At 46.7% G+C, this 288,358-nt stretch overlaps 2 long non-coding RNA genes across 2 annotated transcripts; one reads left to right on the forward strand and one right to left on the reverse strand.

Annotated features, from left to right (window-relative positions):
- Positions 1 to 28,418: 28,418 nt before the first annotated feature.
- Positions 28,419 to 152,013, reverse strand: LOC119977827. Its single transcript, XR_005463285.1, has 3 exons — positions 151,407 to 152,013; positions 100,439 to 100,579; positions 28,419 to 29,476 (listed from the first exon to the last, which is right to left on the reverse strand). It is a non-coding gene; the product is annotated as an uncharacterized LOC119977827 (long non-coding RNA).
- Positions 152,014 to 250,927: 98,914 nt separating this feature from the next.
- LOC119977828 lies at positions 250,928 to 267,244 on the forward strand. Its single transcript, XR_005463286.1, has 2 exons — positions 250,928 to 251,008; positions 266,902 to 267,244. It is a non-coding gene; the product is annotated as an uncharacterized LOC119977828 (long non-coding RNA).
- Positions 267,245 to 288,358: the final 21,114 nt, after the last annotated feature.

A 288,358-nucleotide genomic window follows, 5' to 3' on the forward strand; every position in this document is an offset into this window, starting at 1 on the left:
GTGTCGTAAAAACAAGGCAAAATCTTAATATTACTGAAATAACTAACAATTCCCGATAACTTTTTAAAATGATATTTGCATTCCCATTATCAACTGATTAGATTACTCAATAAGATTTAAAGTTTTAAGACTCCGATTGTTGGCAATAGGGTTGCCCCTCAATTCAATAATGGTCAGGTTCATAATATTTTGCAATGGCCAGTCATGTGACTGAACCAGTTGATTCCCTACTCTTGGGCACATGGGGCATGATGTCACATGAAAAAGTGGAATGTAGAATGCAGGATTTTCTCTCTTTTCTTTCCTTCTCTTCTGTTGTCCTACCTCGTCATTAAGACATTGTGTCTCAAAGTGTGATGATGCTTGATGGACAGTTTGTTACTATTTTGAACGATTGGCAGTAAGCTCCTCCCAGTTGCTAATGTCATTGCAGTTGTGCTCCAAGACGAGCCTCGGAGTGTCTTTGAAGTGTTTACTTTGACTTATAGAATCATAGAATCATAGAATTTACAGTGCAGAAGGAGGCCATTCAGCCCATTGAGTCTGCACCGGCCCTTGGAAATCCCCACGCCGCCACCCTATCCCCTTTATCCCCGTAACCCAGGAACCCCACTTAACCTTTTTGGACACCAATGGCAATTTAGAATGGCCAATCCACCTAACCTGCACATCTTTCCCTGGAACATTGGCCTTTTGATGGTTGAGAAAACAGGGCCTTGCTGGGGAGGTGTTTTCGGTCATCCAACCACAGGATCTAGTCCTTTGAAGTGTCTCTGTCTGAAAAAGGTGAGATATTCCATTCTCTCTGGACTAGTTGGTCAAGTGTAGCTAACACAGGAATTTTATCATGTGGTTCCTCAACAGTCTCAGCTAGTTTTTGCTTGTCTGCCCTTTTTAAAAAAACACAAATCTTACTTAAAAATTTAACACGTTCATAAGTAATTTGGGGCTACAATCCATTGCCATGACAATGCGCGATGAGTTGCAGATCATCACAGGTATTGCATGGTATAAATTGCTTCACTGATAACCTTTTGGAAATTACAGCTTCTGTCAAACTTCCTAAGAGTTTCAAGGAATTTGTATATTAATTACTTATTAAACGTGCCCAAGATAGTTGGTACTTTTTCAATGTCAAAACCTATGTTCTTGCAATGTCAATCAACCTCCCCAGCCCAGAAAAGGAACAATTGAAATTAGAGTTTCATTCTTGCACTAGAAAATTTGAATATTGCTGACAAAAAAGACATGCTGTCAAAGTTTTTTGTCTTTCACTCATCAGGGCAGATGCAAACAAGTTGAATTTCAGAGGGAGAAACAGTTTATGCTGCAGGAGAAAAGTGTTGATTGGTTGGCGAGTCAACTCTGATTGGTCAAGTCATTGCCATTATAAAGATATCTGGGAACTATATTCCCCCAACCTTTGTTTCATTCAAAAAAGGCTCAATGCCTGGACATATTGCTTTCATTTACAGAGGACTGATTGCTCCATATGAATATATGTAGCCATTTGAATGATAGCCTTCGTATATTTCTGCACAGACTTGATACTGTTCAGCAAGAATTGTTCAATCACAGATTCACATCTAACATTTTCACAGTAACTTTTCAGAGTAACTTCATTGCAGTGTTAATGTAAGACTACTTGTGATAATAAAGATTATTAAAAACATTTAGACATTATATTCTGAGGTGGCAATTTTGAGGCTGAGCTGACTATCCGTGAGAAATTCAGCACGGGGTCAAAATCCGGAGGGAACAAAAAAACACAACTCAATATAAAATATTAAGTTTGCAGACGACACAAAGGTTGGTGGAATTGCGGATAGCGATGAGGACTGTCAGAGGATACAGCAGGATTTAGATCATTTGGAGACTTGGACGGAGAGATGGCAGATGGAGTGTAATCCGGACAAATGTGAGGTAATGTATTTTGGAAGGTCTAATGCAGGGAGGGAATATACAGTGAATGGTAGAACCCTCAAGTGTATTGACAGTCAGAGAGATCTCAGTGTACAGGTCCACAGGTCACTGAAAGGGGCAACACAGGTGGAGAAGGTAATCAAGAAGACATACGACATGCTTGCCTTCATTGGCCGGGGCATCGAGTATAAGAATTGGCAAGTCCTGATGCAGCTGTATAGGACCTTAGTTTGGCCAAACCTGGTGTTCAATTCTGGTCGCCACACAACCAGAAGGATGTGGAGGCTTTCGAGAGGGTGCGGAGGAGATTTACCAGGATGTTGCCTGGTATAGAGGGCATTAGCTCTGAGGAGCGGTGGAATAAACTCGGTTTCTTCTCACTGGAATGACGGAGGTTGAGGGCTGACCTGACAGAGGTCTACAAAATTATGAGGGGCATAGACAGAGTGGATAGTCATAGGCTTTTTCCCAGGGTAGAGGGGTCAATTACTAGGAGGCATAAGTTTAAGGTGCGAGGGGCAAGATTTAGAGGAGATGTACGAGGCAGGTTTTTTACACAGTGGGTAGCGGGTGCCTGTAACGATGCTGGTGGAGGTGGAGAAAGCAGGGACGATAGTGACATTTGAGGGGCATCTTGACAAATACATGAATAGGATGGAAATAGAGGGATACGGACCCAGAAAGTGTAGAAGATTTTAGTTTAGACGGGCAGCATGTTGTTTTGTTTATTTTTGTTTAGGGCAGTATCCCTTTAAGGGGCTGCCCATTTCGCTTTGTTCCTCAGTTTGTTTAATTTATTTTAATTGTTTCAATCAAAATAGTTGAAGTCCAAAGCTCACACAAGAGTTAATATCACACAGGATAGACTGATGTCAACCCCAATGCAAGGCTACATGGTGAAACCTATCATCACTGACCCCGTTATTGGTCTTGACGGGGGAGTCATTGAAGTGGCCCATGAGGATGCAAGCATGGCTCCCGTGCACCCTTTCAATTGTTCTGTTATCTCACTGCAAGGTTTTGTGATGGGGGGATGGTTTTGGAAATGCCGGGAGAAATATGCCAGTGAGCCTTGAGGGTGCATTCACCTGTCCCTGGAGCCAGCTCTTGCAGTGCATGGAAAAGTCGGTCCATTGTCCCCCGGGGCAGATGCAATCTTCTCCGGCACTGTGGCTCTGATATCCGTAGATAGAATGCCTCATGTCGGAAGACCCTTTGCTGGTGCAGTCTCAAACGGGGCTATTTCCTCTGTGGTGCTGCTCCCTGTGCAGCTAAGGACCCAGTCTACCCTTCCTCAGCAGGGGCCTGGTCCTGGTCCAAAAGCTGGAGTTGAGAGGGACTGGAGTGGCGATATGGCAATCTAAGCGGGGAGGGTGTGAGGCTCAGTGAAGAGGCACTCATTAAGGGGAAAGCGCAAGGGTGGAGATCCCAATGGAATAGAAGGCTAAAGCTCAGGGATTTCTGAGGAATCCTCAGCGTTCACTTGAGGCTGTTCTTCTCTGTCCAGTGCATGGTTCTGGTGAACCATGGAGCCTATGGAGTTGGCGTTACTGCTTGTTGCAATAGAGCAGCAGCAGAGTCAGAGAAGTACTGTATGAGTATGAGTATCAGTATGAGTACTGAATGAATATTCTTGCAAGAAGAATATCACCAACCGTACATCTATAGGTTTGATCAATCAGCGTGCTGGAAGGAAAGCCAGCTGTAAAGAACCCATCATCGAAAGCAAGGACTCTTATTCTTTTCACCTTCATTCTTATTATTTTTACTTCTTTCCACACCTCTGTGTTTGTCTGTTTGGCATGTGTGTGGGCAGAGTGTGGGACAGTTAAAGGGTAGTAGGTTAGCTTGCTTGTTATCCAGCTGAAATGACTGCATATTTCACCTTTATGCACATTACAAATAAACAGTAATTGTGTTTCAACTTACAAATCTGCTGACTATGATTATTGGACAGCCAAAGGCAAAGATTGCGGGAATTTTTAGACAAATTATTGCTTGATTGACATGTTGGGACTCTGGGGCCTGTAGAACTGAAATTGACCGCACACTAGCCCAGCATGTTGCAACATAGTACTAGATACAAACTGGAAAGTCAGTACAGGACAAAAGACTTTCACGGTGTAACTAATAAATGTTTCATTTTCCACTTTATTATTTTTTATTTGCAGAAATGAATTCATAAGCCTAAAAAACGATGATCGCTCTCATAATAATCATAGCGATGAGTAAATTAAGGCAGATAACATATTCACAAGCCACACGGATTTACTGTCAAGCTCCTGATTTAGTTTACTGCTCCTTAGGCAAGTTGTATTTAATCTTAAAATTCCTTTCAAATGCCAATTTGTGGCCCCACAGTCATTTAATCCTCCTTGCAGTCCTGTACAATAGGAGACATGTCTATTATCATCTCAAAAGCTCTAACTGGCCTTTTTACCTATCCATCCTTCAGGTGCACTGCCTATAATCCTATACTTTAGAACAAGGAAACCTCTCTGTCTAATGGGAAAATGGTTACCAACATAACTTCCACTTTCTCGTCATGTAGACACTTACAATTTATATTTCATTTTGAAGGGGTTAAATCTGTTTAGGACCTCATCTGTGTTACCTGTCATTCTTGTAACAACAGAAAGGATTAAAATAAAACTACCTAGCAATTATCTACATTGGAGTTATTTTTATTCACTTCGGCAATGTCAAAGATTAAAGCCTGACTTTTGTACTTTTTTCAATGTGGTTGTTGTTCGTTATGCTCTCCTTAATTTGCTCTGTTTTAATTACGTTTGCTCAAGAGTCGCCAGGTATCTTTTTGATACCGCCACAAGGTTCAAAACCGAATACTGATCAAAGCCGCGATACACCAGTCAGTAAGTTTGAAATCAATGCACATTTATTTACACACACAGTCAATTATACTCATGCACAAACTCTACTCACTAAACTACAACCACTACTAAAAGCCTATACTTAGCTTTGGGTGCCCTCTCAGTCAGAGGAACAATGGTCGTTGTCCGGTTCTGAGGCTGCTGGCATCGAATTGGTATAGAATAGTAGCTAGGAGCGCCTATCTTGTGCGTTGACTTTAGACTTACTTGGCTGGTGCTTGGCGGGTCTCTCGTCACTGAGAGCCAAGGCCAAGATGAAGGTGAAGAAGAAGAGAGCAATCTGTCTTGGGGACTCCTCGTTATACCGCAAAGGGGCTTTGCGCCCTTTTGGGCGGGCCTTAACTTGGCCCCAATTAATTGGACCATGTACTAATCATTGGTATTGATTTCTCCAAAAAAGGGGTCATTGCTTGATCACTGGGTGGGTCCTAGGTGACCGTTGGCCTGCCTTTGTTTTAATCTCCACTGGCGCTGGGGAGTCTGCACTGGTACTGATTGCTTAAATGTTTCTCTTTTGTCCTCGGAGATAGCCCATTACTCTGCTAGTGGCTTGTAGTATCGGTTTTGGCTGGGAGCTGCAAACTCCAATCCACAGGCAAACCTTGCACCTGCTTGTTTTCTTAGCACTGTCCAATTTTCCCTTTACTCTTTGCAAGTGTCCATTTTGAAATCAGGACGTGGCCACCCCAGGTGGCTACATGGTCAGTAAACACCGGCCACTTGAGAAAATCCTGATCACAAACATAAGCTGATTACCAAGATGGAATGAAAAATATATTCCCCGATGCATCTAAAGTATCAACACACTGAAGATGGGCATCGTCTCATACTCATTGGCATTTTGGAATGTCAGCAGCATGTTCTCCAACCTCCTCCAAATATCTTTGACATTTTCTGTAGAATTGTTAGCGTTCCAAGCCTGCAATGTGTTTGCTTGGTATTGATCGTGAGGTCAATTGGCACGATCAGCGATGCAGTTGTAATCACCTGTATAAACCTGGGAGTAGTAAAATGGCTGCAATACACTTGACTCCCACATGTTTGTTTTCTCTTTTTAAAAAATATTTCCCACTTTCTCTGTCTTTTTAGCTTTTCTTTTCATAAATTTAGAGAGCCCGATTCATTTTTTCCAATTAAAGGGCAATTTAGCATTGCCAATCCATCTACCCTGCACATCTTTGTGCAGGAGTTGTGGAGGCGAAACCCACGTAAACAAGGGGAGAATGTTCAAACTCCCCACGGACAGTGACCCAGAGCCAGGATCAAACCTGGGACCTTGGCACCATGAGGTAGCAGCACTAACCACTGCGCCACTGTTCTGCCCTTTGACTCCCACACTTGCTGAACTCTGATGGTATCTCAGTAACAAAAACTGGAACGCAAGTCTTGACTTCTTTCAATTCCAATTTTATTGTGGTCTGAAATCACTTCTCATTCAACACCACAGTGCTGCCTGTATCCCCTTTAGACATATGCAGTCTATCAAATGTTCAGTGTGATCTATTAAACAATTAAAAACTCCAATTCTATCTTAAGCACTGGGGAACATTCACTCTTTTGTAAAAGATTCCCCACTTAAAAGAAAACTAATAATCTTTGAGCTTTGATAAAGAGTCATCGGACTCAAAATGTTGGCTCTTTTCTCTCCCTACAGATGCTACCAGACCTGCTGAGATTTTCTAGCATTTTCTCTTTCGTTTCAGATTCCAGCATCTGCAGTAATTTGCTTTTAACTAATAATCTTTGATGTAAATTACCATAGTACAAATGTATATGCTTTCTTTTCTACAATAAATGCACCCTATTCCCCCCATTTTCTAATTTTAGTAGCCACCCTCACATTCTCTACTTCTTGGAAAAGAGACCCATCTTTCACAATTTCCAATAACTTCTTCAAATTTGCCCCTTCTTTCATTTGACAGTCAGATAATGAGTCGCTACTGTTAACCCACTTGATCTTGTCAATCTCCCTGTTCTCCAGCATCTGTTTGAGGTTTGCTGTGTCAATCCGTAGTCTCTGTTCATTTGTGGTGTTCGATGAGCGGACATTCTCCTAAAGGGACTAGTCTCTGTGACACCCGATAGGTAATGTTCTCGAGTGCCCTTTCCAAATTTTGCCGAACATAATTGCCACTCATCCACCCCACTCACCCCAGTGCTAATCCAGAGACAGCCTGGTGTGTAAAGATTGTAAAGCAGCACTGACTTTGATAGCCATGTGATTGTTCTAAATTTTGTGGATGTGTTGCTGATAGAAACGCCACAGCTTTTTCAGTGCTAACAGTCTCAAAATCTATCTTTATCATGATTATGGTGTTCCCAAATGAACAATTCGGTCAAGTCAAGCTTTTTGAATGATACATTTCATCCCATGAGGTTATATCACACTTTTCCGTGATGTAATTCGTTTGTTGTCCTTCCTCTTGCTGGTCATGTGTCCAAGAGGGTGTGATGAATATCCCGATGCCAGACAGCTACCATTGAAACTCCTACCTGATTGCCAGGAAATCAGTCATAGTACCTGGTTGTGACTCTTCATCATCTAATTATTTTGGTCCCTCCGCAGGGATGCATCTGACCTCTAAACAATGAGGAATTGCTAAACACATTAAATACTCACTGCAGTAAGGACTCAAACAAATTCTAAGGGACTGTAATAGATTCAGTGAATTCTAATAATAGAATACAGTTTGTGTTACCAGAAGTCAACTATTTTTACTCTAGCATCTTAAAATGAACAGCAAACTATTACTGTTCCATTAGAAATTCAAGATTTTATAAGATGGTTGTGTTTCAGTACTGTGGGCGGGTTTTGCCTTCCCTCCGACAGAATCCTTCGGCCCTGCCGGCTCCCTGCAGCAAGTTCGCTAGTGGCACAGCCAGCGAGCAACGCAAATTGAGTTAGTTGGACCGGAAAATCCTATCGCCGGCCAATATCAAGCTGCTTCTGCTGCTGGGGGGAGGTGAGGACGTGGGGGGTGGGAGGGGATGAATCACAGACTGTGAGCTGGATTCTCCCAAAATGGGACTATATCCCTACGCTGGTGTAAAAACGCTGGCGTTTCACACTGAAGTTTCCTATTAAAAAAATCAGCCAATTCACTCACCTGCAGGGGGCTAGCAGGGACCGAGAGTGATTCATGCAGCTTTAGCTATGATACAGTCCCCCGCACTTCCGGTTTGAGTCCGCGCATGCAAACGGCGGCGGCCTTCAGCGGCCGCAGCGAGCGCCATGGCGGACTCGGACCACGGAAGCAGATGAAGAATGTATGCCCCCCCTCCCCCACCGAACAGCCACGCACTCGAAGATCCGACCGCCCGATCTGTCCCCTGGCAACCTATGAGGCCCACCCCCAGTGTCCGATCCTCCCACCCCTCACCACGGCGGCCGCGGACTGAGTCGGGAGTGGTGGATCACTGGGCGGGCATCTGGTAATGGCCCTCCGCTGTGCGGAGTATTCACAAACACGCCGAATCTCTGGTTCCGGAGAATCGCCGGACCGTCGCCAGGCCCGATTTCGGCGTCAAATTGGATTTTCCGCCACTGCGCCAAACGCGATTTTGGCACGGGGCTGCGGAGAATCTAGGTATGTATCTATAACTTAGGGTAAATACCCTAAGGAAAGGATGGGGAGTCATGTGACCTGTTTTGAATTCTGCTGGCAGCTCGCCAAGGTGGCTTTGATGTTAAAGATTAAATGGAGTCCAGTTTGTTCCACTGGGAAGAGGGTGCAAGCTGTTCATTCCAAATAAACAATAACCAAAGCATCTGTGGTGAATAGGCTGTTAGGCCCAGATTTTCATCCCAGTGTCTGCTGTGTAGAGTAAGGTGATTTCCTCGGCCAACCTGACCCTTAAAATAAAGGCTCCCCTTCCCACCGTAGGTGGTATTTTCAGTTGGGCCGGGGCTGGGCTGAAACAGTATTTGAGATGGGCGTACGCAGAATGAATCCACAGGCTACCAGGCACAGAGATAGGCTGGGCACAATGCTATGTCTGTGACCTGCCACTGAGTTCAAATAATTAAATAAGAAGAAAACAAAATCATCCCTCCATATTTCACCTCTTAACCCCCTCACCCATCCACACACTCCCTATGCCCATCCATGCCCCGACCCACCCCCATCTTCCCTACTCCACTATGCCAACTTAATTACCCTCCTTTTACCCCTTTGACCCTTCAAGCCCCTTTGCCAACTTAATGCCCCACTAAGTACCCCATTTGCCTCGTACCCAATGTCAATTTAGTACCAATTTATGCCAAACCATGTCGCTACAACACCCTTTACCTTTACACACTCTTCACCTGGTATCCAAGTGCAGTTCCTTGACAGGTTTGACAATGTCTGGATAGCTGTGGCAGATTTAACAACTGAGCAGCTACTTAATGCTTTCTTGACAGCTGGACAGTTCCTGGAGAACTGCACAGTCCCTGGGCAATTGGTCACCTCTTTTGCAGCTTGACAATTCTAATAGGTTTTTGAGTAATCATATTCACTTTTAATAATCCCAAAGGATGTCTTATCTCTCCTGAAGAGGGTCTTAATTCCCTCAAAGGCTATATTACCACTCACAAAATGTGCCTTGCTTCTCCCAAAAGTGGCCTGGAACTCTAACCAACAGGGTACCTTACTGCTTCAAAGGTGTACCTGGACTTTCCACAGGAATCTATTAAATTCAAATTTCTTCTTACCTGTCCTAATCTGCACATTCCAGATTTCATACTCCTGTTTTTCCATAATCCTATATTTTAGGAAGGAAGTGGTGATTTAAATATCCAGCTGTCTCCGTGAAACGTGCATGCATGAACTCCAGCCCGGCTTCTGCCCCACCTCCACGAGGATTGAAAATGCCAGGTTTGGAACAAGCTTTCCTGGGATTTTCCAAGCTGTACAGGAGATATCCAGCTGCCCAGAAAATGTCCAGCACTCCAGGAATTGCCCAGCTGTCAAAGAAATGTTAAGGAGCTGCCCAGGTATCAAATCTGTCAAAGCTATCCAGAAGTTGCAAAGCTGTCAAGGAACAAGGTTACTCGGAGAATTGGCATGGCAGTATGAGCAAAGGGTAGTATGGGGGCATGAGTTTACATGAGATCACACTAAGTTGGCATTGGGTATGGGGGCAATAATTTGACATTGATGTTTGAGGGGCCATGAGGGTGGGTGGTGAGTACCTAAGTTGGCATAGGTATGTGGGGTTCTTGAGGGTGCCTGGGGGCATGGATTGGCATGGATTTGCAGAAGGAGTGTGTGGAGATGACGAGAGGGTGAGAGGCTCTTAATTGTGCCAAAAATCTGGGCCTTATCTAACGAAGGTTATACTTTTAAACTAGCTATTTGTTTTTTAAAAAATGCTGTTAGGATTTTCCTGGGTAGCTAATTTGTTTTTTTTTACCTGATTACAACGTCTAAGTGATTCATGTTGCCATGGAGATAAACTTTGAGTGGGGACGAGATCATGGTAAGCCATTATAGGATGGGTTTACTGGGTGTTTTGTTAAAACATCACTTAACCTCATAGACATGGTCAGTCTCCAAGGGACCAAGAGGAAGAGAGAAAGAACAAGGAGATAGAGACAGCAAATCCCTGTGGTTCTTCATGCAAGAATGCAAGTGGAAGACCAAACTCTGATTGAAGAGACTGGGATTGTGAGGATTTATACAAGATTGGTAGGTTTGACTAACTTTTCTCAAGGGAAAAATGTCTAATTCGCCTCTCAAGATGGAAGTGAGATCAGGGAGTAATAGTTATCTGGCTGAGAAAAGAAGAATGTTCTTGGGAGCTAAGAATCATTGTGGTTTGGTTCCAGGAGAACTAAGTGTTCATTTAGGGATCAGAGTAAAGGATAACCAGGGCAGATGATTGTCAATTGTTTTAAATATTAAATGGAGGATCCACTCTGTAGTTTAGTTTTTATAAATTGGCGACTGAAACATTGTTTAGTAAATATTACTTTTTGTTACAGGGTGTTACAGAGACTTAAAACTTAAAACCTTGCAGTCCAACTCCTTTAAGTTGGTTACTGGGAACTCAAATTTAATTTTTAAAGTTATCGGTTTCCACAGAAATAGTAACAGTTTCAGATAATTAATTTTTAACTAAATGTTCCACAGATAGCCTTGAGGAACATTGATTATTCATTGAGGTTTCAAGGAAAACCAAGACCTACTTTAAAAACTGCTGACAGCCAATTGATCCTTCCCCTCCACCTACACCCCACATTGAAATCTGTATGGATGTGCTTTCTGGTGAGCTTAAAATTTAACTTACAATCTATGCTGAAGTATACTGAATCAACTATGTTCCTCACAAAATGCCAACTCATACTGGATGGATCTACAGTATTTTAACTTGTAAGCATATTTAAACATTTGTCAGCTTGACGAAAATACCCTATAATCATATTTCAAATGACAATAGTGATGCCAGTCAGATTTTTAAGCGTTGTCTAAATGAATGCCTGCAAAAATGGATACTCCCAAATCTCAGGCACCTGCAAAAATTGGACACTTATTGAGGGAACCAAAATAACTTGTATTGTAACGTATTAAAGCAAAGGGGCAGGATTCTCCGACCCCACCGCTCCCGCCGTGTCCCGAATTCTCCGACACCGGAGATTCGACGGGGGCGGGAATCGCTCCGCGCCAGACGGCGTGCGCCTCCCCCCCCCACCGGCGATTCTCCGGCCCGCAATGGGCCGAAGTCCCGCCACTGTCATGCCTCTCCCGCCAGCGTGGATCAAACCACCTACCTTACCGACGGGAGCAGGCGGCGCGGGCAGGCTCCAGGGTCCTGGGGGGGGCGCGGGGCGATCTGGCCCTGGGGGGTGCCCCCCACGGTGGCCTGGCCCGCGATCGGGGCCCACCGATCGGCGGGCGGGCCTGTGCCGTGGGGGCACTCTTTTCCTTCTGCCTTCGCCATAGTCTTCACCATGGCGGAGGCGGAAGTGACCCCCTTCCCTGCGCATGCGTGGGGATGACGTCAGCAGCCGCTGACGCTCCGGCGCATGCGCGGACTTCCGCCGGCCGGCAAAGTCCCTTCGGCCCCGGCTGGCATGGCACCAAAGACCACTCACGCCACTCCATTACGCCGGGGCCCCGCGCCGGGTAGGGGAGAATCCCGGCCAAGGTCTGGAAACTAGAAACTATCTTCAATGTGCCAAGCATTGACAATCATGATGATCAATGGTTTGCTCTTAGATTCATTTTTGCCCATGTCCAGTGTTTGGTTTAAATCTTTCCTGAAGATGTTGCCCCTGCTTCCAAAAGCAGCACTGGTAATACGTAGGCACCAGGCCTAAAACAGATCAAGAAGGACAATTATGGAGCATTTGAATCTGTAGGGACCTGGAAGGTACGATTGTACCCAACTGCATGTGGACCCATTGATAAACTCAGATGCAACACCTTGTGGATCCAGAAGTTACACTCATACCCTGACCCTACATGGAGTCAGAAGGTTCACATGTATCCAACTTATGAAAATCCAGAGGGTACACTCCAGAGGGGCAGCACGGCGGCACAGTGACTAGCATTGCTGCCTCGCAACGCCAGTGACTCGGGTTCAATTCCGACCTCGGGTGACTGTCAGTGTGGCGTTTGCATTTTACCCTTGAGTCTGCGTGAGTTTCCTCCGCAGCCACCATGCTAAGTTCACGACAGGTGAGACCCCACGGGTCCCACGCCGTAGTGAATTCGGTCGGTCGGGGACGGAGCATCATGGGGCGGGCCTCAGGTAATGGCCTAGAATACGCCGCTTTTCAGGGGGTGGAGAATCCAAAAACGGCACCGCCCCCGATTTTGGTGGCAAAACGGATTCTCCACCCGTCGCTGAACGCGATTTCGGAGTCGGGGAGCGGAGAATCCAGCCCATGATTTTCTCACAATTCTGCTATTTTTGCCATGACAGAAAAATTCTCCACCATGGCAAAAACCTGGACATTCTTCTTCATTGCAACAATATAATCCCAGTTGGTTTATAGTGCATAAAATAGACCTAATGATAAAACATTAATCTGGTGAATTGTTTTTCGTTGTTGTAATTAAACAAGTTTATTCCAATTTTAAAGGGCTAATCCATCTGATTAATATGTCTATTTCCCATAATTAACCCTTGAAATAATTTGCTAACATTTACCTTGAACCGATTTACCTTGGATACCTTGCAGTGATAGATGGTCATGAACTAAATATTAAAATCTAACTCCTAGCACTGGTTGCACTCAGCATGTGTGAATGGTATGCAGCAATTGGTTTGAAGTTTGTACCTTATATTTTTTGTTATCACTGAATCATTCAAGGGTTGGTGAGAGAGATAATACTCACCTGGAATTCCACACAGTAGCAACAATCTAGGCACTCAGGTAGGCATGAGCTTAATCTTCATGAGTTTATGAATGCACAAAGGACAGCCATTGATGATGGTTTAGTCAATGCATGCAGCATGTTGGTTAACACATTTATTTGATTCATGTGTATAGTAGGTACCTTATATGGGCTAATCTGCTATATTTACAACAGACGGGAAGTCATGGGAACACTCCTGTAATCTCATGATTTATGCTCCTGGTGAGCAAGGAACCTTGAATTATGTCCCTGTGGACCATGATGACAACTTCACTTTATCTCTTGAATCTTCATCTTGGATCTCTTCCCTCCCTATTATCTAATTGAGTCAAAAGTAGCAGCTGGCAGGTGCTACTGGGCTGCTAAACTTTAGAGATTAAACTCAATTTTGACTCAGACTATATACTTATGTTCAATTATGTCAGGACAAAGACACTAGGCTGAAAGAAATGCAGCAAGAGGTGATATAATTCAAGTTAAATAATATAAATATGTTGAGCTGGATGTCCAGAACTTTTTAATGGTGGAAATTCAGAAGAGAATCATGCAATGTAGAAAAGAAGCTATGATATCTACCTTTTCTGTGTTCATTGTTTGGAAGACAATAATAATTGGGGTTCGAAACTGTAAGCAAAATATCACAACTGCAATTTCTTCAACTCAAATTTATTGTCAAATAAGGCCTTATGGACCATTTAATCTAATTCTGAGAGTAAAATTTCTGAACTATTGAAAAGTCAAGCTTACTTTTCACCACATTACTAACAGTCAATATGACAAAGAATCTCTCTTTATGAATTATGCACTCAACTCTCGATCTCAACCCTGCTTCACAGCCAAAAGACAGGCCAATTTACAATCAAGGATTTACAAGGCTATCTCACACATTTGCCTAACACTCAATTCAGCTAACGGGGGCAAAATTCTCCAACCCCCAGCAGGGTCGGAGAATCGCCTGGGGCCGCCTAAAATCCCGCCCCCGCCGTGGCAGAGATTTTCCGCCACCTGGGAAGTGGCGGCGGCAGGAAACTCGCCACTCCGATCGGAGAGGCCCCTGCGGTGATTCTCCAGCCCGGATGGGCCGAAGTCCCGCCGCTGGGAGGCCTCTCCTGCCGCCGAGGTTTAAACCACCTCTGGAACGGCGGGATCAGCGGTGCGGGTGGGCCCCGGGGTGCTGGGGGGGCAGCGGGGGCGATTGAACCCCGGGGGGTGCCCCCATGGTGGCCTGGACCGCGATCCGGGCCCCCTGCTCAGACTCCGGGCCAGTGCCCTGGCTGCACTATTTTCCTCCGCGTCCGCCACGGCCCCCACCATGGCGGAAGCGGAAGAGAACCCCACATCGCGCATGCGCGGACCGGCGAAAGCCTTTCGGCCAGCCCCGCTGCCGGGGGCGCCGTTTTCTTTGCGCCGGTCTTCTGGTGCAAACCGCTCTGGCGCGGGGATGGCCCCCAAAGGTGGGGAGAATTCCCCACCTTTGGGGATGCGCGACCCCTGAGTGGTTGGCGCCACTCCCCTACTCCGGGACCCGCCGTCACGCCGGGTAGGGGAGAATGCCGCCCTGCCTGTCTGGCCCTGCAGCAAGAAGAGCAAAGTTCCATTGGCGGAATTGGTGGGGAAAGCCATGACCCAGACTGTGGTTAGAACGTTCAACTTAATATTGGAATAAAGAGGCAAGGAAAATGGTTTACAAGCATTCATAACAGAAGAAACGCATTACTTCGCTGCTATCTGGCAAACGTGCAAGTTATGACAATTTGGTTTATAGGCAATTCCTCCAAATGTAATGCAAACAATATTAAAGTAAAAAACAACACATCAACTGGATAACAGTAGTTACTGTAAACAAAGAATTGGTGGGCCAAGTACAGTCCATTCCATTCTGGGATATATTACATATTTTGCGGCACAGTAGCACAGTAGTTAGCACTGTTACTTCATAACGCCAGGCACCCGGGTTCGATTCCGTGGCTTGGGTCACTGCATGAAATCTGCACTTTCTCCCTGTGTGTATGTGAGTTTCCACCGGGTTCCCTGGTTTCCTCCCACCAGTCCCAAAAGACAAACTTGTTAGGTGATTTGGACATTCTGAATTCTCCCTCAGTATACCCGAACAGGCGCCGGAATGTGGCGACTAGGGACTTTTCACAGTAACTTCATTGCAGTGTTAATGTAAGCCTACTTGTAACATGAAAGATTTTTTAGATTATTATTATATTTGTTATTAAAAAGTATTGTTAATTTATAATTTACTTTCTTTTGTAAATGCATCCAGAACAATAATATTTTTATCCAACCGAAAACAGTTGTCATCAATTTTAAATTGATTTACAAAAAAGTGACGCACCAGCCTTTCAAGCTGTTAGTCTATGTATACTGAGATGAGGGATTTTCTAAGCACAACATTTTTATCATCCTTTAATTGTTAATGGTCTGGAAAGTGCCAGTGTTGGCTTCACTGTGCAAGTTATTATCTAATCAACAAGGACCCAGATATGCTAGAAAATGGCATAGAGCAACACACTTGGTTGGTTAGACATTTTATTGCACACTCAGCAGTTTTTTTTGTTTTTTAAGTTGCTGGAAGTATGAACAATTAACAGTGCCTGTGACCTTGGTAAACAATGAGACTGACATGATACTTCTTCATCCAATAAGCTTTAAGAATGCAGGAATAAACCGAGGAAGGACTGAGAAGAAGTGAGCGTGTGAATTTAATCATAAAGAAGGTACAGAAGGGAAATTTAAAAAAAAATTTGAAAGAAAATTTGGATCATGAGAAAGATAGGAAAAAGAAGTAGAATGAAAAGGCAAAAAAATGTAAAATTTATACTTCTAACTTGTTAAAATTTCCAACAACAATTTATACAATAGGGCAGCACAGTAGCACAAGTGGATAGCACTGTGGCTTCACAGCGCCAAGATCCCAGGTTCGATTCCCTGCTGGGTCACTGTCTGTGCGGAGTCTGCACGTTCTCCCCATGTGTGCGTGGGTCTCCTCCGGGTGCTCCGGTTTCCTCCCACAGTCCAAAGACGTGCAGGTTAGGTGGATTGGCCATGCTAAATTGCCCTTAGTGTCCAAAAAGGTTAGGAGGGGTTATTGGGTTACGCGGATAGGTTGGAAGTGAGGGCTTAAATAGGTTGGTGCAGACCCGATGGGCTGAATGGCCTCCTTCTGCACTGTATGTTCTACGTTCTACTACCTGAGGGATGAGATCAGCAACTTTAATTGTTCAGTTGCTCAGGCAGAGAGGTTGATTGGCAGTGATGATCAATTATCATATCATTATAAGAGGTATTTAATTATGAGAATTAAACTTCTGTGGAAGTGTGCTGAGCAATTAGTATAAAAACACAACTTCATCATTATCATGTGGAAATTCAGTGCACTGTAATATGTTTAATTCCTGGCATCATATTATGTTATTTCTTCATTTCTCCCCATGAAGAGAAAATTCACGCAATGGAAGAAAAAACATTTTCACGTAGCCACATCAAGCTCCCTACTTGCCATCTGCACCATTCATCTTTGGTATCACTGAAGATATCTGCATGGGCTTTGAGAGCCTGGTAGGCAGCAGTCACAAGACTATAAGACATAGAAGCAGAATTGGGCCATTCAGCCCATACAGTTTGCTCCGCCATTCAATCATGGACTTTATGTTTCCCATCCCCATTCTCCTGCCTAACCCCTGATCTCCTTATTAATCAAGAACCTGTCTTTCTCTGTCTTAAAGACACTCAGTGATTTGGCCTTCACAGCCTTCTGTGGCAAAAAATTCCACAGATTCACCCCCTCTCAGACTGAAGAATTTCCTCCTCATATCAGTTTTAAAATATCATTGATTCAGGCTGAGTCTGTGCCCTCTTGTTCTAGTTTTTCCCACTAGAACAGAGAACATACAGTACAGAAGGAGGTCATTTGGCCCATCGAGTCTGCACTTAAGCCCTCACTTCCACCCTATCCCTGCAATCCAATAATTCCTCCTAACCTTTTTGGACACCAAGGGCAATTTAGCATGGCCAATCCAACTAACCTGCTTATCTTTGGACTGTGGGAGGAAACCGGAGCATCCGGAGGAAACCCACACACACACGGGGAGAACGTGCAGACTCTGCACAGACAGTGACCCAGCGGGGAATCGAACCTGAGACCCTGGCGCTGTGGAAACATCCTCTCCACGTCCACTCTACCTAGACCTCTCAATATCCTGTAAGTTTCAATAAGGTCACCCCCTCATCCTTCTAAACTCCGACGAGTTCAGACTCAGAGTCCTCAACCGTTCCTCATACGACAAGTTCTTCATTCCAGGGATCATTCTTGTGAGCCTTTCCAAGACCAGCACATCCTTCCTTAGATACTGGCTAGATGCACAACAAATCACCAAACTATAAATAAAAAGAAACAAAAACTTTGATCATTTGAGATTAAACCAAATTGTAATGCTGCCTATATTTGCATACGCAACAAGGGTTTCTTACAGTGCAATGTCATTCTCACAGAGTTGCCGGTGGAGCAGAGCAAATCATCAATCAACTTGGGGCGTTTTGCAGCTCATGAGATATCTCTTTCTCAATGCAATTTGCTAGCTGATTTGTAGATTAATAATAGCGTGCATTGCTCAGACGCTGTTATTTGGGCAGCACGGTAGCATGGTGGTTAGCGTAAATGCTTCACAGCTCCAGGGTCCCAGGTTCAGTTCCCGGCTGGGTCACCATCTGTGCGGAGTCTGCACGTCCTCCCCGTGTGTGCGTGGGTTTCCTCCGGGTGCTCCGGTTTCCTCCCACAGAACAAAGTTGTGCTGGTTAGGTGGATTGGCCATGCTAAATTGCCCGTAGTGTCCTAAAAAGTAAGGTGGGGGGGGGGTTGTTGGGTTACGGGTATAGGGTGGATATGTGGGTTTGAGTAGGGTGATCATTGCTAGGCACAACATCGAGGGCCGAAGGGCCTGTTCTGTGCTGTACTGTTCTATGTTGGGGGGAAGGGAAAGTGAAAGCGACAGGGAGCAGGGAGTTAAATGGCAAGATACGCAGGAGGATAACATGTAGGCAGGTGGATTTAAGCTTGAGGCAGACTAGGAATGCAACAAAAAGGAAGGATAACTTTGGACATCTTAGGACTTCCAATATCTGTACTGATAAGAAAGTTAACATTAAGGCACTTTACCTGAATGCTCGTAGCATTTGTAACAAAGTAGATGAACTAATGGCACAGATCATCGTGAATGATTATGATGCGGTAGGCATCACAGAGACATGGCTGCAGGGGGTTCAGGACTGGCAGTTAAACATCCAAGGATATACAACCTATCGAAAAGACAGGGAGGTGGGCCGAGGGGGTGGGGTTGCCTTGTTAGTTAAGAACAAAATTAAATCTATGGCACTAAACGACATAGGGTCGGATGATGTGGAGTCTGTGTGGGTAGAATTGAGGAACCACAAAGGCAAAAAAAACCATAATGGGAGTTATGTACAGACCGCCTAACAGTGGTCAGGACCAGGGGCGCAACATGTACCGGGAAATAGAAAAGGCATGTCAGAAAGGCAAGGTCACAGTGATCATGGGGGACTTCAATATGCAGGTGGATTGGGTAAATAATGTAGCCAGTGGATCCAAAGAAAAGGAATTCATGGAATGCTTACAAGATGGCTTTTTGGAACAGCTTGTCATGGAGCCCACAAGGGAGCAGGCTATTCTGGACCTAGTGCTATGTAATGAACCAGACTTTATTAAAGATCTTAAAGTAAGGGAACACTTAGGAAGCAGCGATCATAATATGGTTGAGTTCAGTCTGCAGTTTGAAAGAGAGAAGGCAAAATCGGATGTAATGGTGTTACAGTTAAATAAAGGTAATTACGAGGGCATGAGAGAGGAACTGGTGAAAATCAACTGGAAGCAGACCCTAGCAGGGAAGACAGTAGAGCAAAAATGGCAGGAGTTTGTATGCATAATTGAGGACACTGTACAGAGGTTCATCCCCAAGAAAAGAAAGATTATCCAGGGAGGGATTAGACAGCCATGGCTGACAAAGGAGGTCAGGAAATGTATCAAAGAAAAAGAGAGATCCTATAAAGTGGCCAAAAGCACCGGGAAATCAGAAGATTGGGAAGGCTACAAAAACAAACAGAGGTTAACAAAGAGACAAATAAGGAAGGAGAGGATCAAATATGAAGGCAGGCTAGCCAGTAATATAAGAAATGATAGTAAAAGTTTCTTTCAATACATAAGAAACAAACGTCAGGCCAAAGTAGACATTGGGCCAATTCAAACTGATTCTGGAAGGCTAGTGATGGGAGATGAGGAAATGGCTGGAGAACTTAATAAGTACTTTGCGTCTGTCTTCACAGTGGAAGACGTTAGTAATATCCCAAAAATTATAAAGGGTCAGGGGGCTGAGTTGAGTATGGTTGCCATTACAAAAGAGATGGTGCTAAAAAAGCTAAAAGGTCTTAAAATTGACAAATCTCCTGGCCCCGATGGGCTACATCCTAGAGTTCTGAGGGAGGTGGCTGAAGAAATAGCGGAAGCGTTGGTTGAGATCTTTCAAAAATCACTGGAGTCAGGGAAAGTCCCGGACGATTGGAAGATCGCTGTTGTAACCCCCTTGTTCAAGAAAGGATCAAGACAAAAGATGGAAAATTATAGGCCAATTAGCCTAACCTCGGTTGTTGGTAAAATTCTAGAATCGATCGTTAAGGATGAGATTTCTCATTTCTTGGAAGAGCAGGGTCGGATTAGAACAAGTCAACATGGATTTAGTAAGGGGAGGTCGTGCCTGACGAACCTGTTAGAATTCTTTGAGGAGGTGACAAGTAGGTTAGACCAGGGAAACCCAGTGGATGTGGTCTATCTGGATTTCCAAAAGGCCTTTGATAAGGTGCCACACAGGAGGCTGCTGAGTAAGGTGAGGGCCCATGGTGTTCGAGGTGAGCTACTTGCATGGGTTGAGGATTGGCTGTCTGACAGAAGGCAGAGAGTTGGGATAAAAGGTTCTTTTTCGGAATGGCAGCCGGTGACCAGCGGTGTCCCACAGGGTTCAGTGTTGGGGCCGCAGCTGTTCACCATATATATTAATGATCTGGATGAAGGGACTGGGGGCATTCTAGCGAAGTTTGCTGATGATACGAAGTTAGGTGGTCAGGCAGGTAGTGCTGAGGAAGTGGGGAGGCTGCAGAAGGATCTAGACAGTTTGGGAGAGTGGTGCAGGAAATGGCTGATGCATTTCAACGTGAGAAAATGTGAGGTCTTGCACTTTGGAAAAAAGAATCCAAGCATAGACTACTTTCTAAACGGTGAGAAAATTCATAATGCCAAAGTACAAAGGGATCTGGGAGTGCTAGTCGAGGATTCCCTAAAGGTAAACATGCAGGTTGAATCCGTGATTAAGAAAGCGAATGCTATGTTGTCATTTATCTCAAGAGGGTTGGAATATAAAAGCAGCGATGTGCTACTGAGCCTTTATAAGGCTCTGGTTAGGCCCCATTTGGAGTACTGTGTCCAGTTTTGGGCCCCACATCTCAGGAAGGACATACTGGCACTGGAGCGTGTCCAGCGGAGATTCACACGGATGATCCCTGGAATGGCGGGTCTAGCATATGAGGAACGGCTGGCGTTCCTGGGATTGTATTCATTGGAGTTCAGAAGGTTAAGGGGAGATCTAATAGAAACTTACAAGATAATACATGGCTTAGAAAGGATGGACGCAAAGAAACTGTTTCCGTTAGGCGAGGAGTCGAGGACCCGTGGGCACAGCCTTAGAATTAGAGGGGGTAAATTCAAAACAGAAATGCGGAGACATTTCTTCAGCCAGAGAGTGGTGGGCCTGTGGAATTCATTGCCGCAGAGTGCAGTGGAGGCCGGGACGCTAAATGGCTTCAAGGCAGAGATAGATAAATTCTTGATGTCGCGAGGAATTAAGGGCTATGGGGAGAATGCTGGGAGGTGGAGTTGAAATGCCCATCAGCCATGATTGAATGGCGGAGTGGACTCGATGGGCCGAATGGCCTTACTTCCACTCCTATGTCTTATGGTCTTATGGTCTTATGGTCTTATGTTCAATGTTCTTTCAGAAAATGTTAGCCGAACGCAAAAGGGCAGAAATTATGCCAATATCACATCTCATGATAAACAATGTTAATTGGACTTTATTTTTACCTTATTATTAACATTGCATTATCTCTACAGTCCAAATTGCTGGAACATCAAAGTGATGATGGTCCAGAAATGCCAAGTTAAGAAGAGCGAGGAGAGGACACGAAAAGTCGTTGGTGGATAGGATCAAGGAAAACCCTAAGGCTTTCTAGAGGTATATCAGGAACAAAAGAATGACTAGACTAAGATTAGGCACAATCAAGGATAGTAGTGGAAAGTTGTGTGTGGAATCAGAGGAGATAGGGGAAGCGTTAAATGGATATTTTTCGTCAGTGTTAACACTGGAGAAAGACAATGTTGTCGAGGAGAATACTCAGGTTCAGTCGACCAGGCTAGATGGAATTGAGGTTCACAAGGAGGAGGTGTTAGCCATTTTGGAAAGTGTAAAAATAGATAAGTCTCCTGGGCTAGATGGGATTTATCCTAGGATTCTCTGGGAAGCCAGGAAGGAGATTGCAGAGCCTTTGTCCTTGATCTTTATGTCGTCCTTGTCGACAGGAATAGTGCCGGAAGAGTGGAGGATAGCAAATGTTGTCCCCTTGTTCAAGAAGGGGAGTAGAGACAACCCTGGTAATTATAGACCTGTGAGCCTTACTTTGGTTGTGGGTAAAATGTTGGAAAAGGTTATAAGAGATAGGGTTTATAATCATCTTGAAAAGAACAAGTTGATTAGCGATAGTCAACACGGTTTTGTGAAGGGTAGGTCATGCCTCACAAACCTTATTGAGTTTTTTGAGAAGGTGACCAAACAGGTGGATGAGGGTAAAGCGGTTGATGTGGTGTATATGGATTTCAGTAAGGCGTTTGATAAGGTTCCCCACGGTAGGCTATTGCAGAAAATAAGGAAGTATGGGATTGAAGGTGATGTAGCGGTTTGGATCAGTAATTGGCTAGCTGAAAGAAGACAGAGGGTGGTGGTTGATGGCAAATGTTCATCCTGGAGTTCAGTTACTAGTGATGTACCGCAAGGATCTGTTTTGGGGCCACTGCTGTTTGTCATTTTTATAAATGACCTGGAAGAGGGTGTAGAAGGATGGGTTAGTAAATTTGCAGATGACACAAAGGTCGGTGGAGTTGTGGATAGTGCTGAAGGATGTTATAGGATACAGAGGGACATAGATAAGCTGCAGAGCTGGGCTGAGAGGTGGCAGATGGAGTTTAATGCGGAAAAGTGTGAGGTGGTTCACTTTGGAAGGTGTAACGGGAATGCAGAGTACTGGGCTAATGGCAAGATTCTTGGTAGTGTAGATGAACAGAGAGATCTCGGCATCCAGGTACATAAATTCATGAAAGTTGCCACCCAGATTAATAGTGCTGTTAAGAAGGCATATGGTGTGCTAGCCTTTATCAGTAGGGGGATTCAGTTTCGGAGCCACAAGGTCATGCTGCAGCTGTACATAACTCTGGTGCGGCCGCTCCTGGAGTACTGCGTGCAGTTCTGGTCACCACAGTATAGGAAGGATGTGGAAGCTTTGGAAAGGGTTCAGAGGAGATTTACTCGGATTTTGCCTCGTATGGAGGTAAGGTCTTACGAGGAAAGGCTCAGGGACTTGAGGTTGTTTTCGTTAGAGAGGAGAAGGCTGAGAGGTGACTTAATAGAGACATATAAGATAGTCAGAGGGTTAGATAGGGTGGACAGTGAGAGTCTTTTTCCTCGGATGGTGATGACCAACACGAGGGGACATAGCTTTAAATTGAGGGGTGGTAGATATAGGACAGATGTCAGAGGCAGTTTCTTTACTCAGAGAGTAGTAGGGGTGTGGAACGCCCTGCCTGAAACAGTAATAGACTCGCCAACTTTAAGGGCATTTAAATGGTCACTGGATAGACATATGGATAAAAATGGAATAGTGTAGGTCAGATAGCTTCAGATGGTTTCACGGGTCGGCGCAACATCGAGGGCCGAAGGGCCCGTACTGCGCTGTAATGTTCTATGTTCTATGTTCTAATTCCAGATGGCACCAGAATAATGTTGTGCCCGATAATTGTTTCCCTTAAGCAATAAAAGAGGTGCACTGCCAGGGTGCCAGGCTGGCAGTGCCAAGGTGACTGGGTGCCAGTGGCGTGCCAACCTACCTTGTCCCCAACTATCTGGGGGTCTCTAATGGCCTGCAAGATCACCCAAGGCTTTGGGGAAACCAGTGCTAAATTGCACCCTGTCAAGGTCTCGCAGGCACAGCCATTCACTCCTGGGCACCGGGTGAAAATAGCGTCCAGGTATGTAAATGTGCCTAATCCTCATTTAAAAATGCTGATCTGGATCACGTGATCCAGATCGTGCCGAGCAGAGTGAGTCACATGACTTACGATCGGACTGGCATCCGGCGCAGAGCCCGATTTGGGGCTTTCTCTGGATTCACCTGTTGCACCTGGCTCCACACCCAGCAAAACGCGTTGGCTGAATCGCACCCCGGGTCTTTATCCAGATATCCAGAATAGGTGGTAGTCCACCAAACAGTAGGCCATACATAATAGGCCATTCCAGCATCTGTTGTCCATCTATAGTTAGATTTGAGGAAGTTGATTTGATCCACTTAGACCAGAAGACTATAAGACATATGAGCAGAATTAGGCCATTTGGCCCATCGAGTCTGCTCCACCATTCAATCAGGACTGATATGTTTCTCATCCCCATTCTATTGCCTTCTCCCTAAAACCCCTGATCACCTTATTAAACAAACACCGACCTACTTCTGTCTTAAAGACACTCAGTGATTTGGCTTCCACAGCCTTCTGAGGCAAGGAGTTCCACAGATTCACACCCTCTGGCTGAAGAAAGCCCTCTTCATCTCAGTTTTAAAGGATCAGTCTGAGACAGTGCCTTCTGGTTCTAGTTTCTCCTACTAGTGGAAACATCCTCACTACATCCACTCCAACTAGACCTCTAAATATTATGTAAGTTTCAATGAGATTCCCCCTCAGCCTTCTAAACTCCATCGAGTATAGACCCACATTCCTCAACCTCTCCTCATATGACAAGTCCTTCATTCTAAGAATAATTCTTGCGAACCTTCTCTGGACTCTTTCCAAGGCCAGCACATCCTTCAATAATCCAATTGGAATCTGACCAGAGCCTTTACAGCCTCAACAGTACATCCCAGCTCTTGTATTCGAGCCCTCTTGATATGAATGGCAACATTGCATTTGCCTTCCTAACTGCCAACTGAACCTGCATGTTAACTTGAAAAGCATCCTGAGCTAAGACTTATAAGTACCTTTGGGTTTCTGATTTCCAAAGCCTTTTCCCATTTAGAAAATAGTCTATGCCTCTATTCTTCCTACCAAAATGCATAACCTCACACTTTTCCACATTGTATTCCATCTGCCACTTCTTTGCCCACTCTCCTAGCCTGCCCAGGTCCTTCTGCAGCCTCCTGCTTCCTCAATACTACCCGTCCCTCTACATATCTTTGTATCACCTGCAAACGGCAACAGTGCCTTTGGTTCCTCCTTCCAGATCATTAATGTATATTGTGAATATCTGTGGTCTCAACACCGACCCCTGAGGAATCCTGAAAAAGGAACTCTTTATCCCAATATCTGCCTTCCACCCGTCAGCCAATCCTCTATCCATGCCAGTACCTTGCCCTTAACACCATGGGCCCTTATCTTAGTTAGCAACCTCCTGCACGGCACCTTGTCAAAGGCCTTGTGGAAGTCCAATGGATCACATCCACCAGTTCTCCTTTATTCAATCTCCTCATTACCTTCTCAAAAATGTTTAACAGATTTGTCAGACATGACCTCCCCTTGACAAATCCGTGCTGACTTCGTCCCAGTTTACCATGCAATTCTAAGTACTCCACAATCTCATCCTTAATAATAGACTTTAAAATCTTACCAACAACTGAATTCAGGCTAACCGGTATATAATTTCCTGTCTTCTCCCTCCCTCCCTTCTTAAACAGGGGTGTTACATTAGCCACTTTCCAATTCTCTTGGACCCTTCTTGCCTCCAGTGATTCCTGAAAGATTACCACAAATGCCTCCACAATCTCCTCAGCTATCTCCTTCAGAACTTCTCGATGGGATGCAGCCCATCTGGTGTAGTTCCCACCCTGACTGCTGTACAGAAGGCAGTCAATGCATATGAGTGTTCCATAGTGACGGCGCATGCCTCCGCATGTCAGATAATTATGTGTCTTTCATGAAAACTTGCATGTGTGGAATCTCCCCTGTGTTTGCGCTTTTGTCCTAGGTGGTAGAAGCCATGGGCTGGCAAGGAGCTTGGTCAGTTCAGCATTGCATGTTGTAATGTAGAAACTGTGAAAGTAGGTGGGTGGTGTGGAATGCACATGTTAGACTTCTTCTTGCACAGTGTCCAATTGCTGCATTTCTGGTTGCCCACCCACTCAGATCTGTAGGTTATAGGTCTCATTGTTCTCTGGATGGTGGACACATTTTAGCTTGGCACAAAGTGCAGTTGTCTCCAGTTATTTACAGCCTTCAACAGAAAATTACATGTCCAACTTAGAAAGGATGTCTCAAGGAAAATCAATGGACAATTATGAGCCCAAGAGTGAAAATGGTGCAGGATTCAGCCACACTGATGCCGTTGAATATCAGGCTTTCCTATTGACATTCTCATTTTTGTGGATGAACATCACCTGAAAGATGTTAATAGGCTAATGTGGCAAGGGCTTGCCACAGACACGCTGCTGGATTTGCCCTGAGATCCTGTAGCTTGCTTCATTCTATCTTCTCTCTATTAATAAGTCCTTGGTACGTTGGTGACCTGTGAAGATCTGGTCATGGGTACACAAGTCTCAGAATGTCTTGCATTATCATTGTTATGTTTTAAGGCAATTTGCTTTTACTTCACAGTATAGACAAAGGTTAACCAGGTTTCTGTACCGCAGGTTAATTAACCAGTTGTCAGGCTTTATCTACAGAGGGGTTGTTTGCTCGCAGTCTAAGATGGAAGGGAAGGAAAATCTCCCAAGTGCCTCTGATGATGTCACTGCATAATCATGTGACAATGATACAGTAGGTATTGGTTACAATACATAACATTCCTCCCCTTTTGCTCCTGTAGTTCGACAACTAATACTACTTTTTAACTTTTACTCATGATGAACAGTATTTATTCAGCCAAGTATGATTATTATATAATTATATATATATGTATATATATATATATATGTGTATATATATATCTATAGATAGATATATAATTAATACATCAGTACAAAAGTCTTTTAGCTGGTTGTCAGTTCAGCTCAGGCAGAATCCATCGTTTAGGAGTCTTTATTTTCACACTCTTGGTAGTCTGCTCCACACTTGGTTCAGGCACATCACCTAATAAAATTGGTTCTTCTTCAGCTTCTTCAGATGTTGTTGGTTCAAATGCTATAGATTGTGAATTCGACTCAATCATGATCGTAGGTCCAGGGATTGTCCAACCTTAAGTGTCACATGTTGGCCTTTCAGATACCAACTCTACAAATTCTCTTTGTGAATGAAGAGTTGATCACTGTGTCTCATCCAAACTCTCTCATCAGTTTGCACCGTATAAGAATTAAGCCCCGTTGTTGCATGTATTGTGGCAGGTACGCACTTCTCACTTGAAGAATAGAACATAGAACATAGAACAGTACAGCACAGAACAGGCCCTTCGGCCCTCGATGTTGTGCCGAGCAATGATCACACTACTCAAACCCACGTATCCACCCGATTCCCGTAACCAAACAACCCCCCCCTTAACCTTACTTTTTAGGACACTACGGGCAATTTAGCATGGCCAATCCACCTAACCCGCACATCTTTGGACTGTGGGAGGAAACCGGAGCACCCGGAGGAAACCCACGCACACACGGGGAGGACGTGCAGACTCCGCACAGACAGTGACCCAGCCGGGAATTGAACCTGGGACCCTGGAGCTGTGAAGCATTTATGCTAACAACCATGCTACCATGCTGCCCTAATAGCTTCTCACTAAAACTCTTTCTCCTTGATCAAATCATTTTGGTTTCAATGTTTGTTCACAGTGAGTACGTTGTTTTTTTTTGCTGTCGCTCTACAATGGCAGAAGTGTCAAGCGGTGAGAGCAAATCAGACTTTGGCTTCAAAGCCCCTTTTAAAAACAATATTGCCGGCGAGTTTTGGGTTGTCACGTGGGCGGTGTTTCTTTAGGATATAAGGATATTGTTTACTCTTTCAGCGAATGGTTCTTCGCCCTTTGATGCTTTGATGACATTCTTCAGTGACTATACCAACCTCCCCGCCAAACCGCTTGTGGAAGGACGATAAGGGGCAGTTTTATATGCTGTCAGCCATTGTTCCTAAGGTAGTCCTCATATTCCTTGGACGGCAACTGAGTCCTGTTATCGCTAATTTACTGTTCTGGTTTGCCGAACCGTGAAAATACTTAATCCATTCGATGGATTGTCTTTTCAGAATTCATCGACTTTTCATTATTTCCAGCCATTTGGAAAGTGCACCCATTAAGACAAAAAACATATGTTTTTCAGTTGGTCCCACAAAAATCGTTATGTACTCTTTGCCAAGGTTGCTTTAGTTAATCCCAAGGGATAAGTGCTTCAATAGTTGAGTATTTCATATCCGAGCACTAAACTGACCTTTAATCTGTGAGTCTAGACCCGGCTACCGGAAATAGCCTGTTGCGCATCCTTTCATCTATGCGATTCCTGGATATCTTCATGGAGTTGATCCATAGAATCACAGAATTTACAGTACAGAAGGAGGCCATTCGCTCATCGGGTCTGCACCGGCTCTTGGGAAAGGTCACCCACGCCTCCACCCTATGCCTGTAACCCCACCTAAACATTTTGGATACTAAGGGCAATTTATCATCACCAACCCACCTAACCTGCACATCTTTGGACTGTGGGAGGAAACTGGAGCACCCGGAGGAAACCCATGTAAACGCTGGGAGAACGTGCAGACTCCGCACAGACAGTAACCCAAGCCGGGAATCAAACCTAGGATCCTGGAGCTGAGAAGCAACTGTGCTAACCACTTGTGCTACCGAGCTGCCCTCTGTTTTCCTTTTTTTTACTTCAAAGGATTCAAAGGATTCAAATCCAATATTTGTCTCGGTAAGCATGGCGGTAAGCAATGTACAAAATGAACCATAATATCTGTGTATCGCCGATCCTGAGGTAGAAAAGTGCCCACTTACGTGCGCTCAAAAATACCGACGAATTTTCTGACTCTGGCAGCTGCCTCGGGCCTGTGTGGGGCAGCTCCAGTCCAAGCACACCCCCTTGTGACAGGGGAACTAAGGGAAACCCCATTGAGGGAAGAGTTCCAACTGCACAATTGCCTTGAATACAGAGCAATCAATAAGTCTTCCAGCTATTTTAAGGATATGTGGAAGTTTTAAAAAATGATTTATTTTGTTATTTCTTTCAAACAGTCCTATTGTTACTGGGTATTTTAAAGCATCATTTTTAAAGCATAATTTTTAATTTTATTTTTCCTGATTTTTGATGATTATTATGTTATATTTAGAAGTGAGCATACGCTTTGTTATTTGTTTTAAATCTGTGAAATGACTACATAAATGTGCATTATAACATTAAATTTTCATTCTCCCCAAGTCTGCATGGGTCTCACCCCCACAACCCAAAGATTTGCAGGGTATGTGAATTGGCCGCACTAAATTGTCCCTTAATTGGAAAAAAATACTTGGGTACTCTAAGTTTATTAAAAAAACTTTTACGTGTGGAGTGCTTACGAACGTTCATATGTTTTAAGCTCGACCATGGCAACTGAAAATTTAGTTACGAAGAAGTGAACTCAGAACTTCACAGATGATGACCTGGATACCTTATTGCATGAGGGGGAACAGAGGAAAGCTTAACTTCTAGGTGGGGGAAAATCTAAGCCACCAAGGAAATTTCAATCAATGGCTTGGGGGCAAGTAGAGGAACATCTGTCAGCAAGCAGTGAAGTGCCCAGGATAGCTAATCAGTGCTCAAAGAAATTTAAACATTTAATGCATTCAGCCATAGTATGTCTAAATCTTAATAAAAATTGTATTGTTAAAACTTAAATCTGCATGCAAAAGTAAAAAAAGACAAGCAGTAACACATCACTTGTGGTACATATGTAAATGAGAAGATGTCTTTCCAAGGGCCGGTGCAGACTCCATTGGCCGAATGGCCTCCTTCTTCACTGTAGATTCTACGATGATTCTTCATCACCTGCAGAGGGGTTAAATTAAAGGCCATAAAATTTACTAACAATGCTTAAACTAATTAGGACATGCAATGTAAATAAGACTGTCTCCTTCATAATCTTATTAAGTGTCATAATACGCTGCTACCTTGGAGATGGTTCTGATCTGGCTGTAAATGTTATAATGGAAGTAGCCCCTGCCAGGGCACAAGCTTTCAGTTGTCACTGTGCTTCAGGTCATGACAGCCTTTTAAAAATATATTTCAATTTCTTTCTGTAGGCAAAACTTGCACATAATCTCTGGGAATGTTTCACTGAGCGGAGGTGGATTATTGGAGCTGAAGGATTTCACTCCACAGGAGGACCAGGCTTGGCATTTGTTGGGTCTTTCAAAGCCCGTAGTAAAGAAAGATTTTGGGGTGCGTCAAGGTAAGAAGAAAAGTTAATTGATCATAGCATTAGACTGACAGTTAATTTGATGGAAAAATAATTGTGTTTTCTTTAACCTTCACAAATGGCATGTCAATAGCAGAGCAGAATGTAGGTGACTCTCACACAGTTGCAGAGATACCTGCAAGGGATTTGATAGAAGTGAGTACATCGAGGCAGTGCAGTGCTGAAGCTGCAGCAGAGGAAGCAGAGGCCTTGGCTGCAGACTGAAATTTCAGACACTAACAGTGATGTTCAGGGAGATAGAGCGGGGATGGAGGGGAAGTCGCAGATGAATTGACTGATGTGTTGGAGGAAGAGCATCAGAACCTTCAGGAGGTGAGGAACCTTAGACACAACCAGTGGAAGTCTGCACACCTCCTGAACATTTGTTTGCAAATCGTATAGACACCACTGATGATTTGCTCATTCAGCAAATGGGTGACGGTATAACTTTGAGATTAGTGCAAAGACCCAAGGTGAATCCTTAAATAAAGTTTCCCAGCAGCTCCAAAGAGTAGCTGATGTCAATGCTGAGCACATGCAGACTTCTCAGCAAGTTCATAAGCTGCTGAGACAGCAAAATGGCAAGACGTTACAGTGAAAGGATGATTTGTTATAGAAGAATGAGCTGCTGAGACAGCAAAACCAGCACTTTCAACAGATTATTAAGAAAGTAATGACACCTGCTGTTTCCCCTCTGGTTTGGAGTTTCCTCGTTCAGAGACGTTTACTGCTGGGCAAGATGCAGTGCCACCAGGATCAGGGATGCAGGAGGTTACGTCATGTGGACGGGAAAGAGCCCGAGGATGACATGTGAGGAATTGGGGTCCCTCTCCCTCCAAACCTGCTAAATCTTTATCCCCCACTCCCTCCTCTTATGCTTGCTTCTTCTTTAATTGGCCGGTGCAGTTGGCCACTGTCTTAATGAAAATGTTTTGCAACATCTGACTTTTTTTGAGGGAGGGGAGGGATGGTGGGAGGGGAGACAGGGAGCTGATGGAGAGAGATGAGGAGAGAGAGAGGGTGGGTTTTGACATATCAATTGTGAACTTTACCAGCTCAATGTCTGAAAGCAGCAGCTGCCAGTCGATGCCAAACAGCCCTTCTGTCACCTGGAGTCTGGGCTTGCACACCTGCACCAGGAAGTATGCTTACATCAGGCTCCAGATTGCCTTCCTCCAGCATATGGTGGCAAGACAGCTTCTGGGTGAATGCTGTACATGCTGAATGGCAAAATTGTATAATGCAAAACACACGACAACAATCTTTGTAATTATCCCCGATGCATTCTGTTATGTGTCTCCTGACTTGTCCAGACATCGAAAATGTGATTTCAAAAAACTGATTTTCCTCTCCACTACCTGACGTGTTTCTACATATGCACAGCTGTATGGTTCCTGTTCTTCATTGTTGGTTCTCTGGATAGGTGTCATAAGTCATGTTCTCAATGGGTATCCCTTATCACCCAGTACCCATCCTTTATTTCCTGGTGGTGTTGTCATGGACCAGTTTAACATTGAGCTTTCAAGGACAAATGAGTCATGGGCACTTCCCTAGTTGTTTGCATAAAAGTGACTATCCTCATTTGTGCATCACACACTATCATAGCATTTAAAAAATGGAACCCCTTCCTACTGAGGAATGAAACAATGTCATTTCTTGGCGCCTTCAATGGGATATGTGCTCCATCAACAGCCCCGATTACTTTTGGGTAACCAACAATCCTGTGGCATGCAATGGATCTCTCCACCTTCACAGGAAATTTGTCAAAATGAATAAGCTCCGAAGCCTTACGATAAATGGCATTCATTACCTGATGAATGCAGGTCCTCGCAGCATTCCGTAAAATGTTGCATATGTTACCAGTGCAATGCTGAAAGGACCCAGATGCAAACAAATTCAATGCTGTTGTGAGTTTCATTTGCAAGGTAGTGCAGCAGTTAGAGTTCTGCTTCAGGTCTTCCTTCAACATTTCACAAAGGAATCCCACTGCTTCCTTGCTGAAGCACAGTCTCCTGGCACACATCTCCTGACATTTCACATGCTGTATTTTGCCTGTACACTCTCAGGAGTGGGTAATTCACTTCTTGACCATGTAGCCTGACTCTTCTCCCATGATCCCTATACCTACGACAAAGCCTCATAAGAACTCCAATTATTTTAAGAAGATAAGCTAAAAGTGTGATGTCCCAGTGGAGGTGAAGCATAACTACAGATTTTGAACCTATACTGAATTCTGCAATACCTGTCAGAGAGATAGTTAACATTAGCTTACAAGGGGCTTGTGTACATCAAATAAGGCATTAAACTTTGTTAAAGCATCTGAAATAATCACTTGTAAGGATTAACATTACATCAGGAAGACTCTTAAACAGCATTGCAGAATCCAAGGGAGGGATTCTCCATCCTGCCAGCCCCATTTTCTGGCACAGCTTGCCCCTGCCTGCAGCAGGATTCTCCGTTCCTGCTGCCAGCCAATGGGGGTTCCCATTGTGGCCATCCCGGGAAACCTGCAGGCCTGGGTGCTCTACCGGGGAAGCGGAGGGTCCCACCAACAGAGAGTCTCACAGCAAATACACTTCAGTTCCGCAGCAGCTTGGAGGACATGCGTACTACCATTATTGTCCTAAAAGAAGCCTGTGAAAGCAATAGCAGCGATCTCAAGTCCAAGGACCGGAAACAACTGAACGGTGTGTGATTGAAGGTGTGGCTCTCGGATCAGGCTAATCAGCCAGGCAAGGAACCACAGAGGCCATGATCAGTAATACGGAGTATCTTAAGTGGACAATCTTGCTCATTAGGTCTTTCTTTTAAATTTAGAGTGCCCAATTATTTTTTCTCCAATTAAGGGGCAATTTAGCATGGCCAATCCACCTAACCTGCACATCTTTGGGTTGTGGAGGTGAAGCCCAAGCAGACATAGGGAGAATGTGCAAATTCCATACAGACAGTGACCCAGGGCTGGGATTCGAACCCGCGTCCTTAGCGCCGCAGTCCCAGTGCTAAGCACTGTGCCACATGTTGCCCCAATCTTGCTCATTCGTGAGTGATCACTGCATTCCATCCATGGTAGTTCCTTTAATAGAATTAACAGCCTCCTGACAAACCAAAGTTTAAAAAAATGTATCTTGTTTTCTTTATGTGCATTTTAGACATATTTCTAAACACTGTTGTGAAACATTAACCCACAAAAAAATGGTCACTGATGGCTGATGTCTGCTGCCTCTGCTCAATGATTCTGGCCTGAAAAATCAAAGTGCAAATAAACAAGTTATTACGGGCCAGGGTTCAGAGAACCCCAAAGTGTATCATAGAGTTCACCTGACCCACAACTTTTAATAGATTTTGGTTATGGGGAGCACAAGGGCCCACTCTACAGGCATGATGCAACAGAGATCAAAAATACTGTTAAAACAAAATAATGTTTATTATATGAATCCAGTTAACATTTTATCAACACACAGTAAACATCTTGTCAACTATCAACTCAAATGCTTCCCCCAAAAAGTACTCTATAAGTAACCCTTAATCTTTCCTAGCGCCATCCGTAAGACAAATACCCTCTTTAACATAGACAGCAGGTTTAAATTCTCTACTGAGAGCAGTTATTACTTTTAAATTTGCAAGTGATCTTAAGACATTTGTTTCATACAGAGGGAGAGATCAAAATTACACCTTGTTTGGCTGAATGCAGCTCCAACTCTGAAAATGAGACTAAACACACACTGTAGCTGCCAGCTCAAAAACAAAAGTAAAAGCAGGCAGACAACCCAGTTCCACCAACACTCTGACATCACTGCTGCTATTTGATACACACCCATTTCTTAAAGGTACATCCATGACAGCTATTTAATAAACACCCATTTCTTAAATGTGCTTTCACATGACAAAGTGCATGTACTTACCTAACATGGCGGCAAGCCGGCTAAGTCTGTGCTGCCCCATTAATTTCAATTCAACCGATTCAGTGCAGCACTTCCATAAAAACACTTTGAAACAAATGGGTCGGGAGTTTAAACGTGGCGCGCTTTCAGCATACATATCCCTGCATCGAAATTTCAGATGATTGTATAGGCGTTATGGGCCCATATTGTTTATATAGTTCCCCTGTGATTCGGCTTTTTTCCCATTGGTGGGCGTGATCGAGCATCGGCATTCGCATGTTGCTCAGATCTTCTTTAATCTCATAATTATGCACTGATAAGATGAGGGACCATCTGTGCAAACAACTCACAGCTAGCGACTGTATTCTTTTGTATGGACCAAAAATTGTTATCAAAGGCCTGTGGTCTGTTAACAAGATAAAAAGTCTTCCATGCATGTAGTGATGAAATCGTTTGACTCCAAAGATTATACTCAGGGCTTCTTTTTCCAATTGAGCGTGATTCAGTTCAATGCTTGGCAACATTCTCGAAGCAAAAGGTGTTTGTGTTTCATTTCCATTTGGCATTGTATGAGAGGCAACTGCACCCCCCTCCTCCCCATAGGGTGGTGCGTCACGTGAGTGCTGTAATTTTAACTTCAGGTCAAAATGAATTAAGATTTCTGATTTCTTCAGTACATTTTGACTTCATTAGATGCGTCTTTGTTTAAGTCCATTGTTGGTTTGCATGTAATAATGTATGGAGTGGTATTAATATGGTATGGAAAATTGGAATACATTTTCCATTGTAATTGATGAGCCCAAAAAATGGTCACAGTTGCGATATATCCTGTGATCCTGGCGCATCTAAAATCACAGTCATCTTATTAGGTTCCTTGCAGAGCTCGTCCTTATGAATTGCATGGCCAAGATAGCTTATTGATGTCTAGAAAAATTCAAATTTATTTCTCTCTCTTGATGAGGATATTGTGTATTTAAAGATGCTACAATGTGTCTTCATAATTTATTATGTGCTCCTATTCAGACCTGCTGGTAATTAAAATGTTGTCGAAATAACATTGAACACCATTGAGGCCACTGAGAATTTAGTTCATGGACTTTTGGAACAAGACCTGTGCAGACGTTATTCCAAATGGTAAGTACCTGAACAGTCCTTTGTGTGTTACAATAGGTAGACGAGGTTGCTACTCAACTGCTACCTTCATCTTAGACTTAGAACTTAGAACATTACAGCACAGAACAGGCCCTTCGGCCCTCGATGTTGTGCCGAGCAATGATCACCCTACTTAAACCCACGTAACCCGTATACCCATAACCCAACAATCCCCCCATTAACCTTACACTACGGGCAATTTAGCATGGCCAATCCACCTAACCCGCACATCTTTGGACTGTGGGAGGAAACCGGAGCACCCGGAGGAAACCCACGCACACACGGGGAGGACGTGCAGACTCCACATAGACAGTGACCCAGCCGGGAATCGAACCTGGGACCCTGGAGCTGTGAAGCATTGATGCTAACCACCATGCTACCGTGAGGCCCATAAAAAATCTGGAGGTTTGCTTGGGACAAATCTATCTTATTTAACTTGTGTCCACCTGACCATCCAGAAAATAGACCCTCTGTTAATGGTAAGGGATACTGATCGCAACACAACTCTCGGTTAATTGCCATTTTAAAGTCATCACTGATTATTACTGAGCCATCTGGCTTGATAACTCCAAAAATAGGGTTGCTCAATTACTCGTTATCACAGTCTCGATCACTCCATCTTTGATCAATTTGCCAAGTTCCAGTTCAACCTTTGGTTGATAGCATATTGAACAGTGGCAGCATGGTGGCATAGTGGTTACCACTGCTGCCTCACAGCGGCAGGGACCCAGATACAATTCCAGCCTCGGGTGACTGTCTTTGTGGAGTTTGTATATTCTCCCGTGTCTGCGTGTGTTTCCTCCAGGTACTACGGTTTCCTCCCACAGTACAAAGATGTGTGGGTTAGGTGGATTTGTCATGCTAAATTGCCCATCGTGTCAAAAGATTAGGTGGGGTTATGAGGTTTCAGAGATAGGGTGGGGGATTGGGCTTTGGTGGGGTGCTCGTTCAGAGGGTCAATGTAGACTCAATGGCTTAAAGGGCCTCCTTCTGCACTGTAGTAATTCTGTGAGTTCCTGCCTTTCAACATTTAGTGGTGCCATCAGGTCTTATCTTTCATTGTGCCTCGAATCCAGTAATTTCACCTAAAGTATTTTCAATTATCTCTTGTACATTTCGAAGCGTTTCTGATGGAACCATCAATTCACCAGACATGTGCTTTCAGATATGAACAGTGGTTTTAATCTACTTACTACAGAGCCAGCCTGTTACCTGTTGATGAACTCTCGGTGAACTGCAGGCTGACTCTGGACAGCAGCACAGGGGGGAGGAGTCGTGGGCGGAGCCAAGGGTGGAGCCCTGTACAAACTCCTGAGCATTCCCAGAGTTACTCCCCCTAGTGGTCGGATAACACGACTGCGCTTACAAAGGTATTGGTAAATACAGTGTGAATTACCAAGTTACATTCACCACAGTTTCTGTAGTGTATTCATTCCATCAACCAATTGGTTCACACTTGCCAATTTAGTTTGATTTTGTTCCACCATGCTCTTCCAAAAAGTACAGGAAAATTTCCTTTTCCTACATGTAATGGCATTTTTGTAGATTGACCCTTTGCTTCAATTTTCACCAAGATATAACCTTTCACTGGAACACCTTCTGTGTAAGTTCTTACGATTATATCAGACAGTTTTAATGGTATATACTTGAGATTTTGTTGATCTAAATTTTCAGAGATGATGATATAGTGGCTCCCGTACCTACTTCCATTTTAATTTCTAATTGGATAGACCCCAAACCTCTGTGTATCGCCTTTCATTGATAACATGCCAAGTTTTAGTTCTTTACTCTCCGTGGGCATCAAGTCTTCCTGGGAACTTTCATTGTCTTCAGTCATTCTGCATTTACCCACCTTCGAGGTTTGAGGTTTTTGTTTGACAGTTCATACCTTTGTTATGTGCACTTTCTTGCCACAATTACGAAATTTGTTTTCTCGACACCAACATTTCTGTGGAGAATGTCCACCTGGGCACACCTATGGCATGTTTGCATGTTGGGATACTGTCTTTTCTCAATAATCATCTTGTTTATTTTGGTGCCAGCTCCAATGTTGGAAACGTCTTCTGCTGCCAATTCCACAGATACTGCTATTACTACAGCAAGTTTGAGTGTTAGAGAGTTTTTTGTCAACAATCGTCTCTGGGTTGTCTCATTTAACAATCTGCACACAAGTCTATCTCACAGTATGTCCTCAAGGGTCGATCCAAACTCCGTAGTACTGTTACAAATTGTGGGATATTTTCACCCTCTTCTTTTTTTTTTTTTTTATAAATTTAGATTACCCAATTATTTTTTCCAATTAAGGGGCAATTTAGCATGGCCAATCCACCTACTCTGCACATTTTTGGGTTGTGGGGGTGAAACCCACACAGACACGGGGAGAATGTGCAAACTCCACACGGGCAGTGACCCAGAGCCGGGATCGAACCTGGGACCTCAGCGCCGTGAGGCGGTTGTGCTAACCACTAGGCCACCATGCTGCCTTTCACCCTCTTCTTGACGACCTCAATGAAACTGAATCTCTCTGCTATGATTAGTGGTTTGGATCTTACTCAATTCCTTGCAGGCTTGTAGGGTGGACACAAATTTGTAATAGGGTGAAGGTTTTCTGTCCTATCACACTCAAGAAAGTAGCTACTTTGATTTAATTTCGTATCCTGTTTGCAGCAAGGTCATATTGGAATTTCTCTTCGTCGGAGATCCAAACTTTTGCATTCTCATCGAATAGTTCCACAGTACTACCTTTTCCCGCCATGACAATTGCCCGCTGTAATGCTGTGGTACTTCCTTTAACAATTCCTCCCATCTAATTTCTTTGGTTTCTCTTCCGATTGAAGTTGTATTATTTCTTTTGCTTCTAAATCAAAAATATTTTATTGGTTGGACTGTGGCTTTAAGAGATTTTATTTTGCAAATAAAAGGTTAAAAAATTAAATTTCAGCTTTAATCCAGCTTCATGTTGGTTACATTCCCTATATTTTTTCTGTTTGAGCAGTTACTTCCCAAAAGCAGGTGTCTTTCCTTCCCTATCTCCGAGTTTGAGGATCCAACACTGCTGGCCACCACGTGCGAAGGTGCGTAGTTGGAAAACTCACCAGCTTGATAAGAAACTTGTTTTTTACAACCTAACCCTTATTCCCTGGCTTTCTCTTGTCGAGATTTTTTTTGTTTTCTTTTTGAGCCCACCGATTGCGCAAGTCGACCAGAACAATAGCTGACACTGGCTGATAAAAACGTTTCTTTTTCCGTCTTGGACTCTCCGAGCACTCCGGAGTCACGGTTGCATAGAAGAAAATGAAGAAATGGTTCAATGGTCTCCCGAAAATTGATCCTTGACTCAATGTTCAAATCTGACTTGATTCTTCTGAAAAATTTTTGAAATATTCTCTTCACCAGCTTTGTCTTTTACTTTAATGTTTTAAGGTGCTTTGCTTTTACTTCCAGTTGAGAAAAAGGATAAACAGGTTGCCTCACTGAAGGTTAATTAACCAGTTGTTAAGAGTTTATTGCAGAAGGGTTGCTTGCTCCCAGTTTAAGATGGAAGTGAGGGAAGATCTCCCAAGTGTTTCTGATGATGTCACCATGTAAACATGTGACACACTATACAGAGGGCATTGGTTACAATGCATAACACTTACCCTCCTCCTAGGTCTCATCTCCATCACAGCCAAGTGGTTCCTCATCCTCAGCCACTTCCTTCATCATGTCCTCCAATGAGATAACTCTCTTGCACAGTTCTAGCCACTCGATTTGAATACTTCCCTCATGTGCCATATCGCTGAGCATGCAGCAAATTATATTATTCTCAATACCTTTACAGAGATGGCAAACCCTTCCCTACCTCAGTCATCTTCTTCGTCCTCCTTGCTGCTATCTGTGGTGGCTCTTCCAACTTTTGGCTGGATACCGAGGCCTTAGCCACAGATTGTTGCCACTGCCCTGCCTCTATCACCTGTATGTGGGAAGGTACTGTGCCCAATTCTTTCAATAGCTTTTCTTCACCCAGCGAGCCTGGTAGTCTGTCCTCTCTCTCACTTGGTTGCCTGAGGCAAGGAATAACTCTGAAGTGTCACACTGATATGCTATTCTACTTTTACAACCCTCCCCACACCCCTCACCTGCCCCTTCACCACCATCCCCCTTGCAGTCAGGCACAAATATCCATGTGTGAAGGGATGCGTTTGTATTCAGAATTTTACTTTGCAGAGCTTTGAACAAGGTAAACACACTTTTTGAGGAGGTCGTCAGAAGCTTTAATGACTTTTGCATAAACTTGTACCACTCACTCTGTGGATTTAGGCAAACACAGCAATGAAAATCGTGCCTGTTTAAACACTCCAGTAATTTTAAACATACCACCAGATTCGTCATTCTCGCCTGTGCGAAACACGCCTTCTCTCTTTCCCCTAATGGTGGTTTAGCTGGAAAAAGGAGGTGGAACATCCACACCTAGGTCTCAACCATCACAGAATCTTCCCAACTCCCCAGAAAATCCAGCTCTGTGTGTATATAATGTTTAGAGAGGGGAGGGACAGCGAAGGAAGCAAGTATGCCATGAAAATTGCCTTTACTCGGGGGATGTGGCCATCACTGGCAAGGCCGACATTTATTGCCCTTCCCTAATTGCCCTTGAACCAAGTGGTTTGCTAGGCCATTTCAGAGTCAACCACATTACTGTGGATTTGAAATCACATGTAGGATAGATAAAGGACATTAGGGAAATTGGCGGGTTTTTACGACAACGGTTTTGTGGTTATAATTAGACTTTCAATTCCAGGTTTTCATTGAATTCAAATTTCACCACTTGCCATGGTGAGATTCAAATCCACCTTACTCTGGTCTCCAGATTACTAGTCAGGTGAAAACACCACAACCTCTTTTACTAATCGAAGAAGAAATATTTCAGCTCACAGTGGGAATCAAAATAGGTCATGGCTACCCAAAATGCATTCTTCATCTCTCATGTCTGGTAAACTGAGTGGTTTACTTCAAACGTTTCAATGGAGCTGCCTTCGGATGTGTCAGCGGATAATCACTCCCAATAACGTATTTAGTGAGCATGCATTTTTATATAGTTCTTTTTTTCATCCGATCGTCTATTCATTAGCAGTGCCACTACTCATCAAGTTTTTGTGAATATACCATCAATTTAACTCAGACACCAATGATTGTGAATTGGCTGCAAGATGTTTTAGTCACAACCAATTAAGGAACAGGAAGACTGAAAGTGCAGAACAAGGTTGAATTCATTTTTTCTCTCCCTTTTTTGAGATGAATTAATTTTATGGAAGAACAGCTGAGTAATTGGTCTCAAATTACTGGGCATTTAGCTCCATCATCACTCTCATATATAATTAAGTGCAATTGGTAGATCTGCCATGTATTTTTATGAGGGCACTTAAAAGGTTTTTGAACCCTACTGTGAGTCTGGAACCAAGCCAATCAATTATTAGTCATTTGCCTTTCAAATGTAAATTCTGTGCATCAGGCATTTTCTTTGAAGCCTATTTAAAGGTTTCACTGAGGAAATCAATTGATTTCAATGTAATTGTACATACATTTCCCAGTACCTTTGCCCACAGACTCTGTTCAAGAATTAATGGCTAAAGTGCTCTGGATTATTTACAATTATTTCCTGCAAAAGGTGTGGGCTGAATCTTCCTCGCCCGTGGAGGCCAGTTAGGAGGCAGGACTGGGAGGAATCTTGAAAATTAGCTTGTAGGGTTGGCTGGTAATGTGCTTCCGCCTCCAAGTTATCTTGTTGTAGGTGGGGTCAATCATAGAATCCCTACAGCACAGAAGGAGGCCATTCGGCCCATCAGGTCCGCACCGACCCTTGGAAAGAGCACCCTACCTGGGCCCACGCCCTCACCCATAACCCAGTAATCCCACCTAACCTTTTGGACACTAAGGAGCAATTTTAGCATTGTCAATTAACCTAACTGAGGGGTGGAGGGGGGAGTTCAGAGATCAGACTCCTTAAAATCAGATAGCCAGGATAACACTAGAATAGCTCGACATAAGTGAGTTTATTGTGGACTGAAACTAACCATAGAAAATATATACAATAATCATTATTCCCCATTGAACATGTGCTCTTAGAACATAACAGTAACAAGCATTTAAACTCTTGCTAATAGTAGTAGCCGCAATGTATAGTGAGATTCAAGTTAGCTAACTTGACCATATTCCTGAGAAAGATAGAATCAGACAGAAATAATGTGGTCAGCAGAAACACATCTAGAGGAAGCAGCTCTGACCTAGCAACCCTAGACATCCAGTACACAGGCAGGCAATGGTACAGTTAGGGACTACATTATGATAAAAGGGAACAGGAGTGACGGAGAGCGAAGATGAGGGTGTCTTGAAAAATAATCGATGGCCAGGAGGCCATGACTACACCATGAGCTGATCACGCAGTCACCATGCTGCCTAAAGTAAAATTCACTGATCAAGGTATAATCTATAGCTGCAAGGATTGGACTGAGTCCAGCTAAGGCAGAGCTACTGAGTTTTGTAAATTGTATAACTGTTGAACCTAAAGCAATGTAAAGCAGAGTTGATTTTGGCACTTATCTAAATCACTCTCCCTGAGTGACTGTTGGCCAAGCTTGGAAAGTAAAGCCGTCTTAACCAGAGTTGCTGTCTCCGTGAGTCTTTGTGTGAGCTGAGCCATAAATAAGAGGGGAGATTCTTCACGTAAAAGCCAGCTCAATACTCAGTCTCGAAAAACTCTCCCTACTCTAACCTGCTCATCTTTGGACTGTGGGAGGAAACCGGAGCACTGGGAGGAAATCCACACAGACACGGGGCGAAAGTGCAAACTCCATACAGACAGTCACCCAAGGCCAGAATTGAACCTGGGTCCCTTGGCGTTGTGAGGCAGCAGTGCTAACCACTGTGCCACCATGCCAATGCAGTGTCGATCAGACCAGCAGAGTCAAGTAGCCAATTGGGCCCATTAAGAGAACAGATACTTATTTTCAGTCTTTAAGTATGACTTTGAGCTCCTAATTGTTACTTCAAATCTCCATCCCACTCACATTCTAACATCTCTCCTCATCTACGTGGTTCAAAAAAAGCTGAATGAAAACTTGAAGAACAGCATCTGATCTTTCGATTAGGCACTTTATAGCCTTCAGACCTAAACATTGAGATTAGCAACCTTAGATTTGAACACTCGCTCTATTTTCTCAGACAATAGCTGCTCATATTGGAAGATGCCTGCAGCAGTGGCACTGGAAGTGGAGAACAGTTTCGCCTATTAGAGCAAAGCCACTGGAGTAGTCCAACTTTTGAGGTTTATCCATATTTCTCTGACATAGTCTTGGGTATGGAAATCATCTTTTAAGTCAGATTTTCATGCTTCCCTCCACCTCTGCTATTTTCTTTACTGATATCATTTTCATCCGATCTTCCCTTGCTTTTGTCATTATTTTTGTAATGTAACACTATCAAAAACCTCTTCCTATGTTCTTGCTCCTCTTTTCCTGGCTTGGTACACCATTAAAAACAATTGGTGCACAATCTTGATTCATGCACTCTGATTGTAGCGGAGTTGCTGACTGCGTGTGGGCTGTGCCACCGGCTGCTTTCTGCATGGATTGCACAGCATTACTGCAAAGGATTGGCAGTCGTTTGCATGGCAGAAGAGCTTGAAATAATGCTATCCTGATGTCTCATGGTCCAAACGGCTGGTGCGTCACCAATATTGGAAACTTGGCTGACGAAAGATCAGCTCATAAATTGATACAACCACCAAAGAGCTGGGGTCCAGCGGCAAGGTGGGATCTGAACCCTTGTAAATTAACAGGATGCACCAAAAGCTGCCAGTGATGCGATTTTCAGGAAAGGTTTGCTTATGGAGCGCAGAGGAGTGCTCTGTGCTGGATCCCCGGAGGTATTTTCTGCCAGGGAAGAGAATTGAACACCCGACCCAGATAAGGTTCTTACATTGCCTCATGGATCTGAAATATGGCCAAGGAATGGAGATGGCAGACTGGACGAGATCTGGAAGGAAGGAGGGAGAAGGAAGAAAAGAAGAATGAGGTGGTGGAAGGGGGGAGGCATCCGGACCCCTGTAACTGGACAGAATGCCAAACAGCGGATCATCAGCTCTGCTTCCATTTCAAATCTTCCCAATGCAACTGGGGTACACCAATCACCAGCCACATTATTACGTTATTCTCTAAGTCTGAATAAAGATTGTAGACTTTATTCAATGGGTTTGTTCTGTTTCCAGAGCTTAACTGGATATAATACAGTCAAGAGGTATGACCAGTGAAGCTAAGGTAAACTGCCTATGCTGAGCTGTCTCTGTCTGCTGCTGCTCACCAGCCCTGTGCTTCTGAAAGAGGCGGATCCTCCCTTGGGCTGGACCCTTTATACCCGTCTCTGATGCTGCCCTCTAGTGATGCTGTGGCTGTTACATCTGTCTATAGTCCCTGGTGTATGTACAGATGTATGTGCAGATGTACAGTTCACTACATCCCCCCCCCCTTTTTATTGGACATGTCTTCTAGACTGGCCTCAAGAAAACTGCACATAACAAGTGGTGAGAATTTGCAAATCTTCACACTGTGAAAATGATAAAAGTAATACAGAAACAATTAACTGTGTTGTGAGTCCATCGTGAGAAATGTCCATATTCGTCTTGTGCGTGTGTTGATGTATCGTTACAAATCTAGCCAGTCGGGTGCCTTAAGGCTTCTGCTGGAGAGTCTTAACGGTGGTGGTAGGGATGATGGTTTGATGTCATCGAGAGTACTGTCTGGCGTTGTGTGGAGAGAAAGGTCCTGTGGACAAATGGACTCAGTCAAGTCCAGTGTGGGAAATATTGGCGTTGTAGGTCGACTCTCTAATAAATCCCGGCGGTTTCGGCAAAAAAGTACTCCCGCAGACGATTTGACAATGCAGGACCAAAGTGCCTCCTGCCTGATCACCGTAGCTGACTCAGACCATCTGCCTTCTGGGTCCCTGGTTCTGATGGTGTCACCTATTGCCAGTGGCTTGAGTAGGATTGCATGTTGATCGTAGTACAGTTTTTATTTGGAGCATAGTGCCTGCAGGTCGTCAAGAACCGGTGCATTGCCGGGGTCTCGGAGTTGCTTTGCCGGTAGGGCTGTCCGGATGTCTCTGCCGAAGAGCATTTGCACTGGTGACAGTCCTGAGCTCAATGGGGTTGCTCGGTACAATAACAGAGCTAGGTTAATGTCGGAACATGACTCAGCTGCTTTGCTGATGAGTCGTTTAATTATGTGGATACGTTTTTCCCCTGTTCCATTTGATTGCGGGTAGCGATTCTGTGTCTGACCTTGACTTTTTCCTGTGTTTGTGGTATTGATTCTGCATGTCATCTTTCTTGACAGCTGGTTTGCTTGTTTGTTGTGGAGCAAATGTGAATGTGTGAGATTTGTTGCCATGCCATGGCATGTTTGTACTCTTGCCATTGTTTCGCAGTGTGCTGTGGCATTGTCCTTCACGTGCAGAGTTGTACCATGTTGTACAGGTCGTTGTTTCATTGTTGTTGTTTTTGTCGTTTCTGTCTTGGTTGTTTTAGTTAGCGTTCTTGTTGTTGTCGTTCTTGTTGTTCTTTTTGTCGCGCTTGTTGATTCTGTTTTCGTTGTTTTTGCTTTTATTCTTGCTCTTTTTCTTGTTGTGCTTGTTGTTTCTTGGATGCTTCTTGTTGCTTTTGTTGTTCTTGTTGCGCTGCATGTTGTTTTTGTTGTTGCTGTTGTTGTACTTTTTTATGCTGTGCTTCTTGCGGTATTTGTTGTTCTTGTTGCGCTCAATGAGTGTGCCATGTGGATGATTTGAGTCATTGTCACAATTATTGGTGTCAGTGTCCTTTGTGGTATCTGCTACATAATTCCTGAGAATTATGAGAATGATCTGATGTTGCATTGATGTTGGTGACATCAGTCATTGTGGTGGATTCGACTCCTCGTCTTTGCTTACTTGGTACTCCTCTTCTAGAGTCATTTCAGGTTCACTTGAAATATTGATTTCTTGGTGCTCCTCTTTTGGAGTCATTTCATGTTCATTTGAATTATCTGGAGTAAAAATCTTCAAGATTTGTATTGACGTGGTCTCTCTGGACTCTTGGTGCTCCTCTTCTGAAGTCAAATTCTTCAAGATTTCAATTGACATGGTCTCTCTGGACTCATGGATGGCCGTCCTCTGATTATTGAGTGCTTCTGTGCAGACGAGCTGAGATATGTCAGTCTCGCTGTGATCCTGCACATCCTGTATGGGAATTGTAATTTCTTCGTCACTTGTCTCACATACAGTGGGTAGAAATTCAGTGTCTTCTTCTGGTGGCTCAAATAAGCTTGATAGAGCTTCATGGTCTTGTACATGCATGGCGTTCGCTACGGAGTATTTGCTTGCTTCCATTTCTGAGTCTGTCGCCGAACTGTCTGTGGAGGTTTGCATCGCTCTCTTTGTGGAGTCCTTCATCGCTCTCTCTGTGGAGTTTGTCATCACTCTCTCTGTGGAGTCTGTCATTGCTGTAGAGTCGATCTGTGCTCTCTCAACGGAGTCATTCTGTGCTCTCTATGTGGCGTCGTCTTCGTCTTGGGTATTGCTGTCATCCAATGTACCGACGATCTGCCATGGCACCATGGTATTAGATTCAACTACCATGAGAAGAGTCGTATTGAGCTTTTCAACCGTGTTGCTGATGCTGTGATCAGGATCTCCGAATAACTCAGCCATGTCTGACCAGTATTGTGTGTATTGTTCGTTGGGCAAATCATCGTTTTTTGTTTTGGAGTTGTAATCATTCTCTTTATGTTCAATGAACAAATCATCTTCTTGTGTGGAGGCTGGGACCCTTCGTGGTGTCTGGACCACTCGCTGTATCTTGGCGTCAGGAGTCAGGAGTCGGGATGTCATATATGCTGGGCTGAAGATTCCCCATTTCGAAGAACTCATCGTCGGGGTCTTCACGGTACAACACCTCTAGTTGCGGTTCGGATTTGATACTGGGGTAGCCATCTCCCAAGATGAAATCTTCGTCTGAGTCGTAGTCTACAAGGACAATATCATCTTCTAGGGCGGTGCAGACTGCTGGTTCCAGGGTGTTGTGGAAGTTATTTTCAACTGCTGGTGTAAGTTCAGGCATTGTTCTGTCTTTTGAGGCAAGAAAACTGGGTTTTACATAGAACAGTACCGCACAGAACAGGCCCCTCGGCCCTCGATGTTGTGCCGAGCAATGATCACCCTACTCAACCCCACGTATCCACCCTATACCCGTAACCCAACAACCCCCCCCCCCTCCCACCTTACTTTTAAGGACACTACGGGCAATTTAGCATGGCCAATCCACCTAACCCGCACATCTTTGGACTGTGGGAGGAAACCGGAGCACCCGGAGGAAACCCACGCACACACGGGGAGGACATGCATACTCCGCACAGACAGTGACCCAGCCGGGAACCGAACCTGGGACCCTGGAGCTGTGAAGCATTTATGCTAACCACCATGCTACCGTGCTACCGTTGCAGCTTTAAATTGCTTTTTATTCATTTTCGTGCATTTCCCTTTTAAGTGGGCGTGGACCTAGTCATCTGATGTCATGATGCTCGTGACGTCGTGCGTAGGATTCGATTGCCCAGTACAGTTTCCTGTACTGTGCCCTCTTTTCGCAACTGAGCATGTCCTTTCTCGAGATGGCTGCCGCTCAAAACCTCCGTCTTCCTCCGATTCAACCCTGCCTCCGCCTCGTGGTGAGTGTTTGCGCCATTTTTACCGATTTTGTTTTCTAAATGATGACTTTGTGTTTGTAGAGACTCAAAGTACTGATTTTGTTTTTGTTCATAAGCAAGGCATTTTTGTATAGCGATTTCTAGAGTTAGATACTTATTTTGTGAAAGTTCTTCCTTCAAATTTTTATCAGATAGTCCACAAATTAATTGATGCATTATCACAGTGTCTCTGAAATCAGCATAATCACAGACTTGTGGTATTAACTTGAGATTTGTAATAAAATCAGAGATGGGCCCTCCGTTTCTCTGACATGAGTTAAATCTTTCCAGCATCTCACCGGACTGACTGTTACAGCGTCAGCAAATTTTTTGAGTATAACGTCTACTTTGGTGTTGTCCTCACCTTCTAAGTAATTAAAGCAATTATAGATTTCTTTAGCTTCATGCCCTCCTGTTGAGAGTAGTATGGGTATTTTTGTTGCGTCAGAGACAGTGCTTAAATCATTAGCTGTGATAAATATTTGGAACAGCTGTTCAAACATTTTCCAATTATAACTTAAATTACCAGTTGTTTCCACCTGCCATGGAGTTCCAACAAGTTCCATCGAATCAGTTAGTCATTGAGGATCCATTTGCTGTGAAGTCTTCCACAGTCGAATATCCGGTTTAAGTTTTTCTTCTCTTGCTGGTGTCTAGCTAGCTTTCTGAAATCAGTCTTGGTATCATATGTTATTCTCTAAGTATGAATAAGGTTTGTAGACTTCCAGTTAACACAAATACTTTATTCAATGGGTTCATTCTGTTTCCAGAGCTTAACTGGATATAATACAGTCAAGAGGTATGACCAGTGAAGCTAAGGTAAACTGCCTGTGCTGAGCTGTCTCTGTCTGCTGCTGCTCACCAGCCCTGTGCTTCTGAAAAAGGCGGATCCTCCCTTGGGATGGACCCTTTATACCCGTCTCTGATGCTGGTCTCTTGTGATGCTGTGGCTGTTACATCTGTCTGTAGTCCCTAGTGTATGTGCAGATGTATGTACAGATGTGCAGATCACTACAATTATCATTTCAAATGCCTATCACAATGGTACTTTCCCAATAAAGCTATCAACAAGAACCTTCAAAAAATATCCTTATGCAACAACAATTCTAATAATAGAGAACAACATGGAACTAATCCCCTTTTTGCAATCCCCTTAGTGCCTTGTTGGTGACCTTGCCTGTGCTAGTGCTTCAATGTAGTACAACCCAAATGGCTGCAGCATGGCTGTGAAATAGCTACTGAGAACCAATGGGGGGAGACTGGAAATAATCATACAGGCAATCTTGAATGGCTCTTGGCCGAGCTTTCAATTCAGTTTTCTGCAGTGGAATGGGTGCAGCAGTCAAGGGTTGTGAAGCTGAGAATGGAGGTCAGGGGATGAATCCAAACATAGAATCGGCAGCCAGCATGTGAGCTTCAGCTTGTTGTTCGTGGTGCCGGCAATGTTAGCCCTCCTCCCTATTGAGACCAGTTAAATTAGTGCGTAGACTCGCAAAGCGCCTGTTGGAGGTGGAGGGTGGAATTTTTAAAGAGGCACATATGGATTTCATGAAGTGTCTGGCACAGATCAGCTAATGGAGGTTGGTACAGAGTGGGGAACTAGTCACAGCTGAACCATAAACCCAAATCTATAAGAGGGTCAGTGGAGTAAAAGGAATCGGGGAGTATGTTGCGTGGGTGCCCTTAATACTGCTCAACTGGCAGGGAAATTGGGCATTGAATGAGGTGGTCACCAGCATTGCAGCATGGGATAGAAAAACAGGAGCACAATTTCCAACTGCCTGTTCAGAGCGAAAGTTCCAGTTCACAATGGGCGCCATGAATGTCAGATTCTGACCCCAAATCTGATGGTCACAGAGACATCTTCCCTCATTACCACGCTGGCGCTTTTTTTCCTGACAGCTGTCATGGTTAAGAGGCGATCTTATTGAAATATGCAAGACCCTGAGGAGACTTGACAGGGGGGATGGTGAGGGGATGTTTCCCCATCATGGGAGCAACTAGAAAGAGGGGGACGCAGTTCCTTTCCCTGAGAGTCAAGAACCTTTGGAACTCTCTACGCCAGAGAGCAGAAGAAGCAGGGTGTTTGAATATTATTAAGGCAGATTCTTGATTAACAAGACAATTAAAGGTAATAAGGGATAGGAGGAATGTGGAGTGGAGTCCATAATTAGATCAGCCATGATCTTCGCGAATGGTGGAGAAGGTTAGAGGGATCACAATCTCCTGCACCTAATTTATATGTTTGTATGTATGTTCGTATGACTCCTTCATCTTCTGCACGTCCCCACTGTCTCAGATATTTACTCCAACCTCCAAAGTACATGGATGGCTCTTTGCACACAAGGAATATCCTTTAAGTGATGGCTTCTCATCCCTGATAGAGGCACAGAGGCAATTCAGCCAAAGCCACCTTCTTTGCAGTAACATCTTGCTCTTCTCTGGCATTGGCACAATCAGCAGATTGTGGGGGCCTCACGGTAGCATGGTGGTTAGCATCAATGCTTCACAGCTCCAGGGTCCCAGGTTCGATTCCCGGCTGGGTCACTGTCTGTGTGGAGTCTGCACGTCCTCCCCGTGTGTGCGTGGGTTTCCTCCGTGTGCTCCGGTTTCCTCCCACAGTCCAAAGATGTGCGGGTTAGGTGGATTGGCCATGCTAAATTGCCCGTAGTGTAAGGTTAATGGGGGGATTGTTGGGTTACGGGTTACGTGGGTTTAAGTAGGGTGATCATTGCTCGGCACAACATCGAGGGCCGAAGGGCCTGTTCTGTGCTGTACTGTTCTATAATTCTATAATTTCTCCCAGAAGACAACCAGCAACCTCAGTGCTAACTATCAAAGAGATTCAAGATCAGTTCCATACTTCATCTGACTCATCTCAGTTGCCATTCTCCAGGTTCCAAGTGGACAGGAAAGTAGCCTCTGCATCAATTAAGGCTCACCCCTGAGAAAAATCTTAACCTTAACCAGTTTCCTACCAGCGGCAGGTTTCTGACCTAAAATAAATACAGTTCTTATTTCCCAACTCGGTGGTGAAATCACAAATTCCTCATTGAGGCTAATTAAAGGATTTAAAAAGCTTGTTGAGAGCTTGTTAAAGGTCAGAGGTGGAATTGTAAAGGGACTCGTCGATTACAGGAAGTGTCTGTTGCAAATCTGCAGAAGGGGGATAGGTACAGAGTGCAGGCACAGTCATGTGGCTGCCTCAGGGAATCACACAGGGTCAGCAGAGCAAAGTGTAACTTAGCATTTGGTTAAGACGTGTCCTTTTGTTCTGTGCATGTGGCGGGTAGAATGAAAGTTTAGCACCGATGCATTGAATGGGGTCATACAGCCCTGGCTTCACAAGGAAAAAAGAGCATGGGCAAGACTGCCAAGAACAATTGGGCAGCCACAAGTCCAAAAGGAAGGCTGACGCTCGCAATGGGGCACCACTGGCAAATTGGGCACAGTGGCAATGAAGGAGGGCACCACTCTCCAGACAAAAAGTGGAACTATGAGTATGAAGAAGGCAGGAAGGCAATGGAAGGTGGCAGCATGCGAGAGTCTCTACTCCCACTGCTGCCATTGCAAATTCCCAGTGAAGCCCCCCCCCCTCCCCCCCTCGCCCCCCACACCACCAGGAAACCCGTGGGCAGGGGAGCACTGTCAGCAGGACCATAGAATCCCACTGCCAATGAAAGGCCGGAGAATACTGGACCACATCTTCAATACAAGATCTACCAGTGAAGACAGTGTTATCGTGGATAACCAGAAACTCTGGGCAGATGGTCACAGACATTTGTTCTCTTTGTCAAAGACCTTGCATCTCGGAGTACTGTTCGCCATCCCTGTCAGTAACTGACAAAATCACCGTGGCCTTGATCGTCTTTGCTTCTGGCTAAGGATCAGCTGCACGCTTTTGTGGCATCTTGCTGTATATCACTGCATCTCCCAAAGCACAGTGCCGTCTTTGCCAGGCCTGGGCAGTGCATTCACTTCACAACAGACACAACCTCACAGGGACCCAGGGAATAGGCTTTTGCCTCCCTTTTTGGACCTCCCTCCTCTCCCTCACAGACTCCAATATTAGATCTCAGTCAGCATTGATGAAACGAGGGGTGGCTTGGTTGCTTACCAGGCCTTTGGTTTTCCTGTGACATCTCGTCTCCCTGTGGGGCGGTGGAAGGCTTTAGCACAATCAGCTGATTGCTCCATTAAGAGAACCAACAGCCACAATGATGACTGCTGTGGAGAGTTTACACCAGTTCCACATTTCATCGGAGGCTCCCCCACACCACCACCACCACCATTCCTCCTCTCACCGGCTCTGAATGGACAGGAAACTTGTATTAATTCCAGTTAAAGGCTAATCCATGCAAAACATTTAACATTATTGAGAAGTGAGATTCTGACTTCAGAACAAACCTGGCTCCTGTTTTCCACCTCCATGACGAAGGTTCAACTCCACCTTGAGATCTGATGGCATGGCAGTGGTGGGAGTGTGCATGCTGTCATCCTGAGAGATGACAGCTGGTACATGCTCCACAGGACCTCTGCTACTCCCATGGGCTGTAACATCAGTACATCTAGTAATCTGCTTGAGTATGGATTGCTAAACTGTCGTTGGACGCTGTATGTCCCTTTGAGCATTGACGTTCGCTTCCATTATGGCAGCAGTCTGGGGTCCTGCATAGCATTAGCCATATACATCTGATCTCCACCTGAACTCCCCCTGCGGCACTGATACATCAGAAACATGCCACCTTTGCTGCAGTGGAAGCTGAGGCAGCCAACAGAAGATAATGCATTTGGGTCACTCCTGTAGTGCTGTCACAGAGCAGACCACCCCTTCCAGGATGGGAATGAGCAGTTCCAGCATCTATTGGCCTGTGCAACATGAAGATGCACTCTTTCATGTTCCTAGGCAACACCAAGAGGCTGCCTGGCACACCCGGCGATGCTCCATCATCTAAGTGTGCATCATTACCATTGTCCTGTATATCGCCCCAGCATCAACTTACCTGTGACCATGCTCTCTGGGAAGCTGGCAGTCGAACTATCTTTTCACCCCTCTCATGCCTGATGACTTGCAATGTGCTGACTGAACCTCTACATTATTATCTGAGCTGATCGCTACAAGTAATGATTGTTCCTCATCACTTTTGTGAAGTAGTTCTTCAGCTGAGGTTGCCCAGGTGACAGCTCTTCTGTATCTGAAAGCATCCAAGCAAAAGTGCGAGGATCCAGGTGGGGGAATGGGGGCGTTGGGCATGCGGTGGGAGAGTAGAGGTTCCATGGCCACATCATCTTTAACGTCCACGCGATGACACATTTCAGAATGAGAGTGAGGAGGGAATTGAACATGGGACACAAAGCTGTCATTTACTGTCATTTCAGACAGTCTCCATGGGTTGTGTTGCCTCCAACCCCAGACGATCATTCGAACAAGAAGCAGGAGTAGGCCATTCAGCCCATCGAACCTTCTCCACCATTAATATGATAATGGCTGATCTGATAATAACATCAAATCTGCATCCCGCTTACCCCCGATAACCTTGCTTACCAAGAATCTATTTAGCTCTGCCTTAAAAAGAGTTTGCTTCCACCATCTTTTCAGGAAGAGAGTTCCAAAGACTCACAATCCCCCAGGAGAAAGATATTTACCCTCCTCTCCATTTTAAATGGGCAACCTCTTATTTTTAAACAGTGAATCTTAGTTTGAAATTCACCTTGTCAAGACCCCTCAGGATCTTATATGTTTCAATCAATTGGCCTCTCACTCTTCTAAAGTCCCGTGGATATAGGTCTATCCTGTCCGAACTTTCCTCATTGGACAATTCCAAGTATTAGTCCTGTAAGTGGCCAGACTGCTTTTAACACGTTTACATCCTTCCTTAAATTAGGAGACCAATGCTGTACACAGTACTCCAAATGTGGTCGACACGGTAGCACAGTGGTTAGCACTGTTGCTTCACAGCTTCAGGGTCCCTGGTTCGATTCCCGGCTTGGGTCACTCTCTGTGCAGAGTCTGCACGTTATCCCCGTGTCTGCGTGGCTTTCCTCCCGGTGCTCCGGTTTCCTCCCACAGTCCAAACACGTACAGGTTAGGTGGATTGGCCATGTTAAATTGCTCCAAGTGCCCAAAAAGATTAGGTGGGGTTGCCGGGTTATGGAGATGGGGTGGAGTTGTGGGCTTCGTTGGGTGGTCTTTCCAAGGGCTGGTGCAGACTCGATGGGTCGTATAGCCTCCTTCTGCTTTGTTAATTCTGTGATTCTATGGCCCTTTACAGCTGTTGAATTCAATTCCCCTCGCCATAAATGATAACATTTTTTTAGCTTTATCAATTACTTGCTGTAGCTGCATACTAGTTTTCTGTGATTCATGAACTCGGACACCCAGATCCCTCTGTGCCTCAGAGCTCTGTGATCTCTCACAATATAGATAAGAGGTAGAATTCTCATATGTTGAAGCTGAGACAGGATTTTGTGGACTTCCACGACAGCAAAACTGGCACCACACCTGGACCGGTTCAGCGACCTTGAGGGGCTAGCACTGGTGCGCCATGTAAAACTCAATCAATTCCAATGAGAATGGTGCCAGAATCGCTAGTTTCACGATTAACGCTTAGGAGGCTGCCAAGCTGCAGCTGTATATACACACTTCACTCCCCACACACACCATCCGAGCCAACAAGATAACAGCAAGAACAGTCCCAAGATTCATGGACTCTGAGCTCGAGAATCCTCCTGGACACCATGATGGAGAGATGAGCTACCCTGTACCCTGGCCCAGGAAGAAGGCTGCCAGCCGCCTACCTTCGCTGGGCCTGGGCACAGGTGGCAAAGGCTGTTAGCGCCACGGGCAACACCATCCGACTGGCAAGCAATGCCAGAACAAAACTGCACAACCTCCTCAGAGTGATCAGGGTGAGTAGGCAGCTCTGTGCCCCTGGAATCAACACATCTCCAACACCCCCACCAGGAGGTCGGCAATAGCCCCACACTGCACCACAGGCCGGCAATACCCACACACTGCACCATACCGGCCGACTTGGCCGGGAGCCCTGGCCACTGAAGCCATCAGTTACCCACCCCCTGGACTACATGCATTGGACTGTCTAACATGTGCACTTCCTGTTCCATCACCGCCCCCCCTCCCTGCCACTCTTCCCCCCCACCCCCAGGAAAAGGCCGCCCGCACCCAGCACAGTGGCAAGGTGGTTAGTACTGTTGCCTCACAATGCCAGAGACCTGTGTTCGATTCTGATCTCAGGTGACTGTCTGTGTAGAGTTTGCACATTCTCCAGTGTCCGACCCCCAGCCTCCCCTCCACTCATCCACATCCCCATTGCCTCCACGCTGCCACTCCAGGGGTTCAATGCGAACATGTGATGGAATGGACAGCTCGCATGCAGGGATTGTGCAGGTGAATGGTGGGAAGTGCAACCGTGGACAGGAGTCAGACATTGTCAAAAAATGCGAAGCACCAGAGTTCATCTCAGAGCGGGTTTTCATCATGCCCTATCCCATACAAGACCCGCTGTTACTGCCAATTCAGGGCCCACACCCCGTAGTGTTAGCACATACCCCCATTCCCAACAAGGTTCAACGGGCTACATGGTGGTCTCGGTTGTCACTAGAGGCTCTGCCACCACATGTCCCCCTCCCCCCGGGGACCTCTGGCCCTGGTGCCCATCCCTGCTGGCGGGGTACCGTCGGCTGGCCCTGCCCTTGACAGCAGTACACTCCACAGCCCCTGTCCTGCTCACCCCCTTGATGGGCTTCTGTGAGCTTTGCCCTTGGGTGGGCAGTATCATGCCCTGCTGGTGCATGCCGACCAGTTGGGTGGGGGGTGTGGTAGGCGGAGGGTTTGGTGCAGACGTGGTGGGCTGGGGGCACCCATACAGCCGGTGCCATTCTGCAGATCCAGGCACCAGGATGGGTGGTGGTGTGCGCAGCCAGGTGGATGCCTTGCAGACTGCAGAAATGGTGGTCCGTGCCTGGGAACCGCCCCAGTCCCATGGGGGGGGGGGGGGGGTCATCCTGCCCCATAGCCATTCCCCCATCACCTCTCCGCCCCCCCCGGGCCCTGCCAGGGCACACACACAACTCCCACCCCCCCCCCCCCCCCCCCGCACTCCCCCAGCCAGCCCAGCCAGTGACAGGAGTCAGGTTGCGCCTCTGTGTCCTACCTCTTCTCTCCCTCATTAGCCACGGAGCCTGTTTCACAATTTGTAAAAGCACAAGTAAACCTCGCCATCTGGACTTCGTGCCAGGAGGAGAATCGCGGTGACCTTGGGAGAATACCGGGTCAGGCCCGCTGATGATATGCCAATGGCGTTTACTGTATGTGCAGAGTGGAACGCATTGATGCTGCTGTCAAGGCACAGAGAATTGAGATTTTGGTGCCTGTCACGATTTCGGATTAAAAACCGATTCTCCGCGTTTCCCGATTTCAGTGTCAGCCGACGGAGAATCCCATCCAAGATGTAAATTTTTTATTCTGACTGGCAAAATGGACAATTTCACATTTCTCACATTATAATCCATTTATCAGACATTTAGCCATTTGCTTAATCTGTCTATAATTGTTTTGTAGCCTCCTTATGTCTTCTTCACAACTGACTTTTCTGCCAAGATGTGTCACCCTACCCCCTCCAGGGATTCAGAGGATGGAATCCGTGAGCCTCCCCAATCTCCTCCCTTCCTCCACTCTCCAGTCTGCTGCAACTTTGTGCAGTAAGAGAAGAGGCAGAGTGTCAGTGATTGTGTGACACTGTGCTTGGATGATGTGCTGAATTGTCTGAAGGTGTTTGGTGGCAGGGAGTGGTGGGTGTGATGCTGCCAGCAATGATAGCTGTGTGTAGTAAAGGTGCGGTATCTGAACGTTAGAGTCCTGAATTCCAAGCAGTGCAGCTGGTTGAGTGATGGAGGTGGGATACGCAGAGCTGAATGAGAGCTTGCTGGGATATTGTGTAATTAAGGAAGCATTTGCTCACCTTTGATCACCTGTGTGAGATCATAGTTTTCCTTCCTGCTTTGCTATCATGTCCATGACTCTGGGAATTCACGTACCAAGCAGAGTTCCAGAGGAAACTTGCTCCTGGAGTCCACCTACACCACCATAAAATCCACTGTGGCATTAGCAAAGTGAGATCCATCTCTGTTGCTTGCTGAGTCATCCTTTCGATCTTGAAAAATAATTTTCCATGATTCATGATTTCTGGAATTCAGCATTTATTTAATAGGCAATGGGCGGGATTCTCTATTGCCCGACACCAAGATCGTAATCGGCGATTGGGCGAAGAATCCCTTCCCAGGACCTTTGAACCACCGCCCTTCGTCTCAAAATGGGAGAAATACGCCATTGATTGAGGAATAACTGTTGGCCTAGACACTGATAGGTCAGCCATCTTCCTCTTCTTCAAGAAGGTAGATAGTTCTCCTTTGAGCAAAAGAAAAATCCCTTCAGCCACACAACCCTCCAAGATACCCATGCTCTTCTGTTTCTGGCCTCTGCTGCATTCTCAATTATATTTGCTCCACTATCGGTGGCTGTCCTTCAATGCCACATCCAAAGATGTGCGGGTTAGGTAGATTGGCCATGCTAAATTGCCCGTAGTGTAAGGTTAATGGGGGGATTGTTGGGTTATGGGTATACCGGTTACGTGGGTTAAGTAGGGTGATCATTGCTCGGCACAACATCGAGGGCCGAAGGGCCTGTTCTGTGCTGTACTGTTCTATGTTCTATGTTCTATGTTCTATTAAGTCCTGAAGTTATCCCACGACTTCACTGATTACCTCTCCACATAACTTCCCTTCTTTCCTTATCTACCTTAACACCTTCCTCTTTGGCCAAGCTTATCTGAATTATTTCCTTATTTGACTCAGTGCTGTACATTGGGCGGATTCTCCATTGCCCGACGCCGATATTGTAATCGGCAATCGGATGGAGCATCCCTTCCGACGCCGAAATCAGGGGCGGTTTTCTATTCTCTGCCCCATCTGAAATAGCATCATCGCCTTTGCAACGTTAGAATGGCGTTGGCACATCATTGGAAGGCCCTTCCCCGATGCTCCACCCTGATGGGCCGGGTACCTGACTGCACAGGGGACATGTGGTCTCAGCGGTCAGATACCCACCGTGGTGTCTGCAGGCTGCGTCCAGCGCCGCCACAGTCGGCCGGGAGCCATGCTGCTGGTCAGGGAACATGGGGCTTCCGCGAGGGCTGGAGGGCTGGTGGGGGGAGGGGGAAGGGGGGGGGGGTGACCAGGGGGGCAGTTTTTGGCAGATCGGGTCCGCGCAAGGCCACTGCAATGATTTACAGCGCGACCGCTGCAGGTCATCGCCATGAGCATCTGCGGCCATGGACCCGGCCATTCTCCAACAGTTTTTGACATGGGAGCCGGGGGTTTTACCCGGCGTGGCTGCCAGCCCCTCACCAGACCCAGGATCGGTGAGGATTCGGCGTAGAGTTTAACGTTGTAAAACGCCACAGTTCCCGCACCTCCATCGGCACTTCGCCTCAAAAATCGGAGAATCAGGCCCTTTGTTTTTTAATACAAAAACAGAAAATACTGGACAATCTCAGCAGGTCTGGCAGCATCTGTGGAGAGAAATGAGAGCTAACATTTCAAAACTAGAGAGAACTGGAAATAGGGTCAAATTTATATTGTTATGGGGGGGTTGTGGAGTGGTGGGGCTGGATACAGGGCCAGCGATAGGTGGAAATTGAGTAAAATGTCGAGCACAGAAGATACAAGGAATGTAAATGGGGGTGATTAAGGCTAAGAAGGGTGCTGATGGTGGCACATAAAGAGATTGGCATGTGTGAATGGCAGAAAAAAGTTGAGCAATGACTCAAAGGGCAACCAGGAACAGTTGGCCCAAGTGGAGTGGGGGGAGGGGGGAATAATGGTGAGGGAAAAACAGATTAATGGAAGAAATGAAAATAACTTGATAGAATTAAAAATGGGGCGAAGGTGAAGGGGAGAGTTCACAGCCTGAAGTGAGGAAAAAGGGGACCCTCTCCTGGTTCTGGGAGGGAGGGGTGAGGGGGGTGTGAGGGCAGAGGTGCAGGAGATTGGTCGGACACGGTTGAGAGCCCTGTCGACCACGGTGGATGGGAAACCATGATTAAGGAAGAATGAAGACATGTTAGCGGCACCATTTTGGTTAGTGGCATGATCAGAAAAGATGCGATGGAGGTGAACAAACTGGGGGAATGGTTTGGAATCCTTGCTCGAAAATGAAGGAATTGCCGGGCTGTGGGGAAAGAACAGGCAAATGGTAAGAATTGTGAGCTTTTCTAAAATGTGGCATAACCTAATGGGCCATATGGCGTCTTCTATGCTTTAAGATCCTCTGAAATCCTAATGTTGAAGATCTGCAACTTGATATTTTTTGCATGACCATTAATTATACTATAATGAAATGGGTTCAAAGGCAACAATGTGGATTTCACCTTAAGCAAATAACTTGCTTATTATTCTGCCCTATGATAGCATAATTGAAATTGATGTGTAATTTTCACCTTTTCTGTCAAGATTTGAAAGCTTGTTTTTGTTGTTTAAAATATAGATTTAGAACATAGATAGAACAGTACAGCACAGAACAGGCCCTTCGGCCCTCGATGTTGTGCCGAACAATGATCACCCTACTTTTTAAACCCACGTAACCCGTATACCCGTAACCCAACAATCCCCCCATTAACCTTACACTACGGGCAATTTAGCATGGCCAATCCACCTAACCCGCACACCTTTGGACTGTGGGAGGAAACCGGAGCACCCGGAGGAAACCCACGCACACACGGGGAGGACGTGCAGACTCCACACAGACAGTGACCCAGCCGGGAATCAAACCTGGGACCCTGGAGCTGTGAAGCATTGATGCTAACCACCATGCTACCGTGAGGCCCCTGATAGTTAATAGTTAATATTTAATAGTTAATTATCAAAATATGCTGAATTATTAATGCATTGGCAGAAGCTCAGACATCCATTTATTGTATTTTATTGTTGGTTAATTAGTCAGTAACTTTTAGCTATTTGACAAATTAGTTGCCTCCCTATCATATGTTACAATGCATATGGGTCGGTTCCTTCCAATTATATCTTTGAAAAATGTATCTGTTTTGCTGATTGACAAAGATTTAAATTATTTGTTCCCCTCCCAAAGAACAAAGAACAAAGAAGCACATCAACAGGACCTTCGGCCCTCCAAGCCTGCGCCGACCATGGTACCTTATGGAGTTCGCAGCCTTCCATTCCCACCCGATTCATATATTTGTCTAGATGCCCCTTAATTGGCGCTTTGGTACCTGCTCCCACCACCTCCCCAGACAGTAAATTCCATGTATTTACCACCCTCTGTAGAAAAACCTTGCCTCACACATCTGTTCTAAACTTTTCCCCACGCACTTTAAACTTATGTCCCAGAGTACTTGACTCTCCTACCCTAGGAAAGAGCTTCTGACTATCTGCTCTGTCCGTGCCATTTTGATAATGTTGTAGACCTCTGTCCGGTCACCTCTCAACCTCCGTCATTCCAGTTAGAACAGACCGAGTTTATCTAACGTCTCCTCACAGCTAATGCCCTCCATACCAGGCAACATTCTAGTACATCTCTTCTGTAGCATCTTTAAAGCATCCACATCCACATCCTTCTGGTAGTGTGGTGACCAGAATTGTACACAATATTCCAAATGAGACCTAACTAAGGTCCTTTATATCTGCAACATGACTTATCAATTTTTATATTCAATGCCCTGACCGATGAAGGCCAGCAGGCCGTATGCCTTCTTGACCACCTTATCCACATGCATTGCCACTTTCAGTGATTGGTGGACATGCATGCCCAGATCTCTTGGCCTGTCAGTACTCGCAAGAGTTCTACCATTTGTTGTGTAATTCCTGCATGCATTGGACCTTCCAAAGTAGATTACCTCACACTTGTCCGGATTAAACTCCATCTGCCATTTCTCCACCCAAGACTCCATCCAGTTTATATCCTGCTGTCTCCTCTGACAATCCTCTTCACTATCCGCAACTCTATCAATTTTTGTGTCATCTGCGAACATATTAATCAGACTAGCTACATTTTCTTCCAAATCATTTATCGAAACCAAGAAGATCAAAGGGCCCAGAACTGATCCCTCTGGAACGCCGCTAGTCACAGCCTTCCATTTCCTTAAGCACGGGTCTCTGAATGCTGCAGTTACGATCTTCAGAAAAGATCAAGTTATAGGTTGAATAAAAAATATTAATTAAAAGCAACACAAACAAGGGTGGTGGACTTCAGTTATGTAGAGACACCAGAGAAGCTGGGATTGTTCTCTGAGCAGAGAAGGTTAAAGGGTGACTTAATAGAGCTATTTGAAATTATGGGTAAATAATAGAATTGTTTTCTGCAACAAACTCTCCAAGGAATACAGTATGCAGATTAAGAATAACTAATAAAATAGCAGAGGAAATATCAGGGATAAATATTTTTACGCCGCAATTTGTTATAATTTGAAATGCATTGCCTTAATAGTTGATGGCAGCAGTTTCAATTGTTCACACCTATGGGAAAAGAGCAGGGAAGTAGGACTAATTGGATTCCAAAGAGTTGACACAAACATGAAGGATTGTATTGTCTCCTTCTGTACTGTAAGGTTCTCTGATTTGTTAATCATGGTTAGTATGGCACAAACAAGAGTGAAGTTATCCTATCGAGCCTTCTGGGCAGTCGTAAAAATACTTGAAGAAAATTAGCCTGTAAAATTACTCTTACACTATTCAATTTATAACCAACAACTTCACCAATATATTTTTCATAGATAAATTATTTCTTCGAAAGTCATTGATGACCTTTGGTCTATTTGGTAAGATAGGTTCCATTGTCTAAAGTGATTAATATTGTAGCTTAAAATATACATTTATTTTGGACAGGAGTTAATTAGATTAGCGATATATAAAATACCGGCCCTGGGTTTTCTGGAGACATGCACCATTTCATGTTGGAATAGTGCAAAAGGCGGGTGGCATGGTGGTGCAGTGGTTGGCATTGCTGCCTCACAGCACCGAGGACATGGGTTTAATCTGGGTCACTGGCCGGGTGGAGTTTGCACATTCTCCCCATGTCTGCATGGATCCCACAACCACAAACAAAAAGATGTGTAGGGTCGGTGGATTGGCCACGCTAAATTGCCCCTTAGTTGGAAAAATTAATAAACAACTAAAAAAAAGAGGAAATAATGGAGCTAGCAGCTTGCATCATTAATTATGTGACTTCATATTTCCACACGATCTTTCCGCAATTGCACTCGACGACAAGATTTAGTAGTTAAATATCATAGCTCTCCCCCCATTAAAATCAATAACTGTCATAATTTCTTTGCATTAAAGCCATTTATTCAGGCCATTGCTGCTTCCAAAAGATAATGGCACTGGTGTCTGGCAGCAGTGTGATTTATTGCTCCAAGATCTAGTTTAAATTCTAAGTTGTTTAAAATGTATTACTGTTGCAAAAAATAACAACTACACCTGATATTTTCAATTTTAATATTGCCATGTTGAACGTATGAGAAAGATTTCAGAAATTCCAATAAGATTTTTCTCTTGGTAATTCCAATTTGTGTACTAATCACTGTTGTTTCAATTGATGTACACAAAAATCAAACGGTGCATCATTCAAAGAAAAGGAAGTGTCATGGTGTATATTTTTTGTTGTCAACAGAAATGTGTAACCTTCAGTCTCATTGAAAATAAAATAATTGTCAGAATTTGTCAAGATTAATTTTCGCAGTTTATTTAAGGCCTTGTGCCCCACAGAATAAAAGTCAAAAGTTAACTGAATTAGATAAATGCAAACAAAATAAATATTGAAGGGCATGTGCTGTGTTGAAGCTGGAGCATGTGGGTATTGGTGATGTCAATCAAGAAAAGTCACTCAATAATGAGGGGTGGCGCGGTGGCACAGTGGTTAGCACTGCTGCCTATGGCCCTGAGGACCGGGGTTCAATCCCAACCCCAGGTCACTATCCGTGTGGAGTTTGCACATTCTCCCCGTGTATGCGTGGATTTCACTGCCACAACCCAAAGATGTGCAGGGTAGGTGGATTGGCCACGCCAAGTTGCCCCTTAATTGGAAAAAAATAATTGGGCACTCTAAATTTTAAAAAAATTTAAAAAATAATGAGGCTTGGCTATGAACACAAACCATCAAAGCATTAGCACAGCAGGGGGTCCTGTTTTGACAACCAAAGTGAAGTGTTGATTTTGCTTGGTTGCCATACTGAAGTGGTTATAGTAATTGTTCTTTCTGTGATCTCTTTTATCACAATGCTTATTTGGACAAAATTGAGAGCTGTAAAGCTTTTGAATCCTCTTTTAGTAATTCCTTGGCTGTGGAGACAGAACTAACCAGCATTTATTGTCCTCCCTAATAGCCCTGGAGAAGTTGATTGTGAGCTGCCTTCTTGAACTGCTGCAGTCCATAGACTCCCTCCGGTCAGAATCAAACCCGGGTCCCTGATATTGTGAGGCAGCAGTGGTAAGATTCTTGGTAGTGTGGACGAGCAGAGAGATCTCGGTGTCCATGTCCATAGATTCCTGAAAGTTGCCACTCAGGTTGAGAGGGTTGTTAAGAAGGCATACGGTGTGTTAGCTTTTATTGGTAGAGGGATTGAGTTTCGGAGCCATGAGATCATGTTGCAGTTGTACAAAACTCTGGTGCGGCCGCATTTGGAGTATTGCGTGAAGTTCTGGTCGCCACATTATAGGAAGGATGTGGAAGCATTGGAAATGGTACAGAGGAGATTTACAAGGATGTTGCCTGGTATGGAGGGAAGATCTTATGAGGAAAGGCTGAAGGACTTGAGGCTGTTTTCGTTAGAGAGAAGAAGATTAAGAGGTGACTTAATTGAGGCATACAAGATGATCAGAGGATTAGATAGGGTAGACAGTGAGAGCCTTTTTCCTCGGATGGTGATGTCCAGCACAAGGGGACATAGCTTTAAATTGAGGGGAGATAGATATAGGACAGATGTCAGAGGTAGGTTCTTTACTCAGAGAGTAGTAAGGGCGTGGAATGCCCTGCTTGCAACAGTAGTGGACTTGCCAACACTAAACGCATTCAAATGGTCATTGGGGTAGGCATATGGACAATAAGGGAATAGTGTAGAGGGACTTTAGAGGGGTTTCACAGGTCGGCGCAACATCGAGGGCCGAAGGGCCTGTACTGCGCTGTAGTGTTCTATGTTCTATGTTCTAACCTTTCTGCCGCGGTGCTGCCTTTAGTGTGGGCTAGGGGCTCCCAAAGTGACTTTGTAGCAGCTAGATACAACTGAGTGACCAGCTGAGACATTTCAGAGGGCAATCAAGTGTCAACCACATTGCTGTGGGTCTGGATTCACATGTAGGCCAGACCAGGTAAGCACGACATATCTCCTTCCATGGAATAGGTGACCGCATTGAGGAGCCACCCTTGAAGGATTTCTTACCAATTTTCCAGTTCCCACATCTCCCATCCATTTCCATGGGGCTGGGAGAAATCAACCCCTGCTCCCTGGTTTTGAGGTGACTCAGAGAGCTTTATAGTCACGTATAATTTCCACAAATATTGTTGGCTCTCTTCCGTATTTAAGAATGTAAATTGAAGTATCTCTGGTGATTGTTAACCAAATTGTATACCAAATACGAGCATCATAATTTATTTCAAGCATTAATCACTGTTTTGTAGTATGATTGCTGTTCTTTGTTTGACATGCATCTGTTGCTCTTATTATTCCAGATGGAAGAACCTACAGGTTTGGAAGGTGCTGCTGAAGGTGCCTTGGTGAGTTGCTGCAGTGTATCTTGTACATGGTGCACCCTGTTGTCACTATGCATCAGTGATGAAGGGAGTGAGTGAATGTTTAAAGTGAAGGTTGGGGTTTGGTAAAGCAGGCTGCTTTTGCTTGGATAATGTTCAGATCTGTGAATGTTGTTAGAATTGCACCCCAGGGGTTCAATGCGAACATGTGATGGAATGGACAGCTCGCATGCAGGGATTGTGCAGGTGAATGGTGGGAAGTGCAACCGTGGACAGGAGTCAGGCATTGTCAAAAAATGCGAAGCACCAGAGTTCATCTCAGAGCGGTTTTTCATCATGCCCTATCCCATACAAGACCCGCTGTTACTGCCAATTCAGGGCCCACACCCCGTAGTGATAGCACATACCCCCATTCCCAACAAGGTCCAACGGGCTACATGGTGGTCTCGGTTGTCACTAGAGGCTCTGCCACCACATGTCCCCCTCCCCCCGGGGACCTCTGGCCCTGGTGCCCATCCCTGCTGGCGGGGTACCGTCGGCTGGCCCTGCCCTTGACAGCAGTACACTCCACAGCCCCTGTCCTGCTCACCCCCTTGATGGGCTTCTGTGAGCTTTGCCCTTGGGTGGGCAGTGTCATGCCCTGCTGGTGCATGCCGACCAGTTGGGTGGGGGGGTGTGGTAGGCGGAGGGTTTGGTGCAGAGGTGGTGGGCTGGGGGCACCCATACAGCCGGTGCCATTCTGCAGATCCAGGCGCCAGGATGGGTGGTGGTGTGCGCAGCCAGGTGGATGCCTTGCAGACTGCAGAAATGGTGGTCCGTGCCTGGGAACCGCCCCAGTCCCATGGGGGGGGTCATCCTGCCCCATGGCCATTCCCCCATCACCTCTCCGCCCCCCCGGGCCCTGCCAGGGCACACACACAACTCCCACCCCCCCCCCCCACCCCCCCCAGCCAGCCCAGCCAGTGACAGGAGTCAGGTTGCGCCTCTGAGTCCTACCTCTTCTCTCCCTCATCAGCCACGGAGCCTGTTTCACAATTTGTAAAAGCACAAGTAAACCTCGCCATCTGGACTTCGTGCCAGGAGGAGAATCGCGGTGACCTTGGAGACCCTGTGTGCGTGGGTTTCCTCCGGGTGCTCCGGTTTCCTCCCACAGTCCAAAGATGTGCGGGTTAGGTGGATTGGCCATGCTAAATTGCCCGTAGTGTCCTAATAAAAGTAAGGTTAAGGGGGGGATTGTTGGGTTACAGGTATAGGGTGGATACGTGGGTTTGAGTAGGGTGATCATGGCTCGGCACAACATTGAGGGCCGAAGGGCCTGTTCTGTGCTGTACTGTTCTATGTTCTATATGTTCTATAATACCAGGTCAGGCCCGCTGATGATATGCCAATGGCGTTTACTGTATGTGCAGAGTGGAACGCATTGATGTTGCTTGGATAATGTTCAGATCTGTGAATGTTGTTAGAATTGCACACATCCAGGCAAGTGGAGAGTAGTCCATCACACTCGTAACGTGTGACTTGCCAATGGCAGTAAGAAGATGAGTTAATCACTATGGAATTCCCAGTCTCTGACCTGCTCTTGCAGCCACTTTATTTAGCTAATCCAGTTAAATTTCTGGTCAATGAACTCCAATATGCTAAGAGATTCCATGATGGTAACCCCATAGAACATCAAGGGGAGGTGGTTAGATTCTCTCTACTTGGAGAAGGTTGTTGCCTTGCATTGTGTAGCGTGCACATTACTTGCTACCTGTTAGCACAAGTCTCAAAGTCATTCTGCATATGGACACCGGCTGCTTCAACATCTGAGAAGTTGCAAATGCCACAATACAACCATCAGTGAACAGTCCCACTTCTGACCCCATGATGGTTTTAATTTAAGAAGCAATTAAAGTGGTTAGACTGTAGATTTAGCTCAGGGTTGGTTAAACTGAGTTCACAACTTTTTACTCTAAGGCTGTCCTGTGCAAGTTTGCTGTTTGCCGATATAACAGCAATGAATATAGATTAATGGTAATTAATTACTTGTGAAGCTCTTTGGTACATCCCAAGGGTGTGAAAGGGAACATGTAACTGAATGTTCCCCCTTATTTTGTTAAACCTTGCAAAACTGACACTTCATTAAAAAAACAATCAGAACATTGGTCACATGGTGCTGAGTATAATAGTTCAAAACTCAATGTCGTTGAGTGGGTTAGAAAATTGAAACAACCGCAACAATAAAATACACAAATGCTGACCCTCAGTTCCAATTGTTAACACTATACATCTGAATGAAAATGAGCCCCAGCATACCCTCCAATTGGTCTCCCCAGTTCTTTCTCTTTTCACATTCTTTTTATTTTCTCCTCATATTCTCGCATGCTCCTTTAATTCTCCCTGCCCTGTTTTCTTTGTTTATCTTTGTGGGCTGATTTTCAAGGGGCCTACATGAGTGTGCTGGGAAGTGGGCTGCGGTATGGTGGGTGGTGTCAAAAAAAGTAGGACAGAGGGCAGAGGTTGGAATGCTACGGCATTCTGCCAGGAGCAAGGACGGTGCATGGTGGCTCTCCCTCCCAGAGGCGAGTTGTGCCACTTTGGGTGACCAGTTAGGAGCCTCTTCCTACCACTGCTGGCATTCTACCAGAAGGTAAGCCCTCCTCTGCATGGAGAGACTGCCTGCTGAACTCTGCCAACTGCCCTGCTTGTTTCAATTCGGCACTTTGGAAAAATGAAAATGAAAATCGCTTATTGTCACGAGTAGGCTTCAATGAAGTTACTGTGAAAAGCCCCTTCGCCACATATATGCGCCTGTTCGGGGAGGCTGTTACGGGAATCGAACCGTGCTGCTGGCCTGCCTTGGTCTGCTTTCAAAGCCAGCGATTGAACCAATGTGCTAAACAGCCCCTACTGCCCCTTGTAGCCCATGGGTGGTCCCTTTTGGCGATAGTTGTCAATATTGCTTTTTCCTCAACATCCATCCTCATGCAAGCATCCCCTCCCCCTCATTGGGGGATTGAATGACCATCTCAGATGACCTCCAACCCCACTTACCTTTCTGCAACACAAGCGCCCACCATTGCGTCTCTTGGCTGGGTGTAGCCTCAGCAATGGTCACCGCACCTGGTGGTGCTCCTGGGACAGAAGAACAACCAGCTCTCCATTTAGCCAATGTTTGTGGTGGCGTATTTGTGTCCTTTAAGGGGAGAAGGGCCCAGAGAGCAGCTTATTAACTGCAAGGCTAGCTTGAAATCAAGCCAGGGCTCTCCTAAGTGTCTGAGGAAGAGTTGTCCCCAGCATTCCATCCCAATATCAGGGCACCGCCACTCCATCAAAATACAATCCTGTATGTGGAGAGGCAAAGGATTTCGGTGAGAACCCTTAACAGTACCAATTTGGAAGTCAGTATTTACAGTGAAAGTTTGCAGGAAGCTGAAAATAAAGAATATAAAATAGATGGTATTTGTTATATTACTATATTGTAATATAAATATTATTCTTTTTACCTTGCCGAGTTGTATTGAATTCTGATGAGAAATAGTCAAAGTCTTCCAGATGATGACAAATTATTTATTGAGTAATATAATAATAATCTCGTGAGTTCTTTCACTTTAATACTGGACAAGTAAAACAAATAAGTAATATTTGATTAAACTAACAATTATGATAATACACTACACTCTGATCTGATCACGTCTTCAATCTAGCTGTTCTCCACACACACTAACTAAAGAAAGAGCGGGAAACTCCTTTTATAGGTCCTGTTAGTGTTGCCATCTAGTGATCTGTTTGTAATGACTTCACATTAACTAAACGTGTATTAACACATACAGAGGTCACTACAGTATTAACAAGGCAGATAGGTGCCACAAATAAATGGCTTGTGACCATCTTTGCTACCTACAATACATTATGAATCTCTTTGTGGAATAGAAAATTATACTTAATATTTTAACATTTCTTTCTGAATGCCAATAATGTGATTGAATAGTTGACAGACAATTTTGCACGTATTCATTATCCAGCCCATTATTTCTCAAAAAATTCATGGACATGACATGCAGGATAATTTATGTTGCATTATTATGATTCCCCTTGCGTGTCCCAGCTTCTTGGATGGATACCAGTAGTTCCATATTTCTTCCAATTTATTTATTTGTCCATGGCAGTCTTTGCCCTTACACAATGAAAATCACACCCTTGTGGTACCTATCTGCCTCTGCCGCCTTGTCAATTAGGAAAATAAGAAAACTAATGAGTTTGATGCACTTTGCCCTACTGCACATTCTTCCATTTTTCAAACGTTGTCCTTCATTCTCAAGCTCCAATTCAATTATCCATACTTGGCTGAGGGATTCCAAGGGCACTTCTGATCTAATTAGGACCTGAACTTTCATAAAATGAATCTATTTCCCAATTTGTCAGATCTTGCAGGCAAAGATCTGCTCAAATAATATTACTAATGATATGCAAATCTCATCCATTTGCATTTAGGCCTACTCTTTCCTTCATACCATCATCACTGTGTTGACCATTTGAGACACGCTAAAAAGGTCAAAAAACTATCAGGTTTTGTCCAAATATTTTCTGCCTGCACACTTTTTGGTATTGAATTCATTGCCCTTTATTAAATACAGCTAACATAGAAATATAGGAGGAGTAGACCATTTGGCCCTTCAAGCTTTCTCCGCTGTTCAATATGATCATGCCATATTCCCACTCTTTCCCGATACTCCTTGACTCCTTAGGTGCCTATAAATTTATCTGTGTCCTTCTTAAGTATAATAATAATCTTTATTGTCACACTGCAATGAAGTTACTGTGAAAAGCCCCAAGTCGTCTGTTTGGGTACATTGAGGGGGAATTCAGAATGTCCAAATTACCTAATAGCATGTCTTTCAGGACTTGTGGAAGGAAACCGGAGCACCCAGAGGAAACCCAGGCAGACACAGAGAGAAGGCGCAGTCTCCGCACAGACAGTGATCTAAGCCGGGAATCGAACCTGGGACCCTGGTGAGGTGAAGCAACAGTGCTAACCACTGTGCTACGTGCCACATATTCAGTGACCTAGCTTCCACACCCTTCTGTGGTAGATAGTTCCACAGGTTCACCGCCTTCTTAAAAATTTCTCCCCATCGAAACGGCCTATCCAGCATCCTGAGATTGTGCCCCTTGTTCTAGACACTCCATCCAGGTGAATCATCATTCCTGCATCCAGTCTGTCCAGCCCTGTCAGAATTTTACATGCTTCAATGTGATCCCCATTCATTCTTCTAAACTCCAATGAACACCGGCTTTGTCAACCCAATCTCGCGTCATCGATAATTTAGTTGGACAGCACGGTAGCACGATGGTTAGCACAGTTACTTCACAGCTCCAGGGACCCGGTTTTGATTCCCGGCTTGGCCACTGTCTGTGCGGTGTCTGCACCTTCTCCCCCTGTCTGCGTGGGTTTCCTCCGGGTGCTCCGGTTTCCTCCCACAGTCCAAAGATGTGCAGGTTAGGTGGGTTGACTAAGCTAAAAAAGGTTAGGTGGGGTTACGGGGATGGGACTGAGGTATGGGCTTAGGTAGGGTGCTCTTTCCAAGGGCCGGTGCACACTCGATGGGCCGAATGTACTTTAAATTCTATGATTCTATGAATCCTGCTATCCCAGTCATCAGTCCAGTGAACTTTCGCTGCAGTTTCTCTGTGGCAAGTGTATCCTTTCTGAAGTAAGGGGACCAAAACTACACGCAATCCTCCAGGTGTGGTCTTACCAAGGCCCTATACAGCTGCAATAAGATATCTTTGCTCCTGTACTAAAGTCTTATTGCAGTGAAAGCCAACATACCACTTGCCTTCCTAACTCCTTGCTCCACCGAAAGTTTGCTTTTAGTGACTGGTGTATAAGGGCACACAGGTCCCTTTATATGTCAACATTGCCCAATCTATCACAATTTAAATAATATTTTATGATTCTGCTTTCCCTATCTAAGTGGTTAACTTCAGATTTATCCACAGCATACTGGATGTGTCACATATTTGCTCAATCACTCAACTTGCCTAAATCATCTTGAAGCCTCTCAACATCATCCTCATCACCCACATTCCCATCAAGTTTTCTTTTGTCAGAAAACTTGAAATTTACATTTGGTCCCTCATCCAATTCATTGATGTATACTATGAATATCTGAAGTCCAAACACTGATTACTGAGGGCCCCCTCGCTGCCTGCCATTTTGAAAAGCTCCCATTCATTTTTTCTCTAGGGCACAATTCAACGGCCATGCTGCTCCTGAAAAGCAACTTGCCCCGGCCCAGCGTGGCTGATGAAAGCGACGAGACCCTGCTCCCGGGATCTACCCAGTTCGTAATGCCTCTCGCGATCCTATGTGATCTCAGAAGATGCTGCGATGTAAATCCCGCCCATTGTGGGTGTGATCACTTTATGATGAATTTTCATATTAGAGCAAGGCGGTCAGTCTCACTCTAATATGCAGATTCCCAAGGTACCTGAGGTTTTGGGATTCATCCCCTTTGCCTCAGAGCCCTTGACGAGCCATGTTCAGTACTGGTCTCACAAACAGGAACCAGACAGAGTGGCACCCATGAGGGTCTCTCAGGGGGTAAGAAGCCCCCATCTGTATGCCTTTTGGGCAGGGTGGTACCCTGGCATTGTTGGTACCATCTGTGTACCCTGGTCGTACCAGCCAGACACCCTGATAGTGCCACCTGGGTTCCAGCCGGACACTGCCAGCTGGTATGGTCAGTACCAGGATGCCAAGTTGGTAGTGCCAAGCTGGCATTTTTGCATGTTGTGATCGTGCTTGGGGTGCCCTGCATGGGTGTTGGGGGAATGTGGGGGGTGGTGGGGGAGAAGGGGGGAGGTAGGGGAGGAGGCGGGAAGGAAGAGGGGGGGACCCAAAGGTGCACCCTCCCATCATGCGTTTGGGCTTCAAGGGTCGGGATTGCTTTGGGGGCCTCGGAGGTCAGGACACCATTTAAAAATGGCATCCAAATCTCTCGCTACATTGCGAGATTCCAACGAGTGGAGCTCGCCGTGCACAAAACTGTGCTATGTGTGGCATTGGCTGCACTGCACGTTCCCCACTGGGGCCCCTTATATAATGCAAATCACATTATACAGCCATGTGTGTGGGGTTGCGGCTAAATGTGCACTCCATGGACTTTGTTCTGATTTAGTTGAATCGAGACTCTGTAGCCTGTCTGGTAACCAATTCTTAATCCATGCCAATATATTACGCCCAATCCAATGTACTTTAATTCTGCACATTAACATCCTAATCAAAAGTTTTCTGAAAATCCAAATACACCACATCTACTGGTTCTCCCTTATCTATTCTGTTTGGTATAATTTGACTTTAATTCTATAAAGCCATGTTGATTTTTAGATTTAGATATTGCCTTTGTGTAATCCTGTTTATATTTTCTGAGAGTCCTCTTATCACATCCTTTACAATGGACTTTTTATATTTTCCCTTCTACTGATGTTAGGCTAACTGGTCTGTAATTCTCTGTTTTCTGCCTCCCTCCTTTTTTAAATAGTGAGGTTAGATTTACCACCCTCCAATCCACTGGTACCATTCCAGAATCTGCTGAATTTTGGAAGGTGACAAGCAAAGTATCCGTTATTTTCATGGCCATCCCATCCCTGGGATGTAGATTATCAGGCCCTAGGAACGTATGGGCTATCAGTCTCATTAATTTCTCCAGCACTTATTTTAATAATACAAATTTCCTTCAGTTCCTCCTTTGTTCCCTAGCATTTCTGAGAAGTTATAATGGATTGCAAAGGATGCTGAAGACAGAGAGATAATTCCTCACAACTTTAAGGGTTTGAAATATCCTGCACATGACACATCCAATTGAGGATGATTGTTTCCCTGTGCCCATTGGGAGTAAAGCTCCCCCATCCCCTTGTGGGCGGGGGTATCTTACTAGCTCAGGGATAAAAGGTCATCCAGTGTGAGGCTAACTAGAAAGGAGAGAGGACCCGGTAAGCTGCAGCCGGGCCTTATGTATATAATGTAGTGTTAATAAATGTTTCTACAACTCACCTTGGACTACCTGTGCCTTTATTAAAGAATTGATTTATGATTTATGCATTATCATTCTGTACTCTGCCAGCATAACTAATATGATACATCTTCAATTGTTGAAAGTTCTTAACTGGGGGCTAGTGGTGTGGTTTGTAATTATGAGTAAATTCCAACACATAGTTCTGAGAAATACTTTAGCACATATGAATTGTCTCTCATAGGCATCCATTAGAAAGCAAGACTCAACTGTGTGAGACCTTCAATTAACAGTATAAGGCTGGCTGAATGCATTGATAATTCACGTTAAGGCCCTTCTGTTGGGATCCTCGCAATCAACAAACAGATTGCCGTGTAGCTATTTAATGATCAGTGTCTTGGATCATTGCATAAGCGCTGTTTCCATTCTTTCATTCTGGAATGCTTGTGGCAGTTGAGCTACTTGAAATTATTCTGAGTTAATTTATTAGCCCCCATTGCAATGCTCAATTTACTGTGAATTTATGAGCTGGTGAACTGATTCATTCTTGATTCATCAGAAAAATTGTGCACTCTCTATCTCAAGATTATCGTGCCAATGTTCAGAACTGTTCTTGAAAATGACTGTTTTTTCAGCCGTCAAATGTAATTCCGTAGGCCGGAATTTTAACCACATCCCAGCCAGATGAAAATGGAACATTTGTAGGGGTAAAAATTATGCAGATATACTTATTGGTTCAGTACCGTTTACACCAAAACTTTCACAGCATGGAGAGTGTGGGCAGATGAGGTGTCTTCCAGAAGCAAGTAAAAACTGCGCAAATTAAATGCAAATCGGGGTCCCATGATGGAATGAGGTAGCTGACATGATTGTAAGTTAAAACATTGGAAGTCCTGCCCATCACACAACCCATGAGGTAACATCTCTCAAGACTGATTCCACAGACAACAGGATTGCATAGTTTGAGAAGTAATGATATACAGGTGTATTTTGGGAATACAGTTATTTTTCACTTTTGATATTGTTCTTTCTAGTTTATTTTGCTTATTAACCTTGAATTAGCAGTGAAAGTTAATTATGAATGTCACACTTAATGCATTGGACATCGTGGAGGATGAAGAGTGACACCAAAAGCAGCAACAGAGGTCTCAACATCAAGAAGAGCAATAGATGAGCTTCTGAGAAGAAAGCAAATGAGGGGAGAGGTCGAGTCAGGGCCTCAGATGGGGGGACTTCAGACATTGCTAATCATTGGGGTCTGTGCCTTCAGGAGTGCCCATCTTCATGTCCCAGAACGGTGAGTGATGCACTGCGGAGGGGTGGGGTGGGGGGGTGGTTGCATGCAGTGATTCGGCATCATAACATGCAGTACCGCGTGTCTGCGCAGGTGGTCAAAAGCCACATCAACAGGTACATCCCAGCTTTGAAACCCAGCCATTGTTCCTGATTCAATAGAGGCTCTTGATGTAGCATCTGAAATGGCACCTCCACGGAGGTCTACCTGACAGATGCATCAATGTGAATGCAACTCCTCTCCTGGGCTTTGGCCAGTCCCCCCTTGTGTGAAGAGCTCACAAGTAGCTCAGATGAAGAGAATGCAGTGCTGCAACTGCCTTGGGCCAATGCCACAATGATGCAAATGGACTGGACGACACGGTGGCACAATGGTTAGCACTGCTGCCTCACAGCACCAGGGACCCAGGTTCCATTCTCTGCTTGGGTCACTGCCTGTGCGGAGTCTGCACATTCTCCTCGTGTCTGCGTGCGTTTCCTCCCGGTACTCCGGTTTCTTCCTACAGTCCAAAGATGTGCAGGTTAGGTGGATTGGCCCTGCTAAATTTCCCCATGGCTCCACCTATGGCCCCTCCCACTACCAGAAGTATAAAGTGCTGCAGCCGTGTGAGCCTGCCCTCAATTCTTCTGGTAGCAGGCAGGCTCAGTTGTAAGTCTATTAAAACCACAGTTTACTTCCAATCGTGTCTCGAGTGAATTGATGGTCACATCAATATAATAGACTTAAGAAAACTACTATGGAATCAGCCCTAAAACCTGATCGACTAGAACTCGACCCGCAGGCTGCAGAGGCGAAGGAAATCTTTCTGCACTGGCTTTGGTGTTTCAAGGCCTACCTGGCTGCATCGACCACCTCCGAGACTACAGAGTAGGAGAAACTCAGCCGACTGCACTCACGGGTGAGTCATCGCATATCTACGCAACTCAACTGTACCGACTCCTCTACTGAGGCCCTCACTATCCTCAACCGATTATACGTGCGGCCGGTAAACGAGGTCTACGCACGTCACATTTTTGCTACCCGCCGCCGGCGCCCCGCAGAGTCGCTAGAGGACTTCCTGCGCGACTTTAAAGCCCTTGCCTGGGACTGCAACTTTCAGGCTATAACTGCCTCCCAGCATATGGAACTCGCTGTCCGTGATGTGTATGTTGCGGGGTCCGGTCTAACTATGTGCGCTAGCGACTACTCGAAAAAGGGGCCCAGAACTTAGAGGACACGGTAGCGCTAGCAACCACTATGGAGGTCGCGTTTCAAAGTCTCAACTCATTCCCTGCAGACCAAGCGACCCCATCGTGGACCCCCGACTAGCGACTGCCCCAGGCCTGCGCCACGCGGCCACCCACTCTCTATGGAGCGCCAGCGTGCCATTTTTGTGGCCAGCCCCAACACCCACGGCAGCACTGCCCGGCCCGCAACGCGACCTGCAGCAGCTGCGGTCAAAAAGGACATTATGCCAAAGTATGCTTGGCGAAATCAAAACCCTCTAACTCCCCGCGGTCCAGAACAAGCGCTCCCCCAACTCGCAGGCCCGCAGGCCCCGCGATGTTGCAGCATGTCTGCCGACTCCTCCTCCGCCCGACATGTGTGACTCATGGGGGCCGCCATCTTGGCAATACTCCCCCACGCGGCAGGCCATATGCGAGTCATGGGGGCCACCATCTTGGGAGCCACCTTCCTCTCCGCCCACCACATGTGATCCACGGGGGCGGCCATCTTGGACGCCATCTTCTTCATCGAACACCATGTGCGATCAACAGGGGCCGCCACCTTGGCCATCACCCGATGTTCACCTCGACGACAACGACCTCAGCGGACAGTCATCACGGGGCATCTCCAGCACTGCTGATTGAGCCGCCGACTACCCGCAACTCAATGCAGTCACGTTGGACCAGTCGCGTCCGAAGCACCTCCGGAGCTCGATGATGTCCGTTCAAATCAACGGATACAAGACACCATGCCTCTTCGACTCCGGTGCACCGAGAGCTTCGTACATCCTGACCTGGTAAGACGCTGTTCGTTCCCTATCTTCCCTGCACGGCAAACTATCTCCCTCGCCTCGGGCTCGCACTCGGTCCAAATACAAGGGCGCACCGTTGCGACCCTAACGATTCAGGGCGCCAGCTACTCTAATTTCCAGCTGTACGTACTCCCCGACCTCTGCACCCCACTCTTACTCGGGTTCGACTTTCAATGTAACCTCAAGAGCCTCACACTCAGCTTCGGCAGACCCCTACCTCCTCTCACTATCTGCAGCTTAGCGACTCTAAAAAATATCCTCCTCCACTCTTCGCTAACCTAACGGCTAACTGTAAACCGATAGCGACCCGCAGCAGGCGGTACAGCCTGCAGGACATAGTATTCATCCGAGCCGAAGTCCAGCGGCTCCTACGTGAGGGAGTCATAGAGGACAGTAACAGCCCCTGGAGAGCTCAGGTGGTGGTCGTCAAGACCGGGGAAAAGTTCCGGATGGTGGTTGATTACAGCCAGACCATTAACCGGTTCACGCACCTCGATGCATACCCCCTTCCCAGAATTGCAGACATGGTTAATCAGATCGCCTAGTACCGCATATTCTCCACGGTGGATCTGAAGTCTGCTTACCACCAGCTCCCAATCCGCCCGGAGGACTGCCACTACACAGCGTTCGAGGCAGATGGCCACCTCTTCCATTTCCTCCAGGCCCCTTTGGCGTCACGAATGGGGTCTCGGTGTTCCAACGAGCAATGGACCGAATGGTGGACCAGTATGGGCTGCGGGCCACGTTTCCGTACTTGGACAATCTCACCATCTGCAGCCATGATCAGCAGGACCACGACGCCAACCTCCACCAATTTCTCCAAACCGCCCAGAAACTAAATCTCACCTACAATAAGGAGAAATGCGTTTTCTGCACTACCAGACTAGCCATTCTTAGCTATGTCGTGGAAAACGAAGTCCTGGGCCCCGACCCGGACCGTATGCTCCTACCACTCTTACCACTCCCTCTCCCTCATTGTCCCAGGGCCCTCAAGAGGTGCCTGGGATTCTTCTCCTATTACGCCCAGTGGGTCCCCCAGTATGCGATGCGGACAAAGCCGGCTCACTATTTAAGGCCACACTCTTCCCACTGTCAGCCGAGGCTCGCCAGGCCTTCAACTGCATCAAGGAGGACATCGCCAAAGCCCCCATGCAGGCAGTGGATGTATCCATCCCCTTCCAGGTGGAGAGCGACGCCTCAGAGGTCTCTCTCGCCGCCACTCTGAATCAGGCAGGGAGACCAGTTGCCTTCTTATCCCGAACCCTCTCCGCTTCAGAACTTCGACACTCCTCAGTCGAAAAAGAAGCTCAAGCCATCGTGGAAGCCGTACGGCACTGGAGGCACTACCTCGCAGGTAGGAGGTTTACCTTCATCACCGACCAAAGATCGGTTGCCTTCATGTTTGACAACTCGCAAAGGGGCAAAATAAAAAACGATAAAATCTTGAGGTGGAGGATCGAACACTCCACCTATAATTATGACATCATATATCGACCGGGGAAGCTCAATGAGCCCCCAGATGCCCTGTCCCGCGGCACATGCGCCAGCGCGCAAGACGACCGCCTAAAGACTATCCACAACGACCTCTGTCACCCGGAGGTCACCCAGCTTGCCCACTACGTCAAACCCCGAAATCTGCCTTTCTCCACCGAGCAGGTAATAGCCATCACCAGGAATTGCCCGATCTGCGCGGAGTGCAAACCGCACTTCTATAGACCAGACAAGGCCCACCTGGTCAAGGCATCCCAGCCCTTTGAACGCCTGAGCATCAATTTCAAAGGCCCCCTCCCCTCGACCAATTGAAATGTGTACTTCCTCAACGTCATAGACGAATTCTCCCGCTTCCCCTTTGCCATCCCGTGCCCCGATATGACCTCCCACACAGTCATCAGAGCTCTACACAGTGTCTTCACCCTGTTCGAATTCCCCAGCTACGTACACAGCGACAGGGGTCCGTCCTTCATGAGCGACGAGCTGCAGCAGTACCTGCTCGACAAGGGCGTCACCTCGAGCAGGACTACCAGCTATAACCCCAGGCGGAACGGGCAGGTGGAGAGGGAGAACACGACGGTCTGGAAGACCGTCCTACTGACCCTCCGGTCCAGGAATCTCCCGACCTCCCACTGGCAGGAGGTTCTCCCCGACGCGCTCCATGCAGTTAGTTCCCTCCTGTGCACTGCCACCAACCAGAACCCTCACGAGCGATTATTTGTTTTCCCTAGGGGCACTACCATGGGGGCTTCGCTCACATCTTGGTTGAGGACACCGGGCCCGGTTCTCCTCCGGAAGCACGTCCGGACACACAAAACAGACCCACCAGTAGAGAGGGTACTACTGCTACACTAAAACCCACACTACTCCTTTATTGAATAACCCGATGGCCGTCAGGACACCGTTTCCTTCCGGGACCTGGCACCTGCAGGATCCACCACCACCACCACCGCCGGCGAGGTACCCCTCACACTACACACCCAACCCCCCACGCCCTGCGCCCCCCCGCCTATAGGTTTCCTGCGCCCCCCTTCGCCCGTCGCACCGGTCAGAAACGGAGCTCGGACTGAAACCCCCCCCCGGAGTCCACCCTCATATCCACGCCGACCGTCACCACCCAGCCACCCGAAGAGACTGCAACCGCGGTGCTCCGACGAACCCAAAGGACGACTCGGCCACCGGACCGGCTCAACCTGTAGACCCGTCACCCCCGCCGGAATTGATTTTTTTACACGGGGTGAATGTGGTGAATGTACTTCATAATAATTCACACTGTATAATATTGTGTCCTTGTGGGCTCTGTCTGTGAGTCTGCACATTCTCCTCGTGTCTGTGTGCGTTTCCTCACGGTACTCCGGTTTCTTCCTACAGTCCAAAGATGTGCAGGTTAGGTGGATTGGCCCTGCTAAATTGCCCCTTTGTGGTGAATGTACTTCAAAATAATTCACACTGTATAGTATTGTGTTCTTCTGGGCTCTGTCTTTGAGCCGTTGCGCGTCTCTGCCCATAGGGGGAGATGAGGAGCTTGTGCAGGGCTCCACCCTCGGCTCCGCCCATGGTTCCGCCCAAGGCCCCTCCCACTACCGGAAGTATAAAGTGCTGCAGCCGTGTGAGCCTGCCCTCAGTTCTTCTGGTCGCAGGCAGGCTCAGTTGTAAGTCTATTAAAACCACAGTTTACTTCCAATTGTGTCTCGAGTGAATTGATGGTCACATCACCCTTGGTGTCCAAAAGGTTAGATGGGGTTATGGGAATAAGGTGGAGACCTGGGCTTAAGGAGGGTGCTCTTTCCAAGGGCCAGTGCAGACTCAATGGACCAAATGGCCTCCTTCTGCACTGTAAATTCTCTGATTCTATGAACCAGATAGATTTAAACTGCAGAAACAACAATGCAGCTGTAAACATGAGGCAATAGTCAATTATGCAGCAATGTTTTGGTATGAATTTTCCATCACAAATTAAAATGGTGGCTCTATTAAACAGTAGAATGAGCCATTAGTTACTAAATTCCACATTTTCCCACCTTCCAGAACACAGGTCATGGAGATAACAAATTAAGATCAATAGGAGCAATCAAATTCCTCGCTAAGCCGACAACAATCCAATTGACAAGTTGCAGAATTGTCCTTTACCAGATAGGAGATATTGACCTGTCAGTTGGAGGAGGCACATGCATGGATCCAGTGAAGTCTAAGTGATTGATTTTAATCTCTGTGGTTTAGTGTTACTGGGGATGTGAATGTCTCAAAATTCGGTTGGCAGCTTCACCACTCCGTTAATCCTAATGTTGCAGCTTGAATAATTTAGAAAGATTTCAGTGCTGGACAATCAAAGCATCCACATTTGTCAAGTTCTCGACCTGTTTAAACATGCAAATCATTCTCCTGGAACACCAGCTGCCATGTCAGGTGGTCATAGGATGTGTCATGTTTGCTCCTAATATTTCCATGGGTGACAGGAGAAGAAAAGCTTGATATTATTTTTGTGCGGAATCTAACATATCCAACATAGAAAGTATCTATCCGTTATATGCTATGCAAAAAGGAAAATACAGGGGCAGGATTCTCCGATTGCCGAGGCCGAAATCGCGTTAGCCGATCGGCCGGAGAATCCAGGTTTATGCTGGAATTGAAGGTGGTGCTGTTTTTGCGATGATGGTCTGCGCCCTCAAAAACGGTGTACTCGTGTACTCAGGGAGTATGCCGCACGATACTCCTCCCCGCCCCCGATGGGTCAAGTCCCTAATGGCATGGGGTACTTGTCTTCACAATGTTCAGGGACCTCGCATTGCGGCTGTGGACTGTGTCCAGCACCACTATAGTTGGGGTGGTGCCGGGAAGGCTTTTGTGGAGGCTGGGGGGACTGGTGGGGGATGGTCTGGGTGTGTCAAGGGGGGGGGGTTACAGAGGTCAGTTTGTGGCAGGCCAGGTCCGCGTACGTGTCCATGTTGCACGGCGCGGCTGCCGCATGCGCGACCACGAACTCAGCGATTCTGCATCCATCTCCGCAGGTGAAGCAGAGGGCTCCACACTGTGTGGCTGCTAGTCCCCCACCGGGCGGAGGATCGGTACGGGGACGGTGCCGACTTTCTGGTTGTAAGACCAGACGGAGCCTGTGGACATAGCCACAGGATCGGAGAATCCAGCCCGAGGTATTTAGTCTGAATTTTTTACTGTAATAGTCAGACGATGTTGAGAGTATCTCCATGGCCGGCAGAGACAAGTGAGAATATTAATTGCATTTCTCAGGCATGCTGATGATAAGAGAATATCATTAACACTCATCAGAATATTCCTGTGGTGGTGAACTTGGCAGGATCACGTCCACTCCCTTTGCAACCTAAGACAGAAGGTATTTTAATAAGGATACGGGGGCGGGATTCTCCCAATGGGAGACTAAGTGCCGATGCCGGAGTGAAAACCGGAGTGTTTCACTCCGGCATCGGAGGCTGCTCCTCGCCCCCTATTCTCCCACCGCTGGGGGGCTAGGAGCGGCGCCACGTCATTTACGCACGCCGGGCCTTGGCGCGGCGTAAAAGCGGCGCTGCGTAAAATGACGTCACCCGCGCATGCGCAGGTTGGCCGGTGCCAACCCACGCATGCGCGGTTGCCGTCCTCCCCGCGGGCGCCCCACAAGAAATGGAGGAGTGATCTTGCAGGGCAGCGGAGGAAAGGAGTGCGTCCTTCGGAGAGGCCGGCCCGCTGATCAGTGGGCACCGAGTGCGGGCCAGATCCCTTTTGAACGCCCCTCCGGTGCTCGATCCCCCCCCCACAGGCTGTCCCCGCAGCGTTCCCACGCTGTTCATGCCGGCAGCGACCTGGTATGGTTGGCGCCGGCGTGAACCCGTCGTACTGGGCAGGCCGCTCGGCCCATCCGGGCCGGAGATTCTCCGAGCAGCCAGCCGTAAATCTCGGCGCGCAGGTTTTGGGGGGGGGGGGGTGGGAGAATCACGTGCGGGTGCCGGGGCGGCATGGCGTGACTCGCCCAACGCCCCCGCGATTCTCCCATCCGGCGTGGGGCGTGGGGGGGGGGGAGGAATTGCACCCAGGGAGTCCACACCAAATAAAATAAAGAACTTTGATTTATTTACAATCTGCTTGGTGCCTTATTGTCCGACATTTTGTACAATGCCAATTGGAGTTCTCCCGCCCCTCAGTGGGGGACTGTGGTAGTATAACTAGAGGTATTACGGTAACTAGCAATGCCGCGACACCATTGGTGGAGAAGGCTCGCTGCTCATTGGCCCAATGCTATGTAACACTAGTCACCCATTGGTTAGAGCTGTAAGGTAGCTCCACGCTGTAAGGCGGGGTATAAGAGCCCGTGTGTTCCCCACAGCTTCCTTTCTGTACCTGAGCTGCTGGGGAAACATCTTGTCTATTAAAGCCTTCAGTTTCAGACTACAACTTCACTTCTGTAGTCAATTGATAGTGCATCAGGGAGTTTGTACTCCACGAGAACCACAGGGAAGATAATCATTCCAACCCCACTGCGGTTACAACGTTAGGAATGGTATGCTGTTGACAGAATCTTAGCCAAGGGCCAGAATTTTCTAGCCAGTCCCACTAGTGGGATCTTCCAGTCCCTCCAAAGTCTCTGGATTTTTGGTTGGCTCACCGTATTTCCAATCCCCACCCAAAATTCCAACCTATGGGCGGCATTCTCCCCTACCCGGCGTGACGGAAGGTGCCGGCGTAGGGGATTAGCGCCAACCACTCAGGGGTCGGGCCCCCCCAAAGGTGGGGAATTCTCCCCACCTTTGGGGGCCAGCCCCGCGCCGGAGCGGTTTGCACCAGAAGACTGGCACAAAAAACCGGCGCCCCCGGCAGCAGGGCTGGCCGAAAGGCTTTCGGCGGTCGGCGCATGCGCGATGTGGGGTTCTCTTCCGCTTCCGCCAGGCGAAGGCCGTGGCGGCCGCGGAGGAAATAGTGCACCCAGGGCACTGGCCTGGAGTCTGAGCGGGGGCCCCTGATCGCGGGCCAGGCCACCGTGGGGGCACCCCCCGGGGTTTGATCGCCCCCCGCCCCCCGGGGCCCGCTCGCGCAACTGATCCCGCCGTTCCACAGGTGGTTCAAACCTCGGCGGCGGGAGAGGCCTCCCAGCGGCCGGTCTTCGGCCCATCCAGGCCGGAGAATCACCGCAGGAGCCTCTCCGATCGGAGTGGCGAGTTTCCCGCTACCGCCATTTCCCGGGTGGCGGAGAATCTCTGCCACGGCGGGGGCGGGATTTTCGGCGGCCCCAGGCGATTCTCCAACCCTGCTGGGGGTCAGAGAATTTTGCCTTATATTCCTAATTCCCATTTTGAGCTTGACTAATAATGTTTACTGTGAAACTTAGCAAATGCCTTTTGGAAGTCTTGGCACATGATATCATCGAGCTTTTAATTGACCACCCTGTCAAAAAAGTTAAAAAGGTCAGTATAGCAGCCTCTTCACTTTCTGAACTCATGTTGACTCAAGTATCCAATATTATTATTGTGCAGATAATATTGAAGTTTACGCCTGATCATTAAATCTGTTATTTTATCTGATATTTAAATAGACTAATGGATCTCTGACTTCCGGTGTCTGCTTTGTAGCTTTTATTAAATGTACTTAAGGTGACATTATTAATGGGCAGGAAAATCATGGGATGGCAGTGCACAATTTTGTTATATGCACACAGTGTCCGCCAGGAACTGATAAATGAATTTTCACACTTAACAGTAATCCATTTTTGAATTTAAGTTTGTGGTGACCTTTTCAGTGAAACGGCTTCCGGCATGTAATATCAGATTTCATTTTGAGCTAGCACTGGACAAAGCGTGAGTCAACTGTATTGGAAATGTTTCTGTTTTCCAATCAATGGTATGTCTTAACAAACAGTGTTGTGATTCAACTAATGTGAAAGGTAGAAAAACAGCTAGGGAAGTCAATTCCAATATTCAGCAACTTCCTCGATGGTATTGGAGATATTGAATTTTTCATATGGGAATTTCAAATGGAAATCTATGCCCCATTGTGCACGCTGTACGAATATATTGGTGCAGGAACAGACGTATGGGATATCAATATGTGTCAGAGTGGTGTGAGCAACACATCTCTGCAGTTTCTCACATGCCAACTTAACCTGACAATGTGGATCAAATCAAGAGTTAGAGCAAAACGAATTGGCATCCCAAACTCTCAGTTGCAGGAGGCTACATGCAGAAAAGTTGAAATGAAAGATAAATTTCAGTTCTCTAAAAAAATATACTTCACTTCTTGATCTGACTTGAGGCACTTAAATGATTCTCGGCAAACCGAACCTTCGATGTATGTGATTATTGATTTTCTTCCTCCCATATACAACTGGTTGGCAGCAATATTATCAAAAATAAATGGTACTTTCAGAAGAGATACCAGTGTATTTTTAGACTACAGCTGTAGCATTGGTCCGAAGCTTTGCTTGTCAGTGTCAGCCTAGAAATTGGAGCAAAAGCGAAAGTCTCCCTGGAGGACGTAGCCTTACACTGCTTCACGTTACAGTCAATTTAGGCCTTTAACACCCAATTTCCACTTCACAAACCACATAGCCCCAAACTACATAGCTTGTAGCACCAAAGCAATCACAGACATGAAAAGTATGAAAATGAGGACAACGGCAGGCAGGAATCTTTGTGCTAAAATATTTTTGCAAATGTCAGGTTATAAATTTGAGAGAGGTAGCAAATAAAATTAAAGGGGCCTCAATGGGGAACGCGGGGCCGAGGCCGCGTTTTGTACACTAAGGAGCTCTGCTTGCCAGAACTTCTCAATGTAGCAAGCAATCGGAACACCATTTTTAAATAGCGACCCGATCTCCAAGGCCCCCGAAGCAACCCCAGATCTCCCCCAGCCTCAACGTATTATGAAAGGGACACCAAATCCCTGGGAGACCCCACGAGTGCCACTCTGTCTAGTCCCCACTTGTGGAGACCAATACCGAACAGCGCTCGCAGGAGGGCACCAAGGCCCACTCAAACTCACGTATCCACCCTATACCCGTAACCCAACAACTCCCCCTTAACCTTACTTTTTAGGACACTACGGGCAATTTAGCATGGCCAATCCACCTAACCCTTTATTCCTGAATCTTGTGCCACCCCTTGGCACAAGAGTCAAAAGGGGGCCATGCAGGTGGAGTTCAAATGTGATAGATTGTGAATTGAAAATGGAATTCAGCAGATGAGGTTTAATTTAAATAGAGGGTAGATTTTGGTTACTCGAAGCAGCCATCCTCATCGATTAACTTTATTTCCATTTCAGGCATTTAGCAAAAAGATTTGAATTTCTTACATTTGCAGTGCACCGAAAAGTCACTGCAGATGACAACTGTTCCAAAGAAGAGCAAAAGCTAGGATACTCTGAGCTGCTATCTTGTGCAATTAAATCCAGGCAAAGTGTACAGTAGCACAGTGGTTAGCACTGTTGTTTCACAGCGCCAGCGTCCCAGGTTTGATTCCCGGCTTGGGTCACTGTCTGTGTGGAATCTGCATGTTCTCCCCGTGTCTGCTTGTGTTTCCTCCAGGTGCTCCGGTTTCCTCCCACAAATCCCGAAAGATGTGCTGTTAGGTAATTTGGACATTCTGAATTTTCCCTTCGTGTACCCAAATAGGCGCCGGAATGTGGTGACTCGAACTTTTTGCAGTAACCTCATTGTAGTGTAAATGTAAGCCTATTTGTGACAATAAAGATTATTATTGTTATGAAAAAGAAGCTAATTTACTTCTGAAAATAGGCCAACCCGAATGAGCACGAAGATGTAAAAAAAATAAGTAACCTATTGAAGAAGAATTAGTGCCTCCTTCAGTTCTGTCAAAAAAGAACTGTTTGTTGTCTTTAAAGAAATTTAAATATTGGGGTTTCTAATTATTTCTGAAAATGGGTGGCATTCTCCGGTCCCCCAGCCGCATGTTTCGCAGCCGCACACTGTTCGCTGGAGGTGGGATTCTATCTTCCCACCGCTTGTCAATGCGATTTCCTATTGTAACCACCCCACGCTGGCGGCAAACCTATGGGCGTAAGTGCGCTGCCAGTGGGAAAAGTGAAATGCTGCAACCGGAGAATTCCAACCAATATTTTCAAAGATGAAATGGACACATTTTAATCCAATTTCAAAGGCGAGGTAGTTACTTTAGCAAATGCTATCTTTATTTCATTCTCAATCAAGCTATATTTTAAACGAGTGGTTAATTTTTGCTTATAACCTTTAAGGCATGTACCTCAATGTGGTTATTTACACCAGTGTTTGATGTAATTGAATTTGTCCCCTTTGTCATGTGAGAGTACCTTTAAGAAATGGGTGTATACTACTGCAGTGATGTCAGAGAGTGGGTGGAGCTGGGCTGTCTGTCTGCTTTTTGCTTTCGTGTTTGAGCAGGCTGCAGGGTGTGTTTTAGTTTAGTTTTCAGTGTTGGAGCTGAAGCCAGACAGAGCAGGTGTACTCCTGTTCTCTCTGCCATCAAAAGACTATCTCTTGATCATTTGGTGAATTCAGAATTATAAATGTATTCAGTAGTGAATGGAAAGTTTCTGGTGAAAGGTGTTTTAAGTCGTATGGATGTTAAAAGGAAAGCTTAAAGGATTACTTAGTGTTGTATTCTTTGGGGGTTGTATTTGAATTAATGCTTGCTAAGATGTTCACTGTATGTTTTAAAAAGGTTAACTTGAGTTCATAGAATAAACATTGTTTTGCTTTTAAAAAATACTTTTGCATCTGCTGTACCACACCTGTAGAGTGGGCCGTGTCCTCCCCATACCAAAATCTATTAAAAGTTGTGGATCAGATGAACACCATGCTACACTTTGGGGTTCTCTAAACCCTGGCCCATAACACCACAACACCTTGTAGGCCATAAGTTTGTGACATTTGAGTGAGCGTGCACCCGACCCGACAGCATGTGAAACCACGCAAGAATATGTTGGTCGTGCATCCCAACGCCATCTCTCACTTGTGCAATATTTTGCTCATGGGCACACGTAGCAGGTGGAAGCATGCCCACTGACAACTAAGCAGGTGATTAAGCCCATTCAGATGTCAATTGAAAGTGACTTTGCGTGGCCTGTCTACTTTTACGGTTGATGGACAAACCAATCGGCCAGATGTGCTTCAAGGTTTCGCGACAACCTCGATCCAGGACGGGATGAAATGCACGGGGCGAAATATTTTTTTTAAATGTCTGGAGACTGGTTTTTGAGTTCAGCTGTGAGGAGCTTGAATATGTTGTTTAGACACAAGTTCGCTGCATTTTTTCATCTCATATATCTTGGTAGAGGTCTGCATCTGTCTGCGGGAGCTTGTTAGAAACGCTCTCCTAAACCCTTACTGTTCTTGTCACTTGTCCGCTTATTGCCCCTTCACCCGCCTCCATAACACCACTGGCAATTCTGGGCCTTTCTCAGTGCAAGTTTCACCCTAGGCTGCCTATTAATTGGCTAGTCAGTGCAAAATCACATTCAGACGCCAAGGGCATCTGGGAGTGCATTTCAGGTCTGCTTCCGGGCCCACCAATCACCTGTGCCCGTGTAAGCAAGATGAAAAAAAAAGAAATGAAAATCGCTTATTGTCACGAGTAGGCTCCAATGAAGTTACTGTGAAAAACCCCTGTGTGTGTTGATGTGTAAAATTAAACGTTTTTGTAATTGTGTACCATCAGATTTTTTTATATTTAAATATGCTAACATGAGTTATTAGGAATCACAAACCATCTAACCTGCTTGCCAACAAGTCAGACCAATGTTATACCCTCAGTCTGATAATCCTGAATTTCTACTGTTGAGTACAGAACATTGTTAAATCTTTTGCAAGCTGAAGGTCATTTAAGTATTAACTCGTCTTCCTTTGCAGAGATCAATAAGTCAAATACCTTTGATACTGACAGCTGCAGGCTGTACAAGAGTTGGTGCAGCTGCACCTCAACATTTTGCATCGATTAAAAGAGAAATCTATGTAGAATGGCATGAAGATAAATCTTATACATCACAAATACTGACTGCTTCTCCCCTCCAGCAGTGGTGTTACTTGGATCTCTGTCCCAACCAACTATATGTACCTTAGTGACTTTAATGTCCGCATTAGTTTTCCTTCTTACTGCAATATCTAAATGCCATTGTGTGAGTTACTCTCACATTTATGATTAACCACAACAGTTCACATCACTAAGTAATGGGGTGGCACTGCTACCTCATAGCGGCAGAGTCCCGGGTTCAATTCTGGCCTTGGATGACTGTGTGGAGTATTCATATTCTCCCGTGTCTGTGTGCATTTCCTCAGAGTGCTCCAGTTTACATTCACAGTCCAAAGATGTGCAGGTTAGGTGGATTGGCTATGATAAAATTTCCCCTTCGTGTCCAATGATGCGTAGGTTAGGTGGAGTTACGATGATTGGAGACAGGGGTGTGTGGGCTGGGTAGGGTGCTCTTTCAGAGGGTCTGTGCAGACTCGATGGGCTGAATTGGCTTCTTGTAGAAAAAAACATTTGGGGGCAGCACGGTGGCATAGTGGTTAGCACTGTTGCCTCATAGCGCGAGGGACCAGGGTTCAATTCCAACCTTAGGTGACTGTGTGGTGTTTTGACTTTCTCCCCGTGCCTGCGTGAGTTTTCTCTGGTGCTCTGGTTTCTTCCCACAGTCCAAAGATGTGCAGATTAGGTGGATTGGCCATGTTAAATTCTCTTTTAGTGTCCAAAGGTTAGTTGGGGTGATAGAGATAGGGTGGGGGAGTGGCCTTAGGTGGGGTACTCTTACGGAGGGTCGTGTAGAATCAATGGGCTGAATGGCTTCCTTCTGTACTGTAAGGATTCTATGTATTCTATGTATTCTTGGGAAAATGGTAATGCACCAAGGGTAGTCTTTATTGCCCATCAGCGGCTAGTTATTGATGGGTTTTCTTTTCAAATACTGCAGTCCCACAGTGCTATTAGGTAGGGAGTTACCAGATGATGACCCAACAACCATTTGAAAGTGGTGATGAATGTTGATCTTGTGCTGGCGCAAACTTTATATCACACCTTCAGAAGGGGAAAAAAGCCAAAGTTGCTTCATGGGAGTGCTGTCGGACAAAGTTAACATCAAGCCAAAGCAGGAAAAATTAGGACAGCGGAGAGCTGGATCAGAGGTAAGTTTGAAAAAATGTATTAATGGAGGAAAGAGAAGTCTAGTTATTGGAGGAGGGAATTCTGGCATTTTGGGCTGAGACAGCTGAAGGTATTGCTTTCAATAATGGGTTAAAGAAAACGGGGGATGGGCAAGAGACCAGAATTAAGAAAGTGAGAAGTTTAAGGGTAGTCAGGCTGGAATAAATTAGAGGGATGAGGGATGTGAAACATTTTAAGAGTGAGAATGAAATTATAAGATTATATGTAGAACTTCAAATGCATAGATCACTTACTGAAGACATAGGAGCAGAATTAGGCCATTCTTAATTAATTAATAATCTTTATTGTCACAAGTAGGCTTACATTGCAATGAAATTACTGTGAAAATCCCCTAGTCGCCACATTCCAGCGTCTGTTCTGGACTGTAACTGGCTGGAGACCAGTTACCAGCAGCGTACCACAGGGATCAGTGCTGGGTCCTCTGCTATTTGTGATTTTTATCAATGACTTGGAGGATGGGGCTGAAGGGTGGGTCAGTAAATTTGCTGATGACACCAAGATTGGTGGAGTAGTGGATGAGGTGGAGGGCTGTTGTAGTTCAAAGAGACATTGATAGGATGCAGAGCTGGGCTGAAAAATGGCAGATGGAGTTTAACCCTGATAAGTGCGAGGTGATTCATTTTGGGAGGAAAAACTTGAATGCAGATAACAGGGTCAATGGCAGGGTTCTGAGGAATGTGGAGGAACAGAGAGATCTTGGGGTTCAGGTCCATAGATCTCTGAAGGTTGCCACTCAAGTGGACAGAGCCGTGAAGAAGGCCTATCGTGTGTGTGCGTTTATTAACAGGGGGCTTGAGTTTAAGAGCGTGGGGTTATGCTGCAACTGTACATGACCCTAGTGAGTCCACATTTGGAGTATTGTGTGCAGTTCTGGTCACCTCACTATAGGAAGGATGTGGAAGCATTGGAAAGGGTGCAAAGAAGATTTACCAGGATGCTGCCTGGTTTGGAGGATAGGTCTTATGAGGAAAGGTTGAGGGAGCTGGGAGGAGGATGAGAGGCGACTTAATAGAGGTTTATAAGATGATGAGGGGGATAGATAGAGTGGACGTTCAGAGACTATTTCCTCGGGTGGATGTAGCTGTTACAAGGGAGCATAACTATAAGGTTCAGGGTGGGAGATGTAGGAGGGGTGTCCGAGGTAGGTTCTTTACTCAGAGAGTGGTTACGGTGTGGAATGGACTGCCTGCTGTGATAGTGGATTCGGACACTTTAGGAACTTTCAAGCGGTTATTGGATAGGCACATGGAGCACAGCAGAATGACATTGAGTGGGATAGCTTGATCTTGGTTTTGAACAAGACTCGGCACAACATCGAGGGCTGAAGGGCCTGTTCTGTGCTGTACTGTTCTATGTTCTATCAGCACGTCTTTCGTGACTAGTGGGAGGAAACCGAAACATCCGGAGGAAACCCACGCAGACACGGGAAGAAGGCGCAGACTCCACACAGACAGTGACCCAAGCGGGACTCAAACCTGGTACCCTAGCGCTGTGAAGCAATAGTGCTAACCACTGTGCTACCATGCTGCCCATTGAGTCTGCTCTGCCATTCAATCATGGCTGATATGTTTCTCATCACCATTCTCCTACCCTCTCCCCATAACCCCTGATACCGTTATTAATTAACAAACTATCTAGCTCTGTATTATAAACACTCAGTGACTTGGTCTCCCCAGCCTTCTGAGGCAATAGGTTCCACAGATTCACCACCCTCTGGCTGTAGAAATCCCTCCTCATCTTTGTTTTAAAGGATCTTCCTTTTAGTCTGAGGCTGTTCCCTCGGGTTCTAGTTTCTCTTACTGGTGGAAATATCCTCTCCATGTTCATTTTATCTAGATCTCTCAGTATTCTTGTAAGTGTAAGTGCTTGTAAATCCATAAAGGTTCCGAAATTTCCTTCAGTAAAAGTTAACATTGTACTTCCATTAATTCTACACCAGTGAAATAAAGTCAACAGCATCTCAACCGGAAGTTTTCTTCAAATAGTGCTCATGGGGGATCTGTCATGCAGCTGAACACATGTTAATTTGGGAATGGTTGAGAGAGTGCGCTAACAGGACCTGAGATAAATCAGTGTCAGAGGCTGATTGATTGTGATAATCTACCCACTCCGCATGCTTCCAATATGTGTCTGCACTAGTCACATTACAGCCAAGGCATAACATGGATCATGCTGGTAGTGGTCAGAAATGTTCCAGCCTATATTTTGCAGACTTTCAGGCTTCTGTTACACTAGTACCAGAGTGCACTGGAGCTGAATTTCATTATGCCAGAGAAAATCTCTAATGTGACCATAAAACAGAGGAGCAGAATGAGGCCCCTCGGCCCATCGAGTCTGCTCCGCCATTTAATCATGGCTCATATTTTTCTCATTCCCATTCTCCTACCTTCTCCCCATAACCCTTGACCCCCTTATTAATCAAGAACCTATGTTTTGCTGTCTTAAAGACGCTCAGTGATTTGGCCTCCACAGCCTTATGTGGCAAAGAGTTCCACAGATTCACCACCATCTGGCTGAAGATATTCCTCCTCATCTCTGTTTTAAAGTTTGTCCCTTTAGTCTGAGATTGTGTCCTCTGATTCTAGTTTTTTTCTACAAGTGAAAACATCCTTTTCACGTTCACTCTATCCAGGACTTGCAGTATCCTGCAAGTTCCAATAATATCCTGCCTCTTCCTTCTAAACTCCAACGAGTACAGACCAAGAGTCCTCAACCGCTCTTCATACAACAAGCTCTTCATTCCAGATGAACTTCCTCTGGACCTTTTCCAAGGCCAGCACATCCTTACTAAGATGACCAGTGGCACTAAAGCAACATTTTATCAGAGCTTTCTGTGTTTCAAAAACTAATGCAATATTTGTCCCTGTTATTATTCATAGAATTTACAGTGCAGAAGGAGGCTATTCGGCCCATCGAGTCTGCACCGGCTCTTGCAAAGAGCACCCTACCCAAGGTCAACCCTATCTCCACCCTCCACTACATCTACCCTATCCCCATAACCCAGTAACCCCACCCAACACTAAGGGCAATTTTGGACACTAAGGGCAATTTATCATGGCCAATCCACCTAACCTGCACATCTTTGGACTGTGGGAGGAAACCGGAGCACCAGGAGGAAACCCACGCACACACGGGGAGGATGTGCAGACTCCGCACAGACAGTGACCCAGCGGGGAATCGAACCTGGGACCCTGGAGCTGTGAAGCGATTGTGCTATCCACAATGCTACCGTGCTGCCCAATTTATACTTTCCTTCTGCACCCTGTTGGCTATGATATCTAATATCTAAAAAAACTAACTTGCTGCTTTGCAATTGCTCATGATTCAGATGAGAATTTTAATTAAAGCTCACTTTTATCCCATGTCTTTTATCTTAATCTATTTGAGTGTACTCATTAATTCTTACAGTGAAATTCAAATGCCCCTGTGATGACTAATTTTAGCGGCATGGCTTAAAACTATGAGGAGCATTCTTGATACAGAACCCCTCCCACTGACAGCACATACCAGAAAGTCATGATTATGCATCTGCTGGATGGATAATCGAGGGGTGGGGAGGGGGGAACAGTGTAAGGGAGAGTGTTGTCATCCCCTATGTTGTTTAATTTTTCCAGTGAAAAAGACCCAATTCTAGGAGTGGATTTTACTCAAAATTATCCTTATAACTTCCAACTTGGCATCTTTTAATAATCAATAACCTTTATCAGTGCCACAAGTAGGCTTACATTACCATTGCAATGCAGTTAATGTGAAAATAACCTAGTCGCTACACACTACTCTAGACACCTGATGGAGAATTCAGAATGTCCAATTCTGAACATTGGGGAGAATGTGCAGACTCCACCCAGACAGTGACGCAAGCTCAAATCGAACCCGTGACCCTGGCACTGTGAAGCAACAGTGCTAACCACTGTGTTGCCATGCCGCCGTGCTGCTCAACCTGGATAAAGACCATTTTGCGGAGGAATATCAGTACAGTTCTGTTTTCCTCACTGGGAAGACTAGATGAAAGCTCAAAAAAGTCCCTTACCTGATGAAAGAGTGCTGCTGCTCAGAGGGCTGATCCACTCTTGCTGGGGACTTTCATAGAATTTACAGTGCAGAAGGAGGCCATTCGGCCCATCGAGTCTGCACCTGCTCTTGGAAAGGTCAACACCTCCACCCTATCCCATAACCCAGTAACCCCACCCAACACTCTTCCACATATTAAGCTCATAGCCCGAAAACCGGCTGAATTTCCCCAAGGTGCCCATAATTTCCTCCGTCCCCTCCATTGGGTCAGAGACATACAACAGTAAATCATCTGCGTACAGCGAGACTCTGTGCTCCCCCCCCCCCCCCCGCACAACCCCTTGAGGCCCTCAGAGCAATTGCCAGCAGCTCTATCGCCAGCACAAACAGCAGTGGGGAGAGGGGGAATCCCTGTCTCCAGGTGCCCCCCCACCTGCTGGTCAACCATCCCCTTTCTTGGGCCCGCCTCTAGCCCATGCGCCGCACTTCCTCCGGCCTGCCCCGCGGCGGCCCCCACCCCCGAACCCCTCAGTGACCTTCCATCAAAGTCCCTCCCACGTCAGCTGAACCCAAGCTCCCTTACCGCCCCCCGGCAATACTACTTTAAAACCTAACCCAACTAGTAAACTAAGCATATTCACACCCCCCACTGTGCTTCCGTGAGCTAGCTCACCCAGCTAGCTTGGTGACCCTCGCCTCCGGCGCCAAGAAGTCTCCCACCTCCTCCCACTCCTGTAAACAAATTCCCTCATCCAACAATCCCCAAACAAATACCCAGCAGCAAGAAAACACAAAAAAACAAAAGCAACAACCACCGAAACCCAGACAGGCACGTCTCCATCCCACAAAAGTACACATCAATAAAAACGCACAAGATAAAACACAACATCTGCCCAGACAAAGAACCAAAAATGAAACAGAAAATTGACTCTCTCTCCCCCCCCCCCGCCCCCCGCACTTTCGTTTTCCCCTAAACAGAGCTCCAAAAAAGACTGACACAAAATAATAGACGAAAGCACAGCCAATTTAACAACAGGAAAAACCAACGCCACCAGAAACCAAGGGTTAGAAAAGAAAAACAAACCCCCACAGAAAAACAGAAAAGGAAAAAGGGCCCAATATAGGCCAACATATTGTCACGAAGACTTCTCGGAACTCTGATCCCCAGTTCTACATTTCCTGACCGCACCCCCCACCCCCCCCCCCTCCTTATTCCTGCACTATCAGGCCAAAGTTCATCCACCCCTCCTTTTCCTACTCCCATTGATTCTCAGATCCCCAATCCCCAATCAAACCTCCAAATCCACTAACCGGGGGGTTGCTGTGATATGAACAGTGGTCCAATTTTTCACTGTCCTCTCTTGGTGGGCTGTGACCCTCACAGCTCATACTTTCACGCGACTCCATCTCCCCACTAAATTCAATCCTAAATTCCTCCCATTCTGATCGAGTTCCAGTTGAGACTCATCTTCTAGTCTAAAACACAGTCAAAGTTCATACTCATTTTAATTAATGGTCAGTTTCCTTCTTCATCCATTCCAAAACATGATCCAGCTACCACCATTTTATCCTCCTGTTTATTTCTCCTTTCTTTTTCCGCTACAATATGAGCTACTTTCCTTGCCTCTTCTTGTACACTCCACTTTTCACTTCCACTGTCATCAGTGTATCACCTCCATCATTTCTGATAACCACCATTTACTTTCCCCTCTCTTCCCTTTGTCACTCATTTCCTTCTTTGTTGCCATGTATTCAACACCAGGTCTCCTCAACCTGAGTACAGTTACAATCTGATTACAGCGCCAATGTCAGTGTGCCCAGATGATGTCGCCTGGCCTAATGAGAATTCCTACAATGGTTGGAATTACTGCCATTAGTAGCGCTAAGGGCTGAGGGGATGGAAGTCCATCAGCAGCCAGAATTCGTCAGGAGCAGAGTGTGGTGGTATGATTTGTATAGCTGTCTGCCATTGGTGCAGAACACCGGCTTACCATTGGCCCTGGTCGGTCATGTGCCTCTCGACCGATTGGTTGAGACCAGTCACGTGACGGCTCTCCGATTGGTCGAGAGGCTGAGTTAATCACGCCGCCATACCAAGGTATAAATAGTCGGAACGCCCGGCGGTCGTCCATTTTATTGTAGTCAACCGCAGGGCTAAGTTCTAGCTTATTAAAGCCTAACTTTTGTACAGCAACTCGTCTCTCGTGCAATTGATGGCTCATCACAGAGGAGTAAGAAAGAATGGAAATAGCAGTAATAAGGGCGAAAGGCTGATATCAAAGTGAAACTGTAACTCAGGGGTGTCAAACTCAAATACACCGTGGGCCAAAATTTAAAAATCGGGACTGGTTCAATGTTTTTTTGCAAAACTTATTGAAATGAATTTATTGAACCTGGAACTAATAAAGCTTAGGTTATTGCCTATAAAAACAACATTAAATATTAAATAAATATAAAAATTAGTTGCATTTATTTCTTATTGCTTTATCTGGAGCTTTTCCAGAGTAATTTCTAATGAAAACATTTTTCCACAGGCCAACACTTTGTGATTCACACTATACCTGAATAAACTCGGCATCAGCCATATCATACGCCATAGGCGCTTCAATTGCTGGGGCCAGCTTTAATAGTAATTAGATATTATTAGGGCAGCACGGTGGCCTAGTGGTTAGCACAACCGCCTCACGGCGCTGAGGTCCCAGGTTCGATCCCGGCTCTGGGTCACTGTCCGTGTGGAGTTTGCCGTTCTCCCCGTGTCTGCGTGGGTTTCGCTCCCACAACCCAAAAATGTGCAGAGTAGGTGGATTGGCCACGCTAAATTGCCCCTTAATTGGAAAAAATAATTGGCTAATCTAAATTTAAAAAAAAAGTAATTAGATATTATCTCGCGGGCCAAAGATAATTCCACCGCGGGCCGGATTTGGCCCACGGGCCTTGAGTTTGACATATATGCTGTAACTGCTATCATGTAAAATGGTGAGGCAATCAACAGGGAAGAACTGAAAGCTGAAGCCAGCTGACATGGAGTCTTTATTTTCCCAAGTTGTGGTAGATGGTGATATGATGGACATTGAAAAAATGGTATTTCTGTTTAAAATGAAACTGCGAGTAATGCAGCAGATATGACTGTAACATCAGCTGGTTATTTTACTTTTACTGTGGTCAGGCAGACAGAGAGGGGCAGAGCACTATCAGTTGAGGTACATTTCTCTTCAAATTTGCAGTGTTGGTGAGGGGGCAAACTAACTACAGAGGAATGTACGAGACTGGAAAAGATCATTTTAGATCATCTGGCTTCCTTAGAAATTAACCAGAAATAATATTTCACAGCAACGTCACAAGTTATAGACACAGTTTATAGTACAGAACGTGAGTTACTCTTCAGGGCCCATAAGTCAACAATGTCAACAGCTGATAGGTGGGCAAATCTGTTTCCTTGAACCTGACGCTCATCGACTCACTAAGGGTTCATCTGAAAACTGATAGCATGGTGGTTAGCATAAATGCTTCACAGCTCCAGGGTCCCAGGTTCGATTCCCGGCTGGGTCACTGTCTGTGCGGAGTCTGCACGTCCTCCCCGTGTGTGCGTGGGTTTCCTCCGGGTGCTCCGGTTTCCTCTCACAGTCCAAAGATGTGCGGGTTAGGTGGATTGGCCATGCTAAATTGCCCGTAGTGTCCTTAAAAGTAAGGTTAAGGGGGGTTGTTGGGTTACGGGTATAGGGTGGATACGTGGGTTTGAGTAGGGTGATCATTGTTCGGCACAACGTCGAGGGCCGAAGGGCCTGTTCTGTGCTGTACTGTTCTATGATCTGATGAAAGAATACCACTGTCATGACAGACAGCTGGACCTGGGGATACGGAAACAACTCCAGCAGCAATGCTTGTGCGTGACTTTGAGCTGTCTGTTCTTTATACTTCAGTCAATACCTGGTTGATGTTTTCAACTTGCGTTGCTACTTTGAGTGATGTTTTCACTCAAGATACCCTTTGCTCCTTTAACCCATTTAGTGTTATTCATTTTGAGGAATAGGTGTCAACTTGCTGAAATGAACCATCCCACACTGTGAATTGCAGGAGCACCGAATGGGCACTTGTGAGGTCATTATCTGTAGGTAGGGAGAATGGAAATCAGTCAAATCAAAATGTTCACCATTAAAACATATCACAGCTGATACATATGAAGCCTCTGTCGCTTTAATCCTCGCAGTGGACCTGTCTGCACCTCCAGCCCTGTTCCCCTGCTCCCGCCCTCCCCCACACCCCTTTCCCCCCCAACAGCCAACCTGTCATCAATCATAGTAAATAGTGTAAATAAATTCATAGTTTTGTTTGTTAACAAGGCTTGTTGTTATTTGTTCAACACTACCCATCCAAGCCATCCAGGACAAGCAAAGCAGAGAATAGCACACTGACCATCTGTCCATTCTCCCGCAGGTCCAGCAGCCGATGGCGCGGCCCATTCCTGCGGCCCCCTCCCCTCACTCCAAGGAGAACACCTCAGAGGAGTGCTCTGATGATGCCACCCCCACCCTCCACCAGTGCTGATGCACACACCTCGGTGGGACATGCGAGTGGACAGGCTTCTGGGGCACAATCTGGTGAGCACCACACAGTTGCTGATACACATCAGGTAGAGGCAGGAATCCCCAGGTGAGACAGCAGTTGGAGGGCTGGGTCCCAGCCTGATGGTGCACACCTGGCACAGAGTTTCCCAGAGCTGATGGAGACATTAGGGAGCAGCCGGGAGGTTCAGAGGGAGATGTCAGCATCACTCCGGCAGATCCATGGCCAATTGGAGGAGTCCCACAGGTTCCAGGCGCAGGAGATGGTGCCGGCATTGAGTGGCACCGAGGTCAACACTGCCAGCATGGTGGCCGCAGCGGAGAGCCTGGTGCATGACGTCGGCACCCTAAGCGAAGGTGTAAAAGGTGTCTCTCAGTCAGTGACGGCCATGGCTGAGGGTCTCGGCAGTATGTCTGCCTCACTGGGGGCTGTCACCAGTACCAGGCCGACCTTTATGGGGTTCTGCGGGACATGTCCCGCTCTCCGATGGGAATGGCTGAGGTGCTGTACAGTTTGTTCCAGCTGCAGGTGGGCATGGCTGAGACACTGCAGAGCATGGTCCGGTTACTGGGGGATGTGTCCCAGTCACTGATGGGCATTGCCGAGGGCCTTGATACAATAGTGCGGACCATGGGGAACCACCAGGGCTAGCTGAGCGAGATGATGCAGAGGCAGCCGGGGCTTGTACCAGCCGCCCCTCTGACCTAGGGTGAAGCCTGTCACTTTCTTCCGCGATGACCCCCGGACCCTTTGCCTGTCTCTCCAGGTGAACGCCCCTCCCCATGGCACCAACCCACCCCCCCGGCCGTTGTCATATTCCGGGACCTATGCCCCATCCCCAGGGTTTTTGTATGTTGGCTGCTGCGTGTGTTGACTCCCACACAGTGTCCAGGCAGTGTCCAGGGCCTATGGGTACCGACTGGGAGAAGGGGGTGCTGAGTGCCAACCCGCGCCTTACGCATGGGGCGGCAATGGTGGCCACCAGCTCTCCCGAGTTCCACCCCTTTGATGAGGCCGTGTCTCAGGGTCAGCACATGGGAGAGGGCAGCAATGCTATGTATGTGGAGCTGACAAGTGAGCCCTAGAGCCCCAGAAGGATGCCCGCCAGGGGCATCAAAGGCCACGGGATGATGTCAGCAGCTGGCTGCCCCCGCCTCAGATGTACATCCTGGGAAACACCAAGAAGTAGTGGTAGACCTAGGAGGTCCAAGCACGTTGAGGATCACTGGGCGCACCGGGGTAGGGGGAAGTGTTCGATAGGGAGTGGGAAGGGGGTGGGGTTGGGGGCGATTGGTGTTGGGGGAGGCGGCACTATCGGGAATGGGGTATTGTACAGCACATTAAACAACATTGTGCACAGCCATTATGATGCCTGTCACTTTCTTCCGCGATGACCCCCGGACCCTTTGCCTGTCTCTCCAGGTGAACGCCCCTCCCCATGGCACCAACCCACCCCCCGGCCGTTGTCATATTCCGGGACCTATGCCCCATCCCCAGGGTTTTTGTATGTTGGCTGCTGCGTGTGTTGACTCCCACACAGTGTCCAGGCATCAAAGTTTGAATGGAATGCTAGGCAATGACTCCCACATGCTACGTGGTCCATCTACCCATGGAAACCCACTTGGCACGTGTCAAGTGCTCATTTAACCACAATTGCCAGTTCCCGATTAGCGATAACTTTCAGCCGTGCCGCCAGAGGCCTCAGCAGTCGGTGTGGGTTATGGGCACGGACAGGGGTTTCCCCAGGCATGGATATGGGATCCAAGGGAGTCTGAATTTGGCCGTTTGCATCACAAACTGTTTGCCGCCTGGCACGGTTCCCGTTTTTGGCTTCTCCCGATATTCACCGGCCTCGTTACGCTTGAGCGCGAGCATAACGAGGCTGGAAGATCGCGCCCCTAACCTTTCAAATTCAATATCCAAAGTGAATCAAATGTGAAGTCTCTCCACTTTGGTTACTGCGAGCTTGACCCGAATGTGCAATCCGCCATATTAGTTAGGTTCTTCCATCAGCGATAAGTGTGTCGGCTTGTTTCTGCAGACCAGCTTCCCCTGAGGCTGCCATTAAAACACAAGATTTAACTTTTTCACTTAATGTATCATGAAGATTGGAGCAACAGATATGATCCTCCCAGCTTTACATTAAACCCGTGCGTCTCTGTGGCCTCCGCTCACCCCCAACTGATTACTTTCCTCCTTCCACCACCCACACCATCAACTGGGGACATCGGCCTGCGTTGAGCTATCCGCGTTTACTTCCCACTCTACAGCTGGTGAACTGCCTTTATGGACCCAGACTTCCATAGTGCTTGAAATGTCATCTGTAATAAATGAATAAGGCCAGTAGGTCAATTTGTAACGATTCTGCCTCAATTTCTGCGCTTCTGAATTATGGGGGAATTTTTTGTTCATCATTTGAAGCTTGCCATGAGGTTAATGCCTGCAATTCACTGAAAGGCACCTAGTATTACAAAAATTAAATTGTGGAAAATGAGTCCTCTCTATTTGGGACTTTTAATTGTTACTCTTTTAGTGGAAGTATGCCTTTTTGACATATGTATTCAAAATGTGATTACATGACCATATTTGATAGTTAACTGTCTACTGTGGTCCAGAATTTTCTGCCTAACCAACGGTGAGACTTATGGTGTTACATAAGAACATAAGAACTAGGAGCAGGAGTAGGCCATCTGGCCCCTCGAGCCTGCTCCGCCATTCAATTAGATCATGGCTGATCTTTTGTGGACTCAGCTCCACTTTCCGGCCCAAACACCATAACCCTTAATCCCTTTATTCTTCAAAAAACTATCTATCTTTACCTTAAAAACATGTAATGAAGGAGCCTCAACTGCTTCACTGGGCAAGGAATTCCATAGATTCACAACCCTTTGGGTGAAGAAGTTCCTCCTAAACTCAGTCCTAAATCTACTTCCCCTTATTTTGAGGCTATGCCCCCTAGTTCTGCTGTCACCCGCCAGTGGAAACAACCTGCCCGCATCTATCCTATCTATTCCCTTCATAATTTTAAATGTTTCTATAAGTTCCCCCCTCATCCTTCTAAATTCCAACGAGTACAGTCCCAGTCTACTCAACCTCTCCTCATAATCCAACCCCTTCAGCTCTGGGATTAACCTAGTGAATCTCCTCTGCACACCTTCCAGCGCCAGTACGTCCTTTCTCAAGTAAGGAGACCAAAACTGAACACAATACTCCAGGTGTGGCCGCACTAACACCTTATATAATTGCAACATAACCTCCCTAGTCTTAAACTCCATCCCTCTAGCAATGAAGGACAAAATTCCATTTGCCTTCTTAATCACCTGTTGCACTTGTAAACCAACCTTCTGTGACTCATGCACTAGCACACCCAAGTCTCTCTGAACAGCGGCATGCTTTAATATTTTATCGTTTAAATAATAATCCCGTTTGCTGTTATTCCTACCAAAATGGATAACCTCACATTTGTCAACATTGTATTCCATCTGCCAGACCCGAGCCCATTCACTTAACCTATCCAAATCCCTCTGCAGACTTCCAGTATCCTCTGCACTTTTTGCTTTACCACTCATCTTAGTGTCATCTGCAAACTTGGACACATTGCCCTTGGTCCCCAACTCCAAATCATCAATGTAAATTGTGAACAATTGTGGGCCCAACACGGATCCCTGAGGGACACCACTAGCTACTGATTGCCAACCAGAGAAACACCCATTTATCCCAACTCTTTGCTTTCTATTAATTAACCAATCCTCTATCCATGCTACTACTTTACCCTTAATGCCATGCATCTTTATCTTATGCAGCAACCTTTTGTGTGGCACCTTGTCAAAGGCTTTCTGGAAATCCAGATATACCACATCCATCGGCTCCCCGTTATCTACTGCACTGGTAATGTCCTCAAAAAATTCCACTAAATTAGTTAGGCATGACCTGCCTTTTACGAACCCATGCTGCGTCTGCCCAATGGGACAATTTCTATCCAGATGCCTCGCAATTTCTTCCTTGATGATAGATTCCAGCATCTTCCCTATTACCGAAGTTAAACTCACTGGCCTATAATTTCCTGCTTTCTGCCTACCTCCTTTTTTAAACAGTGGCGTCACGTTTGCTAATTTCCAATCCACCGGGACCACCCCAGAGTCTAGTGAATTTCGGTAAATTATCACTAGTGCATCTGCAATTTCCCTAGCCATCTCTTTTAGCACTCTGGGATGCATTCCATCAGGGCCAGGAGACTTGTCTACCTTTAGCCCCATTAGCTTGCCCATCACTCCCTCCTTAGTGATAACAATCCTCTCAAGGTCCTCACCTGTCATAACCTCATTTCTATCAGTCGCTGGCATGTTATTTGTGTCTTCCACTGTGAAGACCGACCCAAAAAACCTGTTGCCTATTATTTATTTGTAAGTCACGCAACAAAACAGACGATAGCAAACACGCGGTTAAACGCAAAGTTTTGGCACTTACTGTCTGAAATCAGCCTCGGGTTATGGCGCTGGTCACAGGACTGATCGCAAATCACTCACTTCGCTCCACTCGGCGCAATCTAGCTCTCGCCCTCTCCCCCGGCCTCTATTCGAGGAAGATACGGAGAGCCCTCAGACCATCCTGGTGGGGAATAGAGGTACAGAGGGATTAGACACCCATGGTAAAGAGGAGATGGTTAGGACTGGGGAACTGGAGGTTGATGATGTGATGAAGGGCATCAGAAGAATCATGGATGTAGGTGGAAAAGACTGGAAAAGAGGAGAGAGGATGGGGGCAAGATAGGAGGAAATGAGTTCAGTGGGGCAGGAACAGGCTGATACGATGGAGAATCCCCATCCACAGAACAATCCCCATCCCAAATTCCCATCCACAGAATAATCCTCACCTCCAATCCTCATGCACCACCACTCTCCTCCTAGCTGAACTTGTCCTCTCACTGAACAATTTCTCCTTTAACATGTCTCACTTCCTCCAAATCAAAGGTATGGCCATGGGCAGCTGCATGGGTCCCAGTTTTGCCAATCATTATGAGGCATATGGGCATTCCTTGTTCCACTCCTACTCCAGCCCCCTCGCAGAACTCATTTTTTGGTACATCGACGACTGTCGCTTCATATTCCAGTCTGAACCTGAATTTTTGAAATCAATTTTGCTTCCAATTTCCACCCTCATCATCTTCACATGATCCATCTCCGACATTTTTCTTCCCTTCCTTGACCTCTCTATCTCCATTTCTGGGGATAAACTGTCCACTAATATCCATTACAAGCCCATTGACTCCCACAGCTACCTTGACTACAGCTCATCACAGCCCATATCCGGTAAGGACTCCATCCCATTCTCCCAGTTCCTTCACCTCCGTTGCATCTGATCTGATGATGCCACTTTCCAAATCAGTGCTGCTGATATGTCTTCATTCTTCCTCAATTTTGGTTTCCCACCCACTGTGGTCAGCAACCCATCTCCCACCCCTCCCCCTCTCTCCCAGAAGCAGGATAGGGTCCCTCTTGTCCTCACTATTCACCCCACCAGTCTCCGCATTCAAAGAAGCATCCTCCGCCAGTTACGCCAACTCCAGCATGAAGCCACCACAAAACATATCTTCCCATCACTCCCTTTGTCAGCATTCCACAGGGACCATTCCCTCTAGGATACTGTGGTCCACTCCTCCATCACCCCCAATACCTTATCCTCTTCTCACTTCACCTTCCCATGCAATCGCAGAAGGTGTAATATCTGCCCCTTTGCTTCCTCCTTGCTCACCATTCAAGGGCCTGAACAATCTTTTAAGGTAAGGCAGCGCTTTCAGTGCGCCTCCTTCAATCTAGTCTGTTGCATTCGTTGCTCCCCATGTGGTCTACTCTACATTGGAGAAACTGAACACAGACTGGGTGACCGCTTTGCAGAACACCTTTGGTCCGTCCGCAACAGGACCCAAACCTTCCTGTTGCTGCCATTCCAACACACTGTCCTGCTCTCGCATCCACATGTCCGTCCTTGACCTGCAGCAATGTTCCAGTGAAGCACAGCACAAACTGGAAACGCCTCATCTTCCGATTCGTTCAACAACTTCAAGCTGTGAACTCTCTCTCCTCCACCCCCCCCCCCCCCCCCCAGTTTTATTTCTATCAATTCCATCTAATTTCTTCCAATGTTCCGAATTTTTCCTCACCATTGTCCCCCCTCCCCTGCCCCACCTGGGCCATCTGTTCCATGTTCCTTTGACACACTGTTTAACTTTGTTCTGCCATTCTGATCGCTAACGTGCCACTATCAGCATCTTTCTTCGCCTTGATCAACACCATTTACATTCACTTTGCCTTTTTATCCACAACATATTTGTCAATCTGCACTCTATCCAGCCCAAATGCTCTATGCCCCCACCCCCAGACCAGTAAAAATCTGACTCTATTTCTAGTTCTCTCTATCCTTGACAAAGAGTCAACCAGACTCAAAATGTTAGCTCCATTCTCTCTCCACAGATGCTGCCAGGCTTGCTGAGATTGTCCAGTGTTTTCTGTTTTTGTTTCAGATTCCAGCATCGGCAGTCATTTGCTTTCATCATTCTGGCTGCAATTCAGTGAAACCATTGTGCCTGGTACAACAAGTAAATCACGCGTGAGACCCAAATCGAGATCCACTCCAGCCGATCGCACGTCACCTAACTCGCTTCGCCCTACATGATCTTCTCATTTAACTATCAGGACTCCGGATTAACCCAGATCCTGGGACTCACCAGACACACTTGGGAGACCTTGCCAGGGTGGCGGCTAGTACTGGTCCATACAAATATAGTCCAGGATTAATGGCACCTGGGGGTGTCTCCCAGACCATTGGAGACACCTGGGTGGACCGGGACAGGGCAGAATGACACCCTGGCACTGCCCCTGGAACCAGGCACCTTTAGATTGCAAGCCTGGCAGCCTGAAAGCAGAGGAGGGGTGAGAGGTGGGTTCCCGGGGGCCTCACAAAGGTTGGGAGGGTGAAAGGTTGAGAGATCAATGCGGCAGACAAAACGGCATCCTGATCTGCGGGGAGCCTTTCCTGCTGACGAGCAGGAAATCCCTCTACCTGCAGCCTTGGTGGAGAGAATCTCCCTGAGGTCAAAAGAAACAGCAAAGTGACATTGGTAGCTGAAGCTGCCGAGAAACACTCCACTAAATGTGCCGTTTATCTGACTTTAACATCAGACCGCTGAATCACGTCCCCTGTTCGGGATTCTCCGATCCCGCGCCGGGTCGGAGAATCGCTGGGGGGGGGGGCGAGAATCGCGCCATGCCGCTTCGACGCCGGGCCGCCTCTCCGATCACCGGAGAATTGGCGGCAATCGCACCCGCGGGGTCGCCACTACGCTGGTTGGGGGCCATTGAAAGCGCCCCCCCCCCCGGCGATTCTCTGCGCCTCAACGGGCCGAGTGCCTGCCGAGTTCAGCCGAGTCCCACCGGCGTGGGTTACACATGATCCTACTAGGCGGGTCCACGGAGTTCTGGCTGCGAGGGCCGTCCTGGAAGGGGGGGCAGGCGGTTTCGACTCCGGGGGATCTCCATGGTGGCCAAACCCGGGCTCGGCGGGTGGGCTAATTCTATGGGGGGCCGATGTTCGTCCGCGGTGGGCCCCTGCAGGACTCCGCCATATTGCCCGGGGGCCGGTGTGGAGATTGCAACCCACGTACATGCGTGGACCCGCGCCGGCCGTGGCACGCATGTGCGGACCCGCGCCGGCCATGGTGCACCGGCTTTCGAGCGCCAGAGCAGTGGACACCACTCCTGTGCCATACAACCCCCTAGGAAGGGGAGAATGCCTGGGTTTGGAGGCCCTTTGACGCCGGAGTCGCTCGTGCCGCTTTTTGATGCCGGCGTCAGAACCTTGCCGCGGGATCGGAGAATCCCGGCCCTTATCTTTCATCTCCTGACAGACGCTCCTTTAAAGACACCTCCGTGATCTGTCCTATTGTTTCTTTCTTTGACTCAGTGGTAATTACTGATTGATAAGCTTTTGTGAATTTTCTTGGAAAAATATTCCATACAAAAGATGTTCATAAATGTGAATTGTTGAAAAAGACTGAAAACACATGAAGACACACATCCTGCACACGTAAAACAGACAACATCACTGTTTTTATAATTCATACTCAAGGTCCTTCATTGTCCCGTAAGATATGCATGAGGCCATAAAACTATATTGTTGCCAAAAATACACACTATAAAATATTCATTCACTCATTGTTCTTCAACTTATAGCTGCCACTTTTTAAGTCACTGGAGAAAACGCATGGGGCCTTGCATCTCTCCCCTACCTGAATAGATCTATTCCAAGCAGCTACCTCATTAAATTTTGAGTCGGTTCACTTGGAAGAAAACAAAGCTTTATAAATAAGTGGAAGGATTTGTAGGTGCGATTCAGTGGCCACATTGCTCTTGAGCGAGAGCACGACGAGGCCCTTAGATAGCCGGAGAGGCCATACCGCACTGAGTGCCAATCCATTTGCGATGCAACAGGCAGCTCCCGTAGGCAAAATCAGGATCCCGCCGCAGCTCGCAAGAAACCAATAATCACCACTTCAGCCCAATTTCCATATAATTAACAGGCGCCACCCCGTATCCAACGGCCATCCACGATCTAATCACCTCCCCAGCAAGTGGTCACGTGGGCGCTGATTTTGACCCCATTTTAAAAACGTGAAACTGATGGAGGGTTTGCTGCAGGGACCCGAGGAGGAGAATAGCCATCTTAACTCACAGGCAAAGAGCCTGGGGGCCCTGGGCTTGCTGCCCCGATGCTCGGAAGGTGGTGGGGGGGTCAACCGGAAGGTCCAGCCTCGTTGGAGTGGGCCACCATAGGGTTTGGGGGTTCTTGGCTGATGGGGGGCAACCGAGCGAGGGCTTGCCATGCCAACCCCTGAATCGTGTGCACCCGTTCCGGGGGCAACCCTTCCCCCTGCCCTGTCTGCCCCACCGGACATCTATAACTCCCCCTGACCGCGGAGGGCTCTGATCATGTGGCTGAAGGCTATTGATAGGGCAACGGCAATCGTAGTTACGTGAGCACTCTACACACCCCAAGGGTAGGCTTGCCATGTAGTATGTGGGGCTTATTTTAGAGCATCTCAATCAGACCCTGATGCCCGGATACCGTGCTTGGATACTGCAGGAGGCAACACCACGGATGCAGTCACCAACATCCTAACACCCAGGGGCTGGGCCCCAGCATCAGGGATGTGTCCACAGCAGAGGTTGGGTGAGTGCAACGGGGAAGGGACCTGTCCCCAGTCCAGGTAACGTTATGTGCAGGTGTCTGAGGTATCGGCTCTGTGGTCTGGGGTCTGGTGAGCAGTGACCTTGCTGCGGCTGGTTGTGCGTGCTGGGGGCGATCAGGGTGGGTGGGGAAGGAATTCCTTACAGATATCAAACGGTATGGACGATATTCTGGACCCCGTGGAACTTGCTCTAGTGGTCCTGTTGGCAGGCTGGGCAGCCAGACACCAGAAAAGGCGGCGGCAGCAGCGTTGGCAGAGGCTCAAGTTGGAGGCCCATGTGCAGGACCCCGCCCCACACCCTGAGGACTCAGCTGCCCATCAAAACAGGGAGGGACCCAGAGGGCAGGGCATGCAGCAGCCCAAGGTCTACAATTGTCGCTGGTATTTCGAATAAATGATGATCAGCGTGTGTTGCAGAAAGCTCCGCCTGAATAAGCAGCATGGAGGAGGAGGACACCCATTCTCGGCAGCCATCAAGGTCATCGCAGCCCTGAACATCTACTCCCAGGATCATTGCAGGGCTTAAGCGGGGACTTTTGTGGCACCTCAGGCTAAAGCCCACAGATGCATCCGAGAGGTCACGTGCACATGCAGGAGGTCATGTTCAGGAAGGCCTGTTGGCTGTTGAGAGAGAAGTGGTATCCTATTGGTTGTAGTGAAGGTTTTTTAATGTCTCTCATCTCTCACATAACCGTGTCCACCACTGCCTCTCTCTCCCGATGGTACTGCCCCACTCTCCCCACCACACCCTCATCCTCCCCCACCCCTCCCCCCAATGCACACTCCCACACTTAACCCTTACCTACCCCTTTTCCCACCTTCCTCCCAAGTGCCGTCTCAGTGATCCTCTATGCGCAAAGTGACCAAAATTTGGTGTATTTCACTATTGCAATGAAGAAGGATAGGGCCATACGGCAGGGCAAGGTTTATAATTGGGGGAGAAGTAATTATGATGCGATTAGGTAAGAATTAGGGAGCATAAGATGGGAACAGAAACTGTCAGGGAAAGGCACAAATGAAAAGTGGAGCTTATTCAAGGAACAAATCCTGCGTGTCCTTGATAGGCTCCTTCATTAAATGTTTTTAAGGTAAAGATAGATCGTTTTTTGAAGAAAAAAGGAATTAAGGGTTATGGTGTTCGGGCCGGAAAGTGGAGCTGAGTCCACAAAAGATCAGCCATGGTCTCATTGAATGGCGGAGCAGGCTCGAGGGGCCAGATGGCCTACTCCTACTCCTTATGTTCTTATGTTCTTATGTCCCTGTCAGGCAGGGAGGAAATGGCCGTGTGAGGGAGCCATGGTTTACAAAAGAGGTTGAATGTCTTGTCACAAGGAAAAAGGAAGCGTATGTAAGGATGAGAAAACAAGGTTCAGTTGGGTCGCTTGAGGGTTACAAGGTAGCAAGGAATGAGCTAAAAAAAGGGCTTAGGAGAGCTAGGAGGGGGGCATGAGAAGTCCATGGCGGGTTAGATCAAGGAAAACCACAAGGCTTTTTACTCTTATGTGAGAAATAAAAGAATGACCAGGGTGATGTTAGGGCCGGTCAAGGACAGTAGTGGGAACTTGTGCATGGAACCAGAAGAGATAGGAGAGGCGTTGAATGAATACTTTTCTTCAGTGAGGGGCTATATTTTTGATGATGAGAGTGTGATACAGGCAGGTAGGCTGGAGGAGGTAGGTGTTCTGGGGGAAGATGTATTAGCAATTTTGAAAAACCTGAGGGTCGACAAGTCCCCTAGGCCTAGGAATATATCCTAGGATTCTTTGGGAGGCAAGGGATGAGATTGCAGTGCCTTTGACTTTGATCTTTGGGTCCTCACTGTCCATGGGGATAGTGTCAGAGGACTGGAGGGTGGCGAATGTTGTTCCTCCATTCAAGAAAGGGAATAGGAATGACCCTGGTAATTATAGGCCAGTTCGCCTTACTTCGGTGGTCGGTAAGTTAATGGAAAAGGTCCTGAAGGATAGGATTAATGACCATTTGGAAAGATACAGCTTAATCCGGGATAGTCAACACGGATTCGTGAAGGGGAAGTCTTGCCTCACAAATTTGATTGAATTCTTTGAGAAGGCAGCTAAGTATGTAGATGAATGTAGAGCAGTTGATGTTGTATAAATGGATTTCAGTGAGGCGTTTGATAAGGTTCCCCATGGTCGGCTCATGAAGAAAGTAAGGAGTTGTGGGATAGTGGGAAATTTGGCCAATTGGATTAGTAACTAGTTATCACATAGAAGACAGAGGGTGGTGGTGGATGGAAAATTTTCAAACTGGAGACCAGTTACCAGCGGTGTACCACCGGGATCAGTGCTGGGTCCTCTGCTATTTGTGATCTTTATCAATGACTTGGAGGAGGGGGCTGAAGGGTGGGTCAGTAAATTTGCAGATGACACCAAGATTGGTGGAGTAGTGGATGAGGTGGAGGACTGTTGCAGGCTGCAAAGAGACATTGACAGGATGCAGAGCTGGGCCGAAAAATGGCAGTTGGTGTTTAACCCTGATAAGTGCGAGGTGATTCATTTTGGGAGGACAAATTTGAATACGGATTACAGGGTCAACGGCAGGGTTCTGAGGAATGTGGAGGAACAGAGAGATCTTAGGGTTCATGTCCACAAATCTCTGAAGGTTGCCACTCAAGTGGATAGAGCCGTGAAGAAGGCCTATAGTGTGTTCGCGTTTATTAACAGGGGGCTTGAGTTTAAGAGCGTGGGGTTATGCTGCAACTGTACAGGACCCTGGTGAGACTACATTTGGAGTATTGTGTGCAGTTCTGGTCACCTCATTATAGGAAGGATGTGGAAGCATTGGAAAAGGTGCAAAGGAGATTTACGAGGATGCTGCCTGGATTGGAGGGTAGGTCTTATGAGGAAAGGTTGAGGGAGCTAGGGCTTTTCTCATTGAAGCAAAGGAGGATGAGAGGCGACTTAATAGACATTTATAAGATGATGAGGGGGATAGATAGAGTGGTTGTTCAGAGACTATTTCCTCGGGTGGATGTAGCTGTTACAAGGGGGCATAACTATAAGTTCAGGGTGGGAGATATAGGAGGGATGTCCGAGGTAGGTTCTTTACTCAGAGAGTGGTTAGGGTGTGGAATGGACTGCCAGCTGTGATAGTGGAGTCGGACACTTGAGGAACTTTCAAGCAGTTATTGGATAGGCACATCGAGCACACCAGAATGACAGGGAGTGGGATAGCTTGATCTTGGTTTCGGACAAAGCTCGGCACATCATCGAGAGCCGAAGGGCCTGTTCTGTGCTGTACTGTTTTATGTTCTATGTTCTAAGCCTTCCATCTCTACCGCTGCGTCTAGGTGTTTCCCCAGGATGCACATCAGAGGTGGAGGCAGCCTACTGCTTACCACGTCCTGTGGTCTTCAATGCTCCTTGCATTGTCCTCTGGGGGCTCTGGTGCTGGAGGGCCCTGGCACACTTGCCGGCAGCACATGCACATTTGTGCCACCCTGTTCTGGGTTCTGACTGTGAGACGCAGCGTCGACAGAGGGGTGGTACTCAGAGGAGCAGGTGGGCACTGTCGCCACTCCATAGGATGGTTCCGGGTCAGCACCCGGTGCACCATTCTCCCAGTGGTGCCCTCGGTGATGTTCTTCAGTGACTGTGACATAGCGTTCCGGCAATGCCCACCTGCGATAGGGACAAGCTCCACAGCTATACCCATCTGAGACTGGGACATGCCCCGTAGCATCTCCTCAAGTTCTGCCTGGAACTGGGTCATGTGAGTCGGACATTCTGCCGACGCCCTCAGCCATGACCATCACTGACTGAGCCACATCTTGGACATAGAACATGGAATATAGAATTTACAGTGGACACCTCCACTCATGCTGCCAACATCGTGCACCAGGCTCTCCATTGCCGTCACCATCCGAGCAGTGTTGGTCTCGGTATCACATATTGCCGGCGCTATCTCCTGGCCCGTAACCTCTGGGACTCCTTCAATCAACTATAGATTTGCTAGATGGTCACTGACTTTCCCCTCGGAATGTCACGGCCGCATCCTATCATTTGCATCAGCTCCGGGTTAACCTGGTCCAGAAGCTCAGCATCTGACTGGGGCCCAGCTGGGTTCTGGGATCCAGCAGACCTCCGGCTGCTGTCTCATCTGGGCATTCCTGCCTCCACCTGAGGTACATCAGCAGCTGTGCTCAGCCAATTTTGTCCCAGAAGCCTAACCACTACCGTTGCCCACCGAGGTGCGTGTTTCTGCGCTGGTGGAGTGTGTGTGTATGACAGCAGTGCCATGTCTACGGTGGCTCCAAGGTGTTCTAATGGGAGGTGGAGGGTTAATCCAGATGGTGCGCACTGTCGGCAGGAGGTCCTGCGGGAGAATGGACATGTGGTCAATGGGAGGAATGGGCCATTATATATGGCATTAACAACTCTGTTTGACAGTCCATCTGGGTGGGGCCCAGTGGATCCTCACCTCTGCGCCATGCGCAAAACTCCACGTTGGTGACCGCTCTGTCCTCAGCCACCACCGTCACCTTCAGGGTGACATGAGTGGGCCAGGGCATGGTATGGTGTTGAGTGGGGTGTTGCTAGTGGCATTCCCGTGGGGGGAGGGGGGATTGTGCAAACTCACCCTTACGGCCCGGTGCAGGTCATTGACCTCCTGTTTGTGTCAGCCGTCCTGGTCATGCCGCCTGAGCTGATGGTCGCTGCCACATCCTCGCAGGCGGCACAGGGTGCCCTGTGGCTGACCCTCGGGGTAACAGAAGAAATCTTCTGGCCTCGACCATCTCTAGGAGCATCCCCATGCCTGGATCCCAGCATCATGGGGGCGGTCATCTCGGTGCCACGGCTGCGAGCTGAGTAGCTGAGTGGGGCTGTGCAAGAGCAATTTAGGTGCTGCTCTACCTTGCCAGCAAGGGGTTGGCGAGTGCGGTCCTGGTGAATTGGCTGGCGAGTCACGATTTATGGCGTGAAGCCATAACTGGATAATTAACATTGGATTGAGGTGATGGCCTTGCCGGGCTGAGCACCGGGAAGCTCGCGGCAGTTCTCACTCGCTACAACACTTAGAAACGTTTTCAATTAATCACACCCTATGTATTGTACATTCAAGAAAAAGTCCAATTAAATATAAAGCTCAGCTTGAAGAGAAGAACTCCTCTGAGATGAACAAATCTCGCTATCTCTGACCGTCATTGCTGTCCTCCTGTTACTTGTTTCCTCATCTCCTTTCTTCTTCCAGCCATGGTTTGTTGTTACTTCTCATTGGCAGATTGTATTCCATTCCCCTCAGCTCTGGTGTGGTACTAGTCTATGAACTATCATCAAAGTACATTTGTAGTGTACCCAACTGATGATTCAGCGTGCCAAAAACCTGTTTGAAAGAAAAGTCTTGCATTCATATAGCACTCCTCATGACCGCTCGATTAGTCAATGAAATACTTCTTGAAGTGTCGTCACTGCTGTAATAGAAAATGCAGCAGATATCCCCAGAAAACCCCATCAAACATCAACGTAATAATGACTAGATAATGTTTTTTGAGATGTTAGTTGAGGGGTAAATATTGGCCAGAATGCTAAGATAACTTCCATGTTCTCTTAATCATCATAGAATCCCTACAGTGCAGAAGGAGGCCATTTAGGCCATAGAGTCTGCACTGACCCTCTTAAAGATCACCTTATCTAAGCACAGTCCCGATCCCCGTAATCTCACCCAACATTCACAGCCCTGGACACTAAGGGGTAATTCTTTTTATCATGGCCTATCCACCTAACGTCCACATCTTTGGACTGTGGGAGGAAATCGGAGCACCCGGAGGAAACCCACACAGATATGGTGAAAAAGTGCAAACTCCACACAGTCATCCAAGGCCAGAATTGAACCAGGGTCCCTGACGCTGTGAGGCAGTAGTGCAAACCACTGTGTTACCGTGCCTTCTTCAAAATAGTGGCATGAATTTTCTTTGCATTGACCTGAGCAGATAGATGGGGTCTCAATTTAACATCCTATCCAAGAGACAGAGAGGCAAATCCAATGCCTTAACCAGTCACATGTTCTTTGGCAGCACGCTGTCGCCAGCAGTGGGATTCTCTGTTCCCGCCGCCAGCCAATGGGATGTCCCATTGTGGCTACCCCATACAGCTGGGAAACCCGTGACATGTGCTGCTGGGGGATCGGAGACTCCCGTCGGCGGAGAATTCAGCACAGCATCTCCAATAGTTCAGTACCTCCTCAGTCCTGCACTGGAGTGTCAATCCGAGCCTAGAGACAAGTGTGTGACCAATTGAATCAGAAATGACACTAATGTATAACGAGTTCAATTGTGGATAAGTTGCATAAGCGTGGTTTGCATTGCTTTGAATTTGGAAGATTAAAACGAGATATTTAAAATGATTAAGCAATGTGTTAAACTAGAGAGAGAGAGAAAGGTCAGTGCAGACGTGATGGGCTGAATGTCTTTCTTCTGTAGGGACTTATGGATTCAATGGTCTCTATGAAACCATTTCCTCTGAAGAAGGAATTCAGAGCAGGATGACATAATCATTAATTTAGAGTTAGTCTACTAAAAATTAAAATCAGGAAGCACTCTTTAAGATAAAGGGAAGTTCAAAATCTGGGGCGGGATTCTTCCTTCTGACTGCAGAGTGTTGACACTGTCCTAAAAACAAGAGGGTTTAACGACGGCTTCATCGGACCGCAAAGTACAGCGATCCGCTGCCCTACAGAGGGCCAGCATGGCACTGGAGCGACTCACGCCACTCCAGCTGCCGATACCACCGTCAAATGGGCGCCATGGGTCTGCGCATGCACGCTACGACCAGCGCGAATGCCCGCACGTGCACTGCGACTGGCACAAACTCGTGCATGCACGGTAGCTTCCTTCTCCGCGCCGACCTCGACGGAACATGGCGTTGGGCTACAGGGGCCGGCGTGGAGTAAAGGAGGCCCCCACCAGGAGAGGCTGGCCCGCCAATCGGTAGGCCCCAATCGCGGGCCAGGCCACGGTGGAGGCCCCCCTCCCTCCCCACCCACTCCCTACCAGGCCGCCCACAACAGGATGGAGGCCGAGGCCCCGCCGGGTAAGATCACATGCGAATGGCGCCGGCGGGTCTTATGCTTTCTTGGCAGCCACTCAGCCCATCCCGGGCGGAGAATCGCCGATGGTTGCTGTGTAGAGCGGCTCCCGACTGGCACTGCGCCGACCGTGCCGACGCCAATGGTGCCGATTCTCCGGTCACCAGAACATTGGCAGACCAGCGTCGGGGTGGCATCACACGAAACGCGCCCAGACCGGCGATTCTCCAAACCGGCGTGGGCTGAGAGAATCCCGGCCCCGGTACTTTCTCCCAAAAGGCTGTGGATGCTGGGACAATTGTTCTAAACTCAGATGTGTTATCATCCTGAACCAGATTTCAAATTTATGTTACGGTCCAGCTAAGACAGAGTGCCATTAGATCGTGGGTCCCCTCTGATCCTGCCCAGAACGGACTCTATTTTCTTTGTTAGATCACACCCTCAGTCATTTGTGTGGGTCTTAGACAGTTTCTCCCGGGTCTCGCCCACACTTTGAAATTTTTCATCACTGCGGAGCTCAACGTGCCAGTGAGACAGGTTCCTCACAGATCTGGCTGCCATTTTGAAAGGATGCTCTGACCTTTTGTTTAAAGGAGGTCACTGTTTCGACAAATGGCAAGGTGGCATCCTAGCTCTCTCTCTCTGACAGCCGGGCACCTTGGCAGTGCCAACCTGGCACCTTGGCACTGTCATACTAGCACAGCCAAGGTGCCCAGGCCGCACTGCCAGGATGCCAGGGTGGCAGTGCCAGGGTGTCGAGGTGTCAGGGTGACACTACCAAGGGTAGCGGCCTGAGCTACCATGCCCATAAAAGGGGGGGTGAGGGGGATAAGAAGGGTGGGGGGGGGGGTAAAGGGCAGGTATGAATGGGCCTCATAAATGTTGGGGGTGTGAAGATTGGGGGTTCTGAAATGGGAGACACAAAAGGAAGGGGTTGAGGAGGCCTATAAAGTGGACGAGGCCTTATCGACCCCCTGGTAAGGTCCTCACTGGGGGGAGTAATGTCCATGTGCACGGGGGGTGACATTGCCCATGGGTGGGGGGTGTGAGGGACTTTCAAGTTTATTTAGAGATCAGGGAACCCTTTCAAAATGGTGGCCAGATTACTGAGGAACCGGTCTTGCAGGCGAGTGCAGCTTCACAGTGATGAAAAATTTCGAAGTTTGGGCAAGACCCAAGGGAAACACCCTGAAACCCACAAAAATGACTAAAGGTGTAATCTAACAAAAAAAAACGTCCATTCTGGGCAGGATTAAAGGGGTCCCTATCTAACGGCACTCTGCCTTTCTTCAGGCCTCAGCGGGGAACACCCCGCCATGGCCACACTTGTGGTGATATGCCTGTAAGCAATATTGTTGATGGCTGGTGGTGCAACCGCCAACAGCAGGTGGCGGCACAGCCCACTATGAAGTCTCGAGACAGGGGTCATGTGACAAGGCACTCAGCTATAAGTGTGGGCACATCTGGTGATCGGAAGGTGGTTATAAGACATACAAGAGGACAGTCGTGCCTCGGGGTTAGTTCCAGGGGTGTACAAAGAAACTCTATGATAACTTGCTCTGTAACATATCACTATCTTACCAGGTGTGATTTGATAATGATTCAGATTTGGACAACTCACAAATCGTTTGGTAGATTCCTTGCTAGACATTGAATACCAAACACAACAGCACTGACTCGCATTTTCTGGAGTGAGGAGCTCCGCGCAGGAAGAGATTGGGGTGCCCTTTTGACCACACTGACAGGACCCCCTGAAGTCCCCCATGCTCCAACTCACCTGTTGGGGGGTCCTCGAGCTCCCAAACCCAACTTCATATGGGCAGGGCACTTCTGGAATCGATCACCGGTGTGGGAAAAATGCCACCTGGGCACCTTGGCATTGCCAGCCTGGCATTCTAGCAGCGTCACTTCCAGCCTGGCAATGCCACCTGGGTGCCACCCTGGCACTGTGAGGATGTCTAGGTGGCACTGAGGGTGCCAGGCTGGCAATACCAGGTGCCCAGGTGGTATCAGCAGTACAAGGGTGCCAGCCTGCCCAGACACTAACCGTCCGGGGGCCTTAGATGGCTTGGGAGCTCCCCACCCCCCCACCAAGTGCCATTCCACCTGGTCCATGTTTGTGGGGACCAGTGCTAAACAGCTCTCGCTGCGTTCTCCTCGGCCAGGCTGATAGATCCCAAGAGCCTGTTTGATCTGGCATCAGCAGAGTTAAGTGAGCTTTTAAACTCACTCAATTCTACAAGTCCGGGTCCTGCCCATTGTGGGCAGGATCTAAATCGCAACGACTTGCGATGAGACTTTATCTCATTATATAAGATCCGTCGGGGTTTGCAAAAGAGGCCTCTCCCGGGATCTACTGGCCTCATCCTGTCCCTTCACGATTCTGGAAGATTGCAGCCGGTAAATCATGCCCTAAGTGTGGGTGAACGCCCAAAAAGCCAGCCTGAAACACCCCGCAAACACGCCTAAATGGCACTTGGAAACGTTTTGGTTTAACAGCTCCTTCTGTCTCCCATAACGAGGATTTTCTGCTCTTCAACTTCGAAGGTCTAACCTCTGAATTCCCTCCAAAAGCTAATCTGACTCAGACTGTGTCAATGACTGCTCACTTCCCATGAGATTACACTCCCCTTAATTCCCGAGTCTTTACTCTAGTTCATGGGCCTAACTTCAGCACTTCAGCCATGCCAGGCAGAATACTAATGTTCCAAAGGGTTACTTACGCTCCAACAGCCTGCAACACAGGGTTAACAATCTCCCACTGTATTTCGTTCTACAGGGCTTCTCCTGAGCCTTCAATCCAGATCCTCCGAGCTATCACCAGCACTAAAGCTGCATGGAGTCTCTTCACCTGTTCTTGATTCTCTTTTTGACTGAAACTGACTGACTGTTGAATTGCTCTTCACTGACCCTTAAACTGACCTGGATAGCCAATTACGCACTGTAAGAGTGTTGGTAGGCAGGATGAAATGTCACAAGTATTAGATATCCTGTGCCCTAAATATTACAATCTCCACTGGTGCTAATTTACCAAATTATATAGGGACAAAAAATAATTTAATGACAGATTAATAGATTTTCATTCGGCATGGGTATTGAGCGACAAGGGGCAAAGTTGCTTAAATACATTTAATATTGAACTGGCATGAGAGACTGAATGTTCCTTGGTCTGTACCATGAGCCGCATTTTGAGTGGGTAACCCATATCTCTGATACCGGCAGCAGGAAAGGCTCTCCACAGATTGGGGCATCATTTTGACCCACTGCCACAATCTCATTCCCCATCCCCCCTCTCTCCCACTTTCAGATGCCCCATGCTTTACTCACTCCCTCTTACTCCCAATCTTGGTGAAGCCTCCCTCATCCCCTCCCCCAATGGGAAAGCCCCCTCCAGGGCCTCACCCCTGGCACTGCCATCCTGGCACCCTTGGAGTGTCATGTGTCCCTGGCAATACCAAGGTGCCCAGGTGCCATGGGAGTGCCAGGGTATCGCTCTGTCCTGTTCCTGACCACCAGGGGGTCTCCAATGGCCTGAGAGAGTCATCCAGGTGCCTTACAACCGGTCCACGTTTGCGTGGACCAGTCGGGTGACTCACGATCGGCCAGGCACCTGGCGCGGAGCCTGAACTGGGGCTCAAGCGCAATTCGCCCATTGTACCCGGCTCCGGGACATGGTCGCTGAATCGTGCTCTCAATTTCTGCTTCCAGCCAGTGTATTAAAAATCATTATTTGGAAAATCGCACATCTTCATGACAAAGTGGACAGCCTGGAGGACAACAATTAATTGCAATAAATATAGGTTTAATTGATAATTTGAAAAAAAGCAGTAAAAATACTTGCGCTCTGTGACAGGGCAAATTTGTATCACATGGTTTGGGGGAGTGTCAGAAGCAAAAATATTTAGAGCTTTTCGTCTAGACAACCAATCTACATTTCCTGTAAAGCTATTTATGGATTTGTGTTCAATTATGTGTTGCTCATACCATTTGAAGACCCATTATTTGCTTAATTCTAAGTTCAATTTGTTTTAAAAAAAAAGTATTTATAAAAGGCGTTAATTCTAGTGATATGATTCCTTTGTCACTGTCACTCGATTTGTTTGTAGAATTTTCGTTATTCTTATTCTCATTGTCAATAGCCAGCCCTTGTATGTCGGAATCAGGAGTGAAGAGTAAACCTCACCATTTCTGTCTCTGGTTGACAGCTGGTATAGTTGGCATTTATGTTCCTCTGCTACATTTGGATTCAACGCACTACCATTGTGCTGTTTTAACATGCAGCGAACAATCAAAATTAACGCTGTTGTTCTAAGTAGATTTCATTAAGATTTGAAATACAACATTATTAAAATTCCAAACTAAACATTTTTTCATTTTCCAGGTAACATACTGGCTCTGCAGTTTATGGACTTTCCTGATGTCAGGTTACAAATATAGAAATATCTGGTGCATAACTGATGTACAGATTGTAGCACATTGGTGTATAACATAGAACATAGAACAGTATAGCACAGAACAGGCCCTTCGGCCCTCAATGTTGTGCTGAGCCATGATCACCCTACTCAAACCCACGTATCCACCCTACACCCGTAACCCAACAACCCCCCCTTAACCTTACTTTTATTAGGACACTACGGGCAATTTAGCATGGCCAATCCACCTAACCCGCACATCTTTGGACTGTGGGAGGAAACCGGAGCACCCGGAGGAAACCCACGCACATAGGGGGAGGACGTGCAGACTCCACACAGACAGTGACCCAGCCGGGAATCGAACCTGGGACCCTGGAGCTGTGAAGCATTTATGCTAACCACCATGCTACCCTGCTACCCCCCGCTGTATAAGATGTTGCATAAATCAAATTGAAAGCTTACAGCACCATATTTGAACATTTATAGCAGAAATTATGATGAATCAGGCTCCAAATACAATGGAGAACTATGTTGAATGCAAAATCGTACAGACGAGAACCGGAGAAGGAAAGAAGAGATGCAAAAAGGAGGGCAGGGCTGTATTTTGACACTGAAAAATGGGTGAGTCGGATCCAGGTTGGAGGTTTAAATTTGAACAATCTCAATCTGACCCCAATCATGAGGTATGTTTGCAATTTAAATGGTTAAATAAGGCTGGTCACTGAGCTCCTTACTTTATTTCAACCTTGGTCCGAACCTGGTCAAAAGAGTTGAACTCAAGAGGTGAGGTGAGAGTGACTGTCTGTGACATCAAGGCAGCATCTGATCGAGTATGGCATCAAGGAAGCCTAGCAAAACTGGAGTCAATGAGAATCAGGTGGAAAACTCTCCAATGGTTGGAGTCATATTTAAGCACAAATGAAGATGGTCGTGGCTGTTGGGGGTCAGTCATCTCAGCCCTGGGGCATCACTGAAGGAGTTCCTCAGAGAAATGCTTGCGGCCCAACTATCTTCAGCTCCTGAATCAATGACCTTCCCTCCAACATTAAATCAGAAGTGGGGATGCTCGCTGATGATTGTATAATGTACTGTATGATTTGCAATTCCTCAGACACTGAAGCAGACTGTGCCTATGTGCAGCAAGAGCTGGACATCATTTAAGCTTGGGCTGATAACTGGAATAACATTCACGTCACACAAGTGCCAAGCCCTGTTAATATCCAGCAAGAGAGATTGTAACCATCTATCCTTGGCATTCAATGGTATTGCCATTGCTGAATCCCCCATTATTAACATCCTGGGGGTTGCTATTGACCAGAAACTGAATTGGCATATAAACACAGTGGCTACAAGTGCTGATCAGGGGCTGGGAATTCTACAGTGAGTAATTCACCTCCTGACTGCCCAAAACCTGTCCACCATCGACAAGGCACAAGACAAGAGCGTGATAGAAAGCTCTCCACTTGGCTGGTTGAGTGTCACTCCAAAATACTCAAGAAGCTCAATACCATTCAGTTCAAAGCAGCCCATTTAATTGATCCACATCTTCAACATTCGCTCCCTCCACCATAGATGCACAGTGGCAGCAGTGTGTATCCTCTATAAGATCTGTTGCCGCAACTCAAAGATTCCTTCAACAGCAGCTTCCAAACCCACAACCTCTACCACATAGAAGAACAAGGGAAACTGATGCATGGGAATTTGCAAGTTCCCCTTCTACACTCCATCCTGAATTGGAACTAAATCGCTGTTTTTTGACAATTGTTGAGTCAAACTCCTGGAACTCCTTCAGAACAGCCCTATGGGTGTACACGTGTACTGCAATGGTTCAAAAAGGAGGTTCACCACCACCTTTCCAAGGGCAATCATGGGCGGACAATATTCCTCACATCCTGTGACAGAATAAAAAAAAACGTCATCACCATGATCCTTATGCACTGTTATGCATCTACCTCGTAAGTCACTCTCACCATATGCATACATTCTTCAGGTGAATGTCTCATCTTCACTCACTTACAGTTCTGTTCTTTTGTGTATGACAAAATGCTCTGTCGTTAAATTTTATTTTGTTATGATAACAATGTTATAGGGCAGCACGGTGGCCTAGTGGTTAGCACAACCGCCTCACGGCGCTGAGGTCCCAGGTTCGATCCCGGTTCTGGGTCACTGTCCGTGTGGAGTTTGCACATTCTCCCCGTGTCTGCGTGGGTTTCGCCCCCACAACCCAAAGATGTGCAGAGTAGGTGGATTGGCCACGCTAAATTGCCCCTTAATTGGAAAAAATAATTGGGTAATCTAAATTTTAAAAAAAAATGATAACAATGTTATTGGGTGGCAGTTTAGCACAATGGTTTGCATTGTTGCTTCACAGCGGCAGGGTCCTGGGTTCGATTGCCGCTTGGGTCACTATCTATGCGGAGTCTGCACGTTCATCCCCTGTCTGTGTTGGTTTCCTCCAGGTGCTCCGGTTTACTCCCACAAGTCCTGAAAGACGTGCTTGTTAGGTGAATTGGACATTCTGAATTCTCCCTCAGTGTACCCAAACAGGCGCCGGAGTGTGGTGACTAGCGGATTTTCACAGTAACTTTAATAATAATAATCTTTATTATTGCCACAAGTAGGCTTACGTCCTTCACTGCAATGTTAATGTAAGCCTACTTGTGACAATAATAAAGATTCTTAATGCACCATAACCGGTTTTCCACCTTGTTGATTATTTGTCCCCAGTATCAGATCGCCCTTTTATTTGTCTCTTGGTGAATGTCATTATGTGATTGAACTCATTAAAAAGATGTCCAATAAGTGTGTGAAAATTTGAAGATCTGTTTATTGCAAATAGTGGGGAGGGGGGAGGGAAGTGGAGGGATGCCATGGGATTGAACCTTTATTTCTTATATTTAACACTAGGGCAACATTTGGGATATCGGGGCATCCCTGAGGAGTAATGGCAGTGGCTAATCTGGTGATGGGTGTCCCATCTCCCTTGCCCTTCTTCTTATCCTCCTCTATGTTCTCCTCATCCAGAAATGAATGATACGTTCCATTGACCTATTCCACCTCCAACTCTCTCATCTACTCAATACTGCGCAGCACATAACACATTGCTATCATTCTGGGCAAGCAAGTTCTTAAGGTGACCTCCAGACCTATCTGAGCACCTGAATTTAATTTTTGACCTTGCAATCATGACACCACCAATCATGTAGCTCTGGTTGTAGTGATCCTGTAAATCATTGATGGAGTTGCTCAAGGATGTCATGAATCAAATATTTGAGGCACCTCTTGACACCGAGTTGCCAGCCCTTACATCTGATGCCCCCCCCCCATCTCTGTAAACATCTCATGTGACATATGTTGGTGACCAAATCACAGTTCAACCTCAATTGCCTTCAGCACTCATTCTCTGTCATATTGAGGTGTAGGTCACTGCACCATTCCCACAGGGTAAGACCTGATTGTCCTCCCTTTCCTCCTCCTCTTTCCTGTTGCATATGGCACTGCCTTTTCCTTCTGACTATGTGCCCTCCCTCTGGCCTTCACCTGCTTATGTTGATTTGGTCCTTATGGGCGCTGATGCCACACCCACCTTGTATCTTCCTTGGCACAAGCCCAAAGTAATATATATTCCCTGTTACTTCAGTGCACGGTTCAGGAGGGGCAAATAAAATTGCTCTGCCAAGTCCAGAAGCCCCGCCTTCCTATTCCCTTGGATTAAAGGCATACAGTTACTATTGAATGTTTGTCACTTCTGCGCAGTAATGCGCAAGGGAACCCAAGCTATCCAAACAAATTTGCAAAATTCAGCCCTGCTCCCACCAGGTCTAATCTGCGCATGTCATGTTTCACATACTTGGGTCACCAAAACCAGATATGAGTGGAGACAGCTAATGATTCATATGGTCAGCTACCTCCACATAACCAGCATGCTTGAAAATGTGATCCGCCTTCATTCCCGCCACCGTGAAAAAGATAGGTGCTTTGTTTCAGTGCGAGACTCACAGATGTTGGCCTCTTCCCCCATTTCACAAAGATGGAGAGGCTTTCCATTGTCACGAAAATCCAGAACACTGACATTTTGGGCGGGATTCTCTAACGCGCCGCCGGCTCGGAGAATCCCGGGGGGGGGGGGGGGGGGGGGCGGCGGCGTGAATCCCGCCCGACCGCTCCAACACCGACTGCGAAAAATCACACCGACAGGAATCCCGGCGCGCAATGGGCCCCGGGGCTGCTCCAAATCTCTACCGGATGCACCAAAGTACCATCGACGTGACCACAAGTCAATCCGGCTTAAATCAAACCAGTTTTTTAACGGCATCAACCAGTCTTGCTGGCTGACGCCGGCAAGGGCGGAGATAGGGGTCGGCGTGGGGCGGCCGCCAGAGAGGAGACGGCACGGCCATAGGTGGGGGGGTGGGAGGTGGGTGGAGGGTCACAGGTGCCGGTGGAGGGTGCTGCCCAGGTTCGAGGGTGCATGCCGGTAATTGGGGTCGATGCCGGGGGGTGGGGGTTAGGGTTGGGATGGGGAGGGACGGGGAGTGCCAATGCTCAGGGGTGCCAGGGATTGGAGTGCCGAGGAGGGTAGTGCCAAGGAGGGGGAGTGCCGGGGATGATGGGTGCCAGGGAGGGGGGGGCTGCCGGGGAGCGGAAGTGCCGGGCAAGGGGAGTGCTGGGGAGGGGAGTGCCGGGAAAGATGGGTGCCGGGAGGGGGGGGTGCCAGGGAGAGAGGGGTGTCGGGGAGGGGGGGGTGCCGCGGAGGAGGAGTGTCAGGGAGGGGGAGTGCCAGGGATGGGGTTGTCGGGGAGGGGGGCTGGTGCCGGGGAACGGGAGTGCCCGGGAAGGGGAGTGCTGGGGAGGGGAGTGCCGGGGAATGGGCGTGCCGGGAGGGGGGCTGCCGGGGAGGCGGGGGGGCTGCCAGGGAGGGGAGGTGCCGGGGAGGGAGAGTGTCGGGGAGGGGGAGTGCCGGGGAAGGGGAGTGCTGGTGAGGGGAGTGAAGGGGAAGGGGGGTGCCGGGAGGGGGGGTGCCAGGGAGGCGGGGTGCCAGGGAGTGGAACTGTCTGGGAGGGGGGGTTTGCCTGGCTAGGTGCCAGCTGGCAATAGGGGCGACTTTGCAGCCCATGGCACCAGGCTGCAGAGGGGGCTATCGGAAATGTTGACATGCCGTCTAACACCACCCCCCACGCCCTGCAGATCGTTATGTTTGGGCATCACCCAGCGATTTTGGCCGCCATGGCGGGAGCCGCTTTTCTACATGTTGCGTTGTGGGAGCTGGAGCAGGAGTGTGCCAGGGAGGCGGCGGAGGCTGCCGCAGAGGAGCATGCCGCAGAGAGGCAGGTGGCAGCCGCCCAGGCTGGAGAGCCGCCTGCCCAACAGGACGAGGGGGAAGCGGAGAAGGAGGAGGAGGAGGTGGTGGTGCCACGGCGACGGAGGAGCCGGATGAGGCCCCTTGTGTACTGGCGCCGCTCATCGTACCACAACCTCATGGACCGGGCATGCAGGATAAGCCGGGAAACCATCGCCCATATCTCCCACCTGATCACACATCTGGCATCGCGTGAGATTGGGGGAGCACACCCTCTCCCGGTAGCCGTCAAGGTTACAGTGGCCCTGAACCTCTACGCGGCGGGGTCATTCCAGTCATCGAGTGGGGACCTGTCCGGCATCTCCCAGGCATTGGTGCACAGGTGCATCAGTGCAGTGACAGGTGCCCTGTATGCCATCGCAGACCGCTAAATCCAGTTCACTGTGGACCGTGCACACGAGGATGCCCGGGCGGCAGGCTTTGCTGCTGTGGCCAGGATGCCTATAGTACAGGGGGCGATCGTGGAATGCACGTCGCCATGCGGCCACCAGCGGATAACAGGGCTGTGTTCACGAACAGGAAGGGGACCTACTCCATGAACATTCGGGTGGTCTGTGACCACCGCATGAGGATCCTGCCACGTCTGCATGACCCGTTCGTATTGGCCCAATCGTTCAACACTGCCATGTTCCCCCCCCCCCCCCCCCCCCCGGCTGAGGGGCTGGTTTCTGGGTGACAAGGGTTACCCGTTGCGGTCATGGCTGATGACGCCTACACGGAGGCCACACACCAACGTGGAGAACGTGGAGGTGTTTTGGGCTGTTGAAGATGCGCTTCAGGTGCCCTCCAGTACCCGTCGGTGAGGGTCGGCCACATCTTTGTGGATCAATGCTGCGTCCTGCACAACATCGCCCAGCAGAGGGGTGATGTGCTGGAAGTAGAGGAGGGGGAGGGGAGGAGCAACACGACAAAGGGAAGGCCTCCACAGAGGAGGAGGATGGGGGCAATGTACAGGACAGACGGGCTGGACATGGGCGGGAGGCTGCCCACCGTTACTGGCTGGGTCAGCGGGCACGGGACGGATTGATAGCCGCATGGTTCACAGACTAGGGGGGGTGTGGGAATCGCCGAGTATGGGCATGGGCAGCACAGTACGGCAACAGCCTACCACCCTCATCCCATCCACCACCAACCACCCTCACCCCACCCACCACCAATCACCCTCACCCCACCTACCACCGCATCACCCGCATGCACACCACCCCTCCATTGCACATCCACCTGCGGCACAACGGGCAGGGCTCACACGGTCGCCAGTGGGAGCGGGTTTATTGCATGCCATGGAGGATGATGACAACCCGCTCTGCGATGAGCTCCTGGTTCTACATTGTTAGACAATGTCTGACTCATGGCCACAGTACCACCCTCCACCTGGAGCTTCCCTGCATGTGGCCTTGACACTGCAGCGCACGGTCCCGCTAATTTGCCTGGGGGGATGGCGAGGGAGACCCAGGGGGGAGGGGGCACACTCACCTGAGTGGGTTACAATGCATTATTCTGCATTCTACAGGATGTTGGTCACTTTACTCTAAGTGGGTATAAATAAGACAGGTGCAGTTGTAATCAATTCAATTTAAAGATGTGCTGGATCAGAATAGTTGGGTAAGGCAGGCTGTTACATGGATTTCCAGGTACTCCTAAGATATGCGTGTGTGTGACAAAGCCCCATTCTCCGTTCTATTCTAGGTGTTGAAGATGCAAGACCATAGTTAACTTCGGCAGGATTAGGTCTACACCCCAAGAAGACGATGGACATCTGATTATGAAGCAATGGTCACACAGATGTGCTATTGTTGTTCTAAACTTGTGTAGATCAGACTGCCCCTGGCATCCCTTGCACGTCTCTCTGTAGCCCTGGCATCAATGAGAGGCTCATTAAGAATACAGGTTCCTCATTTTCTGACAAATCCTCATCATCTGAGGAGGGATGATACTCTTTATGATTTTCCCCTTGCAACATCTGTCCACGTTGCAACACCAAGTTATGATTGCAAAGCACCTCCAGACAGATGAAGGCATTGGAAATGCATTTTAAGAAGCCAAATTGTTTGTTTATTGATGGTGCTTGTTGATACAAAAGCTTGATTGTAGTGCTCCTCTGCTTCACCCTGAGGATGCATCATTTGCTTTATCAGACATGCATGGGGTAGATAGCACTTGTTATCAATAATCCATCCATCAACTTGGGCTGAAGCTTCAAAGAGCTTTGGAAACCCATGAGTTGCATAAGAGGGATAATCCTGACAGCTGCCTGGGGAACAAACCCTGATCTGTATTGTCCTCCTGTCATCACACGCCAGTTGTATGTTCAAGGAGTGAACGTCTTTATGATTTACAGGGAGGTTTTATAGCCACACGTGTTCAGTCGATGACCCCTTGCACTGAACAATGCCACCAAACCCGGCTGACCTTGTCACCTGACTCTCCTCATCAATGGTAAAATGGATACAAAATTGGCATTGGCCAACTCCTTTATCTACCTGTGTGTTACAGCCTGTGTGATGCCATATATATTACTTGTTGTGCATTGCATTTCTTAGTTTTAGTGTTACGACCTCCTGGGCTAGTGCACGGTCAATTCCAGCCCCACTTGACCCAGAGTTGCAACAAAATTGAAATTAATAAATATTTCTCAGAAAAACTCTCAAAGTTTGCGCCTTGGCTGCCCAATAACTACACTTACCGGGTTTGTAAATTTAAACTTAATTAAGTTTATTAATAACAATAACTATAATTAAATATACAACAAATACAATAGATTAATCCCTTAAACTCATCCCACCCTCTACACACACACACACAAAAGATAGACAAACACAGAAGGGTATAAAATAATAAGTAAAAGAGATAAAAGTCATTGTTTCAGATGGTTGTCTTCTAGCACATTTTCCTTCTCTTCAAACTTTGCTTTCAGTTCAAGGTTTTCACTGTGGATTCACGCAGATTCTGTGTATAACTATGCAGCTTTTTCTTCCTTGAATCTAGGCTTTTTGTTCGAAGTTTTGACTGTTGCATCATCAGGTCTCTGCAGTTTCAGAAATACAGCAGCTATACAGCTTTCTGAAGAAAACACGAGGGAGCAAGAGAGAGCGCAGGTCTTTTGCCCTAAGTGTCCAGGACTCAAACTCTGCTTTCCTTAGGTCTCTGGAAATTATCCCTCTCAGGCAGGATCCAATCACCACCTGTTACCGGGCAGAATACAGCCTTTTGGTCAATTAATTGGCCACCAGCCAACCAATTGAACCAAATTGCATCCCGTCTCTCGGGTGCCACAATGTCTGAGTTTTGCTGCTCGAAAGCTAGCACCATATACTATGAGGCAACTTCTTGAATTCCTTATTCTCTTTGCTGCTTGACTTAAAGATACATGTCCAGTAAGCACCCATTGATCAAAGCGATAACATAAAACAAAAGAAAAGGAATATAAGGGAATCAACAGGAAGGATCCTTATATTAGCCAAGCATGTGCAAATTAGGCTCACATCAAAATTAGAATTCTTTTCACCCTTTCACTCTTTTGCTGGGGTTTGCCTACTCAAAATGGGCACTGCTGGGATTTTCAGCCTAAGCCCTTAGAAAAGTGTTTCTCAAACCTTTTTTCCCTGAGAATCACTTTTACTGACTGGCCAACATTCAGGACCCATGCCAGCCGACCCTTGCGACCCATGCTGGCCAACCCTTGCAACCCATGCCGGCCCTTCACGACTCATGGCAGCCGATCTTTGTGGCCACCATTATTTCTTCCATTCAATGTGACAGGTGAGCACGGTGCTCACAGTGTCACTTGCTTTGTCAGTCAATGTTACATTTCTGCTCAGGACTTCAGCTGGCGATTTAAGTTCTTGCTGCGTCCTTTGAAAAAAATCAAGAGGTTTGTCTTCGAACTTGCCTGCTTAGTCTTCAAGTACCTTTGAAGTTTTGAGGGTTTTAATCTTTCATTTTCCACACTTCCCTGCATATATCACACATGGGCTTTGCATCCTGATTTTCATTGGCATAATTGATAAAGCTTCACTTAAAGAAATCATCTTTATACTGTTTTGTTACCGTTTTCAGCTACTTAATCGGTTGTTGACCAATGACCCTGGAGCTCACACCAGCACTGCTTTGTCCTGCCATGGACTCTCCTGTGCAGCTCTCTCCAGGAGATTTAGTTGTGAGATTGAGGCCTATTTGTGTCTCTGGCCCTCTCTTCCTTATTATGAAACAATCTATTTACATTTGTTGCTTCCTGTTATTTCCTTGCTGGCAGCTACAAAATGGTGGAATCTCTTTTCAGTGATTTCACACCTAGAACACTTGACATCAGTTTATGGGGCGTGTGATCTGCTCTCCTCTGCCACTTCTGGTGGGAAGACTCCAGCAGTTAAAAGAACAATCTGATCCTGGGATAGTGCGCTGATGTCCGGAGGAGCCTTCGGGTCTATGCACTGCTACATCTGGCTGAGGGGACACACATGCACACATTGGCCGGCATTCTTGAAAGCCAGTTGCGGCCAATATTTTTAAAAGCCGATCACGGTCATTGAGCACTTCTTCCCGCAATCGGGAACATGTCGACCCTTCTGACACCCACCCGTGACCAACCCGCCGGTCACAACCCTGAGAAGACAGATTTGTAAATCTATATACAGCATATGCAAAGCAGTATTCACCAGTCACCCCCTGCCATACGTACTGCACATGGGCACTGAGGGAAATGGCCCCTTAGACCTTTCTAATTGCATCTCCTACAGAAGAAAGAAATGTGGGCAGCACATCCCAATTATTAGAATTAGTTATTTTGTTGCATTTGATGATGTTAGTTTTCTACTTTTGTGAAAGATCACAGGAATGTTATGATCCCAATTGAAATACCTCGCTAGCATTTATGAATCAACCCTCATTGTTGCTCCAGCCACTAAGAAGCTTAAATTTCCTCCCACAAGTCCTGAAAGACATGCTGTTAGGTAATTTGGACGATCTGAATTCTTCCTCCATGTGCCCGAACAGGCGGCAACATGTGGCGACTGAAGGCTTTTCACAGTAACTTTATTGCAGTGTTAATGTAAGCTTACTTGTGACATTAAAGATTATGATTATTACTTGAAGTATTCTCTAACAAATGGGTATCTTTTGCTCTGGTCATTTACTTGAATAAGTCACTTTGAATACAAAAATGTTTTTCCTGTTTATACTTCTTTGCTTAGATTAGCAATTACAGGAAAACATGAACAAAATGAGTATTTTTGAACTACTTGTTAAATCATGCAAAGAAAAGGTCATGGATTATACACTTATGTGCTATTTGACAAGCTAAAAATGATTAATATCTAAATAATCAGATTATCATGGCTGTGCATGAGTTGTTTTGTCCTCAAATTTCAGGCAATGTGACTTCAGTAGTCATGGTACATGCCACCTTAACTAAAGAATCTGAAGGATAATTGATTGGTAGAATTATCTGAATTAGATGGAGAATTTTAGTATCAGGCGTGTTATTCTAATCAAGTAAGAATTATGATTTTTGCATATTTTCCTCTTTTGGTATAACTTTATTTATTGCACAAGATGACAGCACATAGATAAATTAATGATATTTAAGCCAAAGAAAGACATGAATTTATGTAGCGTCTTTCATTGAGCGCACCAAAGTGTGTTACAGCTACTGAAGTACTTTTTTTAATAAGCAAAATATGGCAGGTGTTGGAATCTGAAAGAAGAACAGAGGACTCCAGAAAAACTCAGCAGATCTGCCAGCACCTATTGGGAAAGAAATAGAGGAAACGTTTCGAGTCCATAGACTCTTTGTCAGAACTGAAAGGAGGGAGAATGTAGAAACTACAACAAAACGTGACATCTTTAAGAACAAAAGACAGATGGGCTGGTGTGACAGGGGAATGGAGGGGGGGGGGGGGGGTTGGGGGGGAGAGGTTTGCATTGAGACAATACGTGTATGGAATATTTTTTTTAAAGGAAGAAAGAAAGGGGACATTTCACCAACACAACCTTCAATTTGGCTTATTGTCTTTGCTGCTCACAATGCTGCCTCCACTCTACAGGGGAGACCCAACGCAGACTGGGTGATCACTTCGGGGAATATCTTCTGCCAACATGACCCCAACCTTCCTGTCACTTGCCATTTTAACACAGCACCTTGCTCTCATGCCCACATATCTGTCCTTGGGCTTGCTGCAATAAGACCATAAGACATAGGAGCAGAATTAGGCCACTTGGCCCATCAAGTCTGCTCTGCCATTCAATCATGGCTGATATTTTTCTCATCCCCATTCTCTTGCCTTCTCCCCATAACCCTGATCCTCTTATTAATCAAGAACCTATCTATCTCTGCCTTAAAGACACTCAGCGAATTGGTCTCCAGAGCCTTCTGCGGCAAAGAGTTCCTCATCTCTGTTTTAAAGGATCGTCCCTTTAGTCTGAGATGGTGTCCTCTGGTTCTAGCTTTTCCTACAGGTGGAAACATTCTCTCCACGTCCACTCTATCCAGGTGTCGCAGTATCTTGTAAGTTTCAATAAGATCCCCTCTCAGCCTTCTAAACTCCAACGAGTACAAACTCTTACCTTCTATATATTGAAAAAAATCACTTCCTATCTTCCTTTATATTACTAGCTAGCTTGCACTCATACTTCATCTTCTCCCCCCTATTGCTTTTTTAGTTGTTCTCTGCTTGCCAATCCTCTGGTTTCCCACTAATCCTCACCACTTTGTACACTTTTTCCTTAGCCTTTATGCTGTTCTTGACATCCCTCGTCAGCTATGGATACCTTGTCCTCCCCTTAGCATGTTTCCTCCTCCTTGGGATGAATTTCTGCTGTGCCTCCCTAATAACTCCCAAAAACTCCTGCCATTGCTGTTCCACTGTCTTCCCTGCTAGGCTCCTTTTCCAATCAACTCTGGCCAGCTTCTCCCTCCTGTCTTTGTAGTTACCCTTATTTAATTGTCATCCCGTTACATCTGAATGTAGCTCCTCCCTCTCAAACTGCAGAGTAAATTGTATCGTATTGTGGTCACTGCTCCTTAAGGGTAGGTTCACCTTAAGTTCCCTAATTAAGTCTGCCTCATTACACATCACCAAATCCAGATTTGCCTGTTCCCAAGTAGGCTCTGTCACAAGCTGCTCCAAAAACCCATCTCTTAGACATTCCACAAATTCCATTTCCTGGGATCCACTACCAACCTGATTTTCCCAGTACACCTGCATATTGAAGTCCCCCATGATTATTGTAACATTGCCTTTTTTACATGCCTTTTCTATCTCCTGATTTGTCTTATGCCCCACATCCTGACTACTGCTAGGGGGCCTGTACATAACGCCCATCAGGGTCTTTATACCTTTGCGATTCCTCAACTCTACCCACAGAGATTCTCTGCCTTCTGATCCTATATCGCTCCTTGTTATCGATTTAACTTCATTCCTTACTAACAATGCAACCCTGCCCCCTTTGCTCATGCCTGTCCTTTCGATAGGACATATATTCTTGGATATTTAGATCCCAGCCCTAATCCCCTTGCAGCCACATCTCTGTGATGCCCACAACATCGTACCGGCCAATTTCAATGTGCGCAACAAGCTCATTTACCTTGTTCCGTATACTGCGCGCATTGAGGTACAACATCCTCAATCCTGCATGGGCCACCTCCCTTTTTACACTCTCCTCAGTCATTGTATCCTGTACTGTGGCTCTTTTTGATTTTTAACTATGACTTCTCTGCCTTACACTTTCCCCCTTACTGCTTTTTGTTTCTGGCCCCCTTTGGATTGGATTGGATTTGTTTATTGTCACGTGTACCGAGGTAGTGAAAAGTATTTTTCTGCAAGCAGCTCAACAGATCATTCAGTACATGGAAGAAAAGGGAATTAAACAAAATTCAAGAAAATACATGAGAATACATAATAGGTACATAAAGATATACAATGTAACTACATGAGCATTGGCATCGGTTGAAGCATACAGGGTGTAGTGTTAATGAGGTCAGTCAATAAGAGGGTCATTTAGGAGTCTGGTGACAGTGGGGAAGAAGCTGTTTTTGAGTCTGTTCGTGCGTGTTCTCAGACTTCTGAATCTCCTGCCCGATGGAAGAAGTTGGAAAAGTGAGTAAGCTGGGTGGGAGGGATCCTTGATTATGCTGCCCGCATTCCCCCGGCAGCGGGAGGTGTAGATGGAATCAATGGATGGGAGGCAGGTTCATGTGATTGACTGGGTGTTATTCATGACTCTCTGAAGTTCCTTGCGGTCCTGGGCCGAGCAGTTGCCATACCAGGCTGTGATGCAGCCCGATAGGATGCTCTCTATAGTGCATCTGTAAAAGTTGGTAAGGGTTAATGTGGACATGCCGAATTTCCTTAGTTTCCTGAGGAAGTATAGGCGCTGTTGTGCTTTCTTGGTGATAGCGTCGATGTAACTTCCCTCTGACCTCCTACATTGGATCCCATCCCCCTGCCACATTAGTTTAAACCCTCCCCAACAGCTCTAGCCCCCCGGGACATCGGTTCCTGTCCTGCCCAGGTGCAGACCGTCCCACCTCCCCCAGAACCAGTTCCAATGCCTAGGAATTTGAATCCCTTCCTCTTGCACCATCTCTCGAGCCACACATTCATCCTATCTATCCTGACATTCCTACTCTGACTAGCTTGTTGCACTGGTAGCAATTCTGAAATTACTATCTTTGAGGTCCTACTTTTTGGTTTAACTCATAACTTCCTGAATTCAGCTTGTAGGACCTCATCCCATTTTTTACCTATGTCGTTGGTGCCTATGTGCACCATGACAGCTGGCTGTTCACCCTCCCCTCGCCCCCAGAATGTCCTACAACCACTCCGAGACATCCTAGACCCTTGCACCAGGGAGGCAACATACCATCCTGGAGTCTCGATTGTGTCCGCAGAACCGCCTGTCTATTCCCTTTACGATTGAGTCCCCTATCACTATAGCCCTGCCATTCTTCTTCCTGCCCTGCTGTGCAGCGGAGCCAGCCATGGTGCCATGAACCTGGCTGCTGCTGCCTTCCCCTGGTGAGCCATCTCCCTCAACAGGTTCCAAAGCGGTATATCTGTTTTGCAGGGAGAAGACCGCAGGGGATACCTGCACTGCCTTTGCTCTGTGTTTTGGTCACCCATTTTCTATCTCCCTCAATAACTTTCACCTGCGGTGTGACCAACTCGCTAAATGTGCTATCCACGACGTCCTCAGCATCGCAGATGCTCCAAAGTGAATCCGTCCGCAGCTCCAGAGCTGTCAAGTGGTCTAACAGGAGCTGCAACTGGACACACTTCTTGCACGTGAAGGGGCCAGGGAGAGTGAACATGTCCTTGAGCTCCCACATCGCACACGAGGAGCATGACACGGGTCTGAGATCTCCTGCCATGTCTTAAACCTTAGGTTAACGTATACAATTACAATTCCAAATAATGAAAGAAAAAATTAATAAATATACAAATGAAAAGACAAACTACTTATTTGTCACTTACCAGGGATACAAAGCACCTCCTCCCCATCCAGCTTCGAATTCCCAAACTCACTCTTCGCTGTGTGTCACTCTGGCTGTGTCTTCTCTGGCTCACTGGGAGAACTGGGTAAAGCACCAGTGCAGCTGAAAGCAAACTCGAGGAGGAGCATCTCATCTTGGGGTTGTGCACGTTGCAGCCCTCGGGACTCAACGTTGAGTTCGGCAACTTTAGATTTTGACCTTTGCTCTTCATCTGAAAAACCCTTTTCTTTCTTCTGCTCGCATAGAAGTTCAGAGTGGGCAGTAACTTTATGGACCACAGACAGTGGGTAGCCTCCCACCACACGTGATGCCTTTTCTTGTAAAGGTGATAGCAAAGACAGGCGCAGCCAACTCAGCACTGTGGCTCTGACATTTATTAATAGGAAGACGTCCTTTGGAAGACCCTTGGCCGGTACCGTCTCAAACATGACTGTTCCCTCTGTGGTGCTACTCCCTGTACAGCGAAGGGCCCAGGCTCTCCCTCCTCAGCGAGGCACTGGTCCTGGCTATGTGCAGCAGCACGTCTCTTTCTCTGCTGCTGCTCTAGCGCTGTGAGCTGAAACACCAATCGACAGGCTCCATGATTCTCCAGAATCATGCGCTGAGAAGGGAAGGAAACAAAAGTGAGCGGGGAGAATTCCTGAGACGCCTCTCAGTCCTCCAATCCTCTGGGACCTCAGCCAAGCACTTTCGCCTGAATGAGTATCTCGTCACTGTGCCTCATACCCTCCCCTCACATTGGCATATCCCCACTCCAGTCCCTCTTAACTCCATCATGATTACTCGCCAGGGCACTCACTGGCACATTTCTCATGGCCATTCCCCAACGCGTCCCGCACCCTTAAAACAATTAAAATATATTGGAATAATTTAAAATGGGATTATTTTAGGTAGGTACGCATAACTTAAACAAACTGTTGGACAAGCTAAAAGGGGCAGCTCCTTAAAGGGATACTGCCTCAAACACTAGGGGCGAAATTCTCCCAAAACGGGAGAAATCGTAAAACTGCCGTAAAACCCGGGCGGGTTTTACGGCAGCGCGCCCCTTCCCGACGGGGGACCGATTCTGGTCCCCCGTCGGGGCTAGCAGCTCGACGTCGGAGGCTCCGACAAGTCGGGCTTAACGAAAATCGTTAAGCCCGCTTGCCGGAGTTAGCGCCGGCTGACGCGTCATATGACGTCAGCCGCGCATGCGCAGTTTGGAAGACTCCAACCCGCGCATGCGCGGGTGACGTCATCGCGTTTTTGCGCGAAACCCGCGCATGCGCGGGCCGGGTTGCCCCTCAGCCGCCCCGCGTATTGATACTGCGGGGCGGCGGAAGGACAAATAGTGCGCGGGCATCGGGCCCGCTGCCCGCGATCGGTGCCCACTGATCGCGGGCCCATGGCACCCTTGGCACGGCCGTGGTACTGCCGTGCCAATCGGTGCCATGGTTATTTTTTGCGAGTTTGTCACGACGTTTTTACGAACGGCAGGACCAGGTGTGTTTGCCGTTCGTAAAAAGGTAGTAAAGGGCTGGGACTTCGGCCCTTCTAACAGCTGAGAATCGCTGCCGGCCGTAAAAAAACGGCGGCAGCGATTCTTGTCGGGATTTCGGCGGGGGGGGGGGAGAATAGCGGGAGGGCGTCATTCTCCCCCCCCCCCCCCCACGACGGGTGGGAGAATAGGGGGAGGGCCTTCCCGACTTTTTTGACGCCCTCCCGCTATTCTCCCCCCATATGACGCGTCAGCCGGCGCTAACTCCGGCAAGCGGGCTTAACGATTTTCGTTAAGCCCGACTTGTCGGACCCTCCGACGTCGGGCTGCTAGCCCCGACGGGGGACCAGAATCGGTCCCCCGTCGGGAAGGGGCGCGCTGCCGTAAAACCCGCCCGGGTTTTACGGCAGTTTTACGATTTCTCCCGTTTCGGGAGAATTTCGCCCAAAGGGTCAATAAATCACAAAGGGTCAATAAAGCACCCCAGACCCTGCAGGTGCTTGGGACTCAAATCAGTGGCAGTTCTCTTTAGCATTGCATATCCATGGCACTACTGAATTGCCAATGAAGAGCAAAATTGCATTCTAATCAATTGAATGCCTCTTGTGTCAGATGAGGCACAGCTGATTTGAGTAAAGTCTGCAATGTGTATGACAAGCACACATCAAGAGAGCAGCCTTATTCTCCCATTTCACAGCCCTGCACACTTATTCCTGAGAGACAAACTCCCTAGATAAGTGCAATTGATATTCTAATGAAGGAGCTGCGCTCCAAAAGCTAGTGATTCCAAACAAACCTGTTGAACTTTAACCTGGTCTTGTAAGATTTCTTAATGGATCAAGGGAACAATTGTATAACGGTGCAAAGGGGCCATAAAAGATCTTCCTGCCCAACTTCCCAAGAATTCTTAATCGGCCCCACCGAACATAGATCATAGAATTTACAGTGCAGAAGGAAGCCATTCGGCCCATCGAGTCTGCATCGCTCTTCTGATCTTCTGAATCTTCTGATTCATTCAACCTGTGTGTTGGGTCATCATAAATTAGCAGAATTCCAGGGATTACACATAAAAATAAGACCTCACAATAAGGGTAATGCTGATTACCCATGGAACCATTGATGTTTATCGTGTGGCAGCCCATTTCGTCTTTGCCAAATCATTGCTGGAGCAAAACAAAACCTACACACACTTTCCTCCCTTCCCATAGCCCTGTGTTATTCACTATTTCAAATTTATTTCATGGCAGTCAATTACGTGTTGAAAAAATACCATTGGTAGATTCAGAACATAATTTATGGAAAATTATACAAATGAATTCATAGAATTATAGAATTTACAGTGCAGAAGGAGGCCATTCGGCCCATCGAGTCTGCACCGGCTCTTGGAAAGAGCACCCTAGCCAAGGTCAACACCTTCCACCCTATCCCCATAACCCAGTAACCCCACCCAACACTAAGGGCAATTTTGGACACTAAGGGCAAGTTTTATCATGGCCAATCCACCTAACCTACACATCTTTGGACTGTGGGTGGAAACCAGAGCACCCGGAGGAAACCCACGCACACACGGGGAGGATGTGCAGACTCCGCACAGACAGTGACCCAAGCCGGAATCGAACCTGGGACCCTGGAGCTGTGAAGCAATTGTGCTATCCACAATGCTACCGTGCTGCTCCTTCATAGAGGTTTTGCCCAGTAGGAAGTAGGCATAGATGAAATGAAAAAACATACATGTTTGCTCCCTTGCTTCTGTGCATATTTGCTGTGCTACCAATCACTCTTAAAATAGAATGCACTTTGTAATTATAAATGAGGCTTATTCCATCCCATGGTTTGAAATAATGTTCCACTGGGTTTAAATCAACTTGCAAACCGAAGGACACTTGAAAATTACAGTTCAGCACCACAATTTCCTGGCAAAGCAGGAAACTAGTAACTGGAACCATGTGTTCAACAACATTCATTTCAGAGATAGACCTATAATTCTGTGTAAGGAAAGTATCATCCAAAGCAGTTATGCGTACCTACCTAAAATAATCCAATTTTAAATTGTTCCAATGTATTTTATTTGATTTCACTGTAACCGTTCAGCCCAGGGTATAATTATTCATCTGGAACCTGTTTGCCGCCTGGAATGTTTCAAATCACTCATAGAATTATTGTCATTAAATTTATTTTGGGGGTAAAGTGGTGACATCTGCTGGAAATGTTTGGTAATTCATAGAATCATAGAATTTACAGTGCACAAGGAGGCCATTCGGCCCATCGAGTCTGCACCAGGCTTGGAAAGAGACCCGACTTATGCCCACACTTCCGTCCTATCCCAATAACCCAGTAATCCCATCTAACCTTTTTGACACTTCAGGGGCAATTTAGCATGGCCAATCCACCTAACCTGCACGTCTTTGAATGAAACTGGAGCACCCAGAGGAAACACACACAGACAAGGGGTGAAAGTGCAAACTCCAAACTGACAGTGGCCCAAGGCCAGAATTGGACCCGGGACCCTGGAGCTGTGAGGCAGCAGTGCTAACCACTGTGCCACCATGCAGGCTCAGCCATAGGTTCTAAAATGGCTAATTGGTTATTCTACAAATTATCAGCAATATAATTTGTACATGTTAAATATCACAAAACCTTTCTCTGACCATTTTATCTCTGTTTTGTCCAAATAAGTTCACACAACACCAATTTCCAGCTTTTCTTGTAATTGTCAAACATTGGACAATCGCATTTCCATCTTTATATGTTGGTGAACAATGATGTTCGACAGAGCCAGTAGCATAAAATAGTCTCCATCTTCCTCCAGCTACTTTTTGTCATGCATTCCTATATTCTTTTATTTTTGCTTTATGCATCTCTTTTCCACAGGAACCAATTGCCAAGTTGGTGAGCCCAGAGTGAGAGAGAAATTTATAGGAAAGTGTCAACCCTGATTTAAACAATCAAGAGTCACACGAGGGCAATTTAAGATAATTCACATTGAATGTATCAATGTAATAAGTGTGGATTTTACTTAGGCACTTGTTAAGGAGATTTAACAAACACTATTTCAAATGAATAGCACCTTTAGCATAGAAAAATATCTGAAGGGCTTCAGAGGACCGTTATCCAAAACAAACTGACACCATGGCCTGACTCTCGCTCCCGAGTCGGGAGCATCTCTGATGCATCTCTGGCCTATGCGTGGTTGTGACCTGGAAATGTTCCCTACACCTGAATTTTTCCAAATGGCACAGTGGTTATCGCTGCTGCCTCGCAGCGTCAGGGACTCGGGTTCGATTCCAACCTCGGGTGACTGGTTGTGTGAACTTTGCACTTTCTCCCTGTGTCTCCGTGGGTTTCCTTAGGTGTTCCGGCTTACTCCCAAAGTCCAAAGCTGTACAGGTTGGGGGAATGGCCATGCTAAATTACCCCCTAGTGTCCAAAGGTTGGGTGGGGATACGGGGCTAGAGTTGGAATTGGGCCTGGATGGGGTGTTCTTGCGAAGGATCAGTGCAGACTCGATGGGTTGAATTACCTCCTTCTGCACTGTTGGAATTCTATGATTCTATGAAAATACCACCCACTATTTCTATTTCTCGGTCCACAGATGTTGACTGGCCTACATTACAGAGGTTTCTGCCTTTATCCCTTCACTGCACTATTGGTGGCCATTCCTTCAGCCACCTATAACTCAAAGTTTGGAATCCCTCTTTAACGCTCCCTCTCCCCCCAGCTCATTAAAGATGCTACTTTCAAAGTACTTATTTCATCACCTCCAACAAGTGTAAGGCCTCACTACTCACTAAATGTCTCACTACATGTGAGACAATCCAATCAGCTGCCTTTGCCACAACATTCTCTTCCACTCGCCATCTATTCAAACTTCTTTTCATGCTCCTCCCTGCCCTAGTCCTGAACTTGTAGCTTTATCTGACTTCTCTCCTATCTCCACTCATGCCCTTGTTGAGCTCATCTTGTCCATGAGACCCACCTTCTGTTCCCTTGATCCTACTCTCACTGAATTGTAAATCACCCAACTTCCTCTCCCGGTCCCCATTGTTGCGTTTTTCTTCTCCTCAGGCTTATTGACAAAGGCAGCATCCATGCATAAGGGATTGGTTAACATTCAAATATGTAGATCCATTTATTAAGGTGTTGAGAAGTGGGTAGCAGTATTTTTTTCATAATTTGTGGAATGTGGGCATCGCTAGCGAGACCAGAATATGATGCCCTATCCCTAATTGCCCTTAAGGGGATATGGTGAAACATATTACAAAGTTGGAGAACTTATACACATGTTTGACAATTTTGGTTCCTCAGCCGACTGAGACTGAGTCGAAATCACATGATACATTGCATAATTTTCAATCTCATGATGTATACAGAAAACATAACCACGCCAATTTGAAGATGTACCACAACATGCCCCATTTTTCAAATAAAAAGCTCCACCTTGCAGATAACCAAAACTACTTACAATACATGGAAATACTTATTGACACTTCACCGAGTTACAAGGTAAGAAACTTATAAGTCCATAAACGTAATGGTGGTTTATTGATGTGCCATCATTTAAAGACTGGAATGTCAACTTGAGGTTGCTGAATCTTCTCGGTGAGAGTGTGACACTTGGATGCTCCTTTGAATTTTGCCTCCAGTCGTGTCTTGGATGCAAGAGAGTTACACAATGACTAAGGTTTTGTTACTTCCCAGATTCGTCCTCACCGTTGCACTGTTAGGTATGATGACATCAGCTCTGGATAGATCCTTGTTACTTGGACTGAGTTGAGGAGGAACTTCTTCATCCAAAGGATTGTGAATCTGTGAAATTCGCTGCCCAGTGAAGCAGTTGAATGTTTTTAAGGCAAAGATCGATTGATTTTTGAACAGTAAAGGAATTAAGGGTTGTGATGAATGGGCGAGTAAGTGGAGCCCAGTCCACAAAGGTCAGCCATGATCTTATTGAATGGCGGAGCAGGCTCGAGGGGCCAAATGGCCTACTTCTGATCCTAGTTCTTATGTTCTTATGTACTTCAGCTGATTTTGCATACCTCCTGTGGGATGCTGAATTTAAACCCAGTTATGCTTGACAACTCTTTACCTGAATTCCTGTCATGCACATCTTTCATCCTCTCCTGGTTTCTCAAAAAATATTCCCTTGCTTCTGAAAGGAAGCACTGGTCTGTCAATCATCAGTTCGATCGCTGATGCAATGGTCGCATTTAGAGGTGTTGTCCTTAGATGTAACATTGTTATGTGTAGATCTTATTTGGTGTGTCTGCACTTTAAAATTAAAGATTTCACCACTATTCTTTGAGCCACGCCATTAGATCTGGGTAGTGTGGCAATGAAGTAGTGTGATCTATTCCCCACTTCTCACACATATTCCTGAATTATTTTCGAGTAAATTGAGGCCCATTATCAAACATTACCTATGTGAGTGCCCTAAATCAACTGAAAATAGCATTTAATGTATATGCTATGGCTGTTCTTGATGTATTGTACAATTGATGAATGATAGGATTCTGAGAAAAATAACCAGTGACGATGAAGGCATCATTTCCATTGATGTGGTAGAGGTCTAGCAATCTTCACCCAAGGGTGAGTAGGAAGTTAGCATGGTGAAAGCAGACCCTTGTGTTGAAATGACTCTCATTTCTTAACTGTGATTCCAGTGTCAACTGAATGTCTTTTTCACAAGCCACAAAGACTTAAAGGTGTACCATAACACGTATGATAGACAATGTTGTAAATGGTTCTCTTTCTTTTAAATCAGTTGTCCCGATGGGCAGAATTGTCCCGATGCAGCGGCGTGTGGCTCCAGCGGTACCTATCTCGCTAAACAGAATGATGAGATCCCGTGCCAGATTCTGTACTTGGAAGCTCAGTAATTATATGCAAACAAATTCCCCTCCGAATCAACTGGCAGGTCAGCAGCTGATTTGGTCACCTGCCATCAACTTGCAAATCCAAAGGTTGGGGCGCCATAAGTAAATGTGTCAGTTCACCACTCTCTCCAACCCACCTGTCCTCATGAGACCATGCAGGATGTCTGGAACCCAGAGGCAAAAAGGCTAGCAGCATCAAGAAGTCTATTCCTCCATTCAACCACATTTCCCCGCCTCCTCTCCCCCCTGCAAAGCCCATCACCTGCGAAGTGCCCATGCCCCACTTAAATCTCTACCCACCCCATCTGGGGTCCTTGTGTATCCCTTTCCACCAAACAATGTGGTGTCTCTTTGATTTCCTTGTTTGTGAGCTGTTCATGGAGCCTTGTCAGTGTCTAGCTTCCCTCCCCTCTCTCTTCCCTTTGCCTTCCATTGTTTGTCGTCCTCATCCAACCCCTTGCACCTCTGCCTGCAATTGTGCCCTCTTTCACATCCGCACCCTGCCTTTACACAGCCCTCCTTCCTCATTTCCTCTCTTGTCTGATGAGCACCACCGCCTCCTCACCTCTTATCCCTTGCCGGTCGAACTTCAGACCATTGGACTGGAGGGCCCATGAATCCTTGAACAGTGCGGTCCATCAAAACCTGTCTAGCACAAAGCTGGTGGGCACAAATTGGTCTAACCCAGCCAGGAGGCATTCAATTCAAGAGGAGTGGCGAAACACAATGGCAGGTAGGGTATGTTGCACTCACCTCCAAGTCTTGAGCAAACTGAGATCCGCCTTGTGTGCATCACTCTTTTTCAAATGGGTTTGATGCCAACATGATTTTCCGCTGGGGTGACGCAAGAGTGGATTGCCTGAGAAGATTTTGGTGATCAGTTGAGTATTCATTAAAAGCAAATGAATGCAAATGGTGTTCATGCCACTAGGCAGCGGGAGAATCAACTCGCCATTAATCTGTCACTGCGAGAATTCTGAACTGTTTTTACACGGGTGGCTTCCAACCTTTTGGCTTCCACCGGATTCATCACTCCCACCTGCCACCAAACCCAACCCAGGCAGGAAGGGAGAATTCCATCCCATGACTCTCCTCCAGATTCATGAGCATCCTGTCTCTAAGATCCTCCAGAATCCTCCAGATTCATGCTGTCTCTAAGATCGTCTACTTCACCTACAATATCGCTTGACTTCACTCTTGTTTCAGCTCATCTGATGTGCAAAACCTGATCTATGCCTTTTTTACCTGTAGACTTGGCTATTCCAACATGCTGGCGAGCACATTCTAACCTCCATAAACTTGATGTCATCCAGAACTCTCCCAACTGAGTCCTTACTGAAACAGATCTCGTTCCCCTATCGCCCCTGTGCTCGCTCACCTACATTGGCTCCCAGTCAAGTAATGACTTAATTTTAATATTATCATCCTTATTTACAAATCACTCCATGGCTTTACGCCTCCCTAACTCTCTCACTAACCTTGTTCTGTCATGTGTGATATTGAATGAGATTGTTAATGGACTGATTCTAATTGTTTAATATGCTACTCATATTCCGTGTACATCATCATGAAACATTTCACAGAATTTACAGTGCAGAAGAAGGCCATTCGGCCCATCGAGCCCTTGGAAAGAGCACCCTACCTCAGCCTACACCTCCACCCTAGCCCCACACTTCCACCCTATCCCCGTAGCTCCACCTTCCCTTACCATTTTTGGACACTCAGGGCAATTTATCATGGTCAATCCACCTACCCCTACACATCTTTGGAATGTGGGAGGAAACCGGAGCACCCGAAGGAAACCCACGCAGACATGGGGAGAACGTGCAGCTCCGCACAGACAGTGACCCAAGCCGGGAATCGAAACTGGGAGCCTGACACTGTGAAGCCATTGTGCTAACCACCACACTACCGTGCTGTCCAATTTGGTTTCTCGTGCAGCCTTGTGGAAGATGTAAGCCAGAGCATACAGAAGTCTTCCAATACTTCTTCTACTTATATGCGCCCATAGACTTATTAAGCATTTTTATTAGTCTAACAATACCAATAATATAGTATTCTTCATTCTCACAACCCTTTGAGATATTTGAATGCTTCTACTTTGGCCATCTTGTGCATTCCCAATCAAAATTGCTCCACCATTGGTAGCAGGGCCTTCAGTTGCCCAGAATGTCCAGCGACAGATCTCCACTAGCTATCTCGCTTACTTACATGTTTTAGGGCAGTTCTAAAAACCTTACCAAGCGTTTAGCCTGGTAAGGGGTGGAATTTTCCATGCATGTTTCCCATAGGCGGATGCAGCCCGCCATTGGCTGCCGGTGGGATCTTACAGGGTTATGGAGGGTCCCTTTCGCATCTGGATAACGTCTGTTAATATTGGCGTTATGTGGCTCAGTATCATACGTTGTTCTCTAATGCTCCTGTGAAGCATTTTGGAAGGTTAGATAATGTTGAATCGTAGAATCACTACAATGCAGAGGAAGTCCATTCGACCTATCGAGTCTGTTCTGAGCTTCCGAAAGAGCACCCTGTTATAATATACACACAAGTATATGATGGTGCACTGACAGGCAGTGATTAACACACAGGATGACCAATGAACACACAGAACACAGCAGCCAATCACCAGACAGGACACTACCACTATAAAGCCAGAGGTCACTAGTTTTCCCAGGCTCTTGGGATCCAGCCTTTGAGACAGTCAGAGCCTGTGAGCAACAACTAGAACATCCACCATGTGGTAGTCAGATAGTCTGGTCAGGTTAGCCTCAGGTCTCCAGTCAAGTCAGCATAGTGTCAACCCACAGTTAAAGTATGTATGATAGTTAAGAGTTCAATAAAATCGAGTTGCATTTCTACAAGTGTTGGAAGCCTGTCTCTCTCACTGCTGCAGTAAACGCAGTCCCCGCAGACCCAGCTTATCCAACACATCATGGTACCAGTGAGACATGCTCAAGTTTGACGGACCTACCTTGAGATAGTCTGCCTTTGACCAGCGATCAGCCATCCGGTAACATGGACAGCGTCCGCCCTCCCCCGCCGCTCCGCATCACCGGCAACCTCAGTGCAAACTGGAAGATTTTTAAGCAAAATTTCCAGCTGTATCTTGAAGCCACCGACCTCGAACCTGCATCGGATGCTAGGAAGATCGCTCTCTTCCTCTCTACAGCCAGGGACCACGCTATCTACATCTTTAACTCCCTCACCTTTGCTGAAGGTGAGGACAAGACAAAGTTTAAAACAGTCCTGCTGAATTTCGACAGCCACTGTGACACAAAGTCAATGGGAGCTTTGAACGCTATGTGTTCCAGCAGAGGCTTCAGGGTAAGGATGAACCTTTTCAGTCCTTCTTAACCCATCTCCATATCCTCACGCAGTCCTGCAACTACGGCTCCACTTCCAACTCCATGATCCGCAACCAGATCGTTTTCGGGGTCCGCTCCGATCCCCTTCGCCAGCAGCTCCTTAAAGTTAAGCAGCTCACCCTTACCATCGCCATCGAGATCTGCGTTCTACACGAGCACGCTAGCGAACGGTACTCCCATATCAAGGCGGCAGAGACGGCGCGGCAAGACCCCCAGGATGCGGAGCGGGTGCAGGCCGTAAAACAGCTCCAGGGCCTGAGTCTGGATGAGGGCGGCCATTTCGCATGCTTTTCCCTGCTCCTGCACATGCGCGCCACGACCAAGGGGACGGCGAGCCGACGACCGAACTGCGCAGGTGCGCACATCGCTCGACCCCACCGCGCGGAGCGTCCTGACGTCGGCGCCATGACATGCAACAACTGTGGGTCCGCCCATTTAAAGCGGCAATGTCCCGTGAAATATCGACGCTGTCTCCAGTGTGCCATCGTGGCCACTACGCAGCCCTGTGCTGATCTGCTCAACTGCCCAACACACAGCGATCCCAGCTGCAGCGCAGGAATGTCCGGTCAGTACAGCAACCCGTTGCAGACTCCGCCTCCAACATTGTTCCAGATCCCGACACCGAGGGCCTCACATCCCCATTCCGGGTGGGCATCATCACCAAGCATACGCTGCTTTCAGCACAGAAGGTGAAACAACTCCCAGTGATGAGCATTGATCCAGACGACGAGTGGTGTGCCACCCTTACGGTCAACAAGGTTCGCATACACTTCAGGCTGAACACCGGCGCTTCAGCGAACCTCATTTTAACGTCTGACCTGGATACCATCCGTGTCAAGCCAAGCATTCTTCCTCCAGCCTGCCAGCTCTTCAACTACAATGGCAATGCCATTGCTGCTAGTGGCTCATGCCAGTTTGCGGTATCCCACCGTTCTTCAAAAGCAATCCTGCGTTTTGAAATTGTAGGAACCAACAGAGCTTCCTTGCTCAGTTCTCAGGCCTGCAAAATCTTGAATTTTGTGCAGCGGGTTCACACCATGTCGTCTGCTGAGGCAACGACCTCGCCAGATGTCAACTTCCAAACCCAATTGACATCATAGCACAATACCACAGCATCTTCGAAGGTATGGGCACACTCCCCTACCGATACAAGATACTACTGAAGCCGAATGCCACACCTGTGGTTCATGCACCGCGTTGGATGCCGGCACCCCTTAAGGACCGCCTCAAGCAGCAGCTGCAAGACCTCCAGGACCAGGGCATCATTTCTAAGGTCACGGAACCCACGGACTGGGTTAGCTCCATGGTTTGTGTCAAAAAACCATCAGGGGAACTTTGCATTTGTATCGATCCCAAAGATTTGAACCGTAACATCATGAGGGAACACTACCCTATACCTAAACAAGAAGAGCGCACCAGCGAAATGGCTGACGCCAAGTTTTTCATGAAGCTGGATGCCTCCAAGGGGTTTGGGCAAATACAGCTGGACATGTCCAGTCGAAAGCTGTGCACATTTAACACCCCGTTCGGTCGTTACTGTTACAATCGGATGCCCTTTGGCATCATCTCCGCCTCGGAGGTATTCCACCGAATAATGAGCAAATGATGGAGGGCATCGAGGGGGTGCGAGTGTACGTCGATGATATCATTGTCTGGTCCACAACTCCTCTGGAGCACATCGATCACCTCAAAAGAGTGTTCCATAGGATACACGAGCATGGCCTCCGACTCAATAGAACCAAATGCTCGTTCGGTCAAGCAGAAATAAAGTTCCTTGGTGACCATATTTCGCAGTTCGGTGTGCAGCCAGATGCAGACAAAGTGTCGGCGATCAACGCCATGAAGACCCCGGAGGCAGGAAGGCGGTCCTCCGCTTCCTAGGGATGGTCAACTTCCTTGGGTAGTTTATCCCCAACCTAGCATCACACACCGCAGCTCTCCGCCATCTTGTTAAAAAAACTACGGACTTCCAGTGGCTCCCTGCTTATGAGCGAGAGTGGCGTGAGCTCAGGGCGAAACTCACGAAGGCTCAAGTACTGGCGTTTTTTGACCCTGCCAAGGAGACGAAGATCTCCACTGATGCGAGCCAGACTGGCATTGGGGCAGTACTCCTCAGCGGAATTAACCCTCCTCCTGGGCCCCAGTCACATATGCATCTAGAGCCATGACACCTACTGAGCAACGTTATGGTCAGATTGAAAAAGAATGCCTGGGCCTCCTCACAGGGATTGACAAATTCCATGATTAGGTGTATGGACTCCCCAAATTTACGGTCGAGACGGACCGCAGGCCATTGGTTCACATCATCCAAAAAGACCTCAATGATGTGACGCCACGGCTACAACGTATCCTCCTCAAACTCCGCCGCTACGATTTCGACCTGGTCTACACCCCGGGCAAGGAGCTCCTTGTGGCCGATGCACTCTCTAGATCCATCACCATGCCATGTGAGCAGTCGGACTTTGTCTGTCAGATAGACGCTCAAGTGAAGTTTTGTGCATCCAACTTTCCGGCCACCGATGAAAGTGTCGTGCAAATTCGTCAGGAGACGGCCAGGGATCCTTTACTCCAGTGGGTCATGCCACATGTCACAGATGGTTGGCAAAAGGGGCAGTGCCCACAGTTCTATAATGTAAAGGACGATCTAGCGGTAGTGGACGGCATACTGATGAAACTGGACAGGATAGTAATCCCGCAGAGCATGTGAGACTGGTCCTCAGCCAAATTCACGAGGGTCACCTGGGGGTCGAAAAGTGTCGCCGTCAAGCCCGAGAGGCAGTATATTGGCCAGGCATCAATCAGTATATCACCAACACGGTCCTCAATTGCCCAATGTGCCAAAGGTTCCAGCTGGCTCAGCCGAAAGAGACTCTGCAGCCGCATGAACTGGTATCCTACCCATGGTCCAAAGTTGGTTTTGACTTCTTTCATGCAAAGGGCCGAGACTGTGTCCTCCTTGTGGACTACTTTTCTATCTACCTCGAAGTGGTCAGACTGACTGACCTCACATCAGCAACAGTCATCAAGGCATGCAAAGAGACCTTTGCCCGTCATGGCATTCCACTTACAGTTATGACTGATAATGGCCCGTGCTTCTTCAGCCAGGAGTGGACAGATTTTGCCCGGCAGTACAATTTTATGCACGTCACTTCAAGCCCCCAGTCGAATGGGAAGGCTGAAAAGGGGGTCCACATTGTTAAAAGACTGTTGTTGAAAGCTGCTGACTCGGGTTTGGATTTTAACCTGGCGCTGTTAGCCTACAGGGCGACTCCTTTGTCCACTGGCCTGTCCCCAGCACAGCTGCTAATGAACCGCACACTACGGATGACGGTGCCGGCTATCCACATCCCGGACCTTGACAATTTTCCGGTCCTGCAGAGGATGCAACAGTCTCAGGCCAATGCAAGTCGGCGTACGACGCCCACGCCACAGATTTCCCTACTCTGGTCCCTGCTGACCGAGTTTGTGTTCAGTTGCCTGACGGTGGCTGGTCTGCCACAGCTGTGGTGGTCAAGCAAGTGGCCCCGAGATCGTTCCTCGTTCACATGCATGATGGCTCCTTTCTTCGGCGTAATAGGTGGGCACTGCGGCTACTTCAACGCTCGCCACCTGAACGTGATGTCCCGCCTCGCATGCTGGTTCCTCAGGACGCGCCCTTCCACGAGGCCACTGATCTGCCAGTTCTTTTACCGACCTCTACATTGGAGGCAGTTCCACCCGCTCCAGTGCAGGCGGCCTCTGACCCACCCTTGAGGCGGTCAACCAGAATTTGTCGCCTGCCACAGAGACTGAATTTATAGACTGAATGTTGCACGGACCTTGTGATCCGTTTACACATCTGTACATATTGTTTCTTCCTAATTTGTTAGCTGCCCTCTATCTGCACTAGATACCTTCCCATGTAAATACGTTCACATACTTTGTATATAGTCAGGCTTCTACACACACACACACTCACTATTTATTGACCTACACACATTTTTTTAAAAGTAAAAGAAAAAAAGGGGGGAGATGTCATAACATACACACAAGTATTTGATGGTGCACAGACAGGCAGTGATTGATACACAGGATGACCAATGAACACACAGAACACAGCAGCCAATCACCAGGCAGGACACGACCACTATAAAGCCAGAGGGCACTAGTTTTCCTGCTCTCTTGGAATCCAGCCTCTGAGACAGTCAGAGCCCATGAGCAGCAACTAAAATATACATCATATGGTAGTAAGATAGTCTGGTCAGGTTAGCCTCAGGTCTCCAGTCAAGTTAGCATAATGTCAACCCACAGTTAAAATATGTATGATAGTTAAGAGTTCAATAAAATAGAGTTGCATTTCTTCAAGTGTTGTCTCTCACTGCTGCAGTAAACGCAGTCCTCGCAGACCCAGTTTACCCAACACATCACACCCTACCTAAGCCCACTCCTCCACCCTATCCCTGTAACCCTGTAACCGTGTAATCCCAACTAACCTTTGGATGCTAAGGGCCATTCAAACCCTGGAAGCAGCACTGGAAACAACAGTTAACTAATGTCAGAAGACTGAGTTATGAAGAATGCATGGAAAACCATAGGTTGTGGAATCGTAATAACCACTCCTGATAATTCAGTTGTTTATTTGTGCAAAAGCTGAACAAAGCAATGTAAATAATGCATTAAACTAAGCCCTGGTGTAATAAAATGAATGATCAAGTCATTTGTAATAAGTTCTTTTGATCAATAAGTAGACTGTAAGCAGTAATAGTTGCAGCATATTCAAGTCTTAATTTCTGAATTAAATTCTCAAATTTTGGGTCAGGTTCTCATTAAAGTATTTACTTTCCCTGGGAATACACTTAGCCTGCCGAAAAATGTGCAGATTAGTATCTCTTTCAGGCCAACTCTGAGTATTGGGCCATACTCACTAAATTGGACTAGCAGTTAGATTAAGGAATGGCCATTGCTGTTTCTCTGAACCAGCCTGGAGAATCACATATTTGTTACTTCCCTGAGGAACCTCTGTTTTATTGTGATTCCCGTTCTCACTCTCAACCATAGCCCTGGCAATCCTTTGCGGAGGATGAAATATTGCACAGCAAGTTAATTGATACAGAGGTTTTATGCACCAAAGCTCATTTTAGTCACAAAAATTGCAAAGCAGCCTTGATAATGTAAACGTTGCTTTCATAATATTTTTCTTGTTTATGAAGTAATTCCTCTAACTTGAGTGATGAAGGTATCAGGCCCATCAGTGGGTGATGGTAACATTAGGTCAACTAGCCTGGAGGGACAACTAAGCCAAACATTGTCAGTGAGATGATGTTCACAGTTGCAATTTGATCATTGAATAATCTGGGTTAATGAATATATGTCTTCCAACACTCATTAAGTTCCCTCACATGATCAAGCAGAGTAACTCAAACAAGACAGCTCCACTGAATTATATCAATTGTATCCATTATTTAAGCAAATTACAAATAAATTGATGGAAGTAAGATTATTTTTATTCTCCCACAGAATGTGGGTCTCGCTGGTTAGGCCAGCATTTAGCGACCATTCCTAATTGTCCTTGAGAAGGCAATGCTGAGCTGCCTTCTTGAACTGCTGAAGTCCCTTTGGTGTGGATGAAACTTTATACATTCATTGACATATATTCATTAAACCAGATTATTCAGTGATAAAATGCCAACTCCCGCATAGTTTTAACTTAGACATTCCTCCAGGCTAGTTAACGTAATGGCATCCAATAATGGATCTGATGCTTTCATTGCCTTCTAGTTAATGAAATTACTTCAAAAAGTGATTAAAGCATATTGGTGGTAGACTAGTAAATCAATGAGAACAGCAAAACCTTCAAAAGTATTTAGATTTTAATCTGGGCCTTTTTTTAGGTCCGGGCTTGGTGGGTGCAACAAGGTCACTCACAAAGTCAGATAGAAATTGGCCCTCTCGCCTCAATTTATACTACACACGGGATTCCATCACTGGTCCTACTCCTCAGGCAATTTAGGTTGCATGAAAGAAGAGATTAATGTTTCCATCTGTCTGTGATCATGACTTCTGTGGAGACAGTGGAGCGCTCTAAGATCCATTTTATCATTCAAACTAAGTAACTCACTCTTGGTTGTCAGGACACAGAGGCCAGTGACGAATTCTGAGTTTAATGTTGGCCCAGCTCTATAGTGGCTAATTTCAGGATTGGATCCTTTAACGGGCATTAGCCCCTAATTTCTGTGTTTGCACGGAAAAGAATGATTTACAGTTCTTTAGCACCTTTCATGACCTTAGGACATCTCGAGGCATCTCACACTTCATTAAGTACTTTTGGAGTGCAGCCACTATTGTGGTGTTCTTTGTGATTCTGTTATCAGGATGGATGTCGTAGTGTTCACATTGAGCACAGAAGATAAGTTCATTAACAAAGATAATTTACACAACTTAAATTAAGCTCGACCGCATACTCCTATATTAAACAATAATTATAGTAATCTACTCTCTACTAATACTTGTATCCACAGTCTAACTATAACTGAACTCTAGCCTCTCTAGGTCTCTCCTATGCACACTACTCCAGCCTTCCCTTTCCCAGAAGCCTGGGAGTCAGTGCTTTATATAGTACTGCATCCAGCTCCATCTCGTGGTTAATTGTAACATGACATTAAATCTTTGTTTACTGAACATTTATATAATGTCACAACTATTGTAATGCAGATCATGTGGCAGCTGCCTTGTATACATTAACCCACTGGGTCACTGTCTGTGTGGAGTCTGCACTGAGTCTGCAGTCTACACGGAGTCTGCATGTTCTCCCCGTGTGTGCATGGGTTTCCTCCGGGTGCTCCGGTTTCCTCCCATGGTCCAAAGATGTGCCGGTTAGGTGGATTGGCCATGATAAATTGCCCTCAGGGTCCAAATTGCCCCTAAGTGTTAGGTGGGGTTTCTGGGTTATGGGGATAGGGTGGAGATATGGGCTTGGGTAGGGTGCTCTTTCCAAGAGCCAGTGCAGACTCGATGGGTTGAATGGCCTCCTTCTGCACTGTAAATTCTATGAAATATATATATATCTATGAAATTAAGGTCCAAGAAACAGAACAATAATAATGACCAGAGAGTCTGTTTTAGTCGTGCTGCTTGAGGAATAAATATTGACCAAGACATCGAGGACAATTGCCTTGAACGTCTTTGAAATAGTCTCATAGGATCTTTTACGTCCACTGGAGAGACCTTAGTTGGAAGTTTTATCTGAAAATTGGCAATGCATGGAGCACTAGAGATGGTGGGCTTGGCACTGGACTGGAATGTCAGTTTAAGGGATTGTTTTTTGGGGTCTAGGCAGGAGATCGAAAAAAGGAGTTCCACACCTTTAACAGTTGGTTCGACACTTGTGTAGATTTGGACAGACAGCCCAAAGCTGGTATGTTTTGCGTCTGATTTTCAGGAGTCGCCAGCAAAATCATTTTAAGTCCTCTTAATTTCCGTTCACAAGATTCCTACCTGCAATGACCAATCATCGGTAGAAATCTATGTTCCATCATTTACAGCATCGTAGAGCTTAAAAAACACAGACGATCGAACCACCACTTTACGCCAAATACATTTTCAATAAAAAAGGATTATTCATTTCGCAAAAGAAGTGGGATGGGAATGGAGGTAAGAAGGGGAGAAATCTTATGCAAATATTCTTTCAACATAGCTTTATAAATTCCCAATTCTATTTGCTTCCTGCAGTATAAAATACTGGTAACTCATTTTGCCCTTGTAGGATTTCAGTTCATTTGAGTTGAAACTTTTATCTCATAAAGTAAGTTCTGCCATGATGAATTATTCTGTACCATTTGCCAGTTTTATTCATGTGGTTTTATCTATAAATTTGTGCACTTTTCTTGTTCATTCCCCTCACTGCTATTAGATATAAGCAGTATTGTTCTGCTCGACTGACTTTTCCTTGAATGTCAATTTAAAAAATAACAATTATAGATTGACAGACTATTTTAAAAGAATGTATCGCTCAAAACAATAGCAAGTGGGTTAGGTTACTGTGATGACATTGAACTATTGAACCATGCCTTTCATCTTGATAAACAATGGTCCAACAACAAAGGACATATGCAGCAGAGTATTATTCAAGTGCATGAAAGCGAGTTCTGATATCACACAAAAGCTGCGTAAGGATGCTTATATTCTCTTCAACACAGATAAAAGTGTTTTATACAGTATCAGGAAGAAATGAATAAAGCAAGCTTACATTAAGCATCATTGTCAGTATGCCTGTGGAGAATTACTGAATGTTAAAGGCTCTGTTCAATACAATGAGCCCTTCTTTAGTATCTTGTCCCCTGCATCGATTTATAACTGCAATATAATTTACACAGGAAAAACAAGTTTCAAGTGGTTTGCTTTGGAGATACTGGAGCTTCAGAAGCCTTTGTTTCTTCAGATCCTGATCCCATGCTGCTTAAATCTAGACGCTCTCTGCATTAAGCTGAATCTATCTTTTTCATCAGATTCTGAGTACAGATTAACTTTCTTGAACATTTCTTCCTACAAAAATGAAATACAGGAAATTAATTTGTCCTAAGATCTAGATACTTAGGGGAGTGTGCTGTGCATTAATCAGACATCTGAAGTGTTGCTCATCTTAAAGAAGCAGCTGACTGCATCTATGATTGCAACGATGTGAAACCAAATTTGTATTTTGTATATTAATGATTTATAAAATAGTTATTACATGTTTAGTGCATCACTTTGATGCAAATTGCATTTAATATGCAATGAATATTGCAAAGCTTGGTGGTAAAACTTCACAATAATACTTCACAAATTACACTAATCTTTAAACTAAATGTCCATCCTAAAAATGAGATGAAAATATTTAAATAACCTTTACTTTGCCTTCAAATAAATCGTACCAAAGCATAATGTTTGAATGATTTTACTTTTTAGTTGATTTATGATATGTGTCCTTTCAATGTGACTAGACAGATTATCCATTATATTAATATCAATATGTCATTTCCTAGAATTGGAATGAACTTAAATCAGAATAAGTAGACCTAATCTTACATGGGACAATGATGTTGAAAACATCATTCATATCAAAATACATTACTCACACTCCGCCTCTCGCGCAGACAGTGTATTTTTTCTACCCGAGTGAACATTAGTTTTACACTTTCATTAGCTCACATTTACCCCAGTCGCGCAGATGCCATCACATCCAATTTGAGTATTTCATCGAGAAAGATGAAAGTGGACCAGTGAAAGCACTAACGGTTTGCCCTGTGGGTTGGATCTGTATATTGGCTTGACTGATCGCTGCATTGCCCTGTGTCTGCCCCACCGTGATGACATGTCGCGGAGTGTGAGGTGAGGTTTGGGAAAGTGCACGGTCGTGTTCTTCAACATTGCTGCGACAGATGATGCCCCAGAAGACAGCTTTTCCCATCTGGTATAAACATACTGTGCTGCACATTTCTGAGTACTAAATAAAGAAGCAGCAAGGTTCATCCAGAGTGCACAGATTAAAGTTTAGAATTGGCCAACAGAAATAACTGTAGGGCACAGACCAGTCTGTCATTGTTTCTCTGTCCGGTCAGCTTATGATGGATTCATTTTTTGCCTATAACAAAAACCATGAGATATCCTTTACTTCATGTTCCATTCTCCATTGCCACTCATGCTGAAATAGTGGCTGCGTGCTACAGTTAAACAAGCCAGATTTTATTGAGCTGTGAAAAAGACCTGATTGTTGTCTGACAAACCCAATTATGCTGAAGCCCAAATGGAGTTGCTGATTCTATTGTTCAATAAGAATGTAAACATTCCCCCCCTCCTCCTCCTTGGGATTTGTGGAGAGAATCTTTACTTCTGTCTTTCTGATTTCGACATTTGAAAGCAGCAGCCGAGGATCAAAAGACAGCATCACCTTTCCAAACAGTTACTATTGTTCGTCAGGAGGTGCCTCTAGGGAAGGGGTCACTTCCGCAATTATGACAATGTACATTCAAACAATTACTGTGATTTTCTGTCTGTATTGGATGGCTAACATAAATCAGAAGCAATTTTTGTGTCAGTGAGACTGCAGAATAGGGCATAAGAGCAATGTGTCTGAAAGGACAAATGGAGTCACATCAAACTTTCAACTGATTACATTTAGTTCTAAGTTTCCTAGTTCTATATTTCTCACAATAGATTTTTTAAGCTCTTAGGCAGGAGGAATATAATCTCATGGTGCAAAAAATGATCACTATTTATCCTGTTAAACTTCTTGATATAAAAAACTTCTTTATGGGTGGCAAAGTAGCACAGTGGTTAGCACTGTTATTTCACAGCGCCAGGGTTCCATGTTCAATTCCCGCCTTGGGTCACTGTTTGCGGAGTTTGCATGTTCTCCCCGTGTCTCCGTGGGTTTCCTCCGGGAGCTCCAGTTTCCTCCCACAGGTCCTGAAAGATAGGTGAATTCTCCCTCTGTGTACCCAAACAGGTGCCGGACTGTGGGGACAAGGGGTATTTCACAGTAACTTCATTGCAGTGTTAATGTAATGCCTACTTGTGACAATAAAGATTATTATTATTATAATATCTTGGAATGCAAAAAAAAAAATGGAAGCCATAAAGTTAATGATTGGCATTGGCAAATAAACATCACCAAGTGTAAATATGACTTAGTTGGTAAAACGATCAACTGAGTCAGTAAGTTCTGCCAAGTGGAGAATCACTCCTGGTCTCTACTGGTGCTAGGAGCAGGCCCCGGCTGTGATTCCCTCTCTTTTACCATACCACAGAGCTCGCCAGACTCTGTTGTAATTCTGGTATTGGCTATTGGGCTGCCATTTTGAAGAGGTGGCCCGATACCGAGGACTGGCTGTGGGCCTCCTTCCCCCACAGAAAGCAAATCCTATCCCACGCCACCCCCCCCCACAACCATGGTAATAATGGATCACACCCCCCACAGCATGCACATACGAAGGTGACCCGACCACCCCACAACCCCCCATCAGACCCCCCCATCAGAATACCCATCAGGCCCCCATCAGAGACTCCCAACATAGGCCCCATGAGTCACCCTGCCTGAAGAGCAATCCCGGTAGTACAATGAATGATAGTTGCATTTTCATTTACCCTTCCCTAACATCTGCTGCCTTGGACAAGAGTGTTTAAAGCAGGTGTTACACAGGTCAGAGGCTTCCTCAGAAGACAAGTGCCCTTGAAAGGGCTTCAAATCCCTTGACAGCCTTTGAAATGCAAATCCTCCACTGAATTTCCCACAGCACTACATTTCACTAGTCAGTGATTGACAGTTTTATTGGTTCAGACACAGGGGGTTTGTTTGTTTGTTTATTCACTTCCTCTTTTTCTAAGCAGAAAGAACTTAGTTCATTTTGATGTGGTTGGGAGCTGTCAATCATAGTAAGAGTGTCTATAAACATTGTAATTAGCATCAAAGCAGGATAATTGAGATGCATTCAAGTATGAAGGGACTTTTTCCCTCGATTATACAACTCCATCACTAACTCCTCAAAGCAAAGCTGTCGGAGCAATCGCTCAAGGTTCATCCCAACAGCGCACTGGTGCTCCGAGAAAGCTCTCTTGAGAGAAACCTTGGCCGGGATTCTCCGAAATCCCGGCCAAATGTTGATGTCAGCGTAAACACCAGTCTGGTGCATGCCAACGTAAATGGGTCTCCTGGCCCAGCGATTCAGCAGCCCTCAGGGGGCAAGCACGGTGCCGAAGTGCTCCACGCAGCTCCAGCGCCGATATGCGACCCTGCACTGCTGGCACGGATCCGCACATGTGCGCGGCGGCTATCTCCGTGCCGGCGCATGCGCGCGGAGGCCCTCTCCGTGCCGGCGCTGCACATGGCGGAGCCCTACAGCGGGCCGGCGCGGAAGGAGGTAGGCACCCTCCAGGCACAGCGGGCACCCACTGATTGGTAGACACCGATCATGGGTCTGGACACCGTGGAAGCCCCTCCCCCCCGGAGTCTGAGCCCCCCGCACCCGCAACAGGACGCCCACCGTGGGTCCGATCTCCCATCGGTTAGTCCCAGGTTGGAACCATGCTGGCGGGACTCGGCGGGAATTCGGCCAGTCAACCACGGCTAATCACCGCGGGGGCCTCTTTCAGTGGCCCACAACCGGCGCCGTGTCGACCGCGCGGGCGCAATTGTCGCCGATTCTCCGGTCGCCGGAGAATCGCGTCCCGGCGTCAGAACGGCGTGGTGGGAATTTCCTGCATCACTGGCAATTCTCTGACTCGGCGCGGGCTCGGAGAATCATAGCCCTCGCTCCCCTCTCTCCTCACGGATGTTCCTGTAGCAATACAATACAGTTCACCATTCTTGCCTGGACACAGGCCACTAAAAGTCACACCTACTGCATGACTGCATACCATATCATTCAATGCATTTCCCCACTGTGTTTTGTGGGGTCTCCACAGCGTCTTTACATTACCAGTAATTTCAGACAAAAGTCAACTGTATTAAAATTACGATTTTTTAATACTAATATTGTGCCAGAAAAGCAATATCTAATAAGACCGGAGGCACAGCTGGCCATTTTACAAATTATATTACGCATAAAAAATAAAATGTGAAATAAATGTACCATAATGTTATTATGTACACACTCAGAACACTGCTTCGTTTTATTAATTCATTTTTTATGTTCTCAATTGTTAAGTCTTGCGTGAGCCCTTGTTTAACTTGTTTTGACATTAAATGTTGAAATGATATATTCACAGGTTTATATGCCTATTTTTATTCTGAGATTATGCAGGAATCATTTATATTCATTCTTAAGTGCCTGAAAACAATACCATTTGTGACTGCACATTTAATTGTTACTTTGTACATGTAAGTGAATGATCTAGTGCTAAAAGTGACTTGGCTTAGTTTGTACCACTCTTGCCTTAGGAGGCTTATGGGCTCAGAGTCCAATACTGACATTTGAGTGCAACTCTAGGCTGACATCTCAATGTAGTACTGTGTAAATGTTGTGCTGTCAGTGGTGCTATATTTCAAATACGCCATTAAACTGAGGCCCTGTCTTCTCTCGCCTATGGATATTAAAGATCACGCAGCATCATTTTGAAGAAAAGCAGGTACATTTTCCCTGGTGTCTTGAAAAATGGTTATTCCTCAACCGACATCATTAAAAAACACTTGGTGTACGATTTTGAGCCTGCGTTAGCTGTTTGTGAGAACGGCATAGCTGGCAGGAAATTCAGCATGAACTGGAAAACACGATTCTCTCCAGCGTGATCGTGACTTCCGATTTTCCAGGTCTCTCATCAGTGGTGCGATGAGAAATCTGCCACGGAAGGCCAGGATCGACATTTTAATATATTATCATATCATTAGCGAGTCCTCTCTCCAGGACTCTCCACTCACTGACCAGTGCGATTTACACCAACTGTATGAAAACAAGAGCCTGGCCACCTCATCAACGCACAGGATATCTGATGTGAATGCACAGGTCACCATTACCATCCAGGAGGCCAGCTGCAGAGGAGGCAGCAGAGAAGATGCGGGCGATCCAGATAGGTGTAACCCAGGACTGAAGAGAGGGCTTCAGTCTTGGGCATCTCAGGGTCGCTCGGAGGACTTAGCGGTCCTTTATGGCTGGAAGCCTCGAGGTGTAAAGGGGTCTGGCAGCTGATTTGAAGACAGCTTCCCCTGTCCTCCTTGCTGCGCTTGTGGTAGTATAACCTCTGAGGGATTGCCCTTCCAGAATGGCAGCTGGAAAGTGGGTGAGAGCAGGTGAATCAATAGGGTCAGCACTGGAGGTGACTATGAGGTTCTTGGGTGGGGTTCCATGAGATTGTAGGTTGCATGGTTAGAGTGGGGGATTCTGAGAAAGGGTATTTTCCACCTTGAGATCATGTTATGAGACCTGAAGACACACACAGCGGGGAGGATGACTGCAGTGAAAATGAATCCCGACACTTAGGCTGCACTGTGAAGCCAGAGGGCATTTGCTGTCTGCATGTTCAAGGGCACTGGTTATGTTGACCAGGCTGTCAGGGATTAGTGTATGAGTGACTGACTGTTCCAGTTGGTAAGCTTGTTTAATATGCAGTCCATGTGAGCTGGGGGATTGAGCGTGCTCTCTAAGGATGAAGTTAACATGCTAATTACAGTCTTCTGGTGTGCCTTGCCAGCCACAAGGGGAAGCCAGTTGCCTGATTTTCTCCTTGGCCCATCCTTGATGAGTCAATTATGCCAATAAAGTCAGCATTGCAATGCACGAGTATACCACTGATTGGCACCAAATTTGAGTTCACGTAATGCATGGTGGTGAATGTCCAGCTTGTAACCAATGCCAACCATGAATTCAAAATGGTTGTGCATGGCACAATGGCACTCGTAGTCTTGAAGCAGCGAAGTTGTGCTATGGACTCCCGCCCCAGTGTACCCCTGTCTGGATGGAATTTCACATTGGCCGCAAGCCCTGAACCCTACCTTGGGAGCCAGAGCCCAACAGCCTGAGCCTTTCTCACAGAAATGCCCTCCATTCCATTTTGCACTGCGAGGAGGGGTTTCCTGTTGGGGCTGCTGCACAACCATTTCTTCCTTGCCCTTGCCCATTGCCTGGACATGTCTTGGCATATCTTATTGCCAGCCGGCAGGGGAGGTCCCTCTATGGAAGAATCCTTCCCCTTAATGTCGGGGACCTGGGGTGGAGGATGTTGCATGCTACAGTCCCATATGACTGAAGCATACAGGATACATCAATTCATGGACTTCAAGATGTCTGCCCTTTTTGCGGCCTTGTGGAGTCCATGGACCATGCTTATATCAGTTGTTTTTGACTGCACTCTCTTTTCAGTTATTCAAAAAAACCTTTTGTTGCAGTTTTGCCTGCACTTCAACTCCGCACACCTGATCTACTGGCACCCGGTACAGAGAGGGACAGGAAAGGAGGAGTAGGACCTCTATGTGAACCTGCTCCTGGGCCTGGCCAAACTTGCCATCAACAGATCCAGGCAGCAGGCAATAGAAGGGGTCATCTGGCTGATTGTCTGCCCCTCTACTGCGGCTACATTCCCTGGAGGGGAGCATACCCACTGGCACCTTGAGACTTTCTGTGCCTGTTGGGCTCCTCCGGGGCTTGGGTACCTTATTGATCCCTTTAATCATGGTTTGGTTTGATGTTTTAAGCCTCATTTGTGATTCACTTTTTGTTTAAGGCAATTTCCCATTAAGGGACTATCCGTTTAATTGGTCCTTCAGTTTATTTAGTTTAACTGGTTGTTTAGGTGATAAAAATAGTTGGAAAGGTTTCACCTGCTTGGTTATTTGTGTTAACTTAAAATGGTCAGAAGTGCTTCCCCAAAACATTGAACTCCAAGGCTAATACATATGTCCACATAACAGAGAGGTGGCACAGATAAGGAGATCAAGGAGGACAGTGGAGGTCAACCTGCAGACAAGGAAGAGGAAGGACCTCGGGTGATAGCCAGGGCCCGCATGGAGCAAAGTGCTAGGGTAGCCCTCACAGCACCTCAGTTTGGGAACGACCAGGACCAGGGAGTGAAGAGTTCTCCCTCCATGAAGTCCGACATCAACTCACTATTGTGGTGCCTGTGGGATGTCCTCATAATGGTTCATACATTCATGTGCATGGTGCTAAAGCCATTGGCTGCACACTGCAGAAGGCATAACGCTGCAATTCTCACACTCCACAGGGGTAAAGCGTTGAGTGTGTTCAAGGGTTTGAGGGGCATGGTGCCATGAAATCGCAGCATGGAGGATCTGTAGGCATGAACGGAAGTGATGTTTAATACAAAGAAATATTACAATGATGACTTATCTCTACTTGGTTCACCCATGCCCACTAAGTGCCCATAGCCTTTTACCCTTTCTCACCCTCCCGCTATGTCTCGGTGTGTCCCCAGGATTCACAGTTGAGGTTGAGGCGGCTTGTTGCCTGAGATGACCTTAGCAGGTGACCCCTGGTGAGCCTGAATCCAGGCCTATCCACTGGAGTGTTCTAGTGCTGCCCTCGTTCGTATGTGGAGCTGGAGCCGAATTGCTCACAGGGAGGGGGTTTCGATGGGCTGGAGACTCCGGGTCTCCTGACTGGAAGGCCTCAGGCTGCCCTCTTGCTGATTCTGCTCTCTTCGGGTGCCCAGTAATCCCTGGGCTTCTCTCTGGAATACAAGAGCAGCTGGAGCGTGATCCAGAAGTCCCACCATCCTCTGGCACTGACTCTTCTGGATTCCTAACAGTGCTTGCACCATGCAGTTAAAGACCTGAACAACAGAGTTCATGGCTTCAGCCATGGAAGTCATGAGCTAAACCATAGGGCAGACATCTCCATGGAGTGAAAGTCTCCACTGCAGACACCGCCCTTGCAATGTTGGTCTTGTTGCACTGGAGTAACGGCACCATCTCCTTGTACTCCTCCAGTCGGCTGAGGAGGGATCCTGTCATCCCTTCCTGATATTCACAAATCCACCTCTGAGGCTCCAGCACCTTTGGACGATTAGGCTCAGGGACCATCAGCAGCCAGGGGCTGGGCTGAGTCCAGGGCTCTGGAATTCCCCCCCAAGTACTGGTTCCCAGGGATGTTCTTTCTTCCACCTTCTATGGATCTTCAGCTGTGAGGTGCTCACCAGTCAGTGACCTAGAAGCCTGCCTACTAGTTAATCACACCGAGGCGGGAGTATCTGTGCTGGTGGAGGGTGCGAGTGACAGCTGTGATATCTCCTTGATGCTTATTTCCAAGATGTCTCCCTCGGAACTGCTCTGGTCACTGTTGTCCAGAGGGCACGAGGATAGTCCAGGCCGGTCGACTGATTGACCTGCAAGGGAAGCGAGATGGCATTAATGCATCATGGGGATGAATAATGGAAAAATGTTAACTCACATGAGGCTTGCATCATGGATGTATGTCTTAACAGTTCTCACTTTTGTCTGATGCCCCCACTTTGCCATCTACACAGGTATGGGCCCTGCTCATCACCTGCCAGATCAAGGGCTCTCCTCAAAAGGCATTAGGCATCTCAGCTCGGGCATGGTTCAGGCAAGCTGCACCCATATATGCCAGTTGTGCTCAAGGTTGCCCGTGCCATGGGTCAGGCCTGGGGTGCTTTGAGCGTAAGAGGTGAGGTGAGGGGGGGATCGAGGACCCCGGAAAAGGTAAGTTGGGTGCAATGGGGGGGCGGGGACTTGGGGGTAGTCCAGAGGCCACGAGGGGGGCCAAAAGAGCGCGGTGGTCTTTAAAAATGGCATCCCGATCTGCGAGTCATCTCCCTGGACTGGCGAGCTGAGCTCGGAGATGGCAGGATTCTCATCGGGTTTCTCACAGGCAATGACACTTTGAAAACTTTGCTAAGAGTCTGCCCAATGGTTATCTCAAAGGTATTTGTGGGACTTTGCTGTGCAGACATTTCCTACATTGATAGTAATAATAATCTTTACTATTGTCACAAGTAGGCTTACATTAACACGGCAATGAAGTTACTGTGAAAAGCCCCTAGTTGCTACACTCTGGCACCTGTTCGGCGACACAGAGGAAGAATTCAGAATATCCAATTCACCTAACAAGCACGTCTTTCGGGACTTGTGGGAGGAAACCGGATCACCCGGAGGAAATCCACACAGACACTGGGAGAATGTGCAGATCCTCACAGACAGTGACCCAAGCCAGGAATCGAACCTGGGACCCTGGCGTTGTGCCGCCCAATGTACAAAGTGGCTATGCTTCAAAAATACTTCAATGGCTGTAAAGTGTTTTAGGACATTCAGGTTCACAAAAAATGCCACAGAAATTCAAGTTTTTCTAAACAATAAAGCATTTGTGTCTTTTCCCTCCACCCGTTTGCAGAAGCCCCACTGCTTCCCAGCCTGGAGAACCGCAAAGCTCTCCTCCAATCATTCCCTAGGTTCAAAATCCGGTCACAGCACATCTGCTAACACCTGACAGATTATTCCAGTTGAAACAGTGATGGATGAAATCACGCAGAAATACATATATCTGTAAATCAAGATCTGTTGATGGGTTTGATAAGGGAACCATGTGACATTAGTGGCGCTGTTCCTCTTGGTTGCTAACCTTGGATCCTTAGGTGTTGGAATGGAAATGATGAAGATTTTGGCATCACAAAATAAATAAACTGTCGCCACACATCAAAATTCGACCCTAACTGCCAGCAGCGCTGTTAATGATTTTAGTCATCACATTTGGGATCACACTGACATGCAGCAAAGGTTAACCAAAGATTAAGAGACAACATTGCACTGATTTCCCCATAGTATGACAAAGGTTCCATAAAGTCTGCACTTACACTATGAGTTCAGTGCTTGGTCAACTTTGTTCTAATGTGCAATCAATGTAGAGGTCCCTGTTTATTCTCTGTTGAGTTAAACATAGAATATGATAATGCAAAAACATTGTGAATTAAAACATTGTTCAATCTAGGAGGTTGGTTGAGGTCATTAGCCTCTCAAATAAAGTTCCCAGATGCTGTAAAATCTTACCCAAAAGCTTTTTTCTCACTATTATTATTCCATGAAGAGTATAGTCAAAATTATCAAGAAAAATAGATTTTTGCAAGTGTAGAAATGCGGAAAATGTGCATATTTTTCGAAATTAATAAAATATAATTAAGGGACCAAGCAAAATGAAAGATTCACTCCCAAATCGCTTTGTCTGGCCGATGGTTCTGTTCTATTTTTGGAACCAAATTTCACAGTGTCCCGGTCACTATTTCTCACAAGAATTAAAACAGGCCCTGAACTTTCAAAATGTAACAGTGCTTCCCTGTAACAACACAGTTACACTGATTCAATACTGAATTCAAGACATGAAATGTCTACTCAACGCATTTAGAACATAGAACAGTACAGCACAGAACAGGCCCTTCGGCCCTCGATGTTGTGCCGAGTAATGATCACCCTACTCAAACCCACGTAACCCGTATACCCGTAACCCAACAATCCCCCCATTAACCTTACACTACGGGCAATTTAGCATGGCCAATCCACCTAACCCGCACATCTTTGGACTGTGGGAGGAAACCGGAGCACCTGGAGGAAACCCACGCACACACAGGGAGGACGTGCTGACTCCACACAGACAGTGACCCAGCCGGGAACCGAACCTGGGACCCTGGAGCTGTGAAGCATTGATGCTAACCACCATGCTACCGTGAGGCATTTGAAAACAAAAATCAATAAGGTCAATTAGATAAAGGACGTGAAATTTCAGTACATTTTTAGGTGTTACCTGTTTATCATTAAACCTATATTGATTGAAGGAAAACCCTGATCATGGAGCATGGCATGGAACAGATTTTAATGGAACAAAGTTTCCTTTTTATTGTTACGTAAAGGTAAAGTTACCATAGTCCCAGATGAACATAGGCTGTTTTCGCATTTGAGGGGAAAGCTGACTGGGTGTGATCAAACCTCAGGTGAGGGGCAAGGTTGAGAAGGCAGGGCCTTCTTGAATAACCTCAACTGCTACAGGAATTGATGCCGTGCTGTTGGCCTCCTCTGCGTAATGAACCAGCTGTCTAGTCAACTGAGCTAAACTGCCCCCCACTTAGTATCTTAAGTGTAGGATGTCTTAAATGTTTCACATTAAAAAGCAGATACAAGGCTGGCAAGAAAAGACAACGTAGGAAGAGAGAAGAAAGAAAAGAATTAAGACTCACCAAGACGTCAAAACATTGCAGGAACAACAGTTTCAAGCTGAGATACGGGCCTGGAGACCAGGTGGCAGTGAGCATAAGCCCAATGCAGCAAGCAGCAGAACAGAAGCAGGAATAATTCCAGAGCTCAACAGAAGCATGGAATCTACATGACTACACCCAGAGCCATTTCAGAGTGCAAAAACCTCACAACAGGCCCAGAACTGGGGCATCTGGAGAAAAAGATTCACCATGGCACAGGACTTCTTCAGATGACACAAAAGAGATCAAAAAGGCCAGGTAAGGATGAGAGGATGGTGGGTAGAGTACCACAGCTATGGAAAATAGTTGAGGGATCGAGAATGAGGGACCATACATATTTGAATAAATGTAAAATTTTCTTATAAATTTTCTGAAATAGGCAGCAGAGCAGAGCAAGTTTTTATTGCCTACCCTGACTTAGCTTTGAAAAGGTGGTAGTATGTCACCTACCTGAATCGCTGCAGTCCTGAAAGTTACCTTTAGATAAGAGGTGCATGATTTTAAGGTAGTGCTGATGAAGGAATGGTAGTGTCCAGGTTAGAATTTGAAGTGATAGTGTCCCTATTCCACCTGCTGCCTTTGTCCTTCGAGATGGCCATGAATTTGGGGTATGTTTTTGAAGTCTTGAAGAGTTGCTGTCATGCATCTTGCTTTGTCTTGGATGGTTTCAAGCATCTTGGATGCTATTGGAGATGCACCCATTCAGCCAAGTGGAGAGTAATCCATCACACTCCTCACTTGTGCCTTGTAGATGGTGGAAAGGGTTTCAGGAGTCAGGTGGTCAGCCACTCACCATAGAATGTTCTGGTTCTGATCTGCTTTAGTCACCACAGCATTTATGTGGCTGATTCCAGTTTACTTTCTGCTCAATGGAAAATTTATGTGTAGCAATTTAGAAGTGAGCGGAGCAACTTCTTCATGGAGAGTTGCAAGGCTGTGGAATTCACATCCAGTGTTAGTGGGTGGGATTGAAAATATGTCAATATTTAATATTAGATGGCACAGATGGATAAATGTACGTTAAAAACTAGAGTAGGCACACAATCAAGTCGAGTCTCAAAAGAACAACTGAAAAAAGAACAAAACATTCAAGAGAATGTTTTGTCATGCACTACTCTATTTTGTATCAGGCGGGATTTTCTGACTGTTCATGCTGGCGGGATCTTACAGTCCTGCCAATGGCTCATCCCCCCCTATGGATTGTGTGGCGGTGAGGGGTGTGTTCAACGGAAACCCCATTGACAATGGCGGGACCAAATGATCCCACCATCGCCCACTAGTGGGCTGTTCTCTGCAGCTACAGAGCACGCCGCGGACAGGGAGGACAATCCTGTCCATCATTTACAACAATAGCACTCACGGTTAAATTAATACAATATTTAAAAACTTTTAATTGTCTGGATTTAATCATTTCAATACCTCATTTCTTCGCTAAAGTGGATGAGTTAAGCTTTACACGATAAAATGTTTAATCTAGGTGTGAAACTCCTCTGGAAACCAATTCCGTGATGTTTCAGTTTCTTTATCACCTTATCAATGCTGGCCCTTAAACACTCTTAGAAATCAATGTGACAAGCACTTGTGATTAACTGTGAATTTTGCCTCATCAGCAACGACAGCATTGCCCAAATGCAGAACTTTATTCATGTTTTAGTGGTAGGCAAGCCCTTGGGAAATAGGCTGTGACAAAAACTAGCTCTGTTTATAACTGCCCGACCTGGTGGAAAGTAAGTGGGGGGGAGGGGGAAAGACACAACGGGGAAAGAAGGTGGATGTAAGGGTGCTTTGGCATAGATTTGATGTAATTCTACTGCTCTCACTCAGCAATGATTTTTACCCATTTACGTCCCACTTAGTATTAAATATACATGTCGATCCTGTTAAAAATCTGTGGAAATCACTTGGAATTTCCTTTCTCATCCTCGTATTAGAATCCTAGAATCCCTTCAACGCAGAAGAAGGCCATTTGGCCTGTCAAGTCTGCACCGACTGCCTGAAAGAGACATCCTACCTAAACCCAATCCCCCACCCTATCGCCGTAACGCCACCTAGGGGCAATTTTGCTGGTCAATCCACCTAATCTACATATCTTTGGACAGTGGGAGGAAACCGGAGCTCCCGGAAGAAACCCACGCAGACACGGAGAGAATGTGCAAACTCCAAACAGACAATCACCCGAGGCCGGAATTGAACCCGGGGCTATGGAGCTGTGAGGCAGCAGTGCTAACCACTGTGCCACCGTACCACTCGTGCCTTATTCTTTCACTACCTTTCCAATTCCCCCTTTTTAAAAAATTATTGTAATGAGTGATTGGGTGAAACTTGACTTTGGGCAATAAACTGGTATTTTTGTCAGGGGAACAGTGGCCCCAACGATCAGCCACAAAAGCCTCAGCTGTTTCTCGAAGCCCCAATTTTACATTCATCTGGGACTGCTGGAAGTAAGATGACAACGGCAATGGGAAGTGACTCTTAACTGGCCACTTAAGGAACTCAATTTGTAGGGAGGGCTGTCTGCCCCCCTCCCACTGTTGGCAAAATGCAGGACAATAGGTAGGCAATGGGTACATAGCCCTCTGCCCCCTCTTTGATTTTTTTTGTCCAGCTTCACCACTTTCATGCTCCCTCAGGCCTCATAAATTTCTGGTTATAGTTTTAAATGGATCAACAGCTCATTTACATTTCTCCTGAGTTTTATTTCCATTGAGATTGAGATGCCCTACATTTTGGATTCTATACCAAATAATTGGTTGTAATGAAATTATGCAGCATTCCAGGGATTCATCATATAACTTACAGAACGCTGGGTTGAAATTCCATGCGACTACAGGCAAGCCATTGCATTCCAACCCAACATTTTCACAGAGCAAAAATGACAGAAAACTTTGACAAGTACATACTTAACATTAAAGTAATTGGTCATCTTAAATTCTTGCTGACTCCAAAGGACAGTTCTCAGTATTTGAAACTATGCTCAACATGTTGAGTGTTCAAGATATATTGATGCTGGGATAATAAATGATAAATAATAGGAGGAGGAGGGCCATGTTCCCTGGACCCAGCCGCAACATGCAGAGGGAGGTGGGCCAGGCCGTGAGCACCTCTGGGGTGACACCCAGGACAGGTGAGCAGTGTTGTAAGATGCTCAACCACCTACTCGGGGCAGCCAGGGTGAGTTCCCAGCTCTCGACACATTGCACCAACTCCCTTACCCCCACACATGTGACACCAACCCCCCCTCCCCAGGGGAATGGTACAACCCCAGCCGTGACCCACATGGCTGCACCCACCCATGCCAGCCACATTGGCCGTGTGCCCTGTGCACCTATGCCATCATAGACCCAACTGCCAGTCTGCATGCGTCGGAGCTCCTAACAATGCTGATGTTTGTGTGCCCCCCGCACCCCAGGTGAAGAGCCGTCATAACCGGCGAAAGCGGAACAAAACCAATTCAATGCTCAATTGCATCCCCTCACCATGCTCGAACAGAGGGCACACGAGGTGAGAGTCTCTGCGATGATGGAGGGTGTAGGTGACAGCCTATTGCAGGACCACCCAGGTGGAGGGTATGACTGTGGCCATGAGTCAGACATTGCCTAACGATGAGGAGCCCGAGGCTCATCGCAGAGCGGCTATCATCATCCTACATGCCGTGGGCCAGACCCACTATCACTGCACAGGTGACGTTCGCGGTGGAGGCAATGGGCGTGACAGTGTCGGACATGGGTTGGAGTATGCAAGGCATGGTGCTTTCTTTGCACATGGCTCCAGCCCCAGGACAAGGCTGCCCTCTCACAGGCAGCCATGAGCCAGAGGCAGCTGCACATCGCAGAGGCGCTCAACACCGTGGCCCGGTCTCAGCAGGTCATGGCCGAGTCTCATCAGGCCATCGCTGAGAGTATAGGCGCTATTGCCAGGTGCTGGTAGCGTTGGTCAGACCCAGACATGGATGGCCAACTCCGTGAGCTCTATGTCTGCTTGAAAACCCTGGTCAATACCAGAGCGGGCCTCCAGGACTGGCAAAGCCAGGTGATGGGTGTGCCTCGGGTGTTGGATCCGCTCGCACCCCATCCCATGGAGAGGTCTATGGGCCATCGGGCATCCAGCGGGAGGAGGAGGTGATGCGATCCATTCCAGGTCCCTTTGCAGGGGGAGTCCCGGAACACTGCAGCACCTCGGACTACCCCCTACTGTCCCTGGTGCATCTGGTGGGCATGGGGCAGGACAGAGTGGTGGCACGCCACCCTGGCCACCCGAGGCGCAGCCTGGCCCATCCAGGCTGGGCTGCCCCAGGAAACAACTGCCAAAGGGGACCCTAGTCGCAGGGCAGGGGTCACAGCAGTCCACCTCTACTTCTGCTGTACCATCTGGGGAAACACCTAGATGTAGTCGTAGGGCCCGTAAGGCCAGAAAGGTGGCATGGGTACAGGGCACAGATTAGTTATAGGGGCTAGGACATATGTACCAAATGTCCATTATTAGACACACTGTTACACCTATGAACGCTGCCTCTGTGCTCTGACCGATGCGTGCAGGGGTGGAGATGGAATAGAGTGCCACCATGGGCGAGAAGTGATGGAACATTGAGCTCTGGTGAGTGTGACATGCCCCCCCCCCCTCCCCCCGTCGCCCCCGCCACCCCGCCCCCAGCCAGACAATGAGACCGTGCAATCCAGTGTCCAGGCCTATTGCAGGGACCACCCAGGTGGAGGGTGTTACTGTGGCCATGAGTCAGACATTGTCTAATGATGTAGAGCCCGGAGCTCATCGCAGAGCAGCTGTCATCATCCTCCATGCCGTGGACCAGACCCACTATCATCAGCAACTGTGTGAGCCTAGCTCGTTGTGCCGCAGGTGGACATGTGATGGAGGGGTGGTGTGCATGCGGGTGATGTGGTGGTGGGGGTTGTGAGGGTGGTCGATGGTGAGAGAGGTGGGCGTGGCAGGTGGTGAGGTGGTGCCATACTGTGCTGTCCGTGCCCACGCCCAGCAACCCCTCCGCCCTAGTCGGTGAAACATGCGGCTATCAACTCCTCCTGTGCTTGCTGGCCCAGCCAGTGGCGTGGGCAGTGTCCCATCCCTGTCCAGCCCCCAAGCCCCATAGATTTCTCCCCCCTCCTCTCCATCCCCTTCATCTGGAGAGGGATGCCCTTCGTCCTGATTCCCCTCCCCCTCACCATCCTCTTCCTCCTCCTCCTCCTCCCCCTCCCATTCCTCCTCCCCCTGCCCCTGCCTCTCCCCCTCCTACTCCAGCACATCACCCCGCTGCTGGGCTATACTGTGCAGGACGCAGCATACCACAACTATGCGGCCGACCCTCTCCGACAGTTACTGGAGGGCCCCTCAAATGTGCTCCAAGCACCTGAAGCACATCTTCAGCAGCCCAAAGCACCTCTCGACCACACCCCTGGTCGCACAATAGGCATCATTGTAGCGGTGTTCTGTGTCAGTTTGTGGCCTCCGTATAGGTGCCATCAGCCACGACTGTAACGGGGTAACCACTGTCGCCCAACAACCAACCCCGCAGCCGGGGGCGGGTGTCCCTCAAACGATTGTGCCAATATGAAAGTGTCATGTACACTGCCCGGGTACCGATCGCATATGTGCAGGATCTTCATCCGGTGGTCACAGACCACCTGTACATTCATGGAGTAGGACCCCTTCCTATTCATGAATATTTCCCTTGATGCACCATCAATAACCACGAGACAAAAATGGCGAAACTATTGAGGCTTTATTGCACAAGATGTTGAGCCTCCTGCAGCTGGAACTAGAATGGGAGCAGCGCAGGAGAGCATACACTTTTATACACCACCTGCTGGGAGGAGCCAGCAGGCTGGGATTTACCATATTACCTGTAGTACAGTGGCATTACCATAATACGCGTAGTGTGTTACCAGTGCTGTTTACCACATTCACCCCCTGTTTAAAAATAGAGTCCAGCGGGGGTGAAAACAATGTTACAGATTGAGTCTGTCAGGGCCTTGACCCTCCGCCACAATCGCCTCAATCCTGGTGGTGATGTGGGCACCGATGTGGTCACTGTGACTCCGGGAGCAATTTGTCCTCCGCTTCGTCACCCAGTAGTGGACCCGGTGAGGGGGTGGACGCTGTTGGGGTGGGGGCCGCGGTGAGGTTCACTGGTGGGAGGGTGGATGGCGCAGGGGCGAGGGGGGCAACCGGTGGGGGAGGGGACAATACCAGGTCGGGGGTGGTGACGGTTGTGGGTGGGGACCCAGCAGTGCCAGGTCCCGGAGGGAGACTGTGTCCTGTCGCCCGTCGGGGTGTGCCACGTAGGCGTACTGTGGGTTCGCATGAAGGAGGTGGACTTTCTCGACCAGGGGATCCGATTTGTGACTCCTCACATGCTTCCATAGCAGAACGAGCCCAACAACTGTCGGCCAGGTTGGGAGCGAGCCTTTCTAGGGAAGGCAAACACACGTTCATGAGGGGTCTCATTAGTAGCGTTGCACAGGAGCGACCGGATGGAGTGGAGCGAATCGGGGAGGACCTCCTGCCAGTGGGAGACTGGGAGATTCCTAGACCGAAGGGCCAACAGGACAGCCTTCCAAACCGTCCCATTCTCCCTCTCTACCTGTCCGTTTCCCCGGGGGTTGTAGCTGGTCGTCCTGCTCGAGGCGATGCCCTTGCTGAGCAGGAACTGACGCAACTCATCACTCATGAAGGAGGATCCCCAATCGTTATGTATGTAGGTGGGAAAACCAAAAAAGGTGAAGGTGCTGTGCAGAGCCTTGATGACCGTGGCAGATATCATGTCGGGGCATGGGATGGCGAATGGGAAACGGGAGAACTCATCAATTGCATTGAGAAAGTACACTTTGCAGTCGATGGCGGGGAGGGGCCCTTTGAAGTCGATACTGAGGCGCTCAAAGGGGCGGGGGGCCTTCACCAGGTCCACTCTATCTGGCCGGTAGAAGTGAGACTTGCACTCCGCGCAGCCTGGGCAGTCTCTGGTCACGGTCCTGACCTCCTCAATGGAGTAGGGCAGTTTACGGGCCTTGATAAAATGGAAGAACCCGGGTAGCAGAGGTCATTGAGGAGAGCCCGGAATTGGTCCACTTGTGCGCTGGCACATGTACCGCAGGATAGGGCATCTGGGGGCTCATTGACTTTCCCCGAGCGATACAAGATCTCGTAGTTATAGGTGGAGAGCTCGATCCTCCATCTCAAGATCTTGTCGTTTTTGATCTTGCCCCGCTGTGTATTGCTAAACATGAAGGCAACCGACCGTTGGTCAGTGAGGAGAGTGAATCTACTGCCGGCCATGTAATGCGGCCAATTCCGCACAGCTTCCACAATGGCTTGGGACTCCTTTTCGACAGAGTGCCGAACTTCGGAGGCATGAAGGGTGCGGTATAAGAAAGCCATGGGCCTGCCTGCCTGGTTGAGGGTGGCGGCCAGAGCCACGTCCGATGCATCGCTCTCCACCTGGAAGAGGAGGGACTTGTCGACCGCGTGCATCGTGGCCTTGGCGATGTCTGCCTTGATGTGGTTGAAAGTCTGGCGAGACTCAGCCATCAGGGGAAAAACTGTGGACTTGATGAGTGGGCAGGCTTTGCCCGCATAATTAGGGACCCACTGGGCGTAATATGAGAAAAACCCCAGGCATCGTTTCAGGGCCTTGGGGCAGTGGGGGAGGGGTAGTTCCAAGAGGTCGGGGTCGGGCCCCAGGACTCCATTTTCCACTACATAGCCAAGGATGGCTAAGCGGTTAATGCGGAAAATGCATTTTTCCTTATTGTCGGTGAGGTTAAGGAGTTTGGCGGTATGGAGGCATTTTTGGAGGTTTGCGTCATGGTCCTGCTGATCATGGCCACAGATGGTGATATTATCTCAGTACGGGAACGTGGCCCGCAGCCCGTATTGGTCAACCATTCTGTCCATCTTTCGCTGGAAGACCGAGACCCCATTGGTGACGCCGAAGGGAACTCTAAGGAAGTGATAGAGGCGGCCATCTGCTTCAAAGGCAGTGTACTGGTGGTCCTCTGGGCAGATGGGGAGCTGGTGGTAGGTGGACTTCAAGTCAACTGTGGAGAACACTCGATACTGCGCAATCTGCTTGACCATGTCAGATATGCGTGGGAGGGGTTACACGTCGAGCTGCGTGTACTGGTTGATGGTCTGACTGTAGTCAATGATCATTCAGTGTTTCTCCCCAGTCTTAACTACCACCACTTGAGCTCTCCAGCGGATGTTACTGGCCTCAATGACCCCCTCCCGCAGAAGCCGTTGGACTTCCGACCTGATGAAGGTCCTGACCTGTGCGCTGTATCGTCTGCTCCTTGTGGTGACGGGCTTACATTCCGGGGTGAGGTTTGCAAAAAGTGAAGGCGGGTCGACCTTAAGGGTCGTGAGGCCACAGACGGTGTGGGGGGACAGGGGTCTACGAATTTCAGGGTAAGGCTTTGGAGGTGGCATTGAAAATCGAGACCTAGCAACAGGGCAGCGCAGAGATGGGGGAGGATGTAGAGTCTGATGTTGCTGTACTCTACCCCCTGAATGGAGAGGGTCGCGATGCAGTACCCCCGGATTTACACGGAATGGGATCCGGAGGCCAGGGAGATTTTCTGGGTGATAGGGAGCAGCGCCTTACGATAGCAGGGTGGATGAAACTCTCTGTGCTCCTGGAGTCAAAGAGGCAGGTCATCTCACGCCCGTTGATCTTCACAGTTATAGCGGTTGTGAGGTTGCGGGGCCGAGACTTATCGAGGGTGATGGAGGCGAGCTGCGGAAGATGTTGGGAGATGCTGGGCTGATCAGCGGTGGTGCAGGTATCGGCGGGCCGTGGACGGCCGGGCCAGCAGGGATCCTGAGGCGTGGTCCAAGATGTCGCCGAAGATGGTGGCGCCCACGAGGCGCACATGGCGGGTGACATCCAAGGTGGCGGCACCCACGGGCCGCACGTGGCGGGTGGGGAAGAAGATGGCAAAGCCCCTGGATCTCAAGTGGGAGGTGTAGCAATGCTGGGCCTGGAAACAGCAGCAACCGATCGGGCCTGGCAAACGGAGACGAAGTGTCCCTTCTTTCCACACCCGTTGCAGATCGCGCTCCGCACTGGGCAGCACTGCCTGGGATGTTTGCTCTGGCCACAGAAATAACATTTGGGCCCTCTGGACTTGGCTGGCTGCCGCGCGGCGCAGGCTTGCGGTGTACCCGAGTCAGCAGATGGTGGGGCCCACGATGCCCACGAGGGTGCGGCACGGTCGGAGGTGTAGGCCTCCAGATTGCGGGAGGCCTCTTCTAGGGAGTTGGCAAGCTGCACAGTCTCTGTAAGGTCGAGCGTACCACCTTCCAATAACCGCTGGCGAATGTAATTATATTTAATGCCGGTGACATAAGCGTCTCTGATTAGTAGTTCGGTGTGTTGGACTGCAGACACTGCATGGCAATTAAGTTCCTCCCGAGTATCCGTAGAGCCCACAAGAAATCGTCCTGAAATTCCCCCGGGAGTTGCCGTCTCGTGGCCAGGAGGTGCCTGGCGTACACCTCATTCACAGCCTTGATGTACTGTCCTTTTAGTAGAGTCATTGCTTCTGTGTAGGTGGGCGTATCCCGCTTGAGGGGAAAAACTTGTGGGCTCACCCGTAAGTAGAGGATCTGGAGCTTCTGCAGGTCTGAGAGTGCTTCATTGGCTGCTCCGAGGTATCCTTCAAAGCAGACTAGCCAGTGCTCGAAGGTGAATGCGCGTCGGCTGCTTGAAGGTTCAGCTCCAGGCGATCAGGCTTCCTTAAGACGCTCATCTATAAAAATCTTGTGCAATAAATTGATGCACCATCAATAACCACAAGATGAAAATGGCGAAACTATTGATGCTTTATTGCACAAGATGTTGAGCCTCCTGCAGCTGGAACCAGAATGGGAGCAGCGCAGGAGAGCATACACTTTTATACGTTGCCTGCTGGAAGGAGCCATGTTACCTGTAGTACAATAATACGCGCCGTGTGTTACCAGTGGTGTTTGCCACAGCCCTGTTAGCCGATGGTGGCCGCATGGTGATCTGCACCCCGCCGATCGCCCCCTGAACCATGGGTATCCTGGCAACCAAGGCAAACCCCACTGCCCGGGCATTTTGGTGAGCACAGTCCACAGGGAACTGGATGTACCAGACGGCAATGTCATACAGGACGTCTGTCACTGCGCGCATGCACCGGTGCACCGATGTCTGGGAGATGCTGGACAGTTGACGGCCACCGGGAGGGGGTGCCCTCCCCCAGTCCCACACGGTGCCAGGCGTGCCATCAGTTGGCAGGTGTGGGCGATGGTTTCCAGACTCATCTGGAGTGTCCTCCTGCATGCCCTGTCCGTAAGGTCCTGGAAGGGCATGCGGTGCCGGTACACACAAGGTCTTATCAGGGGCCTCTATGGCCGTGGCACTGCCTCCTCCTCCCCCTCTCCTCCTCCTCCTCCTCCTCAATGTCCTTGTCCCGTGGCTCCCCATCGTCATGGTCAACCTCCTGCGCCTGTCGGGCGGGCGGCCCTCCAGCCTGAGTGGCTGCCACCTGCCCCACTGCAGCATGCTCCTCTGCTGTAGTCTCTGTCGCCTCCCTATCACACCCCAGCTCCCACAGGGCTTCATGCAGGGCAGCGGAAGATGCCCAAACATTCTGATCTGCAGGGGGGAGGAGGTAGACAAGGTTTCAGCATTGGGCATACGCCTCTCCACAACCAGGTGCCATGGCTACACGGTCGGCCAGGTTGGCAGCTTGCACCTAAGCCACGCATGCCCCAACCCCCGCCCGCCCCAACAGTGCCCTGACACCTGTCGCCCGTGCCTCCTGACAGGGCCACCGTCTGATGGCACAGTCCTCACCGGGGGATGCCGTGGGTGTGTCCCAGGATGTGGCCGCTGGTGCGTGCTGCTGGCTGGGTGGGGGAGTGGCTGCCCACGGCCCACATCCGGACTGCCGGGGCGCCCATCTGCGTGGCTGCCAACATGGCGTTGACTCCGCCCTGTCATGACGGACCGTGCCCAACCGCCACGGCTGTCTGCCCCACCCACTCAGAACCACCTCCCCCCCCTCCCCCCCCCCCCCCCCCCCACCACACCCTCCACAGCCACGGCCATGCCGTCTTGCCATCCTGGGGTCCCCCCATGACGACCCCTCCCTCCTCCAGCCACAGCATCAGCCAGCACGACTGGTTGACGCTTTTTCAAAACTAGATAGAACGAGGTTTGTTCCTGCAAGCAGGCGGGACTTCGGTCCATTCAGGCCGCAGTATCACTGGAGGCTCGGAGAATCGCAGGTCGGGCCACCTCTGGTGATTCTCCGAGCTGCGCGAAAACCTCCACATTCACCTGGTTTTGGCCGGTTGGGAGTATCGCATCCCGGCGTGGGCTCGGAGAATCCCGACCTAAAGCTTTGGAATTTTTAACATGGAATGGAAATCTTTATCGTCACACAAATATAAAATTGGTTTTGAGAGCCAGAAAGGCTGTTGATTAATAGTTACGACTTAGTATGATGTTAAAAACACAGTATGTAAACTCCTCGAAATCCATAATGAAGAACAAAGAACAAAGAACCATACAGCACAGGAACAGGCCCTGCGGCCCTCCAAGCCTGTACCGGTAATGATACCAACCTTTGCCAAAAGCCCTCAGCACTACCTAATGCCGTAACTCTCTATACCCATCCTATCCCTGTGTTTGTCAAGATGCCCTTTGAACGCCATCAATGTATCTGCTTCCACAACCTCCCCTGGCAATGCGTTACAGGCACTCACCACCCTCTACGTAAAACAATTGCTGCGATATCTGCATTCACCGAATTCTGGCCTCTTGAACATTCTTTATTTTAACTCCTTCACTATGGGGTGTCATAATATACATCCATGCATATGATGGAATGCAGACAAGCAGTGATTAACACACAGGATGACCAGTGAGCCAATCACCAGACAGGACATGGCCACTATAAAGCCAGAGGGCACCAGTTTTTTCCCGCTCTCTCAAGATCCAGCCTCTGAGACAGTCAGAGCTCGTGAGCAGCAGCCAGTACAAACACCATGTGGTAGTCAGTCTGGTCAGGCTAGCCTCAGGTCTCCAGTCAAGTCAGCATAGTGTCAACCCACAGTTAAGCATGTAATATAGTTAGATGTTAAATAAAATCGTGTTGCATCTCATCAAGTGTTGGAAGCCTGTCTCTCTCTACACTGCATCAAACACAGTCCACAAAGACCCAGCTTACCCAACACATCATGGGGTGGCATGGGGAATCTGAGGGGGCATAGGTTGGCCTGGGAGGTGGGGTGAGGGGGCATAGGGGTGAAGTTTAGGGAGCCTTCAAACAATATTAAGAGCTTGGTTGTTGTTTCCAAGAACTGAGGTGGGCCTTCCACCAGCTCACCTCTGCACCTATGCTCCCTCCACGCTGAATTATTGCTTATAAAATGCATTGTAGATCCAAACCCTGTGTGTAAAAACAAAAATTCAGGGCAAAGTCGAAACATGGGTTAGAAATGAATTTTGGGCGGTGCAAAATGGTGCAATTTGAATTTTCCCGAACCCACACAAAACTCTAGGCCTGTAGGTCCTTCCCAAATTTAATATAATATTTTACTACACAATTCTTTCTGTGAAGTGTTCCGGAACATTTATTTTGTTAAAGATCCTATAGAAGTATATGTTGTTGCTATTGCTGTTACACATTATTCAGCAAGGCATAATCTCAATGAGGATCAAAGTGTTAAAATGTTCACATCAATTTAGTGATTTCAAAATAATCTTCATCCCAAGGAATTCAAAAGCACAGGAATGGGGAAATCACTGGCAGCAACTTCTGAATGATTGAATTTAAATGCATGTGTGCGCGTGCCAGAGGTTGCTGTACGTATCACAGAATAATTATGGTGAATGTTGAAGTTTCGCTGTCATTACAACTGCAAAATCCTGGCCTGTATATTTTTGCTTTAATTACGTTTGGTCCTGGCATTGATTATATTCCTGCTTTGTTAATAAACTGAGAAACAGAACGTGAGACCCATGAATGCTGGCACGAGAGTCTATGTGGACAATTTTACTTTCAACACAAATTCCCGATTCACTATCACCCATTTTATCGGAGTGCACAAACTGAAAAGGATTTTCACCTATGTGCCTCAGGTCATGTCATAAAGTGCAGTTAGATCCCAGGCTTTGTACTACACTGCCTCAACCTCACTTTTGTGTGTTTCCCAACACACAACGCAAATGAACAAAACTGTATTTATAAAATTAAATTGGTACATGTTAGATGGGGTGAGTTCATGTTTAGATCCATCTTGAGCTGGTGATGTCCTTGATCACGGTGTCATCAAGGTCTGAAGAAAAAAGAACAGCACAAAGTTTGAAATTATTTTCTTATATTGTTGGATTCAAAAGTAAATTTTAACAGATGAAAGTATCGGGAGCTTTTAGTTAAGGATCTGATGAGTACTACTTCCTCTCCTCTCTTTTTTTGTTCAAATATATTCAACAAATACAACCGGCAGAACATGTGAAGATTCAATATAAGTTTGATATTTTGTGTTTAATTCAAACCATGATATGCCTGCTCAAATAAGTTACAAAAAAGCAAATGCATACCGTATTTGGTCTAAATACCCCAATGAAAATTCAGTGGAATACAGAATGAAATAATGTGAGCAAAATGCAGTTTCACACAAGTCATTCATCAGTATTTGTAGTCTTGGGATTTTCTTATTTTTCTCAAATAAAACAAACTTATTTTTTAAACAGGCAAGCTCTGGTTAAATCATTGTCTCCTGTTCTAACGGTGAAGTATAGTAGCAAGTATCGTAACGGTGAAGTATAGTAACAAGAGTAGAAAAGCTAGCACTTTTCCAGGAGACACATCCGGAGTGAGACTCATCCTGAGTGGGGATTGAAACTTGGTAATTTGGTGCAGTGAGGTAAATCAGCAAAGGTAAGTGGAAAATCTAATTCTGCTGTTTTTCAGTTAAAAGTGCAGTATGGAGCTTAGTGTCTGATTGGTTGAAGCTGCTCCCACCCTAATTGCTGAGAGGCAGTTATCTGTCAATCACCTGAGGCCTGTTTAGGGGCACATTGTATTCTTCTCTTTGAAGTTAAGATATTTTTTGAGTCATCGGTTAGCTGAGGTCTGTATAAAAGACAGACAGACAGCGCACACAGTAAGCTAGCACTTTTCCAGGAGACACATCCGGAGTGAGACTGATCCAGAGTGGGGATTGAAACTTGGTAATTTGGTGCAGTGAGGTAAATTGGTGCAGAGTGTGAGGAGGCGCTTTTTAACCCTGGTAAGTGACTGGTAAGTAGTCTCTCTTTTTCTTTTCATTGTCTAATTTATTTTATTTTTATTTTGAAATTCTAGTTGTTTAAGTTTACCAAGGGTTTAAGACATGGCAGGAGATCCCAGACCCGTGTCATGCTCCTCATGTGCGATGTGGGAGCTCAGGGACACGTCCACTGTCCCTGGCTCCTTCACATGCAAGAAGTGTGTTCAGTTGCAGCTCTTGTTAGACCGCTTGACGGCTCTGCAGCTGCGGATGGACTCACTTTGGAGCATCCGCGGTGCTGAGGAGGTCGTGGATAGCACGTTTAGCGAGTTGGTCACACCGCAGGTGAAGGTTACTGAGGGAGATAGAAAATGGGTGACCAAAAGAAAGAGCAAGAGTAGGAAGGCAGTGCAGGTGTCCCATGCGGTCATCTGCCTGCAAAACAGATATACCGCTTTGGATACTGTTGAGGGAGATGGCTCACCAGGGGAAGGCAGCAGCAGCCAGGTTCATGGCACCGTGGCTGGCTCTGCTGCACAGCAGGGCAGGAAGAAAAATGGCAGGGCTATAGTGATAGGGGACTCAATCGTAAGGGGAATAGACAGGCGGTTCTGTGGGCGCAATCGAGACTCCAGGATGGTATGTTGCTTCCCTGGTGCAAGGGTCAAGGATGTCTCGGAGCGGCTGCAGGACATTCTGGGGGGGGGGGGGGGAGGGTGAAGAGCCAGCTGTCGTGGTGCACATAGGCACCAACGATATAGGTAAAAAACGGGATGAGGTCCTACAAGCGGAATTCAGGGAGTTAGGAGTTAAACTAAAAAGTAGGACCTCAAAGGTAGTAATCTCAGGATTGCTACCAGTGCCACGAGCTAGTCAGAGTAGGAATGTCAGGATAGATAGGATGAATGCGTGGCTCGAGAGATGGTGCAAGAGGGAGGGATTCAAATTCCTTGGGCATTGGGACCGGTTCTGGGGGAGGTGGGACCAGTACAAACCGGACGGTCTGCACCTGGGCAGGACTGGAACCGATGTACTAGGGGGGGGTGTTTTCAAGAGCTGTTGGGGAGGGTTTAAACTAATGTGGCAGGGGGATGGGAACCGATGCAGGAAGTTGGAAGGTAGTAAAACAGGGACAGAAGCAAAAGGAAGTAAGGGGAAAAGTGCAAGGCAGAGAAAAAAAATAGTCAAAAATCTAAAAGGGCGACAGTACATGGTACAGTGACTGAGGGGAGCTCAGTGAATAGGCCCAGTAATAACAAAAGGAATAAAACTGGAGATGTAAAGATTCAAAACAGAGGTAAAAAAACCAACATAAGTGTACTTTACCTGAATGCTCGTAGTATTCGGAATAAAGTAAATGAGTTGATGGCACAAATCATCGTAAATGACTATGATTTAGTGGCTATTACTGAAACATGGTTAAAGGATGGTCATGACTGGGAGTTAAATATCCGAGGGTATCAAACTATTCGGAAGGACAGAGTGGATGGTAAGGGAGGTGGTGTTGCTCTGTTATTTAAGGATGACATCCGGGCAATAGTAAGGGATGACATCGGTGCTATGGACAATAAGGTTGAATCCATTTGGGTGGAAATCAGGAATAGTAAGGCGAAAAAGTCACTGATAGGAGTAGTCTATCGGCCACCAAATAGTAACGATATGGTGGGGCAGGCAATAAACAAAGAAATAACCTTGAGGAGGAGTTTATAGAATGTATCCGCGATAGTTTCCTAGAACAGTATGTAATGGAACCTACAAGGGAACAAGCGGTCCTAGATCTTGTCCTGTGTAATGAGACAGGATTGATTCATGATCTCATAGTTAGGGATCCTCTCGGAAGGAGCGATCACAATATGGTGGAATTTAAAATACAGATGGAGGGTGAGAAAGTAAAATCAAATACTAGTGTTTTGTGTTTAAACAAAGGAGATTACAAGGGGATGACAGAAGAACTAGCTAAGGTCGACTGGGAGCTAAGACTTTATGGTGGAACAGTTGAGGAACAGTGGAGAACCTTCCAAGCGATTTTTCACAGTGCTCAGCAAATGTTTATACCAACAAAAAGGAAGGACGGAAGAAAGAGGGAAAATCGACCGTGGATATCTAAGGAAATAAGGGAGAGTATCAAATTGAAGGAAAAAGCATATAAAGTGGCAAAGATTGTTGGGAGATTAGAGGACTGGGAAATATTTAGGGGGCAACAGAAAGCTACTAAAAAAGCTATAAAGAAGAGTAAGATAGAGTATGAGAGTAAACTTGCTCAGAATATAAAAACAGACAGTAAAAGATTTTACAAATATATAAGACAAAAAAGAGTGGCTAAGGTAAATATTGGTCCTTTAGAGGATGAGAAGGGAGTTTTAATAATGGGAAATGAGGAAATGGCTGAGGAACTGAACAGGTTTTTGGGTCGGTCTTCACAGTGGAAGACACAAATAACATGCCAGCGACTGATAGAAATGAGGCTATGACAGGTGAGGACCTTGAGAGGATTGTTAGCACTAAGGAGGGAGTGATGGGCAAGCTAATGGGGCTAAAGGTAGACAAGTCTCCTGGCCCTGATGGAATGCATCCCAGAGTGCTAAAAGAGATGGCTAGGGAAATTGCAGATGCACTAGTAATAATTTACCGAAATTCACAAGACTCTGGGGTGGTCCCGGTGGATTGGAAATTAGCAAACGTGACGCCACTGTTTAAAAAAGGAGGTAGGCAGAAAGCAGGAAATTATAGGCCAGTGAGCTTAACTTCGGTAGTAGGGAAGATGCTGGAATCTATCATCAAGGAAGAAATTGCGAGACATCTGGATAGAAATTGTCCCATTGGGCAGACGCAGCATGGGTTCGTAAAGGGCAGGTCATGCCTAACTAATTTAGTGGAATTTTTTGAGGACATTACCAGTGCAGTAGATAACGGGGAGCCGATGGATGTGGTATATCTGGATTTCCAGAAAGCCTTTGACAAGGTGCCACACAAAAGGTTGCTGCATAAGATAAAGATGCATGGCATTAAGGGTAAAGTAGTAGCATGGATAGAGGATTGGTTAATTAATAGAAAGCAAAGAGTTGGGATAAATGGGTGTTTCTCTGGTTGGCAATCAGTAGCTAGTGGTGTCCCTCAGGGATCCGTGTTGGGTCCACAATTGTTCACAATTTACATAGATGATTTGGAGTTGGGGACCAAGGGCAATGTGTCCAAGTTTGCGGATGACACTAAGATGAGTGGTAAAGCGAAAAGTGCAGAGGATACTGGAAGTCTGCAGAGGGATTTGGATAGGTTAAGTAAATGGACTAGGGTCTGGCAGATGGAATACAATGTTGACAAATGTGAGATTATCCATTTTGGTAGGAATAACAGCAAACGGGATTATTATTTAAACGATAAAATATTAAAGCACGCCGCTGTTCAGAGAGACTTGGGTGTGCTAGTGAATGAGTCACAGAAGGTTGGTTTACAAGTGCAACAGGTGATTAAGAAGGCAAATGGAATTTTGTCCTTCATTGCTAGAGGGATGGAGTTTAAGACTAGGGATGTTATGTTGCAATTGTATAAGGTGTTAGTGCAGCCACACCTGGAGTATTGAGTTCAGTTTTGGTCTCCTTACTTGAGAAAGGACATACTGGCGCTGGAGGGTGTGCAGAGGAGATTCACTAGGTTAATCCCAGAGCTGAAGGGGTTGGATTATGAGGAGAGGTTGAGTAGACTGGGACTGTACTCGTTGGAAATTAGAAGGATGAGGGGTGATCTTATAGAAACATTTAAAATTATGAAGGGAATAGATAGGATAGATGCGGACAGGTTGTTTCCACTGGCGGGTAACAGCAGAACTAGGGGACATAGCCTCAAAATAAGGGGAAGTAGATTTAGGACTGAGTTTAGGAGGAACTTCTTCACCCAAGGGGTTGTGAATCTATGGAATTCCTTGCCCAGTGAAGCAGTTGAGGCTCCTTCATTACATGTTTTCAAGGTAAAGATAGATAGTTTTTTGAAGAATAAAGGGATTAAGGGTTATGGTGGGCCCCAATTGCGGGCCAGGCCACCGTGGGGGCACCCCCCGGGGTCCGATCACCCCATGCCCCCACCCCCCCCCCCAGGACGGCCCGCTCATGCCGCCATTCCCGTCTGCACCAGAGGTGGGTTAAACCACATCGGCGGGATTGGCCTGTCAGCGGCGGGACTTCGGCCCATCGCAGGCCGGAGATCCGCCGTGGGGGGCACGCCGCTCGGCTGGGCGTGATTCCCGTTCCTGCCAATTCCCAGGTGGCAGAGAATTTCAGGCACGGTGAGGGTGGGATTTACGCCGGCCCCGGGCAATTCCCCGACCCTGCGGGGGTCGGAAAATTCCGCCCCAGGTGTGGCTGACCAGGGAGAGAATTCTCCGCCCACCCGCAGGGTCGGGGAATCGCCCGGGGCCAGCGTAAATCCCGCCCCGCCCGTGGCCCCCTACTGCGCATGCGCTGGTGGTGACGTCAGCGGCCGCTGACGCACTGGCGCATACGTGGACCGGCAAAGGCCTTTCGGCGCCGGTTTTGGCGCCATCGGCAGAGCGGAAACTACTCCGGCGCGGGCCTAGCCCCTAAAGGTGCAGAGAATTCAGCGCCTTTGGGGAGGCCCGATGCCGGAGTGGTTGGCGCCACTCCGCTACGCCGGGACTCCCCGCCCCGCCGGGTAGGGGAGAATCCCGGCCCAGGATTCTCTCCCACACTTACCAGCAGCCTTTGGCATGTTTGAAAGGTTTTGTAGATTGACACACTCAATGTGTTTGACTGCATTATGATCACACCTTCTATGGTCATCAAATCCTATTGTAAGAATCAAACCTGGAGCTTCTGGTTCAAAGGCAGCAATGTTACCCATTGTGCCACAAGAATTTCTTGTGATCTCTTGACGTACGTTTTGCATTTATGACAAATTAAAGTATGAGAATCTGTTATTTATTAATAAACTCTTGTTCTGTATTCCTTCCACACCATGCAGTACGATACAATTCATTAGTCAGCTCATGAACTCATTCATGGATTAATTATGACATTCACCGTTCTACATTAACTATTATCCCACATGCTTTTTAATTGATATTGTTGATGCTAAAATGAAGAAAGTTGCTCATAAGACGAATCTTAGGTAAACATGCCTCATAGATTGCAGTTACCCTTTTAAACTGGTTGAACTACCAAAGAGATAGAACAACAGTGTACTTTGTGACTTGATCTTCAAGGCATTGTGATTGGTGTCATTTTGAAGAAAAAATATGGGTTTTTGGTGTTGAGGAGCCTTTGTTACTAAGCAATGACACTGGAATTGTATATATTTAAGAACAGGACAAATCTACCTTTTATGACAATGTAGGCACTTGCAATCTTTATACGTCCAAATGATATGCCAAGGCAGAAACATGGAGTTTCAGTATAGCTCACTTGACAGCACAAATTGCACATAAATTTATACATTTAGAATCCCTGATGGTTCTGTGAGTAAATGCAATGTTTAACATAGCATTGAGATATACAGATCAGAAAGGTGCCAGGTTTAGTCACTTTTGAGCTTGCTGATCTCAGTTTGAACCAGTAGAAACTGGTAGGATACCCTGGGCTGGTGCACGGTCAATTGCAGCACCACTCATCCCGGGATAACAACACAAATGAATTAACCAATAACTCTTATAAAAATTCCCGAGGTTTCTGGTTCCTGGATGCCCAATAATTACAGTCACCAGGTTTGTAAGTTGAAATACAATTACTGTTAAGTTAAAGCAAGAACCAACATGAAATAAGCAATAAACACAGGACAAAACTGCGGATGCTGGAATCTGAAACGAAAGGGACAATGCTGGAAAATCTCAGCAAGTCTGGCAGCATCTGTCGGGAGAGACAACACATTACGTGAAAAAAAGGAAAAGTGGACTATGAAATGGAAATGGAATAAGCTACTGCTCAGGCTTTTTGTTCTGCTGCTGAAGTGAGGGAAGAAACCTACCCGAAAGGCATCCCCTTATGGTCAAAATCTGTTCCACTGGGTATGACTGAATATTAACATAGAACATAGAACATTACAGCGCAGTACAGGCCCTTCGGCCCTGGATGTTGCGCCGACCTCTGAAACCACTCTAAAGCCCATCTACACTATTCCCTTATCATCCATATGTTTATCCAATGACCATTTAAATATCCTTAATGTTGGTGAGTCCACTACTATTGCAGGCAGGGCATTCCACGCCCTTACTACACTCTGAGTAAAGAACCTACCTCTGACATGTGTACTATATTTATCTCCCCTAAATTTAAAGCAATTTCCACTCGTGCTAGACATCACCATCCAAGGAAAAGGGCTCTCACTGTCCACCCTATCTAATCCTCTGATCATCGTGTATGCCTCCATTAAGTCACCTCTTAACCTCCTTCTCTCTAACGAAAACAGCCTCAAGTCCCTCAGCCTTTCCTCATAAGATCTTCCCTCCATACCAGGCAACATCCTGGTAAATCTCCTCTGCACCCTTTCCAATGATTCCACATCCTTCCTATAAAGCGGCGACCAGAACTGCATGCAATACTCCAAATGCGGCCGCACCAGAGTTTTGTACGGCTGCAACATGACCTCATGGCTCCGAAACTCAATCCCTCTACCCATAAATGCTAACACACCATACACCTTCTTAACAACCCTATCAACCTGGGTGGCAACTTTCAGGGATCTATGTACATGGACACCGAGATCTCTCTGCTCAACCACACTACCAAGAATCTTACCATTAGCCCTCTGTCTTCCTGTTACTCCTTCCAAAATGAATCAACTCACACTTTTCTGCATTAAACTCCATTTGACACCTCTCAGCCCAGCTCTGCAGCTTATCTATGTCCCTCTGGAACCTGCAACATCCTTCCGCACTGTCAACAACTCCACCGACTTTAGTGTCATCTGCAAATTTCTCACCCAGGTCATTTACAAAAATGACAAACTGCAGTGGCCCCAAAACAGATCCTTGTGGTACACCACCAATAACTGAACTCCAGGCTGAAAATTTCCCATCAACCACCACCCTCTGTCTTCACACAGCGAGCCAATTTCTGATCCAAACTGCTAAATCACCCTCAATCCCCAGCCTCCGTATTTTCTGCAATAGCCTACCATGGGGAACCTTATCAAACCCTTTACTGAAATCCATATACACCTCATCAACTGCTTTACCCTCGTCCACCTGTTTGGTCACCCTGCTTTACCCTCGTCCACCTGTTTGGTCTCCTTATCAAAGAACTCAATAAGGTTTGTGAGGCACAACCTACCCTTCACTAAACCGTGTTGACTATCCCTAATCAAATTATTCCTTTCTAGATGATTATAAATCCTATCTCTTATAAACCTTTCCAAGACTTTGCCCACAACAGAAGTGAGGCTCACTGGTCTACAGTTACTGGGGTTGTCTCTACTCCCCTTCTTGAACAAGGGGACAACATTTGCTATCCTCCAGTCTTCTGGAACTATTCCTGTGGACAATGATGACCTAAAGATCAAAGCCAAAAGCTCAGCAATCTCCTCCCTAGCTTCCCAGAGACTCCTAGGATAAATCCCATCCGGCCCAGGGGACTTATCTATTTTCACACTTTCCAGAATTGCTAACACCTCCTCCTTATGAACCTCAAGCACTTCTAATCTAGTAGCCTGTATCTCAGTATTTTCCTCGACAATATTATCTTTTTCCTGCGTGAATACCGACACAAAATATTCATTTAGCACCTCTCCTATCTCCTCGGACTCCACGCATAACTTCCCATGACTGTCCTTGACTGGCCCTACTCTTACCCTAGTCATTCTTTTATTCCTGACATATCTATAGAAAGCTTTGGGTTATCCGTGATCCTACCTGCCAAAGACTTCTCATGTCCCCTCCTGGCTCTTCTTAGCTCTCTCTTTACGTCCTTCCTAGCTAACTTGTAACTCTTGAGCGCCCTAACTGAACCTTCACATCTCATCTTTACATAAGCGTCCTTCTTCCTCTTGACAAGTAATTCAACTACTTTAGTAAACCACGGTTCCCTCGCTCGACCACTTCCTCCCTGCCTGACAGGTACATACTTATTAAGGACACGCAGTAACTGTTCCTTGAACGAGCTCCATATTTTAATTGTGCCCATCCCCTGCAGTTTCGTTACCGATGCTATGCATCCTAAGTCTTGCCTCATCATCATCAGAATTGCCTTTCGCCCAGCTATAACTCTTGCCCTGCGGTATATACCTATCCCTTTCCATCGCTAAAGTAAACGTAACTGAATTGTGGTCACTATCACCAAAGTGCTCACCTACCTCCAAATCTAGCACCTGTCCTGGTTCATTACCCAGTACCAAATCCAATGTGGCCTCGCCTCTTGTTGGCCTATCTACATACTGTGTCAGGAAACCCTCCTGCACACATTGGACAAAAACAGATGCATCTAAAGTACTCGATCTATAGCGTTTCCAGTCAATATTTAGAAAGTTAAAGTCCCCCATAGCAACTACTCTGTTACTTTTGCTCCGATCCAGAATCAACTTTGCAATAATTTCCTCTGCATCTCTGGAACTTTTTGGAGGCCTATAGAAAACTCCCAACAGGTTGACTTCTCCTTTCTTGTTTCTAACCTCAGCCCATAATACCTCAGTAGATGAGACCTCATCAAACGTCCTTTCTGCCACCGTAATATTAACAATACTTGACTAACAATACCATCCTCTTTTACCACCTTCCCCGAGCTTACTGAAATATCTAAACCCCGGAACCTGCAACAACCATTCCTGTCCTTGCTCCAGCCATGTCTCCGAAATGGCCACAACGTCGAAGTCCCAGGTCGCAACCCATGCTGAAAGTTCACCCACCTTATTCCGGATGCTCCTGGAATGAAATAGACACACTTGAAACCACCTTCCTGCCTGCCGGTACACTCCTGGAACCTTGAAACCTTACTCATGACCTCACTACTCTCAACCTCCTGTATACTGGAGCTACAATTCAGGTTCACAAACCCCTGCGGAATTAGTTTAAACCCTCCTGAAGAGCATTAGCAAATCCCCCCCCCCCCCCCCCAAAGATATTGGTACCCCTCTGGTCCAGGTGTAGACCATCCCGTTTGTCGAGGTCCCACCTACCCCAGAATGAGCCCCAATTATCCAGGAATCTGAAACCCTCCCTCCTGCACCATCCCTGTAGCCACTTGTTCAACTGCTGTCTCTACCTATTCCTCGTCTCGCTAGCACGTGGCACGGGTAACAACCCAGAGATAATAACTGTTTGTTCTAGCTCTATGTTTCCACCCTAGCTCCCTGAATTCCTGCCTTACATCCCTATCCCTTTTCCTACCTGTCGTTGGTGCCTATGTGGACCACGACTTGGGGCTGCTCCCCCTCCCCCTTAAGGATCCCGAAAACACTATCCGAGACATCACGGACCCTGGCATTTGGGAGGCAATACACCAACCACGTGTCTCTCTCGTTTCCACAGAATCTCCTATCTATCCCCCTAATTATGGAGTCTCCAATGACAAATGCTCTACTCCTCTCCCCCCTCCCCTTCTGAGCAACAGGGACAAACTCTGTGCCAGAGACTAGTGCCCCATGGCTTACCCCTGGTAAGTCGTTCCCCCCACCAGTATCCAAAGCGGAAAATTTGAGAAAAGAGTTTGAGGTTCGAAGCTGAAAACACTTTTTAAGTCTTTATGAGTCCCATTTTCTGAGGGTGAAGAGAAATGTCATTACGGAAAGGAGAAACTGATTGATTTTTTTGGAAACCTCCAAGACTGTTATGTTTGCAAATTATTCCCTCACTTGAGTAAAGGAAAACAATCGTTTGTTGATGGGTGCCCTAACTGGAGAAATGTTGGAAGAGTTATTGCTGATCATAAAACTTCCAAAAGTCACATGAAGGCTACGTGTGCATTCAATCAAAGATGCAAACTATCTGGAAGAATTGATTCTGGGTTATGGGCTTAGTTTGAAAAGGAGTGTTCTTACTGGAGGACAGTGCTGAGACATGTTGTTGACATAGTCAAACTGCTGTCTTCCTTGGGATTACCTCTAAAAGGGCATGATGAGACATCAGTGTCAAATTGACGAGGTAATTTTTTTAGCCTGCCTTGAATATCTCAGTAAATTTGATGAACTTCTCAACGAGTATTTGAAAAGTTATCAATATTGTGGCTCAAGGAAGACCAACATTTTAACGATGACTTCATCACAATGATGGCTGGGCGGCCCAGAAACCAATTCACTAAGAGGTGAAAGATGCCAAATGCTATTCCATAATAGTTGATTCAACACCAGATGTGAGTCATGTGGACCAATTAACAGTAATTTTCAAATATGTGACCAGAAATTATGATGTCATAGAGTGATTTCACTGTTTTGTCCAGCTACTGAGTGCCTGGAGACAATAGTTTTGGAAATACTTTGGACATCAAAAATTGGTGTGAGCTTCGATAATGCCACAGGTATGGCCGAAGAATATTCAGGTCGACAAGTAATACTGAACAATGCAAGCCCCTGTGCATTATTTATCCCGTGCTCCAGTCACTCCTCGAATTTAATCTGTAACGCAGCAGCTGAATTGTGTGAGGCAGGTGTAGATTTTTTGACTTTGTTCAAAACCAGTATGCCTTTTTGGTTTCCACGCATCAGTGGTATATGCTGCAATCATGCTTGGAGCAGGCAAATGGAAAACATTTGAAGGTCAAAAGAATTTCTGACACCAAGTGGTCCACTCGTGCAGATGATGTTCTGGCTTTGAGACTGAACTTTGTCGATATAAAGGAACACTTATCAGACATAGCCACATCAAAATCAGGGAAACCACATGTGAAAGCTGAAGCAAAATCCTGAGCAGGGAAATTTGAAAAGTACAAAATTGCAGTCTTTACTATTTTGTGGAACCATTTAATTCAAAGAATTAATGCTGTCAGCAAATTGGTGCAAAGTGTTCATGCAACTTTACTGAATGCTTCACAATAAAGCTTTAGTTCCATGGAAGTTTGAGATGCCGATACCTCAGTGGAAGCAGAGTCATGAACATTAACAAAGAATGATGTGCGGGTTAGGTGGATTGGCCATGCTAAATTGCCCGTAGTGTCCTAAAAAGTAAGGTTAAGGGGGGGGGGGGGGTTGTTGGGTTACGGGTATAGGGTGGATACGTGGGTTTGAGTAGGGTGATCATGGCTCGGCACAACATCGAGGGCCGAAGGGCCTGTTCTGTGCTGTACTGTTCTATGTTCTATGTTCTAATGCAGGTCTCTCTGAAACTTCACAGAAGTTATTTTTTGATGAAGCTAGAGACAATTAAATCACTTTAGAAGGGAACAAGAAGATCATCGTTGAGACTGTCAATGTTACTTATAGAACATAGAACAGTACAGCACAGAACAGGCCCTTCGGCCCTCGATGTTGTGCCGAGCAATGATCACCCTACTCAAACCCACGTATCCACCCTATAACACCCCCCACCTTACTTTTTAGGACACTACGGGCAATTTAGCATGGCCAATCCACCTAACCCGCACATCTTTGGACTGTGGGAGGAAACCGGAGCACCCGGAGGAAACCCACGCACACAGGGGGAGGACGTGCAGACTCCACACAGACAGTGACCCAGCCGGGAACCGAACCTGGGACCCTGGAGCTGTGAAGCATTTATGCTAACCACCATGTGCTGCCCCGTGATAGCATAAGAGATGATAGCATAATGGTGCAATCCCAGAGTAGAAGGGAATCTCTGAAGAAGATCGTTGAATTATCTTTTGTGCTTTTCAACAAACGTTAGAATGAAAATGCTGAGAACTGCTCCAGTATGAGACAAATTGAATTCTATCGGGAGGACGCAGAAGGCAAATTTCTGGAGATAACGTGAAACTATTCATTAATTTAATAGATAATTATAAGCTCTATGTTCCGAGATCACCAGCTGATATGTATGAACTTGTAAGTAATGTTTGTCGGCAACTTTCCCAAATGTGGAAATCATTCTGAAAATATTTTAAACAATACCTATCACCAATGCTTCTGGTGAATGTTAGTTCTCCGCATTGAAAAGAGTGAAAAGTTATCTGCGAAGAATGATGCGCCAGGACCATTTGACAAGTTCAGCAATCCTGACGATTGAAAATACATCCTTACAAGATTCTACCTCCGATGATGTGAAGAGAAAGTGTGGAAGCAAAACCATCTAAGTTGTCATGGACTGCAAACAAATGATGAAGCAAGAAAATCTAAAAAATTTTCCCCAGTCTAAATTTCTGTTCTTCAAGAGAGAACATAATGCTATTTTGATATAATGACTGGTGGTTGCATGCAGACAATTATAACTGTATAATGGTATAACGGGCAGCACGGTAGCATAGTGGTTAGCACAATTGCTTCACAGCTCCAAGGTACCAGGTTCGATTACCGGTTTGGGTCACTGTGCGGAATCTGCATGTTCTCCCCGTGTCTGTGTGGATTTCCCCCGGGTGCTCCGGTTTCCCCCCACAGTCCAAAGATGTGCAGGTTAGGTGGATTGGCCATGCTAAATTGCCCTTTGTGTCCAAAATTGCCCATAGTGTTGGGTGAGGTTACTGGGTTATGGGGAAAGGGTGGATACATGGGCTTGGGTAGGGCGCTCTTTCCTAGAGCCGATGCAGACTCGACGGGCCGAATGGCCTCCTTCTGCACTGTAAATTCGATGAAAATAACTGGTGAGTAACCACCACCCCCGATCACCCTTTACTAACCTTCAGAAAGTCTCTCCTTACTCTTCTGGACAATTAAAGAACGGAATCCTGCCAAACAATTGCCAACAAAGCCACTGATACTAGCCTTGGACCGGACACGCCACTTCATTGGAGTATTTTCTCCTGTACTGGATTTTGTCTGGCTCATTCTGTCCAGCACTGGCCTGTGTTGTGCAGCAGTCATATCATTGGCTGATTTCTCCATTCCTTTGTTCATCAGCCAGTTCATGTTTACTCGCCTCAAGACACACAGATCACAATATCAATCATGTCTACTGTCATGCTGACAACAGGTAGGCTTGCGTTTTAATTTATCAATTACAGTACAGGCTTGTTGTTGTCATACAGTCATACATTAAAGAACACTACAGCAGCTGTCAAGCAATGATTTTGGGTTTCTGTATTCTGTGCTTTACATATTGTGCATCTCAATTTTTATGAATTACAGTGCAGAATTGTTGTTGTGCGGCAGCCAGTCTGTCAAACAGTGATTTTGGGTTTCCATGTTAGCTGAGTGTGGGTGGGGTCAGGAGGGCATTGACGTCATTAGGGTTGGGGCTCAATGTCACTGGCGGCTGGCTGCCATGTCACCAGGGGTGGGGCATGACATCGGGTCCTGAAAAGACGGAGGGTACGAAACCCCCAAAAATATGGCTCCTCTTCTGACATCGAATAAGGCAAGAGCAGGGTCAGCCTTGATTTTTTTTTTAAAATTCCAATTAAGGGGCAATTTAACATGGCCAATCCACCTACCCTGCACATCTTTGTGCTGTGGGGTGAGACCCACGCAGACATGGGGAGAATGTGTAAACTCCACAGGGACAGCGGCCCGAATCCGGACAAAACCGGGTCCTCGGCGCTGTGAGGCAGCACCACTAACCACTCCACCACCGTGCCGCCCCAGCCTTGATGGCTAACATGTGAGAATAACCTGACCAACTTGTCTGGGCTGACAGATAAGGGATAACCCTTAAAACAAGGTGCCAGGCTCTGCAGTTTCCATTAGGCTGCGCTAGTATCAGAACAACTCACTGAAAGCCCGCTAAACCTGTGCAAAAGATTAAGCACAAATTATGCCCAGTGCAAGCTGACTTTGCACAACTTCCCATTTGTTTCAAGAATGACGAGCTGGAAGTCAATCTCTGCCCATAAAACTAGCCAAACCAGCAGATTAGAATAACTATCATGGCATATTTCCACTAATTGTAGCTTTTAGTTGGCCTTCGAGAAGGCTCATAAAATGAGGCAGACGGATACAAAGAGGCAGCTTTAAAAGCTGTTACTTTTTCTTTTAATTTACAAAGAAAAACTTGTGCTCTCATTTACTGAGCATCGGAACTGGATGCATAAAACATTCAGTAAACCCACATGATGCTGCCTCCCGTTTCATCAATGGACAAAAATCACTTGCCTCTTATAATATCCCATTAAGATTGATTTAGTTTGGTTGTTTTCAAGATACGTATTGGCAAAATTAAATTCAAAACTTCAGACAATTTTAATATCGGGAGATAAAAAATGTAAACTTCATTTTGTTTTACATGCTACTTCAGTAATTCCACTCTCTTTTGAATTCATCGGTATCAAAGCCAAATCAAGTTCAAAGTGCATATACTGTAACATTATTACTTTAATGATGGAATGAACAATTGCAGCATCCTTTGCTCAGGAAGCAGAATGGTCCACGATGTCACAGTAACTTAGTAACCAATTATGACATGTTGTGACATTCTTTGTTGAGCATGCACACAGGTTTTGTGGTAAACTAGCATCAGACAGGTTGCCGTTATCTTCATCCTTGCAATAAAGGCAGATTTCAACCAAAATGACTGTCAGGATGAGTTAAAAATGCTTGAGTGAATAAGACCTCTGTTTTACAATTGTCTTAATTTTAACATGACAGCAGATATTCAAGTCATAAAATTCAGGAATGGAAAAGAAAACTCATGCAGCCTTTCAGTATTACATTGAGAATGTAGATTAAATGTTATTGAGGGGTCAGTTAATCACCTACATTCAATAAAAGTGACTTAAAGGGACGTTTAGCATTTACCAACAACAAAATGGCTGAAAAAAAATTTTTTTTCTGCTTCCCCTCCATGTTTGCTGCTCTCCTCGAAAAAGAGGCAGAATCGGTCGCTACATTTGTCTGAAACAGCTGCAGTTGCTCGTTGAGGCCTATTAATGCCTCATTAATGAGCTTCCCTAGAAGGAGGTGGCAGTTTTTTTTTGCTGGAGGGAAGTTAAAATGACTGGGTAGTAATTAGGTCACCCACTCAACTGGAGTTAATTCTGTGATGGAACAGTGAAACTATTTGGCAGTGTCTGTTCAAGATAGATGTGGCTGCAGTTGTCACATTAACTGTTTCGGTGTTGTCCACTGATGGGAGACAGCTACAGCGGAAAGCCTGGAACAAGAACATAGAACATAGAACGATACAGCGCAGTACAGGCCCTTCGGCCCTAGATGTTGCACCGACATGGAAAAAAAACTAAAGGCCATCTAACCTACACTATGCCCTTCTCATCCATATGCTTATCCAATAAACTTTTAAATGCCCTCAATGTTGGCGAGTTCACTACTGTTGCAGGTAGGGCATTCCACGGCCTCACCACTCTTTCCGTAAAAAACCCACCTCTGACCTCTGTCCTATATCTATTACCCCTCAATTTAAGGCTATGTCCCCTCGTGCTAGACACCTCCATCCGCGGGAGAAGGCTCTCGCAGTCCACCCTATCTAACCCTCTGATCATTTTGTATGCCTCTATTAAGTCACCTCTTAACCTTCTTCTCTCTAACGAAAACAACCTCAAGTCCATCAGCCTTTCCTCATAAGATTTTCCCTCCATACCAGGCAACATCCTGGTAAATCTCCTCTGCACCCGTTCCAAAGCTTCCACGTCCTTCCTATAATGAGGCGACCAGAACTGTACGCAATACTCCAAATGCGGCCGTACTAGAGTTTTGTACAACTGCAACATGACCTCATGGCTCCGGAACTCAATCCCTCTACCAATAAAGGCCAACACACCATAGGCGTTCTTCACAACCCTATCAACCTGGGTGGCAACTTTCAGGGATCTATGTACATGGACACCGAGATCCCTCTGCTCATCCACACTACCAAGAATTTTACCATTAGCCAAATATTCCGCATTCCTGTTATTCTTTCCAAAGTGAATCACCTCACACTTTTCCACATTAAACTCCATTTGCCACCTCTCAGCCCAGCTCTGCAGCTTATCTATGTCCCTCTGTAACCTGCAACATCCTTCCGCACTGTCTACAACTCCACCGACTTTAGTGTCGTCTGCAAATTTACTCACCCATCCTTCTGCGCCCTCCTCTAGGTCATTTATAAAAATGACAAACAGCAACGGCCCCAGAACAGATCCTTGTGGTATGCCACTTGTAACTGAACTCCATTCTGAACATTTCCCATCAACTACCACTTTCTGTCTTCTTTCAACTAGCCAATTTCTGATCCACATCTCTAAATCACCCTCAATCCCCAGCCTCCGTATTTTCTGCAATAGCCGACCGTGGGGAACGTTATCAAACGCTTTACTGAAATCCATATACACCACATCAACTGCTCTACCCTCGTCTACCTGTTCAGTCACCTTCTCAAAGAACTCGATAAAGTTTGTGAGGCATGACCTACCCTTCACAAAACCATGCTGACTATCCCTAATCATATTATTCCTATCTAGATGATTATAAATCGTATCTTTTATAATCCTCTCCAAGACTTTACCCACCACAGATGTTAGGCTCACCGGCCTATAGTTACCGGGGTTATCTCTACTCCCCTTCTTGAACAAACGGACCACATTTGCTATCCTCCAGTCCTCTGGCACTATTCCTGTAGCCAATGATGACCTAAAAATCAAAGCCAAAGGCTCAGCAATCTCTTCCCTGGCTTCCCAGAGAATCCTAGGATAAATCCCATCAGGCCCCGGGGACTTATCTATTTTCACCTTGTCCAGAATTGCCAACACTTCTTCCCTACGCACCTCAATGCCATCTATTCTAATAGCCTGGGTCTCAGCATTCTCCTCCACAATATTATCTTTTTCTTGAGTGAATACTGACGAAAAGTATTCATTTAGTATCTCGCTTATCTCCTCAGCCTCCACACACAACTTCCCACCACTGTCCTTGACTGGCCCTACTCTTACCCTAGTCATTCTTTTATTCCTGACATACCTATAGAAAGCTTTTGGGTTTTCCTTGATCCTACCTGCCAAAGACTTCTCATGTCCCCTCCTTGCTCGTCTCAGCTCTCTCTTTAGATCCTTCCTCGCTTCCTTGTAACTATCAAGCGCCCCAACTGAAACTTCACGCCTCATCTTCACATAGGCCTCCTTCTTCCTCTTAACAAGAGATTCCACTTCTTTGGTAAACCACGGTTCCCTCGCTCGACCCCTTCCTCCCTGCCTGACTGGTACGTACTTATCAAGAACATGCAATAGCTGTTCCTTGAACAAGCTCCACATATCCAGTGTGCCCAACCCTTGCAGCCTACTTCTCCAACCTACACATCCTAAGTCATGTCTAATGGCATCATAATTGCCCTTCCCCCAGCTATAACTCTTGCCCTGCGGGGTATACTTATCCCTTTCCATCACTAACGTAAAGGTCACCGAATTGTGGTCACTGTTTCCAAAGTGCTCACCTACCTCCAGATCTAACACCTGGCCTGGTTCATTACCCAAAACCAAATCCAATGTGGCCTCGCCTCGTGTTGGCCTGTCAACATATTGTGTCAGGAAACCCTCCTGCACACATTGTACAAAGAACGACCCATCTAATGTACTCGAACTATATCTTTTCCAGTCAATATTTGGAAAGTTAAAGTCTCCCATAACAACTACCCTGTTACTTTCGCTCTTTTCCAGAATCATCTTCGCCATCCTTTCCTCTACATCCCTAGAACTATTAGGTGGCCTATAGAAAACTCCCAACAGGGTGACCTCTCCTTTCCTGTTTCTAACCTCAGCCCATACTACCTCGGAAGAAGAGTCCCCATCTAGCATCCTTTCCGCCACCGTAATACTGTCCTTGACTAGCAGCGCCACACCTCCCCCTCTTTTGCCCCCTTCTCTGAGCTTACTAAAACACCTAAACCCCGGAACCTGCAACAGCCATTCCTGTCCCTGCTCTATCCATGTCTCTGAAATGGCCACAACATCGAAGTCCCAGGTACCAACCCATGCTGCCAGTTCCCCTACCTTATTTCGTATACTCCTGGCATTGAAGTAGACACACTTCAAACCACCTACCTGAACACTGGCACCCTCCTGCGAAGTCAAATCTGTGCTCCTGACCTCTATACTCTCAATCTCCCGTACCCCAAAACTACAATCCAGGTTCCCATGCCCCTGCTGAATTAGTTTAAACCCCCCCAAAGAGCACTAACAAATCTCCCCCCCAGGATATTGGTGCCCCTCAGGTTCAGATGTAGACCATCCTGTCTATAGAGGTCCCACCTTCCCCAGAAAGAGCCCCAGTTATCCAGAAATCTGAATCCCTCCCGCCTGCACCATCCCTGTAGCCACGTGTTTAATTGCTCTCTCTCCCTATTCCTCATCTCACTATCACGTGGCACGGTCAACAACCCAGAGATAACAACTCTGTTTGTTCTCGCTCTGAGCTTCCATCCTAGCTCCCTAAAGGCCTGCTTGACATCCTTGTCCCCTTTCCTACCTATGTCGTTAGTGCCAATGTGGACTACGACTTGGGGCTGCTCCCCCTCCCCCTTAAGGACCTGGAAAACACGATCCGAGACATCACGTACCCTTGCACCTGGGAGGCAACATACCAAACGCGAGTCTCTCTCGCTCCCACAAAATCTCCTATCTGTGCCCCTGACTATTGAGTCCCCAATTACTAATGTTCTACTCCTTTCCCCCCTTCCCTTCTGAGCAACAGCGACAGACTCCGTGCCAGAGGCCCGTACCCCATGGCTTACCCCTGGTAAGTCCCCCCCCCCCCACAAGTATCCAAAACGGTATACTTGTTACTCAGGGGAACGACCACAGGGGGTCCCTGCACTGACTGCTTCTTCCCAGTCCCTCTTACAGTTACCCATCTATCTCCAGTCTTTGGTGTAACTACTTCCCTGAAGCTCCTATCTATGACCCCCTTTGCCTCCCGAATGATCCGAAGTTCATCCAGCTCAAGCTCCAGGTCCCTAACACGGTTTTTGAGGAGCTGGAGTTGGGTGCACTTCCCACAGATGAAATCAGCAGGGACACTGACGGCGTCCCTCACCTCAAACATTCTACAGGAGGAGCATTGTACTGCCTTCCCTGACATCACCTCTAGATTTAAAAAAAAAACAAGAAAAAGAAAAAGGAAGGAAGAGCTTACCTGATATTACCTCAAACCCTGCTCCCGCTGAAAGGTAAGCAAATTTAAAGGCACTCACTCACCTTCACGACAGGCCCCTGCTCCCGCTTCCCAACCACCGTGGGGTGGGGGGGTTGGTTAGAGGAGGAGGTAGGGTGGGAAACACTCACAAAGTGTTTCGGGTTTAACTGTCACTTGACAACAGCCCCTCCACAAACCACCTTCAACTTAGGCTGACCGCACTGCACGTATGCAAATTTCCCCAGAACAGCTGATCAGTAGCTCTGCTCTGCTGCCCTCTGCTGGATGCTTTCCTTCACTCAAACTCCTTGGGTCTCCTTCGCAGGTTCACCTTCAACTTAGGCTGACCGCACTGCACGTATGAAAATTTCCCCAGAACAGCTGATCAGTAGCTCTGCTCTGCTGCCCTCTGCTGGAGAAAAGGTACCAATTCCACTGGGGGCCATCATTGACCAGAAACTGAAATGAACTAGCCATGTAAATATTATGGCGACAAGAGCAAGTCAGAGGCTAGATGTCCTGCAGCATGTAGCTCACCACCTGATTCTCCAAAGCTTGTTCACCATGTACAAGGCAGAAGGTAGGGGTGTGCTGTGTGGTGTTCTTTGTGATGCTAAATTCAGGATGGTTGGTCGTGTTCACAAAGACCACAAAATAACTTTAACTTGAATAAAGCTATAAATTTATTAACACTACTAATTTGGATTCGACACGTACTCCTAAATAATATACAGTTGATAATTAACATATAATCTACACTCACCTAATCTCGAAAATTTATAAATGATGATTTGCTCTTTCTCACACTATCTTTCCTTCAGTCTATGCTCTAGCTAACTCCTTCACTCCTCTTCCCCCAAGGCTTAGCATCAATGTCTTATATACTTGTAACTCTAGCTCTAGTGGCTAATGTAAACATTTCATTAACCCTTGCAGTTCTTACATTTATGATCATACTATATGCTGGGGGTTCTGCAGCGTGTCGCTCACCGCCTGATTCTCCGATTGATGCACAAGGACAACTAAGTCCCGCTGCACACTCCCCTCTCCCAATTTACAGTCATTCAGGAAGTAATCTGCCTTCCTGATTTTGCTTCCAAAATGAATAACCTCACACTATCCAAATCAGACTGCATCTGCCATTGATTTGTCCACTCGCCCAACCTGTCCTGATCATGCTGTAGGATCCCTGCATCCTCCTCACAATTCACCCTCCCACCCAACTTGGTATCACCTGCAAACTTTGAGGTGTTACATTTTGTTCACTCATCCAAATAATTAATATATTTTGTGAATAGCTGGGGTCCCAGCACCGATCCCTGTGGTACCCTATTAGTTACTGCTTGCCAATTTGAAAAGGACCCATTCATCCCTAATCTTTGTTTCCTCTCTGCCAACCAGTTTTCTATCCACCTCAATACAATTCCCCCAATCTCATGCACTTTAATTTTGCTCAATAATCTCTTATGTGGGACTTCATCAAACACCTTCTGAAAATCCAAATATACCACATCAACTGACTCCCCCTTGTCAACTTTACTGGTTACATCTTCAATGAATTCCAACAGATTTGTCAAGCATCATTTTCCCTTCATAAATCCATGCTGACTCTGACTGATCCTGCCACTGTTTTCTAAATGTTCCGCTATAAAGTCCTTGATAATGGATTCAAGCATTTTCCCCACTACCGATGTTAGGCTTACTGGTCTCTAATTCCCTGCTTTCTCTCTACCTCCCTTTTTGAATATTGGAGTGACATGAGCTACCCTCCAATCTGCAGGGACAGTTCCAGAATCTATAGAATCCCGGAAGATGACACCAATGCATCCACTATTTCCAGAGCCACCTCCTTACGCACTCTGGGATGCAAATTTTCAGGTCCTGGGGATTTATCCGCCTTCAATCCCATCAATTTTCCCAGCACCATTTCTCTACTAATACATAGAGCATAGGAAAAAAACTGCAGAAGGAGGTCATTCGGCCCATCGAGTCTGCACCGACCCACTTAAGCCCCTACTTCCACCCTATCCCCGTAACCCAATAACCCCTCCTAACCTTTTTTTTTGGACACTAAGGGCAATTTAGCATGGCCAATCCACCTAATCTGCACGTCTTTGGACTGTGGGAGGAAAGCGGAGCACCCAGAGGAAACCCACACAGACAAGGGGAGAACGTGCAGACTACGCAGACAGTGACCCAGTGAGGAATCAAACCTAGGACCTTGGCGCTATGCAGCCACAGTGCTAGTCACTTGTGCTTCCATGCTGCCCACCCCCTTTATAGTTCCCTTTATTAAGATAGTCTCCGAATCAACTACCTTGCTCTCCATCTTGATGAAACATTCTATCATGTTATGGTCGCTTATCCCCAAGGGGTTTCGTACATCCAGATCGGCAATGATTCCCTTCTCATTACACAGTGGCCAGTCCAAGATGGCCTGCTCTCTAGCTGGTTCCTCCACATATTGGCCAAGAAAACCATCCTCTATACACTCCAGGAATTCTGCCTCTATGGCATTGTGGCTAATTTGATTTGCCCAATCTATGTGAAGATTAAAATCACCCATGATCACCGATATTCCCTTATTACATGCATCTATAATTTTGAGTTTAATGCCATTCCCAACTTCCCACTGCAGTTTGGGGGTCTATATATGAAACCCACTAATGTTTTTTATCCCTTGGTATTTCTCAACTCCACAATACAGATTCCACATTGTCAGAGCTAATATCCTTTCTCCTGACTGTGTTAATTTCTTCTTTAACCAGCAGTACCACGCCACATTTTTTCTTTTATGCCTCTCCTTCCTAAATACTGAAAACCCTGGGACATTCATGTCCCATCCCTGGTCACCCTGCAGCCATGTCTCCTTAATCCCAATTATATCATACCTATTTATATCTATTTGCACGATTAGTTTGTTCACTTTTTTGCAAATGCTCCGTACATTAAGGCACAGAGCATTTAGGTTTGTCTTTTTCACATTGTTTGTCTTGCTCCCAATATTTTTCTCTATTGCCCTGTTTGAATTTTGCCCTTGGTTTCTCTACCTATCACTTTTCTCATTCACTTTTCTACCTTTTGTTTTTGTCCTTGCTCCCTCGTTCTTTGAGTCCTTGCATGGGTTCCCTTCCCCCTGGCAGATTAGTCTAAACCCTCCCCAACTGCTCCCTTAGGGCATCAGTTCCAGTCCTGCCCAGGTGTAACCCGTCCAGTTTGTACAGGTCCCACCTTCCCCAGAACCGGTCCCAAAGCCCCAGGAATCTGAAACCCTCCCACTGACACCATCTCTTCAGCTAGGTATTCATTCATCCAATATTCGTGTCATTTCTACTCTGACTAGCACATGGTACTGGTAGTAATCCTGAGATCACTACCCTTGAGCTCCGATTTCTTAACTTCCTTCCTAGCTCCCTGTATCCTGCTTTCAGGACCACATACATTTTTATAACTATGTCGCTTGTACTGATGTGTACCGCGACCATTCACTGTTCATCCCCCCACTCCAGAATGTCCTGTCCCCACTCCGATACATCCTTGACCATAGCACCAGGGAGGCAACATACCATCCTTGAGTCTTGTTTGCAGCCACAGAAATGCCTGTCTATTCCCCTTACAATTGAATGCACAGAGTTGACCACCTCTCTATATATGCTATCCACGATGCTCTCCACAGTGTCTCCAGCCGCCGCTCCAGCTCTGAAACTCGAACTTCCAGGAGCTGTAACTGGAGACACTTACTGCACACATGCTGACCCCGGGGCCTAGAACTGTCCCCAGTCTGCTACATGGAGCAAGAGGAGCAAACCACAGCTTGGAGTTGTCCTGACATGATTTATTCCTTTAAATTAAACTTTTGAAATTAAACTTTTGAAAGGTGCTTTTGTGTCAGATTATATGCAAAGTGTCCTATACTATTCAATTAGCTTTTCATTTTAAAAAAAACTGAGTATTTATCCCTCTTGATCTAAAATCAAATTGAAAACAGTTATTTAAATCAAATTAAAAATAGTTATTTCAAACAACTTTAAAATAGTAATTTCAATCAACTTAAAAATAGCTATTTACGTCAAATTTAAAAAATAGTAATTCAAATCAACTTGTCATATGAGAGGACCTTTAAGAAATTGGTGTTTATAAATGGGTGTGTATATAAATATCTGTAGTGAGAGTACCTTTAAGAAATGGGTGTTCATTACTGCAGTGATGTCAGAGAGTGGGAGGAGCTGGACTGTCTATCAGCTTTTTACTTTCATTTTAGGCTGTTTGCTGCAGGGTGTGTTTTAGTTTTGTTTCCAGAGCTGGATAGCTGCAGTCACAGCCAGAAGGGGTATTAGTCTCTCTCTGTAATCTAAAAACTGTAAATCGATCCTTTGGTGATTTCAAACTAATAACTGCTCTCAGAAGTGACTTTAACCTGATGTGCTTCTATTAAAGGTTTTGTGTTGAAGTCTTATGGATGTTAAAAGGAAAGCTTAAAAGGATTACTTACTGTTAGTCTTTGGGGGTTGTATTTGAATTAATGGTTGCTAAGATGTTCACTGTATGTTATAAAAAGGTTAACTTGCATTCATAGAATAAGCATTGTTTTGCATTAAAAAAAACTTTTCCATTCTTGCTGTACCACACCTATAGAGTGGGCCGTGTGCTCCCCATACCACAATCTAATAAAAGCTGTGGGTCTGGTGAACTCCATGGTACACTTTGGGGTTCTCTAAATCCTGGCCCATAACAAACTTAAAAATAGTAATTTAAATCAAATTAAAACTAGTATTTAAATCAGTAACTCCACAGATATTCAAAGTTTAGCCCAGTCTGCCTTTCAGCTAATCAGGTCTCCTGTGACGTCACGTTGCCTTTTTTTTCAATTTTGAAACAAACAACTGTCTTACCCGATAGCAGTGTCCCTCACAGGTCTAGCTGTCTCTGCTCCTGGAAGGTGAGTGAAGGCCCCGAGCCTGGCGCTGCCTTTATCTCCTGCCCCAGTTAGGAGTGTCCCTCGCAGGTCCGGATATCTCCACTCCCAGAAGGTAAGTGACGGCCCCAAGCCTGGCGCTGCCTTAATCTCCTGGCCCAGCCGGAGAGTCCCACACAGGTCCAGCTGTTTCCGCTCCCGGAAGATAAGTGACGGCCCCAAGCCTGGCGCTGCCTTAATCTCCTGGCCCAGCCGGAGAGTCCCACACAGGTCCAGCTGTTTCCGCTCCCGGAAGGTGAGTGAAGGCCCCAAGCCTGGCGCTGCCTTAAACTCCTGGCCCAGTCGGAGAGTCCCACACAGGTCCAGATGTTTCCGCTCCCAGAAGGTAAGTGACGGCCCCAAGCCTGGCGCTGCCTTAAACTCCTGGCCCAGTCAGAGAGTCCCACACAGGTCCAGCTGTTTCCGCTCCCGGAAGGTGAGTGAAGGCCCCAAGCCTGGCATTGCCTTTAGCTCCTGGCCCAGTTAGGAGTTTCCCATGCAGGAATGATGGAGCCAGAGGCGGAGCCCACCGGGGTTCCAGTACAGTACCTGGAAGTAGACCGTTTTATCATTTTCTGGTCATAGGTCACAGCACTATACAGACAGTTCATACTCAGGTGAATACATTCACTGCATTCACCCCATGTTAAAAAAATCAAGTCCCGCAGGGGTGACGTGGGGGTCATCAAATATTCAGTCTGTCTGGAGACCGGATCGTTCTTTTAGACCTCCTCAGCTCTGGCGATGCGGCGGACACGGTTGTTGCAGATGGTGACTCCGGGGGCGTGTTGTCTGGAGCTTCAGTCCGGCGTGTCGGAGACGGTTGAGGGGTGGGGGTAGGCATGGGGGTGAAGGGTGGTGGAGGTGCCAGCGCAGGACAATACAGGAGCGCCAGGGTGGCAGTAGGCTGTGGGGGGGGGGGGGGCGCGTTGGCAAGGGAACCAGCTGGCACCAGTTCCCATGGGGGGGGGTATCTTGCCGTCCGTCCTGGTGCGCGACGTAGGCGTACTGGGGGTTGGCGTACAGCAGCTGGACTCTCTCGACCAAGGGGCCGCTCTTATGTCTCCTCGTATGCTTCCGGAGAAGTACAGGTCTCGGATTTGTCAGCCAGGATGGAAGCAAGACCCCGGAGATGGACTTCCTAGGGAAGAGAAACAAGCGGTCGTGAGGGGTCTCTTTTGTGGCTGTGCAGAGGAGTGATCTAATGGAGTAGAGGGTGTCGGGGAGGACATCCTGCCAGCGGGGGATCGGGAGACTTCTAGACTGGAGGGCAAGAAGGACGGCCTTCCATACCGGCATGTTCTAACTCTCCACCTGCCCGTTTCCCTGCGGGTTACAGCCCGTAGTCCTGCTCGAGGCGATGCCTTTACTGAGCAGGTACTAACGCAGCTCATCGCTCATAAACAATGTGCCCCAGTCGCTGTGGACGTACGCGGGGAAACCGAACAGTGTGAAGACGCTCTGCAGTGCCTTTATAACTGTGGCCGAGTTCATGTCGGGGCAAGGGACAGCGAAGGGGAAGCGGGAGTACTTGTCAACGACAGTTAAGAAGTATATATTATGGTTGGTGGAGGGGAGGAGCCCTTTGAAGTCAATACTGAGGCGCTCAAAGGGCCGGGAGGCCTTTACCAAGTGGGCCCTGTCTGGGCGATAGAAGTGCGGTATGCACTCCGCAGTCCCTGGCAGTCCCTGGTCATGGCCTTGACCTCCTCGGTGCAGTAGGGCAGATTGCGGGCCTTAATAAAGTGGGTAAGCCGGGTGACCCCCGGGTGACAGAGGTCATCGTGGATAGCCCGAAATCAGTCATCTTTCACGTTGGCGCATGTGCCGCGGGAAAGGGCATTTGAGGGCTTGTTGAGCTCCCCAGGACGATACTTGATATCGTAATTGTAGGTGGAGAGTTCGATCCGCCACCTCAAGATTTTGTCATTTTTAATTTTGCCCCATTGGGCGTTGTCAAACATAAAGGCAACCGACTGCTGGTCGGTGACGAGGGTGAACCTCCCGGCTCGGTAGTGCCTCCAGTGCCGCACAGCTTCCACTATGGTTTATGCTTCCTTCTCGACCGAGGAGTTCCGGATTTTGGAAGCATGGAGGGTTCTAGAGAAGAATGCTACTGGCTTGCCCGCCTGGTTGAGTGTGGCGGACAGTGCGATGTCTGATGCATCGCTCTCTACCTGGAAGGGGATGGACTCGTCCACTGCTTGCATTGCGGCCTTAGAGATATCGGCATTGATACGGCTGAAGGCCGAGCAGGCCTCAGCCGTCAGGGGAAATGTAGTGGTTTTAATAAGTGGGCGGGCTTTGTCCGCATAGTTGGGGTCCCACTGGGCATAGTAGGAGAATAGCCCCAGGCATCGTTTGAGGGCCTTGAGGCTGTGGTGAGGGGGAAGTTCCATGAGGGGGCGATTACATCGGGGTCGGGCCCTAGGACTCCGTTTTCCATGACATAGCCGAAGATGGCTAGCCAGGTTGTGCGGAAAACGCACTTCACTTTGTTATATGTGAGGTTGAGGGATTGGGCAGCCTGGAGGAACCTCTGAAGGTTGGCGTCGTGGTCCTTCTGATCATGGCCGCAGATGGTAACATTGTGCAAGTATGGGTATGTAGCCCGCAACCCATACTGGTCCACCATTCGGTCCATCGTTCTCTGAAAGACCGAGACCCTGTTAGTGACGCCGAAAGGGACCGTGAGGAAGTGGAAGAGTCGGCTGGTTGCTTCAAAGGCAGTGTAGTGGCGCTCTTCCGTGCGGATCGGGAGCTGGTGGAATTTAACCCTGAAAAGTGTGAAATGTTGCATTTTGTCGGGGGCTAACAAGGCAAGGGAATATACAACACTTGGCAGAATACTAGGAAGTGCTGAGGACCAGAGGGATCTTGGGGTGCATGTCCAAAGATCCATGAAGGTGGTTAAGAAGGCATATGGAATACTTGTCTATATTAATTGAGGCAGAGAATAGAAGAGCAGGGAGGTTATGATAGAGCTGCATAAAACGATCATTGGGCCATGGCTACAGTACTGTGTGTATTTCTGGTTGCTGCGTGATTGGAAAGATGTTTCGCTGGAGAGGATGCAGGGGAGATTCACCAGGATGTTGCCTGTCCTGCAGGTTTTCAGCTATGAAAAGAGGCTGGTTTGGCTTGGGTTATTTCCCTTAGAGCAGAGAAGGCTGAGGGGGAACCTGATTGAGGCATACAAAATTATGAGAGACATAAGTAGGGTAGATAGTAAGAAAATTTCCCCCTTTAGAAAGGCCAATAACCAGGGGGCATAGATTTAAGGTAAGGAGGGGATTTGAGAAAAAGCATTTTCACCCAAAGAGTGGTGGGTACCTAGATATCACTGCCTGAAAGGGTGGTAGAGGCACGGCATTTTAGAAGCACTTGAAACACTGTAGCATACAAGGCTCAGCCCAAGTGCTGGAAGATGGGATAAGAATAGATAGGTGCTTGATGGCTGGCACAGACATGATAGGCTGAAGGGCATCTTTCCGTGCTGTTAAATCCCATGGCTCTATGACACTATGATAATAATAATCTTTTTAATGTCACAAGTAGGCTTACATTAACACTGCAATGAAGTTGCTGTGAAAATTCCCAAGTCGCTGAACTCAAGTGCCAATACAGAATGTCGAATTCACCTCACAAGCATGTCTTTCGGGACTTGTGGGAGAAAACCGGGGCACCCGGAGGAAACCCACGTAGACACGGGGAGAACGTGTAGACTCCGCACAGTGACCCAGGTGGGAATCGAACCCTTGACCCTGGCGCTGTGAAGCAACAGTGCAAACCGCTGAGAAATCCAACATCAGTGGTTGTAAGAAGAACATAAGAACATAAGAATATAAGAACTAGGAGCAGGAGTAGGCCATCGGGCCCCTCAAGCCTGCTCCGCCATTCAATGAGATCATGGCTGATCTTTTGTGGACTCAGCTCCACTTTCCGGCCCGAACACCATAACCCTTAATCCCTTTATTCTTCAAAAAACTATCTATCTTTACCTTAAAAACACTTAATGAAGGAGCCTCAACTGCTTCACTGGGCAAGGAATTCCATAGATTCACAACCCTTTGGGTGAAGAGGTTCCTCCTAAACTCAGTCCTAAATCTACTTCCCCTTATTTTGAGGCTATGTCCCCTAGTTCTGCTTTCACCCGCCAGTGGAAACAACCTGCCCGCATCTATCCTATCTATTCCCTTCATAATTTTAAATGTTTCTATAAGATCCCCACTCATCCTTCTAAATTCCAACGAGTACAGTCCCAGTCTACTCAACCTCTCCTCATAATCCAACCCCTTCAGGTCTGGGATTAACCTACTGATTCTCCTCTGCACAACCTCCAGTGCCAGTATGTCCTTTCTCAAGTAAGGAGACCAAAACTGAACACAATACTCCAGGTGTGGCCTACCTAACACCTTATACAATTGCAACATAACCTCCCTAGTCTTAAACTCCATCCCTCTAGCAATGAAGGACAAAATTCAATTTGCCTTCTTAATCACCTGTTGCGCCTGTAAATCAACTTTCTGTGACTCATGCACTAGCACACCCAGGTCTCTCTGCATAGCGGCATGCTTTAATATTTTATCGTTTAAATAATACTCCCGTTTGCTGTTATTCCTACCAAAATGGATAACCTCACATTTGTCAATATTGTATTCCATCTGCCAGACCCTAGCCCATTCACTTAACCTATCCAAATCCCTCTGCAGACTTCCAGTATCCTCTGCACTTTTCGCTTTACCACTAGTGTCATCTGCAAACTTGGACACATTGCCCTTGGTCCCCAACTCCAAATCATCTATGTAAATTGTGAACAATTGTGGGCCCAACACGGATCCCTGAGGGACACCACTAGCTACTGATTGCCAAACAGAGAAATACCCATTAATCCCCACTCTTTGCTTTATATTAATTAACCAATCCTCTATCCTTAATGCCATGCATCTTTATCTTATGCAGCAACCTTTTGTGTGGCACCTTGTCAAAGGCTTACTGGAAATCCAGATACACCACATCCATTGACTCCCCGTTATCTAATGAATGTGCCCAACAACAGTTTAGCAAAACATAAGAGCGCAAGATGTCCAGTAACAGGTCAAAATCTGTCTAGAGAGGACAGTAGCCAGTATTCAAAAGCTCGAATGAGATGTGTCTCTCAGTAACACGTTTAAGGCAGTTTAGATAAGAATTAGGTGTGAATAGTTTATGAGGATTAACAGTATCGACAATTGTGAAGATCAATGAGGTATAGATACATTAATGTATAAGTCAAGGAAGTTGTTATGGGCAGACAGCCAAAAGCACAGAAGCATCATTAAAGTAAAACAAAGGCATATACCTCTAACTCTGCTGCTGGCAGTCTTTTCAACCCCGAAATTGCCTGTTACATCTTGGACCCGATTTCTGGACCAAGTTCCCAATCCCTCCTGATCATGACAGTACCAAATCCCATGGCAATTTCCAATGATAATAATAATAATCTTTACTATTGTCACAAGTAGGCTTGCAGTATGGTTCTTTCACCAACATTTTCATAATAGAAAATGTAATGGAGACGAGGAAAAGAGGATGGGGTTGAGGGAGGTGGTAAGTGAGGAAGTGTTATATGAATTCATGTTCTTGGCTACAACTTGACTATTAAGAGACTGTTTAACCTTTAAAAGATATGGGGTGAGATTTCCCGATCCCCGACGCCGATTTCGTAATCAGCGATCGGACGGAGAATCCCTTCTGACGCCAAAGTCTGGGGCGACGCCTGTTTGATGCAGCTTTTGTATCCTTCCTCCCCCCCCCCCCCCCCCCCCAATGGCTTCATTGCATCACGCGTAGATGCCATTGGAATGGCGTTAATGCGCCACCTGCAGGCCTTCCCCGATATTCCACCCCGATGTGCCGAGTTCCCCATCGCGCGGTTGACGTATGGTCTCAGCTGTCACAAACCCGGCATGGTGGCTGCTGACTGTGTCCAGCATCATCACAGTCGGGCAGAAGCCATGCTGCTGGCTGAGGGGCTTCCGCAAGGACTGGGGGGACTGGTGGGGGGTGGCCAGGAGATGGCCAGAAAGTGGCCAGGGGGCACTATCTGGCAGGTTGGGTCCGCGCAGGGCCAGCGTCATGTTTTACGGCAGGTCATCGCTGTGCACACGCGCAGCCACAAAGCCAGCCATTCTCCAGGCGTTTATATCGTCGGAGCCGGGCTTTTTACTCGGCGCAGCTGTTAGCCCCTCACCAGTCACAGGATCGGTGAGGGTTTGGCACCAATCTTTTTGAGGAAAAATTCCACAGTTCCTCCGCTGGCATAAACACTTAGTCTCAAAAACAGTGTATCCAGCCCATGGATTGTGCTGCATTTCAGACTTTCCCCAATTGATTATTTTATATCACCAAGCCTAACAAAATCCTATTGAGGGAAATTATAAGGAATAAGACTGAAACAAAAAGCTTTTTCAATCACTGTCATTAAAATATGAAAATAAATGGTGAGATTAACTCAGTATCTAAAAGCATATAATTATATCTCTCAAGGGGTAAGATCCTCCTTGTTGGTAACCATAGGAAAATACCATGGAGAGGTAAAAGTGAGAATAGCTAATTGTTGCTGTTTCACCTTGTCACTCAGTATAGAAATATCATTAACACATTTGTAAGGACGTCATGTTTGGTATTTTCAGCAAAATTGTAAATGAGTTATTTTAGAATTTGCACCACATGGAGTTTTAATGTTAAAAGTCGGAAATTATATGACAGATGACTGGATTAAGTCAGGTTAGGTATGCCAAGGTATTCAAGCAAACCTATCTGCTGAAGATGTCAAAGGAAGCCAATAATTCGTGCTTATTAGGGACTTCTCAACATCCAGCACTTTTAGTAGAGATATTCACTCCCAAGTAACACCAGAGATCTTGGAAAGATGCCTAAAATGTGAAACTACCAGTAATTTACAACATACAGAGATAAATACATTGGTCAACCAAAAATACATATTATGTAAATTATTTTGTCTCAGTTCGGGTTTCAGACTATTGAATTCAAAAGTAAACCAACAAATAATATCCTGTTCCATGTGCTTTAAGGGTAAAAATCTTAAGTACACAAAAACAGAAAATGCTGGAAATATGCAACAGGTCAGGCAGCATCTATCCAGAGAAAAAGAGAGTTAATGTTCCACGGCCTTTCATCATAGAACAGTACAGCACAGAACAGGCCCCTCGGCCCTCGATGTTGTGCCGAGCAATGATCACCCTACTCAAACCCACATATCCACCCTATACCCGTAACCGAACAACCCCCCCTTAACCTTACTTTTTAGGACACTACGGGCAATTTTAGCATGGCCAATCCACCTAACCCGCACATCTTTGGACTGTGGGAGGTAACCGGAGCACCCGGAAGAAACCCACGCACACACGGGGAGGACGTGCAGACTCCACACAGACAGTGACCCAGAGCTGAGAAAACTTAGAAATGTAATAGGTTTTGAGTAAGTGAATGAGGACAAGTGGAAAGAGAACCTTAAGGGAATGTCTGTCGAGGACAAGTAAAGAAATAAGGGGCGCGATTCTCCGCACTCCCGACGGTGCGGAGAATAGCGTGGCTCGTAAAATTTTACGGCCACGCTGTTCCGACGCCCTCCCGCTATTCTCCCCCCACCCCACGCCCGACTCCCGATACGAATCGCTGCCGCCGTTTTTTTACGGCCGGCAGCGATTCTCAGCTGATGGATGGGCCGAGTTCCCAGCCCTTTACGGCTGTTTTTACGAACGGCAAACACACCTGGTCTGGCCGTTCGTAAAAACGGCCGTAAACTGTCGATTTTTAAAACCATGGCACCGATTGGCACGGCAGTACCACGGCAGTACCACGGTGGGCACCGATCGCGGGCAGCGGGCCCGATGCCCGCGTACTCTTTGTCCTTCCGCCGCCCCGCAGTATCCATTCCCGGGGCGGCTGAGGGGCATCCCGGCCCGCGCATGCGCGGGTTTCGCGCAAATGCGCGATGACGTCATCCGCGCATGCGCGGGTTGGAGTCTTCCAATCCGCACATGCGCGGCTGACGTCATATGACGCGTCAGCCGGCGCTAACTCTGGCAAGCGGGCTTAACGAAATTCGTTAAGCCCGCGATGGCGGAGTTTACGGCGTCGGGATGCTAGCCCCGACCGGGGACCAGAATCGGTTCCCGGTCGGGAAGGGGGGGGCTGGCGTCAAACCCGCCCGGATTTGACGCCAGCCTTACGATTTCTCCCCATATGGGAGAATCGCGCCCAAGATGTTTCCCTTTATCAGCACTTCTGTAAGTGTATTAAAAATTGCATTTTAGCAACTTAATGTTACCATGCACATATACCAGCAGAGGGAGTCTGAGATCTTAAAAAAATAATCCATTATTTCAACAACTTATGCAGTTTTGATTCTTAATGCATCTTATTAAATCTCACTGTTACTGCCCAAGGACTTCACAATGGCAACAAGGATGGCAAAAAATAAGAGATATTGCCTTCATACTTGGAACTTTGGGAGGTGTTTGCCTACTTTCTCCAAACAGCACAGCAACATTGAGGTTGTGTTATAAAAACACAAGAGACTCTCCAGCTCAGAATTATCTACAAGAATGCTTGCACAGTATATATATAAACACGCACACATATGCACATACACATGTGCACACACTCACAGATCTCACCATATAACAATCAAATTGAAATATAATAACCTTGGATCATTATGAAGAAGTATTGTTTTGAAAGGAGTGCCATCTCAAATCCCTGATCTTGTAGCACGACTGCAATGCTGATCTTTTCTATGTGCCCAATCTACCACTTTTTGATGTGCAGTCGGAGCCCCCAACTGTATTTCCCCAAGGCAAACGTGGCTGCAATATTTCAAAGGTACAAATGCAGCTTTTGCAGTCATGGATAACAACTGAATAAAATTCTAACTACTCAACCATCCACCATGGAGATGAAGAAAAATATTGTTCAGACACTTACACGTGTGAAAGTTGAAAATCACCGTGACTCAGCAAAAAATGCTCTGCCAACCTATTTCATGCCCATTTGTCTCCTAATGCACGAAGCAAGATATAAATGAGATGATTGATGATATTGCAATTGAGACAACTGACAATCAAATGTGACTTTGGTGATATTGACCATTCAAATAGTAAATAAAAACACAAATAATCAAAGATCTCTCTCTCGTAACTTTGCCGAAAGGTACTTGAGAATGACTTTCAGAGCTGTTTGAGTTAACAAGATCACTGTCACTTTCAGAGTCCAGAGCTAATGAAGTTGAGGCTTTTCAGTAATAACTGGTGGGCTTGTAACACAGCAGTTAGCACTGTTGCCTCACAACACCAGGGACCTGGGTTCGATTCCGACCTCGGGTGACTGTCTAGGCAGAGTTTGCACATTCTCCCCATGTCTGCGTGGGTTTCCTCCGGGTGCACCATGATTTCCTCCCACAGTCCAAAGATGTGCAGGTTAGGTGAATTGGCCATGCTAAATTGCCCCTAAGGATTGCAGGAATAGGGCGGGGGATTGGGCCTGGGTAGGGGGTTCTTTCGAAGCGTCGGTGCAGACTTGATGGGCCAAATGGCCTCCTTCTGCACTGCAGGAATTCTATGATTCTATTTTCAAAAAACTGTTAAAAATTATGTTCAACTCCTGTGAACATTGTTCATGGCTCAGGTGTAAAATACAGGGAACCACCTGTAAAGCAACAACACCAGTCTCACAAACAGTTTTGACTTATCCAAAGAATGCTTTGCCGCTGGTGGTACTTACCCACACTGGGCAGAATGTCCTGCTAGAAAGTGTAAAGCTTGTGGAAAACTCAACCACTTTCCTTGTGTTTGTTGTTCATCAGCAAAATCAACTAATAAGACCAATATCAACAGAAGGGTGCCATGTGGGCAAAAGGGCAAGTGAATGCAACATCTGTAGATACAGATGATGGGAATATACTTTTGTGTTCTCTTTTGGACATAGCAATTAGCCTTGCGTGACATTGACCACTGGCTGCTCAGGCGTAGATGCTCTCATAGGTACAGGGAACACAAAAATGTTCCTTTACGGCAATAACAAACCACTAAAAGTTCTTGGGCAGTTTTCTCCATTTCTGTTACTAAGCGTTGACACTGGCACAGAATTTGTGGACTTTCACAGAAAAACTGGCGCCGAAGAGGTATGGACAGGGTGGATAGCAACAAGATGCATCTGGACAGATATATGAACAGGCGGGGAACAGAGGGATGTAGACCTTGGAAAATAGGAGACAGGTTTAGATAAAGGATCTGGATCGGTGCAGGCTGGGAGGGCCGAAGGGCCTGTTCCTGTGCTGTAATTTTCTTTGTTCTTTGTTCTTCAGCAACAGTGAAGGGGCTAGCAGCATCGCCACATGGAACACCATCAATTCCAATAGAAAACGGTGTGGGATTCGCTGGGTCCATGATTGATACTCGGGAGGCTGACAAACAGCAGCCATATATACACATTACAATCCCCACACACACTCATCTCAGCCAACAAGATGGTAGTGGTTGTGCTGGTGTGCACCCACACTGCTGATGAGTCGGCTGGGGTGAGAGGGCACTAGGGGGTGCCCTGGGGGTGACACGTATACAACCCGTGGTCCGAATTTCACAGTGGGCCGTTACCAGCATGTGTAACTGCATGGCTGCCTTGCCAGCTGTAGCAATGTGTTCCGTCCTGTCCACCCCGAACCCACAGGCCACCTCCTGTCCACATCCTGTTAGGCCTGACCAGAAGCCCCCTGGCCAGCGACACAACTGTCAGCAAACTATGGTGATGTTGGACACTTTCAGTACCCCCTCTCTCTCTCTCAGCCATGATACCAGTTTCATGATTTTTAAAAGCACAATTGCACTGCTCCGTTGGGAACTCCTCCAAGTGGAGGCGGAGCATCGTGGAGGCCCCGGAGAAAACCTGGTCGGGCCGGCTAATGATATGTAAATGGTGTTTACTGTATTTGCATCCCCAACCACCACTGTTGAGGTGACAGAGAATTGCGATTTGGCATCAAATCGGCACCCGGCGCAATTTCAACGTCAGAAGCTATTCCCCACCCAACCACGTTTTGCGATTTTGCCGTCAGCCAACGAAGAATCCTGCCCATCGTGTCTTTTCAAATACTGGTCTCATTCAAAGATATTAAAAGAAGTTCCATATTCTATGTCCTATCTGGGGAATGTGACATTTTATAATTTTCCACACAGCAACAGATTATGATTGCAGTCAAATACACGATTCCAATCCATACGAACGATATTCTCGACTTATGCTCTGTTATTGGTTAACTAATGGTTGTTAAATGCAGACCCAAAAGTGCCCCGAGTTGCATATCAATGGCGATGAGTATCATTTCATGTCAGAAAGCAGACAGAGAAGGAACTTCAGCACCTACTTCACCTTAACATCATTCAGAAACCCCTTGGGTCCCACCATTATAAACTGTCAAGAAACACAAGAGAAATGGATTAGAATGTGTTGAGATATGCGGTCATCATGCCAAACCAAACAACAAGAAAGACACATGACACCGATAACCGTTGATCTTTCGAGGAAGTAAATGGTGCTGAGCATTTTGCTGAACTTGACCTCAGTGTAGGCTGCCAAGAAATCAAGCGTTCAGAAGAATTGAGGTATCTTCCGGGAGGCACAACTTTGCAGTTGATTCAGCAGCTGAGGTGTTCAGCACATGATTTGGTCTGCACTTCAAGGATTTGAAGACATTTTGAACATCAGTGATGACATCCACGGTGGCACTGAAAGTAAATTCGAGACTTGCCTGCATGCATTACAATGCCTACACTGCCTCAGAGAATATAGCTTTACCTTGAACAAAACAAGTATTAGTTCGATGAAAGAAGAATTAAAATCTGCAGTCATGTGTTCAGTGGTGAAGGACAAACAATTGCTCTAGGGAATGTTGAAGCCACTGCAAACACTGGGGATCCTCCAACCATGCACCAAGTCCAGAGTCTGCTGGGAATCATCACGTACTGTATTTACTACTCTGTCACGACAAACAGGTTGCAAACCGGAGCACCCGGAGGAAACCCACGCAGACATGGGGAGAATATGCAGACTCCGCACAGACAGTGACCCTAGCTAGGAATCGAACCTAGGACTCTGGAGCTGTAAAGCAACAGTGACCACTGTGCTACCGTGCCACCCATATACATATACCACTAGAGGGTGCTTGGAGAGGATAACAAAGGAATCCATTGTTTTAACAGCATGTGCAGTTCTGAATGCTCCTTACTGAATCTCATTGTTTCTTCTCAAGAACATGAATACCAAGGCAGCATAACTGAGAAATTTTGAAGTGTAGTCAAAAGAAAATAAGAACATAAGAACTAGGAGCAGGAGTAGGCCATCTAGCCCTTCAAGCCTGCTTTGCTGTTCAATGGGATCATGGCTGATCTTTTGTGGACTCAGCTCCACTTACCCGCCCGAACACCATAACATTTATTCTTCAAAAAACTATCTTTATCTTGAAAACATTTAATGAAGGAGCCTTAACTGCTTCACTGGGCAGGGAATTTCATAGATTCACAACACTTTGTGTGAAGAAGTTCCTCCTAAGCTCAGTACTAAATCTACCTCCCCTTATTTTGAGGCTATGCCCCCTAGTTCTGCTTTCACGCACCAGTGGAAACAACCTCCCAGCATCTATCCTATATATTCCCTTCATAATTTTATATGTTTATATAAGATCCCCCCGCATCCTTCTAAATTCTAACGAGTACAGTCCCAGTCTACTCAACCTCTCCTCGTATTTCAACCCCCTCCACTCTGGGATTAACCTAGTAAATCTTCTCTGCACACCCTTCAGCCCCAGTACGTCCTTTCTCAGGTAAGGAGACCAAAACTGAACACAATACTCCAGGTGTGGCCTCACTAACACCTTATACAGTTGCAGCATAACCTCCCTAGTCTTAAACTCCATCCCTCTAGCAATGAAGGGCAAAACTCCATTTGCCTTCTTAATCACCTGTTGCACTTTTAAACCAATTTGTGACTCATGCACTAGGACACCCAGGTCCCTCTGCGCAGCAGCATGTTTTAATATTTTATCATTTAAATAATAATACCTTTTGCTGTTATTTCTACCAAAATGGATAACCTCACATTTGTCAACATTGTATTCCATCCGCCAGACCCTAGCCCATTCACTTAAACTATTCAAATCCCTCTACAGACTTCCAGTATCCTCTGCACTTTTTGCTTCACCACTCATATTAGTGTCGCCTGAAAACTTGGACACATTGTACTTGGTCCCTAACTCCAATCATCTACGTAAATTGTGAACAATTGTGGGCCCAACACTGATCCCTGAGGGACACCACTAGCTACAGATTGCCAACCAGAGAAACACCCATTAATCCCCACTCTTTGCTTTCTATTAATTAACCAAACCTCTATCCATGCTACTATTTTACCCTTAATGCCATGCATCTTTATCCAATGCAGCCACCTTTTGTGTGGCACCTTGTCAAAAGTTTTCTGGAAATCCAGATATATCACATCCATTGGCTCCCCGTTGTCTACCGCTCTGATAATGTGGTCAAAAGTTTCTCCGAAATTAGTTAAGCACGACCTGCTTTTATAAACCCATACTGCATCTATCCAATGGGACAATTTCCATCCAGGTGCCTCGCTATTTCTTCCTTGATGATAGATTACAGCATCTTCCCTGCTACCGAAGTTAAGCTAACTGGCCTATAATTACCCGCATTCTGCCTACCTCTTTTTTTAAACAGTGGTATCACGTTTGCTAATTTCCAATCTGCCGGGACCACCCTAAAGTCTAGTGAATTTTGGTAAATTATCACAAGTGCATTTGCAATTTCTCTAGCCATCTCTTTCAGTACCCTAGAATGCATTTCGTCAGGACCAGGAGACTCTTCTACCTTTAGCCCCATTAGCTTGCCCATCACTACCTCCTTAGTTACAGCAATCGTCTCAAGGTCCTCACCTGTCATGGCCTCATTTCCATCAGTCACTGGCATGTTATTTGTGTTAACCACTGTGAAGACGGACCCAAAAAACCTGTTCAGTTCCTCAGCCATTTCCTCATCTCCCATTATTAAATCTCCCTTCTCATACGCTAAAGGACCTTAGCCACTCTTTTTTGTTTTAGATGTTTGCAGAAACTTTTACCATCTGCTTTTATATTCTGAGCAAGTTTACTCTCATAATCTATCTTACTCTTCTTTATAGCTTTTTTAGTAGCTTTCTTTGCCCCCTAAATATTTCCCAATTCTCTAGTCTCCCACTAATCTTTGCCATTTTGTATGCTTTTTCCTTCAATTTGATACTCTCCCTTATATTCTTAGATATCCACAGTCAATTTTCCCTCTTTCTACCGTCCTTCCTTTTTGTTGGTATAAACTTTTGCTGAGCACTGTGAAAAATCACTTGGAAGGTTCTCCACTGTTCCTCAACTGTTTCACCATAAATTCTTTGCTCCCAGTCTACCAGTCAGGGGCTGGTTTAGTACACTAGGCTAAATCGCTGGCTTTTAAAGCAGACCAAGGCAGGCCAGCAGGCCAGCAGCACGGTTCGATTCCCATACCAGCCTCCCCGGACAGGTGCCGGAATGTGGCGACTAGGGGCTTTTCACAGTAACTTCATTGAAGCCTACTTGTGACAATAAGCGATTTTCATTTCATTTCATTTTTCACCTGAGCCAGCTCTTCTCTTATCCCATTGTAATCTCCTTTGTTTAAGCACAAAACGCTAGTGTTTGATTTTACCTTCTCACCCTACATCTGTATATTAAATTTCACCATATTGTGATCGCTCCTTTCGAGAGGATCCCTAACTATGAGATCATTAATCAATTGTGTCTCATTACACAGTACCGCCTGAACTTGGATCGCTTGTTCCCTCGTAGGTTCCATTACATACTGTTCTCGGAAACTATCACGGATACATTCTATAATCTCCTCCTCAAGACAGCCTTGACCGACCTGGTTAAACCATTCGACATGTAGATTAAAATCTCCCATGATAACTGCTGTACTATTTCTACATGGATCAGTTAATTTTTTTGTTTATTGCCCACCCCACCTTATGTTACTATTTGGTGGCCTATAGACTACTCCTATCAGTGACTTTTTTGCCTTACTATTCCTGATTTCCACCCAAATGGATTCAACCTTATCCTCCATAGCACTGATGTCATCGTTCACTGCTGCCCAGATGCCATTCTTAAATAACAGAGCTACACCACCTCCCTTTATATCCACTCTGTACTTTGAATAGTTTGATACCCTTGAATATTTAACTCCCAGTTGTGACCATCCTTTAAATATGTTTCAGTAATAGTCATTCATGATGATTTGCGCCTCATTTACCTTGTTCCGAATACTACGAGCATTCAGGTAAAGTACCCTGATGTTGGCTTTTATACCTCTGTTTTGAATCTTAACACCTCTATCAGTAACCTCTCCAATGTTATTTTTCCTTTCAACCTTTCTCCATTGTAACATTAAATATGTGACCACCAATTACCCAAAACAATCTACCACAAATAGAAATGCGATAATATACAACAGATTTCATGATGTTATGTGTGGGAAAAATATTGAGCAGGACACCGGGATGCACTTCCCCGCTCTTGTTCATAGTGTGATCGAATATTTCTGTTGATCTGAGAGAACAGTCATCGCCTCAGGTTAAGTTTTCATTCAATCCTCCATTTACATGCATTTTTTTTCAAATTAGACTCAGTTCTCATTCTAGTGTAGCAGTAACATGGCTATGAAGCCAATAAATAAATGAATTGTTCATAACATCAAAGACAATTTCGATAACCTTCTAAGATGGTGAAGTTATTTAATAACTGTTAAGACATTAAATCATTTTACATAACCTTGTATCATGGATAATGTTTAAGAATTGCTGAATCCATGGGCGGAATTCTCCGACCCCCCGCAGGGTCGGGGAATTGCCCGGGGCCGGCGTAAATCCTGCCCCCGCCGTGGCCGGAATTCTCCGCCACCCGGGAATCGGCGGGAGCGGGAATCACGCCCTGCCGATCAGCGTGCCCCCCGCGGCAGTTCTCCGGCCTGCGATGGGCCGAAGTCCCGCCGCTGTCAGGACTCTCCCACCGACGTGGTTTAAACCACCTCTGGTGCCGGCTGGATTGGCGGCACGAGCGGGCCCCCGGGGTCCTGGTGGGAGGGCGCGGGGCGATCGGACCCCGGGGGGTGCCCCAACGGTGGCCTGGCCTGCGATCGGGGCCCACCGATCGGCGGACGGGCCAGTGCCGTCAGGGCACTCTTTTTCTTCCGCCGCCTCCACCATGGCGGAGACGGAAGAGACCCCCCTTACCGCGCATGCACCGGTGGTGACGTAAGCGGCCACTGACGCACCGGCGCATGCGCGGACCGGCGAAGGCCTTTCGGCCAGCCCCGACGCTGGCCGGCGGGTGCCAAGGGCCGTTGCCGCCGGTTTTGGTGCCAGTCGGCGTAGCGGACACCACTCCCGCGCAGGCCTAGCCCCTAAAGATGTGGAGAATTCCGCACCTTTGGGGAGGCCCGACGCCGGAGTGGTTGCCGTCACTTCGCTATGCCGGGACCCCCCGCCCCACCGGGTAGGGGAGAATCCCAGCCCATTTTCTTCACATGGATTTAATCATTTTGCACGGTTAAGAACCACATCCAGAATTAGATTTTAATAACGGTTAATTCTGAGAGCGAAGGACGGCAAAATAAATGGAACAAAAGACTATTTTAATTCACAAATACCGCAATCCAAAGATTCCATTATAAGAGGTCTCCTTTTTACACTTGTTTTTCTTGTTTTTGTAGAATCTATTTATCAAATACAATCCATGGTTTTCCATTTCTGGTTCTGGGAGAGATATTTTCTTTGCCCTAATCATGAAGTGTAAGGCATACTTCAGCAAAGCAGAATTTGACCTTGTCTCAAATATTTGAATTGCAATTTATTTTGACACAACCATGAACATTAAGTGGTTCATGTGCTGAAGGATTTATATTTATATTTGCCCCTTTGTTCAATTGTTGACAGCTCTCAGCACCTTTACCACTGACAACTTATGTTGACCATAGCATAGGCCAGGCATCACAGTAAAAGTGTGCTGGGAAAGCAAAGATTTACAAATTTAATGCACCTCTGACAAATTGAGCAATCGTAACTCAGTTAAACATGTTTTCGAAATTGCTTTATATGCTGCACATACAAGAGCTAAACCATTCTGCATATGTGTCTGTTAGGGAGAAGGAGAATCAACTGTAAGGATTTTCACTCAGTCAACTGGAAAATTGTCTAAAAACCTGTTCAGTGGGGTGGCAAAAGTGACCTAACTGCGCATTCTTCTCATTTGCCAAGAGGGTTTCTTACAGAACAAATGTGACATTAGTATCTACTTGAGAAAAGCTCTCTTTATTGTCATTAATGTTGAAGATAAATATGAATAGAGCTAATAACAGTGTATTATATTAATAAACACTTATTGCACACAGTCACATTAATGTATAGTCATCAAAATGGATGTTAGAAAATAAATTAACTATTGATGCTCTCGCCAATCATGAAGATTTTTCACATGGATAGACAAAATTCTGAGTTTGATAGAATAATATAACAAAGAAGGAGGCAAGTTTGGCTTTAGATATGATCTAAAGAAATCCATCAAAGATGCCAAAAGACAGTACCAGACCAAGCTCGAGTCCCAGGCTAGCCACACGGACCCCCGCCATCTATGGCAAGGTCTGCAAGACATAACGGGTTACAAGATGAAGGCATGTAAAATCGCCGGCTCCAATGCACCCCTCTGTGATGAGCTCAACGCATTCTATTCACGGTTTGAGCAAAAGGTCAGCGAGAGCAAGCCCTCCACCCCAGAAGCCTCAGATGAACTTGTATCTGAGATCACCATCGGAGCAACATCAAAGCAACCTTCTCGAAGGTCAACCCACGGAAAGCCACTGGCCCGGATGGGGTACCCAGACGGGCACTCAGGTCTTGCGCGGATCAGCTGGCGGGGATATTCGCAGACATCTTCAACGTCTCTTTACAACAATCTGAGGTCCGTATCTGCTTCAAGAAGACGACCATCATCCCTGTACCAAACAAAACCAAGCAGTGTGCCTTAATGACTATCATCCAGTGGCTATGACATCCATCATCATGAAGTGCTTCGAAAGGTTAGTCATGGCACAAATCAACTCCAGCCTCCTGGATTGCCTTGATCCATTACAGTTCGACTACCGCTGCAACAGGTCCACAGCAGACGCCATCTCCATGTCCCTGCACTCTACCCTGGAACACCTAGATTACAGACTCCTAGTTATCGACTACAGCTCAGCCTTCAACACCATCATTCCTACAAAACTCATCTCCAAACTCCGTGGCCTTGGCCTCAGCTCCTCCCTCTGCGACTGGGTCCTGAGCTTTCTAACCCACAGGCCACAATCGGTAAGGATAGGCAACAACACCAGTTTCACAATTGTCCTCAACACTGGTGCCCCACTGTCCTTAGCCCCCTACTATACTCTTTATACATCTGTGACTGTGTGGCCAAATTCCCCCCCCCCCCAACTCGATTTTCAAATTTGCTGATGACACCACTGCAGTGGGTCAGATCTCAAACAATGACGAGACAGAGTACAGGATTGAGATAGAGAATCTGGTGAACTGGTGCGACGACAATAATATCTCCCTCAATGTCAATAAAATGAAGGAGATTGTCATCCACTTCAGGAAGTGTCATGAAGAATATGCCCCTGTCTACATCAATGGGAACGAAGTATAAAAGGTCGAGAGCTTAAGGTTTTTAGGTGTCCAGATCACCACAACCTTCCTGGTCCCCCCATGACGTCACTATAGTTAAGAAAGCCCACCAACGACTCTACTTTCTCAGAAGACTAAGGAAATTTGGCATGTCAGCCACGACTCTCACCAACTTCTACAGATGCACCATAGAATGCATTATTTCTGGTTGTATCACAGCTTGATATGGATCCTGTCTGCCCAAGACCGCAGGAAACTACAAAAGGTCGTGAATGTAGCCCAGTCCAGTCCATCACGCAAACCAGCCTCCCATCCATTGACTCTCTACAATTCCCGCTGCTTCGGAAAGGCAGCAGCATAATTAAGGACCCCACTCACCCTGGACATACTCTCTTCCAGCATCTTCCGTCAGGAAAAAGATACCAAAGTTTGAGGTCACGTACCAACTGACTCAAGAACAGCTTCTTCCCTACTGCCATCAGACTTTTGAATGGGCCTACCTCGTATTAAGTTGATCTTTTCTCTACACCTTGCTGTAATTGTCACATTATATTCTGCAGTCTCTCCTTCCTTCCCTATGTATGGTATGCATTGTTTGTACAACTAGCAAGAAACAATAGAACATAGAACATAGAACAGTACAGCACAGAACAGGCCCTTCGGCCCTCGATGTTGTGCCGAGCAATGATCACCCTACTCAAACCCACGTATCCACCCTATACCCGTAACCCCCTCAACCTTTTACTTTTTAGGACACTACGGGCAATTTAACATGGCCAATCCACCTAACCCGCACATCTTTGGACTGGACTTTTCACTGTACACTAATGCATGTGACAATAATAAATCAAATCAAATCATCATGCCTGCCTATTTAAATAAAACAATTCAAGTAGTCCAACACACTTGCTTTACCCTATAACTTTGCAAATGTTCATTTTCAAGTATGTGCAGCAAGAGCTTTTGTGTGAATGAGAATGGTCCACGACATGTGATGACCACCATAGCTAGAAAGATCAATTTTAAGCAAGAACTTACTTTCAGAAATAAAGAAAACATGTTGGAGGAGTTAATTCCTCCTGAGGGAGCACTGCAACGTGATCTGTGCATTACAGGCACAAGAACATCCATTGTCTGGCAAGTCTCACAGGCAGGGATAAACCATGGGAGAGAGCATAGAGGATGTTGTCCTTCCCAAGTTCCACTCAGTTGGACGGAGACGTAGAACTCTAAGATAAGGGAATTAAATGGAGTATAGGAGACACAGCAACAATTGTGTGAGCATCACTTGCATTCCTGGCTGCAGGGTGGTCCACATGCCATACGTTGAGTCCTTCACCTTCCTCATCATCATACTCTTCCTCTTCAGATGGTGAGTCCTGAATGCTTTCTTTGCTGAACAAGGTTAAGCAGGATGCTGTAATTGTTATATATATGGATTGTTGTCATGTTGTTGCATGGTCCCTTTGAGAGTTTGTTACTTGGTAGTCTGTGACATCATTCAGCTGCTTCATGGTCTTTTTCAGGAGTCTAGATCAAGCCTTTGTACAGTTCACAGCCATCTAATAAACCTCTGTCCATTATTGCGTTCAGCCCATGTGTTTAAGCATTTCACTCTTTTATCCAACAAGTACAATACATAATAGGATAAAAAGAAAATAGGTAGCGAGGAAAGGATCAGAAAAAAGTTATTTTCCAAAGTAATATAGAAAATCAAAGCTTTTAACGGTCAACGACGCAGAACAGTAGGTCGGCAGTCAAACCTTGCATCAGTCCAGTAAGGTTGTTGGGCACAAATTAAAAAGGAAAGGTCCATTTCTTAAATTTAATTGGGAACCCCAAGGAGTTCAGGCTGCAGAGCTCACCACATATAGTTCATTAAGACATACAGGTACATTGGGACAGAGAAAAATAAATCATGCATTACAAGCTGCTACGTTATTAAATTGAACTGAAAAATGGCAGGAAAATTTGTCATCATGGGCCATTTGACGAAGAATCAGAAAACTGGAAACCAAGCACAGAATGATTCCACAATTATATCCTAGCCTATAAGATTTTGGAAAGTATCAAGGTGCCTGCATTCCTAAATACTATTGGAAACAAACTTTTAATTTGTTAAGAAGTCTGTTCCAGCCAAGAAACCCAGTGAATAAACTTATCAAGAATTGGTTAAAATATTAGAAAACCACTATGCATCAAAGACACTATTTATCGAGTCATCAAAGGAATCAGCTAGAATGGGAAAATAAAGCAGTTTGTTGTGACCTTAAAGCACCTCGTGGGATTTTGTGAATTTGCTGACTCACTCGATGATACAATTAGTGACCTCTTAGTTTGTAGGTTGAGAAATGAGGCCATTCAGAGGAGATTATTAATGGGAAGAAATCTGAGCCTGAAAACAGCACCACTGCCTCACAGCACCTTGGACCCAGGTTCAAATCCAGCCTTGGGTGACTGTCTGTGTGGGGCCTGCACCTTCTCCTCGTGTCTGCGTAGAACTCCTTTGGGTGCTCCAGCTTCCTCCCACAATCCAAGGATGTGCAGGTTGGCTGGATTGGCCATGCTAAATTTCCCCTTAGTGTCCATAGATGTGCAAGTTATATGGGGTTATGGGGATATGACGAGAGAGTAGGTCCTCAGTAGTGTGCTCTTGAAGAAGGTCAGTGCAGACTCGATTGGCTAAATAGCAGAGATTTGGAGGAGTTCAAGCTTATGCAGGGTTAAAGCTGTAAATCATTTTTAAATAGTCAGGACTGGAGGTAAAAAGAATGGATGGGGGTTTCAGCAGCAGATGAGCTGCAACAGGAACAGAGTCAAGTAATGTTACAGCATTATAATGTTACTGACCCACGCCTTCCCATATCCCATCTATATCCTCAAATTCCCCAATACTGCCTCTACCCCCATGCACCCATAAGCCCTATTATGCTCTCTCTCATATCTCAATTCCCCCTTACCTCAATGCCCATTAACACATCCTATGCCCCCTCAACCAGTATCCAGTAGTTTAGAATTTTTGAATCCTATAATAAAAGGAAAGCTTTTGAGATGCGCACGAAGATGCTCAAAAAATAAAGAAATTGTTGTTCCAAAACCATTTAAAAAACATAATCTTATAAGAAGGCAATCGGACTGTCAAGATAAACAAACTCACAACTCATAACCCCCGTTAAACTGAATATAATTGTGAGATTTGGAATTCAGACAAGTATTCAACACAAGGGGACATAGCTTTAAATTGAGGGGTGGTAGATATAGGACAGATGTCAGAGGCAGTTTCTTTACTCAGAGAGTAGTAGGGGTGTGGAACACCCTACCTGCAACAGTAGTAGACTCGCCAACTTTAAGGGCATTTAAGTGGTCACTGGATAGACATATGGATGAAAATGGAATAGTGTAGGTCAGATAGGCTTCAGATGGTTTCACAGGTCGGCGCAACATCGAGGGCCGAAGGGCCCGTACTGCGCTGTAATGTTCTATGTTCTATGTTCTATTCATAATGGGATTCCATTGCACAGCCTTAAACAAAACCTCCAGAGCTGAATACCTTTGAAAGAGCTCAGCAATTTGTTCAAGCTTTAAAACAGTACACCGAACTATTATTCAATGAAAAGATTAAACCACAGGAAACAAGCGTCACAGTTAAAACTGAATATCACTATTTTTCAATGCAGAAGAACACGATACCCATTGGATAATGGACTCTGATATATCTGAACACATATTTACTTTCATAATGGCGATCAATTTAATAGTCTTTTATTATTTTGAAATTCATTCCTGGGATGTTAGCTTCACTGGCTAGGCCAGCATGTATTGCTCACCTCTAATTGCCCTTGAGAAGGTAGTGGGGAGCTCCTTCTTGAACTTATGCAGCATATGCACCTTTTGAGAACAAACTCCTATCACCAAACCTTGTGTTAAAAGCATATTTAACGGGGCGGCACTGTGTTGCAGTGATGAGCACTGCTGCCTCATGGCATTGAGGTGGACCCCGGGCTCGGTCCCGGCCCCGGGGCACTGTTTGTGTGGAGTTTGCACATTTTCCCCATGTTTGTGTGTGTCTCACCCCCACAACCCAAAGGTGTGCAGGATAAGTGAATTGGTCACACTAAACTGCCCCTTAACTGGAAAAAAAAGAACTGGGTACTCTAATTTTGTTTAAAAACAACATATTTAACTGATACAACATGATGTTATGACAGAGGAAGTTGACAAGATCTCTTGAATTTACCTGTCTCAAGGCTCCGAACTCCAGAACAGGGCTCCATCATGGTCTGTGTCATCTTTGAGGTGACAGGAACTATGACACTTTCCGAAGCCTTCCTGACTCCATCACAATTGCAGGGGACTAAACTGCCAACTCCCACAATGCAACTGGCAATGTTGGAAACTCTGCATGCAGACTGGCAAACCACCTCATTTCCTGTGGCACTAAAGATTACTTGGAGTCTCTTCTGCAAGTGGGACACACTCGCCTCTTTCTTTCCACCTGCCAATGGCCTTGGTTTTCCCAATAATTAGTTGGAGGAAATAGCTGCTCATGGTACTGAACATTGGATATGTGGTGGAATGAATCAGAAATAATGGAGGCATCAGAGATGTGTTGCCAACATAGGGTAGGGTGGTGTCCACATATATGTTAATCTGACCTGTTTTTGGATGATGTCACTGAGAGCAGCGAGTAGATGAACAATAAGAGGAAAACCAAGGTTAAATCCTTGGTGGACACCAGAGGTAATGATGCGAGAGCGGGCAAAGGCACCATTGTAGGTGATCCTCTATATACAATTGGGTAGAAGGAACCAGACGATAACTATTTCACCCAGTGGGATAATGGAAGATGGGCTTCGGAGAAAAATCATCATCACTTCACCCTCAGAAATTGATCCCGACCCCTCTGATCGTGTAAGCTACTATCCCATCTCTTGGTCTAAGGTTGCAGACAGGTCAAAGGGATGAGGGGGAATAACTTACCCGAGTCACGGGCAAATAGGAAGCTTTTTGTGACTTCGATGAAAACTGGTCCAATACTGTGGCAGAGACTGAAGCATTACTACAGGGATTCAAACATTGAATTGAGGAAGATATGGGCACAGAGTTGGCAGGTGGCAACAGATCCAAGGTCTCTGAAGAGGAAAGGGCTGGTATAGTAGCTTACAAGAACAGAGGGGAGTTTTGTGGATGGGGTGATGATGGCAGATTGGTGGGGGGGGCGGAGGGGGGTCAGCATTTTAGAACCATTAAAAATAGCAGCTGGCTTGGGCCTCAGAAGGAGGCATCAACAATTTGATGGGAATAGGGTCGAGGGAGCAAAAGAGGCTAAGGCGTTTGAATGGTTGAAGTCTGTCAAATATGAGGTGTAACCCCATTTTAAACTAACTTTCTGGCATGAATCAGGCAGTCGTTCAAGAGGCCTGACAGTCAGTAAATCAGCAGGCAATAAGGTATTGAACTGAAGAGTAATATTTACAAGCTCCAAGACATTAACTTCAAATGTAATCGCCCGGCAGCAGGCCTCAATTGACCACAGAAATTAGGTCGTCAATTTAGTCCCATGCCATCACTTTATATGCAGGCAATGTAATCAAATTTGTAGCTGAACAATTTAGGTTCACAGCAGTTGCATGCAGTGCTGAGAACTCATTTTCCCAACAATGCAATCGTCAGCCAGAAATGTGTTTGTGTGGCGAAACTCTGCTACCTGTTAAAATCATGTCAGGAAGTCAACCTCCATGAGGCCTTCAACACCATCCACTGTTCGGTTACATTCTTTTGAAATTTAAAATAACATGCTGATGCCAGGCCCACCTGACCATTAAAGTGTCAGTTCCCCACTTAGCCTGAAGCAATGAATTAATCAGCACTCAAGCTTTAACCTTTCCAAATAAAAAGATGTTGGTGCCCAGTTTGCCTTTTGCAAGCACATTGGTTCAATGGTTAATGGACAAACTTTTGAGTTGCTTGACCTGCTATTTCTTAACCATTGTTCTCAGTTGCTACGGAAACTTGCAGAAATATTCACCGTTACAAAGTAGTGACACCTGACTTAGAGCAAAAAAAATTCAAAACCAAAGATATGGAGCTAAAGGGATGGAGTTTCTACTCGGCACTGCAACTTTTGTTGGCATAATTTGCCCAAAAATCAGCGGTACAATAACAATCACAGAACTTTAAGTGCAAATTGCATTTATGCCAATAAAGTTTCTGTAAATATTTGTGTTGTCAAAACTGGCCACACCAGCCGGTTAAAATAATCATCATTGGAAGTTTCTGTTCATTGTGTTCATTTGTGTACCTCTGAGGAGGGTCGAAAAATTAAGCTGAATAGGCATGTTTTAAAAGCTTTCCGAAGTAACTATGTTTTAGTTTACTACTAATAATAATAATCTTTATTGTCACAAGTAGGCTGACATATACACTGCAATGGAGTTACTGTGAAAAGCCCCTAGTCACCACACTCCGGCACCTGTTTAGGTACACAAAGGGAGAATTAAGAATGTCCAATTTACCTAATAAGCACGTCTTTCGGGACTTGTGGGAGGAAACCGGAGCACCCAGAGGAAATCCACGCAGACACGGGAAGAACCTGCAGACTCTCCACAGACAGTGACCCAAGCCTTGAATCGAACCTTGGACCCTGGCGCTGTGAAGGTATACTGCTGACCACTATGCTACCGTGCTGCACATGTTTTCGAAGCAGTTTATAATACTGTAGAGTGGGCAGCACGGTGGCGTAGTGGGTTAGCCCTGCTGCCTCACGGCGCCGAGGTCCCAGGTTCGATCCCGGCTCTGGGTCACTGTCCGTGTGGAGTTTGCACATTCTCCCCATGTTTGCGTGGGTTTCACCCCCACAACCCAAAGATGTGCAGGCGAGGTGGATTGGCCACTCTAAATTGCCCCTTAATTGGAAAAATGAATAGGATACTAAAAAAAAATAATACTGTAGAGTAATAATCAAATGTTTCTGCATTTTTAAAAAAGTTATTTGCAATCATTTAAATGGAGTTACTCACATGTGGGGGATAAATAGTGTGAATAGAAATGTTGCATTTTGTGCAACCCATTTTCAGCTGTATTGAGAAAACTTTATCAAGTTACCATTCCGATATTAAGGAACTACTTGCAGATTGTGCTGGTACCTCACTGGGCTAAATCGTTGGCTTTTTAAAGCAGATCAAGCAGGCCAGCAGCACGGTTCGATTCCCGTATCAGCCTCCCCGGACAGGCGCCGGAATGTGGCGACTAGGGGCTTTTCACAGTAACTTAATTGAAGCCTACTCGTGACAATAAGCGATTTTCATTTCATTTCATTTCATGACAGATTTTGTGTACAGTGACATGCAAATTAGTGTGATTGGAAATTCAAGAAAAAAAAGTTTTTAAAAATGGACGCACTTTTTTGCACAATTTTCTCCCAGACCGCCAATTGCTCCAAAATGAAAACTACCCCAGAGACTGTTTGGAGGAGCAACACAGGACAATCAAATCAAAAGAAAGATGGTGAGGAAGTTACTGGAAAGAATTCTGAGGGACAGAATATATATGCACTTGATTATACACGGATTAAACAGTGATGGTTAGCATGGTTAAGGGAAGGTCATATTTGACAAATTTAACCACATTTCTTCAAGAGGTAACAAGGAGTGTTGATGAAAGAAATGCATTTCATGTGGTCAATAAGGACTTTAGCAAGGGTCTTTCATGGCAGACTGGTCAAGAAAGTGATGGTCTATGGTAGCAAGGGAAAGTGGCACATTGGCTGAGAGGCAGGAGGCAGAGGGTGATGGTGGTAGGATGTTTCAGTGATCAAAAGTCTGTTTCCTCTGGGGTTCCACAGGTGTCGGTGTTGGGGCTCTTGCTATTTGTAGTGTACATGGGTGCTTTGGACTTAAATGTAGGGGGTATGATTAGGATGTTTGCTGTTGGCACAAACATTGGAAGGGTGATAAATAGTCAGGAGAATATCAATGGACTGGTCAGGTGGACAGAGCAGTGGCAAATGTAATTCAACCCGGTGAAGTGTGAGATAATGCTCTTGGGGAAGGCTAACAAGGCAAAGAGGATTTGTAGGACGCTGGAAAGTATGAAGATCAAAAAGACATTGGAGTGCATTTCTACAGATGCCTGAAGGTGGCAGGACAGGTAGATAAGGTGGTTAAGGAAGCATGTGGAATAATTGTCCTTATTAATCGAGGCATAGAATATAACAATTTGCTGTTGAGATTAGTGGCCACAGATTACAAGTTTGCAGTTTCAAAAAGGGTTATTGAAAGTGCTGAGCAACCAGATTCTTCTCATGCTCAAAATTATGAGGACAGTGTAATGATATGTGTAATTTAAGGAGAGTAAAGGGTTAATAAGATGATGTTCATGTATATCAATTCTAGGTGGCATCACTGAGTAGTCTTATAAAAGGCTGCGTATCAAAGCATTCTGGGAGAAGCTGATGAAGAAGAATAGTGTGAGGTTGAGTTCAGAGTGTTGATTGTATTAGAGAGAGATAATTAATTACTGTAACATAGATTCAATACTATTATTTTGTTAGCTGTTACTCAGCAGAGTGTGCAAACCATTTCAAGTAGTGTAAAATAAACTAGCTTTGGTTTAAACATATAGCTTAATGTTCTTTGTAAACACTACGAATTTTGTCTATCTTGGAGAACAATACAAGATCATGGAAATTGACAGGTGGTCTGAAAAAGGGCATAGTAATTCTAATGAATCAAATGAGGCTATTTGTCCCAAAGAGCAATTGCTAAAGATTGGCACTAAAGTGACAGACTTGCCAGAGGGGACCAGTCAGTGGAAGGAGGCAACTATCATTGGTAGAGCAGGGATGACCACTGGAAAATATAATACTGGTTGAACATACAAGATAAAAGAGAGAAGGTTAGGTCCATGGATTGGGAGCATGAATTTTAAAAATGGAGAGCACATAAATGTAGTGTCAGTTCAGACAGGAGGTCTGACAGTGGACATGTCCATAGGAAGAGATCAAGAACTATTGAAAGAACATCTCATCATAGGAGAAGCAGATCAATGTGATCAAGAACTCTTAGTGGCTTCCAACAAATTTGATAATAACTTAATAAACAGCAAGAACTGAAAAGTTGGAAATAATTTGGAGTGTACAAGGAAGTCCCAGATAGGAGACAAGTTCTACATTGATGGAAATGCATGGAAAAGGTACCTTCTGATGGAACTTATAAGGCCAGAGCCAGGCTGGTGACACGAGATTTTGAAGGAAACGTCGGTGACCAAGATGTAAGAGTAGATTCGCAGACGGAAGGAAAGGTTCTTTTGAAGGTCTTCTTGGCTCTGTTAGCTGTAAATACATGGCAATGCAAGTTGATAGATATTGAAGCTACTTTCCTACAGGGACATCAGCTTAATGAGTATTTTTCTTCTTCCTCAAAGAGGCACCAAACACAGAAAAGCTACTTTGGAAGTTAAACAAATGTGCATACGCATTGAATGAGACCTCCAGATTTTGGTATTTCTCAGTGCGGTCGGTTTTGTTAAAGTTGGGCTATCTTCAGTTAAAAGCAGATCCTGCGATGTTTTGTTGGCACCTCCGAGGGAAACATTCAGGCATTTCATGATACATGCAGATGATTTCTTTGTGGGGTGGTAGTAGCGAATTTGAAAATACCATTATTAACGAGCTTAGAACGGAGTTCAAATTTGGAAGTAAGGGGCTGGATTCTCCGAGCCTCCACGCCGAGATTGCGTTTGGAGTGGGGGCAGAGAATGGTCATTTACCCGGAAATCGGGACCAGCGCCACTGAAGCAATTCTCCGGTCCCGGGAGAATCACTTGGGAGTCGCTCGCGCACGGTCTACGCGGCGCGGGTAGGAGGCCATTGACAGAGGCCCCGCTCGCAATTCTCCACACAAAACTGTCCGAGTTCGCAACAGCGTGATCCTAACCATGTATCGGCTGACGGAAACCTCGGGTGGTGGCTGTCGACTCAGTCCATGGCCGCCCTAGTATGGGGCGGGGGAATCGATCACCGGGAGGGGGGGCCTTATGGACGGCCCGTGGAGTGATTAGGCGGCATGGATCCGCGGGTGCGCGCGATCTCGGGGGGGTGTCTACATTTTTGATGACGGTCCGCGGTGCGAGTCCGCCATGTCGCACAGGACAGCCGATGCAGGCCGCCGCCATGCGCAAGCGCGGACTCCCGAGCGGAAGTGTGGGGCTCTGTATCCGCAGGCTGAGCTGCAAGAAACACTCCAGGGCCCTGCCAGCCCCCTGAAGGTAGGATAATCGCTCAGCACTTTCTTAAGGAAAGTCCAAAGTGAAACGCCATCATTTTTACGCTGGCCTGGAGACATAGCCCCATTTTTGGAGAATCGAGCCCATGGTCCCTGGTGCATCCAAATACATTGGGTTAGAAATTGGGCAAAGTGGTTCATATCTCACTCTACATCACCAGCTTTTACTTGAAGAATATTAACCCCACACTTATGGTAGGGCGGCTTCTGAAATGGAAAAAGAATAACACTGAAGATTAATTGGGCAGCTGAATTGGTTAACTAGCCAAACAAGACCCGGACGCGAATTTTGATGTTTCAGAACCAAGCACAAAAAACCCAAAGTTGAAGAAACCATTTGAGCAAACAAACATTTGCACAATTAAAATTGGAGAATAGTGTTTTGCAATTCCCATCTTCAGGTGTTATTAGAAAAGTGAAACTGATTGTTTATTTTGACGCATCTTATACTAATCGCTGTGATGACTTTCTGAGTACGGGAAGTTTTATAATTTTTCTCCTGGGGGAGAAAGGTAAATGATGCCTTTTGGCATGGGAAACTAAAAAGGTACAAATAGTGGTTAAAAAGTACATTGTCAGCGGAGACAGTTGCCCTAGTGGAGGCAGTAGATATGGTATTTTTTTAGATCCAGGATCCTGACTGAAATTTTGTACTGAACAGGCATTCAGGAAGAGTACATAGAGAGTGTCACACAGACAATAAGTCCCTTTGAGAGAATGTCCACTCTACAAAAAGCATAATTAAAAAGAGACTATGAATTGACATGGCAAATCCAAAATAGATGCAATGGGAACAGGGAGATTGACAAAATCAGGTGGGTTACCAATTATCTGACTGATTAAAAAAGAAGTTATTAGAAATTATTAAAGAGGGGTGTATTTTCCTATAAAGAGACAGTGAGGGGGGATGAAAAAACAAAACTTAAGAGGGGGGAATATTATTCCAACTATCCTGAGGTGATGACGCTGAATGATTCAACAACAAGATCTGTCATGCGTGCAGCAAAATCCATTTTTGCATGCCATGGTATACCATTCCACGTTGTCTCTGACAATTGCCTGTGTTTCACAAGCTGTGAGTGGACAAAGTTTGCAGACAAGTACAACTTTAATCACATCACGTCAAGCCCACCGTATCCTCAATCAAATGACAAAGCAGAGAAGGGCGTAGGAATAACCAAAAAAATTGTTCCATAAAGCAATCGATGACAACAAAGATTTATCTTTGGCACTATGATGTGCAGAGCAACACCGCAGTCATCTGGATTATCGCCAGCTCAGATGATGATATGTAGAAAAATTTGCACCATGTTACCTGAGATAACTATTCCAGATATCAATCATCAAGAGATACACAACCATATCAAATAAAGAAAACAGAAACTAAAAGAGAATATGGCAAGCAAATAAAACCTCTATCAAAATTAAAAGAAGGAGACTACGTACGTATAAAAAATCCTGATGGTGGATGACAACACATAGCTAAAGTTCTCAGACAAGTTGCACCCAGATCATACTTAGTTCAACTCAACAAAGTTCTATGTTCAGACAATATGGAAGAGCACTGTTGCAGATATAATATCATGTTCCGTCTCAACATCAAAATGTTATTGATCAAGATTACATCTTCAAGGACATTGACTTTCCTAACCCTTACTTATCACCAATACAGCAAGACAATCTGGAAAATCAATTCCATATCTGGAATGGTTTGAACAAACCATTGAGAAGATCAACTGGAACGAGGAGACCATCGAACAGGTTAAATTTGCAATGACTGTAATTGATTTTCATTTAACATCAACAATGTAATGTAACAGTAATTTGCAACTGAATGTAAAACATAATAACAAGTTTATGATTAATATTAGCCTCGTGCAATGTTCAAAGAAAAATATAACAAATATAGTTTATAATTTTTTCTTTTCCAAAGAAAGGGGATGTGGTATTATCATAAATGTAAGAACTGCAAGGGTTAATGAAATGTATAACTCAACCACTAGAGGGAGCTAGATATACAAGTATATAATGATGTGGAGTTGCCGGTGTTGGACTGGAGTGAGCACAGTACGAAGTCTTACAACACCAGGTTAAAGTCCAACAGGTTTGTTTTGAATCACTAGCTTTTGGAGCACTGTTCCTTCCTCAGGTGAATGAAGAGGTAGGTTCCAGAAACATATATATAAACAAAGTCACAAATGTAATACTATACTTTGAAAGTCAGTCTTTGCAGGTAATTAAGTCTTTAAAGGTCCAAACAGAGCCCCTGGAGAGAGGGATAATCACAGATTAAAGAGGTGTGAATTGTCTCAAGGCAGGACAGTTGGTAGGAGTTTGCAAGCCCAGGCCAGATGGGGGGGGGGGGGGGGGGAAATGTAATGTGACATGAATCCAAGGTCCCGGTTGAGGCCGTACTCATGTGCGCTGAACTTGGCTATAAGTTTCTGCTCGGCGATTCTACGATGCCGCGCATCCTGAAGGTCGCCTTGGAGAACGCTTACCCAAAAATCAGAGGCTGAATGCCCTTGACTGCTGAAGTGTTCCCCGACTGGAAGGGAACATTCCTGCCTGCCAATTGACGGCGATTTCCATTCATCCATTGTCGCAGTGTCTGCATGGTCTCGCCAATGTACCACGCTTTGGGACATCATTTCCTGCAGCGTATGAGGTAGACAACATTGGCCGAGTCACATGAATATGTACCATGTACCTGGTGGGTGATGTTCTCACGTGTAATGGTGATACCCATGTCGATGACCTGGCACGTCTGCAAGTATATAAGACATTGATGCTAAGCCTTATGGGTGAGAGGTTGAGAAGAAGGCTAGAGAGCTGACTGAAGGAAAGATAGTGTGAGTGAGAGCAGATCATAGTTAATGTTATAGTGTAGAGAAGGGGTGGGCAAACTTTTCTGTGCAAGGGCCACATTCAGAAATTCACAATTTTAAAGGGCCGCATAGTATATTAAGTAAAATAATTAATATTTAAAATAGCCAAAATAAAAGGTTTTTAAAGAAAAAAAAAGCAATTAATTTTTATTAATTAATATTTTAAAGTAGAAACTTTACATAAAACACATTTATTTGAAAAACAAAGTAACTCAGTTTAAAGAAAAAAAAGCAATTAATTTTTATTAATTAATATTTTAAAGTAGAAACTTCACATGAAACGCATGTTGTGCCGAGCAATGATCACCCTACTCAAGTCAGCATATCCACCCTATACCAGTAACCCAACAGCCCCCCCCCCCATTAACCTGTAGAGATTAATAGTAGATGAATGAAGATTATATGATTATTGTCAACTGTATATTATGTAGGAGTATGTGTTGAATCCAAATTAGTAGTGTTAATAAAGGTATAGCTTGTTCAAGTTAAAGCTATTTTGTGGTCTTTGTGAACACGATGCCAACTATTCTGAATTTAACAACACAAAGAACACTACAGAGGGGAGATGGATGATTAGAGACCAACAGTGAGATGTTACTGTAACAGAGAAGCTACAGCAACCAGGATTATATCTGGTCTAGACACAGTCAGGCATCATTCAAAGGAACAGAGTTGCCCTGATTTCAATGAACAGAAACCATTAACAGGATGGGCTGTGTACTCTGAGCCTGAGGAGAATGTCACACATACAGAACCACAAAAGGGAATGTCACACCTCCAGAACCACAAAAGACTGAAACCAGGCGGAAAACTTTACATGAACCACAGCAAAGGTTCTTTTTTTGTCTTTGCATTAAGTAATGTTCTTAGATATGTTTACAGTAAGGCGAATCACCAGCTTTCAGAGTGCAGCTCTTTCCTCAGGTGAATGAAGAGGTGCGTTTCAGAAACACATATATAGACAAAGACATGCAGGACGATACTTTGAATGCGAATATTTGAAGGTAATTAAGTCTTTACAGGTCCAGATGGAGCAACTGGTGAGCGGGATAATCACAGGTTAAAGAGGTATGAATTGTCTCAAGCCAGGACAGTTGGTAGGATTTTGTAAGCCCAGGCCTGATGGTGGGAACCCCCCCCCCCCCCACCACCACCACACCCCAGAAATGGGATATGTGGTGATGCAGCCAAGAGTCTGTTGACATTTTGGTGGGACTGGCGATCTCAGCCGTGGGTGGGATTAGAAAATCTCACCCATTGAATTTGCTCTGCACCATAAATTTTGTTTTCTAACTGCCAGCTCAATTTGTCTTTGCGATTACTGTCTGAGGTTCAGGAAGCCTGATGCCATATTTAACCCTAAGATGAGAGGATGATACAAAAAAGGATTGGAATGGAAACATTGCATTGTCTGTGAACATTGCCTGCTGAACTTTATAATAATGCATCGCACTTCCCTTGTCATGTCATTTGATATTAATTTATTTGATGGATTCTGAGGGGGTGATGGCTCATGTTGTGGATTTCACCAATGTTTCTCTTACCTCACAAGGAGATGAGGATGCATTCCCAGACATGAAAAGAGATTTGAAATTCAATGAGCATTCCAAAAGAGATTTTGGAAACTCACTGACTTGGTGGCTTTCCTTCAAACACAAAGGCATTACCTGATAAGGATTTTTGAGTTGTGAAAAGCCTTGGCCCTTTGAATACTGCAGGTACTCAAGAAACTTTGGAACACCAGCTAAATGGTGTTACCACTTGCCTTTTGTGGAACAATGACTCATCAGAGAGCAGCCATCTCTGCCAGTGGTTAGCACTGCTGCCTATGGCGCTGAGGACCCGGGTTCGAATCCCGGCCCTGGGTCACTGTCCGTGTGGAGTTTGCACATTCTCCCCTTGTCTGCGTGGGTTTCACCCCCACAACCCAAAGATGTGCAGGGTAGGTGGATTGGCCATGCTAAATTGCCCCATAATTGGAAAAAATAATTGAGTACTCTTAAAAAAAAATTTAATCTTTGCCATATGCTGTATTGAAAAAGGCAGCAAGCTGCTTAGTACATGGTAGTCCTGCTGCAGCTTCAGAGCAGCAGAGAAGAAGCTGCTTGCAATGGTGGAGTGACAGAGAAAGACTCTGCAGTAAGATTGAAACTTCCACACTGGAAGAATCAGAAGCAAGGGACTTTCTACCCTCCTTGCAAACCTGTTGCCTTCTACTAAACATGTTTATTGAAGCAACTTGCAGACCTTAAACTACGGAAACCATCGCAGCTGCTGAGACAATTCTGCAACCACAAAGCCTTCACTTCAGACAACACAATGGGCATGGTCGAACCAAATGGGAACTATGTCCCACAGCGAGTGTGGTTAGCCACGTGCTTCTCAATGCTGCGAGCAGCAAGAAACACAACATTATCTAATGTGGCTCCTCATAGATATGGGCCTCAGCAGGGAACGCGCAGCTGAGGCTGTACTTAAATCCGTTTTATGCTGGCCGAAACTACTCACTGAGGGAGAGATTGGGATGCCTCTTTTAAATGGCGTCACGATCTCTCGAGCCCCCATCGAGACCCCGCACCCCCAACAAGCCCCAACTAAGCCCTGACTATGAGGGGGTTCGCTGGTCTCCTGCACCCCCCCCCCCCCACCACCACACTGTGCAGGGCACCCCCAGCCCAATTACCGGCACCTGGGAACCTTGGCAGTGCGAGGCAGGCACCCAGGTGGCACTGCCAGGTGCCAAGCTGGCAGTGCCAGGATACCACCTACTCAGCGAGCATGCACCTGGGGGCCTCCAAACACCTGGGAGACTCCCATGAGAGCCGTTCCGCCAGGTATCGGTTTGTAGAGACCAGTACTGAACGGCGCTTCCCGAAGTCGCCAAGATGAAGGGCTTCACATCGTGTTGCTTCAAGAGATCACGTTAGATCACGAGGTGTTGCGAGCTGGGTGGATCCCGGGAGTGGGGTCTCCCGGCATTTACCAGCCACATTGTACCATGGCTTTTAGGGCACGCCCTATATCTCAACTTAAAGAATACCAGGGCTACACAAAATAATAGACTGAACGAGTCACTTTAAAAAAAAAAATCTTCTATTGTAACTAATCTTTATCTGTGTATGTAATTGATAACTTTATATATTGTTCAGTACATCCCATCACAAGAATGTGAAATAAGCTACCCTTTGGGCAGAATTTTCTGTCTTTTGGCAGTGTCATCTGGGCGGGAGAGGCAGAGGGTAGCTCGTCAGAGGCAGGTTTTCCCAACATATTTTTTCATTTGTAAAAAAAGTGTTTCTACTGTTTTCACAGCATCTCCGTGAAAGATGAACTCGGATCCGCTCGCCCCGCCATCAGCTGAGCATGTCAATCAGTGGGCGCTCTATTTAAAGCCCGCCCCAGCTCTCGCCAGCTATTTGTTCAAAGTTCAGCTCATAGAATGGCGTTAAAATGTCTGCCCTGGGGCGGAGTGGTTAGCACTGCTGCTTAACAGCATTGAGGACCCAGGTTCAATCCTGCCCCGGGTCACTGTCCGCATGGAGTTTGCACATTCTTCCCGTGTCTGCTTGGGTCTTACCCCGACAAACTCAAAAGATGTGCAGGGTAGGTAGATTGGCCACGCTAAATTGCCCCTTAATTGGAAAAGAAGAATTGGGTACTCTAAATTTATTTTAAAAAAGAAGTCTGCTCCAAGGTTTTCGGAGGGACTCCTTACCTTTGGTGGATGCCGTGGAAGAAAGGCCACATCTTGCATCCATGGATGGAGAGGAGACCATCAATCAAAGTCACCAATCCTGCGTTGGCGGTGGTGACTGCGCTTGTAAGCATCAGCTTCCTGCAGAGAAGGCTGGGCATCTAGTGCTGCAAGACAATGAATGAGCGCCTCCATTCAGCCAGGATAAGTCACTTTTGTCACCTATCACCACTCACACACCCATAAGGAACTCACTCACTGCCACCTCAAGGGACACCACCAGCCGCACACGTCCTCATCTCCCCTGTGGCTCGACTCTTCATCACCTCCCTGTTCCGACTCACTATCGCACATACCGGGTCTCCTGACCATCTGCCTTGGCACATAGCCAGCTTACACTCTTCTCACCTCTTTTCTTGTGGAATAAGCTGGGTAACAATAGGTGGGAGAGATGAGTGGAGCGCTGCCCAAGTTAAAAATCCCCTCAGCATTCGAGGAGAACACAGTAGGACACAGATATAATCCAACACACTTTATTAAATACAGTTAACCCATAGATTACCCACTATTCATACAAGAAACACCCAGGATTCCACTATACTTCCCGTAAAGGTGATTTGGTAAGCTGCAGATCTAATCCCTGAGTCCCTGAGTCTCTCTTTGTAAAGGTGATTCTCGCCGGCTGTTCCTTGCTTGCTTCCTTCCTTCTGGTCTGGTCAAGGTCACCTCACGCGCCAAGCTTAGAGTCTTTCCTTCGAGTCTTTTGCTTCGAGTCTTTTGCTGAAGTCTTTTGCCTTGAGTGTTTGAGTCTTTTGCTCCCAGTCTTTTGCTTACAGTCCTTTCTCTCCAGGGACGGATAGCACTTCCGGGGGCTAGACCGGCGCCGGAGGGGTTGGCGCTGTGCCAACTGGCGGCGAAGGGCTGGCGTGGGTTGGCGCATGCCAACTGGCATGTTCTGCCGCATGCGCAGGGGGTTTCTTCTCTGCGCTGGTCATGCTGGAGCCCTACAGAGGCCAGCGCGGAGGAAAAGAGTGCCCCCATGGCACAGGCCCTTCTTCTCCATGCTGGTTTTGCCGGAGCTCTACAGAGGCCTGCGCGGAGGGAAAGAGTGCCCCCATGGCACAGGCCCTTCTTCTCCGCGCTGGTCATGCCGGAGTCCTACAGAGGCCTGCGCGGAGGGAAAGAGTGCCCCCACGGCACAGGCCCTTCTTCTCCGCGCTGGTCATGATGGAGTCTTAAAGAGGCCAGTGGGGAGGGAAAGAGTGCCCCCACAGCACAGGCCTGCCCGCAGATCAGTTGGCTACTCAATCCCACCCCTGATTTCTGGAATGCCTATCTTTTTGTCCCCCTGTTGCCACCCACCTCCTTTCTCCACCTGCTCTTGGCCTTCGGCCAATGGAGTCTCAGAAGGCAGGGTCTCAGCGCCCAATGGTCAAGTTGATGATCTGTTGACAAGGCATCAGAGCCCATCTTGGGAGGAGCGATGATCGCTTGATGGGTTATAAGAACTGTGAACAATATGCCAATGCATATTAAGTAGGAGCGACTATCAGTTGATGGGATATCAGGAACTGTGGACAATAGGCCAGTAAATCTCAAGTAGCAATGATAATTACTTGATGGGTTATTCAGGGACTGTTCAGACATGCCCCCACAGCTTGTCATGAGTTCTGTACATTTGGATTCTGCAGACTTCTGCAGTCTGTGGTTTTTAAAGTGCCCAATTCTTTAATTTAAGACGTCTAATTTAATCGGCCTTAATTATTACTACAGAAGGCTTAGGGTCTTAAACTGGCAAGCCCCTCACTCTCTCTGATCCACAGCAGGTGGAGGCAGGGGTGTCCAAGTAAGCCAACACTGGGAGGACTGATGGAGGCCAGGACTCTGCTGTATTTCAGTCAGATTTGTCATGCAAAGACAGGGGCATCAGGAAGGGATGTCAGCTTCACTCCTTCGATTGAAAGGCAGAATGGAAGATTCCCAACGCCTTTTGCTTGAGGAGGTCATGTCAGCATTGCGAGGCAACCATGTCATGCGAGTGTGGTGTCTGCAGTGGAGACCTTGGTGCTGGACTTCTGCCCTGCTTTTGGCATCCATAAGTGCCAATATCAGAGGACGGGGGGCGGGGAGGGGGTTTCAGGCTTCATTAAGTTCATGTGACCATAAATCATCCTTGGCTCAAAAACGTAATGGCAAAAATAAAAGAAAGGGGAAATAAGGGAATAAACAGGAACAAACAGGAAGGACCCTTACAGCGCCAACACGATGTCACACAGTCGGGGGCTGATATTTCAACGCTGGTGGAGAACTGTTGCGGGGTGGCCCACTAATGATATAATGTACATCACTGGCAGGCGGCTGGGGGCGTGGGGGCTGAAGGTGGGAACAATTGCTCCAGCAAATCACACTGGTGCAGATCTTGCAATATTTTTCACACAGGTTGTCATTTACGCCCATGGCATTTGTTATATCCCTACCGGAGGCCTAGGGATCTACAACAGCTGAGTCCCTGTGGCCTCACCTGAATATGATCTACTCAGATGAGGGGACGGGACTAACCCCCCCCCCCCCTTTCCCTAGGACTGCTGGTATGTAAATACCCCGGTCCAGGTGTGGGCTGGGTGCAGGGGTAGGAGGAGTTTCTAATAACCTGAATAAAACCAAACTTTTTTTACAGACATTGCTTCCGAGTGTTCGCTCGCCTGCGACTTTACAGCATTTCTCGCAATAATCGTGGCCTGAATCATTCAGATTTCAGCTTAGTTGGATTTTCTACATGTGGCTCACCCATCGCCAACAGAAATGAAGTTGTGTGTTTGTGTTGAAGGGAAAAGCACTGTCATTTTCATTAGCTACTTAATGTGGAGCAGACAGAATGCATAATGGGCAGCATGAGCCACTATGTCAGTCCACAAGTGGGTGCAAGATCCCGGCCTTTATAAGTAAGAGGCTTTGCTACTGGGCTTTCCTAGTTGGCCTGGGAGAGAGGCCTTAATTGACCTCCTAATTACTTCAAATGGCTACCTGCTTTTTACTTGTGGGTAGCTCTTGTGTCCCTGGCCTGGCCTCTTTAAAAATGACCTGGAGGTTAGAATTTGCCTGCAAACTGACACACTGTTCTGCACCTTCGTCTCACACTCATATGAGGAGCAAATTCTTGCCAAGATTGATTCATTCCATGTAGAGTTCCTTCTTTTAAAATGGAATGTGGAGTTCCAATACTGTTCAGAAATGTAAGCCAAGATTAATATTCTTTTCTCTGTATATTTTAAATTTAAGTGTATCCTTGAGGAAGTCAGCCAGCCAGCATAATCTTCAGCACCAGGCTTCCTCCAATGTGATTGTATTTTCTGATGAATGGTGAGTTCTGCAGATGTCACAGTGTCTGTGCAGAATTATGGGAGATTATTTTTTTCACTCCGCTAGACCTCCTTCCTGCCATGTCAAATTGCTTCAGTTCACCTGCAGCTAAGAGTGAGTTTCCACATTTATTTATTTTTTATCAAACCGCAAAGATGTTTGGATTACACCAGCTTTCAGACTTGGACTTATTGATAAAGAAACCTTTTGTGATGCTGCTAACCATGTTTTGTGCCTGTTATCCTGTCACGCGTTACACATCGGTCATTCACTGACAAATGCTGCTTGCATCATCTATTTATTGAAAAACATCAAATGATTTGTGAAATAAATATTAAAACACTCCAATTTTTATTATTCAGCTTCAGAAACTAATGTCAAGTTTTAATACCTGTGTGAGAAACATACGACAAAATGAAAAACAATAACTGCAAGTTGAACTCGTATTCTGTTTTCTAACCATACTAAGCCACATATATAAAACATTCCAGGCATTTCTCGTAATGATTGTGGCCTGAGTCATTCAGATTTTAGCTAAGTTGGATTTTCTACACTTGGCTCACCCATCGCCAGTAGGAATGAAGATATGTGTTTGTGCTGGAGGGGAAAGCACTGTCATTTTAATTACTTATTTAATGTGGAGGAACCAGAATGCATAATGGGCAGCATGAGCTACTATGTCAAGCCACAAATGAGATCAAAATTCTATCCCAGAGTTCCTAGCCATGAACCTTAAAGATATGCCATTGGCAACTGGATTTATTTTTCTATGTTCTCGAAGTAATTATAGGACCGAGTCTTGTTATGCTAGTGAAAGTATTAGAAAGGATAAATTCACTTCGTGACATTTCCCACAGTGTTTGCCAAATTAGGGGTGAGATTCTCAGGTCTTCCTGCGGCATGTTTCCTGGTTTCCTTGTTGGCGGGAGGCGACCTGCCCTTGAAATCGTGGCGGGACCTTCTGGCCCTGATACTAACAATGGGATTTCCCATTGTATCCACCTCATACCATCTCTGTCACTGGAAAAGGCGCTGCAGGGAGGGGTCAGAAAATCCTGTCCCTTGGTGATGGGAATGGAAAATCTTGTGAGATGTTCACACTGATGTAAACACATGAGACAAATGTCTCTGACATCTCACTCACCCCCCCCCCCCCACTGCCCCCCGCCCCCAACATCTGTGACATGACGCGTTTCCCGATTTTTGCCATTATTTCCATATAATTATCAGGCATCTGTACCTGATTCATTCCCCCGCCCCCTCCTCCGCCCTTCTCCTACCCCTGTAATAAAGTCCATTCATGTCAGCATGAGGATAGACCAGCGTGAAATCAGACTGATCTCCAATGGCCTGCACTTGGCGAGCAGATCGCCCAGAGGAGCTCAGGTGAGTGCATTGCTCAGGGGAGAGAGGGTCACGCCCAAGCACTGCTGCCTGTCAATAAGAGCCCACCCTCCAGGGCCAGCAGATGTCATGGGGCCCAACCTTTGCTGTTTTTGTTTATGCGATACACAATATCGTGGGTAAAGCCATCATTGGTGCAATTGGCTTCAATGTCACTTTCTCCACCCTCTATTGATCTTTGATGAATTTAGGGAAAATTCTGCCCATTTGAAGGGATTATCCAGCCCCTCTGGCTGGCGGGATGTTATAATCCCAACAAAGGCAACACCCATGGCATGTTTCTCGTTCCCCGCCAGCGGGGCAGACAAGGCATAGAAAATATACCATATACCTCAGTGTGTCCAGAAGATCCTGCCAGCAGTCAGATCCCGCCAGCAGGCGGATCCCGCCAGCAGTCCGATCCCGCCAGCAGTCAGATCCCACCAGCAGTGGGATCCCGCCAGCAGTCAGATCCCGCCAGCAGTCGGATCCCGCCAGCAGTGGGATCCCACCAGCAGGTGGATCCCGCCAGCAGTAGCATCCCGCCAGCAGTCGGATCCCGCCAGCAGTCGGATCCCGCCAGCAGTCAGATCCCGCCAGCAGTCGGATCCCGCCAGCAGTCGGATCCCGCCAGCAGTCGGATCCCGGCAGCAGTCGGATCCCGCCAGCAGTCAGATCCCGGTAGCAGTCAGATCCCGCCAGCAGTCAGATCCCGCCAGCAGTCAGATCCCGCCAGCAGTCAGTACCAAGCCACTGCTGGAAAATATGACGTGGGGAGGTTCAGAAGATTCTGCCCAATTCAATCCCTGCTATAAATGTTCTTTCTGCCACGAACGCCGGGCGGATTTTTACAGCCATCCCCGCTGGTGTGATCTTCTGATCCGACCCTACAGAAAACCCCTGCCTTGGGTTCTCTCCTGGCAGATGGCGCGAATAATGGGAACCCCGTTGACAGCATTGGGACTGGAAGATCCCACCAACAACCAATGGCAGGTTTTCTCCACCACCGCAAAACATGGGGCGGGGGTGCGGAAAATCCCGCCCATCATATTCCTCCCTGTAATGCCTTCCAACTGAACAAGGCCATGGGAGATATCGGTGTGTTGTTTAGAGCATGAACTTTAAACCCCATGATTTATCTGTCTGCCGTTATTATTTCCCTATCTCAACCCATCACTTATGAACTTTTGTATTAAAAAGAAGGAAAATGATGCAGCACAGCTGTAAGTGGCTGTCAGCAAGTTTCCAAAGTTAGCTTAAGCTTTCTTCCCCATCAGGACCAAAATCAGTTGCTATCGGGTTGCGCAAAACAAAATGTGGACGGGAATGCAACCAAAGGTAAAAGGCCAACTTAGCAATGTCCAGCTGAGTGTTGGAAATGATGTTCGTTGAGAGGGCAGAGCAGTTAAAAACTTGGAGGAGACTGGAAATACATGCAGTCCTTTGGTGTGGGGGAGCCCAGATGTCAAATTTCCCCTCTGCTGTCACTGGAAATGTTTCTAAAAATAAACATAGTCTTGGCTCTGTCACCTTCCAAATAAAATTCTCACACTTTCCCTCCATATCGAGCCCTGTGAAGCTTTCCTAATGGATAAAGACACATATAGATTTCATAGAATTTAGAATTTACAGTGCAGAAGGAGGCCATTCGGCCCATCGAGTCTGCACCGGCACTTGGAAAGGACACCCTACCCATGGACCACACCTCCACCCTATCCCCATAACCCAGCAATCCCACCCAACACTAAGGGCAATTTTGGCTACTATGGGCAATTTATCATGGCCAATTCACCTAACCCACACATCTTTGGACTGTGGGAGGAAACCAGAGCACCCGGAGGAAACCCACGCACACACGGGGAGAATGTGCAGACTCCGTACAGATAGTGACTCAAGCCGCAAATCGAACCTGGGACCCTGGAACTGTGAAACAATTGTGCTATCCACAATGCTACTGTGCTGCCCCTAAACTAGCTGCATATAAACTATGCAGAAGCTAAGCCTGTATATTACCTGTCATGTTATGGATTTACTTACCATACAAAATTCAATGCACCAATCACGACAAGGGATTGTGTAAACAGGATGTTGGTTCATTTATTAAGAGTACGTACATATAAACAGTTATACACAGGCATCAGAGCTGTTTGTGTGTTACACTCAAAGCAAAAGTGAAACTAAGATTGGATCACGTGACTCATTTCCTTTCTAGTGATGTCATGCTTTTAGGCCTTAAAATCATATTACAACAATTCCTTTTAGAAATTAAGGGCTAGATTCTCCTTTTGGGAGACTATGGTCGGGATGCTCCGTCTCCGACGCTGAAATCGCGTTTGTCAATCGGCCGGAAATCCTTGTTTGCGATGCTCCGCCCCCTTTAAGAGTACGCTGCATGTTATGTCGATAGCCTCAGGATGTTACCTGAGGCCCTACCCCAATGATCTGTCCCCGACCGGCCGAGTTCCCGACGGCGTGGGTCTCTCATGCTATTTATTCTCCGGAACACGGGGTGACGACTGCGGACTCAGTTCTGCGCCGCCACAGTCGGGGAGAGCCATTCCACGGGCAGGGGGGACTTTGGCAGGGGTTGGGGGCACTCTTCGCGGGGCGGTTTGGGGGTCGCAAGCCTGGCCAAAGGGGGGCACTCTTTGGCAGGTAGAGTCCACGCACGGCAGTAACCATGTTGCACGGCGCGGTGACTGCAGACCGCCGCCATGCACACGCACGGCCACGGACCTGGCAATTTTTCGACCGTATCGGCAGCTGGAGCCGGGTGGTCTATGCTGCCTGCCTGCTAGCCCCCCACCAAATGGAGGATCGGTGGTCGTTCTGCCTGGACAGCTCTTTATCCTGCAGGCAGCTGATGATGCGGATGATCTCTGTTGTGGTGGGGGGGGGGGGGGGGGGTATCTGTTATGGGACATTCTCTGATGGGGGGTTTAATGGGAGCTCTCCAATGTGGGTCCGTTGGGGACTCTGATTGGAGGGTCTGCTACAAGCCATATGATTGATTATGATTAACGATTTTCCCTATCCTAATTAATCATCTGGATTGTATGTTGCAGTGGATACAAAGAGACCTTTCTGGTTGATATGAAAGTAAATAGGCAAATGTTTAACGTACCTGAATGCTTGCAATACTATTTGGTTGTGGTATACTGAAAAGTCCAAGTTGATCGTACAGTGTCAGATGCAAATCTTTCATCTAGTCAGAGAATGGTCTGCCTCCTTATGCAACTAGGAAGAATTAAAGCCAAAGATGTCAGGTAAACAATCTCAGACTTATCATAGAAACATAAAATCGCCACAATGCAGAAGAAGGTCTCTCAAGCCCTTGATGTTTGCACCAACCCTCTATCAGAGCACCCTACCTAGACTAACTCCCCCACATATGGTTGCTCAGTGATTAACACTGTTGCTTCTGTTGCTTGTTCTGGGTGAGTGTGCTTAACACTCGATTTGGCTCTGTTTCATTACTTAGCTTTGGAGTAGACAGGTATCGTTAAGATACCGCCACAAGTTTTAAGGTCAAGTTCAAAGCAATAAAACCATACACCAATTAGTAAGTTCAAACAAATGAGTTTATTATAATACAATTATAAACTACTCATGCACACGCTAAGATGACTAAACTATTCCTACCACTAAATAGACCAATACTTATCTGAATAAGGAACTGCCGGATCAGGGGGGACAATGGCCTCTGCTCTGCACTAGGTCCGCAGACTTCAGGTTGGTACGGGCTAAAAGGGGTCACGAGTGTCTATCTCTGGTAGCGATCGTGTGAGACACTTACTTGCTGGCGGCTGCTGTCCGAACCTCTCCTCTCTCTCGGTCAAGGTCTTCTTCGGTAAAGGCTGGTCGAGAGGGCTGGTCAAGAGAGGAGGGCTGGTCAAGAAGAACGGACTGAGTTTGGGACCTGTCTTTTATAGGTCCCAGGGCTTCACGCCCTTTTGGGCGGACCCTCTATCTGCTGGGGATCGATTGGGTCTCTTCCCAATCGATTTGTTTAAATCCCCCCAATACTGAGGCTGTCCCTTGGCTAACTGGGTGGGCCTCAGGTGCTTTGTCTTCGAACCCCGCTGGTGCCGGGTTGTCTGGCTTCCCATACAATGTTGCAATCACTTCTTTATTTGTGTCCTTTGTCCCTGGGATCGTTCCATTACTATGTAACTATCCCAGAGAATGCCTCATTAGTATGCGGAATGTTTGTTTCAGTGCTGTCTGCTCTCTTAGCAGACAGAATACACGGTGGCTTGTTGCAGCCTGCTTGTGCTGCAAACTTGTCCATTTTACCCTGCAAGCTTTGCGTTCCTCCATTTTGTATTGAGGGAATGGCCAACTTCGGTCGCTACACTTCACAGCGCCAGGGACCCAGTTCGTTTCCCAGCTTCAGTCATTATCTGTGCAGAGTCTGCACATTCTCCCCCATGTTTGCGTAGGTTTTCTCCGGGTTCCTCCACAAGTCCCAAAAGACGTGCCTGTTCGATGAATTGGACATTCTGAATTCTTCCTCAGTGCATCTGTAACCCTACCTAACCTGCACATATTTGGACACTAAGGAACAATTTAACATTGCCAATCCACCTAATTGGTACATCTTAATAAAGACAATAATAAAGATTATTATTATCTTTGGACTGTGGGAGGAAACCCACACAGACACGGGAGAATGTGCAGATTCCACACAGACAGTCACTCAAGGCTAGAATTGTACCCGTTCCCTGATGCTGCAATGTAGCAGTGCTGGTTTAGCTCACTGGGCTAAATCGCTGGCTTTTAAAGCAGACCAAAGCAGGCCAGCAGCACGGTTTGATTCCCGTACCATCCTCCCCAGACCAGGGTGCCGGAATGTGGCGACTAGGGGCTTTTCACAGTAACTTCATGAAGCCTACGCGTGACAATAAGCGATTTTCATTTTCATTTCACTGTGTCGGGAAATTTTGGGGGGAAATTTAAATCAGACTTAATATCACCTCTGGCCAATTGTAGGTTACAAAGGAGGACAGGCTGCATAATTGCTAGTGTGAGGAACCTTTGCTAGCAAAGGAATTATTGGAAGTGAGGGATCTAATTTCAGGCAACTCTACACTCCCCAGATTGCAAGCCACATTTCGCACTCTCAGTTTCTCAGTATGCTCCACAAAATGAACAGATCTCCTTCATGCTTGAGCATGCTGTATTGGTTATAAACTTTGCCTTTCAGGTCCCTCGCAACAGTAGTTTTCCTCCTATAGGTCATTCTTCATGGTGGCACAAATTTGTCCAAAGTAAATTTCTATATGATTTAAAATCAATGCATCATTGGAATTTGCTAGGCACTGTTGTGTTGTGCCCCTTCGGATAACACCAGGCTGTTACTTAATGCAGTCTTAACTAAAGGATGCTCCAGACTCTGAAATGAGTTCAATGTGTTTATTGAACATTAACACAGTTCTCAAATGAGTTCGACTCTCTGCTAATCTAACTGTAGTAACTCAGTCTTATTGTACCGGCTTGCTCTAAGCCAAGTGCTGGGGTGTGATGCTGCTGATCAACACTGTCTAACTCTCTAGATGTCTGACTGTGGAAAGAGACGGGGCAGAATTCCCCGCCACCCGGGAATCGGCTGGGAGCGGGAATCACGCCCCGCCGATCCGGCGTGCCCCCCGCGGTGATCGCCGTGCCCCCTGCGGCGATTCTCCAGCCCGTGATGGGCCGAAGTCCCGCTGCTGACAGGCCAATCCCACCGGCGTGGTTTAAACCACCCCTGTGCCGGCGGGATTGGCGGCGCAAGCAGGCCCCCGGGGTCCTGGGGGGCGCGGGGATCGGACCCCGGGGGTGCCCCCACAGTGGCCTGGCACACAATCAGGGACCACCTATCGGCGGGCTGGCCAGTGCTGTGGGGGCACTCTTTTTCTTTCGCACTCGCCAAAGCCTCCACCATGGCGGAGGCGGAAGCAAACCCCCCTACCGCGCATGCACCAGTGGTGACATCAGTGACTGTTGATGCCCCGGCGCATGCGCGGACTCACGCCAACCGGCGAAGGCCTTTCGGCCAGCCCTGACGCTGGCCGGCGGGCGCCAAAGGCCGTTGGCGCCGGTTTGGGTGCCAGTCGGCGTAGTGGGAGCCACTCCGGCGCGAGCCTAGCCCCTAAAGATGCAGCAAATTCCACACCTTTGGGGAGGCCTGACGCCGGAGTGGTTGGCGCCACTCTGCTATACCGGGACGCCCCGCCCCACCGGGTAGGGGAGAATTTCGCCCAGGGTATGAGTGCCTCATTTTATTGTGTTTATGTCATGCACCCTTGTGTGATGTCACCTCTGAGTATCCTGACTGCCCATTGGTTGTGTCCTACTCTGAGTTTTCATTGGTTGCATGTTTGCATATGATGACAGCCACTGGTTTTATTTCACTGAAGAGAAACAGTGAATATTAAAATATATTTTTTTTAAACGAAGAATTCCTTGCATAAGCAAAGCATGCAGCTAGCAACATTGATAACTGGGGCTGGATTCTCCCCCACCCGGCGGGGCGGGGGGTCCCGGCGGGATGGAGTGGTGTGAACCACTCCGGCGTCGGGCCACCCCAAAGGTGCAGACATTTAGGGGCCAAGCTCTCACCTTGAGGGGCTAGGCCCGCGCCAGAGTGGTTTCTGTCCCGCTGGCTGGCGTGGAATGCCTTTGGCGCCACGCCAGCCATATCCGAAGGGATTACGCCGGCCGGCGGAAGTCCGCGCATGCGCCGGAGCATCAGCAGCTGATGACGTCATCCCCGCACATGCGTAGGAGAGGGGGGTCACATCCGCGTCGGACATTCTGGAGGCTATGGCCAACGCGGAAGGAAAAGAGTGCCCCCACGGCACAGGCCCACCCGCGGATCGGTGGGCCCCGATCGTGGACCAGACCACTGTGGGGGTACCCCTCCGGTGCCAGATCGCCCCGTGCCCCCTCCCAGGACCTTGGAGCCCGCCCGCGCTGCCAGTCCCGCCGCTAAGGGAGGTGGTTTGATTCACGCCGGCGGGAGAGGCATTACAGCAGCGGGACTTCGGCCCATCGCGGGCCGGAGAATCGCCGGGGGGGGGCGCCGACTGGCGCGGCGTGATTCCCGCCCCTGCCGAATATCCGGTGCCGGAGTATTCAGTGCCCGGCAGGGGAGAATCCAGCCCCTTATCATTCAACAATTTTGGCAAATGTAGGCTGAGGGTTGATTTGATGGAGGGTCATAAGGATGAAGGGAAAAATATGTTTGTGTAGCCAGTTTGTTTCACCTGAATAATTTCGCAACAACAAAGTGTAACCATTTTTAAGTTTTAAAAGTCCAGAATTACAGCTGGGATTCTCCATTGCGATTCAGCTCCACTCCTGCTGCTCATGAGGACGGAGAATTTGCACTCAGCCAAATCTCCCATCCACTGCAGCGGGACCGAAGGATCCCGCTGCCGTGAATGTACAGAGAATCCCGTCCTTTGTTTACCGAATTGGCCACTATTTCATGATTTTTAGCCTCTCCCAGGATATTTGCTTTCCTTCGGATGTTGCAGAGATGAATAAGACATCAGCCCGTAACTTCGCGGAAGATTTGCCACTCTAAGTCTCTGGTGCTTCGCAAGTGACAACCCGGAGGTATTGGCGTTGTTGCGTGCGTGCTAAAAGCGGGCGGCATTGAAACTCCTGGCCATTTTTATTCTGACAGCTGAAGGAAAAGTCCAGCTGCAGCACTAACTTGGGCAACCTATCTGATATTTGGTGAGATTTTACATTTTTTTATTTACACAGAAATATTTCCATCTCGCAGAGGCAGGAGACATCGGTAGGTTAATGTTTTATATTATTAGTGCGTAGCATTTATCAATATGTTTAAAATGCAAATGAAATGAAAGGAAGATATATAAATTTTAAACTTTGGTTTGTCATGAGGCTGTTAATTCCATTAAAATGGTACTTTACTGTATAAAGTGAGTCTGAAGTCACAGAAGGTGAAAGAATTATTTCTTTTAAACTTTGGTTTGTCATGAGGATGTCAATTCCACTAAATGAACTCAAAACATTTCTCAGACTCCTTTTCCTGGCCTCCTCTTGCTGCCGGATGTTCTTGAAGAATTGTGACCCGTCAATCAGGAGGTTCCTCCAAGTAGGTCTCTTCTGAGCAAAGGTCTCCCAGGCATTGATGTCTTTATATGTAAGGTTAAGGGGGGGGGTTGTTGGGTTACGGGTATAGGGTGGATATGTGGGTTTGAGTAGGGTGATCATTGCTCGGCACAACATCGAGGGCCGAAGGGCCTGTTCTGTGCTGTACTGTTCTGTGTTCTGTATACCGCTTCTTGAGGTAAGCCTAAAGGTGGCTTGGAAGAGCTTCCTTTGTCTTCCTTTTTTTCAGGATCCTTTCTGGAGCTGGGTGAAGAAGATTTGCTTTGGCAGTTGGGACGCTGACATCCAAAGCACATCGGTGGCCCAGCGGAGTTGGTTTTGGATGATCATGGCCTCGATACTGGTGCAATTGACTTCTTCAAGGACACTAATTTTAGCTTGCCTGTCCTCCCAGTTGATTCAGAGCTAAAGTACATTTGGATTATGCAATGTATTTTAAGCTGTTTTGTTTACGAGTCTCCCTGATATAATGTTCAATCTTCGAAGCATCAATGATTACTTTGAATGCTTTAACTAATTGTAATGCCTTAGTTGATATATGCAAGCCTCTTGTGAACGAATGTCAACCATCTGCCTGAAAGGTATTGCAGTGAGTCAATCACCCATCCTTAAGCGTGCGGGTGCCAAAGGACATCCCCAAATGATGTCAGAGGAGATTTCTGCCAGGACACTGCACTTCAGCAGCTGCTTTCAGACATTGAGCTTGTCAATTAACAATTTTCAAATCCCTCCCCTTCCCCCTCTTCACTCCCACTACCCCCCTTCTTCCCCTCCCTTCCTTCCTTCCTCCCTCCCTTTCTTCCTTCCCTCCCCCTCTCCCCCTCTTCCCTCCCTCCCCATTACAAATAGATGGGAACATTGTTAAGTGAGAAAATATATTTTATTTCAAGAAATTTGTAAAAGTTGAGGCTTTTTATGTCATTGTTCAGCTGCTAAAGTTAGACGTTAAGTTAAATGTCAAGTGATTATAAAATTATTTTGTTAAGAGATGCTTTACATTAAACTTTGCAAGCTCCTACAAATGTCTCACTGAAACATAGGAAGACATTTAATTGAGGTGATTATAAATGAATAAGATAATTCAAGTAACATATTTAACAAGCTGGCACACAAGATAGCGCTGCTGCCTCACAACAGCAGGGACCCATGATCAAATCGGGCTTTAGGTGACTGTATGGTGTTTGCACATTCTCCCATTTCTGCATGGGTTTCCTGGAGCCATTGAAAAAAAACATAAAATTCCTGCAGTGCAAAAGGAGGCCAATCAGCCATTCAAGTCTGCTCCCTCTGAAAGAGTACTTTACCTGGGTCCACTCTTCTGCCCTGTCGTCAGAACCTAATCTGTACATCCCTGGACATGAGTGGGTAACTTAGCCTGGCCAATCCATCCAACCTGCACATATTTGGACTGCGGGAGGAAACCAGAGCACCTAGGCATGGGGGGAACGCAAAAAGTCCAGACCGTCCACACCCAAGGCCGGAATTGAACCTGGGTCTCTGGCGCTGTGAGGCAGCAGTGCTAACCAATGTGCTATTGTGTCCCTGCCGTTTACCTTCGGGTGCTTCGGTTTCCTCCCAGTCCAAAGATGTGCAGTTTAGATGGATTAGCTTTTGCTCAATTTATCCTTAGTGTCCAAAGGTTAGGGGGGGTTATGGGGATAGGGAGAGGGCGTGGGCCTGGGTAGGTGCTCTTTCAGTGTCAGTTCAGAGTTGATGGGCCGAATGACTTTCTTCTGCACTGCAGTGATTCTATAAACACTAATAAAAAAAATCAGATGTTCCAAGGACAGTGACCGCAAAGATCCTTGGGGCACTTTTAAAATCTTATGACCATAATCTAAATTAAAACATACAACATTTTAGCATGCCACATGTAGCATTTATAATAATATAGTGCAGATTTAAATAGTTTCACAGATTTAAGACAATAACTAAACCTATGTTCACTTATAAATAATCACCTTTAATCATTAAAAAAAATTACGATAAAAAAATCAAACAATAATAGTAATGGCTGTTTAAAAGAAAGAGCAACAAAATGTTTTTTTTTAAATGTCTACATACCTTTAAAACACTTTTTAAAATAATTGCCTGTTGTTTTCTAAATCAATCTCTTGTTTAAATGACTTCCCTGATTAAGTGTTCCAAGCTGGCCTCATCATAAGGGAGCATTTATGCTGCACTTATCCTGCGTCACACTGGAGCCTACGCAGACCGAGGCATTGCAGGGCCCAGGCTACCGAAGAGAAACAAAAGTTTCTCACAACATCAGAGCGCAGGTAAGTGTGCAGATTTCACTTTTAAAATTGATGGCCCATGACTTCCCTCCACGAGCAGAAGGTTTCGGGCCAATCTAATTATTTGGGACAGGTTGGAATGACCAGTGTCTATTTTCCTGTCTGTTATTTTTCTTTTGTTCATATGTGATCACTGTAACCAGCTTACTTCAGTACTAACACTTCAGTATTATTTGTCCCTGCTATGCAATCTCTATAAAAGCCTTCGTACCAGATTTTCATTGTTTTAAATTTATAACGAACCTGAGCATTTTTCTTTCGAGCTGGTTAGTTTTTTATGCTACAACCATATCAGAAAGTTCAACACGAAAGAGAAAACGCATTCTGGGAAATGGTGGCACAGTGGTTAGCACTTCTGCCTCCCAGTGCCAGGAACCTGGGTTCGATTCCAGCCTTGGGTGACGATCTGTATGGAGTTGGCACATTTTCCCCATGCCTGCACAGGTTTCCTCCGGGTGCTCCAGTTTCCTCCCACAGTTCAAAGATGAGCACGTGAGGTGGATTGACCATGATTATTGTGCGGGGTTACAAGGGTAAGACTGAGAAGTGGACATAGGTAGAGTGTTCTTTTGGAGACTCGATGGGCCAAATGGTCTGCTTCTGCACTGTCGAGATTCTATGGAAATGAAATGGAGAAAATAATTAACCTGAATGTAGATTGGATAATATCACACATATACAGTCAGGTTCCATATGAAAACTAAAAAAAAATAATTAAAGGACAAAGTTGAGGCTCGCAAAGTTTTCGAGATAAGAAAGAGTGAGGTCACACTTAATTGAGTTAAAAATGTTGTGAAACAAACAATATAACAGCGGTGATAAATCTTCAAATACAAGTTGGAATTGCAAAAGTATATAAATAGCTATGAGATAAATAGTGATATATCAAAAGTAATAGAGAGAGATCAAACCACACTGGCACAGAAGACAATGCACAAAGTTAGGGAAAGAAGTACCAAAACAACAGCTTACACTTTCCAAAACATTTCCAATGTTCTTAATGGAGGAAAAATCAGACACATATGGACAGTGAGCCTAAGGAGGAGAGGTTAGATTCAGAAATTGGTTTCACCCTGCATTCAGGCTCTTACCCAGTGAAGTACAGACAGAGTGCACTTAACTGGGAGGTTCGAGACAAACAAATGTTAAGACATACTCATTCAGACTAACTTAGACAGGTTGTCTGCACCTGCAATATTTCCACAAGCAACTAGCCCTAGTTACGTTGTTAAACATCTGGCCTCTTGCCTCACCAGAGTGGAGTCCAGGAAGAGAGGAAATGAGGAGCAATAATGGGTGCTGATCTGAAGTGATATGATGACAGAGCCAATTGGGCTCTGCAACAACTTTTTTGTTTCTAAAAACTTCACTTTTGGAGGTGGTCACTGCTTAGGTCTCTTAAATATTCAAAGTTGAACAGGTCAATTTTTTCTCCACTCTGCACGATTGCATTTAACAGGCAGTAAACTTTTCATTTATAAATATAACGGGCAGGATTCTCCCGCAATTGACGGGATGGCCTGACACCAGCGCCAAGAACGGCGTGAACCACTCCGGCGTCGGGCCAACAGGAAGTTGCGGAATGCTGCGCACTTCCCGGCCTAGGCTGGCGCCGGAGCAGTTGGCGCCATGCCAACTGGCGCCAAAAGGCTGGCGCACGTTGGCGCATGCGCAGAACCGCCGACTTGTTTCTGCGCATTCGCAGGGGGGTTCTCCGTGTCGGTTATGGTGGAGCCCTACAGAGGCCGGTGCGGAAGGAAGGAGTGCCCCCACGGCACAAGCCCACCCGCAGATCAGAGGCTGAATCCCCGGGATCAAATCCCTCCATGCCCCCCCCCCCCCCCCCCCCCCCCCAAAGGACTCCACTAGACGGCCTACCAGCCAGGTCCCACCATGTGGGACAATGTCCATTTCACTCCGGCGGGACTGGCTAGGAACTGATGGCCGCTCGGCCCATCGGGGCCTGGAGAATTGCCGGGGGGGCTGCTGCCATCGGCCCCCGACCGGCGTGGCGTAAACACCGCCCCCGCCTGAACACCGGTTCCAGAGAATATTCCAGCCGGCATCGGAGCGACGGTGTGGGATTCACGTGCCCCCCCCCTCCCCCCCCCAGGGATTCTCAGACCCGGCGGGGGGGTCGGAAAATCCCACCCCATCTGTAAAATTACCTGCCTTATTACTGCGTCATAATGCCCATAAGGTCTTTGAGAAGAAAGCGTGCCGGTCACCTGGAAAATGGAGGCCAGTTGAACTGGTGATATCACCAGTTGAGATGGTCCTAGTCGGGAGAAACTGTTGAATTTGTTATGTTTCCAGATAAATTGTTATATTCGCAATGTGGCCAAACAGGTTGATAATGTTCGAAACAGAAACAGGAAATGCTGACCAATCTCAGCAGGTCTGTCAGCATCTGTGCAGAGAGGACGGAGCTAACGTTTCGAATCTGGATGAAGACGAAGATCTCATTCGAGTCTGGATGACTCTTCGTCTTCATCCAGACTCGAAACATCAGCACTGTTCTCTCTCCACAGGTGCAGTTGGACCTGCTGTGATCGTCCAGCATTTTTGTTTCAGATCAAGCATCCACAGTAATTTTACTTTTATGATTATGTTAAATATATCTTTAAAGGATAGTAGCATGCCACCACTAGAAGGGAAGTGTGTCATGAGATCCAGCCTCAGTTTCACTTTAGCCTCTGAGCAAAATACAGGCCACACAGCTTTGCTGTTGATCTCTTCAAGATTTCTGTCCATGTATGTATGCTTTTATGTGCCCAGCCAGAATAAATTATCTCACAACATGGATACCCACTCCCTTATATGTGATTTATGACTTTATGTCATTTTAAAAATATAACAGATTATCCCCCTATAACTCCTTTTAAGTTAACTGATGGCAGGCACGAAAAGCAGGAGAGTTTCTGTCAGCCATTCTGCAGAAGGCAAAGGTAAACCACTGCCTTACTTTGCCAAGCATGATGATGGACCAGCCCAATGGAAATGCATTGTCACCAACACCCTCTTTGGGCATGGCACCTGAAGGAGAAGAAGGATTTCTAGTTGTAACTGATGGTATTTCCAGTTGAACTGTTTCCAGTCATTGGCTGATATATTGCTTGTCCTCTTCTTCCAGGCTCAAATAACAATCAACTAATATCAATCAACTGAAAAAAATCACTCCCTTTCTGGAACAAATCATAGAATCCCTACAGTGCAGAAGGAGGCCACTCGGCCATCGAGCCTGCACCAACCCTCCGAAAGAGCATCCCACCTAGGCCCGTGCCCCCAACCCATCTCCATAACGCAGCAGCTACCCTACTTTTTGGACACTAAGGGACAAATTAGCATGGCCAATTCACCTAACCTGCACATCTTTGGACTGTAGGAGGAAACTGGAGCACACGGAGAAAACCCATGCAGACGCGGAGAATGTGCAAACTCCACATAGACAGTCACCCAAGACTGGAATTGAACCCGGTTTCCTGGTGCTGTGAGGTAGCAGTGTTAACTGCTGTGCCAGCCAAATGTGTGTGTGCGAATGAAGGTTCACTGAATTTGTAAGTGTGATTTTAAAGCAGAATTTGAGGTTAAATATTTTCTGTTTGTCCAGCCGAAATGCTATGGGAATGTGAGATGGATTGGATTGGATTTGTTTATTGTCACGTGTACCGAGGTACAGCGAAAAGTATTTTTCTGCAAGCAGCTCAACAGATCATTCAGTACATTGAAGAAAAGGGAATTAACGAGTATAAGTTAAAAGTGGATCTGTTGGGGAGAGCTTGCAGAGAGTTGCCTCGCTCCAGCGCCATCGCCTCTGGAGTAAAGCTGTGCAAATTATGAAAAAAAGAGACATACTTAAAATACAGGCACCTCGACAAATTTACACTTATAATTGACATTGGAATTTTGGCTTTTTATTTAGGTCTTGGATCTTCACCGTAATGTAATTATTGTTCCTTGGAACCTCTTTTGAGACAGCCGCTTGATATAGAGGTGATGGATGATCCAGGCTGCAACTTTAAAGAGAAAAATGAAGCAATGACTTTGACTGGAGAATGATGAGAATCAATACCCGCCCATCAACCTGAGTGCATAGCTACTCCACATGCACATTTGCCTCCCCAGGTGTTGAACTCTGTATGGGCCTGGGCGGTTTTCGCACCATGAGGTTGGGTGTCTATTTGCTGCCATGTATACGAGCTTATTATTCACACAGCTGTATGCAAGAACAGAGCTTGAGTACTGCTGAAAAAAGACATTTTGCTGAAGCTTTTCATCTTGAACTCATCAGGACAATTGTAAGAATACCACCGTCAGGCTAGAAGATATGTGGGCTGTAACTTTAAAATGGCGGTCTTTAAAACAAATATCTTGCCCTCCCAGTTCTTTGTTCTTTGTCCTTTGTAGTAGGCTGGAGAATTTCTTCTTGGAGGCAAACATTATGCCTGGAGATTGCCTCCACCTTCTTCTGGAGAGGTGACATTAACAAACAACACTTCCTGGCACTAGGCAGGTTTCATCACCTTTTCTGGGGAATGTGAGTGGATGTCGGTGGAGACATGGGCGTGGCTCTTCAGCCACTTCCTGCTGCACTGGGGCTGCAACGTGTCAGCTCCCCCCTGGGCAACTTCAGTGCCCCTTTCTAACCTGCCACTTGTCCATAATAGACTTCAGTTGCTTGATTTCGGGCAAACTTCTTCCATCGGGAGAGAAAAGAAGATATTGAGAAGTTTTTTCGCATTGGTGATGTGACTGGATTTACAAGTTCCATGCATTCTTTGCAATTAAGCACTGAACTGTCCTGCGGGCCTGTGAGAATTTTAACACTGTGATGAAAAACATTAGTACATAGCTGTTGGACAGCTTCTACCCTGCCGATAATTGAATCTTCAGCTGTGGCGTCCTAAACCTTTGGGATCTGGAGTCTCCAGCCACATTTCATCTTCAGTCAGAATATCATGACTTGTTTAATCCCGTCTCATTAGAATTATGGAGGCTGCTTGTAGCTTTAGGATGCCCCAGAAGCTTTACAGCCGACGACAGTAATTTTGAAATGTCGTCACTTTTGGAATTTGGGGAATGTAATAACCCTCATGTGACCCACAGGCATTACCCAATTATTCAGCTCCCCATGGGGCTCATGGAATACGCGCCCCCCACTGATGGGCGGGGGCTCATGGAATCAACCCTTCTATTCTTCAATTCTGCCATTCTTCTATTCTTCTACCTCAAGACATGAGAGTGTGACCACTGAGTCAAGGCGAGCACTCCTTTTGAAACTGCACAGTCAGAGAATCATAGAATCATAGAATCATAGAATCATAGAATCATAGAATCATAGAATTTACAGTGCAGAAGGAGGCCATTCAGCCCATCGGGTCTGCACCAGCCCTTGGAAAGAGCACCCTACCCAAGCCCACACCTCCATCCCATCCCCGCAACCAAGCAACCCCACCTCACCTGTTTTGGACACAAAATGCAATTTAGCATGACCAATCCACGAAACCTGCACATCTTTGCACTGTGGGATAAACCGGAGCACCCGAAGGAAATTCACACAGACACAGGGAGAACGTGCAGACTCCGCACAGACGTGACCCAACGGGGTATCGAACCTGGGTCCCTGAAGTTATGAAGCAACAGTGCTAATCACTGTGCTACCGTGCCCTGCTTTTTTGTGCCTTTATGTCCAAATTTCAAATGGTATTTTTAAACATCAGTACTCTCCTTAAACAACATCAGGGTTAAAATGATTAATCGCTGTGTATTATCTAACAATTGGTGCAAGGTTGCCTTATTTGTTCATGGGATGTGAGGGTCGGTGAAATGATCAACATTTATTGCTCATCCCAAATTGCCCTTGAGAAGGCAGTGGTGGGTTGCATTCTTAAAATGCTCCAGTCCATGTAGTTAAGATACTTCCACAGTAAGGAGCAAGCAGGATGTCCCAGGATTTTGACCTAACGACAATGAAAGAATGGTGATTATATTTCCAAGTCAAGATGTATGTGTCTTGAAGGAGAATTTGTCAGTGGTAGTGTTTCCGAAATTTCTAGGTGATAGGGCAACACAGTGGCGCAGTGAGTAGCACTGCTGCCTCATGGCGCCGAGGTCCCAAGTTTGATCCCGGCTCTGGGTCACTGTCTGTGTGGAGTTTGCACATTCTCCCCGTGGGTTTCGCCCCCACAACCCAAAAAGATGTGCAGGGTAGGAGGATTGGCCATGCTAAATTGCCCCATAATTGGAAAAAATGAATTGGGTACTCTAAATTTATAAAAAATAAATTCTAAGTGATTCCAGGTTTGCGAGGTGCCATTGAAGAAGCCTTGATGAATTGCTGCAGTGCTCCTTGTAGACTTGGTGCACTGCAACTACAGAGCATCAGTGGTGGAAGGAGTGAATGTTCAAGCTGATGAATGGGATGGCAATCAAACAATCTGTTCCATCATGGATGATGTTGAGCTTCTTACGTGTTTTTGCAGCTAAATGCATCCAGGGAAGTGGAGAATATCCCACCAACTCCTTAATTGTACCTTTCAGATAATGGAGAGGTATTGGAGAGCCAATACCTGAGTCATTCACCACGTTTCTGACCTACTCTTGCAGCCACACGATTTATGCAGCTGGTCAAATTAAGCTTCTGGTCAATGGTGACACCCAGCATGTTGATAGTGGGGAATTTGATGATGGTAATGCTATTGAATGCCATGGGGAGGTGGTTAGATTCACTCTGGACGCAATTCAACAGCCTCGAATGTCATGACATGCCAAGTGCTCAACCAGGCACTTTTTAAAGGATGTGAGGCAACCCGTTGAATTAAGCAAGAATCCTCTCGAAATGGGTCGTGAGATTCAACTGAATTTTGCAAGGCATCACTATCTGGATCTCACTCACGCTGGGTGAAATCAAGGCAGGCATATTAAATGAGTCATCAGGTTCTTCTTTAAAAATATATAATTATTTTAAAATTTCATAAAGCACATATTAACTGAACTCCAACCCCCCACCACCAACAACGAAACTAAACTCACTAACAGTTGACTGTGACTAACTCCTTAAAAAAATTAATGGCTACCATCTTTGGTCGAACCCTTCTGTACTGCCCCTATAATGGTGTATTTAACCTTCCACAAATATAAGAAAGACATGAAGTTATCCAACCAAGCCAAGGCACTGGACAGATTAGGAGACCTCCAACCAAGCAGATCTCATCTCTGGGCTACCAGCAAGGTGAAGACAAGGACATCTGACTTCATCCCCATCCGAAGCACCGGCAACTCTGATACCCCAAAAATGGGCACCAGTGGACATGGATCCAAATCAACATTGAGTATCTCCAACATGGTATTGAAGAAACAGGCCCAAAATCTTACAACTTTAAGTTTATTTAAGTTATGAAGAAAGGTTAGATAGTCTTGGGTGGTTTTTGCTGGAGCAGAGAAGACTGTGGGGCAACCAGATTGAGGTGTAGAGATTATGAGGGGCATGGACAGAGCAGCTATTTCCCTTGGCTGAAGGGTCAGTTACGAGAGGACACCAGTTCAAGGTGAGGGGCAGGAGGTTTACGGGTGATTTGAGGAAAACGATTTTACCCAGAGGGTGGTGACGGCCTGGGACGCACTGTCAGGAAGGGTGGTAGATGCGGGTTGCCTCACATCCTTTAAAAGGTGCCTGGTTGAGCACTTGGCATGGCATGACATTCAAGGCTATTGACCAGATGCTGGCAAATGGGACTAGGTAGGCACGTCAAGTGTTTTTCATGCGTCGCTGTGGACTCGACGAGTCGAAGGGCCTCTTCTGCACTGTATTATTCTGTGATTCTGATTCTATGAACTTGGGACAGGACCAGAACATAAGAGTGTGGTTAGCCTTCCCACAAGAGCAACGCTCATCCTTGTCCTCCATCCCAAAGAAACGTCCACTCATGCTCGCTTTAGTCAGATAAGCCCTGTGCACCACCTTGAATTGTACCAGACTTAGCCGAGCACATGAAGATGTGGAGTTGACCCACTCCATACCTCATATCCAGAATGGGACTCAATGCGCTCTCCCATTTTGCCCTCACCTCACTCGATGGAGCTGACTCCACTGAGAGGATATGGTCATACATGCCTGAAATAGTCTCCCCATCAGACCTGGCCAAAGACAAAGAGTTCTATCCACCACCATACTCCTCCACCATGCCCAGTACCTCTCCCGTCACCCATGGCACCTTCCCATGCAATCGCAGAAGGTGTAACTCTTCCATGCTTAACATCCCTGGCCCAAAACACTCATTCCAGGTTAAGCAGCGTTTCACTTGCACCTCTTTCAATCTGGTCTACTGCATTCGCTGCTCCCAATGTGGTCTCCTCCTATATCAGAGAGACCAAACGCAGACTGGGTGATCGCTTTGCTGAGCATCTTCGGTCTGTGCGCATTCAGGATCCTGACCTTCCTGTTGCCTGCCATTTTAACAAAAGACCCTGCTCCCATGCCCACATGTCTGTCCTTGGCCTGCTGTAATGTTCCAGTGAAGCGCAACGCAAACTGGAGGAACAACATCTCATCTTCCGGTGAGGCACACTCCAGCCTTCCGGCCTGAACATTGAATTCAACAACTTCAGATGATCAGCCCCACCTCGACCCATTTGTTTTCATTTCATTTTAACTGTCTTTTACCATTTCTTTCTTTCTTAATATAAATTTAATTTACCCCCCCCCCCCAATCTTATCCACTTTTCCTGCACCTTTCTCCTCATTGCTTCCCCCTTCCCCTCCCCCCACACCTACAGTTCATCCTCTGGTGTTAGTTTCCCTGCTGTTTGACCTTTCACATCTTTTGTCCTCTCTGGGGACTGCCATTAACATTCTTTTTCCTTGTTACCTGTGGCCATTAGCACCCAGTTTCCCAGGGTTTCTGTGGCCATGACTGACTTATCTTTCATTCTCACTCCACAGTATAAATATTTCCTACTTTCTCTGTCTGTTACCTTTGACAAAGAGTCATCGGACTTGAAACGTTAGCTCTTTTCTCTCCCTACAGATGCTGCCAAAGACTTGCTGAGATTTTCCAGCATTTTCCCTTTCATTATAAAATCCTCTTCAACAGGGAAGAGGGTGGTGCCAAGTAAAGGAGGGAAGAGCCTTGCACGGAAAATTATAAATCTGAAAGTACCTGAAAAGACTGGAAACAGTAGTTGGAATTTTTCCATCAGCTCCTTAAAACTGGCAAAGCTTCCCTTCACAAACAGGTCTCCAAACCTTTCCCCTCCCATGACTCAAACATTGAGTCCAAACCCATTAGCAGGAAAAGGTGCTTCTTATAGAATCATAGAATTTACAGCGCAGAAGGAGGCGATTCGGCCCATCGAGTCTGCACCGGCTCTTGGAAAGAGCACCCTACCCAAGGTCAACACCTCCACCCTATCCCCATAACCCAGTAATCCCACCCAACACTAAGGGCAATTTTGGGCACAAAGGGCAATTTATCATGGCCAATCCACCTAACCTGCACATCTTTGGACTGTGGGAGGAAACCGGAGCTACCTGGAGGAAACCCACGCACACACGGGAAGGATGTGCAGACTCCGCACAGACAGTGACCCAAGCTGGAATCGAACCTGGGACCCTGGAGCTGTGAAGCGATTGTGCTATCCACAATGCTACCGTGCTGCCGTGGGAGGAGCAGGCAGTAAATGTAAAAGAATTAAAATATTTCAACATAATGTTGGGCATTGCATTATATAAAATTCAGCCTCATTGATTTATGCTGGTGTTTAAGCACCACAACAGCCTCTTCTCACACAATCTTTGCAAACCTCATCTCCGCATTCTGTTATCTTTCACTGTGTGTACTTATCTAACTTCTCCTTGAAACCATCCATGACATCTGTCTTAATCACTCCCTGTCATACCAATCATTACATTCTAACCACTGAAGAGGTTTCGCTTCAGGTGGGGGCTAGTGAAGACAGGGAACAGAGCTTAAAATGTTGCCTGGACTGCTTTCAGACCCTCAGGATGGACACCACCACTGGATTCAGGGAAAATTTTACCGGAGAGAAAAGCAATGATGTGGTTACTATTGCACCAAGGTTAGAAACCGTGCTGGAGCTTACTTCCATTTGTCCCAACATGGACACATAGGATCACTGAACCCCACAATAGCTTCTTCTGAATATTGTCTGCCCAATAGTAAAACAATAAATTGAGTAGAGCCAAGCCCCCAAACTGTCTATGACTTTAGAGCAAAGCCCATGAATTCTTGGAGTCTTACTCACCCAAATAAAGAAAGATGTTAATTTAGTGACTTTGACAAAAAAGGACTAACGGAGAAAAATGGGGAAGCATTGAAAAATAAATAAAAATCTTGGGTGTACGTTCATTTTAAAAGTCTGGACCCTGCCCACCAAGGACAGGGGGAGGTCATCCCAACTTGGTATCATCAACCAGACTAGTGTAATTTAATTAATGAAGTGAGGACCAGTTGTGGGCCACTCAGAACCCCAGCTAATAAAAGTTACGCTTGGCAAGGCAAAAAGGTCGCATTACCAGTTGGGCTCTCCTTCCGAGGGAATTGACCGAGAAGCATTCACTCATGTCCAAGTTCAACTTGTACTCAGAGAAGCAGCCAAAACTTCAAGCAGCTTCGCTACCTTGATAAGGGAGGGTACTGGATCTATAATATAGAGAAGTAGGTGACTAGGTGGCACTGCTATGGTATCAGGCTGGCAGTGCCAATGTTCCCAGGTTCCAAGTACCAGGGCTTGGGGGTGCCTTACCCATCAGAGATGGGATGAGGAGAAGCTCGAAGACCCCGGAAGAGGAAGTTGGGTGAAATGGAGGCCTCGTTGAGGGGGTCCAACAGATCGGGACTGTCTTAAAGAATGGACTCGACTGGGAGTTCCTCACCGAGGCCAAAAAAACGACAAAGTGCCATTGAATAGCGGGGTCTTTCTCGGTGCTGCAGGTGCCAAGAGACATTCCGCTTTATCTTGAGTCCACCGAATTGCACCCTCTATCTTATTGGTGACTGGCTGCTAATTATGTGGCACAAATCTTTAAGCTTGAATGTTGTTCATGCATTGTTGCATGCAGAACAGACTGCTTCGATAGCTGAGGAGTTATAAATAGAATTGAATGCTGCGAAATTAACAGCAAATGTGCCCATTTACTTGTGATTGAAGGAAATCTTTCGATGAAGCAACTGAAGATAATTGGGTCTTGAATACTGCCCTGGGGAACTCCTGCAGTGATGCTCTGAGCTGAGGTGATTGGCAACCAACAATCACAGCCATCATCTTTAGTCCGTGGGTATGACCTTCGCCAGTGAAGAGTTTTCTCCTTAATCACAATTTTATTCAGACTCCTTGATAACATAGTCAAATACAGTCCTGTTTTCAAGGGCAGTCACTTTAATTTCAATTCTTTTGTCCCTGTTTGAATCAAAGCTACAGTGAAGTCTGGAACTGCAGGACCTAACTGAGCATCAGTGGGCAGGTTATTGAGATGCCCAAAGGCTGAACATGATGATAAACAAAGTGAAGGACTCCTCCAACAGCCTTATAAAACTGCTTGCAGGGTAGCTACTGGACAATTTTGTCTGGCTGCTGATGCAATGCACATGAAGCTTTCCAATACTTGGCTAAATTTAAATACTCCACAGGGAATTGACTTGCATCCCAGTACTTTAGTCATTTGAAAGTTTGGGTTGCAACAAGTTGCTTCAAGAAATGGGTGGCTCGTTGGAGATTCCTCTCTGAATATGAGTAGCAGAGAGTGACAAGCTGTTTGAAGAGTGAAGAGGAGGAGGGCGAGATGAGCTATTGGGTGGTCACGTCCAATTAGGGTCTTGAGAGAACAATTAGCTTATTTAAAATTCAGCAAGGATCAAGAAATGGATGGCACGGTAGCACAGTGGTTAGCACTGTTGCTTCACAGCACCAGGGTCCAAGGTTCGATTCCCAGCTTGAGTCATTGTCTCTGCGGAGTCTGCATGTTCACCCTGTGTCTGCATGGGTTTCCTCCGGGTGCTCCCGATTCCTCACACAAGTCCCAAAAGACATGCTGTTCGGTAATTTGGACATTCTGAATTCTCCCTCTGTGTACCCAAATAGGCACCGGAATGTGGCGACTATATGATTTTCACAGTAACTTCATTGCAGTGTTAATGTAAGCCTACTTGTGGCAGTGAAGATTTGTATTATTATTAAAAAACTGAGATGGCTTTACTTCACTTGACTGAACTTTGCCAATTGCTACAGCCACAACAGCAATCTGAAAGTCTGCAGAGTTAGCAGCATTGACCGTGGCTCTTAACTGCTTTGAATCTGATTCCTCCCACGCTGTTGTTGGACAGATGAGCAAATCCTCACAGTTTGTAGTATATTAGCCTTTACAGTACAACACTAATGCTTTCTATCCATAGAAAATAATTTAATCTCATTCCTTCTTGCCAGACCTGCTTCACCTGAGGAAGGGGCTGTGCTCCGAAAGCTAGTGATTCAAAACAAACCCGTTGGACTTTAACCTGGTGTTGTAAGACTTCTTACTGTGCTCACCCCAGTCCAACGCCGGCATCTCCACATCATTCTTGCCAGAGGCAGGCAAGCAAAGGGAGCATGAGTCTTTATACATATTGCAATCTTCTCCATGACGTAGGTTGTTAATGATTGGATGCTTACCTCCTCTGTGAGTCAGAAATTGTGGACTGAGGGACAAGCAGGAAGAGGGGTGGAAGCCTCGCCATGCTGGTACTATTTTCATTGATCGCTCTAGTCACACTTGGGGTCGCCACCTCAGTGATGTCCCTTGCCACAATGGCGATTGGGGTTAAAATATGCAATGCTGCTCATCTTTTCCCAGTTCTTTGCTGCTGCTGCCTCTTATTAAGCATTACCTTCTCCTGCAGGAAATGAGGAAGAGTGTCAGTGCTGACTTGCAATATTTTGGGTGATGTTGTTCTCATGGTGAACAGCCATGAGTGTGTGTAAGTGTGAATGTAAGGCTTCTGCTTCTGCTTTACTTGAGTTGGTATCACAGACTAATATCTGTATTCTGCAAACAAATGTGTGAGAGTGAGATAAACATATTAATTTGATACTGATTCTGATTGTTGATAGGTGGGTGATCGAGGTATAATAAATTGAGAAATGGATGAGACTAGTGATGCAGTTGGTAGGATATTTCAATCAAATATTGAAGTTAGTCAGATATTATGCCTTCCTCCCTATATTGATATTCTGTAGCTATGTTCCTAACATTAACTTCTACAGCTAGTTTTCCCCACTGCTTCCTGCATCTAGAGGCTGTCATGGTTCCCCCTTTGGACACAGTGAGCGTGATCTACCCGAATGGGGACAGTCCCATAATGAGTGGGTTTAGCCAGGTGTTTCCCAGTGCTCGGAGCGCCGAGAAACAGCACACAATCAAACTGGGCTCTGTTCCCATTCGGGTAGATACGGGCCCTCAGCAGGGAACGCGGCGCTGAGGCCACACTTAGTCCCATTTCTTGCACTGAGGCGCTCCACTCACCATAACTCTTCAGCGTCCCGATCCCTCAACCCCCGAACACCCCACCAAAGCCCCAACTCACCTAGAAAGGGGTTCTTTGTTCCCCTCCACATCTGGAAAGGGTGTCCCTGGGCCCAGTTGCCATCACAGGAAAAATGCCAGCTTGGCACTGCCAGCCTGGTACCCTGGCAGTGTCCCTGTCAACTGGCAGTGCCGCCTGGTGCACCTTGGCAGTGCTGGGCTGGCACCCATGGTAGTTGGCTGGCAGTATAAGGTAGCACCAGCAGTGTCAGGGTGCCATTGTGTCCAAAGGGCAAGCACCTGCGGGTCTCCGATCCATGAGAGACACCCACATGTGCAGTTCCATCTGGTTCCCATTTGTGGTGACCAGCACTGAATGGCACTCTCCCACGATTTCCAAGTCAAAAGGATTAGATCCCATTGCCTTGGGTAAATTGTGGGAGAGCATATTAGAGAGAGATCAGGGGCTGGATTCTCCGACCCCCCGCCGGGCCCGCGCCGATCGGTGGGCCCCCCGCGGCGATTCTCCAGCCCGCAATGGGCCAAAGTCCCGCCGCTGACAGGCCACTCCCGCCGGCGTGGATTAAACCACCTACCTGACCGGCAGGATTGGCGAAACGGGCGGGCACTGGGGTCCTGGGGGGGGGGGGGGCGCAGGGCGATCTGACCCCGGGGGATGCCCCACGGTGGCCTGGCCCAGGATATTGCTGGACCTTTAAAATAATATATTGGTCACCTCTAGTGTTTGTTGTATCTGTAAAATCTCAGATACTTTCGACCAGTTTGCTTACTTAAAGGTTTACTGAGGTTTCTTTATTAACGAGAAGAACAAACCACAAATCCAAGTTCAAGTTCAACACAATTATCTCTTACATTACCCACAAAATGGACTAGAGGTACCCAAAATCAGTGTATAGAACCTGCACAGATGGCTTGATAGGGTTATGGATTCTGCTCTGCCTTCACAAAGGTGGTTCCCGCTCTTCTCTTCCTTGCTTCCTTCCTTTCCTTTCCTTTCCTTCCTTCCTTCCTTTTCACACTTCCTGTGGCCTTTTGCCAATGGGGTATCGAGAGTGAGTTTCAGTGTCCAATGTTTAAAGTGCCCAAATCTTTAAAATGGCCAATTTTAATCGGGTCTAAAAGCTAGGCCCTAGTAGGTCACCACATCTTGTTAAACTACAAATGATTGAATTGATTGAAATTAGGTCACAGCTTTCCCTGTTGAATTTGAATTCACGATTTCTTGGTTCTTTATCCATCACCATAACCATTGCACGTACATAACTTGCCTTGACACTGAACTCATACACTGGATGCTCCAGTTTACACTAAATCTTGGATCACTGTCACAATATCTTGGGTGGCTACATATGATATCATTTCATGAGTAAGGCAATGTAGGGTAGTTGCGTGAATGACTGTGTTTGATTACATAAACCACTGTGCTTTGGGGCTTTGCAAAGTAGGTCTGAAAAGAGATGTAACTGTTTTTTACGGAGTTCATCTCAAGCAGCTCGAAACTCGGCACTCTGTACTCTTAGCCTATTCTCAGAGACACGCACCAATGCAAACATCAACTGCTGCTGGACGTCCCTCAACTCGATGAAAGATGGTCTTTGGTCTGCTCGAATCCTGTTGGTTTTCCAGTGCAAGGAGCTGTCCATAATCAAGTGTGCAGACTGGCACATTCCACAGTCCCAGACTTGAAGCTGTCATCGCAAATTTTCAATGAATGAATGAAAATCGCTTATTGTCACAAGTAGGCTTCAAATGAAGTTACTGTGAAAAGCCACTAGTCGCCACATTCCTGCGCCTGTTTGGGGAGGCTGGTACGGGAATTGAACCGTGCTGCTGGCCTGCCTTGGTCTGCTTTCAAAGCCAACGATTTAGCCCTGTGCTAAATCTGCCCAATGGGGAAACTCAATGGGGAAAGGCCATAGTTTAAGGCTCTCCTGCCATAATACACATAAAATCTGAAGGAATCAGAATAGAATCACATAATCCCTACAGTGCAGAAGGAGGCCATTTGGTCCATCAGGCCTGCGTTAATTCTCCAAAAGAGCACCCTACCTCAGCCCACGCCCCCACCCCATCCCTGTAACCCAGTAGCTCCACCTAACCGTCTGGACACTAAGGGGCAATTTAGGATGGTCAATTTAGGATAGCTAAATTCACCCACACATCTTTCGACTGTGGGAGGAAACTAGAGCACCCGAAGGAAACCTACTGAACTGAAATACACTGAACTGTATTGCACAGTACTACATGTCAAATCTGAATTGCTATGTAATGTACTTTTATGAATTTTAATGAATTATGGTTTTTTTTGAAAAAAATAATCCCTGTATTTGATTACAAGGTTATATTGGCAGAACCCGAGGAGCGGTTGACTGACGTCATGTATCATTCCTGTAGTAACTGGAAGAAGAAATTAACCGCAGAAAACAAGGACAAATGAAAAGGAACAAAATGCATCATTGCCCTTTTCTGTCCAGAGGTTAACTATTGTTTCTGATCCTCTGGTACCTCCTGGGGAGTGGCTTGGATACATCCCTGGGTAAAGACTCAGACGTAAGCTAACAAATCATCAAGTATTATAGCTGAGATTTGAGTTTTAATTATCTATATTGGACCTCATATTTTCTGAAAGAAAACAATGCTGTAATATCTGATTCATAGTAAACTATGCCAAAGATTTGGAACTCAGTGTTGATTTTGGGGTTTGGAATCTAAACATTAGATGTACAATTATACAAAGTATAATAACATTAGATTTATTGCCCATACAGTTAAGTATATGGAGCTGGATTCTCCGTCCCGCCGCATCAAATTCTGGTTCATCACGCCGGGGAAGCTCCGTTTCACTGGCTGGTCAATGGGGTTTCCCATTGTGGCGTCGTCCAACGCCATCGGGAAACCCCCGGGCTGCCGGAAAAACGGAGCATCCCTAGCACCTATCACTTCCTGTGCCCTTCACCCGTGCCAACTTAACTGATGTCTAACTTTCTTGCCTTCGAGGCCCTAATGCACTGTGCAGGTGGATCCCCAAATGGTACACCAGGAATGGAGACGGACTGCCGTAATTTCTGCACTAGAGGCATCTTCTGGAGTGACCAAAACTAGATAGACCCGGCTGCTGCTCGGGTGTCCCAGGTGGCGTGGTGCCACCCCATTCTGCCCGCTGCCAACCAGATGTGCTTGGGAACAATGTGGGATCCATTCAAGCGTGAGGGGAAATGAAATTAAGCAAGCCAGACATCTGGCTGTCTGGAAGTTGTCAATTACAGTTGAATGGGGTGGCAGGATTTGCATTGTGGGAGAGACGGCGGGGGCAATGGTCTTGGGGCATCAACCGTAAATACTTACCCCCCTTGACCCACCGCGAGGCCCACTGCAACAGGGCTATCCTGGGAAATGCTTGTACCATTCCACGTCTGTGTGAATGCCGGCCCAGATAGCCAGAGAATCACAAAGCTGTGGAGTGCATTGCCGAGTCCGTTGAAATTCATGTGTCATTTTAACCTATTTGAATCTTCCAGCTGGTCCTGGGCATGAATTTCGTTGTTGCTGTCATTGGGGGACCGGAGCATCGGAACCGGGCACTGATCCCATTTTTCCTTGGCATTGGATTCACTTTCACATGGCTTACTCCACTATTGGCGGCGGGTGGCAGAGAATTAGCCCGTCATATATGTGTTAGAACATAGAACAGTACAGCACAGAACAGGCCCTTCGGCCCTCGATGTTGTGCCGAGCAATGATCACCCTACTCAAACCCACGTATCCACCCTATACACCCAACAACCCCCCCCCCAACCTTACTTTTAGGACACTACGGGCAATTTAGCATGGCCAATCCACCTAACCCGCACATCTTTGGCCTGTGGGAGGAAACCGGAGCACCCGGAGGAAACCCACGCACATACGGGGAGGACGTGCAGACTCCACACAGACAGTGACCCAGCCGGGAACCGAACCTGGGACCCTGGAGCTGTGAAGCATTTATGCTAACCACCATGCTACCGTGCTGCCGAAGAATGCTGTTAGCTAGAAGAAGTTGGGCTACTGCTTAACTGACAAAACAAAAGGATTGGGTAAGTCTCTCTTAGCAATAAGTTCTTGGAAATCTTGCAGTGAAAGTGGAAAGAAAGGAATATAGCTTTGGTGGAAAATGTCTACCGCCTAATAAAGCGGATGATTAGGTTTCATGGGTGGAGTTTTACAATGTGCAATCATGCAATCTATCAGGTTTATTATACCTTGGAAGAAGGTGTTCAGAGACATGACAAATATTATATCATTGCATTTTTGACTCTCGTATGTCAGATCACTGACAGGTAAGTCGCAATTCCCCAAATTTATGATAATGTTTATCCATGCTTTCACACACACACATAAACGCACACATACACAAACACACTGGTATATTTGAAGTTGTCGTTGCTCGTAAAATAAAATGGGTGGTCTGTCCGCCACATTCCTGCTCACTACCAACCTGTCTACCACATTATGTGAGCAGACACTTGGGTGGATTATCCACCTCGGCAGTTGTGGGTTTCGCAGTGGCACGTCATGGCTGGTAATGGGAGTCTCTGTTACAGTGGCTGGCTAATGGGATTTACCATTGTAGCACCAGGAAACCCGCAGGTGGTGGTGTGCTGCCGGCCGCGGAATGGAGAATCCTGCCGGTGGAGTATTCACCCCAAGGCATCAGGCAGCCAGTCAATTGTCACGTAACGGTCTCATTGCGACTCAACCTCAATCATATGTGTGACTGTGGAAGGCAGGGACAAGGCTAGCAGTCTAACAACTGTTTGGGCTGCAGTTGGTTAAGAAGTGGGGTGGATGTGGGGTAACTCCTTTGAGGTGTTTCCTTGTGCCCGTTGGGGGGGGAATCCCCCCAAGCTTGTATCCCTCCTATATCCCACCCCACTGGTCTCTAAAACCCAAACCCTTCCCACTTGCTGGAGTCTGTCAAGCAAGCCTGGACAAAATCCTTGACTTATCCGAAGTTCAGGATCCATTGCTCTTCTCCCTCATGGACGACCTGTCATGCCAACAGTGACCACTGCTCTGCTGCTGCTAGGACTACAGAGGTGCTGGCCAATACAAAACTCCCCAGGATGGAACTTGCTCATAGATGGGGATGGAAGTCCCGCTTTGACCCAAATAAGGTTGCGCCCGATGTAACATAGCTGTGGGGCAGCCAGGTTTCAGATGGGTGCAGAGTCGATGGACGTCTTGGGAAACCCTTCCCTCGCTTAACAACCAATCCAGTGAGCTGGGAAACAAACACTAAACCCTGTTTAATAGTTGCTGTTTGGTGCTGGGTTACTTTCTTTATGTGATTTCATTTCAACCTTAAGTGTCAAATACTGAATTAATTTCTCACACAATAAGTAGAAGGAATTAACAATGATACAGTGCAATCACGGTGGAAAATCTGTCTTCTCATTTGGGCAAATTTGACAAACTATTGTAAGGATGGATCTACTCCTTTATAAATGACTTTTAAATATACAAACAGGGCCTAAAATCCCAGTTGAGGCCAAGCAACTGTTGAAGCAGATTTCCAGTAAATGGGACTAGAAATTAAACTAAACTTGTTTTCCATTTAACTCCAATGCTTTTATTTATTTTTAGACATTTACATCTACCCACCTCTCCATACGATGGAGGGGACCTACACGACAATTTGATCCATTGCATGCTTAAACGTTTTGAGTGGTGCTCCTGCCAGCTGAGAGCTAGCTTGAAACCATTTTCAGGCTTTTTGAAAGGCCACAAATCTTACCCAGATTATAGTAATCACTACTGTTTGGAGTCAAAATGGTTTTCAGCCATAGACCAATTCATGTTTGGGCCAAACACAGCTGAGGGGGAAGGCTAGTGAAGTGTTCTTGCAAATATTGGTGCAGCACTGATCCTGTAAATGCAGCTGACTCTGAAAGGTCTTTGTATGTAAGGGAGTGACAATGTGGAAGTCCGGTTCCACTGCACTTCAACAAGTGGAGCAGTCCCTTGGTTATTTCAGGCTCTGTGTCTTTCTTTACCTCCAAGATTTCAAAACTATTTGTCCTCTACGAACAATCATTGGCTTTGAAATGCCTTTTTCATTGACTTTACTAAAAGCTTCTGGAATTGTTTCTTTAACAGCCTCTAAAAGAGTTACCTGGGGATCTTAGAATTTGATTATCTGACCTTTCAGATTCGAAAACAAACTTCCAGTCACCGACAAACTGAGTCAAGCGCACAGCACTGCTTAGACATGGATTATCCCTCTCTCAAACTTGTGGGTGATAAAATTTCCAACATCATATCAGAAGTGACTTAGGAATATAGGAATTAGGAGCAGAAGTAGGAATTCAACCCTTCGAACCTGCTCCACTATTCAATGAGATCATGGCTGATCTCTTCCTGGTCTCAAATCCACCTCCCTACCTGCTCCCCATATCCCTTTAGCCAGCTTTTATTTAATCATAAATATATCTATCTCCTTCTTGAAGCCATTTAATGACTCTGATTCCACCGCACTCTGGGGCAGCAAGTTCCACAAATTCACCACCCTCTGCAAGAAGTAGTTTCTCTTCAACTCAGTTCCAAATCTACCACCTCTCAATCTATACCTGCGACCTCTCGTTCTAGATTGCACACAAAGGGGAACATTTGGTCTACTTTTACTTTATTAATCCCTTTTAGTGTTTCACATACCTCGATTAGATCCCCTCTCATTCTTCTAAACTCCAGCGAGTGTAAGCCCAAACTGTTTAATATCTCCTCATTTGTCAACCCTTTCATCACTAGAATCAATCTGGTGAATCTCCTCTGAACTGCCTCCAATGCTACGACATCCTTCCTCAAATAAGGAGACCAGAAATGGACACAAATGTGGTCTCACCAACACCCTATACAAGTGACTGGTCTCAAGGATTTGCACGCTAACTTTTTTAAAATCATAACTCTCTCGATGTACGTTTAGGTATCAGTTGGTTGATGCACCAACTAACCTATGCACAGTGCACAGAAGCCAGCATTACAGGACAAGAAATTGAATGATATGATAATAGGGCAGGACTGTGCACTGAAGAATACTCTTCAATTGGGAAGATGCAAAAACGGAAACTAGCTGTAATATCTACGTATATAAATTGACCTGGCAAATGGGGAGGGATGAATGAATCAGCTGGGAAGATGAATAAGATTTCCAGGAAGTGTGCACATTAGAAACTTAATGAAGAAGGACGGTAATGACTGAAAATGGCAGGCCACTGAAAATTTAGGCAGAATCAGCAGGTAAGTAAGCTCATTTATTGAGCAACAGTATACAAAGTTAAGATCAGACTAAAGCCAAAAACTAGGTCATGAAATGAGTTGCAAGAAGATGACGAATCACCTCATAACAAACCATAATGCAAAATGAGCAGAAACTTGGCAATGTAATTACAAAAACACTCTGAATAATTAATCTTTTAACGTTCAGCAATAAAATATAACTGTTATTTGCACTGATTATTTGGAGGTTATATGATAATTATTATGCACAGTCAATGATGGATTAACCAGGTCCTGCTCCGGAAGAATAGAATCATAGAATTTACAGTGCAGAAGGAGGCCATTCAGCCCATCGAGTCTGCACCAGCCCTTACAAAGAGCACCCGACTGAAGCCCACGTATCTACCGTTTCCCCATAACCCAGTAACCCCCACTTAACATTTTTTGGGCACTAAGGACAATTTAGCATGGCCAATCCACCTAACCCGCACATCTTTGTACTGTGGGAGGAAACCGGAGCACCCGGAGGAAACACACGCAGACTCCGCACAGACAGTGAACCAAGCCAGAAATTGAACCTGGGATCCTGGAGCTGTGAAGCAACTATGCTATTCACTATGCTACCATGCTGCTCAGTGGAATTTGTAGTGCTCCTGGAGTAAATGAGAGGGCAATCTTTCCTGTTAACGGATAGAAAAGTCTTGGTGGCATTTTACAAAATTTCCTGAACCTATTCCTGGTAAACAAAACATTGGCCGGAATTTTCTGGCCATTGGGATTCTCTTTTCCCGCTGACAGGGCGCCCCGGATTTCTCGGTAGCACAGGATGCCGTCAAAGGGGAAATCCCACTGACAAGCAGTGGGAAAAGAGAATCCCAGAACTAGCGAATGGCGCACCATCGGGAAACATGGAATGCATCGGACTGGAGAATCCCCCCCCCCCCCCCCCCCATTGTAACAGACATAAAAGTAGAAAATGCTGGAAAATATTCAGCATTTCTCAGGCTGCATTGTGAGTTGATATTACAGGTAAGTGTCCTTCAGTCAGATTCAAAATACAGCAAATGCTCGAAATAGGAACTAAAACAAAACAGAAATTGTTGAAAATACTCAGCTGATCGGGGAGCATCTTTGGAGACAGAATATCATTGACAGTTCAGGTCAGTGATTTTCATCTGAACTGACAATAGATGAGCACAGTAAGAAGTCTTACAACACCAGGTTAAAGTACAACAGGTTTGTTTTGAATCACTAGCATTCGGAGTACTGCTCCTTCCTCAGGTGAATCATCTCAACGGCAGGAGAGGGGAATTCTTCCCGGAGGTGGAGGATAGATGTGAATGGTGCCAAGGAGGCCCGGCCAACCATGCCCACATGTTCTGGTCTTGCACCAGACTTCCGGGACACTGGACAGCCTTCTTCGAGGCAATGTCCAAAGTGGTGGGGATGAGGATGGAACCATGCCCAAAAGTGGTGGTCTTCAGGGTATCACACCAGCTAGATCTATTCCTGGGGAGGAGGGCAGACGCCCTTGCCTTTGCCTCCCTGATTGCCTGCCGTAGAATCCTGTTTGGCTGGCGGTCAGCAGCACCACCCAGAGCTGCAGACTGGCTGTCCGACCTCTCGGAATCTCTCCAATTGGAGAAAATCAAATTTGCCTTCCGAGGGTCAGACGACGGCTTCCACAGAACATGGGAGCCTTTCACCCAATTGTTCCGGGACCTATTTGTGACCGATGAACAAGCAGAAGAGTAGCCAGGTAGCCAAGAATCAGGGGAAAGTAGCCAAGGCAGGGGAGGGAGGGATAGACCGGGGGTGTGTGGGAGCGGGGAGGGGGGGCGGGGTGGTAGCAGCTAAACCTAAGAGAAAAGAAAGACGACCCACAGGAGAAGGAGAGGGGAGGAAGGGGGCAGAGGGAAGGGGGGGAAGAGGGAGGAGACAGGGAACAATAGAGGGGAACCAGAGAGGTGGGGGGAGGCAAGGGAATGACAGCCGGAAGGAGGGCACGGGAACCAATAACAAACTTGGCATCTATAGGAGCAGAGAACAAGGAAAATCCGGACGAAAGACTGGACGAATGGCTGAAGCGGAGGTGATCGCGAGGCGACAACGGCAGCGAAAACTGTCCGGGAGAAGCAAGTTACAACACCAACAGCAGACCCATTCGCTTATTGCCCTCTGTAATTGTTCTGTAATTGTTTCTCCGGCACCCAAATGTATATGAACCTCCCCAGTTTCCACCCCCCCCCCCACCCCCACAAAAATATGTCTATTTATGTGCTAAAAACAACGTTGCCAATTGTACAGAGCAGCTGTTGTTGAGCTGGCAGTTCTTACCAGTTATTTTATTCTGTTGTTTGTTTTGTTTTTTGCGCGTGTTCCCATCTCTTCTATGTATATATAAATGTACTCTATTTTGTGTACATAATGGTAAATATACTTTGTTTAAAAACCCAATAAAAAATATTTATATATAAAAAGGATAGGGGAAATCCTTTAGCCATTTTGCCCGGGGCTGTTTCTCGAACTCCCGCTGTTCTGGGTACAGAGGGGTGTAGCAAACTGGGGAGTGACGTTTGCAGGCTAAACGCCTGGGTGGTTCCGCTGTGCTTGGCCTGGTGATTGCTGATGAACCTATTTCGACTGTTGCTGGCAAAGTCCCCCATGACTTATTCCGGGTCGGATGAGTCAACCCCCCGCATTTCCAAGTCAAAGGGCCCATCCGCCTCACTGGGTATCACAGGTGGCTGCTCCAGAGGAAGGGCACCACTGGTCGTGGGGGCTTTTTTCTGTCCTCGAGGACCTGTCAGTCTCCACTGCGAAGGTGGTCCACGTGCCTGTTCAATTTTTTTCCTTGATGTCGTACCGAGTATGAGACTGACCATGAACACTTAATCACTATCCATGGTATCCACAAAGCCCCGTCCGTAAAATTTCAGGCCTCGCAAAAATTCCCTGACGGATCTGGATCTTCTTTTTTCGACGTATTCCTGCCAGTCATGGACCTTTTCCTCGATGGCTGGCAGGATGGGGCTCAATCACGTGCACAGCCGATGACCCATTAACATTTCCGAGGGTGCCACTCCAGAGGTGGGGTGTGGCGTGGTCTGGTAACAGAAAAAGAAACGGGCCAGATGGGTCTTTGGATAACCAGAGGTCTGTTTCCGCATACTGTGCTTAAATGTCTGCACTGCCTATTCGGCCAATCCGTTGGAAGATGAGGGGGTAAGGTGCAGTCCATACATGACGGACCCCATTTTGCTACAGAAAGTTGCCAGATTCCGCACTCGTAAAAGCTGTGCCGTTTTCCGATACCAACACCTCGTTAAAGGTCTGTCTGAACCGTGGAGTAGTGGCTTGCGATGTCATCGCCGTCATGCAGTGCATGTAATTCACTTCGATTGGGCCTCCACAATAATAAGTAGATACGTAGCTCCTTGAAAGGATCCCGTAAAATCCACGTGGAGTTGGGACCACGGGCGGCCTGGCCACTCCCATGGGTGTAGTGGAGCTGCAGGGGGTAGTTTATGGTACTCCTTGTAGGATTGATCTCTGGCTTCACATGGGCATAATCCCCAGGACCCTCACAGCATGGTGCCATGCAACACACTGCGTTCAGCCACCTTCATGGTTAACGCTTGCAGATCATCTGAGAGAGAGCGATGCTGGGCCCCGTACAGCACTATGTGGTGGCCCTGGCCAACAATGGATCTGTCTGCATCCATGTTTTCACCTTAGCCACCGTAACTGGCAGGAGTCCATAAAGTGTAAGGCTGCAATTACCTCGTTGGACGTGGCAGACATCAGCGCACTGGTGGTCAATGGGAGTCGGCTGAGGGCATTTGCATGTGAAGTGTTTGTTCCTGGACGATGAATTCATCTGCCGCCAGATGTAGCGACCGGCACTGAGTGTGGGTGGATGCTACTGGGGGGACTGCCCTATTATCCATAAACAACCCTAATAGGAGCTTGTGGCCAATATAGGCCGTAGATATATGCCTGTTTATGTACTGGTGGAATTGCTTCACCCTGAAAACCAAGGACAAACCTTCCATTTTTGATTTGTGCGTTGTTCCGCTCTGCCACCGCCTTGGTTTCTGAAGCAAATGGATTGGGCCATTCCATTCCATCATCCATTCCGTGCACCAGAACAGCCCTGATGCCATAAGGCGAGACACTGTAGATTAACAAGGGCTTGGATGCGTCACAATGAGTCAGCAGATGCAAAGATGAGAGCCGCTGCTTCACCTCATCGAAAGTCATCTGTTGGGGTGGGTCCCAAAACCTTTTTTTGGCCCTTCTTTAATAGCAGATGCAGTGGGGCTAACACTGATGCCAAATTTGGAATGAACTTGCTGTAATAATTGATTAGGCCCAAAAAAGGAACGGAGTTCAGCAGGATCCTTTGTCACAGGGACCTGCCAGATTGCTCGTACCTTGTCATCAACGAGGTTCAAGCCATTCCTGACCACCCTGTCACCCAAGCAGATCACTTTTTATGAAGCTCCTGGACAAGGCACTCTGAGCTTTCCCAGGACAAAGCCATTTCAGTCGCCTTCTTCAAATCAAGATGTGTTTCCCCCAGCAAGGGTTCTTGGGTTGACGTATCACAGATGCCGCAGACCAACTGGTCTCTGAGAGCCTTGGGTGAGGCTGGGCCAAACTCGCAGAACTCGGCCAAATTTCCAGAATGGGCCAAGAAGTCGGTCACAGACTCTCCCTTCAATACCCTTGCTATACTGCTGACTCTGACAGCATTCTCATGGGCAGCAGGGTAGCATGGTGGTTAGCATAAATGCTTCACAGCTCCAGGGTCCCAGGTTCGATTCTCGGCTGGGTCACTGTCTGTGTGGAGTCTGCACGTCCTCCCCCTGTGTGCGTGGGTTTCCTCCGGGTGCTCCGGTTTCCTCCCACAGTCCAAAGATGTGCGGGTTAGGTGGATTGGCCATGCTAAATTGCCCGTAGTGTCCTAATAAAAGTAAGGTATAGGGGGGGTTGTTAGGTTACGGGTATAGGGTGGATACGTGGGTTTGATTAGGGTGATCATGACTCGGCACAACATTGAGGGCCGAAGGGCCTGTTCTGTGCTGTACTGTTCTATGTTCTATGTTCTATGATACAATTCCATTCTTCTAATTTCTCCATCTCTGTTACACCTATTCTGATGACATCTTCCTTATTGCTCAACTGAGGATCCCCTCCACTTCTGGTTTACAGGTCTCTTGAATGTGCCTGTTTCAATTCCCACACTTCTGTTCTCACTCCTACTCCTCCATCCAAGAACCAATGATGCGATTTTACCCTATCCTCACTTTCCATCCCACTAGTCTTCAGATTCAACAGATCATCTTCTGCTATTTCTGCTACATCCAGAATAATCCACCGCCAAACACATGTTACCTGCCCCTTTCAGTCTTTACAAAGGACATTCACTCCCCAGCTATCTCCAACACTCCTCCTTTATATGACACCTTCCTATGCAATCCAGGAGATACATTAGCTGCCCTTTCCTCCTCCTTCTTCATGTCCAAGATCCCAAACATTCCTTCCAGGTGAAGCGGTGACTCACTTGTCAGGACACTGTGGGCTAGTGCCCAGTCAATTCCAGCCCCAATTGACCTGGGCCGCAACACAGGTGAATGTAGATTTTACTTAAAATACCTGAGGTCCTTGGTTGAGCCCAGTAAACTACATTCACCAGATTTGTAACTTTAACACAAGTAACCTTTTATTATGTGCAGTATCAGAATTAATACGACAGAAAATGTTACTATTTCTCACCCCTCTCTCAACCCCTGTTCTTGCTTACTCCACACACTACACACACACACAGGCAGACAATAGAGGGGATAGGGTGGTGGAAAGGGAAATAAAGTATGAATAAAAATTAAAGGTTAAGGATGCACTGGGATGACTTTCATTCAATGGCTTTCTGAAGTTCAGGCTTTCATTTTGGTATTTCTTCTTTCTAGGCTTGAGATAGTTTTATCTGACAAGGTTGTCTACTTTCTCTGCAGAGTCAGCATCCTTTCAGGATTACAGCAAAGAATGTGCCAGACACTCACTGCTTTCAGAACAATTGATCAGTTCTTCACTTCAGCAAGCAGGAGAGGAAGAGAGAGCGAGAGAGACAGAGTTATTTTCCCTTCCATGGTCCAAACACTTCTTTGTTCTCTCAGAACACTGTCCCTGGATAACCCACCTGTTGCCAGTTAACCAATTAATCCAACTCCCTCCAAAGCTGGTCCGTCATATTCATTGGCGCCAAAGAGTTTGATTTCGCCTTTTCAAAATACAAAGCCTAGGAACACAATGTCCTGGCATGTAAGCTGTTTCCACTTTGATTCTTCTTCTTAAAAGGCATATCCCGATTATGGTGCACGTACCAAAATAATAAAAATAAAATGAAATAAATTGGAACAACGGAAATTAACCTGAAGGACACTTAAATTGTACTCCTTTCAATTTAAATTGGATTGGATTTTCCGGCGGGCTTCGTAGTGGCGGAGATGGCTTGCCATTAGCTGTCAGCGGTATAGAACATAGAACAGTACAGCACAGAACAGGCCCTTCGGCCCTCGATGCTGTGCCGAGCAATGATCACCCTACTTAAACCCACGTAACCCGTATTCCCGTAACCCAACAATCCCCCCATTAACCTTACACTACAGGCAATTTAGCATGGCCAATCCACCTAACCCGCACATCTTTGGACTGTGGGAGGAAACCGGAGCACCCGGAGGAAACCCACGCACACACGGGGAGGACGTGCAGACTCCACACAGACAGTGACCCAGCCGGGAATCGAACCTGGGACCCTGGAGCTGTGAAGCATTGATGCTAACCACCATGCTACCGTGAGGCCCCAACCGGTATCTTCTGATCCTGCCGCTGTCAACGGGGTTTCCCATTCTATACATCCCCCTCACCAGGAAACCCGTGGCAGGGGTTCACTGGCAGCGGGATTGGAAGCTTCCACCGCCGAGAATGGCTGTAAAATTCTGGCCACTGTGTTCAGTGTTCGCAAAGCCGTCTCCTCTACTTTGGTGAGATCAAACACAGATTAGGTGACCACTTTGTGGAACACCTCTGTTCAGATGCAGGCATGATTTCAAGCTTCTATTGCTTATCATTTTAATTCCCTGCCTCACTCCAGCTGTCTGCCCTCAGCTTCCTACATTACTGCAATGAAGCAAAAAATAAACTTGAAGAAAATATCTTTAAATTCATCACTTCACAGTCTTCTCGACTCAACAGCAAAATCAATGGTTTCCAATGGCTATTGTTGGTGATGATTCTGACATTTCCGTCTGCATGTTCTCTAGGCCCATCTTTTGCTTAGAAAAGAGCTACCTTTATGTTTCCCCCACGTCACTCTCTCTGTACCTACCTATAATATGTCATATCGCGAGAGCTATGGCCCAATTTCATATCCATCTTGGACGTTTTATAGTCCCTGAGATTGTCCCTGAGGGTTGTCATACAATAAGGGGCTGAGGAAATTGGGCCTATATTATCTGGAGTTAGTGCGAATGAAAGGTGAATGAGGTCTTTGGTAGTACAAAACTTGAGGATTGCTGTAAAAAGACATTGTGCTAGGTTCTCCATTTGAGAAGTTGCAATAAGTGCATTCCAATCGCTCAAGCGTGTGATTTCACTGCACTTACCTTTGATGTGGTCAATGTTGACAAACATTGGGGTTTCACCACCTAGGCCACTGAAGTTTGCGAGTGGATCAATGGATCAAACTGCAGATGATTTTTATGTGCTGTCAGTCACAGACCACTACTTGAAAGCTATGAATGGCCTACAGACAGTGGACCTGTGGGAACCAGATGCAGGCACAGCTAGTGCGGCATTCTCCCCTGCCTGGCGGGACGGGAGGGTCCCAGCATAGGGGAGTGGCGCCAACCACTCCGGCGTTGGGCCTCCCCAAAGGTGCGGAATTCTCCGTACCTTTAGGGGCTAGGCCCGCTCCAGAGTATTTGGCACCACGCTGACTGGCGCCAAAACCGGCACCAGCGGCCTTTCAGGCCCGCCGCTCAGCGCCGGGGCTGGCCGAAAGGCCTTCGCCAGTTCGTGCATGCGCGCTGGGGGATTCTCTTCCGCTTCCGCCATGGTGGAGGCCGTGGTGGCAGCAGAGGAGAAAGTGCCCCCAAGGCACTGGCCCGCCCGCCGATTGGCGGGCCCCGATCGCGGGCCTGGCCACCGTGGGGGTACACCACAGGATCCGATCTCCCCATGCCCCCCCCCAGGACCCCGGGGGCCCGGTCACGCCGCCGATCCCGCCGCCATCAGAGGTGGTTCAAACCTCGGCGGCAGGAGAGGCCTCCCAGCGGCGGGACTTCGGCCCATCGCGGGCCGGAGAATCGCTGCAGGGGCCTCGCCGATCGGTGGGGACGTCACGCCGATTGGCAGGGCGTGATTCCCGCCCCCGCCAATTCCCGGTTGGTGGAGAATTTCTGCCACGGCGGGGGTGGGATTTTCGGCGGCCCCAGGCGATTCTCCGACCCTGATCGGGGTCAGAGAATTTCACCCCTGATCTCCTTCGAGGAATAGACACCTGGAGCTGCAAGGTAAGTATAACAGCTATAATCCTTCCCACTGCTCGTATCTGGACTGTACTCTATATTCCAGACCCTGGTCTCTTTTCGGGTTGAGGTGAAGTCTATGTGTGTTGAGGGGTGGGGGGCCTGAGGAGGCTTTTCCTTTAGGCAGCTGATCCCTGTGGGATCCCCCTATTACAGGAGTGCCTGTGGGGGTCCCCCTATGACAGGGGTCCCTGTGGGGTGTCTCCCGATCATAGGGGTCCCCGTGGGGGGTCTACCTATCACAGTAGTACTTGTGGGGGAGGCTCTCCCTTTCACAGAGGTCCCTGTGGGGGAGGGTCACCCTTTCACAGGAGTCTGGGGGGGGGTTTGGTTCAGGCCACCCCTGCAACTGGGGTGGAGGGATCATCCGGGCAATCCAGGAGTGGGGATCTGCTGTGCAGTGCGGGGAGGGAGTGTTGGTCCTCGGATGATCTCTACCATTGTGATCCTGGTGTTCTGGACTTTGCGGTAGGATCCTTGGCCCATTGCGAGGTCCACCACACTAGAAACCACACGTGAACCTCACCCACATGATTGCGCAGCAGCAAGGACAGGAGAATCACGGTCGGCTGGTGCACAGGGCCCCGGGCCCACTAAATAGATGCAAATTGGTTATTATGACTCATTTGCATATTTTTACATGCTCCTGCTGGCATGCGGCGTGGAACTCATTCACACCATCAGTGGGCGGGGGGGGGGGTTGGAGCATGGCGTTCGGGTCGGCGCCGATCCCGATTTTGACTTGACGCCCAATTCTCCATCCCATTGGGGAAAACATACTGGGCATGCTAGGAAGGAGAATCCAGCCCATTATGTCAAAGCCATTCATCTTGCACTTATCAGGACAGTCGTAAGAATGCCAATGTCAGGGAGAACAATATTTTTTTCCCCTAACATTGGTATTTGTGCATTGCCCTGATGATTATAAGACGAAAAGCTTTGGCAAAATATTAATGGCCATAACTATCTTTCAGATCCCAACTTAAGTTTACGGCTGCCACAAATGCGTGGTACGACAACCCGGAAGTGCGAACGTACGGACATGTTTGCTGGAAGTGCGCAGCTTTCAAACACCTGGCCCGTTTTTTTTGACTGATTGAATGAAACACTGTGCTGGACCGGGTGAATAAAAATTGAAGGGACAGCGCTAACTTGGTCGAATCGTCCTTGGTTGCACCGATCCTCTGAAAGATCCCACAAAATCTCCCTCTTCATCCCCATAACCCCAACACTAAGGGACAATCTAGTGTGGCCAATCTGACTAACCTGTACATCTTTGGACTATGGGAGGAAACCGGAGCACCCGGAGGAAAGCCACGCAGGCACGGGGAGAAAGTGCAGACTCTGCACAGTCACCCAAGTTCAGAATCGAACCTGAGTCCCTGGAGCTTTCTCTGTTTTATATTATTAGTTTTGAGTGTTAATAAATATGTTTAAGATGCAAATAAAATGAAAGAAAGATCTATAACATGTATTGTAAGCTAATGTGAACTATCTCTCTGACAGGTATTTCAAAAATAAGGTTCAAAAAAGCCGTTTGTAGACATGATTCACCTCCACTGGGTCATCACACTGATAGCTCGGCTTCTTAATATCTTTGAACTTCTTTTGAGGCTTCGATGGAGGCACAGGGATCAGGAGAGAAGACTCAGGACTTTGAGCATGTACAATTAACGATTGATATGTCAAATCCCTCTTTCCCTCCTCATCTCACTCCCTCACCTCTCCCCTTCACCCCCTCCCATCCTCCCCTTCCCTCCCCTTCCCTTTACAAATGGACAGAGATGTTGTGTTTATGTGTAAAAAAATATTTTATTGACCGTTGTGTTTAAGTGAGAAAATGTATATACCACACTGGAGAGCCTGCGCAGGCTGTCGCACTGGAGGCCCAAGGCTGCAGCTGGAAGAGAAATGTTCGCTGGGATTTCTGAGGGAAGGTAAGTGTGCATTTTCTACCTCAGAATTGATGGCCCATGGCTTTCCACTGCGAGTTGAAAGTTACAAGCCAATATTATTTTCAGTAATATTCGAAAGAGTGAATGCAATGAAATATACAAGTTTCGGTTCCAATTCTGATTAAATGATCAGCGACATGAAATATGAAGTCTTTTTCACTTCTACACAGATACTGCGTGACCTGCTGGGTATTTACAAACTTGTATTTCAAAAAAGTGGTTAGCACTGTTACTTCACAGCGCCAGGGACCTGGATTCGATTCCCCACTGGGTCTTTGTCTGTGTGGAGTCTGCACATTCTCCTCGTATCTGCTTGGGTTTCCTCCGGGTGCTCTGGTTTCCTCCCACAGTCCAGACATGTGTAGGTTAGGTGGACTGGCCATGCTAACTTGCCCTTAGTGTCCAAAAAGGTTAGGTGGATTTACTGGGTTACGGGGATAGGGTGGAGTTGTGGGCTTGAGTAGGGTGCACTTTCCAAAGGCCGGGGTAGTCTCGATAGGCCCAATGGCCTCCTTCTGCACTGTAAATTCTATGATTCTATGATGCTATGATTTTGTGATTTTATTTCAGGTTTACAGCAGTCTTTTGCTTTTTTGTCGCTGTGGCAGGCCATCTACCAATGCCAGTTAACATATGAAGAGCTTGAATTTAATTTACATGGGGTAACTTGCAAAGTCATGCTGACGTAGTTGAAGCTCACGGATATGCACACGGAACATTGCATATAGGGAGCAAACCTGGCAAGAATTTCTAAATATTATTATGGTTGGTGATTGGTGTGGGTCTCTATAACTGCGCTTCTGATTGGAAGTCCGATCATTGAAGATGCACAAGCAGATTTCCTAAAATCTAGTGCCTTCCCTTCGATCTTAGCAGATCAACAGGGACTTTAAATTCTTTGGCATACTTTACTTTCTGAAATAGTTCCATGAATCAGATATCATGGCATTGTTTTCTTGAAGAAATGTAGATAATTAAAACTCAAATCTCAGCTATACTACTTGATGATTTATTAGCTTAAGTCTGAGTCCTTGCCCAAGGATATATCCAAGCCACTTCCCAGGAGGTACCATTGGATCAGAAACAATAGTTAACCTCTGGACAGACAAGGGCAGTGATGCATTTTGTTCCTTTTCATTTGTCCTTGTTTTCTGCGGTTAATTTCTTCTTCCACTTACTACAGGAATGATACATGACGTCAGTCAACCGCTCCTCGGGTTCTGCCAATACAACATTGTAATCAAATACAGGGATTATTTTTTTTTCAAATAAATACATAATTGATTAACGTTTATAAAAATACATTACATAGAATTCAGATTTTACATGTATTATTGTGCAAAACATTCAGTTTCTTTCAGTTCAGTGGGTTTCCTCCGGGTGCTCTCGTTTCCTCCCACAGTCGAAAGATGTGCAGGTTAGGTGGATTGGCCATCCTAAATTGCCCCTTAGTGCCCAGACGGTTAGGTGGAGTTACTGGGTTACAGGGATGGGGAGGGGACGTGAACCTAGGCCGGGTGCTCTTTTGGAGAATCAGCGCGAGTCCAATGGTCTGAATGGCATCCTTCTGCACTGTAGGGATTCTATTTTTCTATTCTGATTCCCTCATGGTTTTATATAGGTTACAGCCACTTGATGTATTGTGGCAGGAGAGCCTCAAACTGTGGCCTTTCCCCATTGAACTTTTGCGATGACAGCTTTAAGTCTGGCACTGTGGAATGTGCCAGTCTGCAACACTTAGATGGATTGGCCATGCTAAATTGCCCCTTAGTGTCCAAAGTTTAGTTGGGGCAATGGGGTTATAGGGATAGGGCAGCTGATTGGGTCTGGGTCCGGTGCTCTATCAGAGGGTTGGTGCAGACTCGATGGGTGGAATGGCTTCAGCGCCTGCAACCATGTCCTGTTGGGACTGAGATAAGCTGTGGAGAGCCACTCCAATGTCTATGTGGCTTTGGTACATGGCTGCTTGTGACAGGGCTGCCCAGTCATGTGCTCCGGTCACCACACACATAGAGTGCCCCAGGCGTTGGACATCTTGACCCATGGCCGATACCTTCACCCTCAAGGCATCCATCGCGGACGCCACAGTTTGAGTGTTGGCCTGGATGGCTCGCATGGTCGGCACCACCTCCTGTGCCTGCAGGTGGTTGGACTCCTCAATATGCACCTGCAGACGCTGGATTGTTGCTGACACCCCCTCAGGTAGTCCCTGGTGCTGTGTCTGCATTGATGAGGCAGATCTTTCCAGAAGCCCGAAACCCATCTGGACGGAAATTATTCCCTGGGGTCGGGCCGCCCTCCGACCATCCACCCCCTTTGGGGTTCCTACCTTTACTTCTTGGACTGCTGCACGTATGTGCTGCGCACCAGATAGTGCCCCAGGAACCTCTTCACTATAATGCCCAACCGAGGTGAGTGTCTCTGGGATGGTGGAGGGTGTTGAAGATGGCTGTGATGGAAAGTCAGGTTCGTCCCCGGACTTGTGCTCTGGGGCTTCGAGGGCTGGTGCATGGAGGCTCGCATTGCCGCCCGGTCCAGTCTCATTGATCTACGTGCCCTTGGATTGTGATCGGGCAATGGGGTACATCAGATGGGCTCACCTCACCGGCAGGTGATTCGGGAAGACAGTGTGGTATTCTTTGTGTTGTCTATTTCAGGATGGTTGGCATAGTGTTCACAAAGACCACAAAATAGCTTGAACTGAAACAAAGCTATAAATTTATTAACACTACTAATTTAAATTCGACAAGTAATCGGAAAGTATACACAGATGATTAATAACATTTAACTACACTCATCAACAGCTAATCTTAATACTGATATAAACTGTGATCTGCTTTCACTTACACGATTTGTACTTCTGACTCTCTGTAGCTAACTCCTGTACACTCTCCCCCAAGGCTTAGCAACACAGTCTTATATAGTTGTAACTGGAGCTCTCTCTAGTGGCTACTCCAGACACTTCATTGACCCTTGCAGTTCTTACAGTTATGATAATACTACAGACACATGGCAAGACGCATGGTTCGATTGCGGGTGGAGGTGGTGGAGGGGTGGTGTGGAGGTGGTGGGGTGTTGGTGGAGGAGTGAAGTGGAGGTGGTGATGTGCTGGGGTGGGGAGGTGGAGGAGTGGTGGATGGGGGGAGTTAGTGGGTGGAATGCAGTTGGTTTGTGGATGGTGGCTATGTGTGCCATAGCGGGATACCACAACTCAGCAGGGGCACAATTGATGTCGACCTCCACCTCGGCGGCTGCCCACTCTCTGGGTCCACCAACCAGGTCTAATGCCCGCCACTCCATGGAGGTGAAGGGCTGCAGGTCTGACGGAGCCCCTCCAGTTTGCTCTCTCTCTCTCTCGATCTGTGGATGTGTGCCATCTTCTCTTGCTGGGGGGGGGGGGGGGGGGGGGGGGAGAAGGAGAGAGAGAGAGAGAGAGAGAGAGAGAGAGAGAGAGAGAAATGCACAGTGTGAGGCAGTCGTACACGGGATGCACAGGGGGTGGGCAACTAGTGGCCATGGTGGGCAGTATGGGTGTTGGCATGTGGTGCAGGGTGGGGTGCGAGCAGACATGTCGGTGGGTGGGGTTCGGCCTCTCTTTGGGTGAGGGGAGGGTGTGGGATACAAGTGTGTGGAACAGTGATTGGTGCCAGGGGCACGGTGCTGCGCATTGACCTTAGCCACCCTGAGGAGGTCGTGCAGCTTTTTACGACAATGCTGCCCAGTTTTCACGTTGGGACCTGCAGCACACATGGACTCTGTCACCCGTGTCCAGGCCCAATGTACAATGGAAGGTGGCAACCTCCTTCCAGCCCTGGGAACAGGGGGCTCCACCTCTCCTCCACGGCATTCACCAGGGTCTCCAACTCAGTGTTCTCAAATCAAGGTGCCACTCTTTGGACTATCTTTTTGGCTGGAATGGGTGTGTGTGGGGAGTAGAGTGCTTAAATAAGGCTGCAGCTTGTCAGCCTCTCGATTGCCAATCCCTGATGTGTTAGGGAGGTTGGTTCGACGTTGACTCCAACTGGATGCAGGGAAGCTAGAAACAAACATTTAACACCGGAGATGATCCAACACTGTTTTATTTAACTATGGACTGCTGTACATGTTCAGCTGTGGGTTGACACTCTACTAATCCAACTGATGACCTCTTACTGGCTTGACCAGACTAACTAGCTACTGCATGGGAGTAGTGCTCACTAACTTGTGCACTCTGACTGTCTCAGTAGCTGGGTCCTGAGAGAGGGAGAGTCTTAATGCCCTGTGGGCGTTATGGTGGTGTGGTCCTGTCTGGTGATTGGTTGCTCTGTGTTGTGTGTTCATTGGTCATCCTGTGTGTCAATCACTGCCTGTCTGCATCTCATGATATACATGAGTGGATATTATGACAATCCCGACCCCGGAAAATCGAACGTCGTTTTGCATTATAATTGCACTAGCTCTATGTGGATCCTGAATTGCTCCATGATCAGCGCCGCTTTGGAGGTTGTAGACCACCACCGATTCTGTCCTGACGTCAGCAGTTAGTCTCTGAAATGGAGAATCCAACCCAAAATGTTTACATTAAACTACTCAACTCAGCTCTGGTGGAGCAAAATAATACCTGGTGCGGTGCAGTTTCAAATGTTCAGCTCACAAGCATATGTCATAATATACACCAGTATATCATGACACACACACATGTACCAATCAACATGTACAAACACCGCAGCCAATCACCAGTTAGAATACATACACTATAAAGGCAGAGGGCACCACGGTTCCCGTTCATTCTGGGTGCTGCCTCTCAGTGTAACAAGAACTCATCCAGCCCAGCACAGACTCACACCACGTGCTGAGAGAATCCACAGTAGGAGTTAGGTACTTATTAATAATCAACCAACTCCATCTGCTGTGTATTTAACCATTAATCTTGTTATAAATGCACAATAATTGTGTTTCAACTTACAAACCTGGTGATTGTAATTATTGAGCAGCCAAGGGCCAAAGATTTTGGGAATTTTTATAAGAATTATTAGCAGCCCAGCTCGCTCTGTCGGTAGAGCATGAGGCTCCTAATCCCAGGGTTGTGGGTTTGTGGCCACATTGCGTGCTTTCCTCTCTTTATGGGTGGCACGGTAGCACAGTAGTTAGCACTGTTGCTTCACAGAGTCCGGGACCCGGGTTTGATCCCGGCTTGGTCACTACCTGTGCAGAGTCTGCACGTTCTCCCTGTGTTTGCGTGGGTTGCCTCCAGGTGCTCTGGTTTCCTCCCACAATTACCAAAAGACTTGTTAGGTGAACGTTTTTTTAAATAAACTTAGAGTACCCAATTATTTTTTTCCAATTAAGGGGCAATTTAGAGTGGCCAATCTACCTACCCTGCACATCTTTGGGTTGTGGGGGTGAAACCCACGCAGACACGGGGAGAATGTGCAAACTCCACACGAACAGTGACCCAGGGCCGGGATTCGAACCCGAGTCTCCAGCGCCGTAGGCAGCAATGCTAACCACTGTGCCACCGTGCTGCCCGTTAGGTGAATTGTTAGGTGATTTCAACATTCTGAATTCTCCCTCAGTGTACCCGAACAGGCACCGGAGTGTGGTGACGAGGGGATTTTCACAGTAACTTCATTGCCGTGTTAATGTAAACCTTCTTGTGACACTAATAAAGATTATTATTATTATGTTGTGACTCCAAGGCACGTAGGGCTGGAATTGACCATACCAGGATGTTGCCCGGTATGGAGGGAAGATCTTCTGAGGGAAGGCTGAGGGACTTGAGGCTGATTTCGTTAGGGAGAAGGTTAAGAGGTGACTTAATTGAGGCATACAAGATGATCAGAGGATTAGATAGGGTGGACAGTGAGAGCCTTTTTCCTCGGATGGAGATGTCTAGCACAAGTGGAAATTGCTTTAAATTGAGAGGAGATATATATAGGACAGATGTCAGAGGTAGGTTCTTTACTCAGAGAGTAGTAAGGGCGTGGAATGCCCTGCCTGCAACAATAGTGGACTCGCC

This window comes from Scyliorhinus canicula, chromosome 14 (genome assembly GCF_902713615.1).
Source record: "Scyliorhinus canicula chromosome 14, sScyCan1.1, whole genome shotgun sequence".
Taxonomy (NCBI): domain Eukaryota; kingdom Metazoa; phylum Chordata; class Chondrichthyes; order Carcharhiniformes; family Scyliorhinidae; genus Scyliorhinus; species Scyliorhinus canicula.